The 255,814-nt window shown below is 44.8% G+C and overlaps 5 protein-coding genes and 1 long non-coding RNA gene across 9 annotated transcripts; 5 read left to right on the forward strand and 1 right to left on the reverse strand.

The window, feature by feature from the left end:
* Positions 1-11,884: 11,884 nt before the first annotated feature.
* On the forward strand, positions 11,885-22,118 carry LOC115464925 (nuclear factor 7, brain-like). The gene is made up of 7 exons (XM_030195306.1): positions 11,885-12,109; positions 13,201-13,492; positions 15,066-15,161; positions 15,331-15,564; positions 18,010-18,032; positions 19,046-19,161; positions 21,296-22,118. Exons 1-7 carry the CDS (start codon positions 11,979-11,981, stop codon positions 21,829-21,831), a joined length of 1,428 nt encoding a protein of 475 aa, XP_030051166.1. The 5' UTR covers positions 11,885-11,978; the 3' UTR covers positions 21,832-22,118.
* Positions 22,119-35,755: 13,637 nt separating this feature from the next.
* On the forward strand, positions 35,756-131,989 carry LOC115464326. Its single transcript, XM_030194715.1, has 7 exons — positions 35,756-35,868; positions 41,706-41,995; positions 44,308-44,464; positions 63,009-63,151; positions 71,520-73,787; positions 92,500-92,686; positions 129,178-131,989. Exons 4-7 carry the CDS (start codon positions 63,014-63,016, stop codon positions 131,607-131,609), a joined length of 5,025 nt encoding a protein of 1,674 aa, XP_030050575.1. The 5' UTR covers positions 35,756-35,868; positions 41,706-41,995; positions 44,308-44,464; positions 63,009-63,013; the 3' UTR covers positions 131,610-131,989.
* Positions 131,990-150,791: 18,802 nt separating this feature from the next.
* On the forward strand, positions 150,792-177,144 carry MAP2K7 (mitogen-activated protein kinase kinase 7). Of its 2 annotated transcripts, XM_030197152.1 has the most exons (12): positions 150,792-150,933; positions 159,394-159,441; positions 164,647-164,791; positions 165,388-165,454; positions 167,948-168,061; positions 169,276-169,395; positions 171,597-171,704; positions 172,370-172,549; positions 173,050-173,130; positions 173,226-173,368; positions 173,745-173,790; positions 174,308-177,144. In XM_030197152.1, the coding sequence occupies exons 1-12, from the start codon at positions 150,810-150,812 to the stop codon at positions 174,443-174,445; spliced, it is 1,314 nt and encodes a 437-aa protein (XP_030053012.1). In that variant the 5' UTR covers positions 150,792-150,809; the 3' UTR covers positions 174,446-177,144. The 2 variants fall into 2 exon arrangements, with proteins under 2 accessions (XP_030053012.1, XP_030053013.1); XM_030197153.1 differs by lacking the exon at positions 159,394-159,441.
* A 2,067-nt stretch (positions 177,145-179,211) lies between these two features.
* LOC115466112 lies at positions 179,212-197,977 on the forward strand. Its single transcript, XR_003941502.1, has 3 exons — positions 179,212-182,787; positions 191,867-191,870; positions 197,966-197,977. It is a non-coding gene; the product is annotated as an uncharacterized LOC115466112 (long non-coding RNA).
* Positions 197,978-203,882: 5,905 nt separating this feature from the next.
* TGFBR3L (transforming growth factor beta receptor 3 like) lies at positions 203,883-223,841 on the forward strand. The gene is made up of 12 exons (XM_030197157.1): positions 203,883-203,950; positions 204,401-204,503; positions 211,491-211,759; positions 212,795-212,956; positions 214,872-214,973; positions 216,718-216,870; positions 217,063-217,365; positions 219,660-219,813; positions 221,384-221,443; positions 222,778-222,885; positions 223,307-223,424; positions 223,761-223,841. The coding sequence occupies exons 2-12, from the start codon at positions 204,440-204,442 to the stop codon at positions 223,765-223,767; spliced, it is 1,500 nt and encodes a 499-aa protein (XP_030053017.1). The 5' UTR covers positions 203,883-203,950; positions 204,401-204,439; the 3' UTR covers positions 223,768-223,841.
* On the reverse strand, positions 223,610-254,020 carry LOC115466117 (zinc finger protein Gfi-1-like). 3 transcript variants are annotated; one of them, XM_030197159.1, is made up of 7 exons: positions 252,884-254,020; positions 233,352-233,453; positions 232,741-232,863; positions 230,173-230,297; positions 229,453-229,593; positions 228,151-228,316; positions 223,610-224,865 (listed from the first exon to the last, which is right to left on the reverse strand). In XM_030197159.1, exons 2-7 carry the CDS (start codon positions 233,446-233,448, stop codon positions 224,672-224,674), a joined length of 846 nt encoding a protein of 281 aa, XP_030053019.1. In that variant the 5' UTR covers positions 233,449-233,453; positions 252,884-254,020; the 3' UTR covers positions 223,610-224,671. The 3 variants fall into 3 exon arrangements, with proteins under 3 accessions (XP_030053019.1, XP_030053021.1, XP_030053020.1); XM_030197161.1 differs by lacking the exon at positions 252,884-254,020 and adding an exon at positions 242,474-242,566; XM_030197160.1 differs by lacking the exon at positions 252,884-254,020 and adding an exon at positions 242,474-242,552 and having other exon boundaries at positions 229,453-229,572.
* Positions 254,021-255,814: the final 1,794 nt, after the last annotated feature.

The following is a 255,814-nucleotide window of genomic DNA, read 5'->3' on the forward strand; positions in this document are numbered from 1 at the left end:
GCGCTGCGTAACCCTAGTAGCGCTTTAGAAATGTTAAGTAGTAGTAGTTCTAAAGATAATAGGTTTGGGGGGGGCTGGAAAAGTATTTTAGCCTTGTCCATCCTCCTCTCTCCCTCTGTTCATGCTGTTGGCAGGAAAGAGACTGCACCATTTAAACCAGACATCTCCCCAAGTCAGTGGGAAAGCAAGGATTCAAGATCTCATTCGAAAGGAATCAGACTGAGTGGGCTGGGAGGGGGGGAGGAGGATCTGATCCATTTAACATTTACCAGTGTCAGAACTCCAGGCTCCGGGCCAGCAGGATGTAAGCACATTGTCTGAACACACACAGCAAAAGTGGAAAATTCATCTAATGTTTTCCTCTTCTCCCCTCTTGGGATCTGGCTGCCCTATTTGGACAAGACTACGGGTTGGTAAGGGGGAACACTGTCTATACCTTATACTTGAGAACATCAAGGGAACCGTCTGGTAAAATGACTGGTTGGGAGGGGGCAGAGATAGGGCTGTCATTCAGATAATAACTTTTTGACCAGTCCCACTTTTGAATTTACATCCCAAAGCAGTGTGGGATTGGTAGTGCCTGATCCTGCCCATTGAAATCTGAGCTGCAAGACCCATAATGCATGGTCAGAAATCCAGGACTATCCCCAAATCCCCAGCCTGGAACTAGATAAAAACATAAGAATAGCCATACTGGGTCAGGCCAATGGTCCATCTAGCCCAGTATCCTGTTTTTGACCATCCAGGTCACAAGTACCCAGTAGCAACACCCCATGCTACCAATTCCAGGGTAAGCAGTTGCCTCCCATGTCTGTCTTAATAACAGACTATGGACTTTTCCGCCAGGAACCTGTCCAAATCTTTTTTAAAACCAGATACACTAACCACTATTACCACATCCTCCGACAACGAGTTCCACAGCTTATTCATTGAGTGAAAAAAATATTTCTTCCTATTTGTTTTAAAAGTGTTTCCATGTAACTTCATTGAGTGTCCTCTGGTCTTTCTACTTGTTGAAAGAGTAAAAAATCGATTCACTTCTACTTGTTCTACATCACTCAGGATTTTATAGACCTCAATCATATCTCCCCTCAGCCGTCTCTTTTCCAAACTGACGAGCCCTAATCTCTTTAACCTTTCCTCATATGAGAGGAGTTCCATCCCCTTTATCATTTTGGTTGTCCTTCTTTGAACCTTTTCTAATTCTTCTATATCTTCTTTGAGATATGGCGACCAGAACTGATCGCCTACTCAAGGTGAGGTCGAACTGCGGAGTGATACAGAGGCTTAATAATAGTTTTGGTCTTATTTTGCATCCCTCTCCTAATAATTCTTAGTATCTTGTTTGCTTTTTAAACTGCCACACACTGGAAGAAGATTTCAGTGTATTGTTTACAATGACACCTAGATCTTTTTCTTGGGTGCCAACTCCCAAGGTGGACCAGCATCAGGTAACTATGATGCAAATTATTCTTCTCAATGTGCATCACTTTGCATTTTCCACATTAAATTTCATCTGCCATTTGGATGCCCAGTCTTCCAGTTCCCTAAGGTCTTCCTGCAATATTTCACTGTCCGCATGTGTTTTAGCGCCTTTGAGTAATTTGGTGTCAGTACAAATTTAATCACCTCATTTGTCATTCCAATTTCTAGATCATTTATAAATATGTTAAATAGCACCGGTCCCAGTACAGATCCCTGTGGCACTCCACTATTTACCCTCCTTCATTGAGAAAACTGGCTATTTAACCCTACCCTCTATTTTTTGTCCAATAATCAATTCCTAATCCATAACAGATATCCTATGACTGTTTTTTTCCCCCTCAGGAGTATCTCATGAGGAACTTTGTCAAAGCTTTCTGAAAATTCAGATACACTACATCAACCAGCTCACCTTCATCCACATGTTTATTTACGCCTTCAAAGAAATGAAGCAAATTGGTGAGGCAAGACCTCCCTTGGCTGACCTCATGCTGATTCTGTCCCACTAAACCATTTTTGTCTTTGTGTTCCATAATTTTATTCTTTATAATAGTTTCCACTATTTTACCCAGCACTGACATCAGGCTTATAGGTCTGCAATTTCCCGGATCATGCCTGGAGCCTTTTTAAAAAATAGGTGTTTCATTGGCCACCCTCCAGTCTTCAGGTACTATGAATGATTTTAAGGACAGGTTACAGATCACTAACAACAGATCAGCAATTTCATGTTTGAGTTCATTCAGTACTCTAGGATGCATGCCATCCAGTCCAGGTGATTTACTACTCTTTAATTTGTTGATTTGGTTCAGTGCATCTTCCAGGTTCATTGAGATTTCTTTCAGTTCCTCCACATCATCACCCTCAAAAACCTTTTCATGAGTTGAAGCTACAGTGTGGTAAATTTAAAACGAATCGGAGAAAATTTTTCTTCACCCAACGTGTAATTAGACTCTGGAATTCGTTGCCGGAGAACGTGGTACGGGCGGTTAGCTTGACGGAGTTTAAAAAGGGGTTAGATAGATTCCTAAAGGACAAGTCCATAGACCGCTATTAAATGGACTTAGAAAAATTCCGCATTTTTAGGTATAACTTGTCTGGAATGTTTTTACGTTTAGGGAGCGTGCCAGGTGCCCTTGACCTGGATTGGCCACTGTCGGTGACAGGATGCTGGGCTAGATGGACCTTTGGTCTTTCCCAGTATGGCACTACTTATGTACTTATGATAGAGATAGGTCTCTTACATCATCTTCTGTGCTACTTGCAGACCCCAATGCACTGAAAAATTTTAACCTCTTTCCCTCAAATTGTATTAAGAGCTTTGCTGTAGATTTCTTGGAAGTTTGCCTAGATGATGCTGGTTTTACTAGGTATTCAGACAGACGAGAATACTGAAAGGCAGGGGACTGGCAAAATGTGTAAGGACTGAAAATACCAGAGGAGACTCCAGCAAAATGCAGAGAGTGCAGGGACTGAAAATACTAAAGGAGGCTGGAGCATAATACAGAGAGTGCAGGGTCTTAAAATATCAGAGTAAACTCCAGCAAAATGGCTTTGAAGTCAAGGCTTGTGCTATGACTATTTGGGATGTTAAAGTGGGGCAGTAGAAGGAAGTCGGGATGTCAGCTGGTAAGATGTTTGATGTACTTAGGGGGGGGGGGTTAAGTTATTTAAGGATCTGGATCATGGAGGGGGGGTGAATAGATCAGGAGTTATACCTCTCAGCCCTTCTATGACATCTGACCCTGCCTGCCCTCCAGAGGGCCTAAGAGTGAAAACACTTGATGTTATACAGATGTGCCAACATTTATTCTAGAATTTCGGCTTCTTCTCCAGAGCCTCAGGGAGCCCCTCTCTTTCTCCTATTTATCTAATGGCACATCTCACTCAGGGGTGCAAGGGTGCCTCCTGGCACCATGTCAAAGATAAATTCAGTCCTGGACTTACCCTCTGTGACACTGTGGGCATCCTTGTACCTTGTATAGAGAGGTGTGGTAGCCGTGTTAGTCCACTTTTAAAGGTAATCAATAGAAATAAAACATGGAAAAGAAAATAAGATGATACCTTTTTTATTGGACATAACTTAGTACATTTCTTGATTAGCTTTCGAAGGTTGCCCTTCGTCAGATCGGAAATAAGCAAATGTTGGTAGATGACAGTATATATAAGTGAAACATCAAAGCATTTCAGTGACAGTCTAACAGGAAGTGACAGTCTAACAGACTCTTCCTGTCTCTCACCTATCCACCCCCCAGTGGCGTAGCAAGGGGAGGGCGGGAGGGGCGGTCCGCCCCGGGTGTCAGCTCAGAGGGGGGGTGCTCCCTGCCAGCTCCCCCCCTCGGCGAATCGACACCCCCCACCCCTGCACCCTACCTTTAAAAAGAATATCGGGAGGCGAGGCGCAGCGCCTCGCGCCTGCCCTGCACGTAAAAGAAATGTGGACCGTTGGGTCTTCCCTCGCTCTATCTGTCCCGCCCTCCGCTGACGCAACTTCCTATTTCCGCAAGGGCGGGACAGACAGAACGAGAGAAGGCCCGACGGTCCACATTTCTTTTACGTGCAGGGCAGGCGTGAGGCGCTGCGCCTCACCTCCCGATATTATTTTTAAAGGTAGGGTGCGGGAGCTGGTCGGGGGGTGTCATCATGCTGCACCCGGAAGGTGCAACAGCGAACCGCCCCGCCCCGGGTGGCAGCCCCCCCTGCTACGCCACTGCCACCCCCCATCCTGTTAGACTGTCACTGAAATGCTTTGATGTTTCACTTATATATACTGTCATCTACCAACATTTGCTTATTTCCGATCTGACGAAGAAGGTCAACCTTTGAAAGCTAATCAAAAAATGTATTAAGTTATGTCCAATAAAAAAGGTATCATCATCTTATTTTCTTTTCCATGTTTTATTTTGTTTTATTTGAACCTTGTAGAAAGCCTACCAGCAGGAAGAAAGGATTTGCAGGGCTGGGGGGGGGGGGGAGCTTAGTTTTACTGCAGAGCTTTTCATAGGACAGTGAGGAATGCAGAAGGACATTTCGGATCAAAAGGGGGTTGGAAAGAGGATGTATGTGTGTGTATATCTGTATTGGGGGGGGGGGGTTGTGGATAGGATGGGACAGGGTGCTTAAGTGACAGAGGGCACTGGTCCTGCACTAACACCCTAGCCAGAAAATGGGTCTTCCCATTTCTTCTGTGCTGGCTTTAATCCCCATTTAAAATCAAAATTCCTGCCGGCGGCTAGGGGGAAGGGAGAGGTGGGAGGGGTAAAATCAGCTGCATTGTTAGCTACAAATTCCTTGCACCTCTCTATGGCAATGGCTCTCTTTGGCAGACCCCTGACACCCCCCTCTCTGCCACCAGTGTCTCATTCTCACAGACATTTGGAGACTCCCCACAGACGCTTCAGCAAGATCAGGATTAGGGGTTCACTGCTGCCTCCCCAACAACACCCCCACCCCTATAATCTTTCAGTTCTCCATCCCCATTTCTCTGCCCCCCCCCCAACCAACATTTCTCATCAGCTGGAAAAGTTTAGGCTTGGAAACTTACTGCCCTTCCCCCAATTCTGAACCCCATTCACCACCCCAGTCTGGGGACTGGCATGGACACACCTAGGAATGTCCTGTTCCATCCAGTCCCTTTCCTTGGATTTTTGAAAGACATAGTAAATGAAAAAGGAGATTGTAGTCAGGGAAAAACCATTACAGAAAACATTTTATTGAATTAGGATCCCCAGCCAGCGGGACTCAGATCAGAGGCAAGGATGGAGGGAGGGGTGAGAGAGAAAGAGAAAGTCAAACAGGAGAAGAGGAGGAGAGAGCAGACCTTCACTACAGAGAATAAAGGGGGAATCACACATTAGAAATATAAACATGCAGGCAAAATCTGAACCAGAGGGGCCAAAGAAAGCCAGACTCATAAGTACATAAGTATCGCCACACTGGGACAGACCAAAGGTTCATCAGGCCCAGCAACCTGTTTCCAACAGTGGCCAATCCAGGTCACAAATGCCTAGCAAGATCCCCAAAAAAGTACAAAACATTTTATAATGCTTATCCCAGAAATAGTGGATTTTCCCCAAGTCCAATTTAATAATGGTCTATGGACTTTTCCTTTAGGAAGCCATCCAAACCTTTTTTTTCAACTCTGCTAAGCTAACCGCCTTTACCACATTTTCTGGCAACGAATTCCAGAGTTTAATTACATGTTGAGTGAAGAAAACATTTCTCCGTTTCATTTTAAATTTACTACTTTGTAGCTTCATCGCATGCCCCCTAATACTAGTATTGTTGGAAAGAGTAAACATATGTCTACCCGTTCCACTCCACTCATTTATCATATCTCCCCTCAGCCTGTAGTGCAACACCGGGCAAAGAGAAACAGAAATGCATTCCCTCCTGTAGTGTGCAAAATCCAACAGAGAAAAGATGCACACTTCTTGAAATTAACAGAGAAAATCACAGGCTTCCCACCAAAGAAGGAAAAACTGTGGGCTCCTCCATGGTTAATTCACCTAACTGGTGGGTGATCCAGATGTTCAGAGGCTCATGAGCAGACAGGTGCCACTGAAAATCTGGGCAGAGCTGTGGCATTACCTGTAGTGCCCGAGCAGTCCAGATTTACCTGATTGGCAGCAATTTTCAGTCAACTAACTGGGAAGTGCCCAGATAAATCAGAAAATCGGCTGGCAACCGGATACCTTCCCGATATTCAGTCCTGCTGCCCAAGTTAGACCCAGCTCTGAATATCTGGGTCTGTTTCTGCCTACAGTGGCCCATGCTGTAGAAATCGCTGACCACTGGGGGCTAGATATTGGACCCTGTGTTTCGTGAGGGAAGAGGAGAAAGTTTTGGGTGCAATATTAGACTCCGAGCTGATATTAGAAGATGCATGTCAATGCTCTGGTTAAAACAATTATTTTTATTGATTACGACAGCCGAGGGCTGTTCGTTCATCTTTGAATTTTCAATGTTTTAGATGCATTGAACGAGCATTTCTTCTACCTTATCTAGATTACTGAATATTCTTTGTGTGGTGGAATTTCTGTAAAATTGTTGAAATACTGCGGCAAGGCTGATCACTCATGGGTGCTAAGTTTAAGAGGACTTCTCTTTTTTTTTTAAATCATTTATAATTTTTCATTTTACAAGGGTCACTTGCAAACAGTAATACAGAGATGACTGCACATTAATACAAGATAAGAAGAAAACAATCCCAACTAGATATATGGATTGTATACAATCTTTCTCTTTCTTAGACCACAAAGAGAGGACTTCTCTTTTGTTGAAGAAACTTCATTGGCTTCTGATATGAACCAGAATTGATTTTAAGATAGCCTGTATGATTTATAAATCTTTAGTGGGGCTAAGTTCTCTCCATCTGATGAATTATTGTGTACTTTTAAAGAGTAGCAAATCTCGACCAGATGGTATTCATCCCCGAGTACTGACAGTACTGTGAAAAAATGAACTTCCTTAACTATTGTTAGTAACATGTAATTTATCTTTAAAATCAAGCGTCTTGAGTGAATTCCTTCATAAAGGCGATAAATAAATCCTAATAAATAAATACAAATGTAGATAAAGGTGAGCCGGTTGATATTGTGTGTCTGGATTTTCAAAAGGTGTTTGACAAAGTACGCCATGAAAGACTCCAGAGGAAATTGGAAAGTCATGGGATAGGAGGTAGTGTTCTATTGTGGATTAAAAACTAGTTAAAAGGTAGAAAGCAGAGAGTAGGATTAAATGGTCAGTTTTCTCAATGGAGAAGGGCAGTTAGTGGGGTTCCCCAGAGGTCTTTATATATTTATAAATGATCTACAGATGGGAGTAACCAGTGAGGTAATTAAATTTGCTGACAAAACAAAGTTATTCAAATGTGTTAAATCGCAAGAGGATTGTGAAAAATTACAAGGGGACCTTACAAGACTGGAAGACTGGGCATCTAAATGGCAGATGACTTTTAATGTGAGCAAGTGCAAAAGGGCAAACACGGGTTTGGACTGAAGCCTCACTGTCTGAGATAAGCCACATTTTCTGCATTCCTTCCCTCTCATTTCTACCTGGCAAATTTTTGTTACATTTGTACCCTGTGCTTTCCCACTCATGGTAGGCTCAATGCGGCTTACATGGGGCAATGGAGGGTTAAGTGACTTGGAGCTAGCTACCTGTGCCTGTTCTTACCTTGCCTGTTCTGTTTGCGATGTATTTTTAAAAACTGCTATAATTTGCACTGCATTTGAAAACCATTATAGTTTCACAGCTAGGAAACCCACAGATCTTGCTTCTTAGGCCCTACCCCTTAGCCCAAACAGCATGAAGTAAAGTTGTTTAATGCAGCTTTGGTTTCACAACTAACACATTCTTACAGATACCTGGATAGTTTGTTTCTGAAATGTGGTTACAAAGTAATTCATGGCAAAAGACACATGTTGACTTTGTAACCATGAAGCTTTCTCTCCCTTCCTGAATCGCATCCACTACTACTACTACTACTACTATAAATCATTTCTATAGCGCTACCAGTCGTAGGCAGCGCTTCACAATTGAACATGAAGAAAGACAGTCCCTGCTCAAAAGAGCTTACAATCTAAATCAGGACAGACAGACAGGACCGATAAGGATAAGGATAGGACAGACAGAAGGACACAGACAAATTAATGTCTTTTGAAAAGGACAGGAATTGAAAACAATTCTCAGACTATGTAAATATATTTATAATTGTGAAAGGCAGCTAAAGCTTATGAAAAACTTTGGAATATTTTAGGAGTTACCCTGCCTTTCATTGAGTGTAGTAAAGGAAATCTCCTCCCTATGATATCTAGAAGCCTGAATGCCTGAAGTATATTGCTCTTTCCTCCTTCTGGGTCTTTTTTGCTTTGTTGGGTTGACCCTGCAGATTTCCATAACCGTTTGGATCTGACTTTGCTAAACACTGGTCTAGAAATGTGTTAAATTATCCAAAAAAAGATATCCACTTTAGGTAACAGTTGGTAATTCTGAAGGCAAATCTATTCATCCTTGTTTTGGGGAGAAACTAAAGATTTCCTACATCAGAAATTGTAATCATGAAGAAATTTGACGTCCTTCAGACTTACCAGCCATTAGAAATATATTAGGGTTAAATAGGGGCTCATTTTTGAAAGAAAAAAATGTCTGAAAAATGGCATAAAGTGGCGTTTGGATGTTTTTCTCTGAAAAACGTCCAAATTGCGATTTTCAAAACTCAGGTTTAAGACCTTTTCCTCTGCAGTGTGTGCAAGTCACAAGGGGGCAATGTTGGGGTGGGATTTGGGCATTCCCAAAACCCAGACACTTTTCTGCCGTAATGGAACAAATCAAAGACGTCCAGGGCTAAAAGTTAGACTTCTTGGTCTAAACCTTTTTCAATCACGACTAAGTCACAAAAAGCTGCAAACTGTAGCATATGCTAATTTATTTATTTATTTTTGTTACATTTGTACCCCGCGCTTTCCCACTCATGGCAGGCTCAATACGGCTTACATGGGGCAATGGAGGGTTAAGTGACTTGCCCAGAGTCACAAGGAGCTGCCTGTGCCTGAAGTGGGAATCAAACTCAGTTCCTCAGTTCCCCAGGACCAAAGTCCACCACCCTAATCACTAGGCCACTCCTCCACTGTTGCTACTATTTGAGATTCTACACATGGAATGTTGCTATTCCAACATTCCATGTAGAAGTTGGCCCTTGCAGATCACCAATGTGGCCGTGCAGGCTTCTGCTTCTGTGAGTCTGACAGGACGTCAGACTCACAGAAACAGAAACCTGCGCAGCCTTTTACATGGAATGTTGCTAGTGGAATAGCAACATTCCATCTAGAATCTCCAATAATATCTATTTTATGTTCCTCAGTTCCCCAGGACCAAAGTCCACCACCCTAACCACTAGGCCACTCCTCCACTGTTGCTACTATTTGAGATTCTACATGGAATGTTGCTATTCCACTAGAAGTCGGCCCTTGCAGATCACCAATGTGGCCGCGCAGGCTTCTGCTTCTGTGAGTCTGACGTCCTGCACGTGCAGGACGTCAGACTCACAGAAACAGAAGCCTGCGCGGCCTTCTACATGGAATGTTGCTAGTGGAATAGCAACATTCCATGTAGAATCTCCAATAGTATCTATTTTATTTCCCACTCATGGCAGGCTCAATGCGGCTTACATGGGGCAATGGAGGGTTAAGTGACTTGCCCAGAGTCACAAGGAGCTGCCTGTGCCTGAAGTGGGAATTGAACTCAGTTCCTCAGTTCCCCAGGACCAAAGTCCACCACCCTAACCACTAGGCCACTCCTCCACAGAGAACACTACATTTTTGATAGTGAGTCCAGAAATCTGGAACAAATCACCAGGTTACTTGAGACTGTGTAGCAGTAGGGTTCAATTTGGTAAGTTACTAAAGACATATTTGTTTGAACATGCAAGGGGCTGATTTGTTTGTTTTGAGTATTGTATAATTCAGTGTCTGTTACTGTTTTATTGTTTTTGTTATGTATGTTGATTTGTGATCCGCCTAGAAGGACTCGGTCCTCAAGTTTGGGTTCCATTTTTGTTCAAGACAGGCCAATCTAGGCCTGGTTATTCCATAGTGCATGCGTGAGTTTGTACTTGTTGTTTTTCTTTGTTTCCAATTAAAGTGAACATTTAGGCCTCTGCCCCTAATGTTGAGTCAGGTACAAAAAAAAAAAAACAGGACCCCCAACATTTTTCCAAATAACCCAAAAACACCCTACTGCAGCAGAAACGTCTGCCTGAAGTTCGAGACATTTCTGAGCACTTTAATTTTCTTCAGGATGGAGCCTCGGCACATTGAGCTCACAAAATGGTTCAGCTCTTGATTAAAACCCCAGAATTCATTGAGCCAACGGCTCAGTGGAGTTGAAGACTTTGTGAGTGTGTCAAGGTTGAAGGAGGACACTTTGAACACAAATTATGAATTAACTAAGAAAAAGAGACATACAAATGTATTTTCAAAGGTCAAACTACTCATGATCTTTAATGTAATGTAACTTGTACCCTGTAATGTAATGTAACTTGTAATGTACTCATGATCTTTAATGTAATACCACTTGTATCTCTCACTCCGGAAATGGCGATCGCCATGACGGAACAATGTAAACCACATTGAGCCTGCAAATAGGTGAGAAAATGTGTGATACAAATACAACAAATAAATAAATAAAACTAAGGGGTCCCTTTTACTTAAGCCGCATAAGCGTCTACACGCTCCCAACATGCATCAAAATGGAGTTTACCGTCCAACTAACGTGTGACTCTTGCAGTAATTTCATTTTTGGTGTGCGTCCGAATAATATTTTTCATTTTCGGACGCGTGTAGGTCATTACCGCCTGGATTCTTTACCGCTAGGTCAATAGCTGGCGGTAAGCTCTCAGACCCAAAATGGACGCACGGCTATTTTGATTTTGCCGCATGCCCATTTTTGGCCAAGAAAAAAAGGCCTTTTTCACAGGTGCACTGAAAAATGGATTGGCAGGCGCCCAAAACCCACGCCTACACTACCACAAGCCATTTTTCAGCATGCCTTAGTAAAAGGATCCCTAAATGTTGAAACAATTGCAAAGTATATAAGGTGTCCCGTTTTTTTCCACACACCACATAGATATTTCCCTGTCTCGGGGAGTGGGTGGGGGGTTACAATCTAATTTTTCTACCAAGGCAATGGTAGAAAATTTAGATTGTAACAAGGGGTTCCTGGTTCTCAGTGCAGTGCTGTAACCACTAAGGTACCTCCTCCACTCAAGCACAAAATCATTATTATGTTTTTAAACTGAAACTCCATAAGGAACCAGACTATAGTCTGAGAAAAGACAATTTTGCTCTTTTTTTCTCAATGCTTTCTCTGTCGAAGCACAGCCCTTGAAAAAGCCTACAAGTGAAACAGATGGGGCCACCGTCAGGCAACAGATAAGTGCTCAACTTTACTTTATCTTTGTAAAGCTGCTTTAGAGCACTTCATGAGAATCAGTGAAGGTTTTTATGAACTAAAGAAATTTTGAAGTTAGCATTGATATTGTCAATATATTTAAAAAAAAACCTTTTTTTGTAAAAAAAAAAAAAAGAGCAAAATTGTTAAAAATCTTTTTGGAAATAAATTTGGAAATAAATTAAAATAATTCTTTCTAAGCAAGGTTTTTATGACCAGTGATGAACACCACGCCCCCAGTTAAAGCCACCCAAAACTGAAAGTAAGCGGTCGGGCGTTTTGAGGTCTTTTCCTTGCTTTTTAGAAATATTTTGTTAAAATCAAACATCATATTTCCATATACATTTTATTGGATTCCTCTTTATATGTTTGGTTTTCAGAAGAATCAGTGAACATGTGAAATAGACTTTGGTTCCCTCTGGTGGTGAGAAGCAGCACAGCTGGATCCGGAAGCAAAACAAATGGATGGGGGGCGAGGACCAAAGGGCTGAGGGCAGGAAATCCTGATGCTGGTTGTCCATTGCCACCTTCCCGTAGCCTAACACTTCATGGAGGAGGTTCAGGAGGAACTGGGCTCCTGCTCTCCAGGGTCTCTGGCCACAGATCTTCGGTGCTTCCTCTGTTCCTTCACCTTCACAGAGCCTGTGGAGCTGTCCCGATGTCAGCACTTCTACTGCAGGTAAGACCCATGCTGGGGGAGTGGGGGGGGAGTTGAGTCAGAGGATTTTCCTAGAGCCCTCTGTGCTTTCAGTGCATGATGAAAACCCTAAATCAAAAACTAAACACAATCCAGCTTCCTTGTTCCGGCATGCACAAAGGAATTGAAGAAGGAAATGACATACCCGGGCCAGGCCCATCTCTAAGGCCTGAGATACGAAGCCTTTTTTTTCCATAGACACACAATGGGAGAAAATCCTTTCCAGAAATTGTGATCTATTGCCCCCCCCCCCCCCAATCCCACCCCAAGGCCCTCTTGGTTGCTGGCAAGACTGTGGTTAACGTTTGGGACTTCTATTTTCTGCTCTGGATCTCAAGTGGGTGGGTGAGTTGTGCTGTCTGTCGATCACATGTGGACATTGAGTTCAGAGAGGAAGAGGAGAGGGAAGGCTGGAGGGTGGTGAGGAAACATTAATGGATAAAAGCAATGCCACACAGAGATCCAGATGTCACAAGCAATAAGACATCTGGGGGGGAGGGCAGGAGGGGATGAGAACGTAGACATCATATCAAAGATCCCCCTCAATGTGTGACAACTGAAATATAAAAGAGGGTACAGGAGAGACCATTGTGCAACCTAATTAATGTTTAATAAAGAAGTGATAAGTGCATTGGCCTCCCAAACTTACAAATAAAAACTTGTGTGTTAAATGTCAAGACGTGATTCTCTGCTGGTAGAAAAGAGAAAAAAAGTGAAAAATGTGAAAGGTGCCGTGGTTACAAACAGTTATGTTCTTTGGAATTTTTAACTCATTATTTTGAATGTATTTTTTTTAACAACCTTTTTTATTTTAATGAGGGAATCTGGGTTTTGCCATATACATGCCTTGAAGACGGGCTTATCCCATGCTTTTCCCCTCACCCTCTGTGCTTATCTGAGGTTTTCCACCTCCCCCCTCCCCCTCCCCCACCACCACCACACACATACAGTTAAAGATCCTCTGTGCTTATCCCAGGTTTTACTCCTTCCCACCCACCCCTCTGTGTCCATCCCAGTCTTTCTTGAATTAACTATTTCATTTCTAAATGCTTTTTTTTCCCCCTCTTTGCCAGGGAATGCATTTCACAGTACTGGCAGGAGAAAGGTCTGCGCTGTCCGGAGTGTGGGACAGATTGCGAGGGCGAATCCTTGCGGATTAATCCTCTCCTGTGCAGACTTGTGGAGTACCTGAGGTGTCAGGGACGGGTTGTGGAGACTTCAGGACCTGCTTGTAAGGAGCACGGGAAGAGGCTGGAGCGCTACTGCATCACGGACTCCGAGCTGATCTGCCTGGACTGCCGAGACTCCAGGAAGCACCTGTACCACGAGGTGCTGAACAATCAGGACGCAGCGCAGGAGTTTAAGGTACAGCATAGGCAGGTTCACTCTCATATACAGTAACCTAATGCTTAGAGTCATGTAGCTTGTGTTAAATTGAGTTAACCTGCACTAAATGAGTTGCAGCTCACCCTAGTAAGCCATATGAACACAACTCAACAGATAAGAACATAAGAGAAGCCATACTGAGTCAGACCAATGATCCATGTAGCCCAGTATCCTGTTTCCAAACACTGGCCAAGCCAGGTCATAAGTACCTGACAGAAACCCAATTAGCAGCAACATTCCAGACCCCCAAAGAGCAACAAGATTCCGGTATCTTCAAGATTAGCAAGATTCCATGTAGAATCCCAAAGAGTAGCAACATTCCAGAACCCCAAAGAGTAACAAGATTCCGGAATCCCCAAGAATAGCATGTAGAACCCCAAAGAGTAGCAACATTCCAGAACCCCAAAGAGTAACAAAATTCCATTCAGAATCTCAGAGTATCAACATTCCATGCTACGAATCCCAGGACATGCAGTTGCTTCCCATGTTGTCTCAATAGTAGACTATGGACTTTTCCTCCAGGAACTTGTCCAAATGTTTTTTTATACCCAGATATGCTAACCACTGTTACCACATCCTCCGGCAAAGTGTTCCAGAGCTTAACTATTTGTTGAGTGAAAAAATATTTCCTCCTATTGTTTTAAAAGTATTTCCATGTAACTTCCTCTAGTGTCCCCTAGTCTTTGTACTTTTCGAACGAGTAAAAAATCGATTTACTTCTACTCATTTTTGTAGACCTCAATCATATCTCCCCTCATCCGTCTCTTTTCCAAGCTGAAGAGCCCTAACCTCTTTAGCCTTTCCTCATACGAGAGGAGTTCCATCCCCTTAATCATTTTGGTCGCCCTTCTCTGATCCTTTTTTGAAATTCACTGTATCTTTTTGAATTTCACACAGTACTCAACATATTCTAACTCTCTCATCAGTTTATTTTCTGATGTTTATTCAAACTGAACAAAAGAAAATAGAAAGTTTAAATGAATTACTAATTTCAATACTAAATAATAGCATATAATAAACAAAATACAAATTTATTTCAAATGCAAAAAGATTTTACACTACAAAAAGTTAAATATACAAAAGTGCACTATATTCCCTCAAAATTATACCAGCTTTCCTATAGTCCATCGTGAGATATTCTTAAAAACTTCTTGATGATAATCCCTGAATATGTCTGATAGTTGTTCAGCATTGAGATATACAGTCAACGCTGTATTCCATTCCATTCCTCCAAGATTAACATTTAAAATCCTCTCACAGACATATCCAGTTTTTCTTTCAAACTCCTTTTCAGTATTGTTTAGATTCCTACTTTTGTATTAGTGTATTTGAAATGACCACAAACACACATATTTCTTCACTCAATGTGTAATTAAACTCTGGAATTCGTTGCCAGAGAATGTGGTAAAAGCAGTTATCTTAGCAGGGTTTAAAAAAGGTTTGGATCACTTCCTAAAAGAAAAGTCCATCAGACATTATTAAAATGGACTTGGGGAAAATGCAGGACCTGTGCTGTGCCTGGCTCAGAAATGCTTTTTCTCTGGTTCCTCAGGAGCGGCTGAAGGAGTCCGTGAAGGAGCTGGAAGGGAAGGTGCAGCATCAGAACTCCCTGAAGGAGCAGTGCGAGGCCTTGCAGGAGAAGATCACTGTATGCCTCCCTCACACCGAGACCTCTCTCTTCATTCTGTCGCTGCTCCTGTTTTTTTTTTTTTCTTTCTCCCCTTCTGCTCCCTTTCTCCCCAGCCCTCTGTCCCTCTATCATTCTCTCTCTCACAATGAGAACCGACCATTGCTCTCTCTTGCCTTTGTCCCAGCAGAAGAGGTCTGAGGAGCTGGAGGCTCATGTGAAGCATTCCTTTGGGAAGCTTCGTGCCCTCCTGCAGGAGGAGGAAGATGCTCTGCTGCAGGAACTGCAACAGGAACAGGAAAAGCTTCAGCGCATCATGGAGAAACGCATCGAGCGGCTCTGCCACAGCCTCGAGGTCTTGAAGGATGGCATGCAGGAGGTGCAGAAACAGCTGGAGGAGGAAGACACCCACACCTTCCTGCAGGTAAGAGTTTGCACACACACCTCACACTTTCCTGCAGGACACCCCCCCCCCCTTCCTGCAGAAGAGAGGATGCACAGACACACACACCCACACACACACACACACATGTTCCTGCAGGTAAGAGGACACGGACCACACACACAGACACAGACGCACACCACTTCCTGCAGGAGAGAGGATTTAGACGCAGACACACCTTCCTGCTGGTGAATGGACCTATATTCTCTTTGAACCAGTGCTCTCCTTTCCTGAGAGGTTAGCTTAGCCCCCAGGTCAGCGTCACTCACTCAGGGGCATATCTGAACTTCAACGGTAGGGGAGGCCAAAGCCGAGGAGAGGGGGCACATTTTAGCCCCCCCCCCCCGGCGCCGCTGACCTCCCCCCCCCCCCCCCCCCCCCCCGCTGAACACGACGCCGACGCCACCACCACCACCCCCGCCCGACTACTTTAAACCCCCCCTCTCGTGGAAGACAGCTCCAACTACTTTGAACCCCCCTCCTCCCGCCGTCGCACCTCACCACCTCCCGTTGCTGGCGGGGGTTGGCCCGCCAGCCGAAGTCTCCATCCTGCCTTCCTTTGCTCACTCCGCCATCGCGCCTCACCTCCCTTTGCTGGCGGGGGACCCCAACCCCCGCCAGCCGAAGTCTCCGTCCTTCCTTCCTTCCTTCGTTTGGGTTTGGTGGTTTCTGACGTCCTGCACGTACAACTTGCGTGCAGGACGTCAGAAACCACCAACCCAAACGAAGGAAGGACGGAGACTTCAGCTGGCGGGGATTGGGGTCCCCCGCCAGCAAAGGGAGGTGAGGTGCGACAGCGGAGTGACAGCAGGCGGTGCGGGGGTTGAGAGTGTCATCGGTAGGGTGGATCCAGGGGTAAATCTGCAGGGGCCAGGCCCCTGTGGCCCCATAGCAGATACGCCCCTGCACTCACTTCCACAGGCTCAGAAAGTTTATTTGTCATTTCATATACCGCTAATTCAGCAGTTGGCACTAAAAGAATGAATAATATTAAGAAATAAGTACACATTTTCTACAAATAAGGGCCTCTGTTTATAGTGGTCAACCTCATAAGCCGACGTTAAGCGGCACAGTCCTGTGATTTAGCCAGTGTATGCTGGAATCAAAAACAAATGGGTTCTTTTTTTTTTCAAAGAAATAATGTGAATATGTTATTTGATGATCCAAGACATGGCAGGTTATTTCAAAGTGTAAAAATCAAAAACTCGTAACAGATTGGGCGGTAAAAGGGAATAGTTACTAAATGGTGTTGAGACGAGCTTAAGGTACAGGTGGGGTAATGAGATATGAAATAGAATTCCTAAATTTAGTGCCTTATTATATCAGGGTTAAGATCTGCAACGGTATCCTGGCAGATACTGGCAGTCAGGGTTCACTCTCTAGCAATAGGGTAACATGATCTAATTGCCTCCTGCTCATGTTTGATCTATTCTTACTGTACACCGCCTTGAGTGATTTCCTTCAAAAAGGCGGTAAATAAATCCTAATAATTAATAAATAAAATAAATAAATGATCAAAATGTTGAGCATTGGTAATCAATTTTACTGCCATGTTTTGGACTTGTCGAAGTCTTTTAATATCTTTTTGCCTAAAACCAGAAGAAAAAAAAAAGCGTTACAGTAATCTATTTGAGCTAATAGAAAATTGTGGAGTCATTTTTTAAGGACTGATTTGATAGAATAAATTTGTTTCAGTTTAAACAAACATTTCTGTACTACGGAGATGGTGCTGGGCAGACTTATACGGTCTGTGCCAGAGCCGGTGGTGGGAGGCGGGACTGGTGGTTTGGAGGTGGGGATAGTGCTGGGCAGACTTATACGGTCTGTGCCCTGAAAAGGACAGGTACAAATCAAGGTAAGGTATACACAAAAAGTAGCACATGTGAGTTTATCTTGTTGGGCAGACTGGATGAACCGTGCAGGTCGTTATCTGCCGTCATCTACTATGTTACTATGTTACACAAGAGACATGGGTTTGATAATGTAAATCATGATCAACGGTAACAACCTAATATTTTTATGAATGAGACCATGTGAATGTTCACATTTGATGTTGTCAGGGGAAACGGAAGTGAAATGTCAGAGGGTCCAGAAAATAGCACGGCTTTCACTTTCTCCAGATTAAGCTTCATTTTATGTGTTTGAAGCCAGGAGGTTTTAGTGCTGACTTCAGCATTTATTGCCGAGATACACGGAGGTCAGTATGATCTATATTAACACATAGATATCATCCACATATACAAATGCAGCAATTTCCAAAGACTGCATTAGGGTAACAGGCAGTGTCGGAAATGTCGAATAACATAGGCCTTGCGGAAACCACAAGTGTGTGTGTATGATTGTGATTCCAGGTTCTTTACAGGTGACAATTGAGCATGTGAAAAAGAGTGAAAGTGATCACTGATTTCTTGAAATTTCTCTTTACAGAATCTGAAAGAAACTCTAGCCAGGTAAGAACCCAACAGAGGATCAGTCTCTACAGAAAACCAGTTCTCTGCCCCTCAACTCCTGGGAAATCCAGCCCAGGAATTTATGAATGCAAGGCAAAGTGCATTCTGGGAGTTGTAGTCCTTTCATATAAGTTCTTACTTGAAGAACAAGCCTGCAGCATAAAATTCGTGCTGAGGGGGCCATTACATGTGAAAATGCTTAGAATATTAGCATATATGCAAATACAGTTTCTCTGGATTCTATATATGGAGCCCAAATCGAAGGTGCGCGTGCAAATTAATTAACTAACAAGCCGTTAACTAGGAATACTTTGATGTCAACAATCAGTTGGCAATAGATTTTGTGCGTGTGTCTTCATTCGCACTATTCTATAACCCTGCGTAACTCAAAAGGGGACATGGGCAGGTGTAGGGGAGGAGCACACAGAGTTACAGAATACCGCCATTCCTGCACCCAAATGGCAAGAGTCGAGCACTGGCATTTATACCGGGTTTCAGCTGGTGTAAATACCGGCTTTAAGTGTTATTCTATTAAGAACACTCACCTTGGAGTGTCCTACAAGGAACAGCTTAGTGGCAATTTTTTTTTTAATTAATTTATTTAGATTTTGCTCACACCTTTTTCAGTAGTAGCTCAAGGTGAGTTACATTCAGAGGGCTCACAATCTAAGTTTGTATCTGAGGCAATGGAGGGTTAAGTGACTTGCCCAAGATAACAAGGAGCAGCAGCGGGATTTGAACCGGCCACTTCTGGATTGCAAGACCGGTGCTCTAACCACTGGGCCACTCCTCCTTCTATACCACTGATACCTTCAGGTTCTTAGCAGTTTACAGTGATTAAAAAACCAAAACAATCTCTTGGGAAGCAAAAGACAGAATCCGTTCCTTCAGTATTCATCCCTGTCCCTTATGTCCCTGCACCTGAGTACCAATCCCCGGCTCTGTCGCCTACTTCATTGCATTTTGATTTTTATCCTCACCTCTGCCACTGACTGTCTGTGTGCCTTATACAGAGTCAATCCAGCGATAGAGGCTGTGGACAAGACGCCGCCAGTTCTGAGCGGGGAAAAGTACACCGGCCCCATCCAGTTCTGGATCTGGAAAAAGATGTTTCAGATCCTTGACATAGGTAAGTCCCTTGCTGGGGCCAGTTTAAGATTCACAGTGGAACACGTTGATCCAGGTTAGGGTATTGACTGAGTTTAATCAGCCCCCCCCCCCCTCCCGGGTGGGAACTAGTAAGAGTCCTCGCTGCAAATCCTGGTACCGGCTCAGACTGCTACGGAATGAGAGGTTTAGATTATTCCCCGTGATCTATCGGTCACAATATTACTCCAGCTTCCTCCAAATGACAAAACCATCCCATCAGCTCAGTAAATGTGCTTCTGTGTAGCACAGAAATTCCCGGGGGCAGAAAACAAGGGATGAGCCCCCAGAAAATGTTGATGTTCGTGTTCATTTTTTTGTTTTCAAATGAATGTCGTTAAGAGTGGGCACTACGAAAATCTGTCCCAAGGGGCCTGCATACGCACCCTCTCAGGAAAGAATGCAATTATCCTCCAAATTCTTATAAATGGCTGGCAGGCATGAGATTGGTCACCAGTTATGGGCATAAGACAATTGAACTAATTGGCCCTAATTTCCAGTTGCGCAGTAACAGACTTCTTCCCCTGTTCTATACAGAGCGTGCCTAATTTCTCACACATGCTAATGCAAAAGGAAGGGGGATAAGCAGTCTATAGAATTGTTGCATTTACATACCCAGCTACCGCATTTAGACATGGCATACATGGTTGCACCTAAAACTTGGCGTAGAACTGCGGACTGGAATTCTATAAGAGATTCGGGAAGCAGCTCTGCCATTATACAAAGTGAGCTTAGCTCCTTTTACAGAATCGCACCCATCCCCTCGATTCCATTAAGGTCACGCAAATATACACGTCAAAATTTGGCCACGATCCTGAGATGTGTGGGAAACATAATAGATTAATGAGCCAATTAACAGCAATAATTTGGAGTTAATTATTGAGGTTAATTGGCTCCAGTTAGGATCTGTGTGCGTGTTTGGCATGTTCTGTAAGGCAGTAGCATAGCTGGTTTTGCTGGCAGGGGTCCCCAACCCCCGCCAGCTGAAGCCTTCGTCCAGCGCAGGTCTGAGCATGCTCAATTTCACTAAAAGGAACGTGCAGGACATGAGGAGAAGAGAGAGCAGGGCAGGCAATGCGGCAGTGCCGGAGACCGGCGCTGGATGAAGGCATCAGCTGGCGGGGGTTGGGGACTCCCTCCAGCCAAGGTATTTGCTGAGGCAGTAGGTGGGGAGCGGCAGGGCAGCGAGGCAGCGGGGGGGGGGGGGTGGCAGATCAAAATGTGCCCCCCACCTTGGGCTGTGGCTCCCTCCCACTGTGAGGTCTGGCTACGCCCCTGCTTTAAGGTAGTGTGCCTAATTCCCATAGCTCATATCTTGAAAGGGGGTGTGGCCATGTGTGTGCCATGGGTGTTCCACGTGGGATGTACACATACAGCAAGCAGCCGAAAGCTGATGAGAACTTGTGAGTGTCCATACTCTGCTGCCCCCTCAGGAGCGATCAGTCACTGTGACGTCACATGTTTCCTGCCACAGATCATTGTGCACGAGTCTATGATGCCAGTAGCGAAGCCAGAGTTTAATTTTTAGATGGGCCTGGAGGTGGACTGGGTGGGCACAGGCCTCACATTTCCTCTCCGCCCACCCGCCCCACCGCCGCGTTTCCTCTCCATCCACTACCCACCCACCCCCCCCCCCCCCGCGACAGCCCCCTGCACCATGGTCAGTTCTGGTCATTTTTACTGACCTGAAGTGCTGTTCTCCCTCCAGCACCGGCGATTCCCATAGCCAGCCTTCTGCCAGCGCGCATCGTCGGAGACTCTTCTCAGGCACGTCCCACCTACTCTGCAACTTCCTGTTTTCCGCAAAGGTGGGACACAGGAAGTTGCAGAGTAGGTGGGACGTGCCTGAGAAGAGGCCCCGACGATGCGCGCTGGCAGAAGGCTGGCTATGGGAATTGCCGGTGCTGGAGGGAGAACGGAGCAGACCACACAGACGGGGAAAGCGGGCAGAAGAGGCTGGGCGGGCCTGGAGAAAAAGTGGCTGGGCCTGGGGCCCGTCCAGGCCCACCCGTGGCTACGCCCCTGTATGATGCCTATATGAGGGAATGGTGTGGGTGGGATTTGGGGGCTGGAAGATTGAACATTTATGTCAACATGATGTATCTCTGCTTCTCTAGCTCCCAAGAACTTGAAACTGGACCAAAATACAGCCAGCCCCTTCCTGGTGATCTCGGATGGCGTGAAAGTCCGCTGTGGAGACAAGAAGAAGGCCGTGGCTGATGTGCCAGAACGCTTCGACCCTGCAGCCTGTGTGCTAGGGTCTGGGGGCTTCGATCGGGGGCAGCATTACTGGGAGGTGGTCGTGGGGCCGAAGGTGGAGTGGGGGCTCGGGGTAGCGCGGGAGTCTGCCACACGGAAAGGGGAGATACGGCTGAGCCCCAGCAATGGCTTCTGGGCTCTGGTTCGGGAGGGAGGAGAGTACGGCGCCTTCACGTTACCACCTACGCCATTAATGTTTCAGAAGAAGCCACAGCGGGTTGGAGTGCTGCTGGACTACGAGGCGGGACGGGTCTCTTTCTATGACCCAGAGCGGCGAACCCATCTCTACACCTTTCATGCTGCCGACTTTGGGGAGAAGGTGTACCCTTTCTTTTTCACAGGTGTGAAGGAGGGGAAGGGGGACCCCCTGCGCATTGTTCATCCCCAGTTCTAGAAGAGGCCTCACAGGCCAGTGGCACTGCCAAGGACATTTTACAAGAGTTTCTTATAGCTGACCGGGTGGGGCCGGGTCCAAATTTGCTTGATTGACATTTCTGGGACTCTTCAAGGTGAAGAATGTCGGTCAAACAAACTGGGACAAGGCACCAACTGACCAGCTGTAAGAACCACGATTCCAGCCTCAGAAGCTTAAGAGAACAAACGTTAGAATTGTTTACAAAACTTGGTTGGATTGTACCCATCAGCTACCTTAGTACAATAAAGTGAATTATTTTATCTTTATCTGTAGCTAGAGCTTGTAAACACACTCAGGAACAGTCTAGCACTAATCAGTAACATCCAGTTAGGCTCCAGGGTGGCTGGAGCAGGCTGTGGAAGCAGCTGAAGGTGGGACAGGTCTTGTGAACTGCTGGCAGCCTTCCTGAGGGCCGTCTATCTTATTGGGGGGGGGGGGGGGGATCCTGCACTGCTCTGATGTTGGGAATATGTCAGTTGATCCACTTGCTGCCACAAGGCATTTCCACAGACCTGGGAATGCCGAAATCTCTTCTCTACTCTCCAGAGCTACCACATTCCCTCTATCTGATTTTGCTTCTGCAATGAACAGTTCAGTGGGGGATTAAAATACAGGGGCACTGACAGCCACAAGGTGTGTTGCTCGGTCCACAGTATCTGAAACAAATGAACCTCTTGGTGCCTATCAGCTGCTACCAATCACTCTCTGTACAACTCATGAGCCATCCTGCGAGCATGACCACTACTATTAATTTATAGGACAACTCTCACCAATAGACAAGATTTCCTAGCTGCCTGTGCTCCCACCCACAGCTTCTGACTAATAGCACAACCCTCCCAGCTACCCCTGCTCCCTCCAACAGCCTCAGACCAATAGAAGAGCTCTCCCAGCTGCCTGTGCTTACTCCCATAATCTCTGACCAATAGAAGAGCTCTCCCAGCTGCCTGTGCTCCCTCTAATAACTTCCGACCAATAGCAGAGCTTTCCCAGCTGCCTGTGCTCTCTCTCTCCCACATCCTGTAACCAATAGAAGAGCGCTCTCAGTTGCCTGCACTCCCTCTCACAGCCTCTGACCAATAGCAGAGCACTCCCAGCTGCCTGTGTTCCCTCTCCCAACCTCTGACCAATAGCAGAGTTCTCTCTGCACTGAACTTTTATTGCATTCTGCTGGGCCTAGAGTCTAGGCTGTTTATTAAATCTTTGGCTCCATTTAGTGGCGACTGATGGAGAATGGGAAACCAAGAGGGAGAAATCTCTTCAGCTACCAGGTCAGGAAGGTCCTGCATTGCAGTTTACATATACTTTTCCACTTTTATTTGGAGGGGGGGGGGGGGCAGGGGATAAATGGGGAAGGGCTGTGGTGAGAAAGTTGCTTTATGAAAATCTAATGTGCTCAAGGCTGTCAAATATTGTGCCAAGGCAGAGGGTTGAGAGATTGCCAGGGTGTACTGAGAGAGGCAGTAACTTCAACCAAGGAGTGGAGAGAGTTTCTTTATTGAAATGATCTGAATGTTCTGTTCTGTTTATGTTAATCAACAAAGCTGGAAGTGGTGGACCTTTCTGCTCCCTTTCTGGCTTTGAGCTGATCAGTGCAGGTTAGCTGCATGGAACAATGCAGTCACTGGTTAGAACATTTTTGTACCCCTTGTTGAAAAGAACTGAAAAAGAGAGCATGAAAACTCTACAGATCTCATCTGGAGCATTGTGTCAGTTCTAGGGATGGTACATCTGAAAGGTCATTGGCTGATGGTCCAGAAAAAAGACACCAGAATGATTACACTAGAGCAAAGATTCTCAACCCAGTACTTGGGACAAAACCTAGTCAGTCAGGTTTTCAGGATACCCACAATGAATATGCATGAAATAAATTAGCATACTTCCACACTTCCACTGGCTAGGTGTGTCCCGAATACTGGGTTGAGAACCCCTGCACTAGAGCGTCCCAAACTGTGGGCTGGGATCCCAAATTGAGTCATAAAATTCATGTCTGGGGTTGCAGCCTAGGTCACAATTTTATTTGGCCGCAATCATGGAGTCACAGCCACAAAAAAAGATTGGGAAGCACTGGTCTGCTGTGAAAGCTCTATGAGATGAGACATAAGGACTTACATTTGAATACCTAGAGGAGAGACGGGAGATACGATAAGACTTTCATATATCTTTAAAGAACGCATGCACCACCTGGGTATTGTCATGAGAGTTTTATTCTTTCCAACCCTACAGGCTGTTGGAGAGAAAATACACTTAATGGGCCAAATTCTATAAATCACACTGAAAATTCAGGGCTCAACGCTATTCTCTAAAGGTTGATTCAAGCTCTCTTTATAGAATAGTACTGAGCGTCAAATTCTGCACTCAGCTTTGGGCGTGAGAATTTATGCCAGCTAAAACCTGGTGTAAATCCTGGCATGCAAATTGGGCCCCGGATCCCTGCTATTCTGTAACACTGCACACATCTTTTGTGAATGCCCCGCCCCTGACCCCCTCATGGCCACGCCCCTTATTGAGTTGTGTACTATCTAATTTTAGGTTGCCCATGTTACAAAATAGGGCATAGCCAGACGGTGCCCAAATCATAATTAGTGCCAATTAAGCACTTAACTCCAATAATTAAATCATTGGGTGCCCAAATTTGGACAACCTTTACAGAATCCTAGGGAATAAGGGGCTGAGAATATTTGTCCATCTCTCTGATTTGGGGGCAAAATAATTCTCCAAAGCTTAACAGAATAGGACTGCGTTTGGGAAAAAATGAGGAAAAGATACATCGAGTTAAAAAAAAGGGACCAGATTGGAATGGGGGTTCCAGCGAAATATACCTCACCCCAAAAAAAATAAAAACGGCCCAATGAATTTCTGTGGGAAAGAGAGTTTGAGATTTTTGCAGCAAAGGAGTTGCCTTTCAAACTACTTTTCCCTCTACTTTACTCTTCTGTTTGTTCATGGGGGGACCTTTCTCCTTTTTTGTTTGGTTCACCTACACACACAGCAGGAGCCATGCTGAGCATGCTTTTCCAACTTTTCTTTTTTAAGGGAAGAGAGAAATGAGAGATAGGAAGGAAACAGAGAACGATTCTGTTCTCTGTGAAACTCCCAAAGAAAGTCATCAGCCCTCCTGCACTCTCCCCACCCTCAGGAAAGGAGCATTGATTGTGCCAGGGATGAAAAGAGATTTATGTTTCCCAGGACAGTGTGGAACCAGATTCTAAACTGGTAAAAAGGAAGAGAAATTGAATCTTTATGTTCTGGGCTGTAATGAGGTTTTGTAATTTCAGATAATGAGGGGCAAAGTGAAGGGAAAATTTAGCAGCGAGGAAAAGCATCTTCAGAAAAAAAAACAAATTTGAGCTGTTCTGTCTCCTTATGAAAAAAAGGTCATAAAAGGAATGAAATGAATTGGAACATAAATTTGACAATTCTGGATAATAATGGTTCGTTTAATTGGGTGCCTGAACGACTACCAAGTGAAATAAGTGGCTAGGAAACTCGATTAGCTTACTGCATTGGTGAGCAAAACTTAAGCATTACATTCGCAGGTCTCTAATGCATGGCTTTCTATATTGGCCCCTCATTTCTGTCAGGTTTCTGCACTTTCCCCATCGTAGGCTAGAATACTGCAGAGCCCAACTGGATGCCAATAACCCAGCTGTGTTCTCATTCCTACATATCATTCCGACTTTAGTATATGTGCTGCCAAAGCGAGCACTGTGGCAGACAGTTAACTATTGGTATCGCTTTTGGGTTTCATGGATTCCTTAGGAGGACCAGACATGCAGCTACCTCCTGGCTGGATAGATTTTGGAATCTGGCCTCCCTGATAGTTTCCAAAGAGGTAAACACTATTGTAATAAGGATGGATGAACAGAGGCACAAGGAGGTAAAAGGATTCACCCCAACATTGCAGCTGATGGCAGAGCCGGGGATTAGAACTGAGGTGCAGAGAGCTACAACAGGGAAGGCTTCATTAAAATGCCCAGGAGTCCTAAGCATTAGATTGAAGTGGGGGAGAGAAATGGATGTTATCAGAGACCATTATGTGCTGGACAAAGTGAGGTGCATTGATTTTTCTATAAACCACAAGAAAGGGAAGATTGGGCCATGGTGTGCGTCCTGCGGAGGATATAATGCAGCTAATTCTCTATTAAGTTACCGAGGGCAGGATTTCAGATTTGTAAAACACTGATTATCACAGTGGGGGTGCCGTGAAGGAAGGAATGCATAAGTGCCAGCTGTGGGGGTGCATGGGCACATCCAGTACTGAGCAAACGCGTTCTCTGAATCCGGGGGGGGGGTGTAATAAAAAGGATTTCAGAGATTGCTTTTCAATTCTATCTGCCTTGACCAACAAGTGCACTTGGGGTCTGTATTGTTGATTAGAAGTAATTCTGTTTAAAAATGATTGTTTAACTTTGTGTGAAAATAAGTTGGAATGCAGAAGATAAGACACAGCTCTAATTAATTTGATATGTGAAGAGGAGGATGGCGCTTGTTTTCGAAGTTCAGACTGGCCACCTGGACTTGGAAACATGTGACCACATTCCCACAGTATGGCTTGTTTACCTATTCTCAAGCATTCTGTAATTTTACTTGGCTCTGAAAATAAGCTTTAGCTTAATAAAAAGGGGGGCTTGTTGCAGCAGAGCTTTGAGGCTCATCTGTGGGTGGACGCATCGTGCAGAAAAGACTTGTTCCTGGCCATAAGGAGACTTTGGACTTTTGCTGCAACGAGCCTCCCAGCTGATGAGATAAGGGCCTGAAATTCCTGACCAGTGATGTTGTATGTATAATATGTATATATCTGTCTTATATCTTTCTTTTAGTTAGATGATTTAATTATTGTATATACAAATGTAATAAATAAATATCTTAATCATTGTAGATTTTAGAACCTCTAATAAAGGTCTCATTTACCTAATATGAAACCAAAAGAATCCACAGTAATTATTGAGTAGTCTGTGTCAGTGAGACAGGCTGTAAATCCATAGTAGTACAGGGGGGTGTTAATTTGTGTTGAGATTAGCATCCACAATCATTTGAAAAATTAGTTCTTTTGGTGGGAGTGTTTTCAGGCACTCAGAGAGAAGCGTTGAGCGCCAAAACACCCAATGTTCAATAATGAACATTAGGGCTCTGTGCCCGGTGGAGGATGGTCAGGATCGTTGGCACAGTGCTGGCCTTTGGAAGCTTCTCCTGAAGACTCATGCGGGCTCCTGGACTGTGCCTCACCGGTCTTTCTGTGGCCGTGATCCCAATTCGCCTGGCAGCAGAAAGAGGGCGACCGGGCAGCACAGGATGATGTACTATGGAGCATCTACCCAGATGAGCCCATGTAGGGTCGCAATCCACAGTTCGAGAAGCTCTGCTGCAGCCTTCACTTCTGCAGAGTGGCCAGAAAGCTCAACAGGATCCGAAGTGCAAGTGTATGGCTCCCCTCCCCCTCTCCTTTCTCACCTCTCTTATGGCTCTCATTGGAAGAATGATGAGCTGAGGACCAGGGAAGCCAAAGTTCATATCCCACTGCTGACACCCACTTGCCTTGTGACCTTGGGCAAGTCACTATCTCTCATTGCCTCGTGTAAGCTCTTCAGTCCAGGGACACATTGTACCCAGATACTTGTGAGCTCTGTGTACATCCAGTAGTGCTATGACAATTATAAGAATTATTATTATTAATGCCACCATGCACAGCCTCACTTTTCACTCCTTCCTGTCTGGCTCTCATCAGGAAACCACTGAGTGTGGCTTGTCTCCTCACTGCTTCCCACCCAGTTTCTCTCCTTATTCCTTTCCTTCTGTCACTCATCAGGGAGCCATTGTGTGCACCAGCTCTCATCACAGATCCATCATGCATGGCCTTCTCTTGGGAAGAACAGCTGTATGTAACTTGCAGTCCCTTCTTCCTGTCCCAGGTCCTCACTGGGGTGTTTGGGGAAAATGCTACATGCCCTGATCTGTCCAAGAGAGCAGGAGGCAGGCCCACTGAGCTACTTCCAGTGCATGTCTGCTGTCATTGACCCTAATAAGGTGGGACTCCTTTCACTTTTCCTTCAGGACTGTGGCAGAGACACTTCCCCTAAAGGGGTCAGAGCTGGGATTGGAGCCTACAGCTCCTGCCCAGGGCCGCCAAGAGGGGGGGACAGGGGAGACAAAATTCCCCGGGCCTGGGCCTCCAGGGGAGGCCAGGCGCCGCCGCCGCCCGGCCCGCCCCGCCCGTCCTCCGTCGCTCCCTGGCATTTAACTTAAGCGCCTTGCCTTCGAAAGTGCAGCAAGCAGTGGCAGACCAGTCCTTCCTTCCGTGTCCCGCCCTCGCCTGACGTAACCCGCAAGGGCGGGACACGGAAGGAAGGAGTGGTCTGCCGCTGCTTGCTGTGCTTTCGAAGGTGAGGCGCTCAAGGTTTGTGCAGAGGGCCCTGGGGTGGAGAGAGGGCCCGGTGGCGGGTGGAGGGGGGCCCCGGGGGGCGGCCTTGTCCCGGGCCTGGCCCAGTCTCTTGGCGGCCCTGTGCCTGCCAGGCAGCAGGGAACACAGCAAGATGACCACTGAGGAAAACAAGTCACCAGCAGCCTCCAGGAATGGCAGCCAGTTGGGGAAAACCAGCTGAATCCTGTGTCTCACAGATCCCCCCCCCCCCCCCAGACAGGGAAATAGAGGGGAAAGGGGTCACTGGGGCAGAGTGGAGAGTAGCCTAATAGAGCAGGAAGCCAGGATTCAAATCCCACTGTGGTTCCTTGTGATCTTGGGCAAGTTACCTCATCCTCCATTGCCTCAGGTACAAAAACTGTGAGCTGTCAAGGGACAGGGAAAGCCCACTGCAACTCATCTTCAGCTACTACTGAAAACAAAGTGTGAGCTGAATCCAAAATCCTTCCTCTAGGGGGGCTGCATGGGATTTCTTTCCTTTCATCCACTGGCTAACAGTAAGCTGTCTAGTTTGTACTGCTGTCTCCTGCACAAAGCAGTGATAAGGTCTGGATTCATTCTCCAAGAAGATAGTGCTCAGGATGCTTGCAAAACCAAAGAGACAAACTCCAAGCAAGGCGCAGTGCCCACAGGTGCACAGAGCTGCCACTAACATGGCGCCGTGCCCCGACGGGAATGCGCAAAAATGCCAGCGGGGTGCGAGCTGGGTGCGGTGGGCATTTTCCTGCCACACAGCAGCACCCAGCTGAGATGGGTGGGGAACGAAAGGGGTGTTTGTATTTAAAATAAAGCTGCGGCCAAGTTGTGCCATGTTAAGAAATACTATGAGTCCTGTTGTTATTTCTATATTACGAATACCAGGAGGCCCGAGGGGTCTCGGCGGCCTATGTTACTATCCTTGAAAGGGGTCAGACATGCACACTGGGCTCTGATGATACTGGGAACAGTGAGTGTAAGTAAGAGAGAAGCTCCCTGCCTCTGAGATGTGCAGAGGACAAACATCCTCTCCCAGCAGGCAGTGAACTGCTAAAGAACCACCTCTTATGGTTAACAAGGTCTTTTCTGCCTTTTTACACCTTGTTTATAGGAGCAGAAGAATGAAAGCTTGGGAGGGGGAGGAATCCTTCCCTCTTGTGAATCTCTGCTGTAGGAACAAAGCCTTTTTTACTGCTCTGGATTAAGCCCTGTTGTAAAGCACCTAGAAACAGGCAGAGGATTTCGGAAATGGATTATCAGAACCTATAATTGAAACATAAAAACATTCCAAACAGGGGGTGGGGAAGTGAGAAACAGGTGGATGGGTGATCAGAAGGAAATGGATTTGGGATCCAGGCACCTTCTGCCTTTGTATCAGTAGCATAGCCACAGGTGGGCCGGGGCCCACCCACTTAGAGCTCAGGCCCACCCAACAGTAGCACACGTTTAGCAGTAGCTGGTGGGGATTCCAAGCTCCACCAGCTGAAGACTTCCCCCTAATGGTAACGAAAGCGCTACTCTCCATGATACCAGCACCTGTGCATGCTCAGTTTTCAGCGCATGCCTGCTGCAGACTGCCTGCCAAGGTGGAAAGAAGCATTTCCTGCCAGCTGAGATATATTTTTGGGGGTGGGGGAGAGAGAACACTTGGTGCCCACTCACTTCTTGCCTAGGCCCACCCAAAATCTGTTGTCTGGCTATGCCCCTGCTTTGTATCGCTCCATGGTGTGACCGCACCTTGAATACTGTGCAATTCTGGTCACCACATCTCAAAAAAGATGTAGAGTCATATTTTCAAAGCACTTAGACTTACAAAGTTACATTGTGGAGTTAGAAGAGGTACAGAGAAGGGTGACGAAAATGATAAAGGGGATGGGACGACTTCCCTATGAGGAAAGGCTAAAGCGGCTGGGGCTCTTCAGCTTGGAGAAAAGACGGCTGAGGGAAGATATGATAGAGGTCTATAAAATAATGAGTGGAATGGAATGGGTAGATGTGAATCACTTGTTTACTCTTTCCAAAAATACTAGGACTAGGGGACACGCAATGAAGCTACAAAGTAGTACATTTAAAACAAATCAAAGAAAATATTTCTTCACTCAATGAGTGATTACTCTGGAATTTGTTGCCAGAGAATGTGGTAAAAAGCAGTTAGCTTAGCAGGGTTTTAAAAAGGTTTGGATAATTTCCTAAAAGAAAAGTCCAAAAGCCATTATTAAGATGGGAAAATACTGCTTATTTCTAGGATAAGCAGCATAAAGGATCTTGCCACATTGAACCTACAAAGAGGTGGGAAAATGTGGGGTACAAATGTAACAAATAAATAAAAATAAATAAAACTATTGGAAACAAGATACTGGGCTTGATGGACCTTTGGTGTGTCTCAGCAAGCAACGCATGTTCTTACTTATGCCTTTTGGGTGTCACCTGCAGTAGGAACCTGGTCTAGTGATCTTTAATCTAGTCTAACTAGGAGATGTGCTCCTGGCCTCACTTCTGTCTCTCCTCTTGCAAGTGTTGATCTGTTCACCCTTTTAACACTCTCATGCCCCCCTCCACTTCCAAACACTCTCATGACTGAAATCAGCTCTTTGCAACAATCCTCCCTCTCATGCCCAGTGTACCACCTCTCTCTCTCTCTCTCTCTCTCTCTCTCTCTCTCTCTCTGTCTTTCTTTCTCTCTTTCTCTCTCTTTCTTTCTTTTTCTTTCTTTCTTTCTTTCTATCTCTCTCTTTCTCTCTCTAACCCTGTCAAACTACACAAAGCAAAAGAACCGATCCTACATTTGTACAGATTGTATGACACCTGAAGCAAACATTTCCACGCCGAAACATGACCGTGTCAAGTCTTTTTACTGTTGGTGCTCCAAACCTCTGGAGATCTGCTCTGTGTCTTTTGGAAGGTCATCGGTGCCTCCCTACTATGTGTGGGGTTTTTTGGAGGAAACTTTGTGGCAGCAACATTGTAACCTTTCTATGTTTTGCAGAATTGTGTTCACATAGGGTGGGTATCATTTTCTAAATGCCTGGAGATAATCATAGCGTTGATGATTATTGTTTTGTTAAGTGCGAGTGATTATGTTTTGCTGCTTTGATGTGATTATTGTTTTGATTGTAACTTTGTATTTTTTGTTAGAAGCTGCCGAGCATTGTAGATGGAGCAGGATATACATTTTTTAAAATCAAGAAATTACCCCTCCGAAGGGACACCACCTTGTAGTGGTGGAGGGGCTTCCATGTTTCAATTACTCAGAGGGCTATGCTGAAGGGCTACCCATATCAGACAGGCCTCTGAGGAGAAACCAGACAAAGAGTGTCCCAAACTGGGAGAGTGGTGAGATGGTGACCTGGAGTTCGTATGCCCAATGGCCCAGCTGCTCTCTGAGGTTCTGTCTTCTTTATGTAAATTTCCTCTCTGCAATTGCATTTTCCTTAACTGAGAGGAAGGGAACAACCGGCGGTCAGCCACTAATGGCCAGCGTTTTGTCCCCTGAGCAGCAAGTGCGGGACCGCTGTGCATCGAACTGCCCACAGATGAAAGGGTTGGCGAGTCCTTTGATTAGCGCCGGCGAAGGAGCGTCGACGCTCTTGGACTTGGAAAAACAACTCCATCGCTCCCGAATTATTCAACCACCATGTCCAAAGGAGTGTAGGAGTGAGTTAGAGGCATATGCTGAAATGGAGGACGTTTACAGCAGAACCCGAATCGGCGGAACCACTCCTAAACACCTCAAGAGAAATCATCTTGGAGTTTTTGGCTTCCGTGGAGGTTACATTGAATACCATCTGGAAGGTGCTTCGGGACCTACTACTACTACTACTAATCATTTCTATAGCGCTACTAGACGTACTAACTAACGGCGGTAGTAAATAACTTTGTTTCAGATATGATCTTATTGGAGAGATGCATGGTCAATTTGACTGAATCCTCTGAGAGTGAAAAAATTGATATGACAGATGAAGTTCTGTACAAGCAAGAAGTGGTTATGATCTTGAAAATGATAATGGACCAGAAACTTTGAATAATAAGGTGGATGTTTTGGTGGATGATTAATGTTGAGATTATTGTTTTTCCCAGAGTTCCAGGTATGACTCCTAAAGTTTTCCTCAGAAATAGTTCCTTAATTATTACTTTGAAAGGAGTGAAGCCTGTGAAAACTGGGATTGCTTTAATCAGTGGGATTTGAATTAGAGACTTGAGTATATGTATCGTTAAATAATTTCTGGTTTTGTAAAAGAGAGAGAATGTAATCAGATGTATTATTTCTAACTAAAACTTGGACAATAAGTATGTTCTCAATGAAATGAATTGACTATACGCCGTATTTAGTCTTGAGGAAGCCAACCAGATGATCAATGTGGAATAATGTATTAGATGAGTAATATCTGGGGATAATCAGGTTAATACCATGTTTTCTTTTTTTCTGTTTACTATTTAATTGATCTCCTTGTCTTATCTCACTCTCCCTATTTTTCTTCACTTTGTGGTCTAAGAAAGAGAAATATTGTATATAATCCATATATCTAGTTGGGATTGTTTTCTTCTTATATTGTATTAATGTGCAATCATCTCTGTATTACTGTTTGCAAGTGACCCTCGTAAAATGAAAAATTATAAATAAATGATTTAAATAAAAATAAAATCAATAAATTAATCCACAAAGGTGTATGAGACACAGATCAGTGGGGTTGGGGGAGGGTTGGTGGGGGGGAAGCTTCCCTAAGTGTTGCCATACTCGGACAGACCGAAGGTCCATCAGGCCCAGTATCCTGTTTCCCTCTGCCCAGGGATTTCCTGCACCACAGAGGTGTATAAATGTTTTGAAGGGGTAACAGTGTCTATGTGTGTACAAGGAGGGGAGGGGTAGGTGTGAATGGTGGTCCCTGCCGTGGTCCTGATTGAGCTGGAAGCCTAACATAGTAGATGACGGCAGAAAAAGACCTGCATGGTCCATCCAGTCTGCCCAATAAGATGAACTCATATGTGTATACCTTACCTTGATTTGTACCTGCCTTTTTCAGGGCACAGACCGTACAAGTCTGCCCAACAGTATTTCCCGCCTCCCAACCACCAGTCCCGCCTCCCATCACTGGCTCTGGCACAAACCGTATAAGTCTGCCCTCCACTATCCTCGCCTCCCAACCACCAACCTCAAAAGGAGCAGGAGCTGAAAAGATCAGGAAGAATTGCAGCCAGGGGTGGACCATTGAGACAATAGGCCAGTGCCCGAGGGTCCACAGCATTAGGGGCCCAGCCTTCCTTTGGTCGGTGGTTAGGGGCCCATATGACCGCCCCTGCCTGCTGCAGTACAAATTCAGAAGAACCAGCCCAAGAAGAGAGAGAAATACCGGTTTGTGGTCCCCATGGGCTGCTGGCCTGTTCCTGCTTTAATCATGCTTGGTTTTCCGTTGTCTTAGTGGCAATTTAAGCTCTGTTTGCTGTGTTTCTTCTCTGCTTTGGTCGCAGTAAGTTCCTTCTTCTCAGTTTCCCATGGTACAGGTGAGAGACTGGCACCTGGGTATTTCCCCAGAAGCAGCCCTCCCTCCTCTGCACTTAAATCTCCAGGTAGGGTCATACACTATAAACAGGTGCATTCACTAAGGCTCACATCTCCCTAGCTGCTCCCCATCCCCTTTCCTGGATCAGACTTTGGGCAGCTTCCAGATGCAACTGAAAGAGTAGATTTGCACCCTGTGATCTAATTGGGGTGTCTTGCACCCCAGACCTCAGAGGACAATCACTGCCTGCCCCTCCCTCTCTCACCTTCTCCTCCTTCTACCAGCTCTGGGGGTCCAGGGGAGCCGGGGCACAGTCACTGATTAATTACAGAATCAGACAAAAGCAAAAAAAAACGTGTCTGGGGAGGGGGGGGGGGACAGAGGATGAAGAATTGGTTTCAGATAGTTTGGGCACCTGATAGGCAGGGAGTCGTCAAACCAGTTTGCATGCAAAACACCACAACAAAGGTTATTGCAAGGAGTGAAACCTAAGGGGATAAAAGGATGGGGGGGGGGGGGGGAAGGAAGACATTGTCCTGTGGGGTCAGAACAGCCCCTGCCCTGCAATCCATCTGTACCTCTGTCTTACCCCTTCCTCACCTTTAAATATCTCTCTATTTTCTTTTGCCTGCAGCCTTTTCCAGCCTACTCCATCCCTAATAAGGGAGAGAATCTCATGCAGAGCTAGCTAGATCATTGCCTCAGGTACAACTTAGATTGTGAGCCCTCCTGGGACAGAGAAATATCCAGTGTATCTGAATGTAACTCACCTTGAGCTACTACTGAAAAAGGTGTGAGCAAAATCTAAATCAATAAATAAGTTTTAGATTCTGTTCCTACTATTTGAGATTCTACATGGAATGTTGCTATTCCACTAGCAACATTCCATGTAGAAGCCTGCCCTTGCAGATTAGCAACGCGGCCGCGCAGGCTTCTGTTTCTGTGAGTCTGACGTCCTGCACGTACGTGCAGGACGTCAGACTCACAGAAACAGAAGCCTGCGCGGCCGCATTGGTGATCTGCAAGGGCAGGCTTCTACATGGAATGTTGCTAGTGGAGGAGTGGCCTAGTGGTTAGAGCACCAGTCTTGCAATCCAGAGGTGGCTGGATCAAATCCCACTGCTGCTCCTTGTTATCTTGGGCAAGTCACTTAACCCTCCATTGCCTCAGGTACAAACTTAGAGTGTGAGCCCTTCTGGGACAGAGAAATATCCAGTGTATCTGAATGTAACGCACCTTGAGCTACTACTGAAAAAGGTGTGAGCAAAATCCAAATAAATAAATAGAAAATAAATCTCTGACTGGTAGGGCAGCAAAACAATGGATCCCAACAGCCACACAACTCAGACAACCATCAGTGCATACCCGTACTCATGGGGAGGGGGAGGAGAGTAATTTTCCAAATAGCCCTTTTACTTGGATGAATGATCACTTATCCAAGTAATGGCATGGGAAATTGCCCTCATTACCTATCTAAATGCAAAACAAGGTTTGACATTTAAAAAGTGTATTATCCATCTATGAATTTATTGGGCTGGGGTGGCTGATGTTGGGCTATTCATGGTTGTTGAATTTAATTATGAAAATCTTGGGACCTGAAAAATAACTGAGGGGTGGGAGCACCAGGCTGAAGGTTCACCAAGGGCTTCTCCGACTCTGAGCTCATGATGTCTCTCCTGCCAGATGGTGGAATTCCAGAGCTACAGCTAGAACTAATGAGACCCAAAGCATCAAGGTTTGCAGTCACCAAAGAGAGCTGGGAGGGGGGGGGGGGGGGGTTAATCCTGTTCCCTTTGCAGGATGGAGGGGAGAAGAGCCACAGGGGTTTCAGAAGATGCGTTTGATCATTCAGAAGCCAGAAGGGATTTCTCAAGAATCAAGACTGAAAAGTTTATATATATATCTAAATAAAACATGCAACAAACACTCTCTGTTCATTTTCCAGGAATGCTGGCTGGGAAAGTTTACAAGGAGGAAATCCGTCAGCGCCAACCAGAGAGGGTCTGGGCATTTGTGGGTCCCTCTAACACCTCCACTCCAGGGTGACACAGCCTCCAAACCACAAGGTCTGGGCCTGGCGAGTGGACCAGGAGGCCGGGATGTACCAACGAACCCCATCAGGAGGTAAAATTGGGACTGGTTCTGGCCCTCTGGACTCAGACTGTTCAGTTCTCCTCTCTCTCTCTGATTTTTAATGTAAACTGCTTTGATGTGTCACAAATTGCTGTGTATCAATATATAAACATAAGCTGACTCAGCCTGTCCCAAATGTTCTGGTGCCTGTAAATGACCCCCCCCCCCTCCCACACACCTCAGTGATAACTCCAGTCTGAGTCACATCCCCGTAGAAAGCTGGTCATGGGCGGCCCCTTCCCTACTGGTCACTATATTAAATATGTTCCAGGGAAACTGGCTGCCCAGACACCAGTAATGAATGGTGCAGTCAGGGTGTAATTAACTCAAATTAAGGGGGTGGGAGCAGAGAAGAAAAAAAGGGAACTGCTTTCCCTAGGCTATACCTACACTGAAGAGGGAATGCTACCCGGGTCTCCACTGTCTCTTCAGTAAGGCCCGGTGGTTTAAAGATAATTGACACTCTGGATTGGTTTATTGTTGATTTTCCTCTTACACCCACAGAGCCCCGACTGGGATTTGGAAGCCATGCTCTAGGGCAGTGATGGGCAACCTTTTGAGGTGTGTCAAAATTCGCCAAAAAACCGAGCATAACTCGGGTGGTGTGTCACTTCGAGAAAAAAAACATAATTTTGCAATATTTATAGTTTAAATAACAAAAATGTATAATTGTAATATATAACTGTATTTAATAAACCAAAAACTAATTATTTAACTTACCTGCCGCTGTTTCTAATGGCGGGAAACAGCACCCATGATTTATTCTCCCTTTTTGTTTTCCCTCTCTCATAACGAATTGCTACAAACAAGTAGTGAAAGGAGCATTATAAAAGCAATGAAAAGTGATTTCTTAGCTGGACCGGTATTTTTAGGAACTTCCCAAACAAATGTGGAGCAGGAGCAGCAGTCAGTGTCCAAGCACAGCTGAGCTAAGGCTGCAACAGGATCACAGAGAGGAAGAAAGTGGCCGCTGACCCGACTTTATTTGTCTGAAGAGAGCAGCAGCTGCCTGGGTTACTCCCAACTCAGCACTCAGGTTCGACATTTAATCACAATTGCCTCGAGTCTCAGGCAGTTTTTTCACCTGGCTGAGCTACAACTGCAGTGAGCTGTGATTGGTTGTAGGGAGCCTGTCTGGCGCCTAAAAGGGCACTCCTAATTGGATGATTCTGACGAAGAGGACTGCTGGTTACCAAGGCTGCGAGGTGGGGCCGAGCAGGGGGGTTCCCACTCGGAGGGGGGTTCTGAAGCTGCGATAAGACCACCAACGCCCCTGTCGCCCCTGCCTAAGACCGGCCCTGGCAGTAAGAGCAGGTAGGCTGGGTTCTATTTGCTGCCGGCTTTCAACCCGCGTGTCATCCAAAATGGCTATGTGTGTCATAGGTTCACCATCAGGGCTCTAGGGACTGGTAGGGAAGGCCGATGAGGATGCGGTGGGTAAGAAAAAGGCTGCCAGCTGCAACTCACAGGTTTTAAAGGCAGCCTAGGCTGGGCATGCTCTGCCTGACCCACCATGATAAGAACATAAGAATAGCCATACTGGGTCAGACCAATGGTCCATCTAGACCAGTATCCTGCTTCCAATAGTGGCCAGTCCAGGTCACAAGTACCTAGCAGAAACCCAAAGAGCAGCAAGATTCTGGAACCCTAAAGAGTAACAAGATCCGGAATCCTCAAGAATAGCAAGATTCCATGTAGAACCCCAAAGAGTAGCAACATTCCACAACCCAAAAGAGTAACAAGATTCCGGAATCCCCAAGAATAGCAAGATTCCATGTAGAACCCCAAAGAATAGCAAGATTCTGGAATCCTAAAGAGTAACAAGATTCCAGAATCCCCAAGAATAGCAAGATTCCATGTAGAACCCCAAAGAGTAACAAGATTCCAGAATCCCCAAGAATAGCAACATTCCATGCAGAATTTCAAAGTGTAGCAACATTCCATGTAGAACCCCAAAGAGTAGCAAGATTCTATTCAGGATCCCAAGTACATAAGTGTTGCCATACTGGGACGGACCAAAGGTCCATCAAGCCCAGCATCCTGTTTCCAACAGTGGCCAATCCAGGTCACAAATACCTGGCAAGATCCCGAAACGTTCAATGCATTTTATGCTGCTTATTCTCTGGCAACGAATTCCAGGGCAGGAGTGAGGTGCATTAGCAGAAGTGTGCGGGTTTGAACATAGTAGCATAGTAGATGACGGCAGAAAAAAGACCTGCATGGTCCATCCAGTCTGCCCAACAAGATAAACTCATATGTACTACTTTTTGTGTATACCTTACCTTGATTTGTACCTGTCCTTTTCAGGGCACAGACCGTGTAAGTCTGCCCAGCACTATCCCCGCCACCCAACCAGCAGCCCCGCTTCCCACCACCGGTTCTGGCACAGACCGTATAAGTCTGCCCAGCACTATCCCCGCCTCCCACCACCGACTCTGCCACCCAATCTTGGCTAAGCTCCTTAGGATGTGTATGTTCATGTGTGTATATGGGGTGAGGGGAGGGTTGATTTCAACATTTCCTTGTACACTTCAGCTGAACTTCATTTTGGAAAAGGTTATCAATAGAAATCAAAGAAAATAAAACATGGAAAAGAAAATAAGATGATACCTTTTTTATTGGACATAACTTAATACATTTCTTGATTAGCTTTCGAAGGTTGCCCTTCTTCGTCAGATCGGAAATAAGCAAATGTGGTAGCAGATAGTATATATAAGAGAAACATCAAAGCATTACTTTGACAGTCAGACAGAGTGGGAGGGTGGGGGGTATAGTAACATAGTAGATGACGGCAGAAAAAGACCTGCACGGTCCATCCAGTCTGCCCAACAAGACAACTCATGTGTGCTACTTTTTGTGTATACCCTACTTTGATTTGTACCTATGCTCTTCAGGGCACAGACCGTATAAGTCTGCCCAGCACTATCCCCGCCTCCCAACCACCAGCCCTGCCTCCCAACCATCAGCTCTGGCACAGACCGTATAAGTCTGCCCAGCACTATCCCTGTCTCCCACCACCGGCTCTGGCACAGACCGTATAAGTCTGCCCAGCACTATCCCCGCCTCCCACCACCGGCTCTGGTACAGACCGTGTAAGTCTGCCCAGCACTATCCCTGCCTCCCACCACTGGCTCTGGCACAGACCGTATAAGTCTGCCCCGCACTATCCTGGCCTCCCAACCTCCAGCCCCGCCTCCCACTACCGGCTCTGCTATCCAATCTCGGTTAAGCTCCTGAGGATCCATTCCTTCTGAACAGGATTCAGAAGGAATGGATCCTCAGGAGCTTAAACGAGATTGGATAGCAGAGCCTTTGACAGTCAGACAGAGTGGGAGGGTGGGGGTATGCATGGGGACATCAAAGCATTTCATTGATATTCTAACAGGATGGGTGTTGATAGGCGAGAGGAGGGTGATGAACAGAGAAATAAACAGAGAAATACAACTTTATGGTTTATAATGGGCTAGAAAATGAAATGCTTTGATGTCCCCACCCTCCCACTCTGTCAGACTGTCAAAGTAATGCTTTGATGTTTCTCTTATATATACTATCTGCTAACACATTTGCTTATTTCCGATCTGATGAAGAAGGGCAACCTTCGAAAGCTAATCAAGAAATGTATTAAGTTATGTCCAATAACTTATTTTCTTTTCCATGTTTTATTTTGTTTGATTTCTATTGATAACCTTAAGAGTGGACTAACACTGCTACCACACCTCTCCATTTTGGAAAATAAACCAGCATCAGGATGAAGAGAGGGAGAGGTGGAAACCTCAGTGCTTATGGTCCCAGCAGATCCCATTAATGGCTTCTGGGATGTTCAGGTCTCTTAGCCGCAGTTAAATGTGAGGAGAAGGACTCCAGAGTGTGATTAGTGTGAACATACAACCCTTACCTCAGATGTAGCCCTCCATCCTCTCTGCCAGGGCTCCCTCTCCACCCCCACCCCTGAGGGATCAATCCAGCTGGGTATGGCAACTGTCTGATGTTAACTCCTTAGGTGTTGCTACATATTTTAACCTGGGAATGGTCGCTCAGGGTCTGGCCCATGGGCTGGGGGGGGGTCCCTCAGCATTTCTGAGGATCAGAGATGATTAGGCAGAAAAGCTCTGCACAAGGAAGCTGGATGGGAACAAATAGCCATACTGGGGCAGACCTATGATTCATCAAGCCCAGTATCCTGCTTCCAACAGTGGCCAATCCAGGTCACAAGTACCTTACAGAATCCCAAAGAGTGACAAGACTCCAGAATCCCGAAGAGTAACATGATTCCATATAGAATTTCAGAGAGTGGCAAGATTCCAGAATCCCAAAAAGGAACAAGATTCCGGAATCCCAAAGAGGAACAAGATTCCATGCAAAATCTCAGAAAGTAGCAAAATTCCAGAATCCCAAAGATTCCATGATGCCTGTCCCAGGCACAGTAGTGGGAAGCACTCTTACAATGATAAGAGTGTCTTCTCAGAGTTCAGTCTTAGGAGTGATTTCTGATGATACTGGAGATGGTCTTCCTCTTTCTTTCCTCCCTGAACTAGTAGGAGCATCACTTGCAGCCTGTATCTTGTGGAGTCTTGGCTCCCCCTTTTTTTCTAAATGTCTGTTTCATAGAAAAGTCACTCCCCCAGTTACCGTCAGATGTGCCTGGGTCCTAGTGCTTCCCTCACTGGACAATTCCCCCCCCCAAAAAAGAAAAAAAAAAAAAACTGATTCCCCTTCTCTGTCTCCACCCCATTAGAGGTTATCAATAGAAATCAAACAAAATAAAACATGGAAAAGTCAATAGAAATCAAACAAAATTATTTTGTTTGATTTCTATTGATAACCTTTAAGAGTGGACTAACACGGCTACCACACCCCATTAGAGAAACTCCTTAAGAATTTGCAGCTGAATACTGCCCAGGTACTTCAGTTCCAAGGGGATGTAGGTGAGAAGGATTATGCCCAGAGGAATTTCAGTGTGTGTGAAAGATGTGCAAATGGAGAGAGTCCAGGATTGGAGCCACTGCTTCACTTGGGTCCAAAACACTGACTATTTCAAACATCTGGAAAGAATGTGAGACCTCAGATCATAAGGAGAGGATGTCAACAAATGAAGTTGGGAAGAAAAGAGCAGCCCAAGGTGGGCTGGGCTCCTCCGCTCCACAGTCCCCCCAGTCCCCCTTTCTCCTTCCTCTCTCCCTCCTTCCTGCCCTCCCAGTCCCTTTTCCTCTCTCCATTATCTCCTGGTGCCTCCTCAGGCTCCTTTCTCTCCCTCTTTTCTGTCCTCCCAGCACCCTCTTTCTTCCTTCCTTCCTGCTCTTCAGGTTCTCCTGTCTTCCCCCATTCCCCCCCTTCTGCTCCCCCCCCCCATTTCTCTCTCCATCCCCCTCGTCTTCTCTCTCTCTCTGCAGCTTCTCCTGCCCTCCCCTTCTCTCCTGTCCCAACAAGTTGTGCCTGGCATCTGTAGCCCTGATGTCACCCACCTTAGGCTCTGGGAGGGGCAAGCATAGATGCCAACATTTCAAAACAATTGGGGGGGGGGACAAACACAATACAAATGACCCCTCCATGGACACAGCGAAGGTGCTTGTTCAATATTGTGAGTGTTGAGCACCCACAGAGCTGACTCCTAAAGGGGGGGGGGGGGTTGCTGAGCGTAGCAGACCCTACAATGCCCCTTCCTGGACTGGGACCAGTAACCTCTTTCTCCTTTCCTTTCTATACATAGCTTTTATAATGTTCCAGCATCCCTCCTCACCCCCCCCCCCCTCCACCTCTTCCCCTGCTCCTAATTACCCTCAGACAGAAAAGTAATAGGTTTCTTTGTTTTTTTTTTTCTTTCCTTTCAGCCTTGTGGCCCCTCCCTGAACCGGCCCCTTCCCAGCCCATTCCTGCAACCTCTCTCCCTGTTGGCAGACTCGCTGCCTGGAGCAGAAGCCATCGGAAGCTGAGAGTTTTACTCTGGGTACGGCTGAAGTAAACTCAGACCTGGAGAGGCAGGGGAGGACCCCCCTCCCCCAACTTCACCCCACTCAATGAAGCCCACTGTACTGCCATTATGGATTAAACATGTGCCACCCACGGTGTCTCCTCCTTGACAGCAGTGCCCGGGACCTGGCATGCTGAATCCACAGGGCTGGTGAGTTACTTTACCTTTTCTCATTGTAAAACCAATCAAATTCGGTTTATAAGCAATGGAGGCCAGGGTTTGAAAGACCCCCGAAGCAGGGAAGCGTGAGTCCAGCTGCCAGAACCCTCATTTGAAGACGTGGAAGGGATAATTTGGGCCAGATTCTAGGGGCCTGTAGGGACCAGGAATGAGGCTCTTGCGTGTACCGGGAGCAATTTCGATTGAGTCTCAGTTGAGTCAGCTCTGATTCCCCAGGACACAAAACTGCTTCTTAACAAAATAAAAGACAACAGGAAGGTTCCTGAGTTTTTGGAAATTGAGTGGTACAGGGGTGGTATGGAGGGGATGGGAAGGGGAGGGGTGGGGTGGGGTGGGGGGGTATGGGCAGTTTACAAGCTGTATGGTTCATGCATAGTATCTTATTGTTTGTAAGTTGGCAATATTGTGTATGTTGTGTGTTGTGTTGCTTAACTTTGAGTTATCAATAAAATTACTTTAAACCAATAAATAAATAAATAAAGGACACAATGTTGATGGGGAGGGAGGTGTGGTTTCAGTGCAAAGTGAGAGGCTGGTTGCTTTTTTTGGGAGGGGAGAAAGGGGGGGTGTCCTCGTTTTAGTGAGTAGGGAGGCCGTTTTTATGTGGTGAGGGATCCTATGTTAACTTTTGACTGTGCCAGGGACTCTGGGATGCCTGGGTGGCAACTGGGCTCCAGAGCTCCTTTGATCCCAGGTGCTGGTAAAGCTGGGCCCCGGGCACCCTGCCCCTGTCAGCATTGAACCTGCTTAAGGTGGATCTGGCTTTTTCAGGTGGCACAAAGTATCAGAATTTCTATTGCTCTTTGAGAATAAATAAATTAACTATTTTTGGTGACCAGATTATATCATTTTTGGAGCATTGCTCCACTGATTACACTTTCCCTCTTGTTTGGTGCCATCACACGTGGCCTTTCTCCTCATCTGGATGCCATCAGGGAGCCATCATGAATGGCCTATTTCATCACTCCTTCCCCTTCCCATTCAGCAGGGAGCCACATGAGCTCTCTCCTGACTTCACGTCCGGTTCTTATGCGGGGGGGGGGGGGGGCATTGTGCACTGCCTCTTCAGACGTTTGTACTTTACCTGTATCCTGATCACAGCTGCTAAGTTTCCCAGTTCCAGGTGGGAGTCTTTTTGGCAAGTTCTGGTTTTGCACTCGCATCGCAAAGCATTGTGGTACATACAGTCCCTGATTCTACCCATTGAAATCAGCACCGCAGGTCCCATAATGCACCACAGTACGGTAGTCAGAACTCAAGAACTAGCGCCAAATGTTCCTCCTGGAACTGGGAAACTTGCAGCCCAGCAGTGTGACTCCTAATGAGCTCTCGTGAAGGTCTGTTCTGCTATCTTTACTGTATTCATGCTTTACCTGTATCAGGGTGACATCCGCTTGGAGCTCTGAAGTAGATCCACTCTTCAGCTGTCCGTGCTGTTTTCATGGTGTATGTGTTATCAGTGTGACACTTGCATAGGGCTCTGCTAAAGATTCAGTCAACTATTTAGTTGTTTGTGCTGTATTCCTGCTTTATGTGTATGTGTTTGACACTTGCATGGAGCTCTGAAGAAGATCCACTCCAGCTGTCTGTGCTGTTTTCATGGTGTGTGTGTGTGTTAGTGTGACACTTGCATAGGGCTCTGATAAATATTCAGTCAACTCTTTAGTTGTTTGTGCTGTATTCCTGCTTTATGTGTATATGTGTGACACTTTCTTGGAGCTCTGAAGAAGATCCACTCCAGCTGTCTGTGCTGTTTTCATGGTGTATGTGTTATCAGTGTGACACTTGCATAGGGCTCTGATAGTCATTCAACTATTTAGTTGTTTGTGCTATCAATAGAAATCAAACAAAATAAAACATGGAAAAGAAAATAAGATGATACCTTTTTTATTGGACATAACTTAATACATTTCTTGATTGTTGTTTGTGCTGTATTTGTGATTTATGTGTATATGTGTGACACTTGATTGGAGCTCTGAAGTAGATCCACTCTTCAGCTGTCTGTGCTGAATTTATGCTTTACATTTAGCAGTGTGACACCTATATGGTGCTCTGGTGCAGTTTGGTCTGATGACGATCAGCTCAGCAGTATCGTTTCTGATTTTAATCCTGTCAGAGTAGCACAGGCAGGGGGAGTTTTCACTACTTTTAAAGAAGCACATATATCTTCTTTTGCATGAAATAAAACCCCTGGGGGAGCAGAAGTGTCACTCGCACTTCTGTGTTGGCTGCATCCAGTCCTGGGAACATTTTTTGTACTTTTTTTTTTTTTTTGGCTTTAGTAATGATGCTTTAAGATGGCGTCTCGACCTGGCTTAACCTGCACCAGGGACAGAAACCTGTAATCCTCCTGCAGAAGAGTGAAGGGTGGAGATACCTCCTTTGTTGTCATAGAAAAGAGGAAGACGGATTTTCTTGGACAGGATCCCAGATGCTGACGTAAGTACAGAGAGAAAGGTAAAACTAACCTCTCCTGCCATGGTAAGTACAGTTTGCCTATGTGTCCCACTTATTCTGTGAAACCTCCGATCATCTCCCTCCTCACCCTCCGTATCTGTGCCACATGCCTGGATTCTCCCACAGGCCTAGTCGCTGCCTACCTGGCTGGTGTCGATTTTAGGCCCCTCTCTTTCCTCCTGTCCTCTCTTCTCAATTCACTTTACCTACCTATACCTCACATTATCTTCCTTTGGATACTGGCATGCACCAAATCTGCTCAGACCAAGCACCCCAGAGGTGGCTGCATGCCAAGCTTATTTTTGGCACATATCACAGTATAAATCGAATTTGACATCTTGCTTCAACCAGAGGCATTTGATAGTATCCAGCTTCTAGTAAGTTCTGTGGAACAGACACTGTCTCTTGTGTGTACTGTTTACATATGTTTAGTAGCACTATAGAAATCTTAATCAGTATTAGCAGTAATGATCTGGCACAGGACATGAATTATGAGAGGAAAATCTATATTTTTGCAGCCTTCTGCCATCACAAGCACAGGACGAGGCAGCAGGAGTTTTAATGCCAGCCCTTGGAATGTGAAAATCAGTGGTTGTTCGTTACGCCAATTTATGGTGAGACGCTATTGCTTTCTGTGTTAATCCTCGACACAAAACCTTTTATATAAACTGTCAAGTCCTGGCGGGAACATGGTGATGATGTGCTGCCTTGTCCAAAATATGGCTCAGGAAATTTAAGTACTTTTTTCACTTTTGTCATGGAAAATTTCTCTAGCGATTAAGGCATTAATTGTGAAAGAGCAAGTGCCACCTGTCTTCCAGATCCGTCCTGCTCCTTAGACCCCTCCTGTCTGCCTCCTGCCATCCTTTCACTGGAACCTTTTGGTATCAGACTTCAGAATTAAGGCCTTTTTAATTTATCTAAACTTGGAGGGCTGGGGTATGATGGGAAGAACATGGCTGAGTTTCATCTCGCTGTGCTGCCAGTTCACTGGTTTAAAATAATGCTGGTTTAATGTGCTTCATTACTGCAGAACGGAACAGGACCTGTAATCTCAGGATGTGTTCTGTGCAGCACTTTGATAAGGGGAGGAGTGGTAGATTTGGCCCATCTGGACTCCAGTACAGCTGTTGGACTAGTGAAAACAAAATAGCCAGTATGGGGCTGACAGAACCAGTTAAGTAACAGAACACAGAGTGTAGCGGTCAGTGGGAATCCTTGCAGATGAAGGGACAGTGGTCACTGGGGTACCCCAGGGCTCAATAGGAGACCTGGCATTTTTCTGCTTCACAGAGAGACTTGAAGTAAAATGTGCTTATTTGTAGATGATACAGAAATCCTGCAGCAGGAGAGGTGTAAGAAATAGTTTTTTTGTTCTCCCTCTCATGGACTATGTTCTTTAAATCTGCTGTTATAGAGAGGGGTTTTTGGTCAAGACAGCTTAAATCTATTGATCCTCTCTCTCTTCCATCACTTCATGATAGATCTCCCCCTGATTTTTCTGGTCTATTGTTTAGAGGGTCAAGTGGCTACTTGGAATGAATCTTTACAAGTCTCAGGACGATATGGCCCCGGTTCCATAGCGGATTAAAATTATTCCAGCAACAGGCGAGAAAGGCCGGACATTACTGGTACAAACATGAGACATCAGAAGGTCTATAAGCTTCTAGGAACATCCAGCAATATTATACGTATCAGATCCGAGCGGCGAAAAAGATCTATATTTCTGAACAAATACAACAGGCTGCAAATTCGACATAGGAACTTTTATCAGTTTTCAATGAACTGACGACGACGCCATCTCAAATACTTGTTTCTGATTGGTTGTCATCAGCCACCCTGGCTAGATATTTTTCTTCTAACGTTGAGGTGCTTTATGTTTATCCCCTGTGGGATAAACTTAAAGGAATTTGTGGAATAAACATAAAGGAATTCTGTTCAGAAGGAATAGATCCTCAGAAGCTTAGCGGAGATTGGGTGGCAGCATCGGTGGTTGGGAGGCGGGACAAGTACTGGGCAGACTTCTACAGTCTATGCCCCGAAAATGGCAAGGATAAGTCAAGGTCAGGTATACATATAAAGTAGCACATATGAGTTTATTTTGTTGGGCAGACTGGATGGACCGTACAGGTCTTTCTCTGCCGTCATCTACTATGTTACTTTGTATATTTCCATCTCTGAGGGATATTAGGCAACCATCTGCGAATTCTCAGGCTTTATCTGCCTCATGGGTAAATTTTAATATTCTATCTTTAGAGTCTGTGTCTAAATTAGTCTCACATTTACACAGTACTTTTTGTCCCCTGGATCCAATTCCATCTAACTGGTTGAAATTACCTTCTTTGGGGCCGATACCATATATTCACTCAGGGCTGCTTTTACTAAGCGGCGGGAAGCCCAACGCGGGCTTACTGCTCACTATACAGTATGTACTGCCGGGCTACCGCAGCTGCCCGGCAGTACTTCCCACCCCTAGTGTGCCGTCATTTCTGGCGCTACCAAAATGTATTTATTTTTGTAGCGACGGAGTGTACCCGGCAGTAATCGGGCAGTGCCATGCACTGTCCGGAAAGACAGGAACCCTTACCCCGCCATCTCAATGGGTGGTGGTAAGGCTTCCCCCCCATTCCCCGAAATGGCTGTGTGGCAAGTGCTTTACTTGCCACGGGGCCACTTCCTGCGGGAAGTCGAGTCTTCCCTTTTACCAGCTGCGGTAAAAGGGGGCCTCGGCGTGAGTGTAAAACACGCGCCGATGTCAGCACCGGCCCCTCCCCTTTGCCACAGCTTGGTAAAAGGGGCTGTCAATGCTTTATAATAATCTCTCTACTAGCGAGGTGCCATCTTTGCTTTTGACGAAACCTAAACTAGGTCCCCTACAGCCTATGACCTGTCGTCCAGTATCTAACCTACCTTTTCTGTCTAAAAATCATTGAAACAATTGTTTTTCAACAACTTCAAACTTTTCCAGAATCTACTAACACCTTACATCCTCGTCAATCGGGATTCTAGGAGTTACATTTGATCGAAACCTTACACTAGAAAACCATGCGAAAAACACAACAAAGAAAATGTTTCATTCAATGTGGAAACTCAAAAGAATTAAAACCTTTCTTCCCAAGAGAAACATTCTGCAGACTGGTACAATCATTGGTACTATGCCAACTAGACTACTGCAATGCTATCTATGCCGGTTGCAAAGAACAAATTATTTAAAAACTTCAAACTGCACAAAACATGGCAGCCAGACTCCATATTTGCCAAAATGAAATATGAAAACATCAGTCCCTTAACAGAAAAACTACATTGGCTTCCATTAAGAGAACGCATTGCATTCAAGGTCTGCACCCTGGTTCACAAGATCATACACGGTGAAGCGCCGGGATATATGTCAGGCCTCATAGACCTACCAACCAGGAACTCTACTAACTCATCACGTGCGTTCCTGAATCTCCACTATCCCAGCTGTAAGGGACTAAAATATAAATTAACATATGCATCCAGGTTCTCCTATATAGGCACACAAATCTGGAATGAATGACCAAAATCCATAAAAACAACCCTCGACACAATTTCCGTAAATTATTGAAAACCAATTTATTCAAGAAAGCATACTACAATAACTCATCCTAATTACCAGTTAACAAGATGTACACTGGACCTACACAAAACATAATTCTTTATTTCCTAATTGTTCATACTATTTTTATCATGATTTGAAGTTTAATATTCCTGATTCTTCAAGCTAATTTATCACCAATGAAGTTTAATCTAATACCTTTCATTTATTATTATTTGATGAACTTTCCTTACCTGAATACCTAATCAATTCTGTCTCCTCTATCTTAACTATGTATTTATCTTTTCCGGAACTGGTAATCACCATTACGGAACTATGTAAGCCACATTGAGCCTGCAAATAAGTGGGAAAATGTGGGATACAAATGTTATAAATAAATAAATTTTTAAGTACTGAGGCTGTAGCTATAGTATTATTGAGTAAACTCCGCAGTAATCTAGATGCAGGTACAGTTGCTCTAGTAGCCTCATTAGATCTTTCGGCCACCTTTGACTTGATTAATCATAAACTTCTTCATCGATTTGTCTTCCTTAGGAATTGCAGAAATAGTTCACAGTTGGTTTACTTCATTTCTTTCACAGCAATTCTTTCAGGTTATTCAATTAGTTTCTCTTTCAGATTCTTTTCCATTGACTTGTGGTTGTGCCTCAAGGCTCCATTACTTTTTAATCTTTTTGTCAGTCCGCTGGCCTCACTGATTCAGTCTTTAGGGATTAGTGCTTATTCTTATGCTAATGATTTCTTAATTATGTATTATACTAGCCCATTGAACATGGATCAGGATCCTCTCCAACATTGTTTGAATTTGGTGGCACAATGGCTACTTGAACATGGTCTTGTTTTAAATCCTGACACGTTGGATCACAGGATCTGCGTCTCCTCCCTCAGGTAACCTTACTTTGTTCAATAGGTTGATTGTTCCAGTTTCGTCTTTTAGATATCTTGGTATTATTATTGATTCTGCGTTGTCGTTGTCCACCCAGATCTTTCTTTGAAAACTAAGGTCAATTAAATCCCTACTTGACTTTGACTGTCTTGGTAGTCTTATGTTTGTTTTTGTGCGCTCTAAATATGATCATTGTGATATCGCGTATGCTGGTATTTCCACATCAAATCTGAAAAGACTTAGACTTTACAGAGTACAATGGTGCGACTTATCTGTAAGGCAGATCGTTTTGATCATGGTTCACCTTTTTTATGCCGTTTGCATTGGCTCATGAGTAGCGAAGCAAAAGAGTGAGTCGAATCCAGGGAGGATATCAAAATGTAAGTCTTTATTGTAAAAGGCGTAAAACTGATCCAACACGGCCATGTTTCGGCACAAAGGCCTGCCCCAGGGGTCCACTAAGTCTTATGTTTTGTGATGATAAAACTTGACTTTGAAGGAATATTAAGATGCTGACCGCTAAAACGCTGAGTACTCTCAAGAAGTAAAATCACTCTAATGCAAACAGCGTCTTGTTGGCGAAGCCAATGACATAGTAAATGCAAAAAAGGTTCCCCATTGAGCTTTATACTGGATGTCCTCGGTCATCTTTAAAACGTTCACAAATTTTGCAGAAATACAGCTGCAAGATTGTTCTGTGGAAGGCATAAGTTCGATCGTGTCATGCCTTTACTGTGGCTTCCTAAAGCACGATATCAAGTTAAGCTTTGTACAACTTCTCCACACATTATTCTGTGGTCTTGTTCCAGATTATCTGATGGAGTTATTTACTGTGGGAACAACAGTTCGGCCTCTTAGATTTAAGGAACATTGTTTGCTCCAGTTTTATCTATTGTTCAGTGCAATGTTGGAACTCCCTTCCTTTGCTGTTGACATTGGTTGAATCTTACCTACACTTTTGTGAATTGTTAAAGGTTATTTGTTTTCCATTTTTATTTTAAGTAATTTTGTGCTTATGGTATTGAGAGAGTTCTGATCGGTCCGTGTATATTAATTGTATTTCTTTCCTCGTTATGGCTTAGTTTTTTAAATTTAACTTGTAATCCACATTGATCTGTAGTTGGTATATAAATTAAATATGACCAAAACCGAGCTTCTCATTTTCCCCCCCAAACCCACCTCCCCACTCCCCCCGTTTTCTATTTCTGTTGATGGCTCTCTCATTCTTCCTGACTCCTCAGCTCAAAACCTTGGGGTCATCTTTGACTCTTCTCTCTCCTTCTCTGCTCATATCCAGCAGACCGCCAAGACCTGTCGTTTCTTTCTTTACAACATCCGTAAAATCCGCCCCTTTCTTTCCGAGCACTCTACCAAAACCCTCATCCACACCCTTGTCACCTCTCGTTTAGACTACTGCAATCTGCTTCTTGCTGGCCTCCCACTTAGTCACCTCTCCCCTCTCCAGTCGGTTCAAAACTCTGCTGCCCGTCTCATCTTCCGCCAGGGTCGCTTTATTCATACTACCCCTCTCCTCAAGACCCTTCACTGGCTCCCTATCCGTTTTCGCATCCTGTTCAAACTTCTTCTACTAACCTATAAATGTATTCACTCTGCTGCTCCCCAGTATCTCTCCACACTCGTCCTTCCCTACACCCCTTCCCGTGCACTCCGCTCCATGGATAAATCCTTCTTATCTGTTCCCTTCTCCACTACTGCCAACTCCAGACTTCGCGCCTTCTGTCTCGCTGCACCCTACGCCTGGAATAAACTTCCTGAGCCCCTACGTCTTGCCCCATCCTTGGCCACCTTTAAATCTAGACTGAAAGCCCACCTCTTTAACATTGCTTTTGACTTGTAACCACTTGTAACCACTCGCCTCCACCTACCCTCCTCTCTTCCTTCCCGTTCACATTAATTGATTTGATTTGCTTACTTTATTTATTTTTTGTCTATTAGATTGTAAGCTCTTTGAGCAGGGACTGTCTTTCTTCTATGTTTGTGCAGCGCTGCGTATGCCTTGTAGCGCTATAGAAATGCTAAATAGTAGTAGTAGTAGTATATAGTGGAATATAAATTTGGTTGTATTGTACAGTATTTTGTTAAACTTAAGATTCTTATAGTGATCTATAACGTACTGGGACCAGCCTATCTGTTGTCTTTCATAATGCCATATTCTCTCACACGCACCCTGCGATCTCTTAAAGATAATAGGTTTGTCGTTCCTAGTCCTACGAAGGCCCGGTGGGAATCTATAAGGTCACGTGCTTTCTTTTTTCGTGCCCCTGCATTGTGGAATTCCCTTCTTATCTTTCTTTTTGTAAAGCTTGGAAAATCTACTTTTTTGAAATTGCTTTTGGGATTCGAGGATAGTTTGCTGCTGCTGTGGTGACAGATTGCTTTTTAAGTTTGGATGATTTCTTTTTAAGCTCTGTATGAGTGATAAGTAAGGTTTAAAGCCCTGTAGTTTGGGGATGTATGTTCTGTGTGATTCTCCTTTCCTGTTTTATTAATGGTGTTCCTTTGAATATTTGTAAATGTAAACCGGCTAGATTTGCTTGCGAGGTAGGTGGTATATGAAATTAATAAACGATAAATCAAAGACCACCTGAAAAAATCTGGTCATGCAGTTAGCGGTCTGGTGCTTCAGTTCAATAAGGCACAGAATCCTACAGCTTAGGATGACAAGAACTGGCAGCTACCAAAGAAGAAGGAGACCTAGGAGTAATCATCTCAGTTGAGCTAAAGGTAGTAAATTTAAAACGAATCATAGAATATGTTTCTGGAATTAAACTCTGGAATTCGTTGCCAGAGATTGTGGCAAAGGCAGTTAGCTTAGCGGGGTTTAAAATATCCCATACCAATTTTGTGGCGTTTCTTTGCTACAAAATGAGGGGAATGAGGAGAAATGACAGAAATATTGAAATAAAACGGACAAAGAGTCGCACTATGTTTTAAGTTACCAACAAACCTAGCAGATGTGAGCTGCAGGTCAGAGCCAGCCATCTGCACTGGAAAAAGATTTTGTACCCAAGTGCCTTTTATCAGCCAAGTCCACCTTCCTGAAACAGAGACTGTTTACTCTCCTGGAAGGTACTAGGTACCAGCTCTGTGCCGTCCCTGTTTCTTCCATACTTGTACAAACAGACCGGGAGAGCGTTCAGATAAAGCAGTCTTTGTTCAGCAGTCCAGTGGCTTGCAAACTGGACTGATATAAATGCCAGGGAGTGTAGGTTGGGAGCTTACAGAAACATTCAGAGGGAGTGGGCACATCTCTGAAGAACCAGCCTGGGATTCCCCCATCTGCAGCAACCCACTTGCTTTGGGAATGTGGATCTTCTGGCCAGTGGCGTTCCTAGGGCAGCTGACACCCGGGGCGGATCGCCGATGCCCCCCCCCCCCCCGGCAAAATGACACCTCCCCTGGTGAAACGACACCCCCCCTCCCCAGGTGCATTTTTACCTGCTGGGGGGGTGCCGCGCGCCTGTCGGCTTCTATCGTTCCATGCTCCCTCTGCCCCGGAACAGGAAGTAACCTGTTCCGGGGCAGAGGGAGCACGGAACGAGCGGAGCTGACAGGCGCGTGGCACCCCCCCCAGTGGCGTGCACCCGGGGCGGACCACACCCCCCCCCCCCCCCTCCCTAGGAACGTCACTGCTTCTGGCTGAAATTTCTGCCGAAACAGCTGTGTAAAATAAATGAAGTCCTTTTCTGTACTCCAGGGGAAGGGACGAGTAGTGGTATCTCATAAGTACATAAGTATTGCCACTCTGGGACAGACCAAAGATCCATCAAGCCCAGCATCCTGTTTCCAACAGTGGCCAATCCAGGTCACAAGTACCTGGCAAGATCCCAAAACAGTACAAAACATTTTAGGCTGCTTATCCCAGAAATAAGCAGTGGATTTTCCCCGTCCATTTTAATAATGATCTATGGACTTTTCCTTTAGGAAGCCAGCCAAACCTTTTTTAAACCCTGCTAAGCTAACCACCTTTACCACATTCTCTGGCAACGAATTCCAGAGTTTAATTACATGTTGAGTGAAGAAAAGGTTTCTCTGATTCGTTTTAAATTTACTACTTTGTAGCTTCATCACATGCCCCCTAGTCCTAGTATTTTTGGAAAGAGTAAACAGATGTTTCACGTCTACATTTTTCACTCCACTCATTATTTTATTTATTTATTTATTGCATTTGTATCCCACATTTTCCCACCTCTTTGCAGGCTCAATGTGGCTTACAATACATCATAAAAAGTGGAATGTATATAAGAGACTATACATTTAGTATTACATAAGGATATTGGGTAGCATGATAGTGATGAATTATGATAGTAATGTAGCAAGCAAAATTATAAGATAGTTCTGGATGTATGTGTAAGAGTTCACATTTGTTGATCTTTGTGGTATGCCTTGTTGAAAAGATGAGTCTTCAGTAGTTTGCGGAAGATAGTTAATTCATAGATCGTTTTCAGGCTGCGCGGCAGTGCGTTCCAGAATTGTGTGCTCACGTAGGAAAAGGTTGATGCATGCGTTAGTTTGTATTTTAGACCTTTACAGTTGGGGAAGTGAAGATTGAGGAATGTGCGGGATGATTTTTTAGCATTCCAGGGTGGTAGGTCTATCAGGTCTGATATGTAGGCTGGGGCATCTCTGTGAATGATTTTGTGAACCAAGGTACATATTTTGAACGTGATGCGTTCTTTACGTGGGAGCCAGTGTAGCTTTTCTCGTAGAGGTTTCGCACTTTCATATTTTGTTTTTCCAAATATGAGTCTAGCTGCGCTGTTCTGAGCTGTTTGAAGTTTCATGATTATTTGTTCTTTGCATCCAGCGTATAGTGCGTTGCAGTAGTCTAGATGACTGAGTACCATTGATTGTACCAAGTTACGGAAGAAGGACCTTGGGAAGAAAGGTCTTACTCTTTTTAGTTTCCACATTGAGTGGAACATCTTCTTCGTTGTGTTTTTCACGTGACTCTCAAGAGTTAGATGTCGATCAATGGTAACGCCAAGAATTTTTAGGGTATTCGAAATTGGAAGGTTCAATTTTGGTGTGTTGATGGTGGTAAATTTGTTCATGTTATGTTGAGAGGTGAAGATTAGGCATTGGGTTTTTTCTGCATTGCGTTTCAGTTGGAAAGCATCCGCCCATGAGTGCATGATATGTAGACTTTGGTTGATGTCATTGGAAATTTCCTTTAAATCTTGTTTAAATGGGATGTAGATCGTTACGTCATCTGCGTATATGTATGGGTTGAGGTTTTGATTTGATAGTAGTTTGGCCAAGGGTATCATCATTAGGTTGAATAAGGTCAGTGAGAGGGGGGATCCCTGTGGAACTCTGCATTCAGGTATCCATGTGGCTGATGTAGTCGAATTAGATGTCACTTGGTATGATCGTGTGGTTAGGAACCCCTTAAACCAGTTGAGAACGTTGCCTCCAATTCCGAAGTACTCGAGGATATATAGTAGTATGCCGTGATCAACCATGTCAAAGGCACTAGACATGTCGAATTGCAGAAGTAGTATATTCTTGCCAGTTGCAATCATTTGTTTGAACTTATTCATGAGAGTAACTAGTACTGTCTCGGTGCTATGGTTAGACCGAAATCCTGACTGGGAGTCGTGTAATATTGAGAATTTGTTTAAGTAGTTAGTGAGTTGTTTGGTCACCATCCCTTCCGTTAGTTTGGCATCCTGTGATTCCAAATTTTATTTTATCAGTGCCTAAAGTTTCCTCGGCTTAGCTGTTCCCAGCATTATAAATCTGAATAAATTGGGGGGGGGGGGGGGAGGGGGAATTGAGAAGCTGCTCAGCTAATTAACACCAGAGTAATCCAACCACCATCACGCCAGTACATACGAAGCATGAATACAGCACGGACAGCTGATGCTCATCAGAGCTCCATGCAAGTGTCACACTGATAAATGTAAAGAATGACTACAGCAATGAACAGCACGGACATCAGAGTCCTGTGAAGGTGTCACATTGATACAAGTAAAGTGTGAATGAATCCAGCACAAATAGCTGAAGAGAACTTGGCAAAAGAGCATTTGAAAAGCCTTGGTGGGGAGATCTCCATAAAAGGGACATATTTTTATTTCACATAAAAGTGTAACATCATGATAAAAATATTTCAGAGTAAAATTATAGGACACCTAGGGATAAGACTGACAAAGGAAGGAATTTCATTGAGAAACAGACTGCTGGAGATTTCAGACATCTGCTTTCAGTGAGCGTTGAAACGCTGCCTGGACTGTTTTTAGGTTTCAGCTATCCCTGAGTCACTTTTTCCGCTGATTTGGTTTCCGCTACTGGATGTGTGTGGAGGAGAAATTGGGAGCTGAGAAACCACAGGCCAGCCTGTCGGCAGTGTCTCCACCTGGCCCCCCCCCCCCCCCCCCCCCCACAATGCCCTGCACTGCACACCAGTAATTTCCTCAAGTCAGTGGGGTGGCAGGTCAAACCAATAATGGTTTTACTCTCATTGCGATTCTGGACATCTGGTTTGTGCTTCATTTTTAGGGAATGAAGCCTCAAGTCCCACAGATACAGGTGGTGGTGGAAGGGGGGTGGGGATGGAGGGATGACTAGCGAGCCTGTCCCTTGTGCCCTAGAACTAGCTGGTAATTCTGGGTGGAGTTGAATTGGTGCACCCACACCGCAGAGGTTAAACCAGCTCCATGGTGGAAAAGCTTCTCGCCTCCCCCCCAGGGACTGTAACACTGAAACATAAATATTGCACTCGGTCTATTATTGGCAGTAAACACTGTTATGGTGAGCTGTCAGTGTGCACAGGCCTAGATAAGAAGAAGGGATATGATATTCCTTGCAAGTAGAGCTTCCAGACTAAGCTGGAGCACAAGAAGTTTTTGTGAGGATCACATTGAGAGTGTTGGTGGCAGAAGTGGGATTAGAACTTGGATCTGCTCTGAGTCTTGATAGTCAGGATTTCAGTGGTGTTCTCTGACTTGGGATGTGGTCTGACCAAACCTGACCTGCGAGAAAGCTTGGTTTTAGTCATTCTTAGCCCCTTCTGAATGCAAAGTCACTAACCAGGAGATGAAAAAGAGTCTTCAGTTGAGGTGGCAGCAGGAATGTCACACTGTTGTTGTTTCACGACATCCATCGAATCCTGCCACTGTGCCTCCTGCTGGCACATAGCCCAGGAATCCCAGACCACTTCCATCTTTGGACAGAGGCAGTAAGAAGATGAAGGGCAAAAACACTGAGTTTGCTTTATAATATATTGATCTGTTATTTTCTGTCTACAGATGCTGCCCTTGGGCCTCTGCAGACGGGAGACAGGGCCTGGATCCAGGAGGCTGGCTCTTAGCTCCTGTGTTTTGATGGTGGCTTCTGCTCCCAGATGCAAAGGGTAGAGGCTCTGGCTTTCGGACACGACTATATCAAAGGCAGAGGACAGGCTGGCATGAGGCTGAGAGATGAACTGAGAACCTTGAGGTGATGGACAGGGTTGAAAACTGGTTCACAGATAGACGACAGATGGGGGGGGGGTGATAACTAGGAGCTCCAAGGGGGGGAGGGTATCAGTGGAGTGCCTTCGGGAGTGGTCCTGGAGCTGGGGAGAGATATGATAGAGGTCTATAAAATAATGAGTGGAGTGGAACGGGTAGACATGAAGCGTCTGTTTCCGCTTTCCAAAAATACTAGGACTAGGGGGCATGCTATGAAGCTACAAAGTAGTAAATTTAAAACGAATTGGAGAAATGTTTTCTTCACTCAACATGTAATTAAACTCTGGAATTCGTTGCCAGAAAATGTGGTAAAGGCAGTTAGCTTAGCAGAGTTTAAAAAAGGTTTGGACGGCTTCCTAAAGGAAAAGTCCATAGACCATTATTAAATTGGACTTGGGGAAAATCCACTATTTCTGGGATAAGCAGCATAAAATGTTTTGTACTTTTTGGGGGACCTTGCCAGGTATTTGTGACCAGGATTGGCCACTGTTGGAAACAGGATGTTGGGCTTGATGAACCTTTGGTCTGTCCCAGTATGGCAATACTTATGTACTTATGTAATTCTGAGCTCTGCAACAGGGTGGACACCACCGAGGAAGAACCCAGAATGAGAAGTGGTGAACTGCCTGGCACGTAGAATTCATTCTGCATTTGTGGTGCGGAAATCCAGACAACTTACACATGTTGAGGGGGTGAGAGGCTGATGTGTAAGCACCAGTGGTTGTGTCTGACAAGCTCTAGATGCTAGATAAGGTGCTGGCCAGAGGAAGAAGGGTGCTGGGATGCTTGGGAAGAGGTATAACCTGCTGAAAAACAGAGGTGATGACGTCCCTATACAGGTCATTGAAGACACCTCATGTAGAATATTGTCTCCAGTTCTCGAGGCTGGAGGGTGGAAACAGACCAGAGAAGGGCTGCCGGTATCAAAATGGTGCAAAATCGGCAACTGAAGCCCTGCAAAATCAAAGAAGGATGTAAATATCTGCTGCCTACAGGAGAGAACAACCAGGGGACATTTAGATATGTCACAGGTATAAACCACTTTATTTATCAAAAATTTTATCTAAACTATACTTCTTTACTATTGGTTCAATATGTTTATAAATCATATTTTTCGGAACCTCAGCATGGGGGTCTGGCGAACAGTGAAGTTCAATATCACTAAAGACTTGCCCCAAATCGTCACTGGTCCCTTATTTTGTTCAATTGATTATTCAGTTTTTTAAAAATATTATATTAACTTGTGAGAATCTTCAACATTCATAAGTTTTCATTTATCCCCAAATCATTATTGTACTCAGCTTTGCTTTGCCAGCGTCAGCTGCGGGGGTTCTGATATCCGACTTGCTACATTTTCGCCGAAACGTGGCTTTTTCCAAGGACTAACCCCCCCCCCCCCCCCAATTTTTTATGCCTGCCATACATGCCGACCACTTATCTTCACATCTTCCAGCCATGAGGAAACGATTTGGTCTGAAGGTCACGCTGAGCGGTGCCCCGAGCGGCTGGGCGATGAGAGACGGTACCTTTGAAGTGCTACGGTTGCTTCCCTTGTCTGCTGTTGCTTCGCCAGGGCAGCTGTCGCACCTCTGTCTAATACATTTGGGACCAGTTGCCACAGGTTAGACCAGAATTGCCGCTGCAGGCTGGATTATATATTGTGGGCTGTAGAAGAACTAACATCTGAAAATATGTCTTTGTGGAAAAGGTGGTGAACAGCTACCCAAAAGAGACAACATAAGAACGAGAGACCAAGTGGATCAGGGGGCTGAGACCCAGGGAAGCCAGGTTCAAGTGCCACTGCTGCTCCTTTGCAGTGGCGTACTAAGGGGGGGGGTGGGTGCTGCCCACCCCGGGTGCATGCCGCTGGGGGGGGGGGTGCCGCGCGCCAGTCAGCTTTCTTGTTTCCATGCTCCCTCTGCCCCGGAACAGGTTACTTCCTGTTCCGGGGCAGAGGGAGCATGGAAACAACGAAGCTGACCGGCGCACGGCACCCCCCCCCCAGCGGTGTGCACCCGGGGGGGGTTCTTTCGTCGGGGTGGGGGGTTGACGAGGGGGTTCGCGCTGCATTGGGGGGGGGCAGGGCGCATCGGCGACCGCCCCGGGTGTCAGCACCCCTAGGAACACCACTGCTCCTTTGGGCAAGTCATTTAACCCTCCAGTCCCTACAGGTACAGATTTAGATTGTAAGCTCTCTGGGGCAGGAAAATACCTCGTGTGCCTGAATGCAACTCACCTGAAATAAGCACAGCAGATCCTCAGTGGTAGGGGATTGAGGGTAAAGTCTGAGATAAGTACAGAGGATCCTTAGCTGTGGGGGGAGTGAGGGGTAAAGTCTGGGGATAAGCACAGAGGATGGTTAGCTGTGTTTCGGGGAGGGGGGGTGGAATGATGGGTAAAGTCTGCGATGGATCTTCAATAGTGAGGAAGTTCTGGTGCTTTGGTAACAGAGATATATAATGGATAGATCTCGTTGGGGCTTTATCTGCACTCAGGTTTGCTGTTTCTTGGAAAGAGAAAGAGCCGGAAATGTGAAGCCCTGTTGGGGGAGGCACTGCATTAGTGATGGACATTATTTATAGTCTTCTGTTAAATTATTTCCTGGCATGTCCAACTTTTTTTTTTCTCTTTGGGACTCTGCTTTAAGCTGGTTTGGCTTAAAGCTCTCACACTATATCCATTACTGACTTTCAAGTGCTGTCCAGCAGATTAAATCCTGAAGCAAAGTCTCCCATGTCTTTAGCAGAGGAATCACCATTCTCAATGTCTGAAATTTGGCCAATGGGATAAACTACTGAGCCCTCCAGTTCTAGAGGAGAGAGGCTTTCTTTCTATCCCTGTGCCCATCCCCTGAACCCTCCAGGAGGTGAAACTCTGGCCTAGATGCACAAAACTCTAACAACCCTTTAACGACAAAATTTGCCACCGTTGCATGCATTATAGGCCTTTTTCTGAAGCCGCTAGCAGATAACGAAAACGGAATGCAAACCAGAAACTACCATTGAAATGTGGACAATTCGCAATGCACTAACCATACCGACGATTCTAACGAATCATTTAACGTGAGAAATTTAGCGAGATCTCAGACCTGTCGCTCAGGCCTGAGCTGTCATCTCCCCGCTCCCTCCTGCACCATAAAAATGCAAGCTGGCAAGTAAAAAAAAAAAAAAAAGTTATATAAAACACAAACCGGTAGTTCCCCACTTCCCCCTGCACTAACCGAAACAAAAAAAAATTCAAATAGATCGGGAGGGGGCAAAGGCGCTCGTCAGGAGCGTCCTGTATGGGCGCCCTTGCCCCCCCCCCCTGAGATCGCCACTGTTTCCCGCTTCAGCCGGTTTTAATAAAAACAAATCTCCACATTTTCTCATCCCTGGTCCCGCTCCCTTCCTGTGTTTCCTGTCCCTTGCTCCAGGGCTCCACCTCCCGCCATCCTCCGCCTCCGCCTCCACCCCCTTGCCCCGCCCCCCTGGGATCGTCGCCGCCGCTCCCACCCTCCACCGGACCCCCCCCCCTCCGCATTACCGTCCCACGCAGCACCTGTCACCTGTATGTGGAGGCGCTGCACAGGATAAAACATCTGATCGACAATTGCTTCTCCCTTCTCCGACGTCAGTCTGTGGTTCCTGTGCCCGCCCTCCATTGACGTAAGTTGCCTACGTAGATAACTAACGTAGGTAACTTACATCAATGAGGGCGGGCCCAGGAACAACAGACTGACGTCGGAAGAGGGAGAAGCAATTGGTGATCAGATGTTTTATCCCGTGCAGCACCTTCGCATACAGGTGAGAGGCCCTGCACGGGACGGTAATACGGAGGGGGGTCCGGTGGAGGGTGGGAGCGGCGGCAATGATCCCAGGGGGTGGGGCACGGGGGCGGAGGCGGAGGATGGCGGGAGGTGGAGCCCTGGAGCAAAGGACAGCGGAAGCGGGGATGAGAAAATGTGGAGATTTGTTTTTATTAAAACCGGCTGAAGCGGGGAACAGCGGCGATCTCGGGGGGGGGGCAAGGGCGCCCATACAGGATGCTCCTGACGAGCGCCTTTGCCCCCTCCCGATCTATTTGGATTTTTTTTTGTTTTGGTTAGTGCAGGGGGAAGTGGGGAGCCACGTGTTTGTGTTGTGGTTTTTTTTGGACGTTTGTGGCATGCGCAGAGCAGCCAGCATAACGCTTGGCTGCTCTGCGCATGATTTAGGGGCCCATTACTGACGGGGATTACGATTGATTGATACATTGTACTTCTCGATACGGCAACGAACATGTTTGACCTGTTTTTTTGGTGCATGCTTCAGTTTTTCAAAATCGTTAAGGACTTTAACGATTTAGATTTTTTTTTCACGTTTGATGCATCTGGGCCTCTGTATCTCTGGCTCCATCCCCTGAGCCCTCCAGTCCTAAAGGTAAGAGGTGTTATCTGTACTCTTTACTTGTGAGCTAATTTTAGCGTCCTACTCCTGGGAGTGCAGAAGTTATTTAGGAGACACAGTTACAGATCTAGTAGAACAGTGAATTTTGCGCTGAATCATGCCTTTGTTTCTGGCTTTCACATCCATTAACTGTAGCGCCATGTCTGTTGGGTCAAGCTTGGCAAGATGGAGCCATGCTGTGAACTGGGAATGCCGCCGCCCCCCCCCCCCCCACCACACACACACACACCCTCACATCTGCCACAATTCCCTCATTCTGTCTGTGCTCATCAAAAGATTAGATTATTGTAACATCATTTATCAAGGTTGTACCGAGTCATCCGTCAAAAGGTTACAGTCATTACAGAACGTTGGCATGCTCACCGCTCAGATCACGTTTCGCCTTTGCTTGAAAAGTATGCCTGGTTACCGATTCGTCGACGTGTACTTTTTAAACTACTAGTGCTTACATTTCAGTTCCACTGGCTCGGTTTACCTCTTTCACTATTCTGCATTCACCAGCACGTCTCCTATGCTCAGTTAATGATCATCGATTAGTTCTACCAGGCCCCAAAGTTTCCCAACTCGAATCTACCCGTTGCCGCGCTTTTTATTTTGCTGCATCATTTCATTGGAATTCTCTCCCTCTTCACATCCATTCCGAAACCTCTCTGAAAAAAATCCAAAACTAAACTAAGGACATGGCTCTTCACTGATGCTTTCTCTGCCAATTCGGACCCGACTGCATTTTTACTACTACCCTCCGAATGCTGACCCTCCCTCGTCCTTTGCTCTATCCCTTTGCATCTCCATTTTCTCCGTTCTATCCACTTTCCTATAAATTATTCTACTTCCTTTCTTTTCTCAAATCCTTGCATTGTTTTTATTGTAAACCGCCGAGAGCTTCCAGTTAGTCAAGGCGGTGTGGCAAATTCAAATAAACCTTAAACATAATCCATGGGCATAGTTTGGGGGGGGGAGGGGGAGGGGGGCAATTCCCCTCCAAATGAGCTACAGCTGCAGCAGCATCTCTCTTTCCGCTGCCACCACAGCCCTGGACTCTTCCAGTTCTTTCTCTCCTTCCAACCCCGCGGCACCTGGTATCGCTTCCCCCCCCCCTTGAGTCCTCCAATCCCCTGAGCCGCCAGCAACCTCAGCGAGAAAGCAGTATGCATGCTGCTTTAGACCTGCCCCCAGAAGCCTTTCTTTCTCCTTCAACTTCCTGTTCCTGCATAGGCGAGAAGCTGTAGGAGAGAGAAGGGCTTCCAGGGCAGGTCATATTTAGTGTTTTAGGCTTGTGTGTGTGTGTTTTGAATAACTATAATGAATATGTATAAGATGTATGCATGCAAGTAAATATGCTAATGTGCCACGCCCCACCCTTTGCCCTCCCCCCCCCCAAATGAAACTCTCATACTACCAGATAAGAGGTTGGGTGTGATATTTCTGCCCATCCTGTCTGCTTCTCAGAGGAGGAGGTAGGGGACAGGCAAGCCAGTGTATCTTCTTGATAAGATTTTCATGAGTTACTTTTACCTAGTAAAGCTCCCAATATGAATAGCAAAAATAATATATTGTGGAGGGGGGAGGGGAGAGAGAGAATAAAGTAACAGCACGAATACGTTCCCCTGCCACCGTCATTCTCCCTACATGGCACACACACACGCTAACGGTGTTCTGCTCTGCAGGCATGTCCTTGTGAGATAAGAGGGGGCACATCCTACCCTCCCCCAGTGATGCTGCTGTTTCTGAACGATAGCTCACATTTTCTACAATTGTATACTGCTTGAATGGCTTTAGGCAAAGTTGCTTTTATAGATAACTGATTACATGCATACATACATGTGAAACTATTTTTATATTAATAAATGCTGTTTCTCTTTCCTTACCTCTTTTCACCCTCGGTTCCAATCACGCTGCACCTAGCAAGTCTATGCTTCCCCCTTCTGTGACGATCTCTCTGATGTTGGCCACCACTTTCCCCATGCCTTAGCTTTTCAGCCATGATGGGGTCCACGGTGTCTTTCACACCTTTGGACTGGACTGACGGGAGGAGGACATGGGGGGGTGGTGTTCAAGTCCCAGTCTATTCTGAAATTAAAATAAGGGGCGGAAAATTGAGGTTCTGCTCGCCTGGATCTGGGATCTAACCTCTCTCTTTGCCCCTTCTGTCCCCCTGCAGGCATTATGATTCCCGTGGCGGAGTTCAAGCAGTTCACGGAGCAGCAGCCAGCCTTCAAGGTCCTGAAGCCCTGGTGGGACGTCCTGACAGAGTACATTACCGTTGCAATGCTTATGATTGGCGTCTTTGGCTGCACCCTACAGGTAGATGATGGAGGGGGGGGGGGGGAATGAACTGCTCCCTGTCACTGTACACTGTATGTACACCTCAGAAACAGCCGACACTGTCTTATTACACTGGACATCTCAACACAGTCTCACTGAGAGATGCTGCTTCCAACCTCATCAACAGCATAATTATCTACAAGAGCTCATCACTAATTAATTCAATGGCATCACCCTCTTAAATCTTTCCCCCGCATCATTCACCCACATAGATTTCAATGGCATCACCCTCTTGAAAATATCTTCCCCACATCATTCACCCCCATCGACTTAAATGGCGTCACCCCCTTAAATATCTCTTACCCGCATCATTCATGTATAGATTTCAATAGCATCACCCTCTTAAATATCTCTTTTCCCATCATTGACCCCCATAAGCTTTGTTGACCTTCTTAAATATCTCTTCCCTGCATCTGTCACCCACCCCCTCCCCTTGATTTCAGTGGTAGTTAAAATCTCCCATAGAGCTCTGAAAACTAATGAATGTAGATCTTAATGATCTGGTTTTGGGGCTGAGGAGGTGAGTGGGACCGAATTCACACTATGTGTGAACTGAAGCCTTGCTGTGGCAGTGTTTTGAGATTAAACATTAGCTCACTCTATTTATTCCCCTACTTTTCCCAGACAGAAATGAGTCCTTCAAACCAGAAAGTTAAGAGAGACACATATAATTAAAATAAAACAGAGTGAAATTTTAAAAAGTATTATGGTTTTCATTATGAAAGAATTCAGGGGATATTTGGCTGGGATTCAAGATGGCTGACAAATGCAGCCTATGTGGGATGGATTATTAGTGATTTAGAAGGGATAGTAGCAGGCAGGGAGGAAGTGTGAGGTGCCAGAGGGTGGGTCAGTTCTAAAGTGGCATTTCCTGCCTGTGTTTTGTAACAGAAAAAAATCGGTAATAAGCAGCCTCAAATGTTGTTTACTGAGACTCTGAAGTGGAGGAGTAGCCTAATGGTTAGTGCAGTGGCCTGAAAACTAGGTGAACCGGGTTCAGTTCCCACTGCAGCTCCTTGTGAATCCAGATACTAAGAAGTACCTGTATATACTATGGAAACCGCTTTGAATGTAGTTGCAAAAGCAGAGAAAGAGAGTGTATCAAGTCCCATTAACAAGATTCCAGGCACAATGTCAAAGAGTAGCAACATTCCATGTAGAATCCCAAAGAATAGCAAGATTCCGGAATCCCAGCCTAGTGGTTAGTGCAGCAGACTTTGGTCCTGGGGAACTGGGTTGATTCCCACTGCAGCTCCTTTTGACTCTGGGCAAGTCACTTAACCCTCCATTGCCCCAGGTACAAATAATTACCTATATATAAAATTTGATTGTAACCACAGAAAGGTGGTATATCAAATTCCATCCTCTTACCACTTTGTCTTCTCACTGTCCTCCATTTCTCTCCTGTTTTAAGAATTTTGGGGAGGGTTTAACCAGAGTACAGGACCAAGAGTCACCATTTGTGTTCTTTGGGATGCGATGAGTAAGATGGGAGGTGTGGGGGGGGGGGGAGGAAGTTCTGGGATTTAGAATGTGTAGGGGGGAGGGGGTTATGGCCTGCATGCCAGGGGTGAAAAGTCTCAGCCATCCCCACTGAGTCCTTCAATCTAGTGGAAGGAGTGTACATGGGAATTGGGGTAGTGTGTGGTAGTGCTAGGGGATCCCCTAGTGGTGAGTCCAGTACTTGCAAGCGAGGCCTCTTCCGAAATCCATATCTGTGACGCACAGACTTGCACATGCAGCCTTCCTGGAGCGTGTGTTTGCAGGCCTGCTGGGGAGCTGCTGCTAGGTGGGCGGATGCAGACATTTCATGTTGCCCCCAGGCCCTCTGCTCTGGACACACCCATGATTTCTATACTTAGATCTTGTGCATGCACTGTGCAGCCACTGACATCCCTCCAAGCCCATTCCTTTGATCTTTGTAATGACCCCTCTGCAGGGAATAATTAAAATTGTTTTCCAATAAAACAGGCGATCTCTAACAAGGCTGGCACCTTGAGCTGTGTGTGGGGGTGTATGGTTAGGCTATGTAATAATAAACTTTGATAGTTTGTCACCTGGCTTGCTTTCCTCTACTACATAAACTCTGGAATTCCTGTTTGGGCATGGAGAGGGTTTGCGTGTGTGGAGTTTAACTCATACAGTTCAGGTCTCTTCCAGCCACCTCAGAAGCTGACTTCAGTTCCAGTCACACTGTAAGCAGAGGAATCGCTCTTGAACCTTCATTCTTGGTAGCTAAATTTCCCTCCCCTCCCCTCCTCTCAACATTTTAACCCCCACCTGCCCACTGACCAGTTTCCTGTCTTTCCAGCCATGCAAACCTTTGCTGCCTTCAGGTGTTAACTCAGATGCACCCTAAGTTGGCAGCTAGGCCTTCAGGGTTCTCTCCTCGTCTAGGTGTCCGCAGTATCTTGTTTTTTTTTTTAACATAGTGAATCAAATGTTCACGCGCTGTAAACCTGCTGGGCAGAGGCTGCAGCATGTGATATAACATCACTAAAGAAATACCGACTCAATACATCATCAAGCCGTGTTGCATTTGGTTAGTCCAAAGACTGGGGGGGTGGGGCTTCATGCTACTCCGAAGGACACTACTACTACTACTATTTAGCATTTCTATAGCGCTACAAGGCATACGCAGCGCTGCACAAACATAGAAGAAAGACAGTCCCTGCTCAAAGAGCTTACAATCTAATAGACAAAAAATAAATAAAGTAAGCAAATCAAATCAATTAATGTGAACGGGAAGGAAGAGAGGAGGGTAGGTGGAGGCGAGTGGTTACAAGTGGTTACGAGTCAAAAGCAATGTTAAAGAGGTGGGCTTTCAGTCTAGATTTAAAGGTGGCCAAGGATGGGGCAAGACGTAGGGGCTCAGGAAGTTTATTCCAGGCGTAGGGTGCAGCGAGACAGAAGGCGCGAAGTCTGGAGTTGGCAGTAGTGGAGAAGGGAACAGATAAGAAGGATTTATCCATGGAGCGGAGTGCACGGGAAGGGGTGTAGGGAAGGACGAGTGTGGAGAGATACTGGGGAGCAGCAGAGTGAATACATTTATAGGTTAGTAGAAGAAGTTTGAACAGGATGCGAAAACGGATAGGGAGCCAGTGAAGGGTCTTGAGGAGAGGGGTAGTATGAGTAAAGCGACCCTGGCGGAAGATGAGACGGGCAGCAGAGTTTTGAACCGACTGGAGAGGGGAGAGGTGACTAAGTGGGAGGCCAGCAAGAAGCAGATTGCAGTAGTCTAAACGAGAGGTGACAAGGGTGTGGATGAGGGTTTTGGTAGAGTGCTCGGAAAGCAAGGGGCGGATTTTACGGATGTTGTAAAGAAAGAAACGACAGGTCTTGGCGGTCTGCTGGATATGAGCAGAGAAGGAGAGAGAAGAGTCAAAGATGACCCCAAGGTTTCGAGCTGAGGAGACAGGGAGAATGAGAGAGCCATCAACAGAAATAGAAAACGGGGGGAGCGGGGAGGTGGGTTTGGGGGGGAAAATGAGAAGCTCGGTTTTGGTCATATTTAATTTCAGTTGGCGTTGAGACATCCAGGCAGCAATGTCAGACAAGCACGCTGAAACTTTGGTTTGGATGCAAGGTGAGATATCAGGGGTAGAAAGGTAGATTTGGGAGTCATCAGCATAGAGATGGTAGGAAAAGCCATGGGATGAGATTAATGAACCAAGGGAAGAAGTGTAGATAGAAAAGAGGAGGGGACCAAGAACAGAACCCTGAGGTACGCCGACAGGCAGAGGGATAGAAGTAGAGGAGGATCCACCAGAGTGAACACTAAAGGTGCGGAGGGAGAGATAGGAAGAGAACCAGGAAAGGACAGAGCCCTGGAATCCAAGTGAGGACAGGGTATCGAGAAGTATGCTGTGATCGACAGTGTCAAAAGCAGCGGAAAGATCAAGAAGAATGAGGATGGAATATTGACCTCTGGATTTAGCCAGTAATAGGTCATTGGAGACTTTAGTAAGCGCAGTTTCGGTTGAGTGGAGAGGGCGAAAACCAGATTGTAATGGGTCAAGAATAGCATGTGAGGAGAGAAAATCAAGGCAGCGGCGGTGAACAGTACGCTCGAGTAATTTGGAGAGAAAAGGAAGGAGGGAGATGGGTCGGTAATTAGAGGGACAAGTAGGGTCAAGTGAAGGCTTCTTAAGGAGAGGTGTGACCACAGCATGTTTAAAGGCAGCAGGGACAGTCGCAGTGGAAAGTGAGAGGTTGAGAATGTGACAGATAAAAGGAATAAGAGTAGGAGAGATGGCATTAAGAAGGTGGGTGGGAATGGGATCAGAGGAACAGGTGGTACATTTTGAGGAAGAAAGGAGAAGTGTAGTTTCCTCAATAGTAACTTCAGGAAAGGAGGAAAGGGAATGAGGGGAAGGAGAGAGAGGGGAACGGACTAGTGGAGGGAGAGCTGGTGAGGTAGAGAAAGCAAGGTTTATCTTTTGAACCTTGTTGTGAAAGAATTCAGCAAGGGTCTGAGGAGATAATGAAGGGGGAGTTGGGGGAGGGGGCACCTTGAGGAGAGAGTTCAATGTGGTGAAGAGAAGTCAAGGATTAGAGCCAAGAGAGTTGGTCAGTTGGATATAATAATCCTGTTTGGCACGTAAAAGAGCAGATTGGAAGGAGGTCAGCATGAACTTAAAGTGTAAGAAATCAGCAAGGGCCCGAGATTTCCGCCAGAGGCTTTCGGCGGAGCGGGTACAGGAACGTAGGTAGCGGATATTAGAAGTCAGCCAAGGTTGGGGTTTTGTACGCCTTACAGGGCGGGTCATCAAAGGTGCAAGAGTGTCTAAGGCAGAGGATAGAGTATTGTTGTAAGAAGAAACAGCCTCGTTGACAGACGTGGATGGTGCCACAGTAGAGAGGAGGTTTGAAACATGGGAGGATAGAGATGAAGGGTCTATATCGTGAAGATTCCTAGATAAATTAGATAGGATAGGACGGGACTGGGAGGGAGGAGATTTAAGTGTGAAAGTTATAAGATGGTGATCAGAGGAGGGATGATCAGAGACAAGGAAACTAGAAGGTAAACAGTTGGAGGAGAAGATGAGATCAAGACAGTGACCATTTTGATGAGTGGGGGAGGTGGAGCATAGTTGGAGATTAAAGGATGACGTTAAAGCGAGTAACTTGGAAATATAAGAGTTGGAAGGATCATTAGCAGGAATATTAAAGTCACCAAGGATGAGAGAGGGGGAGGAAGGATCATGGAAGAGGTAAGCCAGGCGTCAAAGTCACTGAGAAAGGATGAAAGGGACTTATCAGGGGGACGATAAATGACCGCTATTCGAAGAGGCAGAGGAGAGAAAAGGCGGATAGAGTGGACTTCAAAGGAGGAAAAACAGTGAGATTGAGGTGGAAGAAGGGGTTGAAATCTGGAGGAGGGAGAGAGAAGTAGTCCAACACCGCCCCCACGGCCAGCAGGGCGAGGAGTATGTGAAAATAGATAACCGCCATGGCACAGGGCTGCGACTGAAGCAGAGTCATCAGGGCAGAGCCAGGTTTCTGTTATGGCGAGCAGATGGAGGTGACGCGAGATAAAGAGGTCCTGGATATAGAGGAGTTTGTTACAGATAGAGCGGGCATTCCAGCCCCCCTTCTGCCCCACAGTCTGGCGGCCGTGGTTTGAGATGCTGGACATGTGGTGCTTGTTGGCCCCCTTGCAACAGAGTCGGCAAAGGAAGAAGTTCAGAGTGGACACTTCCTAGGTTCTGGAGAAGGCCAGTCTGTAGACTCTGGCCAAGGAATAGATGAGAAAGGCGATAAAACCCTAGGTGGTTAGAAAGTACACGACTGTAGATATGAGTACTGTACTTTCATATCAAGTTGCCTAAAAAAATGCCATAAAAGCAACTACTGTATAAAGGCAAATAGATGCTTATATATGTTTATAAACTAGACTTTCAGAACGATTTATACCTACCCTGAGGAAGATATAAATGTTTGGATGCACTCTATGCGTATACAGAAGGATTTCTAAATTGAAGCTCCTTACCTCCTCCTAGAGGACACTTCCAGTAATACAGATCACAGAAAAGCAGACCCTGTCTTTCAATGCTGCTACTTTTTTTGCACATGGACCTCCGTGTAATTTTATGTAGCCTTTCTCTGCAGTAAAACATGCTTGTCATGCAGAAAAATCTTTGCAAAATCAGTCTTGCAAAAGCTATAAGACCCCCTCTAGATTTCACATCCTTTGAGCTCTGACTTGAAACCTGACATTCACGTCCTCGTACCTAAGGATTCTCTGTGCTTATTTATTTTGTTAATTTGTATTTAAATATTTATATCCTGTCAAAATCCTAGGCTGCTCACACAATAACCCCTCATCATCAAAATTACAACACAGTACAAGTCTTATCACTATACACAAACAACATAACAATAATCTTCCCCCGCATTCCCCCCAATCAAAACTAAAACACAGCAATCAAAAACATAAAACGTACCCCAAGCAACTCACAGAGAAGACCAGACTTATCTGCCTCATCCAGCCCCTGTTCTGAAAACCTGCTCAAACAAGTAGTCTTTCGTACTTTTGTGAAAAAAAAAAAAGATTCTGTATCCAGCATGATTCTCACTTTGCTTGAATTCTGTTACTGTCTTTCATGGACCCTGGAATGGGCTGTGCCACTGAGCTGCAATCCATATGGTATTTTACCCAATATAGGGTCAGTAATTAGAGAGCTTGGGGATGGGGGTGAGGCTGGAGATTGTTTTCTTTGGCCCCTCCAAAGAATTCTTGAATTCCACCACCTCTTTTCCTGGAAGTCAGCTCCATGTGGCTGCCATCTTTGTCCATGAATGTATTGACCTATTCCTTATTCTTGATAATTCCCTAATTATCTTCAAGTTTGTTCCCTCAAACTTTAAGTTGTACACATCACGTGTCCTCCTGTACTTCAGAAATTAAGGAACCTGAGGTCCATTCAACCTGAATCCTTTATGTCATATTGTCAACCCTTGTTCCTCTTTCCTTGTCTGCCCAAGTGAAGCTATGAAAGCTGTGCCCCAGCCTGGTTTGGATACTGTAGTCGCTTCACAGGAACACTGTTCTCTAAATCATAACTCCTCTCGCCCCTGGTATCCCCGTGGGCTGAAATTACAGAAAGACAATTGCGTCATCGTGAAAGATCCCATCAGAAATATCACTCCAAAGCCAAATTAAACGCTTAGAAAGACGCTACACAATTTTACATAATCCTCTACTGCTCAAGCAAAAAAGGGATTATTTTCACTCACTAATAGAACGGGACACAACCTCTGCAAGATTGTACAAAACTGTCAACCATTTTAATAACCCTTTACTTGAGTCTTCCCTTTCATCAAATCTTATTAGAGAAAATAAATTACTACCTTAGGAACCTCTCTCCCATGTCACGACTCATCTGCAATATCTCCAGTTATTTCCTCGTCTAGTATTTAGTTTTTATGTATTTTTCTGATCTATATCTTTTATAGCGTTACCCCTGACGCAGCCTTTGGGCGAAACGTGGGGTTGTTTTTTAATAAATATGTTACTGCGTGACCTCCAATTGATATCGTGTACAAGGCATTACACCTTCAGTTTGTGGCTGGTTATGCTTCTCCCTGTGCACTCTGGTATCCCAGTGATTCTGACCACTGCTTTCTTCCGCTGTTTCATTACTATGTGATCATTAGACTTTATTCCATCCCTCTCTTAGTCAGTGCCTTTCACTGCGTACCATTTCCCTGGAATTCTGTTTCCCACCTCCAGCGTGCTATAGTTTTGGGTTTTTTTTGCTTTGAATCTTTGCTGCTTAGTAGTTGACTATATCATCGATTGCTCCTTATTCCTTCTGGCATGTAGAGTGTCCATGCTATTGCAGATCTTAATATCAACTCGAACCAGACAAACCTTTCCTCCTAATCCCTCTGCAACACCACTCATGAAAATATTAAACAGAACTGGTCTTAGGATCAATCATTAAGTGCTCCATTGATCAACCCTCTCTTCGTGGAGGTTGCTCATGTTATCATCACCCTTTGAATCTATTCTAACCCAGGCTGCTTGGTGTATTTATGTCTCCTGAGTGGGACAGTATCAAAGGTTCTTCTGCGATCCAAGTATGCCCCATCCAGTGCTCACCTCTTGATCTACTGTTGTTGTGGATGAAGGCTCATGGCCCTGTGGCTCCAGTAGAGGCCCAATCCCGATTGAGGTTGAAGGCTAGAGGAGCGGAAGAAAGTTGCCTGACCTGTAAGAAAGCTTCCTTGCACCTTGCTCACTGTTAATGTGCAGCAGACCCATGACAGGTCTGAACAGTAATGAGATCCAAGCTCGAGATTTAATTTATTCATTTATCCTTCTTTTTCTTCCGTTTTCCAGGTCATGCAAGATAAAATTATCTGCCTTCCCAACCATATCTCTGCTGATGGTATTGCGGACGTCACATGTGAGGAGTTCACCAAGAGGGCATTTAATGCTTCGAAGCAGACCCCCTCCGACACATCTACCAAGGCAGAAGTACGAGAGATGAATGGACTGAAGAATAATCTGGACATCCAGCAGTATAGCTTCATCAACCAGATGTGCTATGAGACAGCTCTGCATTGGTATGCCAAATACTTCCCCTATTTGGTAGTCATCCACACCCTAATTTTCATGATCTGTGGGAACTTCTGGTTCAAGTTCCCTGGGACCAGTTCTAAAATTGAGCACTTCATCTCCATCCTGGGCAAATGTTTTGACTCTCCATGGACCACTCGGGCCCTTTCTGAGGTCTCTGGGGAGAACCAAGAAAAAGTGAACCAAGACTTGGAAAAGGACTTCAAGCCAAGCATCCTGGAAAACTCAGAGGTCAGCCCCACCAAAGATCCATCCATAGTGCCCGTCCCTGATAAAATTGTAGCAGAGAACTCTACAGCAAGTCTGCTGGACAAAAAAGAAGGGGAGCAGGCAAAAGCCTTGTTTGAGAAAGTAAAGAAGTTCCGCTTGCATGTGGAAGAAGGCGACATCCTCTACTCCATGTACATGAGACAAACAATCCTCAAGGTGTGCCAGTTTCTCTTGATAACTATTTATAATGCAGCTTTGGTTGGGAACATCCATTTCATAGTTCCCTGCAGTGTCAAGATGGAAGACATGACTGGCTATGACAACTTTTGCTGCAACCACACCAAAGCCCACCTCTTCTCCAAGTTGGCCATCTGCTACATCTGCTTCCTAGGAGTCTATGGTCTCACCTGTTTTTACACCCTCTATTGGCTTTTCCATCGGCCCTTGAAAGAATACTCATTTAAGATTGTGAGAGAGGAAACGGGCATCAGTGACATTCCAGATGTGAAGAATGACTTTGCTTTTATGCTCTACCTAATTGACCAGTATGACTCCCTGTACTCCAAGCGTTTTGCTGTCTTCCTGTCTGAAGTCAGTGAGAACAAGCTGATGCAACTAAACCTGAACCACGAATGGACGGTGGATAAGCTCAGACAGAAGCTCCAGAAGAACCCACAGAACCGGCTGGAGCTCCATTTGTTTAAGCTGTCAGGTCTCCCAGACACTATCTTTGAAGTGACAGAGATAGAAGCTCTCAAGCTTGAGATGATCACTGATATTACAATCCCACCTATAATTTCCAAATTGGTCAATCTGGAAGAGCTGTCCCTATATAACTGCCCAGTGAAGCTCCAGTATGCCTCTTTGACTTATCTCAGGGATCACCTCAAAGTAGCTAGGATAAAATTTGAGGATATCAGGGAAATCCCACTATGGATTTATAACCTCCGGAGCCTGGAAGAGCTCCATCTTATAGGATTTTTGTCTCAAGATCTCTCCAAGACAATCTCTCTTGAAAGTCTTCGCGAGCTGAAGAACCTCAAAGTCCTGGACCTCAAAAGCAACCTGTCAAAGGTTCCTCCCACCATCACGGATGTGGCTACCCACCTCCAAAAACTCTGCATTCATAATGACGGTACCAAGTTGGTGACACTGAACAACTTGAAGAAGCTTGTCTTCCTCCGGGAGCTGGAGCTGATCCACTGTGAACTGGAGAGGATCCCTCATGCTGTCTTCAGTCTTACTAACCTGCAGCAACTAGACCTCAAGGAGAATTGTCTGAATACCATTGAAGAGATTCTAAGCTTCCAGCATTGCCGGAAATTGACCAGCTTGAAGCTTTGGTGCAACCACATTGCCTACATCCCTGACCATGTCCGGAAGCTCAGAAGTTTGGAGGAACTCTACCTCAACCGGAACAAGATCTTAATTTTGCCTACACAGCTTTTCCTTTGCAACAAGCTAAGACATTTGGACGTATCCAATAACGAAATCCGTGAGATCCCACCAGAGGTTGGAATTCTTCAGTGCCTCCAGTATTTTGCTGTCACTTCCAATTGCATTGAGACATTGCCCATTGAGCTTTTCTTCTGCAGGAAACTGAAAACTTTAAAGCTTGGGAACAACAGACTTACTGTTTTGTCTCCCCGGGTGGCCAATTTGACTTTGTTGACCAAGCTGGAGCTGAAGGGGAACCAACTGGAGGTTTTGCCCTTGGAAATTGGTGAATGCACATCACTCAAGCGCAGTGGACTCATTGTTGAGAACACCCTTTATGACCTATTGCCCTCTGAGCTTCGTGAGCGCATGAGTGAGGAATAAAGTAAAGTAGAGGACCATGAGGCATATTTTCAAAGCACTTTGGGAGGCTAAGTTCCATAGGTTTCTATGGAACTTTGGGAGGCTAAGTGCTTTGAAAATGAGCCTCCATGTGTCCTACAGCACTGAACTATATACCAAATGACCAAAGGTGAAAAAAAGCAAACAAACCCCAACGCACCTTCCTGTAGGCAAGGACCACTCAGTATTACAGGGCATTTGTTTTTTAAATTGTATTTATCAGTAATGGTGATACGTTTTATACAGGTTTCACTGGAACTAGTTAGTGTACTGGAAACCCCACTTATTTAATATCAGATCTACATTGTTTTATGGCTAGGAGAAAATTGACGCTGTGCTACTCTTGTATTGAGCTTGTCCATGTTGTCCACTGGACATAGCCTTGTTGGTGGATTTCACCCTTCTTACTCAAAATCATAATGCAATGTTTTTAGTCTGTCTTTGCCCCCTCCGTTTGTTCAGTTACTCTTGTCTGGCCATACCATTAGTCTTCAGAGCAGGGTTGTCCAACCTCGGTCCTCAAGGGCCACAAGCCAGTCAGGTTTTCAGGATTTCCCCAATGAATATGCATGAGATCTATTGCATGCACTGCCTCCATTGTATGCAGATCTCATGCATGTTCATTAGGGAAATCCTGAAACCCCTACCAACAAAGGCTAAGGCTGGAATACCCCTGCTTTAGAGAGTACCTCCCCAGTCCTACCAAAGTTACTTCTGCAGGGAATCTGTGATATGCTCCCCTTTCTTCCAAGATTTAATGGATTCTGTAGTGCATTCTTATGCTGCCTTAATCAAATAGTACCTCTTTCCCAAAGAAACACAGAGGGGGCTTGGGGGTGACCCAACTGTGCATATTAATTTCTTAGTAGTTCAAAATTAATTACATTCAGGTAACATAGGTAACTCCTTCTTCCCTTACAATCTAAGTTTGTAATTGAGTTAATGGAGGGTTAAGTGACATGCCCAAGATCCCAAGCAGCCACAATAACATTTGAACCCTGGCTTCCCTGCTTCTCAGCCTTTAGCCTATTATAGCTGTGGTGGAATAATGAGGGTCTCTCATAAGACATCTAGAAAGGCAAGAGTGAGCCTGGTCTTCCAGTATGGCCTAATAACTGAGATCAGTGCAATGGCATTTAAATCAACTGGAGGCCATCTCTGCAGGCCTTCTTGCACCAATGTGCCATCTTTGACTTCAGCCACGAGGACGCTCCGGCTTAATCTGTGCAACAACCAGGCAGTGCTTGCCTTTGACTTGAGCACATCGTGATCTGGTTGCTCTATGTGTACACCACATATCGCAGGAGATCTAAGGCCAACTTAAAGTCAATGATGCAGACTGTTAAGGAAAGCAAAGGTGTTGGGTCTGGGAAGCTCTTATAGTCAAAGCTTGGGCTTTCATGGACACATAAGTCTGTTCTCTCCCAGCACAGATGCAGGGAGTTGTAGTTCTGGCTTTTCTAGGGGAAAACAGCACTGAAACTCAGATGTATAAGTCCATGCATGAAGTAAGAGAAGACCACCATCACATCAGCCCATTTTGTTGACTTTTGAGTTAGTAACCCTACTCCCAAGCCCATGGTCACTCAGCATACCACATTGGCTCCAGAGAGGGCTAGAAAAAGTCACAACAGTATGTATAGCACATATCTCCCAGTGATGGTATCATCAGGCATCACTGCTAGCCCATGATGAATGAGGTGGCCAAAAAGCAATTCCTCCTATCTTGTGACTGGAGGGAATAAGCTTAGTATAGCTGGATCTCACTTATTTGCATTTCATCAACCTGCTGGGCAGGGCCGCCGAGAGACTAGGCCCGGGGCAAGGGCACCCTGCTGCCGCCCCCCCCCCCCCCCCCCGTCGCTCCCCCCACCGCTGCTGCCCTCTGTCGCTCCCCCGCCGCTGCAGTCCTCTGTCGCTCCCCCGCCGCTGCAGTCCCCAGTCTCACCTACCTGCCTGCCTCCATGGCTCCGGGCCCCCTGCATTCGAAGCGGCAGTCGCAGATCTCCTCTCTTCTGGCCTTCCCTCCCTGTGTCCCGCCCTTGTCTGATGTAACTTCCTGGTTTCCGCAAGGGCGGGACACAGGGAGGGAAGGCCAGAAGAGAGGAGATCTGTGACTGCCGCTTCGAATGCAAGGGGCCCGGAGCCATAGAGGCAGGCAGGTGAGACCGGGGACTTCAGCGCTGGCGGCCTGACCCTGGCGTGGGGCCCCCCTTAGAGGCCCAGGCCCGGGGAATTTTGTCCCCCCTGCCCCCCCCTCGGTGGTCCTGCTGCTGGGAGAAAGCTTGGTTTAGTAGCTGTGTAACAAAGTGACCTTGCCAAAGATCTCCTTATTGAGACGAAATGACTAACAAGTCATTTTGTGGGAAACTGAAGTGTAGAGGGATGCCTGTGTGGTGATGTTCTGTGCCTTTCTAGCAAAATTGCTCAGGGAGCAGAAGCAGGGCAGTGGTGACTATCACTCCAGGAAAGCTTCTGCTGGTGGGCTTGGGGACCCCCGCCAGCCAAACCAGCAGTCTTTGGGGGCCTGTACCCAAATTTTGGAGGGCCCCCATGGCTACACCACTGGTTTTGACTGGTTAAAATCTTTTTTTTACATGCTTGGGTAATGCAGTGTGAAAACAGAATGCAAAGCTCAGGCTGTGTTTTATTTTTATGGGAATTGACTACATTGGTTAAGTAATGGGGCCGAGAATAGAGAAGATTTCTGTGTAATAACAAAAAAATGAAAAGTTTGTTATACAGCTCAATAAGGAAAAAAGTTCCAGTATTCCAGCTTAAGAACTGGGTCTTCCTGAGACCATCACTCTGACATCATTGGACAGCTGCTACATTGTTGGTTAGATTCTGGTCCAAACTTGCACTACACCGAGAGAAATCTGCAAAAGAAAACGAAGAAAAGGTGCTTTTCTAGTCTTCCTTGCCACAAATGAATAGTCACAGTTGATGCTATATAACTTTCAGATAAAGCTCTGAATCAATAATGGAGATGTTTGCACCCAAACCACTTACAAAGCAAGCAACTACAGCAGGGCTCCTTTTACCAAGGGATGCTAATGGATTTAGCACATGTACTCAATGCTAAGAAGCCCATTTTATTCCTATGGGCATCTTAGCATTTACTGTGTACTAAATCCATTAGCACACCTTAATAAATGGAGCCTTAACTCACAATTCTTGAGGTTAAAGGGTTGCAATTATAACTGTTAGAGACATGCATAGAGTCATACAAACAGAAGACAAGTTTGTTAAAAACCACACACTGCCATGTTTTGACAGCTGCTATTATAGGTTTATTGTTTTATAAGTACAATTAAACAAGTTCTTATATTTACATAGCTTATCAAAGAAAGAAATTTCAGGAAAAAACATAAGTGAGAGAAACATCAGTGACATCCCTGTTGCCTTAGGCTTCTTGCAATCTTATAATCCCACCACACAAGAGCTGAGCTGCTCAGATGTGTTCATAATCCCTTCCTTCCTTCTCAGAGAACCTGCTGTCCACCGCCTTAGATGAATCTAAAAGAGTTAATAAATCCAATCAGACATAAAACCTATAGTTCTGATCGAGTGATTGTACGCCAGATGCTTTTCAGATCTTCAAACAAGATGAGTAGGGCAAGAGTGGTTACAGGATACAGAGTCGCCTCCACTGTAAAGAGGAGATACATTAATAAACATGAGCACACGCTTCTCATCTAACTTTCATTGGCTTTTCACGTTTCTGCCTCTAACAGTCTAGACAAGGAGCCCTGCTCTTAGCTGCTGCTCTCCGACAAGCTCGTATACTAGTGCGTTGGTTCCCTAACCTGGTCCTGGAGGCACCCCAGCCAGTCGGGTTTTCAGGATACCCACAATGAATATTCATGAGATAGATCTACTTGGCCAGTGGATCTCACTCAAAGGTTGCAGAAAACACAGCTCCTGATTAACTAGCAGGCAACACTGGAAGAGGAGGCCAGACTCTTTGTCAGAGAATGTGGTAAAGGCGGTTAGCTTAGCGGAGTTTAAAAAAGGTTTGGATAGCTTATTAAAGGAAAGTCCATAGACCATTATTAAATGGACTTGGGGAAAAATCCACTATTTCTGGGGTAAGCAGTATATAAAATGTTTTGTACTGTTTTGGGATCTTTGCCAGGTATTTATAACCTGGATTGGCCACTGTTGGAAACAGGATGCTGGGCTTGATTGACCTTTGGTCTGTCCCAGTATGGCAATACTTATGTAGGTTCTCTCTATTATGTAGATAGTTCCCACCCAGCACCTAAAGATGCCTACCTTGTTCTGAAGGATATTGTTCTCTCCCCCCCATTTCTCATAGTGCAGAAGCTCTAGATCATATTACACGTGACCAGACAGGTTACCAAGTGCACATCACATGAAGTGTCATTTTAAATACACTTTACACTCCCCCCCACCCATGTTCATACAGCCCTTCTGCAACACAAATATCTTCCTCTGAATAGCATCTCTTATGGTGTTCTGCTTCTTAGCAAGTCATGAATCTATCCATTTGAGCTTCACCTATTACCATCTTACCTGTACTGGCAGCAAGGTTTGCCAGCTATTCCTCAGACTAAGTGGACACCTGAAGGGGGAGGTCATCCCTACCTTTGAAGGCTAGGCTGAGAGGTCACTGTACCTTCTGAAGCAGAGGACAAGAGAGGAGTTATAATGACATGCAGAAGTTTTGTAGGTGGTACTGGGGCTAAGACTTTAGGGAGGGAAGCAACACTGCAACTCAACAGCCAAGAGAAGTTGGAGGCAGGCCGGGTGAGAAATATTCTATCCTTATTTATTTATTTCAGTACATTTATACCCCGCCTTTTGCCACAGTGTTGCGGCCCCAAAGCGGCTTACAATGAACTTATTAAAAATAAATAAAAACAAATACAGTGCAGTTACATTTTAGTAAATTAGAGTGGGAAAACAGGGAAGGAAGGGGAAAAAGAAAGGGAGACAGAGAAGACCGATGAAAGTCCAGCAAAATGATGCCCATTCCGGACTGCTGCAGGGCCCAGGTGTTACAAATGAAGCTGGAGACAGGCATCCACGGCGACGGAGTCATCAGAGCAGGGAACAAGATGGCGGACCAACGGTCATCCTCCGCAGCCTCAACCATCGTCGGAGCACTCACCAGAGGAATTAGTCCCTAACCCTCCAGTGTATGATCAGGAAAACACACACTTCTCTATCACAGTGAATACCTTTTCTCTCCCCCACACTGTCTGTACAACAAGGCTGTTCTGCAAGATCTCACTCAAGACAGCTGCACAGGAGAGAATATTCACACTGTGTAAGTGAGATTGACTGTGTTACTTGCATAGTCATAGCATCTTCTCCACTCTGAAATCAAATACAGAAACACAACTTTTAGAGCTCAGACAAGTACCAAAATGATAACAGGAAGAAAAATCTTTTAAGTGACACTTAAACATACTGGAGAATAAAAACTTACCAAGTGCCATAGAAAGAAAGGCTACATCAAATAAAAGGATAAAAGTCAGAGCTGGTGGTCTGTAAAACTTTCCAACCCTACTAATCTATGTTTTCTTGGTAAATATTATACAAGTGATAGAGTCTGTGATGAGCCTTCTTTCATTTTACAGGTTTTATATCAGAACATTATTCTGCAAGATTTAAAGCATGCAAGCAAATCACACACAGGTATAAATTCAAGCCAAAGCAATCCCGCTTTCATAACCTGGGAACTGAATGACTGGAGCAGCTGATTCTTGAACACCTGGAAAGACAAAAATAAGAAGAAAAACAAGAGAAAATCAGTAAAACACATCTCCAGTACCTCTCAAAATAATACAACCATGTTACCTAAAGCAGCCCACCATCCAGTCCTGCTACCAGTGACAGGGTTTATAAAACACTGCCCTTCATCTGAGTCTGGGCCACCTTAAGAACACCGCCCCTGCCCTGGGAGGAAGTGAGCCAGGAGGGGTGGAGGCAATACCTGGGAGTTTAAAAGACAGGGCCAATGTGAGATTAAGGAGGTCTAGACCACAAAGAATGGACGTCTAAGGCTAGTCTGAGCCCGGCCCACTTTAAGAGCACCCAACCCTGCCCTGGGAGGAAGTGAGCCAGGAGGGGAGGAGGCAATACCTGGGAGTTTAAAAAAACAGGGCCAATGTGAGATTAAGGAGGTCTAGAGCAGAAAGACTGGAAGTCTAAGGCTAGGCGCTGTAACCTGGCTGAGGTAAGCTAATCTTTACTTCTTGTTAAGACTTGTAAGTCTTGCAGAGGGTCAGTCCTGAGTTTTAGAAGACCAGAGTATTTTCAGGCTGCGTTTGAGGTAGAATAGCCACACAGACTACTTGGTCTGCTAGCAAGTGGCTACCTGTCATTGGGGGTTAAGGGCTCCTATCTGTTTTCTAGCTTTTTATTTATTTAAGAGAGGTTAACATTAAAAACAGACTTATATTTTGCTATATACCTTTCAGTTCAATGTGGATCAGACATTTAAAAAAAACAAACACTTGTTAGCCCCAGGAATAACAGAGAGAGAATATCCCTAAACTACACATTCTATTATTATTAATTACATTTGTACCCCGCGCTTTCCCACACATAGCAGGTTCAATGCGGCTTACATAGTAAATAGAATTACAAAGTCTTGAAGGAGAATGTTACAAGTCGTAGTAAACATAGTAGTAGTGGGGTTTTGAGGATATGTAAATTGATCATGGAGAGGTAAACAAAGATAGGATGAGCAAAAGGAGAAGAGATTGGGAGGGGTAAGGAGTAGGAAGGATGGAGAGGAAAAGATTGAGGAATGAGCATAAGGAGATTGTGAGACATGGTCAAAGGTATAATAATCGTTGGGGCAGGAATCATATGGGTGGGTTTAAAAAGTTAAGTTGGGTCATTAGGTTAAGCTTTCTTGAAGAGATTGGTCTTCAACATTTTTCTGAATGGTAGATGGTCGTTGATTGTTCGGATGGATCTTGGCAGAGTGTTCCAAAGCTGGCTGCCCAAAAAGGGGAAACTGGATGCATAGGAGGTCTTGTATTTAATACATTTGCAGTTGGGAAGGTGTAAATTGAGGTAAGTACGAGAAGACGATGATCTATTTCTGTTCAGCATGATTTAACACAAACTTTTTAAATAAGTTTTGATCTGCTTATGGAACAAGGAGTGGAGAAGTGACCTAGTGGTTAGAGCACTGGTCTTGCAATCCAGAGGTGGCCAGTTGAAATCCCACTGCTGCTCCTTGTGATCTTGGGCAAGTCACTTAACCCTCCATTGCCTCAGGTATTAAAAAAAAAAAAAAAAAAGAACTTAGATTGTGAGCCCTCCTGGGACAGAGAAATATCCAGAGTACCTGAATGTAACACACCTTGAGCTTCTACTCAAAAAGGTGTGAACAAAATCTAAATAAATAAACTATAGGAGAATTTAGGTTTCAAGAAACCTTTAATAGCTCTATCGAACCAAACCACTTGATATGAGGGTGTTTATTAATCTAGTTCTTCTCATAGTTTTTAGAGAAGAAAAAGTAACTGCTGGGTGTTGATTACCTTAGCTCCCAGACTTAAACATTTTTACAGGCTTTGAAGGGAAAGATGGGAACTGTGAATCTTCCATTCCCCCCCCCCCCCCCCACCCCATTGATGCACTCCCTTTCTTATATCACTAAACTCCTTGTTATAGCTTTCTGATATCCCTACAGACCTTTTAATCTTTCTTTCTATACCTATAGCTACCCCTACAGACCTATCTCGGGCACCCCCTATGCCACTTTCTCAGAAGCCTTTGTCGGACTAGGTTCATCCCACGCTCTGACTGTGCTCCTGAAACCACTCCCCTTCGCTCTTTACATATATTTCCACACCGCCAATGACCCAGACACTGTTTATAGTAGAACTTGATACAGACTTTACTAACAAAAGGTCAAGGGCAGTTTACAAACACTTTAGTTCTAGGTTTACAAACCATTTAATTCTAGGCAAAATAGAAAGGCACTCCAGCTTAAACAGGAAAGAATACACATGCAAGCAAATGGTAAAAAAAAAAAAAAAGGGGGGGGAGGGAGTATAGTCCCAAGAAGGCTGAAGGTGGAAGCAGGTGAGTGCTAGGTGATGGGGAGATCAAATGCTTGCTGGGAAAATAGGTGGGTTTTTTTTTTTTTTTTTTTTTTTACTAGTGTGTTAAATCTGGGTAAGGAAAGCTCTGCTCTAATATTAGGCGGAAGACTATTCCAGATTCTCAGTGCCAGGCAGAACCAGTGCCACCCCTCCCACACCCTCTGCACGTGAGGTATAAGCCCCTTCTCCCAAACCTCAGCCATCTCACTCACAGACAACCCTCCTGTGGAGGAATAACCTTAAAGTTAGTAAAGCAGCTGGAGATCTAGGGGAACTGGGTTTCCCAGTGCAGCTCCTTGTCACACTGGGCAAGTCACTTAACCCTCCATTGCCCCAGGTGCAATACCTAGACTGTGAGCAGCTCAGGGTCACAGAAAGTTAACTGTACTGTATATGTAGCACAGAATGACATCTTTCTTTTCCTGTCTTAAGTATGACATACATTCCTACATATATTCTCCCTACCCACCACAGCAAAACCCCTGCCTTCCCCCCCCTCCTGCAATGTTACCCCAGATACATCTTTCCACAAATACCCCTCTCTCCCGTTCCCTGAGTGGAACTGTCCTGTTTCCTCCCAGTCCCCACTGCCCTGGAAGAGATGGGATTGTAGGGATCCATCTTTATTTTTCAATCCAGTCTTTGAGGCTGTGCCGTTCCCTGCCTGCACCACTATCAGAGGAGCAACAGGCACATCTAGGGGGCAGTACCAGAGCCTGAACAAGTGGCTTAATGGATTTAAAAACAGAGATTTGGGGTGAGAAAATGAGAAATATGCTGGCCTACAGCCCCTGCTGAGACACTTTCAGGCCAGTTACAGGAGTTTCTCACAGCAGTGGAATCGAGGAGAGGATGGGTGGAAACCCCAAGACCAAATGTTGTTTATCTTTTTGTCATTGACAGCTAGGTGGACAGCCACTAGGGGGCACTGCAAAATACCAAAAGAGGAAAGATGCACAAAGCTTTCCAATACCTACATTGTATTTAAAATATATAGTTTTTCTAAGTTTATTGTCTTTGCATTTTGTTTTGGTTAAATTCTTTTGGTCCCAGTATTTTCCACTTTCTTTTATCGCTCTTCTAAACTATTTTGTTAGTGGTCCCTTCCTTCTCTACATCTGCTTGACACATTTCTCGGTTTCCCTCATTTTCTTCATTCCTAGCTAGATTTTATACCTCATTTTCCCTCTGTCCTCTCTCTTTTCAGGCTTTTCACCTACCTACCAGCTTTTTCGCCCATACTTGTCCCCTTCCAAGTCCTCCCATTGACATGTCTCTTTCCTTCCCAGTCTATACTCCTGCTTTCATTCACTCCCTAGTCCCCCATTTCCATTCTCTGTACTCACCACTTCCCAAGGGCCCATCCACTTTCCTCTGACTCTCATTCTCTCACTGCTGCAATTCCTCCCCTGTATCTTCACCTTTCCTGACACCTTGGCCCTTTATTCTTACCTTCTGCCCAGCTCTTCTACTTGCACATTTTTTATGCCCTTCTACAGTCCAGTCTCTTTATACTGCTTTTCACCCTCCAGGTCTTTCGTCTCCTCCAGAAACTTCCCCTTTTCACTTTTCCCTCTCTCCCTCCCACTGTAGTCATTCCCTCTTCTACTACAAGCTTTTCTCCCCCTCTTCCCATTCCTTGCATCAGCCACCTTGTCTCTCTCTCTCCACATACAGCTGTGAAAATATATATAATATAATATATATATATTCTATTCTCCACCAATTAAATATAAGGTAATATGATAAGAATAAGAATATGTAAGAAAATGGGGAATTAAATACTATATTTGTTGAATTACATTAACCTGCACTGTAAGGTTTAATGACATGTGCTCAGAACATAAAGACCATATATTTAACTTTAAAATGTTTGTTTACAATATAGGCAATGTAATAATGTTACAAGAGAGACTTTTAAGGATCTTTCACAAGGGGAATGTGCTTTGAAGATAGCAAATCTGAATTTTAAATTAAGCTGGATAATGGTAACTCACTTTAATGGAGGCTGCTGGTTGGAGTGATGAAGGAGATCCTCGCTGCTAAGGAAGTCTTCTTGGTTGCAGAGTTGTTGCTGGAGCCTGGAGAAAGTCTTATTTTAGATGTGTGTGAAGTCCAGCAGAGAGGCAGAGCGAACTGGGCATTTTCCGGGCTTTTTATAATCTCTTGTTGGACCATAGGCTGAAGTCAGGTGGGGTGTACTCGATCCAATGAAAACTCAGGGATAGCTGAAAACTGGTTTCTTCTAGTTTTGTGATGGAGCATGGTAACTGGTCACATGTTTTAATAACATCATAAGACTTTGTCTGGACATCTGCTGTGATATACATCCAGAAGGCACCTGACAGGATTAAGAGTCTTTGTCTGAGAATAGGTGGGCTTCTTTTGTCAAATTAGATAGGTAGATTGGCTTTTCAGTCTGTCATTGTCTGAGAATAGGTGGAGTTTCACTGTCTTGCTGTCCATCTTCAGAGTTTTGTTCTTTGGAGATGTGTTGATGGACTTAGTATCTACCCAGCTAGTTTTTGTTATCAGTAGTTTCCCGGGGGGGGGGGGGGGGGGGGGGAGGAGTGAAAGTAAAATCTTTGCAACTGTCTGTATGTATGTGTATCTGATCCAGCAAAATCAATAACTCTGACAATTAAACATATCATGCTACACAGCCAGGGCTGCCGAGAGGGGGGGGGCAGGGGGGACAAAATTCCCCGGGTCTGGGCCTGCAAGGGGGGGGGGTCTGGCGCCGGGGTCTCTTACCTCCTGCTCCCAGGCCGCTGGCGCTGCAGTCCCCGGTCTCACCTGCCTGCCCTCAGCTCCATCGACAGTCCCCCCTCCATCCGCCACCAGGCCCTCTGCATTCAAATCAGCAGCGCCTCACCTCCGTGTGAAATCAGCAAATCACCTCCCTTCCCTCACTGTGTCCTGCCCTCATCTAATGTAGCTTCCTGTTCCCGCGAGGGCGGGGCACAGTGAAAGAGGGCCCAAAGGGAGGCGATCTGCCGCTTTCACACGGAGTTGAGACGCTGCCGATTTGAATACAGGGGGCCCAGTGTCGGACAAAGGGGGGGCTCTCGACGGGGGTGGGCGGGTGGAGACTGGGGACTGCAGCGCTAGCGGCCTGAGAGCAGCAGAGGGAGGTGACAGTGGTAGTGATTGGGGGGAAGGCTCCCAGGGGCGGCCTTGCCCCGGGACCGGCTCAGTCTCTCGGTGGCCCTGCATACTGCTATGTTTGTGATCACAAGAGTTATTGGAAAGGGCTGTCTATGCCCAATAATTGTTCAGATTGTTCCTATGGTAAAAACTCACTAGGTGAAATTCTTTCACAAGGTTCAAATATTACTCTTGATGAAAGGTTTAATTTATTCAACTTAATCCAAAGTTCTTAATGGATTACATAAGAACAAACCTATTTAAAAATGAATTAGTTTTTATAACAAAAGCAATCATTCTATCATACAATTGTACTTTAATGCCAAAACAGTCTGTCTACCTGTCTATAACTGATTTCTTTATTCCTTGAATATATGTTGGAGAACCCTCTCTCCAGATTGTTAGCCACACACTGTACTGTCCAACTGTTTACGTCTCAGTTACTCCAGCACTCAAGGGGTTTTTCCACACATTTCACATAATAGCAGTTATCATTTTGACACATCACTTTCACTCATATTTTTAGGTCTTGGCACTCTTTTATACTCCTGGTTCCTTGTAATTCATTTATCAGTTATTTATATATGTATATTTTATATTGCATGACAAGATGTTGTTTTTTTTTTCTCCTTAAGCTAACTCCTGATGAAGGCTTTTGGAGCTGAAACAGTCTGTGTAGAGTTTAAAATGACGGACTTGTTTTATTAAATATATTTTTCTAACCCGCGGTCTCTCTACTTGATTTCCTTCCACTCCTGTGGCTGTGGGAACCGATTCTCCCCTCTTTTTGCTTTTCTTGTACCAAAGATTTCTGCAGATAATGGTGAGTAATTTTAAGTATGTACTGTGTCTGAACTATTCCAGTTCCAGACCTTTCTTCTGTGTTTACTATTGTTCAACTCTGAGGATCGGCCTAGTGCCAGCCTGGGAGTGAGAGCTGGGCTCAGGTGTAGGATATAATCTAGGTGGATTTTTTTCTTCAGGTCAAATGTTAGGTTTATATAATCTCCAATTACTGCAAATGTAACTGGATCATTTGAACTCGTATGCACTGCTTGACACTTCTCAAAAGGGAACTATGTCGACTTACACCTGCTTTTCCCAGAGGGCAGCAAAACCGTTCTGAAAATCAGATTGGTGGCCCCTAAACCTTTCAAGAGGGGACACATAGCACATTGCAGCCCATTGAAAGGGCCAGAGGGGTTAGGGGTCTCTATTGCCTTTTAACAAATTTTGTCAGCATGTTGCTTCAGAGGATAATTCCCAGGTATAGCAGAAATATCTATATAATAATTTGTACTTCAGCGTTCTATGGCTGGCTGGGTTCGTAACATCCTGACGTCAGCAAGCCTCCATCGTTACCTTCCCTCTCACTGTCCCACCCTCGCATAAAGACGAAATGACATCAGAGGCGGGCGGAACAGTGAAAGGGAAGTGAGCGCTGGAGGCAAGCTGACGTCAGGATGTTACGAACGGAGGGTAGGGCACAGGGCAATTGCTGGACATGGAGGGGAGGACAGAATCGCTGGACATCGAGGGGAAGGCAGGGCAGAGGAGAATCGATGGCTATGAATGGGATGAGAGGAGAGAATCGTGGGACACAGATGGGAGGGCAGAGGAGAATTGCAGGACACGGAAGGGAGGCCAGGGCAGAGGACAATCGCTGGACATGGAGGGGAGGCCAGAATCCTGGGGATACGGAGGGGACGGCAGGGCAGAGGAGAATTGGGGGACACGGAGGGGAGGGCAGGAGAGCGAGGAGAAATCGCTTAGACGAGATCCTTCCTAGGGCACGTTTCATTTTTGATGAAACGGGCTTACTTGCACTAGTCCTTATATAAAGTGTCATCCCAATACGAGGTAAAAGATCAAGCCCACATTTGGGAGAGGTGTTCAAGTGTTTTAAATTTTCACTCCTGCTTTTTAGATTTATAATGTATGAAAGTACATTTTTATGGCAAACTTCCCCCCCCCCCCCCTCCGAAAATTGAATATAAGCTATAATTGTGTGTAGGTAGTTTGCCAGGGTAATTTTCAGAAAAAAATGTATATTCGCAAAATTTGTGTGGAACAGCCTGTAAATTTCTGTGATTCTTACAAGCTACCCCCCCCCCCCCTTAATATCTGTATTTATCAAAATCACCATTATTTGTGTAGGGTCCTGTTTACTAAGGGTGCGTTAGCATAGAAACGTATGGGTGACCTAGTGTTTAGCACGTGCTAATTTTCGTGTGCACTAAATACTAGTGTTCCTTAGTAAATGGGGACCCTAAAATTTCATAAATGGGATTTCACCTACTCTTGTGACTTTATCAGCCTGTCTGAGCTTTGGGGGCCCTTTTTATTAAACTGCAGTAGGGCTACCGTGGGTCCCAGCATTAATCAGCAACACGGCCACGTGGGCATATGCCGCATGATTACCACACGCTACTTTTAATTTTAGCGTAAAGCCTTTTTACCCAGTTGTGGTAAAATGCATGGTCCAACACTACCACAGGCCACATTTTACCGCAGCTTAGTGAAAGGGCCCCTTCATTCTTGTACTCAGGATTTGCTTGTCATCTAATTAGACAATGCGTACAGGAGATCTAGACTTAGAGTAATGGGTTCCAAGTTTTGGAATGAGCTACCTGTGTTAAGATCACCTCCTTTAAGGAGCTTAATGTGTCTTATGGGTAAATCTCTTATCTGCACCCTTTTTTTTTTTTTTTTTTTTGTTACATTTGTGCCCCGCGCTTTTTCCCACTCATGGCAGGCTCAATGCGGCAGGCAATGGAGGGTTAAGTGACTTGCCCAGAGTCATACATTTCTCCTCCACCACTAACGCCAGACTCCGTTCCTTTTATCTTGCTGCACCTTATGCCTGGAATAGACTTCCTGAGCCGGTACGTCAAGCTCCATCTCTGTCCGCCTTCAAATCTAAGCTAAAATCCCACCTTTTTGATGCTGCTTTTAACTCCTAACCCTTATTCACTTGTTCAGAACCCTTATTTTATCATCCTCACTTTAATATTCCCTTATCTCTTGTTTGTCCTGTTTGTCTGTCCTAATTAGATTGTAAGCTCTGTCGAGCAGGGACTGTCTCTTCATGTTCAAGTGTACAGCGCTGCGTACGTCTAGTAGTAGTAGTTCAAGAAATGTATATTAGTATAATACAGTGAGTTTTTTGGTCTTACTGACTGTGAGTAAATCTGATTTATTCCTTATTAAGGACTTTTGTATGTGGGTGGGAGCATGAACAGATTTATTTTTCTGTACTCTTTAAAATTGTGTGGTTTTTTTTTACCTGCCCAGAACTTTGGATGAGTGCAATATAAATTTGATATCAAGATGCGCTCATAAAATCTCTATATCCCTACCAAAAATGCTTCCTCCTCCACTGAAGGGAGTGGTGCTGCTCTCCATGGATAGTAGTGGAAACTGGGTATCCTTCAGCCACAGAGACGTGGTGGAGGCTCAGGGATCTGGTTTAGTTCCTGCCACCCTTGATCTCCTTTTGGAGCTTTTTCATACTTGATGTTTTTATACCTTCTTATTCCGCCCCCCCCCCCCCCCCCCCCCATGTTTACAAAGCCATGCTAACGCATAAGAGTAGCCATACTGGGTAAGACCAATAGTCCATCTAGCCCAGTATCCTATTTTCCAAACAGTGGCCAAAGCCAGGTCACAAGTACCTGGCAGAAACCCAGTTAGCAGCAACACTCCATACTACCAATCCCAAGGCAAGGAGTTCTATGTAGTTGTTGACAGGGTGGGAGGGGTAGCTAGGTTTCCAACTTATGGATTTAACTGCTCTTTTTCTTTTCTTTTTTTAACAGGTGTATAAATTTCAATATCCATAACAAATTCTAGAGCACTGGTGTCCAGCTTGCTTCAGGAGTCAAAGAAGGAAAGCGCCTTTCATGTGCAAAGTACTGCTAAAGACAGGAGAGGATGGGCTGGAGGGGGGGCACACAATGAAAGGGAACCATAAAGGAAGAAGGGAGGGGCTGGAGCAGAGGCTTTCCTTTATTTTAAATTGCTGAGCACCTTCAAGCTGGTGTGTAACTGCACTGGAGGGGAGGGGGCAAGGATGGAGCTGGCAGGGCAAGAAGAGCTGATCAGCCCCCTACTCCAGCCCTTTCCACCCTGTCTGTCCCCTTCACAACATCTGGACTGTGGTTGTGAGGATGGAGGCTTCTCTGGCAGCCAAGACTCAAGTGGTTTGCACTGTTTTCCGAGGATACAGTCTCCAAAACACCAGCAAGGAAGTGGAAGACCGGCAGCCCAAGTGTTAGTAAGATGCCCAAATCAATTCTGTGCTGCATTTGTGTAATTGAGTGTCATTTATAGACAAGTTACTTGGTTGGAAGGTGTATTTTGTGTGTTATGAATTACTCTGGATCTGATATGACTTGAAATGAGATGTTTTTATGTATTTGAGAGAAGTGTTGACATATCTAGCTGCAACCCTCCCTCATATGTCTGTTCAGTATTTTCCTTCATCCAGGGGTCCCCCCTCCAATTCTCATGGGGGGAGGGGCACAGCCTAGTCCTATCCCCAGGAGACTTTTCTAATTGTTGGTACATTCTCAGAAGGAGAGTCCACTATTGGCCTCATTTTTACTGGAACTGGCAGAAATTGGGGTAATTTTTTTTCTTTCTTAAGAATCCTGTGTATGTATATCTCACAGGACCCAGGAGAAGAGGAAACTTTCCCTCCCTTCATGTGAAAGTGTCCCACTTGGGTTGGGATTTTTAACTCTGGTTTCCTATAAAATGTATTGAACCTTCTCTGCTGGAAAAGTACTACTACTACTACTACTACTTAGCATTTCTATAGCGCTGCCAGGGTTACGCAGCGCTGTACAAGTTTAAACACGGGGAGGGACAGTCCCTGCTCAAGAGAGCTTACAATCTAAGTTCCCCAAGGAGCATTGGATTATTTTTTTATTTTATTTGTTACATTTATATCCCACATTTTCCCACCTTTTTTGTAGGCTCAATGTGGCTTACATAGTACCGGAGAGGTGTTTGCAGACTCCGGTGTGAACAAATACAAAGTGATGTTGTGGTAAAGTTCATGTGGCACAGCCACACTAGGGAATCGTACAGCGGAAGAGTTGTTATATCCATTACATAACACAACTCTAGTTTTTGTTGTGTTGCAGCGATCAGGCATTTATGTTGGATCGGTAAGCTATGCCTTTTTAAACAGGTTAGTTTTTAGTGTTTTCCGGAAGTTTAGGAATGATTTCAGTTGAAAGCTTAGGTGGCTTCAGTCTGCCAATTTGCTTGGACCCTGTGTTTAGGATGTTGTCTAGGGTCTAATGGTTTCTTTAAGGTTTTTTGTTTTGTTTTTTTAGCTCTTCCTTTTTCTACTCTTCCTCACCTTTTTGAGGTAGAGAACGGGACTTATTCTGATACGGTTTTTCTTTCTTGCATATGAACACTTGTCTTGCCTTTTTGTATTCTAAATAAAAATTTTTAGATACCAAGTGGCATTTCCTTTTCATGCATTCATCAAAACCTTTCAAGGCCTGATATTTAAAAGCGCTTATCTAGACAGCAGGTGCTGTAATCCTGAAAAGTGACACTAGCCGGGTCTCCCCTGCAATTTTTTTTTCAGCTCTATCCAGATAGTGTCAAGGTAAAGCATGGGTGACTGAGGAATTATCCGAGTTGCAGTGATAGTCGGCCCCATTGTCTAGATAATTCTCATAATTATCTCTGCAGACTGAAAATCACCACTGTGCAGATAATGTCAGCAGTCTTGCCTTTCCCTCTCCAGATAAGTAGTACTGAATATCTGGTTTTTCCAAACCTGGACCACACTGCAGAGGCGTAGCCAGACAACAGAATTTGGGTGGGCCTAGGCAAGAAGTGGGTGGGCACCAAGTGTCCCCCCCCCCCCCCCCCCCCCCCCCATCACCACCAAAAAAATATCTCAGCTAGTGGGAAAATGCTTCTTTCCACCTTGGCAGTCTACAGCAGGCATGCACTGAAAACTGAGCATGTGCAGGTGCTAGTTTCATGGAGAGTAGCATTTTCGTTAACATCAGGAGAAACGCTGTAGGTGGAGCTTGGGATCCCCACCAGCTACCAATAAACATGTGCTACTGTTGGGTGGGCATGAGCCCTAAGAGGGTGGGCCCCGGCCCACCCAGGCCCACCTGTGGCTACACCACTGCCACACTGGTTCAATATTCACTTGTTAGTCTTGTGGCACAGGCATAAAAATATTAAATGCTATAAAAGAAAGAGGTAGCCGTGTTAGTCTGGAGTGGCAAGATGGACAGATGCAGGTGGCACCTTTCAGAGCAGGAGTTCTTAACAGTGATGCAGCCACAAGGGGTGTGAGGTCCAACAGGGTTTGGAAAAGGATCTTAATCTGAGACACTTTAGGTGACCAGGAGGGGCATAATTGAACGGGGCCGGCCATCTATAAGGGCGTCCATCTTCAAGGCCGGCCCCATAAAGCGGCATCCCAACCATATTATCGAAACAAGATGACCAGCCATCTTTCGTTTCGATAATACGGTTGGAGCCGGCCAAATCTCAACATTTGGGCCTGCTTTAGAGATGGCTGGCATTGGTTTTCAGCAATAATGGAAACTAATGGCGGCCATCTCAAACCCAGCCAAATCCAAGGCATTTGGTCATGGGAGGAGCCAGCATTTGTAGTGCACTGGTCCCCCTCACATGCCAGGACACCAACCGGGCACCCTAGGGGGCACTGCAGTGGACTTCAAAAATTGCTCCCAGGTGCATACCTCCCTTACCTTGTGTGCTGAGCCCCCCTCAAAACCCACTCCCCACAACTGTACACCACTACCATAGCCCTAAGGGGTGAAGGGGGGCACCTACATGTGGGTTGGGGGGGTTGGAGGGCTCCCATTTACCACTATAAGTGTAACAGGTAGGGGGGATGGGCCTGTGTCCGCCTGCCTGAAGTGCACTACACCCACTAAAAACTGCTCCAGGAACCTGCATACTGCTGTCATGGAGCTGGGTATGACATTTGAGGCTGGCAAAATGTTTTTTAATTCTTTTTTTTTTTAGGTCGGGAGGGGGTTGGTCACCACTGGGGGAGTAAGGGGAGGTCATCCCCGATTCCCTCCAGTAGTCATCTGGTCAGTTTGGGCACCTTTTTGAGGCTTGATTGCAAGAAAAAATGGACCAAGTGAAGTCGGCCAAATGCTCATCAGGGCCGGCTTTTTTTTCTCTCTCTTAATCACCTTCATTCAACTTAAACATAATGTCTCTCTCTAAATCAACGAAATCACTCTTGAATCTTTTACAATCGGGATCGAAAAGAACTAAGATTGATCAACTGACGCCAGAAAAGGCTGCTCAGTTGAAACTTCCAAACTCGGCTACCGAACTCTTGATGGAAGAAATTTGGGCTCTGAAAGATCTCACTACCAAACATTATCAGACTACGTTTGATTTTAAAATCGGAATTACAGGCTCTTCGTTATCAGCGTTTCAAGAACAGAATTGAGACGCTGGAGACACGTGCTGACAAATCTGCACTAAACATGGTGCAGTTACAGGAAAAGGCAGATCTTCGTATTCGAAAGCTAGAACTTGAACTGGAGGATCTTTCTAATAGAAACCGGAGAAATGATATCAGAATCATTGGGCTGAAAGAAGGTGCAGAGGGATCAGACATGATTCAATTTCTGACAACTTGGCTTCCTCGTGTTCTTCAATTAACTCTGGATTCGCCTCTACAATTTGAAAGGGCACACAGATCTCCGTCACACCTCAAGCCAGGATCCCAGCAGCCTTGCCCAATTATAGTGAAATTTACTCTGTTTTCCTCCAGCTCTACAGGTGTTAACCGCAGTCAGAAATTCTAATAATCTCAAATTTGATGACAAAAGATTTCTTATCGTACCGGATATGGCAAAAACTACGGCTAGAAAAAGAAAAGCCTTCCTGGATATGAGGGCCCGTCTCAAATCTCTTGGAGTCAGATATGGCCTTCCAATACCTGGCTAGAATGGCAGTGACTATACATAATTCTACAAAGTTTTACGATTCCCCGGATCAACTTCAGCTTTTTCTGGACCACCTCCAATCTACAGGAATAGACACATTTGTTTCTTTTCTTTTGCTTATAAAAAGTCACTTAATTTCTGTAGTTTATCAGATAGTATTTAAAATACACTGAGTCATTCTTGTATCATTCTAAATTAGTATGGTTTACAACTACATTTAAGTTACTTTACTATCCGCCTTATTTTCGAAAGAGAAAGACGCCCATATTTCGACCCAAATCGGGAGATGGGCGTCTTTCTCCCATGGGCGCCCAAATCGGTATAATCGAACGCCCATTTTGGGCGTCTTCAACTGCAATCTGTCGCGGAAACGGCCAAAGTTGACGGGGGTGTGTCAGAGGCGTGGTGAAGGCGGGACTGGGGCGTGTTATCGGCCGAGGAGAGATGGGCGTCCTCGGCCGATAATCGAAAAAGAGAGGTGTTTTTAGCACGAATTTGGGTCACTTTTTTTGGACCCTTTTTTCACGAACAAGTCCCAAAAAAGTGCCCTAAATGACCAGATGACCACCCCTGACTCTCCCAGTGGTCACTAACCCCCTCCCACCCAAAAAAAAAACTAAAAAATTTTTTACAGCCTGTATGCCAACCTCAAATGTCATACCCAGCTCCATCACAGCAGTATGCAGGTCCCTGGAGCAGTTTTAGTGGGTGCATGTACTTCAGGCAGGCAGACCCAGGTCTACCCCCCCCCCCTACCTGTTACACTTGTGGTGGTAAATGGGAGCCCTCTAAACCGCCCCCAAAACCCACTGTACCCACATCTAGGTGCCCCCCTTAGCCATAAGTGTTATGGTAATGGTGTACAGTTGTGGGGAGTGGGTTTTGGGGGGGATTTGGGGGGGGCTCAGCACCCAAGGGAAGGGAGCTATGGACTTCAGAGGTAGTTAATTTTTTTTTTAATTGTTACAAGTGCCCCCTAGGGTGCCCGGCTGGTGTCCTGGCATGTGAGGGGGACCAGTGCACTATGAATCCTGGCCCCTCCCAATGCCATGGATTTGTTCATTTTTTAGCTGGACGCCTTCAGTTTCCATTATCGCTGAAAAACGAAACCGCCCAAATCCGATGCATTTGGCTGGCATAAACCATATTATTGGAAAAAAGATGGACGGCCTTTTTTTTCCGAAAATACGGTTTGTCCCGCCCCTTCACGTACCCGTTCTCGGAGATAGATGCCCATGGAGATGGGTGTTCGCGTTCGATTATGCACCTCCACGTATATCTAAAGTGTATTAACCTCTTGTAATATGCTTGTGTTTTTCATAGGTTTGTTTTTTTTTTTAATTCGAGTTTTTCTCTATTGCTGATCTTTAGTAACAGGTTGGGTTTTTTTAAAGAGTTTTCTTGCTTGTTTAATACCTAGCTTCCTTAATTTCTTCTATTAATATTCTCATCTTTATATTATGCAGATTCATCTCTTACTTGATATTTCATTGATATCCCCTGTTTCAATTTTAATTCTTGACTCTCCTATCTTTTATATTACATATAATTGTCTTAGGTGTCCTAAATATATATTTCTCATGCTTATATGTGGCATACTGAATAATTGAAGATTCTCCATTATTCCTTTGGCATATAATTTTCCTTCAGGCATAATACAGGGAATTCTTTAGCTGTTCTCTCATCCCTACTCTGTCTCATTTATTCACCTTTCATTCTATTGGTGGAACTATTAATGTAATTCTTCAAGCCGTTCTTATCTTCTGGTTTAGTATGCTCTTGGTATTGCACTTTTGATAATTTACTGTTATGCTGTAGACTTTTAAGTCATTTATTTATTTTCATTTTATAACCTACATTGTACTGACCTCTCTATTAATATTGTGACATGGAATGTAAATGATCTAAGGCACCCCATTAAAAGAGAGAAGGTTTTTATATATCTTAAATTGAAACACACTTCCCAATTTATTAAGCAGTGTAGCTGGATCTCTTCCTCAATAGATTCCCCTGCTCAAGGCAGAAGAAATGGGGTCTCAGTTTTATTTAGCAAAGATTGTAACTCATCCATACTGAAGGCAGATGGTTAATTGTTAAAACCACTATTAACAATACAACAGTCCTATTAATTAACATCTACGCTCCCAATATTGACTACCCAGAATTTTTTTCTCGGTTTTCATATTGTCCAATCTCAAGATCCTATCCCCATTATTATGTCTGGAGACTTTAACATTCCCATGGACTCTTTCCTTGATAGGCACTCACAAACCAAATTGACTCCCTCCAAATCCTCCATCACTTTACACTCGTATATTGATCAATTACACCTTATAGACCCATGGAGATTATGTAACCCTACTTCTAATGAATTTACTTTCTATTCAGCCCCACATAATAGTTTTTCCAGGCTAGACTATTTTTTAATCTCCAACTCATTAGCTCAGTCCAGCAAATCCTCCTCCATCTCAGTTTCAGACCATGCCCCAGTCTCTCACATTAAACTGGACAGCAATGGCTCCTAGAAAATCACTAATTTGGTGACTGCCTACTAGCCTATTGGGAGATGAGGAAGTTCTTCTGAAAATTAAATCTTTTTTTTTTAATTATTATTCATATTTATTGCAATCCAAACTTAGTCAATTTACAATCAAGATGAAACAATGCAACACAAAATGACAAAATCTGGCTTGCATGCTTTTAAAGTTTATCCCAGCTTATCTCCCCCTCCCAACCCCTCCCTTACCTTCCCCCCCCCTACCTATTCTGTCCCGTCCGTGGCCGTGACAACCCTCAGACTTACCCTGTTTCTGGGAGTCAGTGTCTGTGCTGGCTTCTGCTTGTCTCTGTGTCTGTGTCTGTCTTAGGTTCTCTCTGGCTCTGTGTGCTGATTGCCCTACTGAACCTCACCTGTGTGGGCTTTGCCTCTTCCAAGATGGCTGCCACCTCTTCCTCCTTGCCAGTATCCAAGATGGCTCCCGCTGTTCCTTCCTATGGGATGACTGCTTTGTGTGTCAAGCCTCTGTTTGGTTGCAAGGTGATTGCTGCAGCTGTGGCTCTGGTCTTGATGAGCTTTATTAGTGACTTGGAGACTACAGTCCTGGCCTTTGCATCTCATCTAAAGGTCCTGGTGTATAGAGTGCTCTGTACCCGGTGTCAGTGTTTGCTCTGTGTGAGTTTCTATGTTTGTCTAGCTAGCTTAGGCACCGTGTGGCTTGTAGCCTGTGTATAGCTTTGCTAGTGTTCTATGTTTGTTCAGACTAGTTAGCTTAGGCACTGTCTGGCTTGTTGCCTGTGCATAGCTCTACTAGTTCTCTGTGTTTGTTTCCAGTGTATGACTAGTTAGCTTAGGCACCATCTGGCTTGTTGCCTGTGCATAGCTCTACTAGTTCTCTGTGTTTGTTTCCAGTGCATGACTAGTAGCTTAGGCACCGTCTGGCTTGTAGCCTGTGCATAGCTCTGCTAGTTCTCTGTGTTTGTTTCCAGTGATAGACTAGCCAGCTTAGGCACCGTGTGGCTTGTAGCCTGTGCATAGCTCTACTAGTTCACTGTGGTTGTTTAGTGTTAGACTAGCCGCCCCTGCTAGCCACTATCTCAAGACTGTGTTTGTTCTTAGTGGCTAGCAGGGGCGGCTAGTCTAACACTAAGAACAAACACAGTCTTGAGATAGTGGCTAGCAGGGGCGGCTAGTCTAACACTATCTCAAGACTGTGTTTGTTCTTAGTGTTAGACTAGCCGCCCTTGCTAGCCACTATCCCAAGACTGTGATTATTCCTAGTGTAGACTAGTCAGCTTAGGCACCGTCTGGCTTGTAGCCTGTGCATAGCGCTGCTAGGTCTCTGTGTTTGTTTCCAGTGATAGACTAGCCAGCTTAGGCACCGTGTGGCTTGTAGCCTGTGCATAGCTCTGCTAGTTCACTGTGGTTGTTCCTCGTGTTAGACTGGCCGCCCTTGCTAGTCCCGAGACTGTGATTGTTCCTAAGTGTAGACTAGCCAGCTTAGGCACCGTCTGGCTTGTAGCCTGTGCATAGCTCTGCTAGTTCTCTGTGTTGGTTCCTAGTGACAGACTAGCTAGCTTAGGCACCGTCTGGCTTGTAGCCTGTGTAAAGCTTTGCTAGTGTTCTGCGTTTGTGTCCAGGGCATGACTTGTTAGCGTGGGCACAGCTTAGTGGTAGCTGGTGTATAGCCTTCCAAGTCTCCTGAGTTTGCTCTGTGTATGTTCTTGTGTATGACTGGTTTGCCTGGGTATAGCATTCCTATTAGCCTGGGTACAGTTTACTAATCATTGTGTTGAATCCTGCCGACTGCCAGAACCCGGACAGACCCTGCTTGTCTGCCTTGCCTTCGCCTAGGTGCCAGGGGGCACCCCTGGACCTTCATTCCTGCTGTTCCTGTAAGTCCTACCGGCTGCCAGAACCTGAGGGCTCAACCCGAGGGGGAAGGCAGTCAAGTGTAGGTGAAGCCTAGGTCCAGGGTGTTCCAGTTCCGCGGGTTCCGCTCCAGTGTGTTCCAGTCCAGCGGGTTTCACTCCTGTATGTTTCAGTCCAGTGGGGCCACTCCAGTGTGTCCAGTCCAGTGGGCCCCACTCCAGTGCGCACCCGTCCGGTGCGTTCCAGTTCCGAGTGTTCCGGTGTAGAACTCCAGTCCGGAGTTCCGGTCCAGTCTTATCTCCTCTCTACCTGGAAGGTGATTTTGCCTAAAGGACTCACAAACCCCGCGCTTCCGGGGAAGAAGCCTGAAGGTATGCCAAGGTCCTCGAGAGCGCGGCAAGCGCGAGAGATGCGACATATTCCTTATCAACCAGTATCCTATCTGTGTTAACAATTCAATATCTTCGTGCTACCGGAGTGAGAGAGTCCCAAAAGGGAGACCAAATATTACAGAACTATTTGCCTCTTTTAGAGGCCAAGTCCGGGATTCTTGTCTTCTCCAGTGCACAGGCTTGAATCATAGCTGATCTCCAGTGGGATATGGTCGGGCGGTCCGCTGCCAACCATAGTTGCAAAATGACTCGCTTTGCCATCACCATTGTACGCTTCAAGAAACTTTTAAATCCTGTTGGAGCCGGGCTTTGTATTCCAAATAAATCAAAAAGCTGCCTCGGAGAAGATTTCCACGTCGTGCTCCAGAGCTGAGACACATGACTGTTTAATTCAGTCCAAAACATTTTGACTCTGGGACAGCTCCAGTACATGTGTCCCAGATGTGCATTGGCCCCTCCGCACTTTGGACAAGAGTCTGACTTCTGGAGCGTTGCTCTCTATGCTCTGTGAGGTGAAATGTGTAAGCGAAGCAAAAACTTATATTGTAGTTACCACCAGGCCGCATTGTCTGTGATTGTATACAGCGTTTTAAGGCTTGCTCCTATATATTCTGGCTGGAGGTGCAGCTGTAGTTCTTTATTCCAAGCCTGGGTTACCACTCGATGATCCAGAGGCTCAAGTGCCTCTCTCAGATAGTGATGGAAATAGCTCAACGGCACTCTTAATTGTGCGTCTAATCCCAATAGTTCATTGAGTCTTTCCAAAGAGTCAGCAGTCAGGGAAGCTGAAGGCAATGAACTTATATAATGTTTCAACTGCACATATGCAAACCAGTCATTCCCACTCAGTCCATACTCCTCTTTCAATACTTCAAATGGTTTCAAATTCCCTTGTTCAGTAACCACATGGAACAAATATTTGATTCCCGCTACGGCCCACCTCCGGAAGTTGAGCGATGAACTCCCCACCGGGAAAGCCAGATTTCCCTGGAGCGGCAAAAGCACCGAAACAGAGGGATCCAGCAATTTTAATCGTCCAAGCCGCTTGCAGGTAGTACGTAACGGGCCCAATATGCATTTGAGTGGCCCCAGTTGTGTCATGTCTATTGAGGGCGCATGTAGCCAATATGAAAAATGAATTTCCCCCAAAAGCTTGGTTTCTGCAGTGGTGCAAGAAAAATAGTGGGTATTGCGAAACCAATCTGATAAATGTCTCATACTGCTAGCCATGGAAAAAAGTCTGAGGTCCAAGAGCCCCAGCCCCCCCTTTGCTCGGGGCATCATCACTTTGGAGAGTGGTAAGCGGGCTCTCTTCCCCTGCCATATAAAATGATTCAATTTCTTTCACAGCCACCCTCCCTCCTTAGGTCATAATAAAAGGGGGAGCATCTGCAACACATAGGTCCATTTGGGAAACAAAACCATATTATAAAGAGCTATGCGGCCTGCCATCTCTGCAGGAGTTTCGTAGTCTGCTGTTTTAATGGTACAATATTTTGTGCATACAACTCTGACAGGTTTATGGGGATATAAACCCCCAAATACTTAATCTGGGATTGTTCCCACTGAAAGGGGAACTGGCCCGCCCACCCCGCCCGGATCTCAGCTTGTAGTGGAAGAGCAACAGATTTTTGAAAGTTGAGGGAAAAGCCTGTGAGAGAACTGAATTAATCTAAAATCGCCAATAAGTGCTGCACTGATTTCTCAGGTCGTGTCAGAGTCAAGAGGATAGCGTCCGCAAATGCTAGTACTTTAACCTCCTGTGTCGGTATGGTGATCCCCGCAACATCTGGGTCTTTCATAAGTGTGCGGAGCAAAGGCTCTAGGTACAGCAAAAACAACAGCGGGGAGAGTGGGTAACCCTGTCTTGTCCCTCTCTGCAACCGGAATGTTGCAGACACAGTTCCGTTCGTCACTATGCATGCCGAGGGGCTGGCATACAAGGCCGCAATCGCTTCCATAAACCAGCCCTCCAGTCCTACCCATTGTAACACTTTAAAAAGGTAGCGTTTGATAAAGTGCAGTGGAACTTTTTCAGCATCCAAACTCAACAATAATAGCTGCTTCTTAGTGTTGTGACCGTGTGCCATGGATAAAAGGACTTTGCGCACATTGACCGTCGCCTGGCGCCCTCGGACAAAACCCACTTGGTGTTCACCAATTAAAGATGGCAAATGCTGCGCCAATCTCTCAGCCAATACTCTTGCTAAAAGCTTGATATCAACATTGAGCAATGAGATTGGCCTGTAAGATTCTACTTGGTCCTGAGGCTTGCCAGGCTTCGGGATGAGAGTGATTAAGGCCTCGTTCTCCCCCGGGGAAAAGAAACCACGGTCTATCACCGCCTCATAGTACGACACAAGGGGTTCCACCACTTCCGAGCCCAATATTTTATAATACTCGCCCGAAAACCCATCCGGGCCAGGGGCCGACCGAAGCAGAAGAGATTTTATGGCTTTTTGAAGCTCCTGTGCTCTTACAGGTAATGACAACTGTTCTTTAACTCTTTGTTCTAAGCGTGGCATACCCGCATCTTCTAACTAATCATCTATAAAAGGTGACTGGGGCTCTCCGCTCTGGGAATAAATTCCATGGAAATAATCTTTAAAAACCTTTGCTATCTCTGCTGGCTGCGAGATGCAGGTTCCAGCATCTGGAGTGATATGAGAAATGTAATTCCGCGAGGTTTTTGCTCTTGCTACCTGTGCCAGCAATCTTCCCGCCTTATTGCCAAATCTCTGAAAGTTTAACTGCCTAGCAAACAATAGCCCCTTATATTTTTCATGGATCATAGAATTTAACGCCGCCAGGGCAGTTGCTACTCTTTCCTGGTGTTCTCTAGATGGATTAACTATATGTTGCCTCTTTGCATTCTTATAAGCGAACTCTAAGAAAATTAAATCTTTTATTAAGCAATTCTTTCAAATGAATACCCCTTCCTCTACTAACCCTGTTTTGTTATGGGAAACATTTAAAGCCGCGCTAAGAGGCAAAATTAACTCTTTAAGCATTTTATAAGGCTAAGCAAGAAAACAAAAATCCAGATTACTGAACTTGAATCACAAATTAAAAATACAGAAACTGATTACATAAAATTAGGACATGCCTCCTTACTCAATTCTCTGTATAAATTAAAATACAAATTGAATAAATTAGTCTTAAAGCTGGACAACAAATTTTGATATGCATTCTAAATATTATGCTGAAAAAGACAAGAGTAGTACACTATTGACTTACTACCTCAAAAGAAAAAGACTTAAAGTTCAAATTTCTGCTATCAAACTACTCAATCAAGTTATTGCTACATCTAATATTGAGGTTTCCAAAGCCTTCCATGATTTTTATTCTAATCTTTATCAATCTGAACCAATGAACACTCAACACAAGGCATTTGAATTCCTATCTACTCTCAAAGGTCCTAAATGGTCTCTTACTGATATAGAATCACTTAAGAAACAAATCTCAGAACAAGAATTTTATAAAGCAATTAAAGAAACCCCTCAAAAAAACCCCACCAGGTCCCGATGGAATTCCAATAGAATTCTATAAAATTTTCAAATCAGATCTTTCACATGTGATTCTTTCACTATTTAATGCTCTAACTCCAGATAATGTCTCTGGTTGTCGTTTTTCTGAAGCAATTATCACTGTCCTACCAAAACCAAATAAAGATCCCATGCTAGTATCTAACTATCACCCTATTTCTTTACTAAATCTTGATTATAAGATTTATGCTAAAATTCTAGCCAATAGAATTAAACAAATTATCTCAAGTTATAAGTCCCAATCAAGTTGGATTCATGCCAGGTAAACTTATTAGTGATAACACACGCCTCTTTCTCCACATTTCTCATTTGGCAAATTCCCATGATCAACCCTTAGTGGCTTTAGCTCTTGATGCAGAAAAAGCTTTCGACAGGGTTGAATGGAAATATTTGTTTCTTGCTTTAGATTGGTTTGGTTGTCCCCAGGAATCTCTCTATATAAAACGCACCTCCAACGTTCTGAAGCCTCCATAAGTCCCAACATTCTAAATGCATGGTGGTGAAACCCGGAATTCGCACATGAGTGTTGGCCCCACCCCCTACGTCAAACATCATGACGTCGAGGGCGGACCAATGACACTCAACCAATCGCATCGCGAACCTGTTACTAAGCGACGGAACGTGACATAAGACACATCGCGAAACAATGAAAACCAGCAGCACACAGTTGCTACGCGACGTCAACAGCAACGCTAAAAGGACCATATAGATCTCTGCTCTCCACACAAACAACGGACACGGAGGGCATAGGAGGGAAGGAAAAAAAACAGCACATACACACACACTCTCACTCTTAACTGGCTATAATGAGCAACTGACTTGCCACTATCACAGGGACTGCTAGCACCTCTCTCTCGCTCTCTCTCTCACACACACACACACACACATGGGACACAGAGGGGATGGAAGACAAGGAACGAATCATTGGGTATGGAGGGGGTGGCAGGGGAGATAAGGCAAGAACTGGCTCAAATGTTCGTGCTGTGCTATGTACAATTATAATGCTGTCTCTTCATTTTGACCATACCCTTTCACACAGACGCGCACACACACACACACTTACACTGTCTCTATCTCACACACACATGCACCCACACGCATATACACACTCTCTCACACAGACACACAAACACGCCTCAAATGGTTCAGCTGTCCTATGTAAAATTTCACTGCTGTTTCTTCATTTTCACCCTACCTGTGCACACTCTCTTTCACACAGAGACACACACACACTTTCTCTGTGTCACACACATACATATACACACTCTCACTCTCTCTATAGCCTTGCTAGCGCCCGTTTTGTTTGTTTACGAAACGGGCCTTTTTTTACTAGTTTATAAATAAAATTAAAATTCTATATACCAATCCCATGGCTAGAATAGTTATCAACAATTCATTATTTTAAAAAAAACATTTTTTCTTAAATGAGGAACTAGACAAGACTGTCCCCTCTCTCCATATCTTTTCAATATAGCACTTGAGCCTCTCTTGTTGGCAATAAAGGATTTCCGTAACATAAAAGGTGTTACTTATAAAGGTCTTGAAATTAAATACAAACAACTTACGCATCCGGCTTCTCCTACATATGCACACAACTATGGAATGGGCTCCCAAAAGCTGTGAAAACAATCCACGACCACTTAAACTTCAGGAAATCACTAAAAACCAACCTCTTCAAAAAGACCTACCCCAACGACCCCACATAACCCTCTTCACCTACCAACACAGTATGACTATGATCGAACAGGACAACACACAATCTTCATCCATTCCAACCCTCCACTTATACCTCATCCGATCACTATACAACTTTGTATTTGTTATCCACCGACTGGGCAAACGTCTTTGACGGTACTATGTAAGCCACATTGAGCCTGCAAATAGGTGGGAAAATGTGGGGTACAAATGCAAGAAATAAATATTCAGCCTTCCTACACTTTTTAAAACTATCAATGCATTCTCTCATTTTTCTGGATACAAAATTAATCAACAGAAGACTGAACTTCTTCCACTAAATTCATATGCTCTCCCACATATTGCAAGCTCATTTGGATTAATTTGGGCTAAACCTAAGCTCAAATATCTAGGAAAAGATGTATATACCTCTTTGACAGACACCGTTCATTTGTAATATGGAAGCAATATTAAAGTTCCTAAAAGTGCTGCTACACTCTTGGCATCCTCTCTCTCTGTCTTGGTGGAGCTGTATAGAAACAATTAAGATGATATCTCCTAAGATTAATTACATTCTTAGTATGCTTTCCCCTGATTTTTCTTTCATTTTTTTCCCAGTTAGATAAAGTTGCTATCTGGTTTTTTTTATGGAAAAATAAATCCCCTGAAATCGCTATTAAAAAAACTTAAAGGTACAAAGGACACTGGGGGTGTTCTATGCCCAGATTTGAATAGTTACCACAGATCTTTTATATCCCAACAGGGCTGTAAATGGATCCTTCAGAAAGATGATTGTACACCAATTTGGTTATTTGAAGAAGCTAGGGTGCATCCATTCACACTTCCAATGTTACTATCCTCTTCTTTTCCTTCCCAGAATATAGATCCTATACTCTCTGCTACTGTGAAATCACTTCTTGAGTTAAACTGTTTGCTGTGCCCGTCTCAAACTCTTTATATATGTCATTATGGTACAATCCGCATATACGAATTAACAAACTTCCCTTCCTTTGGAAAGAATGGATTGATAAGGGAATAAGGACTCTTTTTCTGATATACGTCACACAGATAAGTCCTTTCGAGCATTTACTGATTTTAAGGAACAATTTTCCTTACCTTCCTCTTCATACTTCAAGTGGTTACAGATAACTCATAGTATTGCTGCTTCTCCGTTATTTTCTCTATTGTCTGCATTACAGCCTTCACTATTTGACACTGCACAATCTCTAATTGTTGAAGGTCATAACTGCATCACGGATCTACAAGATATTGATAAAACACTCCTTTAATTTCAATACAGTTCTTCAAGCCAACTGGCAATTGGATGTAGGTCAATCTCTAGACGAGGTGAAATGGTCCTTTTTCTGGTCAAGGGTTATGAGGCCATTGTCTGCAGCTTCTATTCAGTCTATGTATTTACTATATCATAGGGTCAATTGGACTCCTCGTAAACTAGCAAGAGCATGTCCAATCTCTTCAGATAAATGCTGGCACTGTCGTCAAAAGTCGGGAACTCTACTTCATATGCTACTAGTAAAAAAAGGCCCGTTTCTGTCAGAAATGAAACTGGCGCTAGCAAGGTTTTCCTCGGAGTGTATGTTTGATAGAGAGTGTGTGTGAGAGATGGAGAGTGTGTCAGAGAGAGTGTATATGAGAGACAGAGAGTGAGTGAGTGTGTGCGTGCCCCCTCCCCCCTCCCTTTATGGTCTGAGGCCCCCCTTCCAGCCACCCATGTCCAACAACCCTGCTCTCTCACCTGCCCCTCCTTCATCCACCCAGGTTGTGTAACCAATTCTTCGGGGCAGGCAGGAAAGATCCCCGGTCCTGCCTGCCCGCTGTTGGCACTGATGCTCCCCTGCTACCGGATCGCTGTTCAAAATGGCCGCCAAGACTTCCAATGGTGGACTCACGAGACTTCTGCTGAAGTCTTGGAGGCCGCCCTTGTAAGTATCGGTGGTCATTTTGAACAGCGATCCGGCAGCGGGGGAGCGTCAGCACCAGCAGTGGGAAGGCAGGACCGGGTATCTTTCCCGCCTGCCCTGACGAATTGGTTACACAACCTGGGTGGATGAAGGATGGGTAGGTGAGAGAGCAGGGTTGTTGGACATGGGTGGCTGAAGGGGGGGGCAGGGGGAAGAGGAGTGTCGGTGGACATGGGTGGCTGCAGGGGGGCAGGGGAAAGGAGGGTCGCAGGACATGGGTGGCTGGAGGGGGGGCAGGGGAGAGGAGGGGCGTTGTTTGATGCGCCGCTCCTTTCCAGTTGCTCCACATGTTTCCTTACTCCTCCCCCTGCCTGGGAATCAGCTATGAGTGACGTCAGCCTAACTACGGAGCCTAGCTCAGCTGCCTGGGAATCAGCTGTGAGTGACGTCAGCCTGGCTACGGAGCCTAGCTCAGCAACTCCGAAGGCGCCACGGACACAGGCAGACACATTAGAACGTTGCTGGTGAGAATTATTATATAGGATATGAATGCAACCTTGTACTCCCAATTCTGGCAGGCAATTTGACCCATAATTCAGAAAATTCTTCAAACGGACTGTACTCTATCATCAACAATAGTAATTTTTAAATCGTGTGCACAGCAAGTAAATCTGTCGTCTTCTCAAGCAAAATTGTTGGATATTTTACTCACTATTGCTCAAAAGCATATTCTACTCAACTGGAAATCTGTTCATTTGCTCAACCTTCACTGTTGGTGGAATTCAGTTCTACAGTATCCAAAAGTGGAATTTGCATTAGAGGAGAAGCAGTGTATTGTGTTACCCAAAAAGAAGTTATGGGAACCACTTGAACATTATCTACAATCTCTTTAATTGACTTGTTGTCTACTTGTTTTGACTGAAAATCTTTACATCTAATGCTCTTTATCTGATTTTGCATACTAGTAGTATTACTTTCTTTCCCTTTCTTCCTTAATTGTTCCATTGTTTCTATTATTACTGAAAATTATTCAATAAAATATTTGGAAAAAAAAACCAAAAATGTTTTCTAATGTGGACTCAATTCCATGGGCTGCATCCAAAAAATTAAAGACCCTCAATATTCACATTCATAAAAAAAAGCAAGCAGCAGCAACCTCAATCTTGTGCTTAGAACCATGAGTGACTGCCAAATGATTCAGTTGTGGGGAAAGGCCATTAGGGGGCAACAAACTTTCATACAAGACCTGCGTGCCTGGCTCTTTATGTCCCACTTGCTTTCAACAAAATTCCTGACTTCACTGTTTTATTTCAAATGCAGAGTCCATGGTTAACATTATTATTATTTTATTTATTTAGATTTGCTCACACCTTTTTCAGTAGTAGCTCAAGGCAGGGTCGCCGAGAGGGAGGACAAAATTCCCTGGGTCCGGGCCTCAAGGGGGGCCCGGCGCCGCAGTCCCTTCCACCCCCCCCCCCCCCCTCTGTCCACCACTGGGCCAGGCCCCCCTGAATTCAAATCATAGTTCCTCACCTCGACCTCACTGCCTGTAAAAGAAGCACAGCAGCGGCAGTCTGCCTCCCTTCGGGCCTTCCCTCCCTGTGTCCCACCCTCGCGCAAGTTATGTCAGACGAGGGCTGGACACAGGGAGGGAAGATCCGAAGGGAGGCGATCTGCAGACTGCTGCTGCTGTGCTTCTTTCACATGGAGCGAGGTTGAGGTGAGGCACTATGATTTGAATTCAGGGGGGCCCAGTGGAGGGGGGTGGGGGCGGAGCCCGGGCCCAGTCTCTCAGTGGCCCGGCTCAAGGTGAGTTACATTCAGGTACTCTGGATATTTCTCTGTCCCAGGAGGGCTCACAATCTAAGTTTGTACCTGAGGCAATGGAGGGTTAAGTGATTTGTCCAAGATCACAAGGAGCAGCAGTGGGATTTGAACCGGCTACCTCTGGATTGCAAGACCAGTGCTCTAACCAGGCTTCACCTTTTGCATTAACAAGCTGTGCCCTCAGCCATCAGTGCACAACTAACAAGCTTTTCTGTATCTGCCTCTCAATTACGGGTTGAATTCCTCTCTGTGGTTTATGGTTGATTTGATGTACTGCTCTTCCTTCAGACTATAAGTGGTTCACAATATATAAAAGCTAGAAACGGAGAAAGAAGCTCCAGTTTAAAAGCGGAAAGTAAGTAGAGAGCATACAGTTAGAGAAAAAAGCGGAAAGGCTGTGATTTGGCCAAACTTGCTGGGTTCTCAGTCCTCAGTACACACACCGAGCTATCCACAATGAATAGGCATGAGAGAGGTTTGTAAGAATTGAAGGTAATGCTCCTGATTTTTTGTTTTTGTTTTTATAAGTTTTACCTTTCCAGCTTCACTTCATGTCATCCTAGTTCTACTACAGCCCAGTCTTTGAAAAGGTTAATTTGCATATTAATACCTTTCAAATAGTTAAGTCTGTATCATATCACCCTAACTCTCCTTTCCTTTAGGGTAGACATATTTAAAGTCTTGTCTTTTGACAAACATGGTACCACTTTTGTTGCCTTCCTCTGCACTACCTCGTCTTTTTGCATCCTTGGTGCGATATAGCCTCCAAAATTGAACATGATGTTCCACGTGGGGCCTCGCTATTGACCTTGTCATGTTGTTTAGCTATTCTCAGCCCCCCCCCCCCCCCCCCCCCCCCCCCCCCCCACCACCCCCCCCCGCTTTTCAAATACAGCTCCTTTTGGATGTTTTCACACCCCCCCCCCCCACAAAAAAAAAAATGCATTACTCTGATTCTGTACTGTACCCATTTCTGGAAACTTTAACAGCTAGACATGATCCAGAGAAACTTGCAGGATTTATGCCAAAAACTCTTTGAGATGAAACTTAAAGGCAACAGTGGGGACATCAGAGACTATTATGCCTGAATGATATAAGTAATGCACAATGCAAAAACCTTTTTCAGTGGAAAGGAAGTGTGAGAAGAAAAGGTCATGGTAGAAGGCGAGGAGGAGTCATGAGGAAATATTCCTTCTCAGGAGAGTTGGCGGATGTAAGGAACAACCTCCCAGGGAAAATGGTAAAGGCAAAACAGAACCCAAATTCAAGTGTAATTAAGTGGCCCCAGAGGTGCTATAAAACAAATTTAGGTGCCAATGTCTATTTTTAAACCAGGAATACCTTGGAAAAGCACATTCTCACAGCTCACAAGGCACGGGCTGGTGGATCAGGGGAGAATGTTCTAACGGCCTCAACTGGCAAAACTACTGCAGTTTGAACAAGATAACAAATCTTACTAAGACCAAAGTCCATAAAACTTTCTTTAATCTGTAACTTCCCCTACAAAAAAAAGAAAGTATAAAAACTGCAGTCCACAAAGCAAAGTCCTTTTAAGAGCAAAAGTGCTAAACCAAATGTACAGGCCTGGACCTCGTCCTCCTTCTTCCTATGCAAGAACCTTGATGGCTGCTCTCCTCATCCACTGGTAATGTTTGCAAAACTGTAGCAAATCTTCTACCACCTCCTCCTGGCACTCTCTAAGCAAATGTTTCAGACAGTGCTGCTCCCTAGGGCTCACCCAGAAGAAACCCCACACCTTTCTTTCTCCCATAGTCCCAGTGTTGGCCCAAAGTTATCTGATGCCACAGGGGAGGCTAAAGGCCCTACCTTACAATATTTCAGCATCTCCACAACTTTCCCCATCCCTGTGTCTAGCATCTCATCTCTCCTCCTTTACCCTCCATCTCCTATGTCCAGCATCTCCCCCTTCTCCCCTGTCATATTCACTGCCAATGCTACCCTACTTCCACCTGGGCCCAAAACCACTCATTAAATTAAAAGTATGGTGTGGGGTCTTCCAGCATAAACCTACACTCAAGGGCTGCAGAGTCCCAATGCAAACTTCCTGTCAGGTACAAATCAAAGTAGGGTATACACAAAAAGTAGCACATATGAGTTTGTCTTGTTGGGCAGACTGGATGGACCATGCAGGTCTTTTTCTGCCGTCATTTCATTCATTTACTATGTAAGGGGAGGGGGGGGGGAGGATGTGGCAGGGCCTAAGTGTGGCCTCACCTGTTCCTCACCTGCTACATTGGAGCCATAGCACTCACCTTCTATTCCCATATTAAAGAGCTATGGAAGAAAACACTGTTCAAAATGATCTACTCAGATCATTCTTTGACCAAAAAGCCTTTTCACTACTAGTCCAAATGTTAGTCCTACCTCACTTGGATTACTGTAACGTTCTATTTCTTGGTATTAAGTGTCAATATCAGAAAGCACTGCAAATCGTACAGAAAACAGTTGCTAGACTAACATACAGTGTTTCAACTCATCTTAACAAACTACACTGGCTTCCCATAGCAGAAAGACTCGGGTTCAAAGCTACTTTTTTAATTTTTCAAATCTTACAGGGTTTCACCTCTGAACTGCTGACTAAGACCATTTTGCTACGTTTGGTCCAGTCTAACAGACTGAAAGAACAACTGATGTTAGCGTCACCGTTTCAAGACAATTCAAAATCAGAAGATTTTCAGCTCTCTATTCCCTGTACTTGGAGTTAAAATATGGAACTCTTGCCATCAGAACAGAAAATTACCTCAGCTTCAGGAAGACGCTAAAAAAACTTTTTCTCTTGCCAAAGACTGCTTCATAATAATCCATCATGACTTCTACCTCCTAGTATCATCCATTATCCTTTCCTTTAATGTTTTTGGTCTCATGTATTACACCAATGGTCTCTAATGTTTCTCAAACCTCGCACTAACACTATCTGCTTTTGTCTCACCTAGAATGTAAACCGCACTGAACCCTGGAAAGGGGATGTTAACAATATAAAAGAATTGATTTGATTATTTATTTATCACAGAAGGTCTATTTCCGGTTCCGACATAAAGTAATGTTGTAGCCTGCTAAGAATAGTCCTGACATTCATGCGGCCCTCTGTGTATAAAGTCTTCCCACCCCTGCTGTAGATGCACCAGTGGTAAATCTCACTCTTTGGGATGCTACTGCCCATATGTTTCAAACTTTTTTTCTTTTTTGTATGATTTCCCTTTACAAAGGCAGAAACAAAGAGCATCTGATTGTAGATAAAGCCCCATCCAGAATGCATCGAATCGGGCAATCGCGCCCACTTTCTGTCTGCTATTCTCTTCACTTTCTTTGTAACTAAAGATCCTCTGTGCCCGGTCTAGACTTTCTTGAATTCTGTCACTGTCTTGGCTTCCGCCCGTCTCCCATGCAAGGCTGTCGTGTGCCCCCACTGCCCTTTCTGTAAAGAAATAATTGACCAGCAGAAGTCAGTTGGCAAGCCTAGTGCATAGTTTGACACCAGATGAGGTGGAAGGGAGGGGAGCAGAGGAAGAGTTGCAGTTGCAGGCCCGTGCCCCTGCATCCTGTCAAAGAGGCTTGCTTTGCTTTTTGAAAGAATCCTGCCCCAGGGCACTGTACAGTCATGGCAACTGGTGTACAGGCTTCCCCATCATCACATGGGCCCAGCTGAGTCAGACACAGTCAGGGCTCCCAGCCAAGACAGCAGAAACTTTTTTTTTGAAGGAAGTGTCTCATGCAGTCTGTGACTGGCAGGGTAGAGAGATAACCAGCGCCTGAGGTGGAGGGGGGTAAGAGCATTTTGGATTGGATCAGATCTGGCCAAGGCAAGGGGACAGGAGGAAGAACTGAGGGCAGGATGGACCCACAATGACACGTCGGAGGGCCAGGGGTGTGTACGGGAAGAGCCGGTGAGTGGGATAGAAACGAAGTGGTTTTGTGGTAAGTTGGGTGTCTAAGAGAGGCTGCAAGCGTCAGTGTGCTCAGACACCAGCAAGCTGGGGAGGGTGGGTATGGGCAAACTGGGGGCCAAAAGTTGATTTTATTTAGAAAGAGATTTCACTTGTGTTCTATGCAGATAAACGTGTGTGTGTGTTGGTCCGTATTTACACACTATCTGTGTGCCTCTAAATATTTCTGTGCATTCACAGATTGGCACATGTACATTGTGGAATCGGTGAACCCGTGTTTTTGGCAAACTCTAGTTTCCGTAATAGAATGTGTGACTGCAACTAATAATTATTAGCTGTACTATGGAAGAGGTTTCTGTTAATTCTGAAAAGCAGTTATAGCTGCGGAGTGAGAATCTCACACACACACACACACTGCCTCATCACAGGTGACCCTCAGGGGGAGGAATGCTGGCTTCAGCCTAACCCCTGGTAAGCCTTTTCTTGGACAGGAGGTGCATAGTGGAGATGCCCAGCGCCCTCACCAGCTGCCTTCCAGATGCTGTGGAGTTCTTGCAGCCCATCTGCATATCCTCACAGCCTTCTCCAGGATGACTCCCAGGTCCACCCTGATCCTCCCAGAGCCTTCACTCCAGATGCCGCAAGCCAGATGGCGTGCAAAGCGTTTTCTCTATGCACTCTGTATTTTCTCCCAGTTACTTCTTGTGACTCCAGTACACTTTCTTTTCTTCGTACTGTCCCTTTCCAATCTGTTTCTCCATTTGAAACCACTGTATACTGCAGGAACACATTGCCCACCTTCTGCTTTCATCATCTCACCATCTTTTTTTGTCTTCTCCCTTCCTCTCAGCTCTCAACCTTCAACATTTCCTTCATTCCATTCAACTATCTCCATTCTATCTAAGTACATCTCGCCTTCGTCGCTGTCGTCATGCTTCTCCTACTCATCTCCGTACTCTCTTGCTCCTTCTGCTCTCCGCTGGGGATATCAATTCCAATCCTGGTCCTCCATATCAGCTCTCATCCTATTTGTGCAGGTCACACCATGATGTCTCCAATCTAATTTCTGTTCCTCTCCTCCTCCCTTCCCTGCGCTTCTCATGTGCTCTGTGGAATGCTCGCTCTGTCTCCAACAAACTTTCCTACATCCACGACCTCTTTATCTCTTGTACTCTCCATCTACTTCCCCTAAGTGAGACTTGGCTTTGCCATGAAGACTCTGCTTCAGTTGCGGCCCTGTGTCATGGAGGCTACCTTTTCTTCCATACTTCTCTCCCAGTTGGCCACAGAGGTGGTGTCAGGCTACTACTTTCACCCTCTTGTAGATTTCAACCTCTCTTCCACCTCAGTCTCACTGCTTTTCTTTCTTCAAAGTCCATTCCCTCCATCTATTCACTCCTCTGCCTCTCCAAGTAGCAGTCATTTATCGATCCCCTGATTAGTCCCTTTCTTCCTTTCTCACTGACTTTGATACCTGGCTTTCCTTCTTTCTTGAACCTTCATCTCCTTCCCTCATTTTAACATTCATGCTAATGATCCCTCTGACTCTTATGCTTCTCAGTTTCTCACTTTAGCATCCTCTTTCAATCTTCAACTGTGCTCCACTGCCCCCACTCACCAGAATGGCCACTCTCTTGATCTTATCTTCTTCTCCAATGTTCACTCTTCGGTTTCTGCCTCTCAGCTCTTCCCCTCTCTGACCATTATCTGATAACTTTCACAGTTAAACACCCTCCTCCCCATGGACCCATGAAGGACATGGGAGGGTCAGGGATGTGGAGCCGTCAGGGGCATGGACGGGTCATGGGATGTGAACCTGGGAGGGTCAGGGATGTTGACCGAGGAGGGATATGGGATGGTCAGGGGTGTGGGCATGGGTGAGTCATAGGGTGTAGACTCATGAGGGACATAAGTTTATCTTGTTGGGCAGACTGGATGGACTGTACAGGTCTTTATCTGCCATCATTTACTATGTATGTATGGACCCATAAGGGACATGGGCGGATCAGGGGCATGGTCCCAGGAGGGGCATGGGTGGGTCACTGGTGTGGATCCATAAGGGACATGGGCGGATCAGGGGCATGGTCCCAGGAGGGGCATGGGTGGGTCACTGGTGTGGATCCATGAGGGACGTGGGAGGGTCAGGGGTGTGGACCCAGAAGGGGCATGGATAGGTCATGGGGTGTGGCTAGAAGTCACATGCCCAAGTTTTTATTTATTTATTTATTTGTTACATTTGTATTCCACATTTTCCCACCTATTTGCAGGCTCAATGTGACTTACATAGTACCGTAAAGGTGATCGCTAATTCCGGTATGAACAAATACAAAGTGATTTAGTAGTATAATAAAGATCATTGTAACAGACACATTAGGGAATCGTAGGAGAGAATAGGTTAAGTTATGTCCAGTACGAACTTTGGTTTTGTTGTGTTGCAGTGTTCTGGCATTTAAGTTGGATCAGTAGGGTATGCCTTTTTAAACAGGTTAGTTTTTAGTGATTTCCGGAAGTTTAGGTGGTCATGCGTTGTTTTCATGGCTTTTGGTAGTGCGTTCCATAGTTGTGTGCTTATGAAGGAGAAGCTGGATGCATAAGTTGATTTGTATTTGAGTCCTTTGCAGCTTGGGTAGTGGAGATCTAGTTATGTTCATGTTGATCCGATTGTGTTTCTGGTTGGTAGGTCTATGAGGTCTGTCATGTATCCCAGGGCTACGCCAAAGATAATTTTATGAACCATGGTGCAGATTTTGAACGCAATTCGTTCTTTGATAGGGAGCCAGTGCAGTTTTTCTCTGAGGGGTTTGGCGCTTTCGAATCGTTGTAGAATACTCGCAGTTATGCCCGAGCATTTACACTAGCCAATGAGCTAGCCTAAGTGCTCACACTTAAAGTCAGGCTCGTAACTGGGAACTTATGCTAGTGTTCTATAAGTGCAATCAGTGGCATTCCTAGGGTGGCTGACACCCGGGACGGATCACCGATGCGCCCCCCCCCCCAGGTGCAGCGCGACCCCCCCACCCCTGGCAAAAGGACACCCCCCTGGGCGCACTTTTACCTGCTGGGGGGGTGCCGTGCGCCTGTCGGCTTTGCTTGTTCCATGCTCCCTCTGCCCCAGAACAGGAAGTAACCTGTTCCGGGGCAGAGGGAGCACGGAACGAGCGGAGCCGACAGGTGCACGGCACCCCCCCAGCGGCGTGCACCCGGGGTGTACCGCCCCCACCGCCCCCCTTGGTATGCCACTGAGTGCAATTATACGCGCATTACCTGGCCAGCGGCGTGCACATGGGGCAGACCGCCCCCACCGCCCCCTCCTTGGTACGCCACTGAGTGCAATTATACGCGCATTACCTGGCACCTAACTTTAGACAATCTATAGAGAATTACTATCCCAATACACACAATTAGTAGTGTTATATAAGTTGCACCTACATGGGAGACACATCCATGCCCCGCTCACATCCCACCCACACTCCACCCATATGTATGCCCCCACTGCATTTACACATTAAGGCACTTACACGCACCCTGATAGAACAGCACTTAGGGTGCATGCGAGCGTTGGGGGCACTTTCCCCCACATTTACATGTTAAAGTGATGTAGAAATATGAGCAAGCATTTCTACAATCGCCCTTTAAGACTTGCAGGTCTGAGGTAGTGAAAGTGCAGGGTCTCTGCTCACCTGCTTCACTCGGAGCTGTGACTATGTAGGAGTTTGGAGAAGCAATTTCACATGTCCTGGCCCCAGGCATTGTGGCCTCACTTTCCAGAGAACCATAGCGTTTCATTCTTCATCCCCCTCCACCCCATCTCACCTCATGCCAGGTGGAACCACTTCGCCCTGCATGTTAAAGCAAGGGTGGGCAACCTAGGTCCTTGAGGGCCACAACCCAGTTGGGTTATCAGGATTTCCCCAATGAATATGTATCATACAATCTCTTCAACAACCGGTGTATTTAATTAACAATCTTTATTAAATATTTATTTATTTATTTATTTATATTTTGCAATACATTCACAAGAATTTCTTGCAATAGAAACATGAGGGTAACACCTAAATAATACAAAGCAAATACATTTACTAGAAATTAATCCTCTCTTCTTAGACCACTAAAAGAGGGAGGGGAATTCTTAAAGTTGAGAAGAACACTAGAATATTATTTTAAATAAGCAAACAGGCCTGAATGCTAATCCACGGTTAAACTATATTTCTCAAAACTTTCCCTAGGAGTCACTTGACAATTTTCTTTAATTCAACAAAACTTTTCAGCTGGTCTGGATCGTAAAATATATATTTGTTACCCTTATATTTTACCAAACATTTACACGGATACGATAATAGGAAACTAGCTCCCAGCAATTTAGTCTCTTCTCTCAATGCAAGAAACTTTTTACGTTTTTCTTGAGCAGCTCTTGTTACGTCCGGGTATATTCACACTCGCGCTCCAAGGAATTCTTTTAGAGCATTTTTAAAGTATAACTTCATAATTGAGTTAACATCCTGCTCAAAGACAAAGGATACTAGCAAAGTAGTGCGAGATTGAACATCACTCATAGACTGTTCCAAAAAAGCTGTCAAGTCTTGTAATCCAGGAGGTTGTATAGGTTGATTTTCTGATTTTCTCTTCTGCTCCTCTTTTTGCGGAATTGGGAGATAATATATTTTGTTAATCGGAGGCATCAAATCAGAGGAGTAATTGAGAACTTCAGAAAGGTATTTTTTAAATAGTTCAAGTGCACTCAACTCTGGCATTTTTGGAAAATTTATTATTCTCAAATTAAGACGCCTGTTAAAATTTTCAAGCTGGTCTAATTTATTATGTAGAATAATTTTATCCTTAATCAGGCTCTCTGTGGAGTTTTTTAACGAGTCAATTTCTTGTTGAAAAACAATTCTCTGAGAACTCGCTTCCTGCCGTATCTTTTCTACAGAGTCATTCAGGAAATCAACTTTTGTTACCAAAGAGGTTGTATCCGAAGCAGCTTTCATAGTAATTGTAGTTAAATGCTGTAACATTGCCCAGATACTTCCCAGGGTTACCTCCGCTGGAGCAAAAAGCTCCCATTGTAAATCTTCTGCAGTCTTTCTGGGTGAGGCTCCATCCACTGAGGTTTCTTCGGCGCCATCTTTGGACGCCGCCAAAAGCTCCACCTTCCCCCTAAGGTCTGCAGGACATGGAGGAGGATTGAGATCTGGGGAGGAAAGTGTGGTATCATGCTCCAGGGGAATCGTCGCTCCTCCGAACGTTCCCTCAGCAGAGCTCCCTATCGCCCTCAATCTTTATTAAATATTTAATGCAAATAATAGTCTTGTCATCCATATTTTAAAACCTTTTCACACAAACCAACATTCACACCTCACTCTTACTCCATTCGCACTAAACAGAATACCTACATCTATAATAAACATTCTAAAAATCAAATACAATTCTCATATTCCTCATAAGTCATCACCAGAAACTACAATTCAATAGTCACTCTTCTTAAAGCCACAGTCCATTTTCCCAAAAGGGTTGGCAATTTGGTTTTCAAGTTATCATCCACACTTCTTCTTATGAGTCTGAAATTATATCTGCTCATGTAGTCCAATTACTCCTCAGTATGTGATAACTTTAACATAAGCTTCATGCTCTCTAGCTGCTTAGACTTCTTTCAAAGTCATTTTCAAAATTTACGTCTCTTGAGATACCAGGCTATAGCTCTAGGAGTTAATCCACTTCCTCATTCATCTGTTGTTTTTCACTCCCTTACATCAGATGGATACCGACTCCAGGAATCCATGATACTCTCACCACTTCAATTAGTAAACTGTAACTTGATAGTGGTTTTTTCTGTTGCAGTGATAATATATGCATCTCACCATCAAGACCCTACACGCACGGCACATGTTTTGGGAAAACGGACTGTGGCTTTAAGAAGAGTGACTATTGAATTGTAGTTTCTGGTGATGACTTATGAGGTAACAGAGAGAGGGAACTAACTACAAAAACAAACCAAGCAAAATAACAGCACAAAGGGCCTTTAAAAACAAAAGGGAACACAGTTTTTTCATGTAAAAAAAATTTTAATGGTAAACTTTGCTTGAAGAAAGACCCGACATGGGCCGTGTTTCGGTGCCGCCGCACCTGCGTCAGGGGTCTCCAAATGAAGTATAATACGAAGCAAAGTTTACCATTAAAAAATTTTTTTACATGAAAAAACTGTGTTCCCTTTTGTTTTTAAAGGCCCTTTGTGCTGTTTTTTTGCTTGATGACTTATGAGGAACATGAAAATGAGAATTGTATTTGATTTTTAGAATGTTTATTATAGATATAGGTATTCTGTTTAGTGCGAATGGAGTAAGAGTGAGGTGTGAATGTTGGTTTGTGTGAAAAGGTTTTAAAATATGGATGACAAGACTATTATTTGAATTAAATATTTAATAAAGATTGTTAATTAAATACACCGGTTGTTGAAGAGATTGTATGATATACAAATTGCAACCAATTATTGAGTATATACCTAGAATATAACTTTGTTCAATGAATATGTATGAGATCTATTTGCATATGCAAATAGATCGCATGCATATTCATTGGGGAAGTCCCAGAAACCCAACTGGCTTGCAGTCCTCAAAGACAGAGGTTGCCCACCCCTGTGTTGGAGGAATGCAATATAGAAAATTCCTATTAAATGCTAAAGGATAGCTCAGACTTTCAGGGAGTGAGCTCAGAGATTAAAGATCACTGAGATAGGCTTTTGGGGTGGCACAGTGTGTGCTGCTGACTCATGCCCTGGCATGTAAGACCAGCCGTCACAGTTTGGGAGGAGAATTCCAGACTTCCTATGGGCTATTATTAACACCTTTCCATCTGTGTTGATACTTTAAGAAGTGTGGAATGCTGTCAGGCCATTCAGCATCTTGTGAAGTGGTTGCAGTGTCAGGCCACACCAGTGTTTCTCAAGCCGGTTCTGAGGTAATCCTCCAGCCAATCAGGTTTTCAGGATAGCCAACATAAATATGCATGAACTGAATCTGTGGTGCACAAAGGGGGTAGAGCATGCAAACCTCTCTCTGTGATCCATATCCATCAAAGAAATTCTGAACACTTGACTGATTAAGGGGTACTCTGGGACCAGCCTGAGAAACACCGCTGAAGAGCCAGGGGTGGGGAAGAGGAAGAGGACATTCAGCCAACAAACCTGCTGCCAAACCTCTTCCCCTTTGCCACCCCCTCCCTCCCCATCTCTCAGGCGTGATGGCACTTCCGTTCCCTCACCAACATCTGCCTCTTTGCAAAACCCTCCAGAAATAAGCATTAGGTTTTACACCCATGAGCAGCAACGCCGCATCCTTGAGACTTTGTCTTTTGCAACTGTCCTGGGCACTCATCTCTCCTGAGTCTTCGGTGCTTGCATCTATCTCAGAGACACAGAGGAGATTAGACAGATTAGAAAGGGAGACGAGGTGGGGATAGTTTTAAAGGTAAGCACTTTTCATTCAAAGGTTGGGTTACCAGAGGGAAGGGATGCCAATTCAAGCTGGGTCAGCCAAAGAGACCAATCCAGTCCTGGTCTTGTGTCACTGTATGCATGGAGGTGTTATTCTGATCTACTCAGTGGGACAAATCAGAACTAATATCCAGAATGCAACAGGTCCTCTGGTGTGCACTGTTTCCCAAGTCCGGTCCTGGTAATTAGATTGTAAGCTCTGTCGAGCAGGGACTGTCTCTTCATGTTCAAGTGTACAGCGCTGCACACGTCTAGTAGCGCTATAGAAATGATAAGTAGTAGTAGAAATAGTAGTACTCCCTTGCCAGTCAGGTTTTCAGGATATCCACAATAACTATGCATGAGAGATTTGCATATAATGGAGGCAGTGTATGCAAATCAAGTTCATGCATATTCATTGTGGATATCCTGAAAACCTGACTGGCAAGGGGATACTCCAGGACTGGACTTGGAAAACACTGCGCTAGTGCCTGGTTTGAAGAAATTGGATCTGCAACGATCACACTAATAAGGGTGAGCAGAGGGAGAGAGAGATCTTTACACCGGAGTTGCCAAATTGCCTAGGTCCAGCTGAGATGTTCCAAGCCCGTCCTGGATTTCAGATCATTATGGGGACTTGCAGCGCCTATTTCAATGGTAGAATCAGGGACTACAGATACCACTGAGGGTGGAAGTTCAAAACCAGAACTGGCCCAAAATGTCCCTAGGAGAACTGGGTTTGTTGGCAGCTCTATTGCATGCTGACAGACTGCTGGATTTGCACAAGTCTGAAAGCCGCACGTGATCTAGATTGTAAGCTCTTTGAGAAGGGACTGTCTTTTTTGTGTATGGTGTACAGCGCTGCGTATGCCTTGTAGCGCTATAGAAATGATAAATAATAGTAGGGATGCAGCTGTTAAAGCTGAAAACCACATCACCCTCTCGAAGAAACATTAAACCACTGGAAACAGGCATAAGAGAAGGCAGACAACAGATCTTCTTGCATATAATAGTGAGTGACTGGCTGGCTACATTTTATCAAGACAGGATCAACCCCTCCAATGCATTCTGGGACTTGAAGTTCTGATCTTCCCTCATAAAAGCTGGTACTAGAAGTCCTGCTACAGGGCTGAATCAGCCAACTGGCTAACAAAGTATTAACCTTTCTTTTGGACTTTCTGCATCCTGCGTACCACCCTTCCTTCACCTCATACCCTTCCCTTGGGATCTTCTCTCCTCTCCCCCCTCCCCAGTTGATATTCCGCCAGTGGCAGTGAGCATTTTTCAAAACACTGGTGGCCACCAGCTAACATAGACCTGAATATGCAATGCCAGACCATGTCTGCAGAGCTGCCAAGTTACCCGTTCCAAGAGGGAGACTCTTTGGCCAGTCCTAGATTTCTGCCAACCTCATCCTGGTACATTATGGGGCCTGTAGCACTCATTTCAATGGGCAGAGACTGCAAGTACTACACTCTTTGGGATGTAAGTTTGAAACTAGGACCAGCCAAAACGTCTCCCTCCTGGAATGGGTAAATTGGCAGCTCTGCACTGGTGCCCACAAAACTTCCAGAACCACCCCAATTCCACCTCAGACAGCCCTGGCACTTCCTGTGCAAAGCCGCAGCGGTCAGGCCAATCCTCAGCAGGACTGCCCAGGTAAGTGCCATGATATATCAGCAGCCAGCCAGCTCGGCATGGTTTGAGTGGGCAGGAGCCTCTGTTGCCCACTTAAACAACGCTTAATATTGAGCCCTGTACTTTGAAAAGGATTTCCAGGTCTGTGTCTGGCACCTGGGTGGCGCCTGGGGCAGGAATATGGTTTGGAAACTTTAGGGGCAACACATTTCACACCTGAGCTAGTTAGTCTTTTCTTTTTGGTGTGATCCTTTGCATCCAGGATGTGCTTTGCAGTCTTTTGTTTAATTTGCACAGAAAATCCTCTTTGTGGTTACCTTCAAGTGGTTCCTGCATTACAGCCTAAGAATGCAGGACTCAACCTTTCAAAAGTGAGTTGGAGGACCTGGAGATTTGGGGAAAGATAAGCAATTATTTTTTTGTAAGATACTGTACCTAGTTGTGGAAGTCTCCAAAGTATTACTAGAGAGATTTGATATACTGTCTTTCTGTGGTTACAATCAAAGCTGTTTACGTATTATTTTGTTCCTGGGGCAGTGGAGGGTTAAGTGACTTGCTCACAGTCACAAGAACTGCAGTGGGAATCAATCCAGTTCATCAGGATCAATGTCCACTGCACTAACCACTAGGCTACTCCTCCACTCCTTCCTCTTTGGGATTCCAGAATCTTGCTATTCTTTGGGATTCTACATGGAATGTTGCTACTCTTTGACATTGTGCATGGAATCTTGTTAATGGGACTTAATACACTGTCTTTCTCAGCTTTTGCAGCTACATTCAAAGCGGTTTACATAGTATATACAGGTACTTATTTGTACCTGGGGCAATGGAGGGTTGTGACTTGCCCAGAGTCACAAGGAGCTGCAGAAGGAATTGAACACAGTTTCCCAGGATCAAAGTCTGCAGTATTAACCACTAGGCTGGGATTCTGGAATCTTGCTATTCTTTGGGATTCTACATGGAATGTTGCTACTCTTTGACATTGTGCATGGAATCTTGTTAATGGGACTTAATACACTGTCTTTCTCAGCTTTTGCAGCTACATTCAAAGCGGTTTACATAGTATATACAGGTACTTATTTGTACCTGGGGCAATGGAGGGTTAAATGACTTGCCCAGAGTCACAAGGAGCTGCAGATCCCCAGGATCAAAGTCCACTGCACTAACCGCTAGGCTGGGATTCCGGAATCTTGCTATTCTTTGGGATTCTACATGGAATGTTGTTACTCTTTGAGATGTGCATGGAACCTTGTTAATGGGACTTGATACACTGTCTTTCTCTGCTTTTGCAACTACATTCAAAGCGGTTTACATCTATATTAATAAATCCCACCTTGAACATTCTAAAGCTCACTCCAAGGCAGAGAAGCTCACTCCAAGGCAGAGAAGCACAAAAATCCTGTAGTCTTCATAGGCTAGGACCAGTCACCCTCACTCATAGACTCGCCCTCAGCCACGCCCCATCTGTACATAAAACGCTACCTCAACATTCTGAAGGAACCTGCTGAAGCCATCTGCAAAATCCCTAAACAGTTCGTACGTTCATGGTGGTGAAGCCATCCAACTCACCATGTCTCTCTGCCCCGCCCTCGAGGGCGGAACACAGAGAGTAAAGGGATCCATAAAGGCACCCCTACCAACTGGCAACCCCCTCCCACAAACAACGACCCAGGCAGGGGGAGTGTTTCCGTACTCCTCCCCCTGCCTAGGAATCGCTACAGACTGCTGGTAAACTCCCCAACCACACGACCACAAAAGCCACCTGCAACCCCCCTACACACACACACACACACACATAAACACACACGCAAACGCACACACACACGCAAACGCACACACACATAAACACACATGCAAACGCACACACACACACGCAAACACACACACACATAAACACACACGCAAACACACACACACAAAACACACACACACACACACACACAAAACACACACACAAACACACGCACAAACACACACACAAACACACACACAAACAAAAACACACACACACAAACACACAAACACACGCACACACACACAAACACACACAAACACACAAAAACACACACACACACAAAAACACACACACACAAACACACACACACACACACACACAAAAACACACACAAACACACACACCTCTAAGTGCCCCCCCGCCGCATCGCCACAACAACCCGTGCAACGGGGCATCAGAAAGCCCCTACCCCCTCCTCGCCGCATCACCCAACCCCTCCCCCGCCGCTTCACCAAGCCCCTCCCCCCCACATCGACCGCCTCGCCACCCGCGACCGCTAATACAAACTCTGTCCGGCGGCTGCTGCTGCTTCTATTCAGCAGCAGCAGCCCGTACATAAAGAAAACAAACAAACAAAAAAACAACCTCCTAAAACGCACCTCCGTGGAGAACCATCTCACATTGGCTGACGTCTCTGCAGCCGCTCCTCCTCTCCCCTCAACCTCAGTGCCCCTGCTGGAAGACCCCGGAGAAACGCCGAGACGTCAGAGGGGAGAGGAGGAGCGGCTGCAGAGACGTCAGCCAATGTGAGATGGTTCTCAACAGAGGTGCGTTTTAGGAGGAATTTTTTTTTTTGGTTTTCTTTATGTACGGGCTGCTGCTGCTGAATAGCAGAAGCAGCAGCCGCCGGACACAGTTTGTATTAGAGGTTGCGGGTGGCGAGGGGGTTGATGAGGGGGGAGGGGCTTGGTGATGTGCCACGGTGGGGGGGGGTCGGGTGATGCACGAAGGGGGGGACAAGGGGCTTTCTTTGGGTGCTGTGCCGGCTGGGGGGGGGAAGTGGGGGTCTCGCTGGACATGGGTGGCTGGAAGGAAGCAGGGGGAGGGGAGGGTCGCTGCACATGGGTGGCTGCAGGGGGGGCAGGGAACAGGGAGATAGGGATGGGGCTCCCCACACCACATGGGTGCCTGCAAGGGGGACAGGGGCTACAGGACGGACACTGCAGGGCGGGCAGGGGGACAGAAGGGTTGGTGGTCATCAGGGAGGACAGGTGGGTCGATGGACATGGCTGGCCACAGGGGAGGAACAGGGAAAAAGGAGAGGAGTGTCCTCAGACATGGGTGGCTGCACAGGAGAAGAGGGTCGCTGGACATGGGTAGCTGCAGGGGGGGCAGGGGGACAGAAGGGTCGCTGGACATGGCTGGCTGCAGGGGGGACAGGGGAGAGAGGAGGGATGCTGCACATGCGTGCCTGCAGGGGGACAGGAGGGATGCTGAGGGGGGGGGCCTGAGACCACATGGGTGGCTGCAGGGGGAGCAGGGGAGATAGGAAGGACGCAGCAGGGGGAGAGGAGGGTTGATGGGCATGGGTGGCTGCAGGGGGATGCTGGACATGGGAGGCTGCAGGGGGAACATGGGGAGAGGAGGGTTGCTGCACATGCCTGGCTGCAAGGGGGCAGGGGAGAGGGAGGGGGTGAGAGGGTTCCTCACACCACACACGCAGTCACTCATTCTCTGTCTGCCACATACACTCTCACTCACACACTCACTGTCTTTGTCCCTCTCTCTCACACAGTGTCACACAGAAACACAAACACTGTCTGCCACATACACTCTCACTCACACACTCACTGTCTTTGTCCCTCTCTCTCACACAGTGTCACACAGAAACACAAACACTGTCTCTCACACACTCTCTCTCTCGCACAAACACATACACTCTGTCTCTCTCTCTATCACATTCTCTCTCTGACACACACGCTCCATCTCTCACACACGCTCTTTCTGAAACATACACTCCAAGGAAAACCTTGCTAGCGCCCGTTTCATTTCTAACAGAAACGGGCCTTTTTTTACTAATAGTATATAAAGGTACTTATTTGTACCTGGGGCAATGGAGGGTTAGATGACTTGCCCAGAGTCACAAGAACTACAGTGGGAATCAACCCAATTCCCCGGGATCAAAGTCCACTAGGCTACTCCTCCACTCCTTCCTTTTTGGGATTCCGGAATCTTGCTATTCTTTGGGATTCTACATGGAATGTTGCTACTCTTTGACATTGTGCATGGAATCTTGTTAATGGGACATGATACACTGTCTTTCTCTGCTTTTGCAACTACATTCAAAGTGGTTTACATAGTAAATACAGGTCCTTATTTGTACCTGGGGCAGTGGAGGGTTAAGTGACTTCCCAGAGTCACAAGGAGCTGCAGTGGGAATCAACGCAGTTACCCAGGATCAAAGTCCACTAGGCTACTCCTCCACTCCTTCCTCTTTGGGATTCTACATGGAATGTTGCTACTGTTTGACATTGTGCCTGGAATCTTGTTAATGGGACTTGATACACTGTCTTTCTCTGATTTTGCAACTACATTCAAAGCAGTTTACTACTACTACTTATCATTTCTATAGCGCTACTAGATGTATGCAGCGCTGTACACTTGAACATGAAGAGACAGTCCCTGCTCGACAGAGCTTACAATCTAATTAGGACAGACAAACAGGACAAACAAGAGATAAGGGAATATTAAGGTGAGGATGATAAAATAAGGGTTCTGAACAAGTGGATAAGGGTTAGGAGTTAAAAGCAGCATCAAAAAGGTGAGCTTTTAGCTTAGATTTGAAGACGGCCAGAGATGGAGCTTGACCTACGGGCTCAGGAAGTCTATTCCAGGCATATGGTGCAGCAAGATAAAAGGAACGGAGTCTGGAGTTAGCAGTGGAGGAGAAGGGTGCAGATAAGAGAGATTTAACCAGTGAACGGAGTTCCCAGGGAGGAATGTAGGGAGAGATGAGAGTGGAGAGGTACTGAGGAGCTGCAGAGTGAATGCACTTATAGGTCAATAAGAGGAGTTTGAACTATATGCGGAAACGGATAGGAAGCCAGTGAAGTGACTTGAGGAGAGAGCATAACGACCCTGGCGGAATATTAGTCATGCAGCAGAATTTGAACAGATTGAAGAGGAGAGAGATGGCTAAGTGGGAGACCTGTGAGAAGCAAGTTGCAATAGTCTAAGCGAGAGGTGATAAGAGTGTGGATGAGGGTTCTGGTAGTGTGCTCAGAAAGGAAAGGGCAAATTTTGCTGATATTATAGAGAAAGAAATGACAGGTTTTAGCAGTCTGTTGAATATGTGCAGAGAAGGAGAGGGAGGAGTCGAAGATGACCCCAAGGTTACGAGCTGATGAGACAGGAAAGATGAGAGTGTTATCCACAGAAATAGAGAATGGGGGAGGAGGAGAGGTTGGTTTAGGGGGAAAGATAAGAAGCTCAGTCTTGGTCATGTTTAGTTTCAGATGGCGCTGAGACATCCAGGCAGCAATGTCAGACAGGCAGGCTGATACTTTGGCCTGGGTTTCGGCTGAGATTTCTGGTGTGGAGAGGTAGATCTGGGAGTCATCAGCGTAAAGATGATACTGAAAACCATGGGATGAGATCAGAGTACCAAGGGAAGAAGTATACATGGAGAAGAGAAGAGGTCCCAGGACAGATCCCTGAGGTACACCAACTGACAGTGGGATAGAAGTAGAAGAGGATCCACTAGAATATACACTAAAGGTACCCTGGGAGAGATAAGAAGAAAACCAGGAAAGAACAGAGCCCTGAAATCCAAGTGAGGACAGCGTATCAAGGAGAAGGCTGTGATCAACAGTGTCAAAAGCAGCAGATAGATCGAGAAGGATGAGGATAGAATAGAGACATAGTATATATAGAGGCATATTTTCAAAGCACTTAGCCTCCCAAAGTTCCATAGAAACCTATGGAACTTAGCCTCCCAAAGTGCTTTGAAAATATGCCTTATAGGTATTTATTTGTAGCTGGGGCAATGGAGGGTTAAGTGACTTGCTCAGAGTCACAAGGAGCTGCAGTGGGAATAGAATCTGGTTCACCAGCCAGGTCACTAACCATTAGGCTACTCCTCCACTGTGAAGGTCACTGTTTGGTGTTCGTGCAGGCAGTGGCGTACCAAGGGGGGGGGGCGGTGGGGGTGGTCCGCCCCGGGTGCACGCCGCTGGGGGGTGCCGCGCGCCTGTTGGCTCTTCGTTTTTATGCTCCCTTTGCCCCGGAACAGGTTACTTCCTGTTCCGGGGCAGAGGGAGCATAAAAACGAAGAGCCGGCAGGCGCGCGGCACCCCCCCCCCAGTGGCGTGCACCCGGGGGGGGGTTCTTTTGCCGGGGGATTGGGGGTTCTTTCACCGGGGGGGGTCACGCTGTTCCGGGGGGGGGCGCTGCACCCGGGGGGCAGGGCGCATCGGCGATCCGCCCTGGGTGTTAGCCCCCCTAGGATCGCCACTACGTGCAGGGCATGTTACACTGAGCAGGTTGGGTCATCATTTAGTGTTAATACAGTCTGGACTACAAGGGGGCTTATTGGTCAGTATTAGTGAAGGGTGTACAGTTGGGAAAAGTCATCAGTCAGTGTTAGTACAGGGCGCATTGTGTGGGGGCTCTTCGGTCAGTATTAGCGCATCGATCAGGAGACAAGGATCGTATCTGAATTTAAGAAAGCGTGGGACAGACACATGGGATCTCTTAGGCAAAGGAAGAGTTAGTGGATTTGCGTTGCAAACCGTACGAAGAGAGACTTGCCGACCTGAACACGTTTACCTTGGAGAAAAGGAGAAACAGGGGTGACATAATACAGATGGTCAAATATTTGAAAAGTATTAATCCGCAAACAAACCTTTTCTGGAGACGGGAAGGTGGTAGAACTAGAGTACATGAATTGAGGTTGAAGGGGGGCAGACTCAGGAATAATGTCAGGAAGTATTTTTTCACGGAAAGTGTGGTAGATACGTGGAATGCCCTCCCATGGGAGGTGGTGGAGGTGAAAACGATAATGGAATTCAAACATGCGTGGGATAAATACAAAGCAATCCTGTTTAGAAGGAATGGGTCCACGGAATCTTAGCGGAGATTAGGTGGCAACGCCAGTAATTGGGAAACAAAACAGGAGCTGGGCAGACTTCTACGGTCTACGCCCTGATCGTAACTGAATAGATATTGAAAGTTCAAGGAGAGTGCTGGGCAGACTTTTCGGTCTGTGCCCTGAGAATGGCAAGGACAAATCAAACTTGGGTATACATATAAAGTATCACATACCATGTAAAATGAGTTTATCTTGTTGGGCAGACTGGATGGACCGTTCAGGTCTTTATCTGCCGTCATTTACTATGCTACTATGGTTACTGAGGATGGGTAGACTGGATGGGCCATTTGGCCCTTATCTGCCATCATGTTTCAATGATCAGTGTTAGTGAGGGGTGGGAGACAGCCATTGGTCAGTGTTAGTACAGGATACATCATGGGAAGGGGGTCATTCAGTGCTACCGCAGGTTATGCTGTGGAATGAGGGTCTCATCAATCACTGCTGCCAAGCTCAAATGGGGGTTTAGGAATCTTGATCATGTTATGCCGGGTTTGAAACAGCTTTACTGGTTCCCTGATAGATACAGGGTTGAATATAAAATTCTGTTACTGGTTTCTACCTGGAATGGCCCTGGGCTGTTTGGCTTCTAATCTGTGTCCCAGAGTGAGAGTTTATCCATCATGCTGAGTACCAAGGCTATGAAGAAAGTCTCTCGCCTGGACTGGGCATTCTCTGTTCATACCCCGTTACTTTGCAAGTTTGCGGGGATTGAAATGCTTTGGGATTAAGAGGGGTTTTGTCTCTGGTATGTTGGATTGTAATTGGTTATGCACTGCATGGAGTGTTTTTGGAACTTGTGGTTAACAAATATGAACCAATTAAGTAAAAGTCATTCAGTGCTAATAGCACATACATTCATTTGATAGCGGTGATATATCACATGTTTAGATCGGAGTGAAATCATATGAGTTTAACAGCAAAGCAACTGTAATAGCACTGCCTTGGCACTAGAACTATAACATTATTTCCTTTTGATGTGCAAAGGAGAAAGACTTCAGCCTGGTTATCCTCAGATTGGTTGACTCTGCAGTACCCCAGAATGGCAATAACTTGCATTCTCTACCAGGCACAGAGGAGTAGCCTAACGGTTACTGCACTACCACTGTCTTAGCACAGAGGTAAACCTTAATTAGCGCCACACTCCCCCTTTGATCCTGGAGAACTGGGTTTGATTCCCACTGCAGCTCCTTGTGACTCTGGACAAGTCACTTAACCCTCCATCGCCCCAGGTACAAATAAGTACCTGTATGTATGTAAACCACTTTGAATGTAGTTGCAAAAATCACAGAAAGGTGATATATCAAGTCCTATTTCCATTTCCCCTTACATAACTACTTCATTAACCGTATTCTTATCCCCACTCAATTAGAAATTCCCACAATATTCTGGAACCATAACCTTGTTTCCCTATGATGATATGCAAAGGAGAAAGAACGCAGCCTGGTTATCCGCAGATTGGTTGACTCTGCAGTACCCCAGCATGGCAATAACTTGCATTCTCTACCAGGCACGGAGGAGTAGTCTAATGTAGCACAGAAATAAACCTTCATTAGCACCACACTCCCCTTACATAACTACTGCATTAACCCTATTCTTATCCACACTTTCACTGCTAGGCATGACATATACATAGTGGTAGCAGGTTTCCACTATCTAGAGTCCCATATGTATATGCCATGCACAGTGATTTCTTTTGCCAAATGGCTACATAAAGATAGAAACAGAAAGACACTTTGCCTGTGCTCTGGCTTGCTTCCGCAGGAAGTGGGTTTATGAAATGCGCTACTTCACACTCAAGTCTTACCAAGAGATGAATCTGTGCTGTGCAACCTACCCAAAACAACAGGAACCCTGCCTTACTTATATACAATAATGACTGCTTTCTGTTAAGAGACTGCCAGCTTCAAAAGTCATCTTTTGAGAGGCATGTGAAGTAATATACTATCTACTTTTCAAAAGAGAGAGAGAATCTCTGGGTTTTGGTTGGGAAAGAAGTGATCCAGGTGCTTAATAAAGTCTTAGCCAGATCCAAGTGTAATCTATAGGAGCTTGGGATTCTTCCCTCACGCAATCAAATACATTATTTTTTGTTACTGCAATTTCAATTCTTTAAGCATCTCCCCATCAAATTTCTCTGAACCCCTGGAGGCAGCCATGTTGGCAAAGGACACTCAGGCTGAGGTTATCTGATTGCTCTGTCTGGGTGATGATGTCACAAAGAACATCACACACACATGCATTGCATGAACCAAATCAGGCTGCATATCACTTGAGGAAAGTTGTGACATACTGTTCCCAAATATGACTGCCTTCAGAAGGTTGCAGAGATTAAACCAAGCCCCCTACCCCTAAATAACTCCAGTGGGGTGGCGACTGCCATGCTTGCCATGTGTACTTTTGAAAGGCAGTGTGAGGCGGGGGTATAGCTTCCCTCTAACAACTTCCAAATCACGCTTAAGCTGGCTGAGTCTAAGATCTAATCTGACCCATTTGGGTTGTTTTCTCCCTTCCCTGTAGGAATGCTTTCCATCACGGAAGCAACCGCTCTGAACGAGGACCAAAGCTCCTTCAAAACCCTGAAGCCTTGGTGGGATGTACTGATGGACTACCTGGTCGTACTGATGCTGATGGTATCCATATTCTCAGGGACACTGTTGATTTACAAGGACAACATGCTCTGCTTGCCAACAGATGATGACCTTCCGAATGAATCTGCCGGAAAAAATCCAAGTGATTCCTCTTCACATGCACCAACGCCTCAGACTGGGGTGACTGTGACTGGCAGTAGGACTACACATCTCACACCTTCTTCCGTGGCAGATATTGCAAAAGGTGGACACTCCACCAACCTGGACTTCCAGCAGTATCTATATATTAATCGTGTTTGCTACCAAAGAGTATTGCCTTGGTACTCGAAGTACTCCCCATACCTTGCCCTGATGCATTCTCTCATTTTGATGGTAAGCAGCAATTTCTGGTTTAAATACCCCAAGACTTCTGCCAAACTCGAGCACTTCCTTTCCATCCTAAGGAAGTGCTTTGAGTCCCCATGGACAACCAAAGCCCTTTCTGAAACAGCCTGCCAGAACTCAGAGGAGGAACCCAGGAGGCTAAAAGCCTGCATGTCCAGGGTTTTGGACAGGTCCACGGATGAACCCAACTCCCCTAGTTCCTCCTACAAAGGAGATACTCCATTCGCCATATCAGACATCTCTTCCACTACCATTCTGGATAAGAAGGATGGAGAGCAGGCAAAAGCCCTGTTTGAAAAGATCCGCAAGTTCAGGGCCCACACCGAAGACACCGACTTGATCTACAAAGTATATGTTGGCCAGACACTGTTCAAGGTTTTCAAGTTCTTGTTCATCTTGGGATACACCTCCTGGTTTGTAGGTGCTATCGAATTCAAACACATATGCAAACCAGGCATACAAAACTTGACTGGTTACTCTGTGTTCTACTGTACGCATAACCTAGCATTCATACTTCAAAAGCTGCTCATAGCTTATATGGTCCTAGTATGCATATATGGACTGGTGGGTATCTACACCTTGTTTTGGATTTTCACTCAGTCCTTGAGGGAATATTCCTTTGAGAAGGTGCGAGAAGAGAGCAGCTTTAGTGACATCCCAGATGTGAGAAATGATTTTGCCTTCCTGCTGCATATGGCCGACCAATATGATCAGCTGTATTCCAAACGGTTTGCCATCTTCCTGTCAGCTGTGAGTGAGAACAAGCTGCTGGAAATGAATCTTAATTATGAGTGGACGTATGAGAAGTTGAGGCAGCAAGTCAGCAGAGATGCCAATGGCCGGTTGGAGCTGCAGCTGTTCATGCTTCCTGGGCTGCCCAGAGCTGTGTTTCAGATGACTGACCTGGAGGTCTTGAAGCTAGAACTTATCCCGGACGTGAAGTTGCCGTCCAAGATCTCCAAGATGACCTGGCTGAAGGAGCTCTATCTGTACCACTGTCCTGCCAAGGTGGAACATGTTGCCTTTACTTTCCTGAAGGATCACCTGAAAGTGCTGCACATCAAGTTTACTGACATTGATGAGATTCCACTGTGGGTGTACTCCTTGAAGGGCCTTCTGGAGCTCCATCTTTCTGGCTACCTCAACTCTGTACATAACAAAGTTATAGCACTTGATTCCCTGAAGGAGCTGAAGAATCTCAAAATTCTGACCATGAAGACCAACTTAACCAAGATCCCATCCACAGTGGTGGAACTGGCTAGCCACCTTTTCAAACTGGCCATTCAGAATGATGGGACCAAACTGATCATCATGAGCAACCTGAAGAAGATGGTCAACCTCCGAGAATTAGAGCTCCATCACTGTGAGTTGGAAAAGATCCCCCATGCGGTGTTCAACTTGACCCACCTTCAGACGCTAGACCTGAAATCAAATGGCATTCAGACAGTTGAGGAGTTAGAGTGCTTCCATCATCTCCGACGTTTGACCTGTTTGAAACTGTGGCACAACAGCATCACCTTCATCCCTGCTGCCATCGGCCACATCCAGAACCTTGAACAGCTCTTTCTGTCTCACAACAGAATAGAGACTTTGCCAAATGACTTGTTTTCCCTGCTCAAACTGAGGCACCTAGACCTCAGCAATAACTTGATCAGTATCATTCCCCAACAGATCGGTCAACTGGAACTTCTACACATTTTCTCTGTGAGTAACAACAAAATTGAGACCCTACCCTGTGAACTGTTCAAGTGCATCAAGCTGAAGATGCTGCATCTGGGGAATAACAAACTGTCCTGTTTCCCTGCTGAGATCGGCGAGCTAATTCAACTCTCCAGCCTGGAACTGAAAGGGAACAGTTTGGAAAGTCTCCCGTCTGAGCTAGGACTCTGTCCTTTTCTGAAGAAGAGTGGGCTGATAGTGGAAGAAGGCCTTTTTGACACGCTACCATCTGATGTGAAGGAAAGAATGACAGAGTGAACAATCCTTCTAGGCCCACCAGTTCTGGGTTTTGAGATGCACCTTATCATTGGGAGGAGGGAAAGAGAGCCCAGAAACAGTTAGGAGGAACAAAATTGATAAGCAAGAACAGTATAGGTATCTGCTACTATTAAAGCTATAACGCTTCTACAGGTCTTTACATGGATTTATATCACTTTTCTAGCTGTGTACTCGATGAGGTACAACAAGGACCAGCTCAGCCTGTCCTCCACTGACAGGGAACCATCTAGAACAGTGATGGCGAACCTATGGCATGCGTGCCAGAGAGGGCACGCGCACCGTCGCCTCGGCCAGAGTCGCCTCCCAGTTCCAGGGTGTCGCCTCCCCTCTCTCTCCCTCCCTCCCTCCAAGTTCCAGAGTCGTCATCCCTCCCTCCCTCCCTCCCTTCCTTCAAGTTCCAGGCCCCCTCCCTCTCTCCCTCCAAATTTTAAAAGTCATTTCTTAGCTTACCTCGTCAGAGACGGGTTACGGCGGCCGGCAGCAGCGCTAAAATGCGTGCAGGCTCGGCCCTTCTCTCTCTCTGAGCTCTGGTCCCGCCCTTGTGGAAACAGGAAATGAGGGCGGGACCAGAGCTCAGAGAGAGAAGGGCTGAGCCTGCACGCATTTTAAAATTTGGAGGGAGGGAGGGGGCCTTGAACTCGAAGGAAGGGAGGGACGACGACTCAGGAACTCGGAGGGAGGGAGGGAGAGGGGACCCTGTGGAACTCAGAGGGAGGGGGGATCCTGTGGAACTGGGAGGGAGGGCCCTGGAACTCAGGGGGGGAGGGGGCCTGGAACTCGGAGGGAGGTGGAGGGGGGACGAGGGAGGGGGAGGGGGAATGGCACTTTGCGATAAATAATTAGATTTTGGGTTGCTGTTTGGGCACTCGGTCTCTGAAAGGTTCGCCATCACTGATCTAGAACATAATTTTTTATTGCAACATAGTAAGTGACGGCAGAAAAAGACCTGTACAGTCCATCCAGTCTGCCCAACAAGATAAACTCATATGTGCTACTTTATATGTATACCTGACCTTGATTTGTATCTGCCATTTTCAGGGCACAGACCGTAGAAGTCTGCCCAGCACTAGCCCCGCCTCCGCTGCCATCCAATGGATTTACAGAGCAGCTACATATAACTTCTACATTCAGCAGAACAAGAAATGGAAACAAGTGTTGCTCTAATCCAGAGATGGAGAGGAATGCAAGTCTGTACATAAGTATTGCCACACTGGGACAGACCAAAGGTCCATGAAGCCCAGCGTCCTGTTTCCAACAGTGGCCAATCCAGGTCACAAATACCTGGCAAGATCCCCAAAAACAGTTCAATACATTTTATGCTGCTTATTCCAGAAATAAGCAGTGGATTCTCCCCAAGTCATTTTCATAATGGTCTGGGGGTGCAATCCATCATAATTCATTGAAAACTGAAACAAACTCACAGCCAATCCACACCTGTATCGTACTGTGCGGTGCAATGCATAACGAAGCCCTTCAGGGCAGCAAACTGCTCTGCTTTCCATGACACCCTGATATATTTTGAATGAGAGTTGGTGGCAGATTTATGGTGAGTCCTCTGAAAAATCAGATCTACCTATTGCCTCCAGGGGGCAGAGTGGTTAAATCAGATCTAAGCATAGCATCCAGGAGCAAAGTAATTAAATCAGATCTGGGTGTGGCCTACAAGGGGTCAGAGTGGTTAAATCAGATCTAAGCATAGCCTCTGGAGCAAAATGGTTAAATCCAATCTGGCCATGACCCCCAGGGGGCAGAGTAGTTTCTCCCTTCAGCAGAGATACTCTATTGAAACATTTTCTTCAGATGAAGATGATTTGAGTAGACAGAACACCTTTGTAAGGCAGACATGTCTTCAGATCTGCTCAAGATAATTCCGCTGGTATCTCTATGTAAAAAAAAAACCACACACTTCTTTCTTATGTTCCTGTTCTCAAAATGGCCAGGTTTCACGGGACTCACCATAAGAAATCCCACACTTCTGCTGCTAGTCTGCAGCCAGAGCTCTGTTCTTCCAGGAAAAGACTGTAACTTCTCCTAAAGTTTGTTCCGATTTTGGTTTTGTTTCTCCTCTTTGGGGAAATCAAATTTCAGGATGGATCATCATCAAGCACAGGAGGTGAATGAACCAGGCCAGACCTGGCCTCCCAGTCCCAGAGATCATCCAGTTGAACAGAGGGCTGAGACATTGACTTACTCATTCCCTTCCAGATGTTTCCCATTTTCTCAAGCTGTGCTTGAACCAAATAAACAGTTCTCCAATTATCTTTTCATGGGCCCAAGGATTTTAGTTGTATGTTGCTGTGGTATATGTTGTAAATATTTACAGTAAACTTTAGGAAAAGAAAATGGTCTGTATATCTTCTCCTCCCCCCCCCCCCCCCCATGTGATTTAGTAGCTAGGGGGGGTGCATTCCCTGGTATTCATTGATAGAGGGATAGGGATTCTCCACTTCAAGGACCAAGGTGTAAAGGAGACAGTACAATCTAATATAATGGTCTTCCAAAAATAAAGGGGTTGACATTCAGCCGGCAACGTCAGTGCTTTAGTGACTATCAGTGGCTTTATGCCAATAAATTTATTTATTTTATTACATTTGTATCCCACATTTTCCCACCTATTTGCAGGCTCAATGTGGCTTACATAGCGCCGGAGGGGTGTTTACAGGCTCCGGGGTAAAACAGTTACAGAGTTATGTTGTGGTAGAAAAGGAACCGGTAGTATAGCTGCATAAAAGATTCATTGAGGAGTGACGATCTTTAGTCAAGTTGTGTTGCAGGTATCAGTCATTTATGTTGGGTCAGAAGGATATGCCTTTTTGAACAGGTGAGTCATATCCGGGCTCCGAAATTGAATTTCCAGAGCCGGTGAAACCATAGCTGGTTAAGGGCCCCTTTTACGAACAGGCGGTAAGCCCAACGCGGGCTTACTGCTAGCTACCATAGCAGCCAGGCGGTAGTTCCCTCCCCCATTGTGCGCCGCTTCCTGTGCTGCAAAAATATTTCAAATTTTGTAGCGCCGGTGTGTACCCGGCGGTAATTGGCAGTGCACGGTTACCGCCAGGTTAGCATGGAACTCCTTACCGCCATCTCAATGGATGGTGGTAAGTTCCCCCCCCCCCCCCCCCCCCCAATAATGGCAAATTTCTTAAAAAGAAACAAAGACCTGCCTTGTACCCGCTGTGGTAAAAGGGGGCCTCGGCACGTGTCAAAAACACACGCCAGCACAGGACCCCTTTTGAGGCAGCTTCGTAAAAGGACCCCTAAGTGTGATATTCAGCAGTTAACTAGTTATCGCACAGCGGATACAGATAGAACTGACTTTTATGCCGTCCAAGTCACGTGATTACTTTGGCCCGTTAAGTGCTGAATATCGGTATTTAACCCGCCAAGTGCTGATTCTGCCCCAAAACAGCCAGTTCTTTGTTGGGCACTAACTTGGCATTTTCAGTGGCACTAACCGGCTAGCCCAGAACAAACAATTTAACTGGCCAGGAGCCGTTTCTGGCCAGTCAACTCACTTTCAATATCGACCAGAATCTTTTACTGAATAATTCCAGTGCAGATACAGGGTCTTTAAATAGCGCAGTAGGGGAGCTGACTCCGTTCTTCCACATGCTTCTCAGACCCCCCCCCTCCCCCCTCTTTTCCTCTCTTCCAGCTCCCTCTGAACCTTCACGGTTCTCTGCTGGTTTTTTTCTGTCCTTTCCTGTTTGTTTTTGGCATTCCTTCTGGTATTTATTTTTACTACTATGCTTGTAAAGCGCTTTATAATTATTGTACCCAGTAAAGACGGTATAGTAAATACGAAATCAACCAAAAGAGGTGGGGCTCATCTCACTTCTTTCACTGTAGCATGATCAAAGCCTGACCAGGAATGTCGAGGCATAGACGGAGCTACTCACCATTCCACGGAAATGTCGCCCAAGGTAACGGTCGGAGCCGGTACACAGTCTTCTCCTGGTCCTAGCTCTTTGGTGAAGCTACAAGTGAGAGTTATGAGGTTGCTCCCTTTTAGTAAATCTCATTAAGCGCTAATGCGCACTTAACATGCGAGGAAAGGTTAAAGCATTTTGCAGTAGGTAAGGGCTAGATTTAATCAATATACGGTGCCTGAAAAATCTGCGTGGGAAAAAAAATGCCCAAATTTTATAGAAGAGGCTTAAATTTCCACACGGTATATAGAATACACCGAGCACCTTTCCGCATGACCACATTCGGTCGCATACATTTAGGCCATGTTTTACTTGGCCTAAATCCCAACGCCTGCGCAGAGTGGGTACATTCTATAATCGCAGAGATTTTAGAAACGCCCATGTTCCGTCCACTCCACGCCCAAACCCACGCCCCCTTTTCCCTTATGTGGCTTGGAATTTACGTACATCACATTACAGAATACACTTAGCGAGTTGCATGTGTAAATCTTAATTAATGCCAATTAGTGCTAATTGGTTGTTATCCAATTAAAAGCTAATTAGCTAGTTAACCAATTAAGTTAACCCTCCTTCCCCCTGTTTTCAGATGCATACAGTGGTAGGTGAGGCAGGGACTAAAAAAAACATTGCACTTTTTAATTTTCAAAAGCACGTGTGTTTCTTTTCTCAGCTGGATAAAGTATCTCTGCAAAAAAGGTGCTGTGGATGTCTGGATGCCTTTACCATGATAACTAGTGAAAAAGACGTGGGTTAAAAGACCCACATATGGAAGGGAGCAAGATGGCGTCAGGAGAGGATGTGCACTCCTGAGCTCCCTACTCCAGCAAACGCTGACAATTAAGATTTCTCTAGCCCCTATAGAATATGGGGAAGAGGAAGGGGAAAATCGGGCAACCAGTCTCCTCCACCCCCAAGGGTCCCGCTTACTGCCAGCAGACGCTGGAAGATTGTGGAGTTCGGAGACAGGAACAACAAACACCCGCGTTGGTTGGATCCGAGGTTTACTCGGACCTCAGCATTGAAGCGGCGTCACTAAGTCCGCCCCTGCTGGCCGCCCCACCGCAACCCGGAAACAAATCGAGGACGGTAGAACTGCTGCAACAAACTATGCCTGATGAGCTGAGCTTGACTGCAGCCGGAGGAGGGCCTGCCGATGCCTTAACCCCTGTAACATCGACGCTGGGAGGTGGAACGGTGAGTGTCCCGATGCCTACCACTAACACAGGGTTTGTTTCTTCGGGGGCTGGAGGATTGACGAAACCCGCTATAGTCACAATGGACAATCTGTGGGAGGCTATTCAAGGATTGAACTCCAACTTTTCCCAAGCTATAAAGACTTTTACCGAAGAAGTTTCTACATTAAAACAAAGTCAGGATTCAATAATAACAAGAGTACATGAAAATGAAGGGAAAATTGCACTAATAAATGGAGAAATTAAGGACTTACAAAGTCAGACAGGAACAGTGATTAGAGATAGGGATATTCTAGAGAAAAATCTAGAATATCTTGATAACCAGGCCAGAAAGAATAATCTAAGATTTCTAAATTTCCCTCAAATTCCAGTACTGTCTCCAATTGATATGGTGAAAAAATATTTTAGAGAAATCTTGCTAATTCCATCAGAAGCTATTCCTCCTATTACCCGAGCTTATAATATATCTGGAACAAAGTCCCGAGGCTTGGAACTTCAACCCGGACTTAACATAACTGATCTCCTGGAAAATTCACTGGAAGTTGTTACCCATCAATCTACCTTATTAGTTTCATTCGCATTTGAATCCGATAGGAATAATATTTTCAGACTATATTTCAAACATTTGAACGACAAATTCTTGGGTGAAAAGATACAGATTTTTCCAGATTTAAATAAAGACACGCAGAAAAGAATTTATGATGCTAAAACCTAGAGTGCTCGAATTAGGGGGCACCTACATTTTAAAATTTCCGTGTAGATGTCTTATATCTATTAATAATGTTAATTACCTATTCTTAGACCCAAAGAAAATGTCAGAGTATATAATGTATAAGGAAAAGGATGTTGTTTCAACCTGAATTCTAACACAGATAACACTGTTTATACTGCTAGCAGGTAGATTTTTGTTCTCTCTGATTGATTGCAAATTTTTTTTTTTGCCTTTTTATTATACTTCTTTTCCAGATCTTGTTCCTAAAGGTTGTGGTTAAATGCAAAAAAATTAATTTCCTTTAATTCCAATTGGGAATTGTTTTTATTATTTCCTTATGATTATTTCTAATTCTGTGCATTTATATGATATGAATGTAAAACTATATAATTGAATAAATAAAAATACAAAAAAAAGACCCACATATTTTGCAGCCACGCGGGTCCTCTGAACACGGTCCTCTGTATTATTTGCTTTTCTTGCAGAGAGGCTGTTGGGACATAATCCCAGGACTCCCCCTTACTGCCATTCTTTCCAAGGTTACTATGACCCTGAGGCAGAGCATGTTGCCACAGAAATAAGGGAAGACTTTGATTAGAATGGTTAGAAACTTCAGGGTCCAGGTCAGGTCTACCCCTCTGAGTCTGATACCACAACCTCTGATTCTAGAATTTCTGGAATTAAGAGGTCATGATACGAGGTTTACAGGGTCAAACTGAGGAGTAATATCAAGGAGAGGGTGGTGGATGAATGAACAGCCTCTTGGGGCCACTGGTGAAAGGATAATCCAAGAAAGCCTGGGAGAGCTATAGAGTGTCCTTAATCATGAAACAGGCACTTGCAAAAAGAAAGAATTTGGGCAGGAACTAGGCGCATTTTATGGTCATTATCTGCCATCGGATTCCGAGATTCCGAGATTATAATCTGGCACCTTTTCAAAACTGCTTTCTTTCTGCAGTGGAAGGTAGAGGCTGCCTGGCACCATTTGTTTTAAAGAAAATGACCACCAATTCTACCACTAAATAAAGAAGCACCTTCCCTAACTGAGGTGGTAGGATGGTTATTTATTTCTCTCATCAATCTCATTTCATCACTTTGTCACATGTACAGACTCTGCATTCTTATCCTCATGGCTGTCTCTGTGATGCCTGAAACGAAACCTCGCCCTGTCTCCCCGTTGCTTGTTTGCTCACACACCCTTCTTTGCTTCCCTGTTAAACTTGGTTTACATTCTCACCACCGTGACTCTGTAGAGATTTAATCTGTACCACTTACCATTTCTTGATGTTTTGGATAGGATTAGGCCTATCCTGAAAATCACGAGCTAGTCTGCACCTGTAGCTGTGTTTTAGCACCCCCCACCCTACCCCCAAGAACTGCCCGACATCCGGCCTTAGGACCAGGGCCAGTGTTAGTAGGTAACAAACAGGGTAATTGCCCAGGCCCCCATACTACAGGCCCCCCCCCCAAACCTGCCTCAAACTGAAGAAGGCTAGACTGAAGATCAGCTCTTGGCCCCCTCCATAGTTTCTGCCCTGGGCTCCTCCTGAATGTCTAATACCAGCCCTGCTTAGGGATGGCGTAACTATTAGGAAACTAGGCAGTCACCTACGTAATTCTTTGCCAGAGAATGTGGTAAAGGTGGTTAGTTTAGCGGGGTTTAAAAAAGGTCTGGACGGCTTCCTAAAGGAAAAGTCCATAGACCATTATTAAACTGACTTGGGGAAAATCCACTGCTTATTTCTGGGATAACCAGCATAAAATGTATTGAACTTTTTTGGGATCTTGCCAGGTATTTGTGACCTGGATTGGCCACTGTTGGGAACAGGATGCTGGACTTGATGGACCTTTGGTCTGTCCCAGTGTGGCAGTACTTATGTAAGATGGCAGCTTCTAGGGGGAGGTGGCAACGAGCAGGTACGTTTGAGGCAAAAAATCAAGTTCTGATACCCACACAAATGCAAAGAATCATCGATATGTGCTTTTACCCACAGGGAGGGTGGGCAGTATTCACACAGTCCATTTTACTGGATAAATGGCTTTTGGAAATTGTCTTCATTACATATATATATATATAAAACGAAGCATGGTGTCTGTTTCATACAGGATTGATCTGGGAAGGGTGATCCTGGAGTAATCACAAGGCTATGGACTTGACAGTTAATTGGCCTAATACCTTTGCACTGGTCCTGCGTGCTGTACATAATTGCTGCTTTTTTCTTTTCAGGACTAAATCAAGGATATTGTTGGAAAATAATCTATGTTTAACAGTCCTCCGTGGCTGTGAACAGGTTCACTAGGCTTTGGTAGTGGAATGGGGTGGGTCCATTGGGTTCCACAGTCTAAGATTTTTTGTTCTGCTGCCCTGTCATCAGATATATTTGCATATGTTTGGGAAGACGAACCAGGTTAGTTTGTTCTGGGAGGGGAGGGTTTACAGAGAACGAAAAGTAGGACAATTTTGCAATTTTCATGAAGTTCCAGATTAGGCTTCCTTATAGCACTCAGGATGTAAAGATAGGCCTGATGCAGCAAAACATGGGCTCTGTCCCTTAAGCACTATGGGTATTAGCTATAAAAGGGCCAAAGCTCAATATAGCAGAATTAGAAAAGGCTCAAAGAAGAGCGACCAAAATGATAAAGGGGATGGAACTCCTCTTGTATGCAGTGGCGTAACCAGAAGGCAATTTTTGGGTGGGCCAACAGGTTGGATGGGTGGGCACTAGTTGCAAACTTTTTTGAAACAGAAAAAACAGCAACCTGATGCACCCATGCTCTGTCCCTACTCCACTCCCCATAACTTCAGTGAAGGTTGCAGTGTAGGCTTCAGTGGCTGCAGGCCAATTGAGAGCTAAGGGAAGTACAATAGACTGCACTATTCAGCCCCACTGAGCCATGGTCCTCCAACACATATATGATATTGAAGCCAAACACATTCTGCATCCAGAGAACCTCTTGGCCCTCCACCAACAATGGATACAGAGCACAGCAAGGACAATTCTCCATAAAACTCATCATACAAAGAAATTTTGGTTTCTAGTGTAATCTCAATTACAGACATATTATAAATTAACTTTAAAAAAATCTATAAAACAAAAGTCACTCAGAACCTAGAGCAAATCTACCATGCCAACACTAACTTCCAAAAACAAAGATCCTACCTATGAAAAAGAAGTGCCTTAAATATTATAGTAGGGCCCTAAAATACAAATACATTTATCAGGAAAGCTGAACAAGCCAAATTACTACAGAATGCTACATGGAAACTTCATGCTAATAGAATACCTCAGTCACACACACAAGACACAAATGCCAAATACAGAATAAGTGACCACAAACTCTAGAAATAGAAATTAAACGGAAACCTCAAGAAACTAGACCTTGCATGTAGTACAACACCAGAGAAACAAGAAAGGCATTTGCTCCTGTGCAAAATATAAAGATGGCACATGCCAGGGATGGTGTTAGGGGTTGCAACTAGGGCAATTGTGCTTGGTTCCTTGGCCAGAGAAAGCCTGCATGCTGGAAGCTGAAGGCGCAGCCTGGTAATGGACTTTGGGGTCCTTTCCTAGATTTCTGTCCTGGACCCCAGCCATGTTTAACATCAACTTTGGCAAGATGTACATTCCAAATCCAACATATTATATTCACAACATGGAAAATAAAATAATGTTTTATACCTTTTTGTTGTCTGGTCATTTTTTCTCAAATCATATTGGTCCCAGTCTCTGGTTTCTGCTTCCCTCTGTCTTCTCTTAACTCACTTGCCAGGGTCTCCTATTTGACATTTCTTCTTTCTCCATGTACATCATCCATCTCTGTTTTCCTATATTTCCTTGTCCAGTATCTCCCCTGTGTTCATATCCCCTCATCCATCATCACTCCTCTGTGAACCTATGCACCCCATGCCCAGCATATCCCTTCTGTGTTCCTATTCTCCCCCTTGTCTGGTATCTCTCCCCCCCTCTGTGTCCATATACCCCCCAGCATTTTATCTCTATTCCATATCCCCGTCCCCCCCCCCTTGTCAGGCATTACCCCTCTGTGCCCATGTGCCATCCCCATACAGCATCTCACATTTGTGTCCCTGTCCCCATGCTCCCACCTAATGCCCATCATCTCCCTTCTGTATACTTACCTATGTCCCCTTTCTCCTTCCTCCACACCAATGTGTCCCTCTCCTCTCTGATCCCACCCCCCAACCAGCTTCTCTTCCTCTTTCCTTCCCCTTATGCATATGGCTCTTTCTCCCTGCACCTCTCCCCTTCCCTCCAACCTCCCCTCTGCAAATCCAAAACCTCTCTCCCTTTACTCCAACCCTCTGCCCCTGGCAAGTGCAGCACCCTTCTGTTCCCTTCAGGCCCCTCCCCTCCCAGCCTCCCCTTACTGGGCCAGCACCCCACTGACTTCCTCACCCTCACCCACTCCCACCCCTGCCGCAGCACTTCATTTAATGCTGTTGGCGCTGCTGTTGCACAGTCTCCCACCCCCGCGGCGGCGCTTACACTTTGCTATGGCACTGCCTGACATCAACTCTATAGATGCGGCACCGACGTCCGACGTCCTGCTCCGGGGCCTTCCGTGTCCCGCCTCCATAAACAGGAAGTTACATCAACGCGGCAGAGAGAAGGCCCCGGAGCAGGACGTCAGATGTCGATGCCGCATCTGTAGAGTTGCTGTCAGCACCATAGCAAAGTGTAAGCGCCGCCGCGGGGTGGGAGACTGTGCAACAGCAGCGCTGACAGCATTAAATGAAGCGCTGCGGCAGGGGTGGGAGAGGATAAGGATCTGCTTCTGGGTGGGCGGGCGGGCCTGAAGCTAAACTGGGTGGGCCTGGGCCCATCCAGGCCCACCCGTAGCTACGCCCCTGCTTGTATGAGGAAAGGCTAAAGAGGTTAGGGCTCTTCAGCTTGGAAAAGAGATGGATGAGGGGAGATATGATCGAGGTCTACAAAATCCTGAGTGGTGTAGCATGAGTAGAAGTAAATCGATTGTTTACTCGTTCCAAAAGTACAAAGACTAAGGGACACTCGAGGAAGTTACATGGAAATACTTTTAAAACAAACAGGAGGAATTATTTTTTCACTCAACAAATAGTTAAGCTCTGGAACTCTTTGCTGGAAGTGGTGGCAACAGCGGTTAGAGTTATCTGGGTTTTAAAAAGTTTTGGACAAATTCCTGGAGGAAAAGTCCATAGTCTGCTATTGAGACAGACATGGGAAGTAACTGCTTCCCTGGGATGGGTAGCATGGAAGCATAGAATGTTGATACTCTTTGAGATTCTGAATAGAATCTTGTTACTCTTTGGGATTCCAGAATCTTGCTATTCTTTGAGATTCTACATGGAATGTCGCCACGATTTGGGTTTTTGCCAGGTACTTGTGACCTGGCTTGGCCACTGTTTGGAAAACACGACACTGGGCTAGATGGACCATTGGTCTCACTCAGTAAGGCTACTCTTATGTTCTTATGTTATGTTCTAAGAATTGAAACCTGCTGGCCAGGGAAGCGCAGGGCTTGCTGAAAGGAATAAGTCAGGAGTTGTCCACCAGGCCAGACAATAGGGTTGTGATAAAGAGGAATTACTCTCCACTTCTATGAGCCATTAGAATTCTGCCTGTACTAAATCATTTCATATTGTGTAAATTATTGGATTGTTTCCTTATATCAATATTTGTTACTTGTCAGCCACATCGAACTCAATCTTGTTTGGGATAATGTGGGATACAATTGTCATAAATAAATATTAGGTGTCCTTGCCAATTTCTGCCCCAAGTACAAAAACTTGGATTGTGAGCCCTCTAGGGTCAGAGAAAGTGCCTGGATATAATATGTACAGTACATCTCGTAGCGCTACAGAAATGATTAGTAGTAGTCGGGGGTTCTCAACCCAATCCTTGGGACATAACAAGCCAGTGAGGTTTTCAACATGTCCACAATGAATATGCAAGAGATAAATTTGCATGCACTGCCTCCATTGTATGCAAATCTATCTCAGGCATATTCATGGCAAATATCTTGAAAACCTGATTGGCTGTGTCCCAAGGACTGGGTTGAGAACCCCCCTCCCCCCCCCCCCCCCCCCCCCCCCCGCATCTTCCATGAATGTTTGCATTTAAATTATAAAGGGATTTTTGATTTAGTTTATTCCTTTCTCAGCAGCAGCTCAAGGCAAGTTATATGTTCAGGCACAGTAGGTATTTTCCTGTCTCCCAGAAGGCTTAAAATCTAAGCTTGTACCTGAAGAAATTGAGACTTGCCCAAGATTACAAAGAGCAGCAGTGGGATTGGAAACAGGCTTCCCTGGTTCTCAGCCCACTGCTCCAACCATTAGGCTTCTCCTCCACTCCAAAAACAAACAAATCACTGTGATATAATTGATTGATGCATTAATGACCGGTATTAAACATGTCCTGATTATCTTACACTTAACAGGCTTATAGCTGCTTTTTCTTGCCTGTTCTTGCAACCCTATTCTTCTGCATTCTCAGCTTCCCAGTCTCTCTTAGAATATTCCACGGATTCCTTTTGCATAGCAGCAAATTTAATATCTAAACTGCTTGTTATGAGTCTTTCTTTCTTTTTTATTTATTTATTAGATTTATAATCCACCTATTTTCCTGGGCGGATTACAAGTATTCTTCTGCAGTAGGGTTTGAGAGGATTTCATGCCTGTTGTTTCTTTTTTTGTTGCAATTTATAGGACAGAATGGGAGATGACAAGTCTGAGCAGAAAAAAATTATAGCTGTGAATGAACTGGAATGTTGTTCTGCTCACCAGATATCAACCTTGCAACTATTGTACGTGCAAGACATTTTAATGAGGCTGATATTCATCCGCAGATAACATTCCAGTTCATGCATAAGTGTCTGTTAATACTTTTGTTTTGCTCGGACATGTGCACGGTGCTAACTACCCTTGCCATAGAAGTTTTATGGATATGTCCAGCGGGCTTTCCCTGTTCAATGCACAAGTTCTGCACACTTCAAATTTGCATATGATTACCTTATTGCATTGCTGTGGAATATTTTCTTGGTAAGTTCACGGTAGAAGCCATCGGTGTGCGGCTCAATCTCGTGGCTTTCAGCATCAGCCCCTAATATTACAAAGCTTAATGATAAACATGGGCAATGAAAGAGAGTCAATGAGGAAGCAAACACAAATTGACATGCATAGGTAGTGATACACTCCAGGTAGTCAAGCATCAGTGGCTGTCAGCTGGGATATTGCAGGCTGAACTGGAATAACTGGTAGACTGAATACATCAATTGATGTTTATGGCCATTATCGGATCCATACGTGTGATGGTCGATTTGGAGGAATGCCGCAGTGGCTAATCTACTAAGAGCCTGATGTAAGCTTCTGAAGTCAACATTCATATAAGCCATGGATTAGAGCCATGTACAGCCTCCTTAATGAGTGTGCAAAAAATATGTTTTACTCCCAATGCTGTAAAAAAATTGAATGCAAATTGTGTGCAACGCTGCACATAAACATGGGAGATCATGTTGGTCACTAGGGAAACATACATACGGATATACATTGGCAGCAGAATCAATATTTTGGGCAGGGATTGTGTTGTCACCTGGAGGAGTTGAATGCATATATGCACATTAAATTGTGTGTGTGTGTGTGTGTGTGTGTGTGTGTGTGTGTGTGTGTGTGTGTGTAATGCCAAATGTCTGTTTCATGCACAAATACTGTTTATTTAATTATTTAAGACATGTTATATCCTGCCCATCTCCAATCCTGGACAGCTTACAAAACATACTTACATAATTTATTTTATTTATTTGTAGCATTTGTATCCCACATTTTCCCAACAATTTGCAGGCTCAATGTGGCTTACATTTGCCGTAATAGCGGTTGCCATTTCCGGGTAACAGAATTACAAGTGGTAATGTGTTAAGTTGCATACATACATGGTAACATACATGTAACATAACATACGTGAACAGATCAGATATATATCATGTGCATATATATGTTAAGGAAGAATAAATTAAGGTAATACATGAAAGTTCCTGAGTAAGAAATTGGAAGAATAAATTATAGTAATACATGAACGTTCCCGAGTACGGAATTGGGTTGTATCATTCTTTAGGTCATCGACTATGGAGAGGCCATATTCGACACAGAGATTGAAGTGCTTATGCTTATTCATTAGTGGTAAGGAGGTTGATCAGTCAAGTGATAAGATTTCAATTATGTCTATGTCGTGTAAAGTCTTATTTTTTGGTGTTTAAGATGGGTGTTTATGGTATGCCTCCTTGAACAGATCTGTTTTCAGTAGCCTTCAGAAGATACTTAGGTCTTGCGTTATTTTTATGGCCTTCGGTAGTGCGTTCCATAGCTGCATACAGATGTATGAGAAACTGGTCGCGTGTGTGGATTTATACTTTAGTCCTTTGCAGTTAGGGTAATGGAGATTGACATATGAACACAAAACATCACATAACAAAACAAAAATCATAAATCAAAAACTTCATCACTAAAATCATCGGAGCCAGCACATTGCCCCTGAGTCAAAACACGTATAGAAAGAGTGCTAATTCGTTATTGTGCCACATAAAGCTTTCAGCTGTTTCTAAAGGCCAACAAGGATGAACCTGAGAGTAGAGGAGATGGTAAGGTATTCCACAATGTCGAACCTGCAACTATAAACAGAGAGTTACAACATTCATCCAATTTAACATGTTTAAATGAAGGTACTTCAACGTATGGCACTGAGACAGCATGGGCAGAGAAATAATATGGTATTTTAACTTGCAAGTGATGGAGGAATGCCAGCTGGATTTAATTTGCTCAGAAGTTAGCTTCTGCTAGACTGAAAGGTTAGAAAGGTCAGTGAGAAATTGAACACTCTTTGTCCCTTTTTTGAGTTAAATGTTAGGTCATAGGTATTAGTTTACCACATATGTATACCATTATGAACAAGGCATGTTGCAGATATACTGTAGTTTTAAAAGGATTAGTTTTAAAATGATTAGAAGGAAACAGGTTAGATATAGATATTCTAGATATTATAGATACCATTATAAATATTTAGAATATGTCTTATAAGGAATCTGATTTCTGCTTATTTTAGAATATGTTTTATTCTGTGTAATTAATATTTCTGTGTGGAATGTCTGTTCAACTCAGTGTTACTTTACAAGTAAGACTGCAGTTGAAAAGGTCATCATCTGGTTTGAATTATCCACAGTCCTAGCTAGTTCAATGTATGAAGCTAATAGGTGAAAGAGGTCAGAAAAAGTCAATTTACTTCCTTGATGGATTATAGCAAAATGTAGGACTGTATGCCATTAAGCAAGATTGGCCCCTTAGCCCCTAAATGAACCTAAGTTATGAAGTTAGATGAGAATATAATAATAAAATGCAAGAGTTCTGGTGCCATATTGTCTAGCGTGAGAGGCCCCAGGTCACAGGTCAGTTTAGGAAATGTCTGAAACCTATGTAACTGATATTTTGGAAATATATGTATAGAGATGATTGGTTCAGACAGGGTAATTAATCTATTCTTTACCATCTGGAAAGTAAGGGGGGCTAGGAGGGGGTTAGAACTGTATATAACTGGGAGCAGAGGCAGCTTACGTTGGTACAGACAGAAGAAGGAGCTGAGGAGAAGGAGAGAAGAGAACTGAAGAGGACAGACAGAAGCCACAAAGACACAGAGAGCTGAGAAAGAGAAGAAGAGACTTAATGCTGATGTCCTACTTTGTTTGCTGGCAAATAAAGAAGATTTCTCCCTCATTCTGGTGTGTGCTGTTTGACTCCTGAAGTACCACAGATTCTGCTAACACTAGTGGTAATTCCTGCAACAGCACCATCTAAATTACTGCAGCTATGGCACCTCCCTCTTAATGCCACAGATGGTGATATATATATATGACATCTTGCCATCCTTTCTTTTTATTTGTCCACCATTCCCTTCAATAAACAGAGAGAGAGCGAGCGATTGGGTCATTGTGAGTTGTTCATACTGGCACCAAACAGCATGCTAACTTTTTATTCCTATTCAGACTCTGTGCACAGCATTAGAAAACCAGGCTTCTGGATTGTGTGTGCATTTCTCACATTCAGGTTTAACATGCATCAGTGGAGCGAGGTGCCCACTTTTAGTTTTTGAATGATCTCTCACGCTGCCAGAGCTATGCCAGTTCCAGCTCCCTTTTCTTCTCTGCCAGCAGTTTACCTAAGCGCTTGCCACTACTACTACTACTACTACTACTATTTAGCATTTCTATAGCGCTACAAGGCATACGCAGCGCTGTACAAACATAGAAGAAAGACAGTCCCTGCTCAAAGAGCTTACAATCTAATAGACAAAAAATAAATAAAGTAAGCAAATCAAATCAATTAATGTGAACGGGAAGGAAGAGAGGAGGGTAGGTGGAGGCGAGTGGTTACAAGTGGTTACGAGTCAAAAGCAATGTTAAAGAGGTGGGTTTTCAGTCTAGATTTAAAGGTGGCCAAGGATGGGGCAAGACGTAGGGGCTCAGGAAGTTTATTCCAGGCGTAGGGTGCAGCGAGATAGAAGGCGCGAAGTCTGGAGTTGGCAGTAGTGGAGAAGGGAACAGATAAGAAGGATTTATCCATGGAGCGGAGTGCACGGGAAGGGGTGTAGGGAAGGACGAGTGTGGAGAGATACTGGGGAGCAGCAGAGTGAATACATTTATAGGTTAGTAGAAGAAGTTTGAACAGGATGCGAAAACGGATAGGGAGCCAGTGAAGGGTCTTGAGGAGAGGGGTAGTATGAGTAAAGCGACCCTGGCGGAAGATGAGACGGGCAGCAGAGTTTTGAACCGACTGGAGAGGGGAGAGGTGACTAAGTGGGAGGCCAGCAAGAAGCAGATTGCAGTAGTCTAAACGAGAGGTGACAAGGGTGTGGATGAGGGTTTTGGTAGAGTGCTCGGAAAGAAAGGGGCGGATTTTACGGATGTTGTAAAGAAAGAAACGACAGGTCTTGGCGGTCTGCTGGATATGAGCAGAGAAGGAGAGAGAAGAGTCAAAGATGACCCCAAGGTTTCGAGCTGAGGAGACAGGGAGAATGAGAGAGCCATCAACAGAAATAGAAAACGGGGGGAGCGGGGAGGTGGGTTTGGGGGGGAAAATGAGAAGCTCGGTTTTGGTCATATTTAATTTCAGGTGGCGTTGAGACATCCAGGCAGCAATGTCAGACAAGCACGCTGAAACTTTGGTTTGGATGCAAGGTGAGATATCAGGGGTAGAAAGGTAGATTTGGGAGTCATCAGCATAGAGGTGGTAGGAAAAGCCATGGGATGAGATTAATGAACCAAGGGAAGAAGTGTAGATAGAAAAGAGGAGGGGACCAAGAACAGAACCCTGAGGTACACCGACTGGCAGAGGGATAGAAGTAGAAGAGGATCCACCAGAGTGAACACTAAAGGTGCGGAGGGAGAGGTAGGAAGAGAACCAGGAAAGGACAGAGCCCTGGAATCCAAGTGAGGACAGGGTATCGAGAAGTATGCTGTGATCGACAGTGTCAAAAGCAGCGGAAAGATCAAGAAGAATGAGGATGGAATATTGACCTCTGGATTTAGCCAGTAATAGGTCATTGGAGACTTTAGTAAGCGCAGTTTCAGTTGAGTGGAGAGGGCGAAAACCAGATTGTAATGGGTCAAGAATAGCATGTGAGGAGAGAAAATCAAGGCAGCGGCGGTGAACAGCACGCTCAAGTAATTTGGAGAGAAAAGGAAGGAGGGAGATGGGTCGGTAATTAGAGGGACAAGTAGGGTCAAGTGAAGGCTTCTTAAGGAGAGGTGTGACCACAGCATGTTTAAAGGAAGCAGGGACAGTCGCAGTGGAAAGTGAGAGGTTGAGAATGTGACAGATAAAAGGAATAAGAGTAGGAGAGATGGCATTAAGAAGGTGGGTGGGAATGGGATCAGAGGAACAGGTGGTACATTTTGAGGAAGAAAGGAGAAGTGTAGTTTCCTCAATAGTAACTTCAGGAAAGGAGGAAGGGAATGAGGGGAAGGAGAGAGAGGGGAACGGACTAGAGGGAGAGCTGGTGAGGTAGAGAAAGCAAGGTTTATCTTTTGAACCAGATTTCTCAGCAGCTTTTAAATAGAAAGCATAAGATCTGGGGGATTTTGAGAGTCTGCCTTCCTTTTCTTTTCCGTGCTCCTGATCACTTTACAAGCCACAGGGTGATCCAGAGGATGCTTGGGTAAACTGCTCACAGACAAGAAAAAGGAGCTGGATCCTCCAGATCCTATGTGTTCCACTGGATCCTTTTTAAGATGGAATGCATAGGATCTGGCTTTTACCTATGTCCCAATTTTTTTTGCGTGTGTACTTCTCTGTACTTTTACTTAAGTATTGAAACATGCATTTACTTTTATTTAAGTACTTTGACTTTTTACATAGTTTTCTGGTGCTAATCTCCTTTGGCCATAGAATGACCCTAATACACTGAAAAATGTGCACAGAACCTGTCCTTTAGCACAGGGGTTCATAACCCAGTCCTTGGGACACACCCACCAGTCTGGTTTTCAAGATACTCCACCAAGAATATGCATGAGATAAATTTGCATGCATTGCCGCCATTATATATAAGTCTATCTCATGCATATTCATTGTGGGTATCCTGAAAACCTGACTGGCTTGGTGGTGAGTCCCAACCCCTGTTTTAGTAAGAGAGGTCTTTCTATGGAATCAGGCTCCGGGTCTGCTAAACTCTTCCTTCACTTCACTAATAACTGGGGCTTGCAGAGGGAAGAGGAGGACAGTCCCTAAGAGAGCAGCAACAAAACTTACGTTTTCCTGTTTCAGGAATAACTTAGCCTCCCTCCCTAAGCTGCTCTGAGGTCCTGTCAGCAGTGTAAACAGAAAGAAAATCGAACAACTTAGAAAAACCTCTATAAAGCCTAAAAAGAAACATGTATGAACAAGTCCTGAATTAGATCTGGTTCTGTGTTCTGTCTGTTTGTTCCACATATCCAACATAAGAGGAAGCGATGTGAAGTCATTGATTGTTCTTTTTGTCTAGCAGTCAGGATCTGCCGTGGAGGGGGTTGGAATCAAGGATCGAATTGGAGCTCACTGGGTGCGCAGGCGCGCGGGGAAGACCACAGTGGGGCTTAAAGTGCGCAGGAGCACTCTAGGAGCCCTGATTGGTTTGACAGGCGGCTCCCCGTGCGCAGGCGCGCCTCGGTGTGGGTTTCAGAAGCTTTCTGGCTGTGCGCAAGCGCGCATTACGTGAGCCGTGGCTGGGGCGTGCGCAGGCGCGCCCGCGCGGGTTGCTCGGTGTGCGCAGGCGCAGTGTTCTGTTTATTTATTATTAGTGCGCGGCGGCGGCGGTGCTTGACGGGCAGCAAGATGGCGGCGTCCTCGCTGGAGCAGAAACTCTCTCGCCTGGAGGCGAAGCTGAAGCAGGAGAACCGCGAGGCCCGGCGCAGGATCGACCTGAACCTGGAGATCAGCCCGCAGCGACCCCGGCCCAGTAAGGAAGGAGGAGCCGGGAGGCCCCGGGCCTGAGGGTGGGGGAGGGGAGAAAAGGAACGTTGTGGAGGTTTATTTACTTCCTGTCCTGATGTTCTGGGGCGACATTTACAGCGCATAACCCTCCAATCCATTCAAGGAGTCGCAGTGTTTTCTTCTCCCACCCCAATGATGTGGTCTAAAGAGCTGCCAAGGCCCCCCAGGTCCAGGAGGGAGACGCTTTGGGCCGGTGCTGGTTCTGAACTTTCATTGCAGAGCAGTGTGGGAATCTGACTGTATCGGGGGGGGGGGGGGGCTTGGCTTACGTTCTCCTCTCTGGAACCGGGGAACTTGGCAGCACTGGGGACTGGGCTCCTTGTAGTCCTACAACTGACTGATTTAATTCCTCTCTCCCCTCTCTCTTCCTCATTTCAAAAGTTTCAAATAGGTGATTTAAATATTTTTTGCTGAAATACAGGCCATTTGATAGATGGCTTCTGGCCATAGGTCTGTCTAATTGTCAGAAAGAATAACATGTAGTAGGCCTGTCAAATATGAAACCCTTACCAACTGTTTGAAGATTAGGGGGTCTATGTTGCCCTGCAGTCTAAAAAATTTTGTTCACCCTGATATATATGGGAGTAGTGGAAGAAGAGCGATACTAACTTTAACCTGTCTGTTGGGTACAAATAAAACTGAAAAGTGAGGTGTAGCTTGAATAATCAGGTGGGAATTGCCTTTTACTTTTGGAGTAGCAGCGTTTAGTCTTTTGGTTTTTCTTTAATTGTCAACCAGTATGTCTGTGTTTCAAGAGTCAATGGCTGTCATAAAGCTGATTTGATCTTTGGGTAGTAGAAGATGCCTGGAGCCATCAGGAGTCTCCTTGTGAAAGCTGATCTCTTGCAAGTGAGAGCTTTCCCCCTTGTTAGATCTTGTCAGCTTGATCGTAGTGGTGCATACGATGGAGTATTGGCACTGAATGTCCCTTGAGAAGGAAGGATAGCTGTGTTTGACAGAATGAGAGAGCTGTAACCAAAATCAGTGCTCTCTCTGCATTTAAAATCTAGCTTGTGAGAAGATGATCCTGATTTTCATGGATAAGTGTGGTAATCCATGTGTAGCAGAAACCTAATTTAAAAAGCACTCCTTTCTGCTACAATTAGAGTGTTGTGGCATGTTGGTATTACAGAGGTTTTTTTTTTTTAGATTTTCTTAATTGTGAAAATGAAAGATGTTTGTTAAAGCATAAAACAAATTAACAAGGTTTAAAGGCATCATTGAGCAGTTTTTGAAATCTAACTGAAAACTCATTATTACACATCATCAGAGATGCCTTAAGTATTTTTTTAACCTGATTTAATCTTTTATGAAATTTGTAAGAGGCGTCATACTTTTCTAGTCTCAAGTTTTATATTGAAAAGTCTGTTCATGCCTCTTAAGTCTGTAATTATGAACTGAAAAGTGTTTGACTTAAATTTTGAAATAAGGTTTTATATCCAGTGGTGAAATTGCAAGATGTATACTGATGTTTACTTTTGTCTATAATCCTGAGGGTTGGGTTTTTGTCCAGGTTTACTAATCTTATAGGCCCTGATGTGTCTATAATAAGGCGCACACCAATAATTGAGTTGTACACTAAAAAAGAGCATCATAACATGTTTAATTTGTTTTTTTTACAATCAAACAAAAACTGGTAAAACCAGAATTTGAAAAGTGGTTACTGTACAGTTTGTGTGTTCCACTTGTATTTTTGATAGAGTGCTATTCACATTTGTAAATATTTTTTTCACGTATATACAACCTTTGTTATGTATTCTGTGGGCGTTCATATCTTTTCTCCTCACCCCTATCCGAAGTATAACCACCTGAGATGTTGATCTGAACTTTCGTTTTGTTTTGTGCTAGGCTTCCTTAAATACCACCTTATGCAATACCACTTTAATCCTTATGTCGAAAACGATCTTTCTATAATTGATGACCTAACATATGTTACAATCCAATCTACCACTCAGGAATCTATATGCAATACCATAATGTATTATTCTTTACCGTGTATGTACGCACCTTAATGCAATATCATTTGTAATTCTGTTAACCGGAAATGGCAATCGCCATTACGGCAAATGTAAGCCACATTGAGCCTGCAAATTGGTGGGAAAATGTGGGATACAAATGCTATAAAAATAAATAAATAAAATAAAGTAGGGGAAGATGAATGGAGAGGAAATTCAAGGACAGGGAGTCAGGATGTGAACTGCAGCCAGGAATATATAGAGGAAACGTGATAAAATTATTTCTTTTTGAAAGGATGGTTGATTCCTGGAACAGCACACTGATAGAGGTTGCAGCAACCAAAACTGGCAGAATCTGAAAGTGCTGGGGAGAGGCACAGAGCAGGGAAGTAAGTTAAAAATATGAAAGAAAGGGATACAGTATGGACACATTCATAGAAGTGGGGAGGGTAGGAGCAGGCTTGAGAGATCAGGGAGGAAACTTGATGATGGGTTATGGTTATAGTCATTTGTGTATCCAACTACTTAGGTAGTAGATGTTTATGTTTACAGAAAGAGAGCACCACAGTGTGATAGTCTAGGCCAGTGGTTCGTTATTTGCTGTTTCATGGTATATTGGGGGGGGGGGGGGGGGGGATAGGTAAAATGAAAGAGAACGGTAATCAAGAGGGGAGAAAAAGACACAAGCTGAGATTATAGCTAGTGGTTGATTGTAGTGTATTGTAGCTAGTGGTTGATTGAGCTTTATTCATTTATATGTTTTTGTTCCTGGGGCATGGAGTCAGCACTGTAGCATCAGGAGTCTGCCTTTCAGCAAAACCAAAGTATGTACTGATCTTTGGTCAGGCCATGAAAGTACGTAGTTTCATTTCTTAATATAGAAAGTTAGAGAAGGAGGGGTCATGGGCAGGGAAATAGAAACACAATTACTGTACATGATAGAAAGGTAGCGATCAAGTCCAGGCAGTGAAGACGTAAGCAGTCCAATGTCTCATTCTTCTACCCTGTGCATCATGGACAGGTCGAACACTAACAGGAACCATAGTAAGCCTTCTCAAAAAAGTAAGTTTTAAGATCTGATTTAAACTTCTTCTAATTTAATTCTAATCTACGGTTACATGGTAAACTAGTCAAAATAGTTGGAATCAAGAACAAATACAGTCTATCATGTACACTTGGAAAATCTCTGATGCAGGTGGGAGTATAGTCAACAGACTGCTGAGTAAGAATGAAGGGAATGATATGTATATGAAATCCAAATTTTTGAAGTATTCAGGGATGCCTTGATTAATATGTATTGCGTTCATAGTCAAGATTTTAAACCAAACTCTCTAAGACACAGGCAGCTGATTAATAGAGGCATCGCACTCCATATGGTAATTTTGATAACTGTATTCTGTCTGGTCCATGAATGCTTCGGAGAAGCTAGTTTGATACCATTCAGAAGTGAATTACAGTAGTACAGTTTAGAAAGTACTAAAGCACGGGCAAGTACTGGCATGTCTTTCTGGTGCAAGGATGGCCAAAGTTCACTAATACACCGAAGAGAGAGAGAGAGCACAATTTCACAATACAAGAATTCTGATGATTAAAGGTTAACATATTATCCAAAAGGACACTAACAATAAGAGTGATGTATCATATCGTGATAGAAATGTTCAAAATGATAGGCAAAAAATTAGGAATGTTAACCCTCTGACTCCCCTCTCTGTAATTCTGGGAATTGGGTGAGTTTGGGGCCCATATTCTGTGGAACACAGTAGGGAAGAGAGGTCTTAGAATTCTGTCTTCAAAGGGCCAGTGTTCCAGAGAGGACCTCTGTTATCACCAGAGGGAATATCATTAACTGACAGCAGGAATTGTCCCAGCTCTGGGAATAATTTACATTAAGGCCTGATCATTTTATTATACCCATTTATCAAAAAGCTTATGATATGTTTTTGAACAGCAGCATTGATTTTTTTTTTTTTGTTACATTTGTACCCCGCGCTTTCCCACTCATGGCAGGCTCAATGCGGCTTACAGATTGTATACAGGTACTTATTTGTACCTGGGGCAATGGAGGGTTAAGTGACTTGCTCAGAGTCACAAGGAGCTGCCTGTGCCTGAAGTGGGAATCGAACTCAGTTCCTCAGTTCCCCAGGACCAAAGTCCTCCACCCTAACCACTAGGCCACTCCTCCACTCCACTTTCTTAAAACATGACTGATCTGGTTTGTGATTATGTTAAAATAAAAAAGCCGCAGTACCCCCTTTGCAAAAACTAACCAAGGAGAAACAACCAGAGAAGTACCAACTAAGGGATATTTATTAAAAATCACATTAAAAAAACATACAGTCCATAGAGATCTATAAAATCCATAAAAAATGTAATATCAAGACTTGACACAGTCCTGTGTTTCCCTCAGGAGTCCCAGCTTCAACCGGACTTGTAAATTCCTTGTACTGTTTAGCAACTGATACAGCGCCATCAAATAGCCAATCATAATATAGGCTGTGGCAGCAAAATGACACCAACTGCTGAAAGTAACAAGCTGATGTATAAATTGAGCGCTTTGTTTTAGCACAAAAAAACAAAAACCACAGTACAAGGGATTTATAAGTCCAACTGAAGCTGAGACTCCTGAGGCAGGCACACTGAAACGCAGGACTTTGTTGAGTCTTGATATTACATTTTTTTATGGATTAGATCTCTATGGACTGTATATTTTTATATGATTTTTAATAAATATCCTTTGGTTGGTACTTCTCTTGTCGTTCTGTTCTTTCTCATGACTATGTTGTTACCTTTTCTAGTCTTAATCCTAGAATAGTGGGTCCGAGGCATGTCCTGGCAGAGCTCCAGTTAGTTGGTTTTCAGGAAATCCACAATGATAATGCATTTAAGTTTCTCATACTTATCCACAATGAATAATCATGAGATTATCTTGAAAACCTACCTGTAGTGGTGGACAGACTTAGGAACCAGTTTCTAGAAATAAAATTGAGATGTAGCTTTCTATTTCTCAGCAAAATCTCCAGTGGAGCCACCTAGCTATAAGCTCTTTTTATCATGCTGTTGTAAATGAGATCCCTGAGGAGACATTGTCTGTCTGAAACTTTCTCTCCTGCGGTTACTGTGAAAACAAATGGGGATGTTGCAGCACTGATATTAATCAGATTCCAGGTTTAATATCTCGGTGAATTCTGTACAAATAGCTGGTGAGCAGACTTGTGGCATGCCATGAGAAAAAGGTATACAGTGACTTTTAACTCTTAAAAAATGACACGCATGAAGTCATGTCTTTTAAGGATCTCGGTCAAATGGGGCTAGTAGGATATGTACGTCCCATTTTCATGGAATGTGGTTTGGGGATATTTATAGTGAACAGGGCAGAAAGGAAGAGAGGTTTTAGCAAGATGGGCCAGGGGAAGGGAGAAATAGCAGCATATTTGAGAGGAAAGCTGTACTGATGTTTTTGGGGATGTCTTTAGGGACCACTTTTAGTGTGAGTACGGGGGCGTATGAATGTGGTAGCAGGTTTGTGTCGTAGCCACAGATGCTGTTAGGTTCCTGGCAGTCGCTGGTCAAACTTGTCTCCAAAAGACACCCGAGATGTGACTTGGGTTTGCTTCTAGGAAGTTCTGTGTAGACAGTTTCTGTTGAAACGGAGACCGGTACTTGGATAGTTCAAGTGAGAGCCATTGCACTTGACCCAGGACTACACAAGTGATCTCTGGTCACAGGTGATAGGTGTAAAGGAAGGAGCTCATCTTTCTGCTTAATTTTGTTTACTTTTACTGACATTTGTGTAGCTTGGATGATTTTCAGGGTTGTCTTGGTTTCATACAGCATTGCATACCACTTCTCCAAAATCATTTCTTTGAGGTTGAATTTCCTTTTGGCAGTCATCATTGTAGATTCGATTGTGTGAGAGCAGAGATGTTGCTTAAACCAAGAGATGTTAATATCCAGAGACAGATGGGTAACAGATGACACTGGGCACTTTAAGAGTGCATTTCCTGCATTTCATGACTACCTCTGTCCTCCCAGCTGAACAGAGCCTGACAGTGCGGTTGCTGGCCAGTGATCCTGGTTTTTATGGGATGGTTGAGGTCATAGTTACACTTGTGACCTCTTTTACTTCCTGGCTTTGCACTGTGTTAATACTGTTGATGTGTTTATGGACCAAACCAAACTCCAAACTTGTCATTCAGTTTGCTGCGTGTAGAATTGGGATCCAAGCAGTGAGTGAAGGTAGACAGGAGAACCAGGTTTAGAACTGAAAAAGATCTCATTTCTCACCTGTTGGTGCTGAGAGCAATTGCTTATGTGCAAGCTATAAAAACCCAAAAGAAACCAGCAATTCCTCCCACCCCACCGAGTAGTATTTTTAGGTGTTCCAGTGGTTCTTTCGTAGTAGTGTAACGTTATCTAAAACAACCCGGGTGGCTGCATCACCTTTTCTGCTTTATCAGTGCTTTGACTGAGCCAAGATCAATAGTCCACAGCTGGCTTGGCCACTGTTTGGAAAGCAGGATACTGGGCTGGAAGAACCATTGGTCTGACTCAGTATAGCTACTCTTATGTATGTTCTTAAGGATAAACAATTTGGGCACTTTTAGAAGATTGGGGGTGTAGGCCAGCGTGTCCTAAACATCATTAAATACTAGTAAAAGAGGCCCGTTTCCGAAAGAAATGAAACGGGCACTAGCAAGGTTCCATGCCCCCCCCCCCCCACCTCCCTCCCTCTCTCTCTCTCCTCTGAGTTCCAGGCACCCCTCCCCTTCGAGTTCCAGGACGCCCTTCCCTCCCCTTTGAGTTCCAGGACGCCCCTCCCTCTCCGAGTTCCAGACCCCCATGCCTCCCTCCCTCTCTCTCTGTCCCCTCTGAGTGCACGCATGACCTGTCCTCCGGCAGCCCCTCGCCTTTCTGTGTGCCGGCTGTAATTTAAAAATTCTTACCTCGGGGTCCGGCGTCAGCAGTGAAGGCGAGCAGCGCTTCAGACTACCTTCCCAAGTGTCTCAGCTCTGCCTCTGGTCCCGCCCTTCCGGAAACAAGAAATGAGGGCAGGACCAGAGGCAGAGCTGAGACGCATGGGAAGGCAGTCTGAAGTGCCGCTCACCTTCACTGCAGACGCCGGACCCCGAGGTAAGAATTTTTAAATTACAGCCAGCACGCAGGAAGGTGAGGGGCTGCCGGAGGACAGGTCGTGCTTGCACTCGGAGAGAGAGGGAGGGAGGTGTGGGGCCGTGGAACTCTGAGGAGAGGGGGAGCGCGGAACTCTGAGGGGAGGGAGGGAGGGACGTCCTGCAACTCGGAGGGGAGGGGGCCTGTAACTCGGAGGGGAGGAGAGGGAAGGAGGTAGGTAGGTGGGCATGGAACTCTGAGGGGAGGAGAGAGAAGGAGGTAGATAGGGGGGCATGGAACTCGGAGGAGAGGGGGGCGATTCTGTACTCACCTCCGCTGGCTTCCCTTCCCTCTCACTGATCCGCCCTCTGACATCATCGCCAGGGCAGACCAGTGTTACGAACCCAGGCATCCAGACGGAGGTGCAAATTATTATATGGGATGGGCCCATTTTTACCACTCAAAAATTATACCCTTTTACTTAAGTCACGGTAGGCCTACCGTGTACTAAAGGAGCAGTGCCACAGGATGCGCTGAGGTGTCCCACATAGCACACGCTAATCCTGCAGTAGAAAATATATTTTTTAATTTTCAGCGCAGGAGGCATGCCCATGGGTGGAGAGTAGTCATGCCTGCGTTAATCAGGTAGTGGCCACACGCCTAATGGAGAAATTAGCACGTGGCCATTACAAAGAAACTATATGGAAAGGTGGCCATTTTACCGCTGTGCTGAAAGTGGCTGCAGCAGGTGGAAAACCCATGTGCTGACAACTACGTCAGCCACTTTTTAGTGTGGCTTGGCAAAAGGACCCCTAAATGTTGACCAGAACAAAATAGAGCTCATTCCTCCTACTCTCCCAAAGCGAGGAATTAGTGGTTGCGACATCAGAAGCTGGTTCAGGATGCAGGGGATGCGGCATGTAGATTTCTCTCGGGCCTCAAGCTGATTGCACCTCCTTTGCAGGTTGAAGTAGAAATCCGGAGGGGAGGGAGCCGGTGGTGTCCTGTTAACTCCATCCATTGTTTCGAGACCCAGAGTATTGGGTGTGTGCTTGGGATTGCAGGGAGTGAATGTATTTAGGAAGTGGGGGCTGGGGAGTAAGATGAGTTTTCCTCAGATGCTTCAGCATCCCGTCCATCCTTTTCTCTCATTCCCCTCATCTACCCTCTTTTGACTCTCTCCATATTCATCTTCTCCCTTCATCCCCCCTCGCCCTTCCCCCTCTGTCCTGGTAATATGATTTAAAATCTTGGATTTTTAATTTTTTTTACAATGCAGAGGTTTACGTTGTGATTTATCCTGTGTTTTCTTTTTGTTTTGTTTTTTGTTTGTTGTTTTTTTCTTTCTTTTCTCAATCCAGTTATTGTGATCACTCTAAGCCCTGCTCCCGCTCCATCTCAACGAGCAGGTACCAGAATATTTTTCATTTTTTTTATATATATTTTTTTTAAATCCTTGCTGCTTGCATTTCTGCTTCACCCAGCGCTTCCCTCAATGCATAGCCTCACCATGTGTGTATGCTTTTCTATTCCTCTTGCTTCTCCAAACCTACCACCATCACTCTCAAACGTCTTGTGTTATCCATGTCGGGGAGCTGTCTAACCACAAGAGTCAGCTTACCATACGAGTTAGGAATGTCTAAAATGTTACTCTTTTTTTTTTTTTTTAATGGAGAATTTTTCTTATTCCCTTCCCCCCCCCCCCCCCCCCCCCCCCCCAATCCCCTCAGCCTCTTCCAAGCAGGAACATGGGGTTGGTGAGGGTCATTGACACCTGTTGACTTTCAGTGGATCTGATTTGGTTCCTACTGTTTATGATGTCACAGGGAACCTCATGTCCTGATCTGTGTTTGGAAATGAGTTGTTGCTGGCTCCCTAGGATGCAACCTCAAGAGGACAGTTTCAGTTTCGTAATTCTATCTGTTGATTGCACGCTTGACAAACTTTTCCTCAGTAGGGCTTTTGACGTGGCTCCAGCCTGGCTCTTCCAGACTTTGTGTGTTTGGTTGATCACCAGTTCCTCCTGTGTTTTGGCATAGTGGAAGTTCTGGGTTGAGCAGCAGGAATGTGATGATTTGAGCTACATGCAGATTCCCCACCCCTTTCTGAGTTTCCAAGGCACCTCATGGTATAGTGTGTTCAAGAAGACAAGAATAAAAAAAGAGTACATCGAAATATTACATCAAAATCCAGTTGTTGTTTTTTTGTTGGGGATCCTAAGTCCTCCTGAGGTCAGAAGCACGTTTTCTGCTGTATTTCACCAGACTTCCAGTTACATGGCATGTCTCTGTGTAGGAATCCCTTGAAATCCTGTCCTTATAGAAAGAATAGGTAGGACATTCCTGGACTCCCCTGCTTATCTGCTGCTTCAGGTAGGTGAAGTTGCTGCTTTCTCGCCATGTCTTTCTGGCTAAATTCTCTTAAAGTGCAATGCTGAAGGATTCTTCTCTTAGTTTTGTAGTAGAAAAGGGTGCCACATTCCCAAACTTCGGGGTACTCAACAGGAGACGGCTGCCACGTGAAACTGGTGTCCTGATTTATATTAGTGCATAAAAATACCTGCTGTCATCTCCTTTAATGGTTGAGGCTTGTAATAAATGCCTGTACCTGTACTGAATCTGTTGTGTCTTCTCACGCTCGCAGGGGTTTCCAGTATGCAATTCTCCTTTCCTTGCTGTGAACCGTTCTTTAGGTCTGGAGACTATCTTCCATGCCTCACCACCAGATCACGAAACTAGCTAGAATCCTCTGACAGCTTGCTTTTGCTGGAGATTTGTTCAGGCCCGGTCTCCTGTGGAACTTCAGACTCTAAGATCTGGACATTTGATAATTTCTTTCTCCAAGAGCAGAGGGCAGTTGGACTACTTCCAAATATCCCGAGGTGACTAGAAGGCCGACAGCTTTTTCACCTGCCACATTTCTGGAATTGAACCCCACAGGATTCTAAGGACCTTTTTGGGCAGGAGGGGGACAGTGGATTCCTTATTAGAAGTAAGAGGAAAGGACACACAGCATTGACTGCTTCCTCTAACAGCAATCATGACATAGGATAGTCCAAGTAAAACCTAAGGATGAGTGATTGATAGATGAGATAAACTAGTACAACAGACATTCTTTATTTCTATAAGAGTGAGCTGGAAAAGGTCTGTCATCTTCTAGTTGACTGTAAAGTTGCGATGGCAGAAAATTATTATACATCAAGGCACGATAAGACAGCACGTGTCATCTGTGACTCAAGGAGAATTATGGAGAATGAAGAGGTTATGATCGCCTGGGACATCCCCATTTCAAAAGATAAAAATCTGGATGCTGGACATAGTGGTAAAAGAGAAAAAACACCAGAACAGCTTTAATCATAGAGGTATCTGTGAATCGCTCAGGGAGAGAGAAAGAAGGTCCTTAAGTACTGAGAAATGTAGTCCAAGACTTGGAACAAGACAGAAGGAAGCAGAAATATTTCCCATCATTTTGAATGCCACAAGCCTAATTAAAAGGAATTTCTAAGAACAGCTGAATAAATGTTCTCTTGGGTTTCCACAGTTGGTATCATGATTGTTGTGTTTGTCCTGGTCTTGCTGCATCTGAATAAACTGAACCGACATTTCAGGCATCATTCTGTGGTTTTCTTCAGGGTATGCTGCAAGGTCTGCAGTTTTTTTTTGTAGTGGGTTCTCAAACCTGATTGGGTTGAGGTTTCATGTGGGTAGTTTCCTAAGGAAGGCAATTTGGTAGAAAATTCCTGCCAAAAGTCAAATTGGTGACCAACAAGCTTTCCCACAGAAATCTCCTGCCTTCCTGAGGAATCTACGCACCTTAAACCCCAAGCAATCAGGTTTCAGAACCCACTGTATAAAGACAAACTGCAGACGTCCCAGCACACCCTGAAGAAAGCCACAGTGTGATGGCTGAAACCTCTGTTCCATTTTCTTGAAAGCAGCAGTTCCGGACAACCGCAACAGTCAATGTCTAGATAAGCTGCCTAGACATGAAACATCTTATGAACTCTAGATGGAAGCTCTCTTTAACATGATGCATGTATCAAAGGGAGCTTGAGCCATAATGTTGAGATCATACTCCACATAACCCTGGCTTGGGAGTGAGATTCGTTAACTGTTGTGATATACACAAAACTAACCTATTTGGAAACATTATCCCCAATTGCAGCAATACGCAGATTCAAGAAGAGGAATCGCATTGAAAACCGACCGGTGTTGAGAATCTAGTCTTCTATATTGTCTTTCCTATAAGGCTTTCTAAACATGGTTCCCAGACATTTCAGGGAGGCGAAATGGAGGAGCCTGTAGGGTAGCTGTGGAGGAAGATGTGGCCAGGTTTTCAGGCTAAAAGCACTAGATGCCTCCATACAATGTGAAGTTTGCCATGGAGACCTGCAAGGAGATTCTCTCCTTCCTCCCACCCCCACACAGTGGTAAAGAGGTGTGTCGGGTCGTTGACTCTGAAAGCATTGTGCTCAAAAGGGAAATGGGACTTGATATACTGCCTTTCTGAGGTTTTGCAACTACATTCACAGCAGTTTACATATATTCAGGTACCAGGGGCAATGGAGGGTTAAGTGGCTTGCCCAGAGTCACAAGGAGCTTCAGTGGGAATCGAACTCAGTTCCCCAGGATCAAAGTCCACTGCACTAACCACTAGGCTACTCCTCCACTCCAAGGGCTGGTCTTGTAGCTTCTACATCCAGTTGCAGAGATTCACATCTTACCATACTTACAGTCACTGTCTTAAGGTCGATATTGGTGCTGACTACTAGTATTACCACTATAAACCTGCAAATGGGAAGTTTGGGGTGCTGTTGAGATAAATCTCAATGGAAACTTCTTTTTTTGTCACAGTAGACTGTAACCTATTTCATCTGCCCTCTTGCTCAGTTTTCTGATTGGGCTGTGTTAACTCTATCCCCCACCCCTCCCTACCCCTGTCCTCCCTTTTTTTTTTAATTATTTTATTTTAACGTGAAATCTTTGATCATATGCTGGAGAGGCTGAAATCTTGCTGCAGCATGGTACCTCGAATGGTGGTTCGACACTGTCTGTCCGGGCCGCTAGGTGCATGAACAAGCGTTTGGCTAAAACAGTAGCATGCAGGCTTTAGACTGATCAGAACCAGCGCATGGCTCTTATATATACGTCTATGTAAAGACCAGGGTGGGAGTTTAACAGATCCGTAAGCAATCCTAGACTGTCTCCTGGTGGATAGCTCCACAGACCAGCGGTGATTAAAAGGTTGCTGAGCTGCTAGAGGCCTGATAGAAAATGGGAGGGAACGGTGATGACGAAGAGCAGAAGGTGAGTGGTTCATCCCTCTCTGCAGACACATGAGCAGAGGCTGCTGCCATTATGAAATGGCCCTGGACTGCAGCATTTTTTGGATCACCCTTATTTTTTTTTCTCCAGGTGATCTGGGTTTCCTGAAAGCTGTCCTCTAGTCTCGAGCCCCCTGTAGCAGTAATCTTGCTTGCCTACCCCCCCCCCCCCCCCCTTCACCTGCCAGTCATCAGTTTGCTGGTTACAGGGGTTAATCTCTGAACAGTGTTCCATTCACATAGTCTAATAGTATTTTTCTTCTGTTTTTCAGTGATGATTCTAGTGAGTATAATCTCTGGTCAGTGGTCCCTCCTGTTCACGAAAGGTTTCAACTTGGGGGACATGAAATACTTGAGATGGTTATACTATCTGAAAACTGTTAATCAGCCTGTCCTTGCTAATGGGAAATCTTGTCTGCCCACTGACTGTGAAAAAGGGCCACTGTTCATTCACACCCAGGGGGATACCTGTGGCAGTGCGTCCTTCCACGCAGCATGGGTCTAACACAGGCTAGGACGATTTTGGATTTTGCCTTAATTGCCCTCCAGAATCTGTCTGTCTGTTTTTTGGACCCCTTGCCATTGTGTCGCTCAGTTGCACTGGAGCTCAGCAAAGATGAAGACAGAGGGCCACAACATGGCGCGAGGGTAGGGTGCAGTGGGACCAGTGCCAGCTCTTGGCTGTGCATAGATGAGAGATCCTTGCACAGAGGTTGGTTTTAAGTGTGGCCAGCCCTGGTTCTAGAGAGCCTCACATGGGTCTGTCTTTCCAGATGCCCATAGCGAAAATTAAGAACATTTGCATTGATTTCAACAAAGGTAATTTGTCCAATCCATCTCTGTCCAGACTCATTTATAGTTTTGGCCTGATCCCTTCACAGGCCCAGCTGGCTTTCCCATGGTTTAAACCTGCCCCCCCCCCCCCCCCATACACACACACACACACACACACACACACACGTAGTGTGTTAAAAGATTAGCCTTAGCATACACTAAATGGGCACAATTAACCAGAGCCTGATATTCAGCAAAACTCAGAAACTTACTGTTGCATGTATTTTCCAACTAACAAGAAAACTTCTCTATATGGTTTGATAAGTTTCATGCACTGCCCATGATTGGAGCGTAATACTTTAATGCTGATGGGCTTGAACATGGGCTGGGGATAGTGGGGAGGAGGAGGGGCAGCACAGTTTGGCTGCATTTTGCAAGGTGTGGTGGCTGATATATTTTTCCCTGTTGGACCTTTTGTATCTGTGGGGTTTTTTTTTTCTTTTGTCATCTTTCATAGCATTGCAGCTTCCATTGGTCAGTGATGGCGGGAGCCGATTGCCATCCTCAGAGAACTCTTCCCAGCACCACACGCACCAGCCTCGCCCCCGAAACATGCTCAGTCTACCCCAGCCGTCGTCCTTGATGCAGAGAAGCATGGAGAGGTAAAGCTGTGACATAGATGAGGGGGTGGGAGGTGTGTGTTGGGTGGGTGGAACCAGGGAACTGCCACTCCCTAGAAGATGACAGCTGCCATCATCTGCTGCAGAGAGATTTGGCATGAGCAGAGACGGTGTTGGGGAAATGTAAAAGGCAACTAGTGCTTCTTGCCCCAGCTTAGCCCATTCCACATGCTTTTCTTTATGGAAGGGGCAGCGTAATATGGGTCCTTTTGCCCCTCTCAACACTCATTTTGTGGGTATGCTTTCCAAAGGTTTGAACAAACCTGAGCATGAGAGTACAAGGCCCTAAACTTGTGTTTTTGGAGATCACTAGGCAGTCGTATTTTCAGGATATCCCCAATATGCACAAGAGAGATTTGCATGCCTACTACTTTCATTATTTGCCGATCTCTCTCGTGTATATTCGTTAGGCATATACTGAAAAGCCGACTGGCTAGTGATCCCCCCACCCCCAGGACAGCTTTGAGAACCACTGCTGTAAACACCTTCTAATTTTTCAGTGATTTGTGGTACTGGGGCTGGGAAGAATCTCTGGTTTTTCTCCTCTGATGTTTTTCCTCTTCTTTTTTTCTCTGTAGTATAGAGATAGACCAGAAGTTACAGGAAATCATGAAGCAGACGGGTTACCTCACTATCGGAGGGCAGGTATGTGGTGGGGGGGGGGGGGGGGGAGTTATCACAAGAACTTGACTTAATGGCTTCTGTTCAGAACCACCTTGCCTTGGATTGTCCACCCAAAGCAGCTAACTCTGGATTCCTTAGCGTCCCTCCGGACCGGCCCAGGATTGGACTGATGGGTTGTGTACGCCTTCTAGCAGGTGGAGACCTGGGCCGGTTCGGAGGGACTAAAGGAAAGCAAATTAGCAGGTAAGGTCTAATTTCTCCTTTCTGATGCAAGCTTCGGGTAAAGGGGCTGTCCCCTATGTAAGGCTGCATTTGGCTTTTTCATCTCAAAGAAGGCAGTATGATCCACATATACCAAAGTGAGCAGAGAATCCACAGTAATAAGCCTTTTTGCAGTCCAGATTCAGGTTCACAGCAGGACAAAACACATTTGTGGAGATTTGCAGTAGACTGCAAACACCGCAGCCCCTAGTGCTAGAAGCAGGGCTGCCGAGAGGGGGGGGGGGGGGGGGGGGCAGGGGGGACAAAATTCCCCGGGCCTGGGCCTCCAAGGGGGGCTCAGCACTGGGGTCAGGCCACTGGTGCTGCAGTTCCCGGTCTCACCTGCCTGCCTTCTCGGCTCCGGGCCCCCTGCATTTGAAGCGACAGTCACAGATCGCCTCCCTTCGAGCCTTCCTTCCCTGTGTCCCGCCCTCGCGGAAACCGGAAGTTACATCATACGAGGGTGGGACACAGGGAGGGGAGGCCAGAAGAGAGGCGATCTGCTACCTCCGCCTTGAATGCAGGGGGCCCAGAGCTGTGGAGGCAGGCAGGTGAGACCGCGGACTGCAGCGGCGGGGGGAGCGACGGGGCGGAGGCAGGGCGGCCTTGCCCCTGGCCCGGCGTAGTCTCTCAGCGGCCCTGGCTAGAAGATGCCAGTACCCTGCTGAGAGCAGACCTGGGCTAGCATGTCATGGATAATATCATGGCCATGCCATTGGGATATTCAACAGCCTCTGACTGTGATGGGCTGCAGCATAGCTATAGAAAGCTGAGAAAACCTCGCATAAAATGTGACCTGTACTAAAATAGTTAGTGGTCAAATATTTATTTATTGGGATTTATTAACCGCTGTTATGAAGAGGGTCACTCAAGGTGGTGTACAATAGGTACAGTGTAAAATAAAACTTATAATTGTGTTAACAGCATAACAATAGTAAACTAACCAAGAATAAATGAGGTAAACTTTGAAAGCAGTAAATTGAAACCTAATAATAGAACTACCGTGAAACAGTATCAAAAATATATACACATTTAACAGCACCGGAATACAATGTTAGCATAATATTAATGATACCCTAATAAGCATGCATTAAAGATTTTCTACAATACTGTATATAGGGCACGCCCAAAGGAAGCTGAACAGGAAGAGACTAAAAAAAAGCAAGCCCTTCTGACAAAGGAAAAACACTTTAGAGTTCAGTTTATCTCTTTTATAATAATGCTAGAATCTGTTAGAGTAAATAAATGGTTACAATAAAAATTCTTTTATCCCAGTATTACAGATAATTGAATTACTATTGTATATCACTCCAAATTTCAGTATAAAATAAAATCTCTCTCTGTGTTTTTCCTTCAAAAGCTGTCAGACTACTGAAGCTTAATTTTGTCCAATCACTTAATGCCTTATATTTTCTCTCTTACTTATCTGGTATTCTTCAACTCTGACCTCTAAGGTCACCTTCACATAATTCTGTTTCTTTGGTATTTTTCTCAAATATTCATCATTTGCTCTTTGTAATCTCTTTACCTATCACTCATTTTGGTCCTTCACTGAAAATGGCTCTGTTTCAAACAGACTCTGAATTAACACAGACAGACACTTATTAAAGTTTATGGCCCATTACTAGGGCAAAGCAAGCCTGTCTATGGTCTGTGAGAAAGCCAAGACACAAGTTAGCTAATTGCCCTACTAGATCCCACCCCCCCCCCCCCCCAAAAAAAAAAAAAGGAATGTTATACAAAGCTGACTGATTTGAAAAACCAAACAGCTCTATACAGTACGGTTACCGTATAGCTGAGGAACCAAGAGCACATATATGATGGGAACAAGATGTGTGGTACAGAGTCAGTTGGGACAATTTGGTGGTTAGCTAAACTCAAGGCAAGTTCTTTGTATAGTTAAGCAAGAGATAAGGAACTGATCTAAGTTTACAGTGTGTGTAGCAAACTAGTCCAGGTGCAGAATGAATGAATGAATCTTAATGTAGCCCCTTAATGAAAAATAATCTGGATGTATTTAGCAGTATTGGGTTAACGCACTTTCCAGTTCTGGAATCTGGGCTATTCATGATGGAATGCCAAGAAGCCCAAATGGAAAAGAGATTTTCACTTGCAGTCTTGCCAGTTCCCTAACGCAGCTATGTGCCCTGTCCTTATTTTTAAAATATTTTTCAGACTGGAATGGGAAGGGAGGGTTCTTTTGCTTGAATTGTCCCAGGAGTTGTGGCTGATCTCATATGCGCTTCTCCACAGCGGCACCAAGCGGAGATCAGTGACCTTGAAAACCTCGGGGAGATCGGCAGCGGCACGTGTGGGCAGGTCTGGAAGATGAGGTTCAAGAAAACAGGCCATGTCATCGCCGTGAAGGTGAGAAGAGCACGTACGGGGAGGGGAGGGCTCATTACAGAACATCTGCCAAGCTACTGTGGGATGTGACTGGCCGTGACGTCAACAGTGATGTCACATGTAGCATGATCCAGTCTGATTCCCTTCCAGGTGATGAGGTTCTGAACACAGCTACTCGGGGGCAGGGGGGAGACCTTAGTCTTTGAGGGATAAAATCTTTTCAGTAACTGATGCTTTAGGGTGATAGATTGTGTTTAGTGGAGGATTACGTTTTGCTGTTAGTAAGACGTGGTTCTACAGAGGCGAGTGAATAGCAGACGTTAACTTGTATACATTCAGTCCCTGCAGTGTTGCTGAGCATGTTTTTCTTGCCTTAAACAGGAAACTAACTTTTGTATTAGGGAATGGGTGGTCAGTTTTCTGTCTGTGGGTTTGTCACCTTTTATCACTTTTGTAATCAGAAAAACATTCCACTTGCAAAAGCTTCCAGCCTGTGTTCAGAAAGATATACAGCCAGCTCTAGGAAAGATGATTTTAGTGGCACAGTTCAGGCCCAGGCTACAAGAAAACCCCCAGAAGGGGAGAAATAGCAGTGGTCTAATTATATGACTTGTAGGTCAATAGGGGAACTATTTCCCTTCCCAGGAAGCTTATCCAGGACGATCCTTTACCTTGCTGTGTCTTAGACCCTGGTGGTGATGCTCAAGTTTTCCCTTTCAGCCTGACCCCTCTTGATGCTATTTTTTTTTTTTGGATGGCAGAAAACACTCCTGTACTGGAAGCAATTCTCCCATCCGCCTCTGATTAAGAGGCTTCAGGGTGTCTTTTGCCAAAGTTTATTAAAGCTGTGTCTCGCTAGCCAGATACCAAACGAGAGTAGGCGAGCACATGTCTCTCAGTATGAGACCACAGGTCACAGTGCTTTTTTTTTTTCTTTACAGCCCCTGCACTCTGGAATACCTGCCCTCTAACCATTTGCAGTAAACTCGCCTTAAAACGTTTCAACAAGCATACACAACCTGATTTTGGGCAGATCTTGGTTGCGCAGTTCACGTACCCCTTTCTGTGGAAAGTGCGATAGAAATGGTTTTTCTTTCTTTCTCTGAATACATAGTCTGTGCACTGCTTTGCCCTGATGTGTCAGCTAAACTTCTATAGCAAGTTCTGAATAAGTAAATAAAAATGGTGTTTCACTATGCAGATTTTAAACAGTCTCTTTTCTTGCTTTTCTGTAGCAAATGCGTCGCTCAGGGAACAAGGAGGAGAACAAGCGGATCCTGATGGACCTCGACGTGGTGCTGAAGAGCCACGACTGCCCTTACATTGTACAGTGTTTTGGCACCTTCATCACAAACGTAAGGCACACTTTGGACTTTGTGGGGCAGGGACACCAGGTACCGGACTGATAGGAATTCTCCAGAGCCGCTGTTTGGATCTGAGTTCCAGTGAATGCCATAAGAAACCCTAGGTTTGTTTCTGGAATTTGAACTGGAGTGATTCAGAGGTAGCGCTTGGAGAAGGATGCTGGGGGTCGTCCAGACCCTTAACGGAGCATAAGGGATTGTGTGTTCATGGGAGGAGGCAGCTGGAGGTAGAAAGGTTTCTGCCAGGGATTCATTCATGAGAGTTGAGCGCAGAGGCGTAGCCAGACACCCAATTTTGGGTGGGCCTGTACCCAAGATGGGTGGGCAGAAGAACCCCGCCCCGTCCCACAGGTGATTTGGTCTCTCCTTCTCTCGCCTGCAGGCCATATTGTCTCTGAAACATCCCCCATCTCCCGCATAACATTCAAATAGCAGATTTTCACCGGCAGCAAGCAGGAACTAATGCACACTGCTAATGCTGGGCCCACAGCCTTCCCACTGATGCAACTTCCTGTTTCCGCCTAGGCAGGAATACGTCAGAGGGAAGGCTGTGGGGGCCAGTGCAAGCAGTATGCATCAGTTGCTGCAGGCGAAGATCTGCTATTTACAAGGTATGCCAGGAGGGACAGTTGTTGAGAGTTTTCAGCTGGTGGGGCTTGGGAATCCCTGCCGGCCATATCATAGGTGTGTTGCTACTAGGTGGGCCTGTTCCAAAGTGGGTGGGCCTGGGACCACCCGGGCCCACCCTTGGCTACGCCACTGGTTGAGCGGTTCTTTATGTAGTTACTTTTGTTCATGAAACACTGTCTTATGCCCCCTCCCCCAAAGGCTTAAAATTGCCCCCACAGAAGAACTGTAAAGGCACCAGAGGGTGTATGTTGCTTTTATAATGATCATAGCTTTTTAGATAATATCTCATACATTGAGCAGGGTGAAAACAGAATTTCTCTTATTAGAAAATTGTGAGGGAATAGGGATATCCATTCGTTCTGCTGATTTTAAATTGAAATGGACTGAGAATACCAGGGGTTCAGGTAAATAGGCAGTTGTCTGTGGAGCGTCAGGTAAGTAATCAATCTTTCTTTCACTGTTAAGGAAGCTAATAATAGGAAATATTTTGAAAATTGTATCTTGAAGCTAGCTACTTGTTCAGTCGCTGATTCTTTCAAACTTGGATTTCTGTACTAAGGAATTCTTAAACTGCAAACAATCCAAAATTTAGTGGCCAAATGGATTTTTTTTCAGCACCCAAATCTGAGCAACTCACTCCATTGCTTTCAGGTCACACTGGCTGCAAATTAGGATTTGTAAATGTTACATGGCTTCACTCCACAGTATATAAGCGCTCTGGCATCATTACTACTCTCCAAAATCAATTATTGATTCATTCAGCCTGCCATACAAATGATTAAAGGAATGGGGGGGGTGGGGGGGTTAAACATGTTTGATTTGGAGGGGTTTGTGGTTTTTTTTTACATGGTATTATTTGATATACTGCATTCTGTTAAACGTATCGGTGTGGTTTACGGGATAAGAAATAAATCCAAACAGATGATAGACAAAGTTCACGTGACAAAGTACAACTTCCAAATGTAATTAAAAAAAAAAAGCTAATACAAATGTTAAATGGAAACAGGAGGAATGGGAAGTGATGTTTTACCTGTAACATGAAATTACAGAGAAATAAAAGGGAAATACGGTAGTAAAATTAAATAAAACTAAAATTATAATTTATAAAAACCCGATTTCACCAATTAGAGATACAAAATTATCCATATGCCTGAATAAACAACCATCAATCTAAATTTACAATATGATGATGCTTTATGTAATTTTCCACCTTTTTGAAGGTCGGACATAGGCAATAGACAATTCCAGCAGTAAAAATATTCCAGTGTCATTATGCTGTTTACAGTGTCCAGATGTTTTAACGTGTATGGCTCTTTGAGCAGGGACCTTCTCTCTTTGTTAAATTGTACAGCGCTGCGTAACCCTAGTAGCGCTCTAGAAATGTTAAGTAGTATGGGGGGGGTAAGTAGAGGTAGAAGATTTGGAGAGTAACAGGTGAAGTTAGATCCCTGTACACAAGTAACAAGCTGTGAGTGACTTATGGGGACTGCTATTTGGGTGGTGGGGGTTCAGAAAGCATAGTCTTATCGCGGGTCTCTGAGGTGTTGCCTTGTCTTCCACAGACAGATGTGTTCATCGCCATGGAGCTTATGGGCACGTGCGCTGAGAAGCTGAAGAAGCGTATTCAGGGCCCCATTCCGGAGAGCATTCTGGGCAAAATGACTGTAGCGGTGAGTCTGCTTTTTCTCTGTTCACTGTTGAAAGCGGATTAAACTCCCTGACCTGTCAAGGTCTCCCAGTAAAAGGAAAGGAATACGATCTACACATTTAAGGAGGGGGGTTTTGTGCCTTGGTGTCTGTTGTTCTCAATCCAGGTTTTTGTTATCCACGATGAATATGCAATGAGACAGATTTGCATGTACTGTCTCTTTGATACGCAGATCTCTCTTATGTATATTCCTTGTGGATACCCTGAGGCAACGGGAGATAAAGCGATATGGAAAGTGGGCCCGGTACGCTGATGTGCTTGGATTTCAGCAAGGCCATGTCTCCAGATCAGTTCTTCCCGTGTTGTAGATTATGAGAGCACCAAGCTTGAACCAGTAGAGCAAAGGAAAGATCTTCTCGCAGATGGTGTCCAAAAAAGTCTTTTATTAAAAAGTTCTTCTAAAACATAAAGGGAGACCCGGCACGACTCGTGTTTCGGCCTAAACGGCCTGCATCAATGGTCTAGGAAAATATCATTCTATACGTATTCCTAGATTAATCGTCGCATGGCAAAATCATGCAAAGGTTCCTCCCAAAGATAAAAACTTCAAAACCAAAATATAGTGAGCTATGCAATTTGCCTTCCATTTGAAGTAGATCATCTCCTGCTGTTTTGTTGTCTTCTCAGATTGTCAAGGCACTCTTTTACCTGAAAGAGAAACATGGTGTTATTCACCGAGATGTAAAACCATCCAACATCCTTCTGGACGAGAGGGGCCAGATCAAACTGTGCGACTTTGGCATCAGCGGGAGGCTGGTGGACTCCAAGGCGAAGACTCGCAGCGCAGGCTGCGCCGCATATATGGCGGTGAGGAGGAGGGAGGGAGGTCAGGCTGGGAAGGGGGAGGGGTGCTGGTAAGTGAAGATCACAAAGTGATTCATTTAACAGGGGACTTCCTCTAAGGTCCCTCAGCTTCTAGTTTCCTGGTCTCCTAGATTTTACCTCCTCAGCATCGGCTGAATCCAGCAGTAGGTTCTGATTGGATATGATAACAGGTTTCGCGTTTGGATTTACCAGTGAAATAGCAAGGAGACCTAGTGCATGAGTGCTAAAAGCAGCCAGTGTTTATGCTGTTTAATCTTTTGCCTTTGTGGATTCCTTGTCCTCTGAGCTTCCTCCTCACATCCTTCTAGTTCTGCTGTTTAACTCATCTCTGGTTGTTATCTTACGTACACCGCTTGGGTTTTCTCCCTCACAGTCCAAGACAGAACACTTTCTTTAAAACCCAGATAGCATGATCCTTAGTTGAGCGCAGTCTCCTTCCTCATGCTGAATTTGCTGATTTCTCAATTCTTCTCTTCCTGTAGCCGGAAAGGATAGACCCCCCTGACCCGACAAAACCAGATTATGACATCCGAGCAGATGTATGGAGTTTGGGCATCTCGCTGGTAAGGCCTGCTGTTCTGGTTATGTGAATGCTTAGATCCATCCTTCAGCTTGTGTTCTGTAACCCTTACCCTCCTGTTAATTGCTTATCTTCCAGGTGGAACTAGCCACTGGTCACTTTCCTTACAAGAACTGTAAAACAGACTTTGAGGTGCTCACCAAGGTACTACAGGAAGACCCGCCTCTCCTCCCAAATAACATGGAATTCTCCGTGCACTTTCAGTCCTTCGTGAAAGACTGGTGAGTACCCGTGATGTCTAGGATAACATTGGACCTGGAGGGATCAAGTCCTTTACAGGCCGTGATGTTGCATGACAGAAATTATTCAGAGATGTGCTTTTGCGTCCACAGGTTCATTAGATGAAGACCTACCTTCCGTCACTTGCTTCCTCTTCACGTTCTGGGGTTTCTTGTTTTGATTTTTGCCTTTTACCTGTTAGCGGATCGAATTTGTACCTGGTACGCTGAGATCTTGGTTCTGATTGACCTGCAGATCTCAGAGTGTCATAAGGCATAAATGTAGGCAGTGTGAGGTTTGAGTGTTCGGGCAAAATCACAATTACAAAGTGGGATATTAAAGAATCTTGTTTTGTTTTTGTTTTTTTGCTTTCTCCAGCCTTACTAAAGATCACAGGAAGAGACCAAAGTACAACAAATTACTTGTAAGTATGTCTTGGAGAGGTCTTAGATCTCTGAAAGATGAGGAGGCAGGGAGGGGGTAGAGGCACAGACAATTACTGGGCGGAGGGTGTCTGTATCTCTTGTGGATAGATTGTCAGTATCTAATAATAGTGAGGCTGGTTTTCTGTACCTCCTGGCAAAGTGGTGGAGAATCCTGTGTGTAGAGAAATGTGATTTTTGGGCTCTTGGAGGACCTGGGCTTTTAAGTACCTCTCTGGTTGCTCAATGGGACGAGGTAATTTAGGGAGAAAAGCTGAAAGGCAGTGCAGCAACACTGTTAAAACTTAAGTACGTTGCCGCGCTGTGCCTTCTCCCTTGTATTGTTGGGTTTGCAGGAGCTGCTCTGGCAGGATTTGTTATTGGCTTTCTAAGAGCACCTCCTTATTTTAAGGGCATGTATAATACGGTACCCCTAAATCATCTGTGGTTTTTGGATTGAATCCTCTAGTATCCCTGCCAGTCTGACCCACGGTGTGTCCGTGTGCTTCTCCCCTTCAGGAACACACCTTCATCAGGCATTATGAAACACTGGAAGTCGACGTGACCTCCTGGTTCAAGGACATTATGGCAAAGACGGAGTCTCCACGGACAAGCAGTATCCTCAGCCAGCATCACCTGCCTTTTTTCAGCAGGTAGCCCAGCGGCTCAGAGCCAGAGGAAACACCTCCCCCCAATTCCTCCTCCTCATTGCCCCAGGCACGACTGCCACATCTGGAAAATTGGCCCTTTTTATTTTTTTCGTCATCCTCTTCACACTATAGTAAGGGGAGTTCAAGACCATAGTCATTTCACCTCATCCTGCATCCTCGCTTCTGTACTGCTTCCCCTTCCAGTATTATCTCAACTTCTTTTCCAGATTGTGTGATGGCTTCTTTCTTTAACAACAACAACAAAAATTGTTTTAACTTTCCGTTAATGTTGGAGTCGTGCTGTCTCGTACATGGAGGCAAGTGGGGGGGGGGGGGGGGGGGGGGGGAAACAGCACCAGGAAGGAGGCAGTGAAAGAAGAGCATCCCGTTCTATCTCCAAGAAATGTATGCCTTGCTTGTCAGCATCGTTGGCCTTGAGGGGGCGGAGCCTGTCAGGAAATTGTCAAGAGGAAGGGGCGGGGCCTGTCAGGAAATTGTCAGGAGGAAGGGGCGGAGCCTGTGATAAACCTGGGTCCCCTGACTGTCGCCTCAGCAGCGCAGAATTTTTGGGGCTGCAACTCTTCCTTTCATCTGTCATCTTTTTCTCATCAGGGGGCTGATATAATGGACTGAAGCACTGTGAGCAGAGACACTGAGAGAGACAAAAAGGAAAACCCCTTTCTTATTTATTACATTTTTTTGTGAGGGGTGTTTTCCTTGAACTTTTGAGGGGGGTGATGTGCTGGTTTGAATTACACAGTTGCTGATTTTAGTCTTGTCGGGTGAGGGGGCATCTCTAACCTGGGGGATGCCCGTGTAGTTTTTTTTTTTCACCTATAACAGCAGTGGTAACGAGTTCTTCAGTATCGACTGTCCTCTTTCTTGTCTGTTCCTGCATTTTGGGGTTTGAATTTCTCCCTCCCCCACCCCCTCCTCAAAAAAGAAAAAAAAAACTATTTTTGTCTATAAAGCATATAAAGTTTATACTTTTGGGTGCTTTTGGGGTGCAGCAGCCTCCACCGCTGAGGTTTCGTATGCTTATGCTATAGGTTATGCTTATTAGGTAGGAAGGGGTGTTGCCGCATGGATTTCCACTGCCAAACGCACCCTGTGTCCATCGGAAGGGGCATAAAGCACCCCCCCTCCCTCCCCAAGGGCAGGTTAGCACCAGAAAAAGAATACGTTGATACTTTTGTCAGTCTGAGCAAAATGTTGCTGAGACGGAAGTGGTTTCACTGTTGAAAATTTCAGATGTTTTTTTTTTCTTCTTCACAGAAAGATGTTCATCAAAGGGGAGAGTTGGTTTGAAGAGTGTTCTTAAGACTCTTAAAAAGAAGAAGAAAAAAATCAACTTGCTTTGATTATCTCAGGGGTTTCTATTGTCTTTGTAGATGAACTGGCCTTTCTATAGCTTTCTGGAAGTTTTTATTTTTTGTTTTTGTTTTTTTTGTTACCAAAGTAATGTGGGCTGCTAATGCGATGGAAAATAGTGATTTGGCATTCTTAAGCGTCCTTTTATTTCCTCTTCTCTGCACTCCTGTAGCAGGCGAGAGGGTGGCTGGCATGTTAACCCACAGGGCTGCTTTCCCTTGCTTTGTTTTATAGTAAATTTTGGTGTCAGAAGTGCAGCCCAGCAGGGTGGGGAGGGGGAGTTTGCACTTTCAGCCCTGTTGGAATCAAGGCTGGGATCTGGTTGCCCGAGACTTTCCCTCCTTTGCATCCACTCGCAATTCACTCACCCGAGCCACGTTACGGACATCGGCCTCTCCCTGCATCCCTAGCGCTGGCGAGCTCAAGGCAAGGAAGACCTTGTCCGGGTCCCTGTGTCTGGGAGCAGCAGGTTAAGAGCATTTGACCACTGACCCAATCCATGGCCCTACCCATGAGCTTTGAATTGCATTTTCAGCTTTAAAATTTGAAATACATCTGAAAAAAATCAATTTCATATGTATTTCTTTTTCTACCTGACTCCCTCCTTTTTTCTGTCCTTGAGCAAATGAGTTAACCAGCCAGTCACAGACGGATCACGTTCTCTTTCCGCTTGAGTTCTAATCCCCTGCTCTGCTGACCTTGACAAGTCACTGTATGTTTGTGTCTTCTTTTTTAATCCCTGGCTTTCACTGACTCTGCATGTGACCTCGAGGCAAATCATTCTATCTCCTTGCACCTCAAACGCTAATCCTCTGCTCTGCCATAGTTGACCTTGGGTAGCTCATTTTATCTCTGGGCTGTAGCTGCAGTTTGCCTGCTTACCTGTTCCTTTTGAGCGTGATTAAGAAGTTAATTGCTAGCAGGATTAAAGCATGCCATCAACTGATTAAAAAAAAATAGCAGCTAGTTTTTAAGCTGACACTCAGGTGTGCATGTAAGAGTATTGGCTATGCATTGGGGATGGACTGTTCGCAGTGACATAGAAGAAGGTGGTGTTCCGATGTCTTGTATGTTACCAAACAAAAATGAGCAGAATTCTGATTCACCGATAGCACTCACTGTGTCAAAAGAATGTATGCCCTCTTTCTGAACTAGTGTGCTTTATCAGAAGCTCACAGAACTGCAAATGGCCAAAGAAAATGGAACATTTTCTGTCGGCATGGGCTGTAGTTTGAGGGGTGGGAGGGATGAGATTGGCCTTTTTTCCTGGGTCTCCTGCTTTAATGTAGTGGTACCAGCAAGCTTTGGCTCTTTCATGGAATCGAGGGACAGACAGGAAATGCAAGTAACCTGGTGCCTTGCTGGTGGGAAACCTGCAGAGCCATGTTTTAATCTGCAAATCGGGTCAGGCAAAGGGGTGTCTCTAGATGAGACAAGCGTTTCCTTACGAATGGCTACAGAGCTAGGGGATCCTATCGGCAGTTGATATGCACGGTTTCTTTTGCCATCTCATCGCATGTGGTTTGAGAGTACCGGGGGGGGGGGGGGGGGGGGGTGGAGAGGCACATTTAATTCTTTCCAAGAGAGGTTGCAGAGGGTGAGCGGTGGAAGGAGAAGGAAGCGGCAGTGATCCTGGACCTGCAGGAAGGAAGGTAGATGGCGATACTGGATTTATGGAAGGAGAGGGGCTGCAGGGAATGGTATGCTGGACTTTCTGGGAAGAGGGGACTTCAGGGAAAGGAAGTCCCATGTGTGTGTGGGGGGGGGGGGGGGGGGGGGGTTGCAGAGACCCCAGCAGTTCTAGCATCCCAACATAAAACTGTGGTCCAGCATGTAGGCCTTGCTGTAAGTCAGGAAGGAGGTGCATTGGTAGTGCTTTGTGTGTTAGGTTCTTGGTGGTGGAATAGCAGGGCTGAGGTACAATGGCAGACCCCATGTTAGAATGGCAGGAGGAAGCTGTAGGGTAGGAATGAGGTGCATTGGAACTGTGCACAGCCTATTGCAGTAATAGTACATATTACTGATAAGTGAAATGGAGGAAGTTTCCTCAGGTGATTCAATTTGTCAATTTTTCCCAGTGACTAGTGCTTGCAGAGGTTCTAGAAAGGTAACTGTGGACTCCCTGAAATTCTTCCTACATAGAACACATCCAGGCTTATAAAATTTGATTTTACCCTTTTCCTAATGTTGGCGATTACTAAGGATGTGAATTCATTTTGAAATTGCTATCATTTGCAAATGAAAACAAGTATGGAAAATATATTGTGTCATCCCCCCCCCCCCCCCCCCCCCCCCCCCCCCCACCGCCGTTTGCCATCAATTGTGACACTCTTTCCGAAAAATGTAACATAGTAGATGATGGCAGATAAAGACCTGTATGGTCCATGCAGTCTGCTAAACAAGATAAGCTCATAGCTTAAGGTATGACAGTTGATGACATAGCTTCTGTAACAAAAAATAAGGCCGCAAAACCCCAAATGAAATGGGAAAACCACAGAGAATGAAATTTTCTGGCTGCACACTCTAGTGATTTGTTCTGCTAAAGCCCTGTCATCTTCCATAGGTGATGGGTACATGTAAGTGTGGACCACAGAGGACTTTTGAGTTCCCTCCCAGTTTTCCCGTTCCTACCTGCACGCTGTTTTTGTCGTCAACCTCGCTCTGCCACTGAAGGCCCTCGTGTGTCTGTCCCATATGTGCTTCTGATATTCTGGAGCTTCTAACCTTTGCTGGAAGTCTGCTCTCAATGGAAAGTGTGTTTTATTTTATGTTTCCCACCTTTTCAGTTTCATACAATGACACCCTTCGCTTTCTATTCTTTGAAAAAAGCTGCTTTTTGGTGCTTTATTGAAGCCTGCTGAATATTTGTGCAAGATTTCCTCTTTCTCGGTGGTAGGCTTTAGGGCAGGAAGAAAGCCTTTGTATCAAAGGTCTCATTTGTTTTTATACATATTTAAATCACGGTAGGCCATGGTGTTCATTTGTATATAGCTGAACCACAGTGAGCTTGAGCACCAATTACTTGATTGCTCTGTGCACAGCTTGCCAGAAAAATCGTGGATTGTCATGTTACTGTACTAGAGCACACCCGAAATGTCGACAACCTGGTAATACCAATATACCCAGTTTGGAAAGCCACCCTATCTGGTCACTGTTGAAGAAGAAACTGTAAGCCAGAGATTTCAGGGCTGCCAGTGGTCTAATGACCCTGTACCAAAGACTTGTCCTTGGTATCTTTGCTAGGTAGGTTTACATGTGATTACATTCCACTTTAAAGTGTTGCCCCCAACTCTCGTTAATCCCGTGATTTGTTAGAACATAGTAACATAGTAAATGACGGCAGATAAAGACCTGTACGGTCCATCCAGTCCGCCCAACAAGATAAACTCATTTTACATGGTATGTGATACTTTATACCTGAGTTTGATTTGTCCTTGCCATTCTCAGGGCACAGACCGTAGAAGTCTGCCCAGCACACTTCTTGTACTGAAAGTTCTGAAGGTAACGTCGAAGCCCCTTAAAATTTACACTGAAGCCCATCCATATCTATTCATTGGTTTCAGAACATCGGTTTCAGGCACCGGACTGCTTAGTTTTTCTTTTCTTCTACAGCTCCTAGATCTCCTTTTCTCTAGCCCTTACACACCAAAATTTAAAAAAATGGATTGTAGCCCTAGAAGCGACCCAGTGTATTCATAACATGGTTTCCTTTGAGTAGTCTGAAACGTTTTGAGCTAAAAGTATGAAACAGTGTAAATGCTGTGGATCTGTGAGGGCACCTGAGATGATTCTTCAAGTTGCAGCTTGGTTTGCCTAGTTTTAAAATGAATACATTGCTCACTTGCTTTTTATAGCAAGATTTGACGTTTTCATTCAGTTGGGCAGAAATGTAGTTTGTGGATTCCACGGCCTGCAAAGTGTAAGCAAAATATTATCCCATCATTACCAGAGCACATTGCAGTTATGGAATATAAGCAATGGGCTTAGTAACCTCTTGAGTTGGATAGTCGTACAGTACAGTATTTAAGTTAAAATTTGGTTTTGATTAGTTGGGTAGACTAGGGAACAAGGAAGATCGTGTAATGTCCATTTAGCGCAAGTGCCAGAATTGCCCATCCGTTTGCTGTGACTTGCTCATCTAAGAGTACTTGAAATTGGTGAAAGACAAAGCTTTATTGAAGGAAGAAAGATCATGAACAGGTTCAGAAAGTATCTTTGACTCATGAGTCATCGAAAGATGTGAAAGGATGGTAGAGCTTGGAAGCTTATTAGGCCAAATGGTGGTAGACTATTTAGGACATAAGACATGTTGAGGAAGAAAGCAAGGGGCCTCATGAATGATTATCTCTGGGGCTCATGTTGACCGAAATACAGTTGGTGAAGTTGAGAAAATGTGAAGATGGTAAGAGAAGGTTAGAAGACTTGAGATGAGAATGGATGTTGTGAAGGAAGAGAGGTTGCTGCTGACCGGGCCTGGGTGCAAAGTTTCTGAAAGAATATCCCACATGAGGTGTGCGTGATCCATCTGAAATTCCGTGAAATCCATGCCCTTCTTATTGAGGATATTGAGCGTTCTGCATTTGTCCAAACTTAGATGATAGATTTCCAAGTGAGTCAAGGAGGAACTTCTGATCTAACAGTTCCAAGGTGCATTACGGAGTGATCACCTAAACGATGTCATTGAATTTTGGTTGTGAGGCGTCCTCTTTCAAAGATAATCAGATTCTCTGAGGATTTCAGGCGCCAATAACGCACTTTAGATCAAAGGAAAGTGGGCTTGGATTGAACTTAAGGGTGCTGTTGAATTCTTGTCTTCATGAATACGTTGAACTGAGATCCAGGATCTAAGGTGTGGAGTTGGAGGTAATCACCAGTACTCCATCACTCCATTTACCTTTTATTACAGTGGCTTTAGACTTCTAATAAAGGGCAGTGTAGTATGGGCATTTTAAAATTAGATGTTTGAATTTGTATTTTTGCTGGGATGTTCTGAGATCAAAGGGGTTGAATGCATGATAATCAGGAGCTGAAGACGAGAGGCCTGCCCTGTTTGCGAACTGTGGCTGTAACACGGGGATCAGGCAAGCAGTTATAAAGCAGTCCAGAATCTTAAAACGATTCATACAATGTTTCGTCGCCAAACTAAGAATCATGTAGAATCCTTTAATGAAATTCCCCTGTGCTCGTATAGCTGTTGTCTGGCTTTCATCCTTGCAGGAATAGAATTGCACAGAAAGTCCAGCTTCTTCAGAGGCTGGTCCCACCGCTGTTTCCCAGCGTAGGCAAGAATAAATTGAGCTATTTTCATTATTACGAGGCAATAATTCGCATTGGTAGTCGTAATCTTCCTGTCACTCTCCAGCACAGCCCTGTCCCTTCCGTTACAGAGCTGGGAAACTATATATTACTGTCCCTCTTCGTGGGTCACTTGCCACCCATGGGGAGTGCCACGTTTCTAGTCCGGGCCTCACCATTGCCGCATTTGCTCGGCTGCGTTCAGAGTCGCAGCACACCTCGTACAATGCCGTTGTCCTGCCACGGATGCTGAACACGCATGTGCTTTTAACGAGCTTGAATGTTATGACGGGTGGGGAGGGCTGGGGACAGAAAATGCAGTTTAATGCATTTTTTTAAATGTTTTAATTTAGAACAAAATCTGTTAATATTTTTTTAATCTCTGTGGTTATGCTCAGTTAATAGTTTTGAAACTTTATGCTGGCTTTGGTGATTCTTGTGTTCAGCTAGAAAGGTTTTTTATTTTTGAATTTTTGTTTTTGAGGAAAGCCAAATGTGAGGGAAGAGTTAGGTTCCTTGTTATATTAAGAAGTGTGTGTGTTTAGGGGGGGGTAGCATTTCACTATATTCTATACATATTATATATATTATATATTATAATTATTGTTATTAAATGTGTATGTATGTTAAATAGGAGTACCTTCTTATCTATACCGAACAAAGATTTAGCTTGTCGCAGTTTGGCTGTGGTGTCCAGACACCTTTTTATTGCTCTTTTTTTTGTTTGTTTGTTTTTAATGACCCCCTCCCTCTTCATCTGCTAGCGAAGATTTCTATTTGGTGGGGGGGGAGGGTGGTAACCCGTCAGAAATTTATTCTTCTAGTGAAATGGTTTTTAAAAGAAGGAAATTAAAACAACTGAAAGTTTTCAGTTTGTATATTTCTGTATTGCTTTGCATCTGAACACCACCCAGAGCTGTAGCAAGACAGACGTGTTCAGCGTTGACGCAGCACCTTTTCAGGGTGGGGAGAGTCGCAACTCTCCTCCTGTAACCGCGTTCACCTCCCCCCTTTTTTTTTTTAAACTTCAGCTGGACTGAGTGGCTGTGGGAAAACTAGAAAGTCATTCCACAGACACGCTCAATCTTTTCCGTGCCTTGGGTACCCAAGGCAGAGGGAGATAGTGACTTGCCTGTGGTCTCAGCAAATGTCACTGGCGAACAGCATTTCAACTCAGATCTCCTAATTCACTGTGCTCACTTCCTTTTCTTTTTTTTACCGCCAGTGTGCTTCATGTGGGGATTTTTAGCGGTAGTATCTGCTACTCCAAAGCTATCCTTAGGTTAACCAAGCCAAGGTTTTGGTTTCGTTTGTTGGGTCTTTTTATATATAAAGACCCAACAAACGAAACCAAAACCTTGGCTTGGTTAACGTAAGGATAGCTTTGGAGTAGCAGATATTATTTTCCCCCAGATGCTAAGCTCATCATGCACAGTTGACAGAATTCCATTGTTATAGAAGGCTTATTGCCGGAGCTGTACGTACTAGAAATGCAGGTTGAGTTTTCCAGTTGAGCTTAACACTGCAGCAGTATTTCAGATGCGAGTGGAAAGTTCTGCTGCTAGTAGCTTCCTACGTAGCCCTGAGCAAGTCACTTTTTCCCCTCTACCTCTTTGTATGCTGTTGGGACGTCCAGCCCAGAGGTGGCTGCGTAAATACAGCCACAGAGTACTCTGTGTTTCGGTGACGCAGGAAAGCGCGATACCCAATGTTAATGCATTTTTTTTGTCACTTTGCTGCACAATTTTATTAATTGTGTGGAAGGGCCCAGCGACTCTGCTGTGTTTTGGGGTCTTGCCTATCCATGTAAGGAGGGGTAAGTTAAACCCCAAACTTTCTCTTGCTGAGGGTCATATATGCCAGGGTAAACTTAAAAAAAAAATTTTTTTTTTCCAACATAATCTGTGGCTAAATTTTACATTGTGTGACAGAGGATCTACTTTCTTTAAAGCAAAAGCCAAAATCTTCATTGAAGATTCTGAAGTGTTGTACCTCGGGAGGGAGGGGAAGCTTCCAACTTTCAAAATTTAAAGTTCAATTGAGTGGGTGGCCAGGGAAGGGGAAAAGGGTTTTGTTTTCATCCATAGCAGGGCATGGATTACATGAATGTCCATCACCCCCTTATTTGTTGCAGTAACCCAGTGGATATTAGGAAATTGAAGGGGGGGGGGGGGGGGCGAGTGGACTGTGTTCCAGTTCTGAAGAGGATTTCTCTGAGACCTCAGATCTTCACCATAGGGTCTGTTGCTCGACTCCCACATGACCTGCAAGAAACCTGAAATGAAAGATAACTGAGTCCCTGTGTATTGTACTTCAGTGCTTCAGAACCTAATCCCCTTCTCTTGGTAGTGGCCATGTTTTTTTATTAGTAGTACTACTACTTATCATTTGTACAGCGCTACTAGACGTACACAGCCGCTGTACACTTGAACATGAAGAGACAGTCCCTGCTCGACAGAGCTTACAATCTAATTAATAGGATGAAATCACCTCCCACCAGCACCACTTCAGTCTAATTGGTTCAGATAATATATATATTAATGGTGCGCAAAAGTCCCCTTGTCCACTAGCGTTGATCTGTGCCCTAATGTTAACGATTGTAAATGAGGCTACTTAGCAGTGCATGCTGGGAACAGTTTTCTTTCACCAAGTCTGCAATGCAGAGGTCATGAGGGGTTATTTTTTTGTGTCATGGCAGTATTTTTGTTTTTACCTGCAAGCATGTGGTGCCTTCCTACTTTGTAGTTTTTATATGGACATCTGTTTAGTTGATTTGGGAGGTGGAAGGAGGAATACCCCCTGTTTCTACTTCCCCCCCCCCCCCCCCCTTTCCCCCCAACCAGATCTCTGAGCCTGTTAATTAAGTAGTCTGGGTTATGCTTAGCAGGCATCTGGAGGATTTTCTCACAGGTCAGAACCTTGATCAGCATAAAAATCTAAATATGATTATTTCATGTGTTTTTGTATTACATTTTTTTCCACACTTGGTAGCAAAATGAACTGCACTTTGGCAGTGGAAGAACATTGAAGATAGGGATTGATTTCTTTTGAATGCACAGGTAGGTTCTTCTAGGACCAAGTGTGACGTGCTGAAAATGTAACTTTCTGGTTATTGCCTCTATGTGAGTAGCAGGAAAGATTTACTAGGCTTATTGTATCTAGAGAACTTTCTCCTCCCCCCCCCCCCCAAAAAAAAAAAAAAAAAATTAAGGCCATAACTGGAAACAGGAGAACACCCTTGCATATAATTTAGCTCCCTAATTTTCTGCACGGTAACATACAGAATAGAGAGCTTGAGGTGTAATGTGCCCGATATGAGCCGCAGAACACATCCCAAGCTTTGTATGCCACTTTCTCCCTGTGGTGAGAAGTGACATTTTTTAAGAGCTGGGTATCTCAGAGAGGTTCACTACAAAGCCCCAGTGCCAGATTTCACCTTAACCAAAAACCTTTACATGAAGTATTAAGGAGCACATAACCCGCCATGTCAAAAAGGTTGCACGTGGACTCGGCGTTTTGGGAACCTCGGATGGCTGCTGCTATGGTTGCTCTTTTAATTTCAAATTTGATTCAACCTTTGCCTGTATGCGTAAAACAAAGTGTGACTTATTTATGTATTTGGATAAATTTGTTTGGATATATTTAAATTTTCCTCTGTCATATTTCCCCTGATAAAACAAAATTACGAACACATCAATCTGATATGTTGTGTTTTTCCTTGTGAGTGTGTGTGTGTAGGTTTATATTCTATGTCATTTTATATATATATTGTGATTTATTAATTGCCTTCATGAAGAGATTCACTTAAAGTGGTGAACAGCCTGGCATAAATCTTAATTTTGTTAACAGCATAACAGGAGCAGAATGACCAAGTATAAACATAAATGCAATCAATGAGAAACTTGGAGATGACAAATTGAATCCTACTAATAGGACTAACATCATAGAGTAACAGAAATATGATTGTTTTACCATGCTGTTAAATATTTATAACAGAAATGATAAACATCAGCAGAATATGAATAATAGCATAGTAGGCATGGAGGGACATTTTCGATATGACGTCCAAGTCCAGTTTTGGATGTTCTGCTAAAAATATATAAAATTCAAGTGGGGAATATAGGCATTGAAAAAAAAGTCTAAGTGAAAAACATACAAAATCAAGCCATTGGGATGTAGGAGGGCCCAGCATTCTTAGTAGACTAGTGGACTTCAAATAAATGCTCCCTGGTACTCATGTCACTCGTTGCTCCATTGTTTGTTGAGGCCCCCCCACCCACCCACCCAACAGGGCCGCTGAGAGGGGGGAGGGCAGGGGAGACAAAATTCCCCGAGCCAGGACCTCCAAGGGGGCCCAGCGCTGCAGTCCCGCCCGCCCTCCGTCGTCGACCGTCTGCCACCGGGCCCCTGCATTGAAATCACAGCGCCTCTCACCTCCGTGTGAAAGGGCAGCAGATCGCCTTCCTCCGGGCCTCCTTCCCTCCCTGTGTCCCGCCCTCGTCTGACGTAACTTCCACGAGGGCGGGACACAGGGAGGGAAGGAGGCCCGGAGGGAGGTGATCTGCTGCCTGCAGCGCTTTCACATGGCGGTGAGAGGCGCTGTGATTTCAATGTAGGGAGCCTGGCCCGGAGGAGGGGGAGCGGCGGGGCCCAGGCCCAGTCTTTCAGTGGCCCTGCCCCCCCCCCCCCCCAAAACCCACTACCTCCCAACTACAGCACTACAGTAGCCCTTACAGGTGGAGGGAACCTCTATATGTGGGTTTCAGGTGAGTTTTGAAGGGCTCATAGTTTCCACCACAAGTGTAACAAGTATGGGCCTGGGTCCACCTGTCCGCAGTGCACTACACCCACCACTAGACTATTCCAGGGACCTGCATGCTGCTCTAATGGACCAGAGTATAACTTCTGAGGCTGGAATAGAAGTTGGTAAGTAATGTTTTTAATCACATTTTTGAGGGGTGGGAGGGGGTTAGTGACCACTAGGGGAGTAAAGGGAGGCCATCCCTGATTCCCTCCAGTGGTTATCTGATCATTTAGGGCACTTTTTGTGGCTTATTTGTTAATAAAAAAAAGTCTATACCAAAACATCCAACTTATAGCCCTGGATGTTTTGTTTTGTTCCATTATGGCAGAAAAATGGCCAATTGCTAGAAACGCCCAGATCCCGTCCCTGACATACCCCCTTGTGATTTAGATGGATTTTATAGAAATAAGTCTAAGACTTGGTTTCAAAAATACCAATTTGGATGTTTTTCTCAGATTTATGCCACTTTTTGGTCGTTTTTCTCATTGGAAAATAAGCCCCATTGTGGAAGAATGTTCATAAGACATAGATGTGATATCGGCAAAATAAAAATGAAACACAGTAATCAGCACACAGAACATTCAAATAACATATATGATGCTAATGCTCTTAGTACAATACAGTCGGACATCTTAGTAAGTAGCCAAGGGACCAGTACAGTTGAGAGATGCAACATGGGTAGAATTATTGGAATAAATAGCTAAACTGAAGGCAAATGGTATGTACAGTTATGTAAGAAATGAACTAGTCCAAGTTACAGGGTGTGCAGCAAGCTAGGCCAGATACAGAGTGAGTGGACAGTCTGTCAGCATGTTATGTTAAGGGCTTGGGAGAAGAGCTGGGCTTTTAATTGCTTCCTGAAATGGAAATAGTCTTGAGTTTGATATAGCCTCTCTAGGCTCTGGTCAAATTTCAGATGACTGGAGCAAAGACGCCAAGGAAATCTAATGCACCAGCATTTAACTTTTGAAAGGGCAACTATGATAAATTGAGGAAAATGGTTAAAAAGTTAAAAGGAGCCACTGTAAAGGATAGTATTTATAAGTGTTCATACTTATCTCAGAAGCCCAGACCAGATGTGTTCCACATAGGACAGTCCCTGCTCAACGAGCTTACAATCTAAAAGACAAGTGTACAGACAAAGTGGGGCAGTCTAGATTTCCAAAATGTTAGGTGCCGAAGGCAGCATTGAAGAGGTGAGCTTTGACCAAAGATTTGAAGATGGGTAGGGAGGGGGCTTGGCGTAGTGAGACAAGTGGTTATGTCCCCCTACCAGCAGGTGGAGATAGAGAGAACTTCAGTCTTACTATATGTAGACGTGCAGCCAGCTTACTCTGTTATCTCTCTGTCATCAGCAGCAGATGAATCTATTACAAATGGGTTGTGTCCACCTACCAGCAGGGGGAGATAGAAAATACTGAAAACCATAGTGCCTCTAGGACGGCTAGCTCCATCTGCCTCGCAGTATTTCTGTATCTCCCAGCAGGGTTGGACGCAGCTTGTTCAGCTCCTTGAAGATTCTGCCTGGGGTGGCTCCTGTGCTTTTGCCAGTTGTAGCAGGGGTGTTGTGGCTAAGTGGAGCACACTTTAAAGGCACATAGGTTCGCCCTTTCCCTGCCTTACCTTTCGCCCTGTGTGGATGCAGGCATATAGGTTCGCCCTTTCCCTGCCTTTCCCACCCTCTTCTGCCTCCGGAGTACCTCTGTAGCTGTTTGCCTCCAACTTTCCTCACAGCATTAAAAAAAAAAAAAATCACGCTTTGACAGCGCTACTATTTCTAAGGCTTTTCCTGACTGTGCAGCGTGACTGGAGCTCGTGGACTTGGTCCTTTAAGGTAAGAGCGGTACTCAGCTCCTCCGGGAGGGCCCACGGACGGCGTTCCGATCGGGGTGATTTTGGCGCGAAGCCACCATTTTGAATTTTATTCTGCCGTTTTTTGGCGATGGCTGCTGAAGGAGTTACCTTTAGATTGTAAGCTCTCGAGCAGGGACTGTCCTTCCCCATGTTTAAACTTGTACAGCGCTGCGTAACCCTGGCAGCGCTATAGAAATGCTAAGTAGTAGTAGTAGAAAGCAAGTGAAACAGCATGGTTAAAAGGTAAGGTAAAGGGTCAAGATGGTGTCAGCTGGAGATGTTGCAGAGTGAGCTTTGAGGTTACCAGTGCTTTGTCTTGCCGGATGGGGGTTCCTGCGTCCTTTGTGATGGGAGAAGAAGGAGGAGTGGCCTAGTGGTTAGGGTGGTGGACTTTGGTCCTGGGGAACTGAGGAACCGAGTTCGATTCCCGGCACAGGCAGCTCCTTGTGACTCTGGGCAAGTCACTTAACCCTCCATTGCCTGCCGCATAGAGCCTGCCATGAGTGGGAAAGCGTGGGGTACAAATGTAACAAAACAACAACAAAAAAAAAACCCAGGGTTTACCCCCTTTAAAAACTGTTCAATCCCCTGGCCTGTGACTCTGAACGCCTTTAGGCTCCATTGGTTCTGGTAGAAGTCCCTGCTTTGACAGATCTGTCGGTCGTGGAAGTGGAATGCAGCACGGATGGGGCGTCATTGAGCCTTGAGCGGAGTGTGGCTCCCCCATGACCCAGAACTGGTAGTAGTGGTGTGATGATGCAGGTACCAGCGAGCGCAGGGAGTTCAACACCATCTTGAGGGGAACGCCTGTTGCCGAGTCTGATGATGTTGGGCTTGGAAGCCAGTGGACCATCAAGTCATGAAGAGACTGATCTCTCTCCAGTAAAATGGGTATTACAAAAGCCAGCTGCTATGATGTTCTAGTTCCTTTCGGATGCAGTACTGAACGTTAATTCTCTCTAATGTCAATAAGATTGTAGATGTTTCAAGTTGTTATTGTCAGTACTCAAGAACTGAAACGGCAAACATTATGTTTACAATGTTTGAAGCTAAAGTTTCATCTTTGCAGGAAGCAAGTCCTGCTGTAGTGAAGGATAAGGATATTTGTTTTTCACAATTTGGAATATATAGAAAACTAGGTTCAGAGAATTCTGAATTTTCCCCAATTCCCTGCTCATTTCTCCATTGCATGTGGTTCAAATACTTTGGGATGGCTGATGAACTCTAACAATGGATGGCAAAGTCTCAATACCTATCCTTGCCTGCAATATCTAGAAGAGACGGAATGGGAGAAGGTCAGAATGTGTTAAATGTAACTGATGTTTTGGACTTTCATTGGAGGTAGTCGTACTGTTCTTGAGATGGACCATAACTTAATCTGCAAACGAACCTTTTCCGGAGACATGAAGGCAGTAGAACTAGAGGACATGAATTGAGGTTGAAGGGGGGCAGACTCCAGACTAATGTCAGGAAGTATTTTTTCACGGAGAGGGTGGTGGATATGTGGAATGCCCTCCCGCAGGAGGTGGTGGCGATGAAAACGGTAATGGAATTCAAACATGCGTGGGATAAACACAAAGGAATCCTGTTTAGAAGGAATGGTTCCATGGAATCTTAGCGGAGATTGGATGGGGATGCCAGTAATTAGGAAACAAAACTGGAGCTGGGCAGACTTCTATGGTGTACGCCCTGATCGTCATTGAATAGATGTGGATGGGCTGGAGTGTAAATTTTAAGGGGCTTCGACCTTAGCTTCAGAACTTAGTACAAGAACAGTGTTAGGCAGACTTTAACTCTGTGCCCTGAGAAAGGCAAGGAAAATCAAACTCGGGTATAAAGTATCACATACCATGTAAACTGAGTTTATCTTGTTGGGCAGACTGGATGGACCATACAGGTCTTTATCTGCAGTCATTTACTATGTTACTATGTAACTTGATATTATGTTTATCCTGCAGACATTTGAGTGAGCAATGTCTGGGATCTATTCTTTGTATTTTTGCTGATCTTTCAAGAGCTACGCTGAAAAGGAGACGGGACCTTCTCGGTATATAAACCAAAAGGCCTGGCTCTAGGCACAAGCTTTCATTTGAAATCTCATAATTGTTAAATTCTAGTGGAAGGTAAACATTACTTGGTGGGGGGGGGGGGGCTGTTTGCTTTGTAAGCAACTAATTGAATTTTTGGGGGCCAGAGAGGAAGTTAAGGTAACTGGACAGACTTCTCATTAAACGATGCTGTTTAGTCAGCCGCAGTCACTGCTGCTGGTTCTCCAGTTCAGTCCCCTTTTCTCTACCCCAAATATGTCCTGCATTATGTCCATAGCACAAAATCTTGTTTGAAACAGTATTTTCAAAAAAGAAAAAAAAAAGACATTTCTCTTTTTCAAAAATGACCTTTCCTATTCGGATTTTGGACGTTTTTAGCAAAACATCCAAAGTTGGACTTAAGATGTCATATCAAAAATGCCCCTCCATGTAACTTTGCAAGTCTAAGTGCTTTGAAAATATACCTCAGTATCTGTTGCCTTTGATTTTATTGTACACTGCATTTATTTTTTGAGAATCATGGCTGGGGGTCTAAAATGGTTTTACACCTACATATCAAATAGGGAAAAACAGGTGCACTGTGGTTCTGAACAGTCAGACTGGCTTGAAATGTTTCAGGGAATCCCATAGGAATCTGTGCTGTCCACTACCATCTTTAATCTATATTTTCACATATTGTTTGGTGAAATTACTAATCTCAGGCTTTCATTTTGGATGTATGTGGATGAAGTTCTATTAGATCTTCCTGTAAGGAAAATATTGTTAAGACTTTAGGAGCCTTAAGTGAAATGATTAAGGCTATTTTGAGTTTGCTTTTTGGATAATGGCCTCAGTTTGAATTACAGCAAAACTCAGATCATATAAGAATAGCCATACTGGGTCAGACCAATGGTCCATATAGTCCAGTATCCTGCTTCTAGCAGTGGCCAATCCAGGTCACAAGCACCTGGCAGAAACCCAATTGGTAGCACCATTCCATGCTACCAATCCCAGGGCAAGCAGTTGCTTCCACCATGTCCATCTCAATAACAGACTATGGAACTTTACCTCCAGGAATTTGTCTAAACCTTTTTCAAACCCAGATATGCTAACCGCCATAACCACATACTCCCGGCATCGAGTTCCAGAGCTTAACTATTCTTTGAGTGAAAACATATTTCCTCCTATTTGTTTTAAAAAGTATTTCCATGCAATTTCATTGCGTGTTCCCTGGTCTTTGTACATTCTGAATGAGTGAAAAATCGATTCATCTCCACCCACGCCACACCACTCAGTTGAGCTATACTGCTAGTTGGTGGTTAGACATTAGCAATTGTGCATGAGGTTCATTTTGGAGGGTAATGTTAGAATCAGCTATCCCTGAAAACATATGTAAAGGACTAAAATATAAATTAACATATGCGTCCAGTTTCTCCTATATAAGCACGCAAATATGGAATGAATTACCAAAATCCTTAAAAACCCACAACATAATTAATTTCCGTAAATTATTGAAAACCAATCTATTCAAGAAAGCATACCACAATAACCCATCCTAAATGTCAGTTAACAAAATGTACACTCGATCTACACAAAACGTAACTCTTTATTTCCTAATTGTCCATACTAATTTTATCATGATTTGAAGTTTAATATTCCTGATTGTTCAAGCTAATTTATCACGAATGACGTTTAATCCAATACCTTTCATTTCTTATTATAAAATGAACTTTCCGTACCTGAATACCTAATCCACTCTGTCTCCTCTACCTTAACTATGTATTTCTCTTTTCTGGAACTGGTAATCTCCATTACGGAACAATGTAAGCCACGTTGAGCCTGCAAATAGGTGGGGAAATGTGGGATACAAATGCTACAAATAAATAAAGAAATATTGGGATGAATAATCTTTCATTCAAGGTTGTTTACAATGTATTTTATGTTTTTCCTGTTTATTTCCATGATCATGCGCTGTGTGATGTGATATGATTTCCTGTTTTGTTTCCACGATCATGCGCTGTGTGATGTGATATGATTTTTCAAGTGATTGAGGCAGGAGTGAGATGCATTGGCACAGCTGTGTGCGTGAGGGTCTCTGCTGGAAAAGCAGAGGCTACTGCAGGGTAGGAGTGAGATGAGTTGGCACAGCTACGTGTGTGTGTGTGTGGGGGGGGGTCTCGGTTCTTAAACTGTGGAGGGTACTGCAAGCTAGGAGTGAGGTGCATTGACAGAACTATGTGGATGTGGCCCCAGTACTACAGTAAAAGGTGCTATAGGGTAAAACTTCTTGTTAAATGTTTGTTTCAATCTTTTTTATTAATTATACATATATAAAAAGTTCAGTATGTAAACAACTTATATTGAACAGTTACAGTCATAACAATTTAGTCTTTCTTACCCACCCTCCAGTTCTATCCCCCCACCTCCCTTCCCGAACCCCTTAATCCCTTAACCCTCCCCCCTCTTAAGATTCCTAGTTCGCCAGTACTTAGACGTGTCAGCTTAACACAGAGATCAACCTTTAACTATTCACCAGTCGGCTCCGTGCTGTTGGAGTTAATGTATTCAAGAAAGGGGTCCAACAATTCTGCCAGTTCTCTCCTTTTGGTGACGAGAAAGTTTTTATATCCATCCTCTCCATTCTCACTAAGTTAATGATACGTAACCTCCATTGTTGTACTATAGGCTTTTTATTTGTAATCCACTCCGCTAGGATACACTGTTTGGCTACAATAACCGCTTGTCAAATAAAAGCTTTCATGCCCTTTGGGGTTTTAGACGGGAGCAAGAAATGGCCGAACAATAGTTGGGCATCCACCCGCCATCGAACCTTCCACAGTCCCGAGACCTGTAAGGCCAGAGCAGTCCAGAAGTCTCCAATGTCCTTGCAAGTCCAAAGCATATGGCCCAGCGTGGCTCCCTCCTCTCCGCATTTTGGACACGAACCCCACGGGGATGACCCCATATGGAATGCCCTTCGTGGGGCTACGTATGCCCGCAAAGCAATTTTATACTGCAGTTCCCAATATAATGAATAATTGGAATACTTGCGGATTGACAAGATATGATTTATCAACTGGTCTGGGGTTAATTCAAGCATAAGTTCTTTTCCCCAGGTTGATGCCAAATGCTCGAATCTCACCTCAGGGAGTTCATCTTTTATATGTCGGTGGTGAAACGTCAGTGGAACCTTTACTTGTGCTTCTAGGGAATAGGCAGAAGATAGTTCCACTTGAACGTCTTCCGTCAAGTCAGTCCATGACAAAGTGTGGATAAAATGCTGTAGTTGGGCATAACGAAAATAATCTTTCCACGGGCCTCTGCAACTCCGAAAAGGGTTTTAACCGCCCCTCTAAAGTCAAAACAATGCAATAAGTATACAAGCCCTCGTTCTCTCCATCGTGCGAAGGTAGGGTATATGCAACCCGGTGGAAATCGCGGGTTCCCGGTAATAGAAAGGAACGGAGTCACCTTAGGAGAGAACTGGTGTAGCCGACATATCCATCGCCACATCGCTTTTGCAGAGGTCATGATTCCCATGACCTTCAAAATTCTTGGAGTTCTTCCACCGGACGTGTGCAGACAATTACTGAAGTGTGTTAGTGAAAGAATCCGCAGTTCTAATTCTGTGTTGGAATAGTCCAACCTAGATCGGAACCAGTCATTGATGTGCCTCATTCCACAAGCAGTCGTTATGCTTTTCATGTTTATTAGTCCCAGTCCCCCATATTCCACTGGAGTACATAGTGTCTTTAACGTAAGTTGTGCCCCTTTCCCTTTCCAGAGGAAATGTCTTAGCATTTTGTTTAGGATTATCTCATCTCTACGCCTCAATACCAGAGGTAACACTTGGAAAATGTACAGCCACTTTGGAACTATAAACATGTTGTACAATGCTATCCTGCCCAATAGATTCAAGGGAAGAGATCCCCACCCATGCAACTGTTGTTGCGTGTCTCGTAACAGCTGCTGTATATTTTGTGTGTATAAGTGCGCTAAGTTCGTAGGCAGGAGCAACCCCAAGTACTTTAGGTTCCCTTCAACCAGCTTACTTTCAACAATTTTTATTGATGATACAACAGATTGAACATTTCACACTCCTGTACATATAAGTGATATGTACCAACTGGATATAACTTAGTACTTTATCATCAAGCAATTTGTATTATACCCTCCTCTCTCCCACTATTTTTAACTTATAAAGATTCTTGCAAATGAGTGTTGTGTCTGGAACTGTTGAGTCAGCAGAGTCCACATTTTCAATCCACTCTTATAGTTCTTCACTTCGAAGGCTAGGGTAGAGAGCCTGTTTTCTTATAGCCCTCCCCCTAGATTCCCGACAACCATGGATATAACTGTTGTCCCATTACAGTATCCGATCGCTGGATATATAATCCACAGTTCATAGCCCAACAACAATCCCCAGACATCAACCCACAAACATGGATTAGTAAACCAATCTTTCTTTTCGTGAACATTTTAAAGTCAAAATCTTAAACAAACATCTAGGAGGACTAATACGTATCGAACCCCCCTCCATCCCCCCGCCCTCCCCACAAAACCAAGATACGTAGACCTTTTAACCAGTTACCCCTTCATATCCTATTATCAGATAAACCATCCATTTTTATGAATGTGAGCATCAATTTCTTCTAGCTGGTGTAAGCTATTGAGAAGAACTAGTCAGAGCAGTGAGTTTGTTAAGAACATGACTTCTAGCTTTAGGAGATATCACCTGAAGGTATCTCTTCCAGGTCATGTAAAAGTTATTTTGAGTTTTGAAGTTAAACAAGGAGTCCTGGAGTTCCATCAAAAGCAAAGCATGAAAACGATTATGCCATTGCCAATAAGAGGGACCCTGATCCAAGGTCCAGTTCACTAAGATACATTTCATGCCCACCAAGGAAGCCTTATGGGCGAGTGCACTCAGGTGAATCGTGCCTCCCTCTATCGGGGAAAGACAACCCAGCAAAATACATTTAGGTGACATTCGGACCTGGTGTCCCCCTAATCTACCTATAAACCTCGTAATCCTGACCCAGAACGCTTTAATAGCCTCGCATTTCCAAAAGGCGTGGAAAAAATCATTTTGCAACATTCCACATCTCTTGCATGCTGCTGATTCTAAATATCCCATGTGATACAGTCGAGATTGTGAGGTGTAAGCACGGTAGGTAACTCTGGTCTGACACTCCCGAAGCTCTATACTTCGTGTCCATTTCAAGACTCCCCTCAGCCCTTGCAAAAGATCTTGAGACGAAACTGGTGCTTGTATGTCTCCCTCCCATCTGGTTGCCACCAATCCCAGGTCTCTTTGTGGTCTTGTCATGGTCAGTCTCTTATATAAGAGGGAGCTGGAGACAGGGTCTCCCGACGGCATCTCCAGCAGGGCATCCATTTTGGCGGTCAAATCAACACCTAATGCCCTACGCGTAAGAGATGTCACATAGTGTCGTACCTGTTCATATGCGAAACAAGTACTCCAGTCTAATGAATTTAATCCAAGACCTTCCATGGACTTCATCTCACCACCTGGTCCCAACACATGGTGCAAAAACAGTATCCCCCCCTCGCCCCAGGACCTCACCACTTGATTATCCATGCCCGGACGAAATGCTTCATTGCCCTGCAAGGGGAGTAAGTTACTACATCTGCAGTCGAAGGACCAGATCTTCGCCAGATCTTTCCACACTCTTCTTAAGGGCTCTATCAAGACACTAAACCGTGTGTGTGTAGGCAGATCTTTCCGCAGTGCATGCAGTATGTAGAAAATATGTAGGGGACCACATAGTTCTACTTCCATAGCCAAGGGAGAGAACCTCTCCGTCTGTTGGTACCAATCCCCCAAATGACGCAATAAACAAGCCATGTTATAAAATGTAATGTCCGGGACTCCAAATCCCCCCTCCCCGCTTTTCCCTTTTAGGAATTCAAACTTAATCTGGGGTCTTTTCCTAGCCCAAAAGAATTTGGAAAGCATGCTTTGAAGCGTTCTTAAATCCCGTTGCTTGAGGTAAAGTGGGATCGTCTGCATACAATAAAGCCACTTGGGAAACAGCACCATATTAAACAGAGCAATCCGCCCCATCAAAGACAACGGCAATCCGTCCCATCTCCCCAGAGTTTCCCTGGTATTCGTCAGCAGTTGCGCTATGTTTGCCTCAGCCAATTGTCTAGGGTCCTTAGTGAGTAATATACCTAAATATTTGAACGCCACATCTACTCTTCTAAAGGGGCAGTGTAACCTCTCCCACTGGTGATCCTTCATAAATAGAGACATTACCTCTGTTTTATCTAGGTTAAGACGAAACCCAGAGAAGTCTCCAAACTCGGCAAATATTTCCATAAGAGCTGGCAAGGACACCTGTGGGTTTTCTATCACCACCAATAAGTCGTCTGTAAACGCAGACATCTTAAAGGATTCCTCTCCTATCTGTACCCCCCTGACCTCTTCCATTCCCTTAATATCCCTAATCAGGGGGTCTAACACCATTACAAAAAGAAGGGGTGAGAGAGGACAGCCTTGTCTGGTTCCCCGAAATATCCCAAATGGCTCTGACACCTGATCATTAGTTAGAACTTCAGCAGTATTACTTTTGTATAGGGCTTTTATTGCTGCATGAAAAAACCCCATCACCCCATATATCCTCAAAATGGCGAACATAAAATCCCAGTTGACATGGTCAAAAGCCTTTTCGGCATCAAAGCTTATTATTAAAGCTGGGGTTGAATATCGGTGCAATGTCTCTAGAGCCCCCAAGATTTGTCTCATATTTCGTATCACTGTTCTTCCCCGTACAAATCCCACCTGCGATTCTTCAATTATGCTGGGGAGAATTCTACCTAATCTATTTGCTAGGATCTTGGCAAATAATTTGGTCTCAAACGGCAGCAGGGAGATAGGTCTGTACGAGCCAGTTTGCAGGGGGTCTCTACCTGTTTTTAACAGCACCACTATTTGTGCCTTCCGCAAGGACTCAGGCAAAATTCCTTGCTGTACGTAGCGGTTAAACACTACCGTTAAACAAGGCACTATATCTTGGCTAAGAAGTTTATAAAATTCAGCGGGAAGTCCATCCCCTCCCGGTGATTTATGCAATGGGCTGCCACGTATACCCCGGCCTACCTCATCCTCCGAAATGTCTGCATTAAGACTATTTTGCTGCTGATCAGTAATTTTGGGCAGCTGCTGGCCTTCTAAATATCCTTCCGCCTGTAAGCCCTGTTCCTCTGGAGCTGAGTACAATTGTTCGTAAAATTGCCTAAAGACTTCATTCACCCCTGCAGAAGTATGGTGAAGTCCTCCTCCTGCGTCTTTTATTTGGGATATAAAACGCGAGCCCCCCACCTGTTTCACCAGGCGGCCTAACAGCTTTCCCTGTTTATTGGCATATTTGTATAATTGGAAACGAAAGAATTGAGTTGATTTTTGTGCCTTGGCATGTATTAATTGGTTCAGGGAAGCTTGAGCCTCTAACAGTTGTGTCTTGTGTAAGCTGGAAGGCATGACCCCAAACCTCTGCCTAGCCTGTCTTACTGTTCTTTCCATATGAAGGATCTCTGCGTCCCTGGACCTTTTCTTATGTACATGATATGATATAATGGCGCCTCTCATTACTGCCTTGGCCGCCTCCCAAAACAGCACTGGGTCGTTCAAATATGTGGCTTCATTAAACTCAGTGTATTCCTTCCATTGGGCCTGTATGTAGGGGAGAAATTGTCTGTCATAGTAAAGTTCCCTGGGGAAGCGCCATCTAGATCTCCGACCCCCATCCCCCCCAGGGGACAGGGACACCCACACCATAGCATGATCCGACACCTGGGTCGCTCCTATCTCCGCCTGAAGCAATGAGCTAACTTTACTAGCTGATACCAAAATATAGTCAATACGCGATAGTGTGCCATGCGCCCTAGAAAGGTGAGTGTAATCCCTCTCCCCCGGGTGAAACAAACGCCATGTGTCCACCAAGTCCAACGAGGAACAGAGTCGTGGGATCCCTCTTGAAAAGTCTACGGGCCCCACCCTCGAGGTACCTGTACTATCACTTAAAGGATCAACCACCGAATTGAAATCCCCACACATAATAATAGGCATTTGATCAAAAGAGTGCACCCGTCTCATCAGCTCTCGATAAAATCGCTTATCATATTGATTCGGTGCATATACATTTACCAGTAATACATTCTGATTATGCACCTGAACTTCTGCCATAACAAATCTACCCTTGGGGTCCACGACAACCTTTTTCTTTACTAAGGTGAGCCCTTTACGGAACAAAATAATAACTCCTGCCTTCCTGTTAGGGGAGGGGCTGTCCACATAGTCTCCCACCCACCACCTGCATAATTTTTTGTGTTCCCTGGCCGTTAGGTGCGTTTCCTGTAGCATAGCTATATGGGCCTGTTTTCTATTTAAGGTCTGTAATATCTTACTGCGTTTTACCGGTGATGTCACTCCTCCAACATTCCAAGAAACCACTTTAACCATGGTCATTTAACATTACTCCAATTAGACCAATATCACTTATATCAAGGGAAAGGCGTCCCAGCCTCCGCCTCCCCCCATTTTTCTCCTCATCTTCCCATGTGCTCCTATTCCGACTTCTCATTTCTAGGTCTAAAACACTCTGGTAGGTCCTCTCCCCTCCCACCCTCCCCCCCCCCCTCCCTCCTCCTCCCTCTCCCTTTCTCCCCAAATCCCCCTTTCCCCAACGATCCTCCCCTGCCTTCCCTTCCCCTATCCCGACCCCATCCCTCATCCCTGAGTTCCCCAGAGAACTCGTCACGTGAAGGTGCTTGATCTCCCTTGTATGATCTTTTAACCCCCTTCCGGGGACCCATAGGCAGGATCTAAACAAGGCCTTCCAGGAGACCTTCCACAACCATTTGCCCTCCCTCCATATTAATACATAGTAGAAATACCCTGCTGTATGTACCCTTTTAAAAGAACACTTTCATACAATTAACAGCTCTAACCCAAAGCCCCAAAAATGGTAGCCATTTTTCTTGCATATCTGTTGTAATCATTTACACACAATGTATGTCAAACCTCATTGACTTGAGTTTTGTCCATTTAGTACCCTTCAATCTGTTGTCGCCGGTGTTAAGTTTCGAATAAAATCTTTAGCTGTTGGTACATCTGCAAAATACTTCTCGGTACCTCCATGTTGCACCCTCAGTTTCGCCGGGTAAATTAGAGCAAATCTAATCTTTTTTTCATGAAGTGCCGCACAAATCGGCGTGAATTCTTTCCTTGCCGCTGCCACCCTCGCCGAATAATCTTGGAAGCACAAGACACGTTGACCATCCTGTTTAAGCTCTGCTCCTGTACGCAGGGCTTGTAAGATAGCTTGTTTGTGCCCATAATTAAGAAGCTTCATGATCACCGCCCGTGGTCGATTCTGGCCTTGACTTTTCGGTCCCAATCTGTGTGCGCGTTCAATTCGCAAAGGTCCTGACTGATTATTCAATTTCAACACCGTTGGGATCCAGGACTCCAGGAAGCTGCCCAACTCCGATTCTTTAATCTGTTCTGAGAGCCCAATCAATCGCAGGTTATTGCGTCTAGACCTGTTCTCCAAGTCGTCAATCTTATTTTCCAGGTCTGTTATTTTTTTTTGTAAGGCTTCAGTAGGTTGGGCAGTATTCACCATGCGGTCTTCAATGTCACTGACCCTTTGCTGAACGTGATCTAAATCCAGGTGAAATCCGTCTAGGCGTTCATGAGCCGAGTCTGCTCTATCGAAAATCGCCTGTAGCTTTTTATCTAGGGCCGCTTCCACAGCCGCCGTTACTTCTGCTGTAATCTCGGCCGTCCACACTGAGCAGACGCTCGTGTTCGGCGATTGCGGAGCGGGCGCCATCTTGTGCTCCGCCACTTTGTTTTTGTCCTTTTTTTGGATTTTTGCCGCCATCTCTCGATTGCAGTGCGATTCCCCTGAACAACTCTCTTCACTCCGACCAGCACTCCAATCCAGGTACTCCCGAAGATTTTAGGGTCCCGGGGAAGTCAGATGATTAACAAAAATAAGGGGAGAACGCAGGAGCTCCGCTCAGACGCGACTTCCCTCCTGCATAGCACCACGTGACCTCCCTTCAACCAGCTTAAATGGGATCCCTCTCAACTGGTGTGAATTTCCTCCCGACGCTATCGAGAGAGCTTGAGATTTAGTGTAATTCAGGAGGAAGCCAGCTAAATTGCTTGTATGTTTTCAATAGCTCTAATAGATCTAAGGAGCGGGTTACATCAGACATTATTACTAAAATGTTGTCTGCGTAAGCTAGTATTTTTATGTGATGATCTGCCACCCTTGCTCCCTATAGTGCCATTGCTAGCTTTAAGTGGCGTAGTAAGAGCTCCAAAGAGAGTACAAACAGCAACGGGGACGAGGGACATCCTTGCCGCATACTACGTGGTATATCAAATTCTGGCGCTAACATACCATTCACCAAAATAGTGGCGCTCGGTTGTTGTACAAAATATTGACCGCTTGTTGAAACCAGCCCTCAAATCCCATATGCTTTAGGGTTTGAAATAGGAAGTCCCAACTAATCCTGTCAAACGCCTTTTTGGCGTCTAGACAACAGCATTGCAGGGTCTCTCCCTTCCTGACAGTGTGCCATAGCTATTAATGCTTTCCTGACATTTAATGTCACATGTCTGCCTCTGACAAACCCAGCTTGGTCAGGTCCGATTAGTCTGGGCAAGATTGGGGCTAATCGGTCCGCTAAGATTTTAGCTATCAACTTAGTGTCGACATTTAATAGTGAAATAGGCCTGTAAGACTCGGCCATTTCTGTGGGTTTACCTGGCTTCGGTATAAGCGTAATTGTCGATGTATTTGCATATAGGGGAAATGCGCCAGTTTCTATGACCTCCTCAAAGTAAAGTAATAACGCACCTCCTGCTTCTGGGGGTAATAGTTTATAGTACTCTCCTGAGAAGCCATCTGGCCCGGGAGCGGAGAGTTTTAACTTCTTTATAGTAGACTGTATTTCTTTCATAGTCAGTAGGCCATTCAATACGTCCCTCTCTGCTGCGGTCAGTTTAGGGAGCGCCGCTTTCACTAAATAGTCCTGAATTCCTTGAGTACGGGTTCTCGTTGATACAGTGTGGTAAAGTATGTTGTTAAAATCTGTACTATGTTAGCTGGCTTATTCATGATCGTCCCAGTTTTGTTTCTTAAGGCAGCTATCACTCTAGAGCCTCCCCACGTCTTTATGACTCTGGCTAACAGTCGTCCTGGCTTGTTACCATATCTACTCAACTTATACTTCCTGTACATCAGGGAGTGTGTTTCTTTCTCGTGTAGTAGTGTATTAAGAGATACTTGAATTGTCCGCAAATTTTCTAGTGTCTTCTTCAGGGATTATGTGTATTTGCCGTTTAGCTTTAATTAAATCACGTTCCAAATGCAGTATAGTCGTAGCTGTCCGTTTTTTCTTTAACGAGACATACGCTATAATATGTCCTCTTAATACAGCTTTTGAAGTTGACCAAAACAGTCGGGGTTGACCTTTATGGCCCACATTATCTGCCACAAATTCAGCCCACTTCTCCACAATATAGTTACGGAAGGCCAAGTCTGTATAAAGATATGCTGGAAATCTCCATCCCGGCCCTCCCTATTGGTCTACATCAGTTTCTACATCAACCCACACCGGGGTGTGGTCCGAAATCTCTTCTGGACCGATTACTGCCCTCTGTATCCTATGAAACCAGGTTCTAGTGATCAACATATAGTCTAACCTGGCTTGTGTTCCATGGGCCCGGGACCTATGCGTATAATCTCTCTCAGTCGGGTGTAAGGCCCGCCAGGTATCCACCAAATCGAAAACTTGCATCATGGCGGAGAGAGTATTCTGTCTGTAACCTTGATAATGTGCAGAGGCGGGATTTGTGCAATCTAACTCACAATCTTTAATTAAGTTAAGGTCCCCTGCTAGTAGTAGTGGCATCCCCTCTTGTTGATGACAGAGCCAGAGTACCGACTGATAAAACTCAGGGTCATGTTGGTTAGGGCCGTACACTACCAACAAATTAAACTCCAAACCTTGCAACCAGATCTTGGTTAACAGAAAGTGCCCGCCCGGGTCTCTGGCTATGACTGTTGCTTTGTATGATAGCCCTTTCCTAAATAAAATGGCCACTCCTCCCTTCCGGCCCTGAGATGGGCTGGCTAACACTTCACCCACCCGTGTTTTCTGCAGTTTCTTATGTTCACTTTCAGAGAGACGTGTCTCTTGTAGACATGCAATATCAGTGCCATGCCTACGTAGAGCCGTCAGTATTTTGGCGCATTTAATCGGGGACGTGATACCTCCCACATTCCACGTGATGATTCGTGCGGGCATAATCACGGACATAAGGGGCTACTCCATTCAGCTATTTGAGTCATGGTGTGCACTTTCAGTAAGTTGTTGTTTAGGTGCCCCATATCTGACAGGTGTGATATCTCTTTCATGTTAACAGATTCTATACGGGGCATCCCTATATCAATATACAATGGATTCTGCCTCGCCAACACGTCTAAAGTGTCCAGTGGAATCTCTCCCCCCTCTTCTGTCCCATCCCCCACTTCCCCCCATCCCGACCCTCCCCAAACAAGTGACCCCGAGTCATCTACACAAGCTGCTAGGCCTGCAAGATTAAGAGTAACACGTTCTGGTGCTACGAGGCCCCCGCCCCAGATTTAAGTACATTTACCCTCTATTCAACTTTAATAACATTTCAAGTAACAGATTCAAACTCTACCCAATTATTCATAATTACCACCAGTCCTTCGCTCATGTGCCATCTAGTAGGTGATTGTCTGCTAGTACTCTGCGTGCCTCTTCTACTGTGTTGCAGGCTTGCCACCCCTCATTAATATAGAGGCGTAATTTTGCAGGAAACTGTAGAGTAAATTTTATCTTCTTTGCTGCCAGCATTGCACAAAGGGGATGAAATTTTCGGCGTTGGTCCTGGACTTTTTGTGTGTAATCTGGAAAAATCAAGATAGACTTGTCTCTGTATTTAAGCGAATCTCTGCGAATTTTGAATCCTTGAAGAATTTCCAATTTGTGTTGATAATTTAGAATCTTTGCCACCACCACCCTTGGCCTTGCATTCGCTTCCATTCTTCACCCTACACGATGTGCACGCGCGATCACTAACGGTCCGCAGGAGTCCGTGAGGGCCAATTCTTTTGCTAACCAGCGCTCCAGCCATGTTTGTAAGTTCCGCTCTGAAAGCTGTTCCGGTAGGCCTACTATGCGGATATTGTTCCGCCGGGAGCGGCTCTCCAAATCTTCAAGTCTCTCTTCTTGCTCCTTCAATTGTTGTTGCAGGCCTCGTAAGTCTGGGCCATAACTCCGGGAGTCATCCTCGAGCGTGGACACCCGCGTTTCCAGATCACTAGCGCGTGTTCGCAATCCATCTAGCTGTCTGAAAATTATCTATTTTCTCATTAAGTGCTGTCCATTTCGGGTCCCACGCGTTCGCGATTGCAGTAGTCAGCTGGATTAGTTGTTGTTCATTGAAACTTATCAGTGGCGAAGTTTCAGACGGTGCATCCGCCATTTTCTTTTCTGCTAGCCCGGTCTTGGCTTTCTCTTTTTTTGCTGACTTTTGTGCCATTTCACCCAGCGATTATTTTAGGTATTTGTCCATAGGCACGCTCTGCGCGATCAGCGTTTAGGAAATCCCTTAGGGTGAGTCCGAAGACTGCAAAAATTAGTCTATTTAGGGCAAGGGCCTCGGAGCTAAACAGCAAACATCCTATCTAGCTCATAGCATCACGTGACTCCTCTTGTTAAATGTTTAAAAAGTGAGGTGTATTGCTAAGGTATGTGGATGGTGGGTCTCGGTGAAGTAGCAGGACCTGTATAGGGGAGAAAAATAGATTTTTTAAAATTGAACCAAATTTGAAAAGCAGTTTCAGCACTTCACCTACAATAGTTTTCTCGAAATTAGAATGCCATATTTAATTTGGTTATAGTCAAGCTCTCATCTCTCATTAAAACTCTTATTCCCACCTCTTCCTGATGCCTGCTGTTTGGCTGCTGCTATAAAAATCCCATCCAGCTTCTGGCGTATTCATTTCAGTTGTGGTGCAATTTCTGAGCCATCGACCCTCTTAATTTCCTTGCTGGTGGAGAGCGAGGTTGGGACGCTCCTTGGGTAGGTGATCATATAGTAAGCTCATGTCTTCTTACATGCTGTGAGTGGGTGGTGGTGCTGGGATCAGGCAGAGAAAGGAAGCGACAGATATGCAGGTCACACGAGACACCAGAAACCTGGTACACAGGCAGAATACAACACACACTGCAAGCTTGGCACGTAGCCCGGATTGTTCCTAAACCAGGTAAGTAAATTAGCTTGAAAATCCATAAGGGAGTTCAAGTACCTAGTGGTTCCACAGGACTCGTACTGTCCCATCAGTTTGCTGATTGAGGTCCTGTCCGGGGCTGGATATGATGATGTAGAAGGTATTTTGGGTGATTTGTGTGTTGCTACATCAGCTTCAAGGCCACTTTTTTTTCATATTTAGCTTATGGATAAAAGGATGTGCATCATGGCTATCTGATGGGATAACCCCTCATCCATGCTAATTTTCTTTGGTTTCACTAGCGGAGGTAACTCCCAGAGTACTGGCTGGTACCGTTTAGGATGCTGGTAACCGTGTACCCTGTGTTTCTGTTCCTCACCCTCTCTGCAGCTTCTGAGACCACAGGTAGGTGCCAGTGGTCCACTGTTTGTTTGTTTTTTAAGGTCATTTGAAATCTCCCCCCCCTTTTTTTTTTTTTGTTAAGAATGTAAATACTGATCCTGCCTTTAATCTACACCCTGGTAGTACCCCCTACTTATCCACAGGGTAACTTGAATTATCAATATTGCAATCCACTTATAATCATAGATAAGGCAGAATATATTTAGTTTTAAATAAATAGATATCTAACTTCATGCCTTTACGGTCTCCTTCCTTCCTGATAGTTCAGCCAACACACACTGTTTACATCATTGAGCTGGTCCTTGTTTTCTCTCTCTTTTTTTTTTTTTTTTTTTAACCTCCTATTACCCCCTCTGCATTTTTGGACGTTGGGGGTAATTTTCGTCAACCATTACTCTTTTAATTTAAAACCAGATGTCTAAGATGTACATTCGGCACCACTAAATGTGTGGTCTTTATTTAAAAGATGTATTAGCTATGATTATGAAGAAAGTAATTCAGGGTTGCAAAAGGGACAGCTTGATATAAACAGCATTAGTCATTTTACTACTGTTATACTTTTAATACAGATGTCAGCATGATTCGCAGAACAGTGAGATAAAATTGGAACCAGGCAAATTAAATCATAATACTAGCAGTAAGGATATAGTAATAGGCAACGCAGTAGAACATAGGTATGTTACAGTGGTAGCATAAAGTGTTGCTATCAGATGTGCTAATGTGCACATTCATTTATTTCAGATTCAACTCATTCCCTTTCAGTAGTAGTTAAAGGCATTTCTGCTCCAGTAGCTCGTTCTTAGTCTCTCTACCTTAGAGAGCTTTTCAACCCAACCCTATCCATATACCTCCAGATTCTTTAAAGGTCACCCAAAATAGTGAGTTAATGGGCTCCAATGATTAACGAGCACGTTGCATTAATTATGATTTGGGTGGCTAAATTGGGTAACATACAACTAGAAGGGGGGGGGGCAGGGGCGGGTAGCAGGGATCTGGGCCCAGTGTGCACAGCAGGATTTTCACCAGGTTTCAGCTATCCTGTCTCCCCTTGGCCATCTCTTCTCCAGGCTGAAGAGCCCTAACCCCTTTAGTCTTTCTGTTTCCTTAATCCTGTTGGTTGCCCTTCTCTGCACCTTTTCCTGTTTCATGGAGCGATACAGAAGCATTATAATCATCTTTGTTTTACACTCTTATCCCTTTCCTAATAATTCCTAGCATTCTTGTTTCAATTTTCTTCTCTGTGTGCCAAAAAAAGCAAACATGTCCCTGATGACACCTTAAATTCTTTTCGTCGGTGATGATTCTTAATGTGGAACCTAGTACCATGTAGCTATAATTTTGGGTTTTTCCCAATGTGCGTTATTTCGCACTTCTCCACAATAAATTTCATCTGCTATTTGGATGTTAAGAGGTTCACGCCAACATACCCCCCTCATCTACCGTTTGCACATCAGTTGTTGGTGGTTAATCGCAGATCATCTGAACCAGACACCAGGGACCTTGACTTTATCTACAGGAGTCAGGAAATATCTTATATATTTATTTATTGCATTTGTATCCCACATTTTCCCACCTCTTTGCAGGCTCAATGTGGCTTACAATACATCATGAGTAGTGGAAATATAATAAAAATAGACATAAGCAGCCACTTGCAAGATTTTAGCACTTGGAGCATTGGCATGTCTTAAGGTCTCCAGATAACCTTGCAAAAATTAAAGGTCATTGAGTCTGCCATCTGAAATACTTCTCAACCCACAGATCAAATAAGTGAAATCTAAGGATCAAGAGACCACCTTTTCAACAGCATCAGATCTAGCAAGGTTGTTCATGCCTTCTTGTCATGTTCTCTGTCTGAAATTTACATAGCGGTTAATTTTTTTTTTTTTTAAACATTTCTGTACCATTACTAAAATGTTTTGATTCAAGGACTGAGTCTTTAGTAATCTTCTTCCCACCTCAGATCCCATAATTCAGCTCTCCATGCTGTATTCCTGTTTTGTGTGTATCAATGTGCCTCTTGCATGGGGCTTTGGCAATCTGCTGTTCTGTTGTCTCTACTATATTTGGATTTAGCTCACCCCCTTTCAGTAATGGCTCAAGGTGAATTACATTCAGGTATGGAAGGTATTCCCTGTCTTCTACTACTACTACTACTTATCATTTGTATAGCTCTACTAGACGTACGAAGTGCTGTACACTTGAACATGAAGAGACAGTCCCTGCTCGACAGAGCTTACAGTCTAATTAGTACAGACAGGACAAATAAGAGATAAGGGAATTACTAAGGTGGGAATGGTAAAATACTGGTACTGAACAAGTGAGTAAGGGTTAGGAGTTAAAAGTAGCATAAAAAATGTGGGCTTTTAGCTTAGATTTGAAGACAGCCAGAGATGGAACTTGACGTACTGGCTCAGGAAGTCTATTCCAGGCATATGGTGCAGCAAGATAAAAGGAACAGAGTCTGGAGTTAGCAGTGGAGGAGAAGGGTGCAGATAAGAGAGATTTACCCAGTGAACTGAGTTCCCGGGGAAGAATGTAGGGAGAGATGAGAGTGGAGAGGTACTGAGGAGCTGCAGAGTGAAAGCACATAGGTCAATAAGAGGAGTTTGAACTGTATGCGGAAACTGATAGGAAGCCAGTGAAGTGACGAGGAGAGGGCTAATATGAGCATAAGGACCCTGGCGGAATATTAGTCGTGCAGCAGAATTTTGAACAGATTGAAGAGGAGAGAGATGGCTAAGTGGGAGACCTGTGAGAAGCAAGTTGCAATAGTCTAAGCGAGAGGTGATAAGAGTGTGGATGAGGGTTCTGGTAGTATTTGGATTTAGCTCAAGGTTAATTACATTCAGGTACAGAAGGTATTCCCTGTCTCCAGAAGGCTTATACACTAAGGGTCCCTTTTTACTAAGACGCGCCTAAAAGTGGTCTGCGCTGGTGTAGGCATGTGTTTTGGATGCGCGCAGGTCCATTTCCTCCTGCGCGCGTAGACAAAAGGCATTTTTCTTTTTTGTGCCGTAAAATGGAGGTGCAGCACAATTTAAAACCAGCGTGCATCCATTTTTGGCCTGAGACCTTACCACTACCCAATGACTTAGCGGTAAGGTCTTGCACGCTAACCGGGCAGTAAGCATCCAGCTGATTTACCACCGGGTAAGCGCCCCACGGTAGAAAATAGAAAATATTTTCTACTGCGTGTTTTGGTTGCGCACCAGAAATGGAATTACCGCCCTGGGCACATGGTAGCCGGGCGGTAATGTCAATTTGATGCATGTTGGACGCATGTAGGCGCCTGCGCACCGTTGTAAAAGGGCCCCTAATTTGTACTTGAGGCAGTGGAGGGTTAAGTGACTTGCCCAAGGTCACCAGGAGCCACATTGCTCTAACCGTTAGTCTTCTACTCCACACTGTGAAATCCAGGCTGGCTGATGTTTCCGTTCATTGTTTTATTATTTTTTTTTTGCCCAACGGTGTATTGTCTAAGGGACCCTTTACTAAGGCGTGGCACGTAGGTGTATGTTTTGGATGCACGCTGGTCCATTTTCTGAGCGCGCCTAGAAAAGTAATTTTTTTAATGTGCGGCAAAACGAAAACCAGCGCATGTCCGTTTTTCAGCCTAAGACCTTAACGCCACCCGTTGACTTACTGGTAAGTCTCGTGCGCTAACTGGGCTGTAACTGTCCAGCACATGCCAACTGCCGATTACCACTGGGTAAGCGTGCCGCAGTAGCGGGCAGTAGTGCCAATATCACGTGCGTTGTACGCGTGTAGGCCTCTATACGCCTTTGTAAAAGGGACCCCTACATTTCTTGCCTAACTGTACGGAAAAAAAGCCCCCCCCCCCCAGCCCTGGCTATATATGCCATTTCCTTGTGCAGTAGCTTAAAAGGGGTGGGGGGAGAGACAAGAGGTGTGAATTTTGAGCTGAGAATCTCAGTTTTGCATAAGTTCTATAATTAGGGGGGGCAGCAAACACTTAGCCCCCCCCCCCCCCAATGCAGAAAAGTAAGCTCAGGCGCTAGAGGCCACTAGCGCCATTTTAGCACCCTCATTTACCTACGCAGAATGTTCAAGGGGGGGGGGGTCTAGCACAGGAAACAATGAGCACACCAGGCCTTAGCACAGATAGCATGCAAATGTAGTCAAGCTCATTTAAATGAGGTCATTTTTTATCCCCAATGCTCGGAAAAGAGTGCCCAAAACAAAAATCTGCCTTACCACTGTAAAAAAAAAAATAATAACACCAGGTCAGAGCAGGCATTAGGGTGTTGGTAGAGAGGATTTCCCACGATTCTTTCTGCAAAATCTGCCGGTTTTGATTGCCTTTGGTAGCAGAAGGAAGCCCTTACCCAGCGCCAGTTGTGAGAAACAGACCCCAGCGAAAGCACATGTTGGCGTCTGTTTCCTCTTTCTAAATTTAAAGCGTCCTAACAAAAAAAAAAATTAACGTTTCTATTTAGGCCACGGAAAACAGACGCCCCTGTGTGCTTCACGGTCGGGTCTTACCAGGTGCATGTGCAAAGGAGCTGAGCTTACCGTGAAACTCTGCGTGTGCTCCAGCACAATCCTCCTGCTGAACTCCCTAACGCTATGAGCACACCTATATTTGCATCTCATTAGCATTGAGCATTAGGGCATTCTGCACTGTTCTGGCGACATTTTTACGGCGCTATTCAGAACAGCACTGGAGTTCTGAGCATCAGGGCCTTCTCCTAGGATGATCTGGAGGTTTGACTTGCATCCACGCTAGAAGCCATTTCTAGGAACAGATTCCAGCTTGTGCCTTTCAAGTGAAACTCGCTGAAGTGTACAGAAAACCTTCTACAATTACTGCCCAGCTAATCCCCTTATCCTTGGGGGTTGAATAAGCAAAAGAAAAATGAGGCTGGGCCGCAGAATGCAGGAGCAAATAGGTACAGCTGGGAATGGCTCAGATTACGTTGAGTGGGAGGTGAGGGGAGGAGGGGGTGGACTCCGTCAAGCTACAAGTTCAACTATAGGGAAGACTGAGTGCTGTCCATGTTACTTGCAGAAATCTGTTCTCTAGAACCAGAGATAATAGAACCAAAAGATGATTTAGAATCATAGGGTTGGATACGAGGTAGTCATTTGGAATCTGATAAAGTTAGAACTGGAAGGAAGCTCAGGAGGTCTTCTAGAAACATAGGCTTGGCATGGAGGTCATCTCAGATTGTAGAAGGGACTTCAGAAGTTATAGTTTTTCATTTGCTATACCTCTAAGCTTAAATACATAAGATAACGGTTTACATCTCATGAGGGTAAGATAGGACTGGAAAAGACATGAGCTAGTCATCTGGAATCTGATAAATGTAGGGCTGGAAGGGGTCTGAGAAGGTCATGTAGAATCATAGAAAAATAAGCTCAGAATGGATCCAGGGAGCTCGTCTTGGATTGTAGAAAGAGATTTCAAGAGGTCGTCTTGTCAGAGAAAGATGGAGCTGGAAGAGACCTTGGTAGTTCATCCATGCCATCCCTTGACTTCAGGTAGGATCCACAACATCTAAAAACCTTCCAATGATGGAGGTTCTACCCCTTCCCTGGGTTAGGCTAGAGACAAGAGCTTTCTATATACGCCTATATGCCTTTCTGTTCTGCAGCTTAAACCTGTTGCCAGTGGTGATAGAGAAAAATTAACACCATCTTCTGTGTCGTCTTGTGTAGGTGAAATGAAGATTAGCATGATAATGCTCTTTCCTCATTTCTTCACTAAATTAGCTTAAAAAGAGGAAGAGGGACAAGGTGTGACATTTGAGCAGGGAATCGGAGGCATTTACCTTGGAGATGAGGTCCCAGTTTTGCACCTACTCTCATGGGTGTCTAGACCTCCACTTGGACCTCTGAACTTTGACTTCTTCAGATGATCTTTGCTGTGTACGGCCCAAAACTTCACTTTACATTGAGGCCTTGTTGGTAAAGTAGTGTGAAACTTTTTTAAAAGTTAATTTATTTCATGTCGTTTATATCCTGCCTAACTAAAACTCCTGAGTGGATTATAGTCGTGGTAGATAACCAAATACAACACATTTAAGGCTGCCTCAAAGGTATTAGGAGCCCAAGGCAAGCTTTCAGGTTTCCCCTTTCCCCTTTCCACAATTAACTGTCTTCCCCCCCCCCCCCCCCCCCCCCCCAAGATTTTGATTTTTAAACTTAACAATTGGCTTTTTCCTAACATTGCCCTTCCCTGAACAATCCCGCACAAAACAGACGTCAAGACTTGGTCTCATATATGGAAATATATATTCACAAATTTTCCAAAAGTCGTTTATCCAGATAAACGGACCATTTAAAAATTGCCCGCCCTCTGTAGGTTAAAGTATGCTCTAATGTTGCTTTGAATTTGTGTGGCTGCCGCACTTGGCAACTGCCTGATTGATAAGCCAGCCTTAACACATTTAAGATCATTTTACTAATGCAGACCCACAAACTCTGTTTCCAAGATGTCTGATGTAGTACACACAGCTGGTTAAGAGCTTCAGTTCTGCAAGGTCAAGCCAGTGTCCTACTTCTTCTGAATCCCCAGTAATAAGAGGATGTGGTCACTTAATTCTCCTGGAGCATATAGGTTTTTTGCTTTCTTCTGTGTTGTATCTGGGATTCTCTTTAAACTGAGATAAGTATAACACAGACGCTCTTAGGATTACTTCAGAGAGGTAGGAGGACGGGTGGGCAATTGTCCCATTGTACAGCTGTAGCACTAACTCAAGAATCATCTAAAGGCGTCTTTTACTAAGGCATGCTCACGTTTTTTTGGCGCTCGCTAAAATTGTGGGTGCGCCAAACGTTAGAGATGCCCATAGGAATGCATGGGCGTCTCTAATGTTTAGTGCATGCCAAAAACCGTGAGTGTGCCTTAATAAAAGACCCTCTAAATGTTGTATGAGGAGTTCAAGATTATATGAACCTGTTCGTCAGATGTCTGCCCGCTCTGAATGTACAAGGTTTTTAATGTCTCCCCCCCCCCCCCCCCGGCAGATCTAAAGAAGACACCAGACTTTCTCCAATCATTCTTGCGTCAACTGTCCCCCACCCTCCACTGGCTGAAGCGAATTGCGAAGCCCCAGTTAATAGCCCAGGACAATGTTACAAGATGGCTGGAAGAGGGATGGAGTGAAAGCCATGGGCTATTGACTGGCACAGGAAGCTGGGAAGAGCCGGCAGGAGGAAGTAGCCCGGAGAAGGTCATATCTGTGTCATGCCTGGAGAAGAAGATGCTGGTCCAGGTCCAGAAGGATGTCCTCATGGTCAGTAGCCCACTGCTGTTTTTTTTTTTAACATCTATCTCTTAACCTGGTTCTCTGGGTCCTTGGCATCCTGGGTGGTTATTGCCTTCCCTAGTGATTCCTCCTGCTCCCTCTTGTCTGACAAGTGATCTCTGAATTGCAGTCACAAGAGTAAAGCAGAGATTAAATTCTTGCGTGTGCACACTCTCCTCCTTTATTTATTTATTGCATTTGTATCCCACATTTTCCCACCTATTTGCAGGCTCAATGTGGCTTACATATTTTTGTTAGCATTGTCAAACCAGGATATCAGATACAGTTAGTATGGTGTAGAGATTAAGTAGGGGAAGAGAGAAGAAAGTAGGGAGTGATTAGGGTAGGTGTAGAAGGTGGGCTTTCCTAACTGAGTGGGTTGGTGAGGTGGGTTAGTGAGATTATTGGTTCTCATTGTAGGCTTTGTTGAAGAAATATGCCTTTAGAGATTTGCGAAAGATAGTTATTTCATTGATTGTTTTCAGGTCTGTAGGAAGTGCATTCCATAACTGCGTGCTCATGTAAGAGAAGGTCGTAGCATGGATCAGCTTGTATTTTAGTCCTTTGCAGCTGGGGAAGAGCTATGTGTTTGTGAAGAGCTATGGGGAAGTAAGTTGAGGGAGTGGGGAGTCTTCCAAGTGCATCGCACCAAGTCATTCTGAGAGTAAGATGACAAAGGGAGCATACAATTTAGGACAAGGGTCTTGGTGTGAGGCTGAAGGGGATGGAGCCTCAGGAGTGAACACAAGCATTTCTAGACAAAAGAGAGGGTGGGTACATGCAAAGATCCGATGCCAGGAATGGGCAGCCCTTGAGGTGGTTTCTAAACGCTTTGCAATGCTAATGCAAGCAAGTAATAAAGAAAAATATATTAATATATATTTTGACTTCACCCACCCAGGCAGGGATTTTTTCAGTAGACAGTTGAGCTGTTAACTTTCTTTCATTGTTTTACAACAATATTTACGGTTATTTCTCTCACGGTCTTCTTCCCTTCCCCTTCCCCCATTAACTCTGATTCAGCCTCTTGGATATTCTGCTGCCCTTGTCACCTTGCAGGACCCCCGGTGTCAGGCGGAGTCCAACAGCAGCCACTTCCTGTTGGAATCTCCCCTCACTTCCTGTGGCACCCTGGTGGGGATGGACGCAGACTTGGCTCCGGGAGCTGTTCTCTACCGGAACGCGGTGAGTGGCTCCGTACAGTGTGCAATAACCAAGCGGACCAGAACAGAAATGGCTTGGATCCGATTTTCACATCCTCCGAAGAGGCAGATCCAGGCCTGCTTTCAGCCCAGTGCATGCAGGGAGATGTAGTTCTGTAAAAACTAGAACTGACTCCATTTGTCCCTAATGGCCTGGAATCGTTGGCCAACCCTACTGAGAAGAAAAGATGAGATGGGCCTGATTAAACTGTGTAAAGTTATAGAGAGAGCATGAAAGGCAGTGAATCCTTCCTCCCACTGGATCCTAATGATGTGCAATGGCGTAGCCAAGGGTGGGCTCAGGCCCACCCAGTAGCAGCACACCTATGTTGTGGCTGGCAGGGATCCCCAAGCCCCCCCCAGCCGAAAACTCACAACAACTGTCCCTCCTGCATACCTTGCAAATAGTAGATCTTCGCCTGCAGTGAGCAGCAACTGATACATACTGTTTGCACCGGCCCCTACTACTACTACTACTATTTAGCATTTCTATAGCGCTACAAGGCGCACGCAGCGCTGCACAAACATAGAAGAAAGACAGTCCCTGCTCAAAGAGCTTACAATCCCCACAGCCTTCCCTCTGATGTATTCCCGCCTATGTGGAAACAAGAAGTTGTATCAGAGGGAAGGCTATGGGGCCAACATGAGCAGTGTGTATTAGCTGCTGCTAGTGAAAACCTGCTATTTAAAAGGTATGCAAGGGAGGGGGGATGTTTGAGAAAGACCATATGGCATGCAGGCAAGAGAGGGAGAGACCAAATCACTTGTGGGACAGGGCGGAGTTCTGCTCACCCAAAATTGGGTGTCAGGCTACACCCCTGGTGATGTGAAGGAAGGAGGGCACTCTATATCGCTGCTACCGTGGTATACAATGGTGTTGATTTGACCCCATACCATTAAGTAAAATAAAAGGCAAAAGACCCATCCTGCCTGCTTATCTCCACAGAATGAGCCTAACCTGGCGCAAAAATAAAAGGGTTCCATACATGATACGTAGTGAGGTACACCAAACAGGAGACAAACCTCCGAGCAATCCGTGCACAGTGAGAGGCTGATGCATAACCGGCAGAAGAAAAGGAGGTGATAACACCTCTGTACAAATCTTGGTGAGATTTCACCAGGATTGTTGCGTCCATTTCTGAAGGCTCACCTCCAAAAGGTAGGGCAGAAGCGATCCAGAGAGAGGCCACCAAAATGGAACAGGATCGGCACAAAAACCTCTGAGATGACAGGCAGGGGATGAGATGAAAGAGGCATTCGACCACCTCAAAGGTATAAGCAATGCACAAAAAAGAAACCTCCATTGGTGGACAGAAAGCTCTAGAACAAGAGGTTACAATCTTAGAGGATTAACACTAGGAAATATTTCTTCACCAATAGGGTGGTAGGTACATGAGGTGCGGTAATGGTTAGTGCAGCAGGCTTTGATCCTGGCGACCTGGGTTCAATTCTCACTCAGCTCCTTGTGACCTTGGGCAAATCATTTAACTGTCCATTGCCCCAGGTGCAAAAACTTAGATTGTGAGCCATCTAAGGACAGAGAAAGTACCTGCATATGATGTGTACAGTGCTGCGTATGTGTAGTAGTAAAACCAGCACAGCTGATATACCTTGTGAGGATCTGTAGAGAAAGCCAGGGCTTGTGCTATTGCAACAGGAAGGGAAAATGGGCAAAGGTTGGGTAAGGCTTGTGGTCTTTGTGTATCATCAAGCTCTACAGTTCTGTGCATGACCACCACATCCAGTTGCTTATGTACTCACCTTCCACTGTCAAATAGTCCTTTATTTAAGTCTCCTAAACTTTCTCCAATCTTGGCTTCCACACTTCCTTTCTCCTACCCAGAGCCAATTGAACTCACAAGGTTATAGGATCCTCGCTGTGTTCATCTTCCTTTCAGGTTCTGCTGAGGAGGGATCCTGGATTACCTGCCTCCAGCAATGGATCGGAGAAATCGCTTGCCACTGGGCAAGAGGCTGAGAAGATCTTGCAGAGGATTGAGGTAAGAGATGGATAAGCTGGGAAAACACTACCAGCATCTACCCAAAACATTTCCGACCAAGTATCACTGCCAGAGGGGGAAAAAAAACCCTGCTAGAAAAGAGTTTGTGCAGAGACCTGATTTCATAAGAAAAGCCATTATTTTTCCTCTGTGTCCTCCACTGCTCTCTTCCCCTATACTCATTCACTCGTTCACTGGGTCTGGACAACAGTTTGCAAAGCATTTTTTTCTGTTTTAATTGGCTGTTTGAAAGTTCCTTCCCCACCATTAATACTGCTAAAAATCATTGCATTGAATGTCTACTTTTAGCAGCAGTGAGAAGGCACATGTTAAAGTCAACAGATCAAACGTTTGCTCATAGAGGACATTTTCAAATCTTCTCGCAGACTTTTCCAGCTAAAATCTACTCACAGAAGGAGCAGGTGCAAAACCCATGGACTAATACGCATACCAAGTTTTTGTCCAAATGTGGATGGTTTGAAAATTGCATCCCAGATGTCCTTGGGATTCCCCGGCTCTGATGTCACAGTATCCCTGGGATTCCCCGTCTCTCCCAGGCTCGGTGATGTCACATTATCCCTATGAACACAGGCTTGAGCTGACTTTTCTGCTTGTGATGTCACCCATTCATGACTCTTGACATCACTCACGTCTGACTGTACAGAAACTGCATCACCCCATCCCAATTTCATAGCCTGACTTAATGTTTTAATGTAATTTAACATAAGCGTTTACAGTCCCCTTAACCAATAACAGCTTAAGGCAGATAACACCAGTACAGCCATTTTCATCAGAAAGATTGCTTACGATATATAGATCAGTGTCGCATATCACTAAAGAGATATTTGTGAAAGAGCCATGTTTTTAAATAGCATCTTAAAGGCTGACAATTACTCATTGTTCTTAGACCCAGCAGGAGTTCCAAATTTCAGGCCCCCCTCCCAACAAGTCTTTGTTTTTGAATCGCTCCATGGTGCGACCACACCTGGAATACTGTGTCACCGCATCTCAAAAAAGATATAGTGGCATTAGAAAAGGTACAGAGAAGGGCAACGAAAATGATAAAGGAGATGGGACGACTTCCCTATGAGGAAAAGCTAAAGCGGCTAGGGCTCTTCAGCTTGGAGAAAAGACAGCTGAGGAGAGATGATAGAGGTCTATAAAATAATGAATGGAGTGGAACGGGTAGATGTGAATCACTCATTTACTCTTTCCAAAATTACTAGGAGTAGAGGGCATTCAATTAAGCTACAAAGTAGTAAATTTAAAACAAGTCAGAGAAAATATTTCATCACTCAACGTGTAATAAACTCTGGAATTCGTTGCCAGAGAATGTGGTAAAAGCAGTTAGCTTAGCGGGTTTTAAAAAAGGTTTGGATAGCTTCCTAAAGGAAAAGACCATAAGTCATTATTAAGATGGACTCGGGGGAAATCCACTGCTTATTTCTAGGATAAGCAGCATAAAATGTACTGTTTTGGGATCTTGCCAGGTACTTGTAACCTGGATTGGCCACTGCTGGAAACAGGATACAGGGCTTGATGGACCTTTTGGTCTGTCCCAGTGTGGCAACACTTATGAACTTACTTATATAAAGTCAAGTAATAAGGCAAACACATCTTAAGAAACTGAGCCAGTGCCTATTGAAACAGAATCTTTTTTTTTTCTGGGACTTTATAAATATTTTTTCATTTCAAATTGCTGGCTTTTGAAATGCCCTTGTCTTCTCTTGCTCCTTCCTTGCAGTTTACCTGTGCATATGTAGCCCCACTCAATCCCAAAGGGACATCACCACCCCCAAGCCGTGTCCTCCTTCGCCTAGAGGCCTACACCTCAGACAGCTTCCTGCAGCAGTGCGGACCCTGCACAGTCCCCATTAATAGCCGGGTTTTCGTAGAGGTAAGTTCCCCCCCCCCCCCCCCCCCACTGTGGAATACTGCTAGAAAGAGGTGACATCACACCCAACCCCACTTCTTCTAACCCTTTACTGTTATCTTGGCAGATCCACAAGTGTGTTTGGTTCTGGTACCTGCTGAAGTGAATCTCGCAAGCTGCTGGCTGATCGTCTCTTCTCTGGTTCCTCCTTTTTAGGCTGTTCTCCAACAGTCCAGTCCCCAGGTTAGTTTCTCTATCCAGCTGTGCCGCGTTTCACCGTCCTCGGACCCTGCGGTGGAGTCTGACTTCGTCGTGGTGCGTGACACCTGCCCAGCAGACCCCAGTGTGACGTTCTACAGAACCCAGCCAGCGGAAGACCCCCGGGTGCAGGAGGTCCAGCGTTTTGCCTTCCGGCTGCGGCCAGCCTACAACGAGTCCATTCAGTTCCTGCACTGCCAGCTGGCTCTCTGCTTCAAGGAGGGCCTCGGTTCCCTCAAGAGAACCTGGGATGCACCCAAGGTTAGCCTGAATGTTAGAAAAACTGTACCCTGTGGGAAACGTAGGGAACTCTGAGAACAGAAGATTTTCATTCACACCCCAATTCTACCCTGCAAAATAGTTTTTTTTTTTTTTTTTTTTTTAAATTCTTTATTTATATTTTCAATATATCATTTACAAGTATAAACTTGCGAACATAAAACAGGTAAATAATAAATGCTATTAATGTTCTCATCCTGCATTATTTAACACCCACAAAAGAAATAAATTTAAAAAGGGAAAAAATATCTTATACAGGAAAAGGAACATTAAAATTAAGTTAATCAATTAAGAAACACAATTAACCTTTCTTAGACCTCAATACGAGGGGGGAGTGATAGAATTAGAGAAGTAATCAAAACAAATGACTTTAAACAGAGGTAAAAGCTGCCATTTCTCCAAATTATTCCTACATATTCCTACATATTACTTCAGTTGTTTCATTTCTAGAAACGATTTCAGTTGTTCCGGGGAAAAGAAGTTATATTTAGTTTGACCTAATTTGACTACACATTTAGCCGGATATGCCAAAAAGAAAGATCCCCCAATGTCCATTGTCTTTTGTTTCAAAGCAAGAAATGCCTTTCTTTTCTGTTGTGTTTGTTTTGTCACATCTGGATACATCCAGACCTTAGACCCACAAAATTGAGCTTTGGAATTCCGGAAGTAAAGTCTTAAAATATTGTTGTAATCTTGCTCAAAGACCAAAGAAATTATTAATGTAGCTCTATCCAATACTATTTCCATAGATTGTTCCAAAATTTCAGAGATATTTTGTAAATCAGGCATATTCTGTTCAATACCTTGTAATTCCCCCTTTGGTTTAGGAATAAAATAAATCTTATTTATTGGAGGAATAGAGTCTAGGGGAATTTTTAATATCTCAGTCAAATATCTACGTAGTGTGTCAATCGGGGTTACCCCTGTTAACTTGGGAAAATTCAAAAGACGGAGATTGAGCCTTCTGTTATAGTTCTCTAATTGTTCAATTTTCCTCCTCATTTCCATATTATCTTTAAGAGCTACATCTTTAAAGTCCTTAAGCATATCCACTTCTTTCCTCAAAGTTGTCACTTGCTTTGTTAAATCTTCTTTTACGGAATCAACAGTTACTTTTAAACCCTCCAACTTGGCATTTAAATTTATAACATCACCTGAAGTTTTCTGCAGTGTAGTGTTCATCCGGTCCAACATCACCCAAAGTGTTTCTAGTGTCACCTCCGGTCTTTTTTCTGAGGGAAGCCAAGTTCCATCAGCTTTCAGAGCCGTTTGTTGCGGTCTTGGGTCCTCGCTGGTTGCCCCCTCCGATACACTTCCGGGATCGGTGGGGTTTCCCTCCAGGGCCGCAATCGACGCTGGGCACGGAGGGATCGTCGATGTGGATGGTGGCGAAAGGGAGGCTTCCTCTCCCAGCGGGGAACTCGCTTCTCCAAGCACCCCCGCTATGGGATCTACTTCCCTCTGAGACCTGGAGAAACCGGGAAAGTATCGCTCCAGAGACGCTTGGGCCGGGGAAGACGTCAAGGTAGGCTGAGGAACATTCCTTAACGTTCCCTTCCTTTTAGAATGAGGCATTATCACTCTGAGGTAAAAATTCCCCAAAAACGCTCGGAGCTCTCTACCAACCTTTCGGTCTGGCAGCCATCTTGACACGCCCCCCCAACAAAGATGCTCATAGTTTTGTTTTTTCTATTCCAATACTATGAAACTCCTCCCCAACATGCACAGATTTCAGTGCATCTAACCCCCACCCTGCTTTGCCACTGCAAGCGATAGTAACTGAAGCATGAGCTGGGGATACTGTGCACAAAGAAGATGAGGCCAACAGACTCCCCAGAAACCAACCAAGTTGATTGCAGGCAGGGTGCGTTCAATAGAGTCAAGGGGGCCTTAGGGAGCTGTATGATTTGGGCACCAGTGGGTAAGGTTTGGTGGTAAGACAAGGGGTGGGGGGAGGCTGGGTCTTGGAATGTGTATGTATGTCTACCTAGGATAGTAGAGAACTTGGAGGAAGACCTGAAGGCAGTTTGTCTTGTACAGACAGTAGCAGTCTGGATAAAATAATTGGGCACAACAGAAGTATAAGTTTGTCTTTATCTACCCTCATCTGTTAGCTAAGCTCTAAAACCAGGAATGACCCAAAGTCTTCCTGCAGGATGTGGATCCCTCAGACATTTGCATGTTTCTGGCAGGGTGCCTTATTGAAATTGTGGTGCTGAAGATGTTACTGTTACATGACTTGTTTTTCTCTTTCTTCTCCTCTCCACCCAACTTAGTGTCTCCCCCAGGATTCTGTGTGCACCGGCAGTACAGGTGGTATCGAGCCAACGAACGGGAGCTTCCTCCGCATCGTTTCCAAGCCAATGATAGTCACCATGGGAGGGGCAATGGAGTTTCTGGCTCATGTCCAGGACTCCAGTCCAGTTACAGGTGAGAAACCATCTGCACTGAGAGTGGAACAGGATCTAATGTATGTCCCCTCGTTGGCAGATGTGGCAGGTTTTGAGTTTCTTTGTACAAATATACAATTTCAGAAACAGGCCTGGAGGTAATGACATGGTCCTCACCCTGTCCCTGTGGGTTCTGTCCTCATCTTCAGAAGCCTCGAACATTTATGATTTTATACTTAAATCTTTTTAATCTACTTTAAGTATAAAAAGGAATAATATGCTGTGCAACTGTTGTGTATAAATTACAAATAGAAAATAATAATAACGAGCAGCTATAATAACCTTCCTTCCCACCACCACCCTCTACCCTTCTACTACCCCAAGGAATCCTAATCCACCCTGTTAAAATGTCTAGGGCATACAGAACGGGATGTATTTTGTACTCCTCGAGTTGAGAAATATGGCCTTTGAAGCACTGTTATAATATTTTAATCTGTGGATGAATAAGAAGTCATCAACAATCTCAGGATTCAGTCTAGCTCTCCTGTCTTCCACAGTCCCTCCTGCAATAGAAGATGTCTTCTTAGAAGTTGTGCTGGTAGCAGGATGTACAGGATCCCCATGCAAATGTTGCTAGTTGTGGCCAGCATGTTTGCTTGTTTTTCCAAAAAATCAAAATATTGTTGTCTGCATCACTCAAAGATAAATAACAGTCCAGTTCCATATCATCTAAATGCCAGTTTCTCCAGGTATAGAATGTCCTGGGGACGGGGTCCTGCGGTAACCGTGGGGACAGGGATGGGGACAGAGCCGGCTTGCCAGTTGCTTTATCACAGCAGACTGAATGTCGGGCCTAAAGCGACTTCTTCCCTGCCCTGTAAATGTTCATTAACAGGCTTCAAAGTAGACAATGACATGGGAACAAAGTTTGTACCTGTGGGCTCTGTCCCCATCCCTGTCCCCGCGGTTACCGCAGGACCCCGTCCCCGTGTCATTCTGTACCTGGAGAAACTGGCATTTGGATGATATGGAACATTTACAGGGCAGGGAAGAAGTCGCTTTAGGCCCGACATTCAGTCTGCTGTGATAAAGCAACTGGCAAGCCGTTTCCAGCCGTGGTCTGAACTAAACCCAGGTATTCAAAGCTGAGGCAGGTGCAGCTGCCGACATTGAACACCCGGGTACCTCTGCTGACCCAGAGGTTAACTAGGCACTGGCTGATATTTAGACCGAAGCCCGGTTAACTCACCACAGAAATTTGGCAGTTCTAACTTTATGTTGTTACTTTGAAAATCACCACTAACTGTTAAGTGCTGCTGAGTATTCTTGGAGAACCCCACACAAGCAATTTAAATGACCAGGCTGCTCTTTTGGCCATTTGAATCTGTTTCAATATGGACTTATATATATCTCTCCCTGTGCCAGAGTTCTAATCATGGCTTTGCCACTCTGTATGTGTGTGTGTGTCAGTAATTTGGGTAGGTTCCCCTAGCTGAGCCTCGTATTGATTCAGTGACTGGTCACCAAAGGGTGCTTTCAGAGGTCTGGGGTCCCTCTGGGTTTGTGGGCACAGGTATTTCACCATTTTGGACATGTTTTCCTTTCCATAGGGAAAAAAACACAGCTTGTGCATGAGGCCGTGAAGCTGGATCTGGATCTAGCACACACTGGTGAGTCCTTCATCAACAATCCATCCAGTGTGTCGCTTTGCTTTGCTGGGGTCGTGCCCTGCCATTCCTAAGCCATCGCTTGAGACAGCTATTCCCCACACTTTCTTGTGGAACAGTCTGTCTATGTAGGCCTTAGCTCAGCCGCATTTACTGAGCAGTACAATGGCCACCAATGCGTATCCTGCCAGAGGTTCTCCTGGCATCCTTCCTCCTGCACCACCCCATAATACTCCTGAACTGGCAGCCTGGAGTACAGCCCATGGAAGTTACAATGAATATTCATGAGAGAGATCTGCATACAACAGATCTCCAATATATGCACGCTTCTCATGCATATTCATTATGGTAATCCTGAAAAACCAGACTGGCTAGGTGTACTCCAGGAGAGGGTTGAGATGTTCTGCACTGAGGGGTTAAAATCCAGGCCTAGATTAGTATAGTCCAGAGAACATGTTAACCACCCCTCTCACCTCCTATGAACTTATCCCTACCAAGCTCAGCTTTTATGAAGATTAAGATTCTGCTACCGTACCAAATGTGTTTGGACGCCACCACCTCCTATCTGGCCATGGTGCTCAGCTCTGGTCCCTCGAGGTCCAGGGATGAGTTGGGTTTTTCGGATACCTAGAACAGGCAAATTAAGCTGGTTCGCAGACCACAGATCTGGGGATACCTCCTGAATATTTGTGGCAAGGCATCCTGGAAACCCAACCCATCATTGGCCTCTGGTAGAGTGGAGCTGGGTATCATTGCAGTGGTTGCCCTGCGATTTCTGCTTCACCCCCACCTTAGCAGAACAGGCTACTCCACTACCTGCTTCTGGTCTCATTGCAGGAGTGTAGTTAGACCTCGAGGTGGGAGGGGGCCAGAGGCCAAGGTGAGGGGGCACATTTTGGTTGCAGCTCCACCGCCGCCATGCCGCTCCCTACTCACTGCTGCCAGCTGAAGCACCGTCACCGCAAATACCTCCAGCACCGCCGCATTGCCTAAAAGGAGCGTGCCCGGTGTGAGGAGAAGAGAGAGCAGGGCAAGCAATGCAGCGGCACTGCCGCAGACCAGCACTGGACAAAGTCTTCAACTGGCAGGGGTTGGGGACCCCCGCCAGCCAACCAGGAGCCCAGAGGAAATTTTGGGAGGGGCCCAGGCCCCACGTGGCCCCACATATCTATTCCACTGTCTCACTGCATACTGATGTTTCTCAGGTGAAATTAATGTGAGGATAGTACTACAAACCCCAACATGCAACACGGTTGATTGAGGGCTGAAATGAGGACCCTAGACCAGGCTAGTGAAGGGGGTGCGGCCTGCCTGATCCTCTCTCTCATCCTTTGCAGACAGCCAGCACGGAGTTGATATGGGAGATGTGGTGGGAATCGCTGTTTCTGCCTTCACAATTGGGGTTTTCTTGATTGGTGGCCTGTGGTTTATCTATTCCCAGACCGGTAAGCAATCTAGTTCCACTCCTCCGTCCAGGGCATGGCCACTGCTGCCATTGAGTGCAAAAGTGTGTGAGGGGAGGAGGAGGTCTGAGACTTTAGGGATTCACAAAATTTCCCATTTTTCTGGTAGGTGAACGGTAGCAGCTGACTCTCCTGCTTTTAGGTCTGCTTTCCTTCCTTCAGCACCTCTTATAAGATTGCACAGGGTGTGCACAGAGGCTTGTACCTAATCAAAGGCATTGCAAACTGTGTTATTTAAACTAAGAAACGGATGACTTGTACTGTCTGTTCACTAATCCACAGCTAATAATGTTTCTGTACATTTGCCTGTTCCCCCCCCCCCCCCTACCACCACCTCCCTGTATAAATATAAGCATTTACCTGTACTTACATTCTCTCTATTTCTCTCCCCTCCCCCTCCTAGACCCAGGGAAGGCCTTGTTCCTGACAGTGCTGCCATCTCTGACTGCTGAGAAACCACTGAAAAATTCCTCAGATAAGGGGTCTCCCAAGAATGAGATTCTCGGAGGAACCCTCAACAGGTAAAGTAGCACCAGCTCGGCCTTCAGCTGCCCTTGTCTCCTCTCCCTCATGTCTATGGCCTACCTGTACACGGCTTTCTGGAATCTCCTAGCTATTAGTTCACTGTCAGGATGTTTGGAATCCCTCCCCAGTCTACAAACAGCAAAATCCTGAGTTCCGCTCTATTGAATAAAATGGTCAAACATATAATACAGATATTTATTTGTGTATGATGTAAAAGACCAAATGCTTGTGTTTCAGAAGAATGTCTTTCATCAGTTCTTGCCTCTCTCCATAACCCCATTACTATAAATTTGCAGTTTTTCATCGTGTTCCTTTCTGATTTATCCCTGCAGCCTGTAGGAGATGAATCGTTTTGACGTAGGACTGGGCCTGGAAACAGGCTGGAGAAGCCCCTTCACATGGAGGGAATGTAACATGTCCTGAAAATGTCCTTGCAAACAGGTCTTTATAATAAAGCTTTTACCATGCGCCTTGGCGTCTCCTTCATTCTTCTACTGATGGTGAGAAATTCCAGCATTTAATTCACTTACAAGTGGTCTTAGACACAGAGCTGGTGTGGGCGGAATGCGTTCTTATACGATCTTGCACATAGGACCATCTTCCACGGACTCCGGTAATGTGTTATACCCCTGTCTTAGGTAGGTACGCACGTGGCAGAGTGACTGTTTGATCCAGGTGTGGAGCCGGGAGGTTTGGGTTTTGGTTTGGGTGTCAGTTATTGTTATACTGTTATATCCGAAGGGCGCTTCCTCCTTCTGCATCAGCCGATATTCTAGGATTATTGGGAGGAAACCATCCTCAAAGGGCTGGCGTTGGAACAATCTTTATACGACCAAAGTCTTTGTGAGGTTACGCCTACATCTTACCTCCCTACTGTGATTTTTTTTTTAAAGCCATATTTACTACAGTGGAGAAATATCTCCTAAAGCCTCTTATCTGTGTGTTTGACTAGATCATAAGTTCAATTTAGTAGGGCTGTCTTTTTTTTTTATTATTATTATGTGCATTTAAACAATCATATCCACACCTACTGGCTCTGCAGAGCTGCTTTGAAGACACTGAACCATTACACAGAAGGGACCATCTTCATAGTGTTGTGGGATTACTCAATGGGAGCAATCTTGGCAGTAATCCTCCTTGAAGGCACTATGGCATGACTCAGAAGATGCCCTTTTAAGAGTGCTGTGGAATGTCCTCTTGAAGGTGCTGCGGGGTGATTCAGCAGATGCCCTCTTGAAGGGGATTACTTTGCAGGAGCCGTCTTGAAACTGTTGTGTGTCTCCTGGTGGCGTCGTAGATCGACCCTGCGCTGGAAGCCCTTGCCACAGGCACTGCAGCCGAAGGGTTTGAGGCCCGTGTGCTTGCGACTGTGGGTGATGAGATTGGAGCTCTGGCTGAAGGCCTTCCCACATATCTGACATTTATGGGGCTTCTCACCTGTCACAAGGTTGGGAGAGAGAGACAGATGGACATCATGAACAGAAGCAAGCAAGGGTTAGCATCATTATTTCTCCTATAGGCTTCTAATCCACTTGTTTGTTTTATTAGGATTTATTTGCTGCCTTTTTGGAGAAATTCAGACAAGGTGATATACAGCAAGAATAAGCTAAGCATGATATCAGCTTGGGTAGGGGAGGATAAGCAAGTCCTGCTTCAGTTTGTGCAAAAGGTGTTAGTCTTAGTGTGTGACAAGCTGATTATTATAATACACAAGGAATGAGAATGATCTCAGCTAGTTCTTACAGTATGTGCAGCCGCTCTTACTATCCAGTTGTTATAATACAGAAGGGATAAATATGATTTCAGCTAGGGTAGCAGTGGATAAGAAAGTCCTACTACAGTCCTTATGCAGGTTAATTGTGTTTTCCATTGGCTGCTTGGGAAACGAGCCAAGCTTTCACTTGCTTCCTGAAGTAGAGCTAGACTTGTGTTTAAATGAAGCCTTTCTGGGAGTGTGTTTTCCTGCAGCCGCTGGAACTGCCCCTCACCCCGAGAGCAGAATGTGGAAAATGTTTCCTGTCCCTGTTACCCAGAGTGATACAGGAGTGTCATTATAATCCCTTTTAGCTTCCGCCAAAATCTCCTGTCTGATGGGATTGAGTTTACAGCACAGTTTTGAAAACCTGGCATGGATTCAAGATAACTGCTTGCTAAGTCTATTTGGCAAAACATTCAAAAACTGCTATCTGCAGCTAAAATACTGCTGCTTTTCCACCCCCACCCCCCTTTTCTGAAATGTGATCAAACCTTTCTAGCGGTAATGGAATTCAAACATGCGTGGGATAAACATAAAGGAATCCTGTTCAGAAGGAATGGATCCTCAGGAGCTTAGCTGAGATTGGGTGGCAGAGCCGGTGGTGGGAGGCGGGACTGGTGGTTGGGAGGCGGGGATAGTGCTGGGCAAACTTACATGGTCTGTGCCAGAGCCAGTGGTGGGAGGCGGGGCTGGTGGTTGGGAGGCAGGGATAGTGCTGGGCAGACTTTTATACGGTCTGTGCCTTGAAGAGGACAGGTACAAATCAAAGTAGGGTATACACAAAAAGTAGCACATATGAGTTTATCTTGTTGGGCAGACTGGATGGACCGTGCAGGTCTTTTTCTGCCGTCATCTACTATGTTACTGAGTATATCATTGAATCCAGAACCTTGTCAAGTCAGGAGCTCATGTTAACATCTGTTTCCCCTTATCTGGACTCAGAACTCTGCAGGAATAAGAACTGGACAGAGATAACCATCTAGGAGCTGCTGATGGTAGGAATTATTAGGAATTGGATAGTGAATAAGTCCAAAAATACTAAAATGCCTTTTTTTATCGCTCCATAGTGCGTCTGCACCTGGAATATTGCGTTCAGTTCTGGTTACCGTATCTCAAAATAGATATAGCAGAATTAGAAAAGGTTCAAAGAAGAGTGACCAAAATGATAAAGGGGATGAAACACCTCCCAAATGAGGAAAAGCTAAAGAGGTTAGGGCTCTTCAGCTTGGAAAAGAGACAGATCAGTGCCAGGGCATATTGTATAGTATTAGACCAGGAGGGTGACTTTTGGCTGTTTGTGTTGTTTTATCTTACAGGTGCTCTGTGCAGTACTGACTTCTTTTAATGTAATGGGAACAGGGCAGGGACTGGAGTGTCTGAAATCCACAGCCTAAACTCTTCAGCCAGAGCCTGGCCTCATCCTGATAACCCAAGCACATGTTGTGTTAAAAGGTATGGAGGAGAGAGGGGCCAGAATTGTTGAAGTTAGTGGCTGTTTCAAGGAACAGACTTTAGAGCAAGATAATGCACTTCCCCACAATTACCACTAGATGGAAGTGTTGTAGTAAATATTAAAATAAAATTTTTATTCCCATATAAAAGATTACAGCAATTCCCCACCATCTGTCTTTGCAAATCTATCTAAGTAGAAACTGTGTATAAGTGTGTAACTGTCCAGATGCTTAGAACTCAAGGTATTAATAAAAACAGGAGAGATTCACATATTCATAGAAAAGAAGCAACAATGCAGATAAGTAATAGGGAGTAGAACAGCCACAGAGTTGAAAACTTAAACCTCCAATATTTATTACAGTCAAATATTATTTTTAAGTACATAAGTTCTGCCACACTGGGAAAGACCGAAGGTTCATCAAGCCAAGTATCCTGTTTCCAACAGTGGCTAATCCAGGTCACAAATACCTGGTAAGATCCCGAAAAAGTTCAATACATTTTATGCTGCTTCTCCCAGAAATAAGCAGTGGATTTTTCCCAAGTCAATTTAATAATGGTTTATGGACTTTTCCTTTAGGAAGCTGGCCAGGCCTTTTTTAAAACCCCGCTAAGCTAACCGCCTTTACCACATTCTGTGGCAACGAATTCCAGAGTTTAATTATATGTTGAGTGAAAAACAATTTTCTCCAATTCGTATTAAATTTACTACTTTGTAGTTTCATCGCATGCCCACTAGTCCTAGTATTTTTAGAAAGAGTAAACAAATGATTCTCAATAACTCCTGTAGCACAGGAGTGATGTACACGGGCAGAGCTGTGTCTGTATGAGGAGGATCTCACTACTGGAAGGGCAGAAGTGAGGGTCTCAGTACTGAAAGAGTAGGGGCTGTTCAAGGGAAGGAGTGGGGTACATTAGGGACAGTGCATGGTGTGGAGTGTTCTATTACTACTACTACTACTACTTATCATTTCTATAGCGCTACTAGACGTACACAGCACTGTACACTTGACCATGAAAAGACAGTCCCTGCTCGACAGAGCATACAATCTATTTAGGACAGACAAACAGGACAAACAAGAGATAAGGGAATATTAAAGTGAGGATGATAAAAATAAGGGTTCTGAACAAGTGAATAAGGGTTAGGAGTTAAAAGCAGCATCAAAAAGGTGGGCTTTTAGCTTAGGTTTGAAGACGGCCAGAGATGGCGCTTGACGTACTGGCTCAGGAAGTCTATTCCAGGCATATGTTGCAGCAAGATAAAAAGAATGGAGTCTGCAGTTAGCGGTGGAGGAGAAGGGTGCAGATAAGAGAGATTTACCCAGTGAACGGAGTTCCCGGGGAGGAATGTAGGGAGAGATGAGAGTGGAGAGGTACTGAGGAGCTGCAGAGTGAAGGCACTTATAGGTCAATAAGAGGAGTTTGAACTGTATGCGGAAACGGATAGGAAGCCAGTGAAGTGACTTGAGGAGAGGGCTAATATGGGGGGGGGGGGGGGGGGGGGGGATACTGCTCACCTGTGTGGGTAAATGTGTGCTTCTTCATGTCCGATTTCTGATGGAAGCGCTTGCCACAGTACTCACAGGCGTACGGCCGTGTGTCTGAGTGGATCAGAAGGTGCGTAGACAGGGTCGATGAGCGTTTGAAACTCTTCCCACAGATCCGACACAAGAAGATTCTGGTCTGTAAACAAAGCGGCAGCAATAAGTGGGGTTTGTGACTATACCGTTCACATACAATCATAGAGACACGCATTCTCTAGAACTTGTGTAGTGGAACTGATAAACGATCATGGCAAATACAGAGCAGTCTCAGCTTCTTCCTTCACAAGGAGGGGCCCTCTGCTAGGGGAGTACAACACCCCTCCCTGGCTCTGATTCTCGTTTGGATTATCAGTGCTTCAGACCTAGAGCTAACCTTCCTGAACAGCAAATAGGCCCAGAACATAAGCAACCTTTGGGCTTCATACCCGAGATTGTGGAGGCAGAGTTGTGGTCAGAATAGACTACTTTGCATTTCTTCCAACGCCTTCGATCACACTTCTCCAGCTTGGAGAAAAGGCGGCTGAGGGGAGATAGATAGAGGTCTATAAAATAATGAATGGAGTTGAACAGGTAGATGTGAAGCATCTGTTTATGTTTTCCAAAAATACTAGGACTAGGGGGCATGCGATGAAGCTACAAAGTAGTACATTTAAAATGAATCGGAGAAAAATTTTCTTCACTCAACATGTAATTAAACTCTGGAACTCGTTGCCGGAGAATGTGGTAAAGGCGGTTAGCTTAGCAGAGTTTAAAAAAGGTTTGGACAGCTTCCTAAAGGAAAAGTCCATAGACCATTATTAAATTGACTTGGGGAAAATCCACTATTTCTGGGATAAGCAGTATAAAATGTTTAGTACTTTTTTTGGGATCTTGCCAGGTATTTGTGACCTGGAGTGGCCACTGTTGGAAACAGGATACTGGGCTTGATGGACCTTTGGTCTGTCCTGGAGTGGCAATACTTATGTACTAATGTAGTGTTCAGAATGGGTCCCTTAATTTCACTTGATCGAGCATTTAATGACAGTATCAGAGTCAAGAAGTACCTTATATATGGGTACTATAGGTATGCAGACCCAGAAAGAATCCCACATCCTGGACTGGAATGAGGATGCCAACTGACTCTAACCTGGATGCCAGTTTGGGTTCTGTCTGTTACTCCCGAAGTTCCTTAGTAAAAAGATAATGGTGCACCTAGAGAGCCAGGACTGTATCCCTCCTGGAAGTGATACTGCAAGTGCTGCTACAGTCCCTGTGTAATATTACAAGGCCTCTCACTTTAGGCTGACATGGAATTCCCTGATGTGCTGAGCTCCTCAGATGATCAAAACCTTTCCTGCAGCTGCTGAAGGGGAACATCTGGCAGCTGTTGGGCGGCTGTGGCAGGTGACTGTCCAGCTCTTGGGGAGGAGGCAAGGCCTGGAGAGAACAAAGAAGTAAGAGAGAGGGAAATGGCAGTAATGTTCTAGTTCTTGGTATTAAGTGTCAATATCAGAAAAACTGCAAATCATACAAAATACAGCTGCTAGATTCATATGCAGGTTGAATAGATATACTAGTGATTCAACTCATCTTAACAAACTGCACTGGCTTCTTGTAGCAGAAAAACTCAGGTTCAAAGCTGCTTGTTTAGCTTTTCAAAAATTATCAGGGTTTTGCCTCTGGACTGCTAAGACCGCTGGCTTTCATTCTGATTCTGTGCCATCTTTTGGTCCTGTTATTTAATCAGACTACAGGTTTTATCCATGAGTGTGGAAGGAAAATATTAGCATAGCAGGGAAATACAGGGTTAATTAAAAATTGAGGCAGGGAATGTGAGCAACTGGATAGTATTAAATTTGCAGTCTATGGTAGGTTTCCTCATTAATTTTAAATACATCAGTAAAGAGATTTATGAATGCTAAACACTTTCACCGAATACATGAATAGGAAGGTTTCAGTAAGTGATTATGAGCACTCCAGAGGAAGACCAATATTCCTTATTCCCTCCCCACTCACCTCAAGGTGCTGAGGATCCAGGCCAGGGTCCGGCAGGAGTTTGCAGACCAGTTGCTTCAGCTGTGAGCTGGGGCATGTGCCCCAGGGATATGGACTGTAAAGTAGGCCCAGGGAGTTGGCCATAACTATAAATGTATGAGAAAGGAAAAGGTTAAATATTGGTGAAGGCTTTGCTGTGGGCAGCCCACCCCCCTTGGTGTTCCATGCATACACTAGAATGGGTATACCTTTATTGCAACATCACCCCTGGGTCTTGTCAGCATTCTCAGGTAGGGGGCTGGGGCCACTACTACACGTGCAACATGTGTCCCATTTCGAACTTCCTTCCACCCCCCACCCCCCCCCCCCCCCACTCAGAACACTGGGGACAATGAACTTTTGGCCCAAACTAGTTTGACTCACTCACTCCTAAGCAGGGAGAATTTTAGGCCAGCCGTGTTTGTTTTGGAATTTGCAACCCAGTCCTCGGGACACACCCAGCCAGTCAGGTTTTCAGAATATCTGCAACGAATATGCATGAGAGAAATTTCCATGCACTGCCTCCATTGTACGGCAGAGATTTCCCATACATATTCATTGTGGGTATCCTGGAAACCTGACTGGCTGGGTGTGTCCTGAGGAGCTCTGCTTCAAGGGCTTCATAGCCCTTGTACTTCTTTGGATGGCATCAAGAATTCAGAATCGGCTTAACTTTTCTACCCAGGAACCAAGCCACACGTACTGCCGTTTCCTCACATGCCTTCCCATAATTACATAAGTATTGCCATACTGGGAAAGACCAAAGGTCCATCAAGTCCAGCATCCTGTTTCCAACAGTGGCCAATCCAGGTCACAAATTTACCTGGCAAGATCCCAAAAAAGTACTAAACATTTTATATTGCTTTATCCCAGAAACAGTCAATTTTCCCCTAGTACATTTAATAATGGTCTATGGACTTTTCCTTTAGGAAGCCATCCAAACCTTTTTTAAACTCTGCAAAGCTTACCGCCTTTACCACATTCTCTGGCAATGAATTCCAGAGTTTAATTACATGTTGAGTGAAGAACCTTTTTCTCTGATTCATTTTAAATTTACTACATTGTAGCTTCATCACATGCCCCCTAGTCCTAGTATTTTTGGAAAGCGTAAACAGATGCTTCACATCTACCCGTTCAACTCCCCTCATTATTTTATAGACCTCTATCATATCTCCCCTCAGCCACCTTTTCTCCAAGCTGAAGAGCCCTAACCGCTTTAGCCTTTCCTCATAGGGAAGTCGTCCCATCCCCTTTATCATTTTCATCGCCCTTCTCTGCACCTTTTCTAATTCCACTATATCTTTTTTGAGATGCGATGACCAGAATTGAACACAATATTCGAGGTTTAAAAGCTGCTCTATCGCCTTTTTAAATGCCAATGCCAGCAGCCTGGTCCCACCCTAGTTAAGGTGGAGCCCATCCTTTCGGAATAGGCTCCCCCTTCCTCAGAATGTTGCCCAGTTCCTAACAAATCTAAAACCCTCCTCCCTGCACCATTGTCTCATCCACGCATTGAGACTCCGGTGCTCTGCCTGTCTCTTGGGCCCTGCACATGGAACGGGTAGCATTTCAGAAAATGCTACCCTAGAGGATCTGGATTTGAGCTTTCTATCTAAGATCTTAAATTTGGCTTCCAGCACCTCTCTCCCACATTTTCCTATGTCATTGGTACCTACATGTACCAAGACAGCCGGCTCCGCCCCAGCACTATCTAAAATCCTATCTAGGTGACGCGTGAGGTCTGCCACCTTCGCACCAGGCAGGCAAGTCACCAAGTGATCCTCACGTCCACCAGCCTCCCAGCTATCTATATGCCTAATGATCGAATCACCAACTACAACATCTGTCCTAACCCTTCCCTCCCGGGCAGCACTTGGAGACATATCCTCAGTGCGAGAGGATAGTGCATCCCCTGGTGGGCAGGTTCTGGCTACAGGAGTACTTCCTATTTCACCAGGGTGATGCTCTCCTTCTAGGAGACTTCCCTCCTCCAAGGTATCACAGGGGTACCAGACTGGAGGTGGGACTTCTCTACATCATCCCTGTGGGTCTCCTTTATGTACCTCTCTGTCTCCCTCAGCTCCATCAAGTCTGCTACTCTAGCCTCAAGAGAACGGACACGTGCCTGCTAGAGTCTATCTGTTAATGCTGTGGTACAAAGTTTTTAAAATAAGTGGAAAAGACTATGGAGATTACTTGATAAAATTAGCTTTTTATATTTTTATTTTGCCTATCACTAACCTACAATTCCTCCTTTAAACCCCAATCTTTAAGTTCCCAAAGCAAAATAGTATTCACTTACCAGAGAAATGTCCTCTTCTCTCAGAACGACTCTATCTCATTTTCTAATCAAACTTGCCAGCGTTACCTAGGTTGGAGAGGAGAAAGAGGAAGCCTTCTGCAGGAACCTTTCCTCTTCCTCACCTCCATCCTTTGATACAAGGGCTACCTTCTTTTCCCTGGAACTGAGGTGAAGGCAGCATCCACTACTTGTTCCTAAGCAGAGAGTACTCTCTGGAAATTCCAAGAAAGGACAGCCCTGTCACTTACCCTGCGACTCTGGTGCGTTCCAGTTCTCTTCTGAATTCCAACAGCAAGGAGGCTGTGCTACTTCATTTATTTGGGGATGGGAGGAAGGGCTGCTAGTCAACACCAGTGAACCCAAATCTGCCCCTGTAAAGGAAAATCCATAGACTTTATCCCGTCCTACCACAAGTCACATAACCCCCCCCCCCCCCCCCCCACCACCACCACCACCACCACCATTGGTGACCAAACTGGGCTCCTAATCTCATTTGTACAATGCCCCTCTGGATACTCAACCTTTGTGACCTTGTCTACAATGAGCAGAAAATGTCCCATGAATCAAAATGGATAACGACAATGAATATGCATTTGTATGTGTATTTAACACGTGCATTTTCATTGCACATATCATGAAAAGCTGATTGGCTGGGGGACTGCGAGGACATGTTTGGGAATCCCTGAACTAGAGGATTCCAGTTCTTTTTGGGTCCTGTTATGATTTGCTGTAGTGGTGATTTGGTGAATAACTGAATTGTACAGTTGCTTCCCACCCTTCACAGGATCATTGGGGCTGGGAAGGATGTTTATTACAGTGCCTAATACAAGTTAGTAGAAACTGTGTGGATGTCTCTTACCTCCAGCGGGTATGGCCGGCTCTGAGACTTTCTTCTCAAATTTATGGCCCTGGTAACTGAATGCTCTCTTACTTCTGACCAGAAAAGATCGAGGCATCGCAGCTGCAGAGGAAACACCCACCTTTAATACCAGCTGCACCCCAACCTCCCTCTCACCCAGTCCCCATTGCACCCCACTTCTTCTGCTTCCAGTTTCAGCCAGGGGCGTATCTGCGTGGGGCCACAGGGGCCTGGGCCCCCGCAGATTTCGCCCTGGCCCCCCTCCCCGCCGTCAATCCTCCCCCGCTGCTTACTTTTGCTGGCGGGGGGCCCCAACCCCCGCCAGCCGAGGTCCGACCCGCAATCTCCATATTTTGTCTTCCTCCGTGGCCATGTGCTTCAAGGAAGTAACGCTGCAGTGCTGATTCGTTGAATCCAGTCCAGTTCGGCGTCTGACGTGCCCCCCCTCTCTGGCTCTGGCCCCCCCTACTGCCGGATTCCAGATACGCCCCTGGTTTCAGCTGCATCCCAACCTCTGTCTCCTCACTCAGTCTGCATTACACTCCCACTTCCCCATCTCTGCACCCAGTGCCAGCTACACCCCATACTCCCCTTCCTCCCCCACTCCCACCACATCAGCCTGTCTCATCATCCAGTCCTCATTGTACCCCTACCTTTCTCTCTGCTTCCAGTTTCAGCTGCATCCCAACCTCTATCTCCTCACCCAGTCTGCACTGCATTCCCACCTCCCACCCTTCCTGTACCCAGTTCCAGCTGCACCCTAACCTTGGTGTCCTCACCCAGTCCACATTGCATCCCCTACTTTCCTCTCTTCATATGCTCACTAATATAGCCATGTAAAAATAGATATATATATGACCCCCTTTGTAGTAAATGTTGGTTAAAAATCCCCTCCCCCTAGTTTTGTAACCAAGTAATTCCCATCTTTATTTTATTTTTATTAATTGCCTATCAAAATCTCTGGCTGACATAGCAACCCCATAACCCAGAAAAGCATCTTAAACGAGCATCAACTGGCAAACTCTGAACTACACGATGGACAGCGTGTCAGAAGAATTGCTACTTATCAACACATCATGCACTGTACAGCTGTTTGACTGAAATTAGAACTGCAGCTGGGAAAGGGTGCATGAACGTCTGGGACTTTCTAGGCACTGTTACCAAGCTCCCCAGTTCCAGAAGGAAGATTTTTTGGCTAGTTCTGGATTTGAACTCACATCCTGAAGCACTGTGGGATTTGTGGTCACTGATTTTACCCATTGACGTCAGGCTGCGGGTTCCATAATGCATCAAGATGCCATTTGGAGGAGCTGGTTATAGGGATACCCTAGCCTGTGTTACATTTGTACAGAGATTTTTTTTTTCTTGGTAAAGGGCCACTAAAGCAGATATCATATTATGAGAATCAAGCACTCAACATTCAGAGTTTCTATCTATCTATGACAGTTATATCCTACATTAAACATGAATTAGGTTGAAACCTAGGAGCATTTAAAATCTTTTTCTTTTTTTTTTCCCTGTGCTTAGATCAAAAGAGAAAGACAAAGACGGTTTGTGGGATCTTGCTCCTTTTGTTTTGTGGAATGCAGTGGTATATTATAAAAAATGCTCTTAATATTGTTTATTACTACTATTTAAAAGAAAGTCGAATATTGAGGTCAGAGCTACCTTTATGCAGAAGTCCAGAGTCAGTCTAAATGTGCCAACATTTTCCAGTTCTGTGCTATATAATTATTTATTCTTTGGCAGTTTTCAACAGCATTTTCTCAGTTATTACCCAAATGTGAACACAAGTTTTGGATGTTACTGAAGTCTATTCTGTCTCACTGTATTTCCAGTTTTGGCACAGTAGAAGTCATCACAAGGACAAAATATAAGAAAACCAATGGACTGCATTAGGGGCTTATAGCCCATTTAATTATGTTTAAACAAATGAGAAATCTACATGAAAGAAAATGTTTATTTGTATTATTTTGACTTATGAAAAACTCTTGTCCGTGAAACATGCTCAAAACAGAATAATCCATGTGTACAAAAGAGATGAGGTGAAGATGTGATGCTATATGCCCCAGTGAAAGGAGAGTTTAATTTTACTTCCATTATTTATAACACCAGGCTTCCCAAGGCAGATTACAAGGCGGTGAGAGTCTGATATGTACGGACGGGGAGAGGGATCTTGGGGTGATAGTATCTGAGGATCTGAAGGCGACGAAACAGTGTGACAAGGCGGTGGCCGTAGCTAGAAGGTTGCTAGGCTGTATAGAGAGAGGTGTGTGACCAGCAGAAGAAAAGATGTTTTAATGCCTCTCTATAAGTCGTCGGTGAGGCCCCACTTGGAGTATTGTGTTTTGGAGGCCGTATTTTGCTAAGGATGTAAAAAGAATTGAAGCAGTGCAAAGAAAAGCTACGAGAATGGTATGGGATTTGCGTTACAAGTCGTATGAGGAGAGACTTGCGGACCTGAACATGTATACCCTGGAGGAAAGGAGAAACAGGGGTGATATGATACAGACATTCAAATATTTGAAAGGTATTAATCCGCAAACGAACCTTTTCCGGAGATGGGACGGCGGTAGAACTAGAGGACATGAAATGAGATTGAAGGGGAGACAGACTGAAGAAAAATGTCAAGAAATATTTTTTTCACAGAGAAGAGTGGTGGATACTTGGAATGCCTTCCCGCAGGAGGTGGTGGAGATGAAAACAGTAACTGAATTCAAACATGCGTGGGATAAACATAAAGGAATCCTGTTGAGAAGGAATGGATCCTCAGAAGCTTAGCTGAGATTCGGTGGCAGAGCCGGTGGTGGTAGGTGGGGCTAGTGCTGGGCAGACTGCTACGGTCTGTGCCCTGAAAATGGCAGATACAAATCAAGGTACGGTATACACAAACATATGAGTTTATCTTGTTGGGCAGACTGGATAGATCATGCAGGTCTTTTTCTGCCGTCATCTATTACGTTACAACAGTTAAACTGAACCCATCAGTACACAGGATATCCTCACTGAGATTTTACCATGGATTACTGTGTTGTATAAAACAGTGTAGAAAAATGCGCACAAAAATATAACCTTTGTCCTTTGTTAATGCTGTTTCCACCAGCTACACTAATTTTTGAAGTTGTTTTAGTGATATTCAGTTGTGATTTCATGATATTTATATCTACATATGGGACACTTTCAATAAATTAAAAAGCTGTCACATAAGTGAAAAAAAATCTTTTATCCTCCACTTTTTAAGGCTCTGTCTTTCAAATGGAACAGCTTTTGACTTTTCACAGAGGACCAGCATAGCCAGTCCCATATTTCTAATAATCTTTTACTATTGCTTTCAATAGCGTTTGCTATTGTTTTGGGTGTACTTCTACCCGTGTAATGGGCTAAATAGAGCCTCCCTTGGGTCTCCTTGTCTCTATCTAACTTCTGTGGGCTGGAATATCTGACCAATGTACTCCAAGAAGGAGAGAGAGAGCTGTCCAAGGCAATGTAATGCTGTCTTGCAGCTTATTGGCTGGCTGTGTCTGACTGATGGGATGAGGGAGCTAAGGATATGAGCCCTTCCTGCTTGCAGTGATGGACCTGAAAGAAGACTCAGTCACCTAACTTTATTGACAATAATGTGTTTAGCAACGAAGGTAAAAAAGATAGAGAAGGTACTGGGAGAGGAATAGAAGGGGTTTGAAAGGAGTTACTGGCTGGGAGACAGAATGCAGCTTTGAAGGGCTAGAAGTGGCTGAAAGCAGCTGTAAGAGGAGGGGAGCTGGGTGATGGGGACAGGCGCTGGAAGTGGAGGTGTGGGGAGAGGAAGAGGGGGTAGGAAGGGGTTACTGCCTGGCAGTGAGAATGCAGCTGTAAAGGAGCAGAAGCAACAGGAACTGTAAGGGGGGAAGGGCTGGATGATGGGGACAGGCACTGGGAGGGGAGCTGTGGGGAGAAGAATTAGAGGGGTTACTGGTTGGGAAAGATAATTGAGCTGCGAAGAGCTGGAGGTGGTAGAACGTAGCTGTATGGGAATGGTAGCGCTATAGAAATGCTTTATAGTAGTAGAAAGGGGTTATTGGCTGGGAGACAATGGGCTTTGTAGAGCTGGAAGTGGCAGGAACAGCTGTAAAGGGAGGGGAGCTGGGTGAAAAGGATAGTGGCTGGGAGTGGAGCAATTGGGAGAGGGATAGTAAGGGGTAAGTGAATTGAAAGGGGTGATTGCCCAGGAGAGAGAACTCTGCTGTGAAAGGCTGGAAGTAACAGAAAGGAGAAGTGAGGGGGAGAACAGCTGGGTGATTAATGCACTGAGAGTGGAGCTATAAGTGAGCATAGGGAAAGGGGACCTATAATGGGAGTGAAGCTAATAGGAAGGGGGTTACTGCCTGGGAGTGAGAATGCTGCTGTAAAAGACTACAATTAAAAAAGGGAGAGAAGGGCTGGGTGATCAGGACAGGCACTCGGATGGGAGCTGTGGACAGAGGAATATAGGGAGCTTGGAAAGGGTAAAGGGAATTGAAATTGATTATTGGTTGGGAATGAGAATGTTGTTGTAAAGAGCTGAAAGAAGCTGAAAGCTGTATCAGGTTTGTGAATAAGGAAGGTTCAGCTGCTGTGCCACATCCCTTTGTACTGTCTCAGATGTCAGTTGCGGGGAGTACTGGATAGATGGATTATATCACCCTCCTCTATCTGCTCAGGGTTGTGTCTGAATCTCCAGCACAGTCAGTGCTGTGCAATCTGCAGGGTCAGTCCTGGAAGATTCTTTTTACTGTCCCATGACATGCTGGCATGAGACCCAACAGTCCCTTCCTCAGAATGCATTGAACAGAAATCAGACATGAGACACAAGCTCAGTACTGAGGGGACAGATACTGGATAAGATCAGGGCCTTGTGGTAGGGCTGCACCTTAGTCAATATCACCTGACAGGATTAAAATGATTAAAGTAGCCTTATCATTTACTGAAACTCTGAATACAGAAAACTTTATTATTTGTTAGAAAATGTGCAGAACAAGAAAGTAACTGATTAGCTTTTGGCATTTTAGTAATTGTAATGTTGCTGGGAATTGAACCCTTGGCTAACCACATCATTAGGTGAATTTTAATTTTGAGCCAGCCACCAGTGGCTCCCGAGAGAGAGCTTATTTCTGTATACTCTTCTCTGTCCTACAGAGCTCTACACCCAGATGAGGTGAAGTAGAAGTTCCGAATAAACTCTAGTGTGAAAGCTCAGCTGGCGATCAGGTTGTGGGTTCAAGTCCCACAGTCTCCAATTGATAAGCAGGTAGTTTTACTTATATTTTGGCCACTTTTCATAGCAAAAAAGCAGCATAACCCTGGCTGCCCATCTGCAGTTATTGAGTTTTCACCAGATATACTCAGTACATAGGTCTATCTGTGCTGTTGCCCCCTCCACCCACACCACTTACCTGCTCTGGCCCCACCTAGCTCTGACTAAGCTAGACTAGTACCCACAACCTCCTATATTTGATCAAAGGCTCTTTAGCTGCTGGGCCACCAGTCAGCCAGTTACTCAGCCCTCCCTTTTTCCTCCTCTTATACCTGTCATTCCTCCACTCAAATGAAAAACAGCTGGAGGGTAGCCAATGTTACACCGATTTTTAAAAAAGGTTCCAGAGGAGATCAGGGAAATTATAGACCGGTGAGTCTGACATCGGTACCAAGGAAAATGGTAAGAGGCTATTATTAAGAATAAAATTACAGAGCACATACAAAAACATGGGCTGATGAGACCAAGTCAACACGGATTTAGTGAAGGGAAGTCTTGCCTCACCAATCTACTGCATTTTTTGAGGGGGGTGAAAAAACGTGGACAATGGGGAGCCAGTGGATATTGTGTATCTGGATTTTCAAAAGGCGTTTGACAAAGTGTCTCATGAAAGACTCCAGAGGAAACTGGAGAGTCATGGAATCGGAGATAAGGTATTACTATGGATTAAGAACTGGTTGAAAGATAGGAAGCAGAGTAGGATTGAATGGTCAGTATTCTCAATGGAGAAGGGTAGTTAGTGGGGTCCCGCAGGGGTCTGTGCTGGGACTGCTACTTTTTAACATATTTATAAATGACCTAGAGATGGGAGTAACTAGTGAGGTAATTAAATTCGCAGATTACACAAAATTATTCAGGGTCGTCAAGTCGCAGGAGGAGTGTGAAAGATTACAGGAGGACCTCGTGAGACTGGGGGATTGGGCATCCAAGTGGCAGATGAAGTTCAATGTTGACAAGTGCAAAGTGATGCATGTGGGTAAGAGGAACCCGAATTACAGCTATGTCATGCAAGATTCCGCGTTAGGAGTCACAGACCTAGAAAGGGATCTGGGAGTCATCGTGGATAAGACGTTAAAAACTTCTGCTGTGTGCTGCGGCAGCTAAGAAAGCGCACAGAATGTTAGGTATTATTAGGAAAGGGATGGAAAACAAGAGGATGTTATAATGCCGTTGTATCTCTCCACGGTGCGACTGCACCTCGAATATTGTGTCCAATTCTGGTCGCCGCATCTCAAAAAAGATATAAAGGAATTGGAGAAGGTGCAGAGAAGGGTGATGAAAATGATAAAAGGGATGGAATGACTTCCCTATGAGGAAAGGCTGAGAAGGTTAGGGCTCTTCAGCTTGGAGAAAAGGCGGCTGAGGGGTGATATGATAGAAGTCTACAAGATAATGAGCGGAGTAGAGCGGACAGATGTGATGCATTTGTTTTAAATCTACCATATTCTAGCTTCATCTCGTGTTCTCTGGTTCTATTGTTGCTTGAAAGTGTAAACAAACAGGAGAAAGTTGTTTTTTTTTTTAACTCAGCGTGTAGTTGGACTCTAAACTCCGAAAGGCCAGCTGCTGTCACTACATTTTCCGGCAATGAGTTCCAAAGGGGGTTTGGTCTGATTCCTGAGGTTAAAGTCCATTGAATATTATTAAAAATTAAAATATATATATATTTTTAATGGGTTTTGCTGGGTTCTTGAAGCCTGGATTGGCCACTGTCTGAGACAGGATGCTGGGCTTGATGGACCCTTGGTCTTTTCCCAGTATAGTGGTGCTTATGACGGCCTGCAAGAGAGCGATTTGAACCCACCACCTTGCTAACATGGGGCAGGACCACTTGCTCTGAGCCACATCTCAACAGATGAGAATCACCCCCTTATATCTCTTGGTCCTGGACATACTTGGAAAACAAACAATATGTTTTAAATCCAGGGAATCTTTAATGCACAGTATCGTCTGGCTCTATTGAGCCACCTGGTGCTGCTTATGTTACTTTTTTTTCTTCCTCTAATAGAACAAAAAGGACTTCAGGCATTTCAGTTTCTCTTTTCCAGTAACTATCTTATGCGTTGCTCTTGTCCACTTTCATTGCACAGGGTTGGCCTCCCTCACAGCAGCCTTAAACAGCCCAACCTCTGCTCTCAGAACCCCCTGTGTTAAATATCTAAATGTTGGATTGTATGTGACTGGTTCTGATCCAGGTTCCCCTATTTTCTCTGTATCTGCCCTGTGTCAGAGGCACAGACTGAGCTAGGAAAACACTTCAGGGCATAGTAGAGGGTGTGAAAGAGACAGTCTCTCTTATACTCTGATCCTCAGGAGGTTTAGGACAGTCTTGTTAGAGGGTTTAATGGAGACAAACACTTTAATCTCAGGAGGGTTAGGACCAAGGAACACTGTCTTGTTAAAGTGTTCTAAACATCTGGGCTTATATTCCAGCCCCTGGTACTGTACAAATTCTCTCTTTAATGTTCCCCCGTCACATGAAAACCTCCCCAGTATCCTGATCGCTACTCCATTCCTGATCCCACTGTTCAGAGCTGTGCTGTCCAGTCAAACTCATTAGCTGGAGTGCCAGGTCCTGAACAAATGACAGAGATGGAGGAGCTGGATGTTTAGCCCCAGGACAGAGAGGAGAGGACATGCATTTCCCACTTCCTGCCCTTAGGACAGGAAGAACTTCTTGGAAAGTCTGGTTTTGAACTTATGTCCCAAGGCAGTGTGAGATTTATAGTTCCTGATCCTATCCATTGACAGGGCTGCCGGTCCCATAATGCACTAGGACCAGAAATCTAGGACTGGCTACTTTGCCACGTTCCAGGACAGCAGTTTGCCACCCCTACAAATCTAACCTTGGCTTCCAGGGCCAACTGTTAATCAGACTGAGTAATCACTGAGGGCAGAGTATGTCAAACCTCCCCTGCAGGCACAGGGCAGGAAGGGTTTCTGTATCCCAGTTACTGCTCCCATATCCATAGGAGCGAACTTTCCAAAATTATTGGGGGTGCTAAGCCCTGTGGAATTGAGGAACTGAGTTCGGTTCCCACTTCAGGCACAGGCAGCTCCTTGTGACTCTGGGCAAGTCACTTAACCCTCCATTGCCCCATGTAAGCCGCATTGAGCCTGCCATGAGTGGGAAAGAGCAGGGTACAAATGTTTAAAAAAAAAAAAATTCTCAGTATTGGGGGTGCTCAAGCACCTGCAGCATCCACAGAGTTGGCTCCTATGCCCATATCCCACTATAGCTTATTGGCTGGAATATCTGAGTAATGGTCTACAGGAAGAAGAGAGACAGAGAGTGAGTCACCCTACTCCACCTAACCCCTCCAACCTCACCACCAATCTTTTTGGCTCTGTCCCTGGCTAACCAAAATTCTGCCAGCCCCAGCATATCTGAATATTCCTTTTCGGTTGCAGGATGAGCAACCAAGAAATGTACAATGGAACTGAGCTCTGGATTATTATTATTATTACATAGTGTGAAATGATATACTTTTCTTGCTGTTCATATTAATAAATGTTTTCCTGCAGTTCATATTAATAAGCATAACTTTGCTAAATATGTAAGGAAAACATATTTATTGTTTTGTGTGGCTGGAAAAGAATTGACTGGGGATGGTGTGCGAATGGTAGCACTATGATGAGGAGGGGGGTGGGGAATGGAAAAGAATTGACTGGGGACAGGTGGGGATTGGGACCAGATTATGTGCCTGTGCACACACTGCGTCACCACAGAACAGGTACAGAATGAGCAGCAGGAGTGCAAACTACAACCACACACACACTCAAAATCTCCTAATCGAAATAATTTCAATGCAAAGCAAATGAGATCAAATAAGTGAAGCCCAGAACTCACCAAAGTGTCTTAATACGAAGGCAGTTGGAGGCAGCTGGTTATTTCTCCTGTTAAAGCCTTTGCATGTCTTTGCCACACCAATGTGTGCAAGTTTTGGACTCCCACCAGACTGAAGGAGCACAGTTTTAACACTTTGCCATGTGCTCAGAGAGGAAACATCTTGTGGTTTTTAACAGGAATTGGTAAACTCCCAGCTGCAATGAAAACAGAAAGCCACTCACTGGGGCGGTGGGAGTGGAGGAGAGCGAGGATAAGGTTGATACAGTTAGATGCCAATGATCAAAGGTAAACACAGACAGTAGCGCCGTCCTAGCACCTGCATTTACCAGCGCAGAATGATCAGAGGGGTCTAGCGCAGCAAACGAGCACACCAGGCCTTAGCGCAGAAAGCGTGCAAATGTAGTCAAGCATATTTAAACGAGGTCATTTTGTATTCCTCACCAATGCTTAGAAAAGAGCGCCTGAAGCAAAGGTGCGCTACAACTGCAAAAAATAACGCCAGGGCTGAGTAGGTGTTAGGGTGTCGGAAGAGAGGATTTCCCATGCTTCTCTCCTGATTCTTTCTGCAAAATCTACCAGTTTTGATTGCTTTTGGAAGCAAAAAAGGAAATTAAAAATGCTTGTATTTAGGTTCCAGAAAACAGATGCCAATGTGAGCTTCACGTTTTGGTTTACCAGGCAGATGCGTGCAGGAGCTGAGGCTTACCACTGACCTCTTCTGCGCATGCATGCTCATAACAGAATAATCCGTTTGTGTGTCTAAAATGTAAACTTCAACAAAAGAGATGAGGTGAAGATGTGATTCCATCTGCCCCCATGAAAGGAGAGTTTAATTTTACTTCCATTTGATGTCAATGGGCTGTGTTGGCACTGCCATGCAACTTAGTGATTTTCAATTTTATTTCATGATATATATCTACATATGGGAAGCTGTAAAAAAAAAAAAATCCTTTATTCACTTTTTAAGGCATTGCCTAATGGAACAGATAGACCACCACAGGCAGTCCCTTACTTCTAACAAGCGTTTGCCATTGCTTTGAGTGACTCAGTTTGATGGCAAGCTCTGCCTACTGGCATCACCCCAAGTAATGAATCAGATACACTCATGCCACCTCATGTTCTTACTCCAACCTCCTTGCTCCTAAGTGTGCCTTTAGGGGAGGTTTGACAAGCCCTGCCCTCAGTGAGGCTGATTAACAGTTAATCTGGTCCTGGAAGCCAAGGTTAGATTTGTAGAGGTGTCAAACTGCAGTCCTGGAAGTCTGCAAACTAGACAAAAGTTTTCAGGATATCCCTAATGATTATGCAGGAGATCTATTGGTATGCAAATATATTCATGCATATTCACTAAGGATATCCTGAAACCTGACTCATTTGCAGCCCTCTGGTATTACAGTTTGACACCCCTGGACCCAAGCTCTTCATAACAGAGCTTTCAAGATACCAGCTCCAGGAGGGACATTTTGGGCTAGTCCAGGATTTCTGACCTTACCCTGGTGCATTATGAGACCTAGAGCATTGAACTATAAATCCCACACTGCCTTGGGACATAAGTTCAAAAGGAGGCCGAGAAGTTCTTCCTGTTTTGTGTATGGTGTACAGCGCTGCGTATGCCTTGTAGTGCTATAGAAATGATAAGTAGTAGTAGTAGTCCTAAGGGCAGGAAGTGGGAAACGCATGTCCTCTCCTTTCTGTCCTGGGGCTAAACGTCCAGCTCCTCCATCTCTGTCGTCTGTTCAGGACCTGAGACTCCAGCTGATGAGTTTGAACAGCACAGTTCTGAACAGTAGGTTCGGGAATAGAGTAGATATCAAAATATTGGGGAGATTTTCATGTGATTGGGGAACATTAAAGAGACTTTCCATTAATCCCCCTCTTCTAGGAGAATTTGTACAGTATCAGGGGCTGGAATATTAGCTCAGGAGGTTAGGACAAGACACTCTCCCTGGTACCTCTTAACAAGACAGTCTCCCTTGTACCCTCTGTCTTCCTTGGTCCTAAACCTTCTGAAGTTAGTGTTTTCCTTGTACCCTCTAACAAGACAGTCTAACCTCAGGAGCTGTAGAACTACTACTACTACTACTTAGCATTTCTATAGCGCTGCCAGGGTTACTCTCACTTATACTGTCTAATCTTAGGAGGTTTAGGACAGTCTCTATCATGCCAGCTGCTATGCCCTGAAGTATTTTCCAGGCTCAGTCTGTGCCTCTGATACAGGACAGATAATGAAAAAGTAAGGGAACCTGCACCAGAACCAATGTAGACATTTAACACACCATGTTTCAGGAGCTGAGGTTGGGATGGTGTGAGGGTAGTCAACCCTGTGCACTTAATATCTTATGTGTTGCTTTTGTCCCCTTAATACAGGCAGTGGAAAAGAGAAACTGAAATGCCTGAAGTCCTTTTTGTTGCATTAGAGGGAGAAAACAAAAAAGTAATGTAAGCTGCACCGGGTGGCTCAATAGAGCCTGACGATACTGTGCATTAAAGATTTCCTTTGTTTTTAAATCCTGCAATATTGCTATTTGTTTTCTAAGTGTGTCCAGGACCAAGAGGTATAAGGGGGAGAAAAAGAGGGGGAACTTTCATTGGGTGAGCCACGGCTCGGAGCAAGTGGTCCTACCCCATATTGCAGAGGTTGTGGGTTTGAATCTCTCTACTACTATTTAACATTTCTAGAGCGCTACAAAGTGTACGCAGCGCTGTACAAACACAGAAGAAAGACAGTCCCTGCTCAAAGAGCTTACAATCTCTCTTGCAGGACGTCTCCCCTACCTGTTTTTCATCTGCGTGGAGGAAAAAGTGAGGACTGAGTAACTGGCTGACTGGTGGCCTGGCAGCTAAAGAGCCTTTGATCAAATATAGGAGGTTGCAGGTTCTAGTCTAGCTTAGTCAAGAGCTAGGTGGGCGCAGAGCAGGTTAAGTGGTGTGGGTGGAGGGGGCAATATGTGTACTGAGTATGTTTCGTGAAAACTCAATAACTGTGGATGGGCCACCAGCAGCCAGGGTTATGCTGCTTTTTCCTATGAAAGTAGGCCAAAAAAATTAGTAAAACTACCTGCTGCTCATCAATTGGAGCATGTGGGAGTCAAACCCACAACTTCACTGTTACTGACCCAGCACCTAACCTTTAGGCCAGACAGACTTTCACACTAGTGACTTTTCGGAACTTATACTTCTCCTCTTTTGGGTGCAGAGCTCTGTAGGAGAAAGAAGAGTACATGGATAGAAGCCAACTTTCATGAGCTACTGGTGGCTCAAAGTTAAAATCCACCTAGTGATATGCACGTTGTCAAGGGCTCAACACCCAAGTTTTTTCTACCTGAAAGACATTACAGTTATTAAAATGCAAGAGCTCATAAGTTGAACTGTTTCTTAACAAATAATAAAATGTTTTCTGTAATCAGAGTTTCAGTACACTGTAATCATTTAAGGTGAAATCCTACCACCAGCCCTGGTCTCTTATCTTCTCCAGTGTCTGTCACGGTCACCGTCCCCCACCCCCAGTAGAGCTGATAATCACAGGGAACCCGTTTTTCTTAAGCAAAAGTTACCTTCACCAATCTTTTACAAAAGGTCTTTCTCTTAGGAAGTAAGAAACTCCGTGATAGTATTCCGTATTTGGCAATCAAGCCACTGGTAACTAGTTAGAGAAAATTGAAAAGGGCCCTTTTGCAGTGTGAGTATATAAGGAAGCCAGAGGGTCATCTTTTCTCTTTCCAGAAGAAATGATGTGAGAACTTCCTTGAGCAGGGTAGAACTTTACTGGTTAGTTAGTTGCTAGGAAATTGCTTTTAAACTTGGGGAAAGGTAGACAGAGTTTAAATGCTAAACATTAGACACTGAGATTAAACTCTGTCTACCTTTCCCCAAGTTTAAAAGCAATTTCCTAGCAACTAAGTAATCTCAGTTGCTAGGAAATTGCTTTTAAACTTGGGGAAAGGTAGACTGAGATGACTGATGTTTAGCATTTAAACTCTTTCTCTAATGTTGGCTTTTAAACTTGGGGAAAGGCAGACAGAGTTTAAATGCTAATTTCCTAGCAACTGAGTTTAAATGCTAGACATTAGACACTGAGATTACTTAGGCTCCCTTTACTAAATAAGTAGAGTACATAAGGAATAAGCTTTTGTTTGTTGAGCGTTTAATGTCTCTAAAGTTAAAACTATTACAATTCCATAGGCTACCAGTTAAGGGACTATTCTAGACTTTAAAACAAAAGAATACCTAAGCAGGACATTCGAAGGAGGATAAAACTCTTCTTTGCTGGGAAATTGCTTTTAAACTTGGGGAAAGGTAGCCTTAAATGCTAAACTAGTTCATAGGCTTGCAGTTAAGGCCTTGACTATTCTAGAGTTTACCATACCATCAGTGTAGAGCAGAACTGATTTTCACAGTTTAGTTTGCATCACAGCTTAGCTTCCACAGCCCTCTTCCCTGTAGTTTTAAAAACTTGAATTTTCTGCTACAGCATTAACAGCCTCTAGGAGCCTATTCAGTCACCTACCTCAGGTAAAAAAAAAAAAAAAGGACCTATATGTAATATGTGAACTGCTTTAATTGTAACCACAGGCAGTATATCAAACCCATCCCCTTTCCAGGGCCATTTCTAACATATATATTCATGTTTTTGGATTTTTCACTGTTTCAATTAGTATGTTAAAGCTATAATATGCATGAAAAAAATTCCCATTAAAATTTGTTAGTGCATGTTAAATTGAAGTTGTGGGTTGACTTAGGTATGGTTTATTGTAACCTTGTCGCATTATCTTGGCCTTACCAGGTTTCTGTCTTCAGGCACTCCAAGTAGCAATGAATTCTGCAGTATGGCTTTTGGTAGACCTTTCACCATCTGAACATAGCTATGCATTTGAAGCAACTGGTGGATACCGGTCTGCGGTAGGATTTTATATAAAGCATTGAAGATTCACTATAACTAAACATTAATGTTGGGATATCAAAGATTACTTTTCGACAGGCATGTTGCCAGATCAATGTTCTGCTCTCCAATACACATTTAGAGGTTAGTCTGACGCTTCCCCTTTGCTTACCTTCAAGGCTTAAAATGTATCAGGCTATGGCCATGTCTAAGGAACAAATATTGGACGATGCTGGACTGTATATTGCTGATTTTTCTTATGTATACACTGTTATTTTGACTTGTATGTTTTTTTGTGCTATGATGCCCGGGAAAAGGGCAGATTAAAAAATTAAATTTCAATTTAGCAAGTATTAATGAATGGTCTGGCTATACTAGATGTATGCAATCAGCTACATGAGGTAAACCATTGCAGCACCCCATCATCTAAAGTTTGAGCTTTGTTAACCAGGTTAGAGTATTATACATGTGCTGTTCTGTCATTACCTACGGAGTATCATCTGTTTGCTGGAAATGCAGTTGGTGTAGGGTCACTTTTTTTTTTTTTACATTTCCACATAAGAGGATACTAGGCTATAATGGACTCACCCAGTAAAGCTAGTTTCCAACAGTAGTCAAGCCAGGGTACAAGTACATGGCAGAACCCCAACTAGTAACATTCCATGCTACCCATCCCAGGACAGGCAGTGGCTTCCCCATGTCCATCTCAATAACAGACTATGGACTTTTCCTCAAGGAACTTGTCCAGTCCTTTTTTTTTTTTTTAAACCCCAGATATGCTAACTGCTGTTACCACATCCTCTGGGGAAAGATTTTCACTCAACAAATTGTTAAGCTCTGGAACTATTTCCTCTTACTTGCATGTAACTTGGTGTCCCCTGGTTTTTGTACTTTTGGAACAAGAAAAATCAATTTACTTCTATTTATTCTACACCACTCAAGATTTTGTAGACCTCAATCTTATCTCCTCTCAGCTGTCTGTGTTTTCCAAACTGAACAGCCCTCCTCTTTAGCCTTTCAAATGAGTGAAGTTCCATCTCCAGTTTCATTGCTTTTTCTTTGAACCTTTTCTAATTCTGCTATATAGCATTGGAGACTAGGAACATCTTTCCAGAAGTCTGAGAGGCCTCAACAGCCTTTTTTATTCCTAGGTTGCTAATTCTCAAGCCATTGTTTTGAGAATGGAAGTACTGAAGTACCTGGAATCTTAGTACTACAAAACAAAAAACAGCCACCAGACCTTAATTGTTGTAGAGTGTGATAAAGTCACATCCAGGATAGTTGGGCTAAGGCAGTGTCAGAGTGAAATACAAGTCCCAGAAGGCATTGCAGGCAAGGAGCCAGGGGGTGAGATGAGGAACCCGGACTGGACTCCTAGCTGCAATGGGGGAAGACATGGGTGTAAGATGGTAGGATGTATATATGGGCCGCTACTAGGGTGAAAAAGAGTTAGGAAACCTTGTGTGCAGGAGCTCATCATTAGTCTAATGCTTAACTCAGCTGGTATGGGGGAAGCTAATGGAAGGAGAATGATTGGTTGTGAGAGCAGAAGCCAGGGATTGATTAGGCAGGTGGGGAGGAGTCCCAGAGAAGCAGTTGCAGGCTGAAAACCCTTGGGTAAGAGAGGTCCATAAAGTACTGAAGCAGGCTGAAATCCCTTGGGTGTGAGGAATTCCCAAAAGTATTTGCAGGCTGAAAATCCTTGGGTAAGGGAGGTCCCTAAAGTATTGAATTTACCAGTGAAGCTGATGCAGGGTGAAATCCCTTGGGTATGAGGAGTCCCTGGGGTGTTGAACTCTCCTGAAGGTAAAGAGAGTAGAAGGTAGAAACTGCTGCTTTGTGACTGAACTGTGAGGATGAACTGAAAGAACTGCTTCTATTTGGAATTGAACTACTGTTTATTGTGCACTGGCTAAAGAACCCGGACTGGAGCTGACTGTGAGCCTGTATTGAATCCTGATATGTGCTGATAGCCTACTGCTTAAAGGGGACTATTTGCCACACACTTTCAGGGTGGCTTACATGTGCTTAAGATTGAAGGTGAATGCTGCTGTTGGAACTGTGTATCAGGTCTACTAGAAACCTGCATGTAATAAAGTCTTTAAGATTGAAGTTGCGGGTGGACATTTATTTCTTGACTGTACCAGGAGCCTGTGGCTGGAGGAGATTGTTCTATCCTTGGCTGCACCTAGAGGTAACTGGTTACAAGAGCAACTTAGCTTGTAAAGTATTTGTAATCGTTCACTGTAAGCCACCAACCAAGAGGAAGAATAATGAAACTAAAACATTTTGCTAATCTCCAGGCAATTCCCATGAGTCCACTTGGTCTGTGCTATTTGACATTGCCACTAGGAAGTGCAAGCATTTATCCATAGTTAAGAAACGATGGCAAATAATCACTGAAAACCACCCAATGGTACTCAAGAGGAAGGCAGGGAGTATATCCAGAAATAAGGGAGGTTTTCTGACTAGCTTGTTGGGCCAAGTGCATAAGCTTAGAAGGTGGTTAAAATGAAATAGCTATCAAGTACTCAAGAGATTGTAGTCTCTTAAGTTCAAGAGGTGACATAGAAAGTAAGTTTTGTACCGGCAGGCATGAAGGGTTAAGTAACTTTCAAAAGTAACAAGGGCTGTCAATGACAGAAGTGGGATTTGAACTCCTAGCTTCCCTAGATCTCAGCTTGTTGCCCTAAATCCAGGACTAACCCTCAACTGACTGCCTTACTGTACAAGAATTGGAAGGTGACGTTCCATATTTATGTCCAGCTAAAAAAAAAAAAAATTCTTGTCTAAACTGATCATCCATCTTAGCTAGAGCTCAAGCTTTTCTATTTGTGATAATGTCATTGACTTCCTTGCTGCTCTACTAGCAACATCTTGCATAGAAACCTTTTCACACTTTTGAATTATGATTTTTCACACCTTCTTGGAAGATGGAGGGTGAGCACTGTGTGAAAATCTAACTCCACTAATCACCCTAGCTTCTTACTGTTAGCACATTTTGCAGCTATGAAGTCCAAATTGACAACAATTAAAATAGTGGTTTGCTAGCTGGGAAACAAATAATCAGCTACCACTCTACTAATCCCTGTCAGCTTCCTGTACTCAAGCTTAAACTCTTTCCTGCTAGTCCTTGAAATCCTGAGGTAGAAGGGTCATCTGGTGTGGTATTTTCCATAATGTAGGGGTAGTTTTTGATCCCACACTATGGGGCTCATTTTCAAAGCAGATAGACTTACAAAGTTACATTACTATGGAGTTTTCTAAGGCTAAGTGCTTTGAAAATGGGCTTCTCTCTAACATAATACAACTCTGCTGTTCATGGAGAAAGATTAGGCTGTCACAAATATGGCAGTACATTTAACTTAAGCATTTGCCTGTTGACTATGGCAATCTGCTTGATACTGAAGCCTTCACCAGACCTAAAGATTTGTCTCTGACATTCAGCCTGACTCTGGTATCGGTCTTTCCCGCACACATCTGAACAAGTCAAGTCTCTTAATATTCCTACTTCAGCCACTGCTTATGCAACATATCCAACTTCTTAATTAGCAGAAGGTGAAACACATCTTTAGTAAGACACTGTGAATGTTTTATTGTATCAACGTTTAAAGTACAGATGGGTTTTTTTTTTTGTACAATGCATTTGTTTTTAAAATAGAAGCTGGCTACAATGAAGAAAGGTGGAGCTCATTACATGAGTACACCAGTAACACAAAGGGCAGGCTGACGTCTAGTGACAGTATGGTATCTTTTATTCTTGGTGGCATTCTCACAGTCTCTAGTGGGCAGCAGAAGGAACAACATTTCTGGTAGACTTAAAAGGCAGTACCCAGAAGCAAGCTGGGCAACTTGCATTCTCTCTCTCAAGCACTAGACAGTCACTTTGCAGAAAGAAGATCTCTGCCCCTAAGACCATTTTATGGGCTAGCCGTATTTCTAGATTAGTACTTGGTGAAAGTGGTATTGGACTGCTCCATGCTGCCTCACGGTGGAGTACAATTGCATGAGCAAGCAAGTAATTAATGAGTGAAATTCATAATCCATTTTCACCAAGCACTAACTCTTTTTCAAATAGTAAAATACGTTGGAGTCATAAAGTAAAGAGGAAATTGCCAACTCTACATTTCTGTATTCATCTAATACATCTACAAACGGCACCATACAGAACAGGCCTACTTCGCACAGTACCGAGTCAACATTCAGTGACCCGAATTAGTCTCAGCTTGGCAAGGGCACTGCCTGAACAGCTTATAGGCTGTGACCAGATATGCTGTAACACGCAACCCACGGGATCTTCTAGTAGAAGTGGACGGGCCACGGAAAAGGTGCCCCCCCTCCCCAAACTGAGTAAACCTTAAATTCACTTCTGCCGCTGTGAACTGCCTTAGTAAATACGCACGGTGGGCAGGAATTTATTATACAGAACAGGTGGTTCAATTTGGCACTATTTTTGACCAAAATAACAGTAACTTAAATATAGCAAGAGGAAAAAAATAAGGAAAATCTTTTATCTTACAAATACTTATTTTTCTCTACTTTTAAGGAGCTACAGGCCTTGAACGATTGTTATAGTGAAGGTTCAGAAAACACCGTGGGCTATTGCCTTCTTTTGGACTGCTTTCACAGCCCTAGCACTTAGAGGCGAGTCTGATATGTTAGTTTACTTTCATAGTCTTCTGCCCCCTTTGTGTTGTGTGTATGAATAGGTGGATTTTGTTTGTTTTCATGTCTCTTTCTTGTGGGCTATGATTCTATCAACGTGGCATTTTCTAAAAGATCACATGAAACAGCCCGTCAGTCCCGTTACTGCAGTCCCTTCCAGGTTCATTAGGGATTTTCTATCCTGCCCATCAAAGCCAGTCTGAGCAACTTAGAATCTAACTCGGGAGACACCTAGCAAGTCCTATGTTCAGAATCTTCACATGAGAGATTTGTATTCCAAGAATACAGCGCATGCAAAGCTCTCGTGCTTATTCATTGTGAATATTCAACTTGGCAAGGTTGGTCTGCCCTGAGGACTGGGTTGAGAAATGGACTCCGTTCTCGGACTTGACGGTAAAAGCTACAACACTGGACGTGTTCTATTTCTTGACTTGAATCCCAGCTGGAGAAACTGGGAACGATGGGACGTGTGGGCACTGTTTATGGCCTCCTGGCAAGGAAAGTCACCGCTGGTGCATAATAGTGACCTGCCCTGGCTTGCACATAGTCCTGAATTCTAGAGGGAAATAGGCTCTGTGGTGAACAGTGCAACTGTTTGGGGGGGGGGGGGGGGGGTTAAAAGGAAGATAACAGGGTCGGTGTGAAGGCCTAAACAGAAGCCATTTCTGATTGATTTGGAAGCCCCAGTACAGGCTGCTAAATGATGCAGTACACAACAAAGTAACCAAAGCTTCCAAAATGCTGAGGATTTTTTCTGTTACTATTCTCAGGTGCTCTAGTTGACTTTTTGACCAATGCTGACTTTCTTTCACACTCCCCTCTCCATGGTCATTATTACCTTTCCCTGCCCAGTCCCTGTCTCTTACCTCTGAGTTTATGTATATTTGTTTGGAATCTGTCAAGGGCAGGGGCCCTCTATCCAGTCCTTGGGACACACCAAGCCAGGATCTCCATATTCATTGTAGATATTCTGAAAATCTGACAGCCTGGGTTGAAAACCTCTGATCTAGGATTTATCTAGGACAATGAAATATATACTCAACAAATGAAATTAAATGTACCTATTGGGCTCATTCTACACCTTGGCCCCAACACTTACACGCGTTTTACTACAAGTTACACGCTTTGGATAGTACACTTAGGTGTGTCTATGAAGGATGCTCGTAGACACGCCTAACTTCTGGCTCATCAATTCTAGTTTGCAGTAGTATTTCTGGGGGGGGGGGGGGGGTCTTGGAGCATAGATGCTATTGTGCAATAGGCACCTCACTGGAGCCAATAAGATTTGCTCCTTCTGTGTTCATTTCTCCTCCTTGCCCTTCTCCCCCCTTCTGTTGAAACTTTCTACACAGCATCTCCGCCTTGCACCTAAACCAAGGACCATCCCACCTGGGTTCAGAGATAAATCCCCCATCTCCATGCTCAACCGAGCTGCCCCAACCACCATCAAATTTCCTGCATTCAAGGGGGAGTTTGAGCCACAGTCCTGTACTCATGGTACAGTTATACAGGCTAATCTTCAAATACTATACACAAGTATAAGCTAGGAACCGGTATGACAGAGCCCCAGTAACAGCAATAAGACCATTCTGAGTGTACGCCAGTCAAAAACCTTTATCCTTCAGCCTTATCAGCTAGGCCAGTCACAAATCACTTATAAACCGATGAAATTTAGATATATGCAATGTCAAACTTCACTCCTGTACTACATATTCAGTCTGTACAAGTAGAAATTGATATAAAAGAGAAGGGTGAGGGACACCATAGAAACTAAAGAACCTGGGGACAAAGCTCTCACACTAGCTTGACTAATGGACTGGACCATTGAGGGTAAGAAAAATGGAATTTGGAACTGTTGCATGTGATCTATTGCTTTTCCCTCTTGGCACTTCCCATGAGAACAAGGAGTCAGTCCCTCTTTCAGTAGCTCCCCCTTCCCTCCTAGTCTCATAGGATGACAGTCCTCCACTGTCGGCCCCTGTAACCTTGCTGGGACAAGGGCAACTGGGTGGGTTAAGCGTGCTTTTTCAGGCCATGTTTCTTATACTTAATGTGGAGAAGCTGGTGGCCAGGTCCCACTCACCCCTCTCCCATTCTCCAAAGAGACACCAGCAAGCAGGAACCAGTTCAAGCTCTCTACTAGTCTTTAAACAAGAAAAAACCCCACAAAAACTGATCGATACTTGCAAACGCTACTCTCGGAGGGGAATGCATTACCACCTCTTTTTGGTATAGCCCACTCCTTGCTTAACCTCCATGCTCCACTTGTCCGTTCTATGATTTATGTTAGGAAATGTACATGTAATTTGCTTGTTGCGTTCAGGTCTCTGTATGAGGTGTATTTTCGAAGGTTTGGCAACACAAATGCAGCATACTTGTATGTATGTATGTATATATATATTTTTTTTAAATATATTTAAAATATACAGTTATAAATAGCAACAGGCCTCACTTAGGCATATTAATATAGGTTTACAGTAACATTGTAATTCAAGGAAAAGTGGGTGGGATTAGTGTTCTTGGCATGGGAATGAGATGGGGTACAGGTGGAGTGCCCTTGAACATCAGTGCTGGTTGAGACCGTCGTAAAGAGAGAAACTCTCTCGACAACCGCTGTGGGGGCAGTGGGAGGACAAAACGAATCGGAAGGATGGCCAGATTCTGAAGAAAAAGGTAGAGAGAATATTCAAGAGCTCAGATAGAGAACTAACTAGTCTGCCTCCCCAAAGTTTGTTTTGACGTTATCTACAAAGGAGGAGTTGCTAAGTCAAGAAACATTGTATGTAGCAGCCTGCGAAGAATCGGGTGGACAGTCCTCCCGTGAGTTTGTCACCAGTACTGGAGCAACTGGGAGCAGGTCCGTAGTGGACGTGCACACCAGTGGAAAGTGGGGACTAGTGGCTGGACTGTTACGAAGCCCAAAGGTTGCTGAAAATTTCCATTTGTGTGATTTGGTGTTGAGGAAAAAGAGAGCCTAGACTTTGAGCAATGATTTTTCTCTATCACTCCAAGGAAGTGTTTCTCAGCCTAGTCCTGCAGCAGGGTAGATAGTGCAAAAAACTCTTCTATCATCCTTACCCAAAGCAGCAGCCATATCTTGTGCATGTTGATCGTAGATAGAGGAAAAATCTGGTGGCTACTGGGGAGGGGGTGGTCTTGGATTGCAAGACCAAGTTGAGAAGACTGTCCATGAGGAATGGCATTCATGCACAACTTCCCTTCTTCATGAAAACCTTACACAGTGAACTGCCAGCTGGGAAAACCACCAGGATCTGACCTGACAACAAAAAGCACATCTGCACCGGTTTAATGGGAATGAGTGGCCACCAGATAATCATGTGCATTCGAGAAGATACCACCAACATATGAATCTTTCTGTAACACTTTCACAAAAGAGCTAACAGGGAGCATCATTTTCCTTAATGGTGACGTCATGAATGCTATACACTGTCTCATGTCACCACCTGCCCGATGACAAAACCATTTGACTTCCCTTTCTGAACTGTTCTGGATATTTAACAGGAGGGAACAATGAAAGCAAGAATCGAAGCAGCTTTATTTGACCAACACTGTGACAAAGGATCTCTACGTAAATCAAACACTGGAGATTGACTGGGGGTTATGGCTATGGACCAAGAATGAAACTGAGCAGATGAAGTGGACTTTTCTGTTCTTATAATAATATGTGGCATCGTTGACATCACTAGCAAACAAAAATATTCTTTCTGGTCGTAGTTTGACATCTGGCTGCAGCGACAAGCTAACATGGATGGAACCATTTTTAATTCATGTTAGGG

The sequence above is a fragment of the Microcaecilia unicolor genome, chromosome 3, assembly GCF_901765095.1.
Source record: "Microcaecilia unicolor chromosome 3, aMicUni1.1, whole genome shotgun sequence".
Lineage (NCBI taxonomy): Eukaryota > Metazoa > Chordata > Amphibia > Gymnophiona > Siphonopidae > Microcaecilia > Microcaecilia unicolor.

Excerpts from the sequence above, each read along its gene's own strand:
- LOC115464925 (XM_030195306.1), top strand. The coding sequence starts at position 11,979 with ATGGAGGAGGTTCAGGAGGAACTGGGCTCCTGCTCTCCAGGGTCTCTG. Across the intron at positions 13,493-15,065 it reads ACGCAGCGCAGGAGTTTAAG|GAGCGGCTGAAGGAGTCCGT; the intron begins GTACAGCATAGG and ends CTGGTTCCTCAG. Across the intron at positions 19,162-21,295 it reads GTTTCAGATCCTTGACATAG|CTCCCAAGAACTTGAAACTG; the intron begins GTAAGTCCCTTG and ends CTGCTTCTCTAG.
- LOC115464326 (XM_030194715.1), top strand. The coding sequence starts at position 63,014 with ATGATTCCCGTGGCGGAGTTCAAGCAGTTCACGGAGCAGCAGCCAGCC. Across the intron at positions 63,152-71,519 it reads TCTTTGGCTGCACCCTACAG|GTCATGCAAGATAAAATTAT; the intron begins GTAGATGATGGA and ends TCCGTTTTCCAG. Across the intron at positions 92,687-129,177 it reads AATCATTGGGCTGAAAGAAG|GAATGCTTTCCATCACGGAA; the intron begins GTGCAGAGGGAT and ends CCTTCCCTGTAG.
- MAP2K7 (XM_030197152.1), top strand. The coding sequence starts at position 150,810 with ATGGCGGCGTCCTCGCTGGAGCAGAAACTCTCTCGCCTGGAGGCGAAG. Across the intron at positions 165,455-167,947 it reads ACCTCACTATCGGAGGGCAG|CGGCACCAAGCGGAGATCAG; the intron begins GTATGTGGTGGG and ends GCTTCTCCACAG. Across the intron at positions 171,705-172,369 it reads TGGGCAAAATGACTGTAGCG|ATTGTCAAGGCACTCTTTTA; the intron begins GTGAGTCTGCTT and ends TTGTCTTCTCAG.
- TGFBR3L (XM_030197157.1), top strand. The coding sequence starts at position 204,440 with ATGCTGGTAACCGTGTACCCTGTGTTTCTGTTCCTCACCCTCTCTGCA. Across the intron at positions 212,957-214,871 it reads CTGTTCTCTACCGGAACGCG|GTTCTGCTGAGGAGGGATCC; the intron begins GTGAGTGGCTCC and ends TCTTCCTTTCAG. Across the intron at positions 219,814-221,383 it reads GGACTCCAGTCCAGTTACAG|GGAAAAAAACACAGCTTGTG; the intron begins GTGAGAAACCAT and ends TCCTTTCCATAG.
- LOC115466117 (XM_030197159.1), bottom strand. The coding sequence starts at position 233,448 with ATGCCTCGATCTTTTCTGGTCAGAAGTAAGAGAGCATTCAGTTACCAG. Across the intron at positions 232,864-233,351 it reads GCCGGCCATACCCGCTGGAG|GGGCAGATTTGGGTTCACTG; the intron begins GTAAGAGACATC and ends TTTCCTTTACAG. Across the intron at positions 224,866-228,150 it reads GCACACATTTACCCACACAG|GTGAGAAGCCCCATAAATGT; the intron begins GTGAGCAGTATC and ends ACCTTGTGACAG.